Source organism: Pleurodeles waltl, chromosome 2_2 (genome assembly GCF_031143425.1).
Source record: "Pleurodeles waltl isolate 20211129_DDA chromosome 2_2, aPleWal1.hap1.20221129, whole genome shotgun sequence".
Classification (NCBI taxonomy): Eukaryota; Metazoa; Chordata; class Amphibia; order Caudata; family Salamandridae; genus Pleurodeles; species Pleurodeles waltl.
The window spans coordinates 928,446,255-928,734,612 of NC_090439.1; the positions used below are offsets into that span (position 1 = coordinate 928,446,255).

Sequence of the window (288,358 nt, forward strand, 5' to 3'; positions counted from 1 at the left end):
GGTCCTTTGTATGCAATCATAATTGATGGGTGCACTTAAGCAAAATAGACTTCCAGAAACTCATAGAACTGAGGACAGAGGTGCATGGTCTGCTCAGTTATGTAGAGGACCTTTTCCACCCCAAAAAGCAGAAAAAGTATGAATCAACTTTCTGACAACACTAAGGCGGTCATTCTGACCGCGGCGGTCGGCGGTCGCCGCCCGCCAAGCGGTTCCCGCCGAAAGACCGCGGCGGCCATTCCGGCTTTCCCGCTGGGCCGGCGGGCGACCGCCATAAGACCGCCGGCCGGCCCAGCGGGAAAGCCCCTTCAACAATGAAGCCGGCTCCGAATGGAGCCGGCGGAGTTGAAGTTGAGCGACGGGTGCAGTGGCACCCGTCGCGATTTTCACTGTCTGTAAAGCAGACAGTGAAAATCTTTGTGGGGCCCTGTTAGGGGGCCCCTGCACTGCCCATGCCAGTGGCATGGGCAGTGCAGGGGCCCCCAGGGGCCCCATGGCACTCGTTCCCGCCATCCTGGTTCTGGCGGTGGACACCGCCAGAAACAGGCTGGCGGGAAGGGGGTCGGAATCCCCATGGCGGTGCTGCAAGCAGCGCCGCCATGGCGGATTCCCTGGGCCAGCGGGAAACCGGCGGGAAACCGCCGGCTCCCCTTTTCTGACCGCGGCTTTACCGCCGCGGTCAGAATCACCCAGGAAGCACCGCCAGCCTGTTGGCAGTGCTTCCGCTGCCCTCCGCCCTGGCGGTCATGGACCGCCAGGGTCGGAATGACCCCCTAAGTCTCAGTTCAATAAACAATGCAAGTAAACAATAGTAAGCAATGCTCATGCATGCCATCATACTCTGCTTAGCTGCTGCTACCCCATAAATAGCTATCCTCAACAATTTGCTAATGTTATACATCATCCCTGTAGTCCTCAGTACCTCTCATAGCAGAGCAGTCATAAAGAAAAAGAACCTCAATAGACATCCAATGCACCTTTCTTGGGAAAATTGATGGAAGAGCTTTCTTCATTCAGAAATTTGACTTTGTAAAAGGAAACAACCTATTCTCTGACTAACAAAAGAGCTTTCACCCAGGTTGAGGCATCAAGTTTTATATATATTGAGGGGCATATTTATACTTTTTGGTGAAAAAGTCGTACCACATGACTCCTGTCTTAGAAAAGACAGGAGTCATGCCCACCACCCCAATGACCAGCACCGGAGACCAGTGTCCCCTAGTTATGGCCACTGCACCCTGTGCCATGCAGGGGGTCCCAAGTTGGGCCCCCGATGGCACTTTAATTTAAAAACAAATTACTTACCTATACTTACCCTACTTACCTGGGATGGGGTACCTCTCATTGATGCAAGGTAGTTTCACGCAAAATGGTGCAAACTCCAATTTTTGACGTTAGACGGGTCTAACATCAAAATATAAATATGGAGTTAGTTTTGCGCCAAATTTGTATAAAATAAATAGGGTTGAAAAACTGGGTATCCACTGAGTCATCTGCATCTTCTCTTATCTTCTACATCTATGCTGAAAATATACAGATCATGCTAAATTGGAACAACCAAAGAATATAGACATATCAGGACTTTATCACCACTTCAGAGGCATTGACTAAGAAAAGACAGGAGTCATGCCCACAACCCCAAAGACCAGCACAGGGAACCAGTGTCTCTTGGGCATAGCCATTGCACCCTGTGCCATGCCGGGGGCCCCAATTTGGAACCCTGATGGCAATTAAAATGTTTTTTAAATTACTTACCTATACTTACCCTACTTACCTGGGATGGGGTACCCCATCGTCCAGTGTCCCTCTGGTGTGGGTGGGGGTGTTCCTGGGGCTTGAGGAGGGGACCAATGGACCTATTCCATGGTGTTTAACCATGGAAATTGGTCCACAGGTCCCTTAACGCCTGGTCCGACCCAGGCATTAAATTATGGTGCAAAGCAAGATTTGCACCATTATTTAGCCCCTCCTTCCACCCATGCGTCATTTTAGCACGGGGATGAATATGAGGCTATAGGTTTGGCCCCATTTTTTAGATGGGAACGCCTACCTTGCATCTCGTTGATGCAAGGTAGGTTCACGCATCTAAAAAATGGTGCAAACTGCAATTTTTTGATGTTAGACAAGTCTAACATCAAAATATAAATATGGAGTTCGTTTTGCACTGAATTTGCATTAAACAAATTGACACAAATTCGGCACAATTGGGGTATAAATAGGTCCCTTAATTCTTATCTTGGATGACCTAAAATGGCTGGATAGAAATTAAGAAGCAGAAATACTACTGCTGGATCTGTCCACCACATTTGACACACCACAAAACTCCACTAAGTATTGACTAATGGATGCCAAATAATAGCCTTAAACTTCAATCATACAAATGTGAGGTTGTAAAATGTTGATAATTGGAGGTCCTTCCAACCGACAACAATATGATCCTAGGAACCTGGACCAGAAATCTGCCACTCTACTTTGGAACTTCTCCTGTTCACCCTTCTACAAGAAGGAACCTATGATTGAAACTTCAATTTCCATACCAGCAGCCAAATGTTTGCAGTCTATCCTAGAAAAGGTCAGAAATATTGCCTACTGTGAGAGTGTGGATTATAAATTGGGGTTGATAGTAGTCCACCACAAGACCCCAACAGCTGAACATCATATAGGGCAGAACCCAACACCTGCTGTTTGTAACAGCAGCACTGGAGAAATAGGATGAAATTGAGAACTCTTGTGAATTTTTACCATCCCCCCTGAGGTTTTCTCTAGCTTGAGTCTGTATTTTACTATGTGATTTTGCCAGTTGAAGTTTTCAGTGAGGGTAACTCCCAAGTAATCAAAATAGTGGACATGACCCAAAGGGGACCCTCTAAGTATAGGATTTGTGTGAGTGGTAGAACATGGGTTAAAAACTATGGGCCAGATGTATCAAAATATTTTGCATTCGCAAACGGCGATATGGAAAGCACACATGCCCTTTTGGCATGTGTGTACTTTACATGGTAAAAAAAAAAAAAATGGGGTGCAGGAGAGGGGGCCTTAGGCCCCCAGCACCCTGGCCTTTTGCATTTCCCAAATTGCGATTTCTGGTTCAGAAATTGCAATTTAGGAAATGCAAAAAATTTGCAGCTATGGGCCAACAGGCCCATAGCTGCGAATGGGGCCAGTATCGCAATTTGCGATTCGGTAATTGCATTTGCGATTTTTAAGAAATCGCTATTACCGATTCGCAAATGTGATACATGGCCCTTTGCGATTCGGTAATAGCGATTTCTTAAAAATCGCAATTACCGAATCGCAATGGGCCAGAATCATACATCTGGCCCCTATATTTTCTCTTATTGATGTTAATTTTTAGGCCCCTGAGGTTGTGAAAGCTATTAAATATTTCAAGAATTTTTGGAGGCCTATGGGAAATTCAGATAGAAGCAACATGTCATCAGCAGACATCGTAGTAGGTACCTTAGTATCTGCTAAACAACGAGCATTAGATTCACAATGATCCACAAAGTCTGCAAAATCATCAATAAAAAGTATAAAAAGGGTGGGGGCAAGGACACAGCCCTGCCTGAACCCCCTATTTACTGGGAGCAGATTTGTAAGTTCCCCCTTATGCCCAAATCTAACTTTGGCAAAGGTATTCATGTGTAGCCTCATAATCGTTTTCAGCAAATAGGAAAGGACCCCCATGTCAGACAGGTCCTGCCAAAGTTTGGATCGAGGTACAAGGTCGAACACTGACTTTAAATTGACAAACACCACATAGGGGTGCCCCTGTCCTAAGTGGATGAACTTCCAGTACAGCAACTAGAGGTGTAATACTTGGACAAGAAAAAAAAACCTGCAAGCGGGTTAGTATTTCTGCAGTAGTCATCCATTCCTGCAATCTGGACAAAATCACCTTTGTGAAAATTTCTTGAGTGCTGTCAATTAGGCTAATAGGCCTATAGTTGGCCGAGAGGTCACAATCACCATTATAAAGATGGGAATGATCTCAGCCCCTGCCTATGATGGTGGAGTAGGGGCCCTTTCCTAATGTCACTGAACATTAAGGCAAGATAGTGACTCCACACCTTTGACTTGTCTAAGAAGAGATCCACAGGAACCTTGTCAAGCCCCTCGGTTTTATGGGGAATAGTTTTATGTACGGCTAGAACAACCTCCTCAATTCTAATATCAAATGGATCAGAATGGTCACTGAGCTGCCCCTATTAGGTCAATAGGCAGCACAATGGCTTCAGTCAACTCAGCGGTAGAATAAAGATTGAAAAAATGGTCAACCCATTCAAACATCGGAATATGATTTTCTGTAGGACAAAAGCCCTTCAGGCTGCCATTCGCAATTATAGTCCAGAAGGAGTAACGGTGTCACCTTGCCCTGCAGCTGCTAGCAATCCCTCCTGTTTCCTCCTTTCCGACTCTCTTTGCTTCCTGAATGGCAATTTTATAGGCCCTTCTAGTATCGTAAATATTGTAGTTTAAATGCATAGGATAATGTCATTCTTGCATCACTGAACTGACTTCTGTGCCATGTGGGGGGTGCCTGTCTCTTACCCGCATGACTAGATTCCACATAAAACAGCTGTCTCAGATTTTGGAAAAATTCTGAGTGTATGTTTCTACATTCAGTCAAAGCCTCCCCCTCCAAGCTGGACTGGTCCAATAGCTGCATCAGCTCCCCTAATCCATCCTCAAACAAGTTATATTTTGTCCCACTGTGTCCTTAGATTGAAAAACAAGGCTCCATTTAACTCTGCATCGGTTAGTGGACAAGACAAGCAGCTCATTACCATTTTACCTAGCAGTGGGGATAGGCATCTTGATCTCAAGGGCCAGGGCATTATGGTTGCTTTTCAGTCATGGCAAAACAACCATATTGAATAAATTGATCCACATATGGACGTTGAGCAAAAAATTACAATGAGGGTTGTACTCTGCGGCGATTAAACGTAAAATTGCCATCTTTATCAGAGGATGACTTCCTATTACAGGCTCTCAAACCAAAATTCAGTGTGAAGGCATGGAGTTGAATTTCCAAGGGGGACCATTTTGTAATACGGGGGATAGTAAGCACTGGTGTAGGCCAGTAATGGTCATCTTCCAATGTATCCATCCTAAAATGGACCTCAACGGGCTCCAACTGACAGTTAAGGTCACTCCCAACTAACTTACCCACTTCAACAGGGAATATCCCCAGATGTGCAGACAACAAACGAATTACCTCTGACTCTGGTTTTTCCCCAGATGCTCTTCAGTAAACGCTGTATATGTTACATGTAATATTGCTTTGCATAGTGAGAATGATACACAGTAGGTCTGGTGAAGCTAGTTTGAGTTCCTTAATTTGACACATTAAGGAGGTTTTAACCCAGGTTATAACAACAAACCAAGAGTCTACCTCCCCCACAGGAAGTTGCCACCAGGCAGTACGTAACAAACCCAGAGTGATAAAGGCAGGTGGAAGACTATATCCCTCATTACAACCCTACCGGTCGGTGATAAAGCGGCAGTAATACTGCCAAGAGGCCGGCGGTAACAAAAATTGAATTATGACCACGGCGGAAACAGCTTAGACAGACATCCACTTTAACAGACCAACCGCCACAGCGGTAGCAACAAGCACCACGCCGGTAACCTCCAACAGCCAGACGGAAGACAATGTACCGCCCACTGCATTATGACCAGCATATCCGCCAGCTGTTCCGGGGCAGTACCAATGACATCAAAAGCACAGAGGAAACAGAACACAGAAGTCAAAGGACTCACCTCTGGAGACACAAGGAACAACCATGATGCCATGGAGCCCGAGTTGCACATATTTCCCATGCTTGTCTACCTTTTTCTGCATTACGAACACCAACACCGGGGTAAGACGACCACTGTGAGTACTGCCGCCTAGCACACAAGGGAGGGGGGGAGTAAAAAGAGACTGACACACACATGCAACACACTACACCTCCACCCCCAACACCATACACACAACCAGATGCAGTAACAAGACATATCCACCCGTACCCCTTAGAAATAATGCAAGGACAAAATGATTGGAAGAAAGTGAGTGTAATACGATTAAAGAACATGAATAAGTGCATAAAATTACAAACGTATATACATATTTACAAATGGAGAGACACTGCCCAGTCCTCAATGTCCGTGGCCCACAGGGCCACAACACATAGGCCAAGGCCCCACCTCACTCCTGTAACATCACGGAAGGAACACTGTAGGGGCATCAGGTCGAAAATACACAGGCACCTCATGAGGACAGGGAATGGGGAGCACCTCAGCCGGAAGATGGCACAACACCACTGGTCCTGGAAGGGGCTACATACCCCGTGCGATGTCGTGGGGAGTGCACGGCCACAGTCTCTCAAGTGGGTAGTTTGCCCACTGCTTGGTCCTGGGGAGTGCATAGCCACAGTCTCTCAAGTGGGTAGTTTGCCCACTGCTTGATCCTGGGGAGTTCAAGGCCACAGTCTCTCAGTTGGGTGGTTTGCCCCCTGCTTGGTCCTGGGGAGTGCAAGGCCACAGTCTCTCAAGTGCGTGGTTGCCCACTGCTTGGTCCTGGGGAGTGCAAAGCCACAGTCTCTCTAGTGGATGGCTTCTCCACTGGTTCTGGAGGGGGCATCGTGCCCAGTGTGCTTCATCCTGGGAAGGATGGGGTGAGTGGATGGCTCCTTCCACTGGTTCTGGAGGGGGCATTGTGCCCAGTGTGTTTCATCCTGGGAAGGATGGGGTGAGTGGATGGCTCCTTCCACTGGTTCTGGAGGGGGCATTGTGCCCTGTGATGAAGATCTTGGGGAGTGCAAGTCTCTCACCTGGGTGTCAAACCCACAGTATTTGCAGGGACCAGGACTCACAACAGCCCATGGAGGCAGGACTACACACTGTCTTCAGGTGGTGGCAGCTGCTCAGTGGTGGCAGTGGCTGGGCTGGTGTCGGTGTTGGCAGTAGTGGGAGGAGGCTCCAGCCTATCCCCTGCAGCCTCGGACGGTTGCCCCCTGGGGCTGCTGCTGCTGGCAGTGGTACTGGTGGCTGTGCTGGCAGTGGTGGGGGAGGCTCCAGCCCATCCCCTGCAACGTCAGAGGGCTACCCACTGGGGCTGCTGCTGCTGGTAGTGGTGCTGGTGGCAGTGCTGGCAGTGGTGCTGGTGGTGGTGCTGGAAGTGGTGGGGGGAGGGTCCAGCCCATCCCCTGCAGCCTCAGACGGCTGCCCACTGGGGATGCTGCTGCTGGCAGTGGTGCTGGTGGCAGTGCGTGGATGGCTCCTTCCACTGGTTCTGGAGGGGGCATTGTGCCCTGTGATGCCGATCTTGGGGAGTGCAATGTCACAGTTTCTCACCTGGGTGTCAGACCCACAGTATTTGCAAGAGCCAGGACGCACAACAGCCCATGGAGGCAGGACTATACACTGTCCGCCGGTGGTGGCGGCTGCTCAGTGGTGGCAGGGCTGGTGTCGGTGCTGGCAGTAGTGGGAGGAGGCTCCAGCCCATCCCCTGCAGCCTCGGACGGCTGCCCACTGGGGCTGCTGCTGCTGACAGTGGTGCTGGTGGCAGTGCTGGCGGTGGTGGGGGAGGCTCCAGCCCATGCCCTGCAGCCTCGGACGGCTGCCCACTGGGGCTGCTGCTTCTGGCAGTGGTGCTGATGGCAGTGCTGGTGGTGGTGGTGGGAGGCTCCAGCCCATCCCCTGCAGCCTCGGACGGCTGCCCACTGGGGCTGCTGTTGCTGGCAGTGGTGCTGGTGGCGGTGCTGGCAGTGGTGCTAGTGGCAGTGCTGGCAGTGGTAGAGGGAGGCTCCAGTCCCTCCCCTGGAGCCTCAGACAGCTACCCACTGGGCCTATTGCCGCTGTTGGCAGTGGTGCTGGTGGCGGTGCTGGAAGTGGTGGGTGGAGGGTCCAGCCCATCCCCTGCAGCCTCGGACGGCTGCCCACTGGGGATGCTGCTGCTGGCAGTGGTGCTGGTGGCAGTGCGTGGATGGCTCCACCCACTGGTTCTGGAGGGGGCATTGTGCCCTGTGATGCAAATCTTGGGAAGTGCAAGGTCACAGTCTCTCACCTGGGTGTCAGACCCACAGTATTTGCAGGGGCCAGGACGCACAACAGCCCATGGAGGCAGGACTATGCACTGTCTGCCGGCGGCTGCTCAGTGGTGGCAGTGGCAGGGCTGGTGTCGGTGTTGGCAGTAGTGGGAGGAGGCTCCAGCCCATCCCCTGCAGCCTCGGACGGCTGCCCACTGGGGCTGCTGCTGCTGGCAGTGGTGCTGGTGGCGGTGCTGGCAGTGATGGGGGAGGCTCCAGCCCATCCCCTGCAGCCTCGGATGGCTGCCCACTGGGGCTGCTGCTGCTGGCAGTGGTGCTGGGGGCAATGCTGGCGGTGGTAGTGGTGGCAGTGCTGGCAGTGGTGGGGGAGGCACCAGCCAATCCCCTGCAGCCTCGGACAGCTACCCACTGGGGCTGCTGCCGCTGCTGGAAGTGGTGCTGGTGGCGGTGCTGGCAGTGGTGGGGGGAGGGTCCAGCCCATCCCCTGCAGCCTCTGACGGCTGCCCACTGGGGATGCTGCTGCTGGCAGTGGTGCTGGTGGCGGTGCTGGCAGTGGTGGGGGAGGCTCCAGCACATCCGCTGCAGCCTCGGACGGCTGCCCACTGGGGCTGCTGCTGCTGGCAGTGGTGCTGGTTGTGGTGCTGGTGGCGGTGCTGGCAGTGGAGGGGGGAAGCTCCAGCCCATCCCCTGCAGACTCGGACGGCTGCCCACAGGGGCTACTGCTGCTGGCAGTGGTGCTGGTTGCAGTGCTGACACTGGTGGGGGGAGGCTCCAGCCCATCCCATGCAGGCTCTGACAGCTGAACCACCATGGTGGTGGGGGCTCCGAATGAGTCCCAGCACCAGGCCTCCTGTCCTTCCTGCCTGCTGGTGCAGGCCCCTTGCGCTTCCTGTCAGCAGCCGGGGATTGCCCCTTGCCCTTCACACCTGCAGCTGGTGGTGCCTCCTTGCCCTTCCTAGTTGCAGTGGTGCTGGTGGCAGTGCTGGCAGTGATGGGGGAGGCTCCGCCCATCCCCTGCAGCCTCGGATGGCTGCCCACTGGGGCTGCTGCTGCTGGCAGTGGTGCTGGTGGCGGTGCTGGCAGTGGTGCTAGTGGCAGTGCTGGCAGTGGTAGAGGGAGGCTCCAGTCCCTCCCCTGGAGCCTCAGACAGCTACCCACTGGGCCTGTTGCCGCTGTTGGCAGTGGTGCTGGTGGCGGTGCTGGAAGTGGTGGGGGGAGGGTCCAGCCCATCCCCTGCAGCCTCGGACGGCTGCCCACTGGGGATGCTGCTGCTGGCAGTGGTGCTGGTGGCAGTGCGTGGATGGCTCCACCCACTGGTTCTGGAGGGGGCATTGTGCCCTGTGATGCAAATCTTGGGAAGTGCAAGGTCACAGTCTCTCACCTGGGTGTCAGACCCACAGTATTTGCAGGGGCCAGGACGCACAACAGCCCATGGAGGCAGGACTATGCACTGTCTGCCGGCGGCTGCTCAGTGGTGGCAGTGGCAGGGCTGGTGTCAGTGTTGGCAGTAGTGGGAGGAGGCTCCAGCCCATCCCCTGCAGCCTCGGACGGCTGCCCACTGGAGATGCTGCTGCTGGCAGTGGTGCTGGTGGCACTGCGTGGATGTCTTCTCCCAATGGTTTTGGAGGGGGCATTGTGCCCTGTGATGCAAATCTTGGGAAGTGCAAGGTCATAGTCTCTCACCTGGGTGTCAGACCCACAGTATTTGCAGGGGCCAGGACGCACAACAGCCCATGGAGGCAGGACTATGCACTGTCCGCCGGCAGCTGCTCAGTGGTGGCAGTGGCAGGGCTGGTGTCATTGTTGGCAGTAGTGGGAGGAGTCTCCAGCCCATCCCCTGCAGCCTCGGACGGCTGCCCACTGGGGCTGCTGCTGCTGGCAGTGGTGCTGGTGGCGGTGCTGGCAGTGATGGGGGAGGCTCCAGCCCATCCCCTGCAGCCTCGGATGGCTGCCCACTGGGGCTGCTGCTGCTGGCAGTGGTGCTGGGGGCAATGCTGGCGGTGGTAGTGGTGGCAGTGCTGGCAGTGGTGGGGGAGGCACCAGACAATCCCCTGCAGCCTCGGACAGCTACCCACTGGGGCTGCTGCCGCTGCTGGAAGTGGTGCTGGTGGCGGTGCTGGCAGTGGTGGGGGGAGGGTCCAGCCCATCCCCTGCAGCCTCTGACGGCTGCCCACTGGGGATGCTGCTGCTGGCAGTGGTGCTGGTGGCGGTGCTGGCAGTGGTGGGGGAGGCTCTAGCACATCCGCTGCAGCCTCGGACGGCTGCCCACTGGGGCTGCTGCTGCTGGCAGTGGTGCTGGTTGTGGTGCTGGTGGCGGTGCTGGCAGTGGAGGGGGGAAGCTCCAGCCCATCCCCTGCAGACTCGGACGGCTGCCCACAGGGGCTACTGCTGCTGGCAGTGGTGCTGGTTGCAGTGCTGACACTGGTGGGGGGAGGCTCCAGCCCATCCCATGCAGGCTCTGACAGCTGAACCACCATGGTGGTGGGGGCTCCGAATGAGTCCCAGCACCAGGCCTCCTGTCCTTCCTGCCTGCTGGTGCAGGCCCCTTGCGCTTCCTGTCAGCAGCCGGGGATTGCCCCTTGCCCTTCACACCTGCAGCTGGTGGTGCCTCCTTGCCCTTCCTAGTTGCAGTGGTGCTGGTGGCAGTGCTGGCAGTGATGGGGGAGGCTCCGCCCATCCCCTGCAGCCTCGGATGGCTGCCCACTGGGGCTGCTGCTGCTGGCAGTGGTGCTGGTGGCAATGCTGGCGGTGGTAGTGGTGGCAGTGCTGGCAGTGGTGGGGGAGGCACCAGCCCATCCCCTGCAGCCTCGGACAGCTACCCACTGGGGCTGCTGCCGCTGCTGGAAGTGGTGCTGGTGGCGGTGCTGGCAGTGGTGGGGGGAGGGACCAGCCCCTCCCCTGCAGCCTTGGACGGCTTCCCACTGAGGATGCTGCTGCTGGCAGTGGAGCTGGTGGCGGTGCTGGCAGTGGTGGGGGAGGCTCCAGAACATCCGCTGCAGCCTAGGACGGCTGCACACTGGGGCTGCTGCTGCTGGCAGTGGTGCTGGATGCGGTGCTGGTGGCGGTGCTGGCAGTGGAGGGGGGAAGCTCCAGCCCATCTCCTGCAGACTCGGACAGCTGCCCACAGGGGCTACTGCTGCTGGCAGTGGTGCTGGTTGCATTGCTGACAGTGGTGGGGGGAGGCTCCAGCCCATCCCATGCAGGCTCTGACAGCTGAACCACCATGGTGGTGGGGGCTACGAATGAGTCCCAGCACCAGGCCTCCTTTCCTTCCTGCCTGCTGGTGCAGGCCCCTTGCCCTTCCTGTCAGCAGCCGGGGATTGCCCCTTGCCCTTCACACCTGCAGCTGGTGGTGCCTCCTTGCCCTTCCTAGTTGCAGCTGGTGATGCCTCCTTGACCTTCCTTGATGGACCTTCTGCAGGCACCCTGTCAGTGTTGCAGCCTGGTGCCTGGGATCCTCTCCCACCTGCAGTAGCTGTCGACACTACTGTGCCCCTGGACGGGGTGGCTGAGGTGCTTTCCTGGGTTTTCTTCACCCTGGCCTGACATGAAGGACGTGAGGAAGAGGGGTAGGGAAGAGGTCAATGGTGGAGAGGAAAAGCTTCTTAGGGACATTTGGGCAGGAAGAGGATGAAGGTTTGGGAGTGGAGGAAGAGGACGTGGTTGTAGGAGGTGTCTGTTGTGTTTGGGTGCAGGTGCATGGGCTGAATGCTGTTGTGAGGTGGATGGTTGTTGGGTGTCTGAGTGCTTGCGTTTGGGTACCTTGGGAGGAGGGGCCACAGACACAGTGGGAGAGGACACAGAGGACGTGTGCATGGAAGTGGGGTGGTGACTGCCAGTGAGGGGCGTGTAGTGATAGGCGTAATGGTGGTAGTGGATGAGGATATAGTGCATGCAGATGTGTGTGTAGACGCTACTGGGAGGAAGGTGGATGAGGAGGAGGAGGGGGACACCGTGGAGGCAGTGGATGTTGGTATGTCTGCATCTGGATGGTGTTTGTGTGAGTGCCTGTGTGATGATGTGTGGTGCTTGTGTTTGCCTGAACCACTCCTGTATGTTGTCCTGGGTGCATGCTGGCCTGCCTGTGTGGTTGGGATAGGTTGGGGTTGAGAGGAATGGGATTGGGCAGAGGAGGTTGGAGGGTTGGAGGGGGGAGGCTAGAAACAGGGACAATAGCTGCATCAGGGAGGAGGCCAGAGCCTGGATTGATCTCTGTTGGGCCGCCATGTCAGAGTGAATGCCCTCCAGGAATACATTTGTTTGTTGCAAATGGCCTGCCAGCCCCTGGATGGCATTCACAATGGTTGACTGCCCAACAGAGATGGATCGCAGGAGGTCAATAGCCTCCTCACTCAGAGCAGCAGGTGCATGGGCTGGATGCTGTTGTGAGGTGGATGGCTGTTGGGTGTCTGAGTGCTTGCGTTTGGGTACCTTGGGAGGAGGGGCCACAGACACAGTGGGAGAGGACACAGAGGACGTGTGCATGGAAGTGGGGTGGTGACTGCCAGTGAGGGGCGTGTAGTGATAGGCGTAATGGTGGTAGTGGATGAGGATGTAGTGCATGCAGGTGTGAATGTAGACGCTACTGGGAGGGAGGTGGATATGGAGGAGGAGGGGGACACAGTGGAGGCAGTGGATTTTGTTATGTCTGCATCTGGATGGTGTTTGTGTGAGTGCCTGTGTGATGATGTGTGGTGCTTGTGTTTGCCTGACCCACTCCTGTATGTTGTCCTGGGTGCATGCTGGTCTGCCTGTGTGGTTGGGATAGGTTGGGGTTGAGGGGAATGGGATTGGGCAGAGGAGGTTGGAGGTTGGAGGGTTGGAGGGGGGAGGCTAGAGCCTGGATTGATCTCTGTTGGGCCGCCATGTCAGAGTGAATGCCCTCCAGGAATGCATTTGTTTGTTGCAAATGGGCTGTCAGCCCCTGGATGGCATTCACAATGGTTGACTGCCCAACAGATGGATCGCAGGAGGTCAATAGCCTCCTCACTCAGAGCAGCAGGGCTAACTGGGGCAGAGCTTGAGGTGCCTGGGGCGAAGGAGATGCCCACCCTCCTGGGTGAGCGGGCACGGGAAACACGCTGAGGGCCTGCTGGGAGGGCAGTGCTGGTACGGGGTGTGGCTGCACCTGTAGTTGGGGTGGGCACAGAGGTGTCCGCCACCACCAGGGAGCTTCCATTGGAGGAGGTATCACTGTCAGAACTGCCCCCTCTAGTCTCCGCCGTGGTTCTCCTCTCGCCCTCCGTCCCACTTGTGCCCTCACAGTCAGTGGATTCAGCCTTGTGGGCCCTGTGGGATGCAGCTCTCCCCGTCGCCGGTGCCTCTGCTCCTCCGCCAGATGATGCTAATGCACATAAGGACAGGGTGAAAAAACAAAAAGGGGGGATGAGACAAAGGATACCCTTGGTCAATGGCGGCAACAACACCACCTTTGGCGTGCACAACACACTCACACACATTGAACAGCCCTACGCACTAGGCAATGTACTACCAGTCACCATGCTAGTCACCAGCCCATGGACAGGGATACCTAACGCCAATTGCAGCATACCTGAGACCCACAGACCCCAGCCCAGGAGTGGAGGCCTACTGGCTTGTTTGGAGGAGGTTGACATCAGACCCTGTCCAACATGGGCCCTACCCTGCACTGGCGGGGGTGATAGTAATAGATACCAGAGTCCAGTCCTCCTCCTACTCCTGCCAGGCCCTCAGGATGCATGATTGCCAAGACTTGCTCCTCCCATGTTGTTAGTTGTGGGGGAGGAGGTGGGGGTCCACCGCCAGTCCTCCGGACAGCCATTTGGTGTCTTGCTGCTGTGGAATGCCCCTTCTCCCATAGGTCATTCCACCTCTTCCTGATGTCATCACTTGTTCTGGGGTGCTGTGCCACGTCGTTGACCCTGTCCACGATTCTTCGTCATAGCTCCATCTTCCTAGCAATGGCAACTGCTGCACCTGTGATCTGAATCGCTGTGGCTCTACCCGGATGAATTCCTCCACCATGACCCTTAGCCCCTCCTCAGAAAACCTGGCGTGTCGTTGCAGTGCCATGGGTGTATTGTGAGTGGTGTGGGTGAGGGTGTGTGGGGTGCTGTGTTGGGGTGTGTGATGTAGGGTGCGTGGATGATATAACGGAATGGTGGTGTGTGTCTGTGGTCTTGACTGTGGTCCTGCTATCTCTCTTGTGGCACTTGTTTGTGTGTGTGGTGTGTGTATGTGTGTCAGGTGTGTGTAGTTTGAATTGTTCAATGTGGTGTAGTTTTGTTATGTTGTGTGTATTTTGAGTGCGGCGGTATGTACCGCCAACCGTTTAGCACCACTGAATGTCCGCTGTGGTGATTTGTGGGTCATAATGCTGTGGGAGTAGTTTTGTTGGCGTAACGGTGTGGGTTTTTCTACTGCCAGTTTATCACTGACCTTCAGTCTGGCGGACTTGTGTGTGTGGCTATATAGTGACGGATTTCTATATGTGGGTCATAATATGGGTGGTGGTAATCCGCTGCTGTGGTAGTATGTTGGCGGCAGTCAGCATGGTGGTAAGCATAATGAGGGCCTATGTTTTTTAAAACAGACAAATATCAAAAGCTTCTATGAAAGCACCCCACTCTGGGTTGTATAACTTGGACGAAAGCCCTGCCACATTCCAAGAAATCAACTTAAGGGTAGAATTAATGACCACACACTTGTTGCTGGGACATGTAGCACAAAAGGGGCATCTCTCTGCCTAATCAAGTCAATCAATATATGTCAACACATCAAGGCAATTATGGTTAAGCAATCCAACAGTTAAGGCGGACGAGGACTCGAAGCAGGATCAAGGAGAGTCCCACCTGGTGCCCCATTACTAACTCTCAGAATACGGGGGCCTGGCTTGTAAACATACCCCAATGGCAGTGCCACCATATTCGTGTCATCTTTCTCCTTGCTCGTTGACCCTAAAAGAAGATGATAGGCCAAGGATGCTAGCATAAAGGTGCCAATAATACAACCCCCTTGCCTATCCACAGGCCCTGCACCAATCCAACCCATCCTTCTTGCCATCCAATATTATTAGCCAGGTGGAGCAGAAAATTCTTATAGCGAACCAGCCAGTTCAGAGTCTTATATAGATCGTCCTGGGATTCCCACTGATCCAAATGCAAAAGTGTCACTCCAGTCAAAATAATTATGTAGGGGCAGGTGGCAGGAGAAAGACTGATCACAGGTTGCACTATCAGTTGCACATCTGCTTGCACCCTGGCAGGTCCATGAACCTGAATATCGTGAGTGGAGTATGGGCCATTTTTCCCTCAGCTCGTTTGATTGATGGTGGAAATTTGGCCAGTTGGATTGAGATTTGTGATGTCAGTACCCTGACTTAGAGTGATGGGAGAGGAGCTTGCATGTACTGACAAGACAAGGATGGTGACTGGTAGGAACTTTTTGACAGGATTCTTGTCCCAGCTTCTCCCTGGGCTTTGTGTCAGAAGATGTACGAAGAGCCTGCTCATGTAATCTCTTTAAGTCCTTTCAGTCAAGGAGAATCTGCTCAATGGCAACTAACGGGCAAGAACTGGTGATAGTTTGTCTTCAAAAAGACCTTGAACTTCTCTAAACTATACTGAGAACTGGGCAGGGTGCTGGGCCCAAGATGGTCTTAGGAAATGATGAGGACAGTTGATTAGAAAGACTTGCAGGAGGAGTGCCTGTGCCAGAAGAGTCCACATATCGACTCTTGGATCCCATCGCTTCTGTGAAGCTGAGAGATAGTTCTCCTCTCTTTTAGATTGATCTCATTGCTGATGATGCACATTGTATCATCTGGTCGATTGAGGTTTATGTAACAGGAGGTGTAGAAATAGTCTGGGGCTCACCCACTTTCCTCTTCCCAATTGCATTATTACTGGGTCACACAGTCCACCTCAACCACACAATGTACAGTCCACAAGGCACACCAAAGCTGAGAACTAATGCTAGTGGCAATGGACGTTCAGAGTAATGCTCGTTGGTAATGCCCAGGGGGACAGACTTACTTGTGGGTACCCATTGCATGTAGCACTCCTTTCACTCTTGTGGAGTTGCCAGTTTCTGGAGGAGAGGGGCTGGGCTGGACTGAGCTGGGGTGCACCACCTCCCGAGTCATCTTTGGAGCCATCCCCTCAGCTTCTTATTTACCCTATGCACTCTAAAAGGATACGATAAATAAGAAGCTGAGGGGATGGCTCCAAAGATGACTCGGGAGGTGGTGCACCCCAGCTCAGTCCAGCACAGCCCCTCTCCTCCAGAAACTGGCAACTCCACAAGAGTGAAAGGAGTGCTACATGCAATGGGTACCCACAAGTAAGTCTGTCCCCCTTCTCCTGGCACCTAGCGGTGCCTAGTGCTCTGTGACGTCAAATGCATTTCAGCAAAACCCCCCTCCATCGGTGGTTATGGCACGAACACCACAACTCCACAGCACAGTACACCAGCAACAGCAGCCCCTCAATTGGCCATTTACCTCCTCCCCCTAGTCTTGCTGAGCCACCACCTCCACCCACACTGGCCAGGGGCCGATGAAATAGCAATAACAAATAGTGGCTGACCTCACTGGCCCGTGCTCAATAGTTGTAATAAGTGCACTTATTATTGTCTTGTTGTTGAGAAACTTGAGCAAAGCAGAGTCCAAAAAGCTGTAGCGACTGACAGGGGGTTACCCCAGGGGCAACAGAGGCCACAAAGTGCCACAACATAGCCAGCCTACACCAACTGCAGCAACTGGGCCACTGCCTCCACTCTGACTGCCCTGCAGTACACGTGATCCTGCCTGCCTCCATGAGTGGGCTGGGTACAGTGACAGTGATCATGAGCAGCAGCAGTACAGCATGCTGCAAATGCCATGAGGAAATGGGAAAGGAATATCAGCCCGGTCAGCCCAGATGATAAGTTACATGATAATCACTCTGCTGCTTATTTTTTTTTGCAGTTTTATATAGTACAAACTGGACCCAAAGGTATTGGAGCACTTTACATGAGCACCAGTTACGATAATCAAGGACACATTCATTTTTTGGTAGGCACAGGGAGATTACATGATTTGCCCAGAATCACAGGAAGTTGAGCCGACGCCCAGACTCAAACCTAGTTCTCCAGCTCTGACTGTTAAGCCACATCCTCTCCTCTCGATTTAATCTGCCATAAGTCATATTTGGCTTTAGTAGCCTTAACTCAGACATCGTACTGTAACGTGGCTATGAAGTGAGGTCGAACTGTAAATTCCTTGGCTGCACCTCCTCTGCTCTACAGCACACGCCAGCCGGCTAGGGCTATGGCAGTGTCAGTGGACTGAGCTTCCTAGTGTCCCTGAAGTCCCTGGTATTCCTTGCATTTAGCGCAACAAACTACAGCCACAACCGCCTACCATGGCTCCTGCTCTGCTAACGGCATGTGGGCAGGCATAAGCATTGCATCAGGGAGAGGACCCCTCATGCAGGATAAGAGCATAGGATTTGTTTGTTTAATATGCTAAATTTTACATGCTTCAATTAACCTTTTTTTTGTTTCAATGAAACTCCCTATCCTGAAATTGATACACAGCCACAACTATGTTTTCTACATCAAATGCAAAGAGTGCATATGGAAACAGGATTTCACAAAGAACAACATATGTGTTTCTGAAAACTGTCTCTATTTAAACTTGACTTAGATGTTTCACTTAACTTTTTTCTAAGGGCAACACTTCTCAGAAGGTTGTTTTTCTGTCTTAAATTGCCATTTGTTAAATGCACTTAATTAGGGGAAATGAGTGTGGTGTACTAAGAAATGCTCTGCTCACAGCCACAATTATTAATTCTGTCTGTTGGTTTGCAGTTACAGAAGTTACATCCAGCGGTCCACAGTCCCCTTTATTTGACCCCTCGGCATCTGAGGTGCCTGCTGCATGATCCCTGAACATTCAGGTGCCAGTTGCTCTTTACAATTCTCCCCACTTTGGCTGGCATACAAATCTTTTCAGATCCAACATACTATTCAACATACCATCCTCATCCAGAGGCTTCACATCTGTTACCCCTGGGTTTATCTCTGGGCAGGGTTTGACCACTGGTTGTATCTGTGGCTCTGCAGCAAGCTGGGGTCCCACTTCCTGAGTCTTGCAGGTTAATCAGCTGCTCTCTTGTCCTGTTTCAGACTGCTCCAGTGTCCTTGGCCATCCTGCTCCTCCTGTGTTATTATCAACAATGAGCGTGTTGTCACTGGTACTTCAGGGCTGTCCATGGAGTCCTCAGTCTCTTTAGTTCAGTGTGTCCTTGTGGTGGCTCATATTTTGATTCATGAGAAATTTTGTGCTATTGCCTCCTTCCGAAGGTTCCTGTCACCATTGTGCCTTGCACATCCTATACCACTGAAGGGTCTCTCTCAAAAGGTGTTTTGATTTACCTTCCATGATGTCTATTTTGGATGTGATCTGCAGCTTGTAGATGGGGGTCATCATTCTTCAAGCTTTGCTGGAATGGCTGTTGGTATTTCATCACCGTTGTTACATCTTTTCAACAACCAAGGGTACAGGTACCATGTTGGCCTAATAGGAAACTGTCTTGTGTTCGTCACCTGAACATCAGGGCAACTAGTGAACAGCAGGTGGTACTGTGGGGCATGTTTTTATATGTCCTCAGGAAATGGTGTATGCACCAATCAAGGTCTTCACTTTGATTCATGTCAAATCTGATAGCTATGTTCAGGGTTCTCAAGAAGGGTGCTACCTCTTTGTTTGCCTGTGGATGCTGCAAATACTTTTCGGTGTTGGATTCCTGGGGAATCCGGGTATTCTTTGAATTCGGTGCCCTGCAAGGGAGGTCCATCTTCCATCATCACTTCTGACAGTAGCCCAAATGTTGTGATTTCTCTGATGGGGGCTTACTCTGTGGAAAGCTGTGAATGAGACTAGTTCAAAAGAGGATATTTTGAATGACTATCCATCATGGCTAAGGTCAATCGACTGTCTGGAAAACTGGTGAAGTCCATGCAGATGTTTGTAAATGGTATGTGGTATGGTTCTTCTGTCATGAAAATGGCAGGGCACACTCCTCTCTTGTTATTTGGCATTCAGTGCACAGCTTCACCCTCTAGTCAACAGCATTGTCCATTCCCGGAAACCCTAGTTTATCCCTCAGCTCGCTTTGGTCTTTTCTGCTTCTGTTGGCCATAGTGTGTTAACTAAACAACCTGTTTCACCAGGTGCAGGGGACCAAAATTAATGAACCTCTCAGGAGAAACCACTGTTGCATCATTACCAGTTTTTCTATCAGACCCATCTTTTGGAATCGCCTCCGAATTGTTTCCAATGGTGTTGCCTCATGGCACAGATGGACTCAAGGCCATTGCCTTTGTGTAGGACTCTGTAGCTTTCAATTTAATGAAGTTTTTGACTTTCTTGTCTTCCACTCTGCCTTTGTTTTGTAAAGGTTAAAGGGTGTCTCAACAGGTAGTCTGCTGAGTTGTTGACCCTTGCAGTATATCACAGAAAAGTTGTACTAATGTAGTTGGATCATGCATTGTTTGTTGCACAGTTGGGGATTCTGGGAGGTGCCGACAAATAGTACAACCAACGACTTGTGGTCCATCACCACTCCTGCTCAAGGTGGTAGAGATAGAAATGGTGGTAGCCCCAGTTGAAAGTTTAAAGCCTCCATTTCTTTCTGGGCATACCTTATTTCAGTGTAAGTCAAAGCCCGCTTGTGTATGCAATGGGCATCCTTTCTCCACACCCTTTTTCTTGATTCAGCACTAATCATTTGAGTTCCATGTAGTTCTCTGGATTGATGTATGCCACTGAAGAGTCCCTAAACTGTGTGTCTTTGACTTCTTTGAAAGCTACTTTCACTTGGATGGTCAAGTTTTATCAGGTATTTGCCCTTTTTAGGTTTCTGAGGGGCTCTGAGGTAGTTGCCAGGTTGGACAGTGTCAATACACAGCTGGACGGCGGTAGGCTGATTTGGTTTCAAGGCAACAACCATGGGAGACACCCACAGGGAGGGTCCTGTCACCACCTCAATGACTCCTATTTGTTCTAGCTGCTAGAGTTCTAGCCTCTGGAGGTGTAATTACACTTGCCAATGTCATAGGGCTGTTATTCAAATGGTTGGGTCAATGTGAAGCTACATGGTTGTGACTTTCAATTACCCTAACATTTCGACAGCTGCAGAAAGTCTTATATTTTCCTTCTGATAGGCAGTTGTGCATGCTCCTGGTAAAAAACACCAATTCTAGATACTTGGTTTGGTAAATGGAAGTGAGTCTATCTCTGAATATCGGTGTTTCTGACAATCACCAAGATCACTGTAGCTACAGAGAAACCCCCCAGTTTCTCTATGTATAGATTTCTGTCTTTTTAGGCACCAAGGATGGCCTAAGCTTTTGGGTCGATTAATGCTTGATGTCCATAACATTTACTGATGCCTCATATGGCTTGTATTCATGGCCCTGCAATCATCACAGGCAAAGATGAGGTTCAAGATTGTGTCCTGTTCTTATTTTGTCTGGAGTACGATATCATGAATGCGCCTCCATCTTCCTCATCATATGGTCCTGTGTTTTCCTGTTGCCCCCTCTCACCATGGCCAGTTGATCCTCTCCTAGTGACAGATGCCTCAGGACTAAGGTGACGTGTGAGCATCCAGGGGGTCTTCACTCTTTTTCGCCTTTCTGGTACATTATGGCAAAGTGGTTTGCTGTGTTGCATGTGCAGCAGATTTTGCCGTGTGCAGGGCATGCCTGGGGCATAAAAGTCCAGTCCACAGTTTCAGTATTTGCTCAGTGTGGGATGTTCTGTCTTTGGTGGTTGAAGGGGTGGCATCCTTCATTGTATGGCGTTGGCCAATTTCTGTTTGATTATAAGTGTCCTGAAGGTCATTGAGTATGCCGGCCCCTTGCTAGGACCATTTCTATTTCTTCAGCTCTGCTGTTGGATAGCTTCTAGAATTTCACCACAATGGTGATGTTCTCCAGCCAGAAGCTGGTTGGAACAGGATTTGGTGCCTCAGTACTGATGATCAACATCCTTGTATTAGCTGTGCTTTCAGCTTCATAGGTTGATTTTTGTCCAAGCATGTGTTCGCTCGCTCCCTCAGTCAGGTGTAAAACCCATTGTTATCTCTTCATTCTTTTTTGTGGGCTTGGTATAACATGAATGTCTCATCGAATTGATTACGTAGAGGGTTGACCTATGCCTTCAATGCCACCACTGCAGCATTGTAGTCATTATTAATCCCAGTGTCTGGAAGGTTTTCAAAGGTTTTGTACACTTCCTCCCCTTTAAAGTGCAGCAGGAGAGACCACTTTACCATACTGTCAGTTTCCTGGGCAGCTCGAAAGTAGTTGTTGAGTGGACTCACCCAGGTCTTCCATCAGGGTGTTGCCATGGAAAGGTTGATCAGTTCACAGAAGGGGGCTGCGCTGTCATTGAGATGTGAGTACTCCGTCCTCGAGGTTGTGGCTCTTGCTTTAAGGCCATTAGGTGGTGGTGGGTTATCTGCTATTTTTTTGGTCCTGTGGCTGACCAGGCTTCCTGTACCTCACCCATTGTTTTTCCACTTCACCAATCTTGATGTTGCAGGTTCTTGTGAATATGTCCAGCTCTGTATGTGAGAGCTGGTGTGTGGCCTTCTTAGTGCTTATGCCTTGCTCCCATGTGATTGTTCCGTACACCTTCTACCAACTCCCACTTTCGCTTTTTACTTAGTCTTTTAGGGTGGTATAGTGTGATATCCTTGCTCCTTATATCACTACTTCTGTTGGAGCAGATAGTGTGAGGTCTTATATCCCCATCGCACAGTGATCTCTTTGATGCTACCGTTCTTTCTAGCTGCTCACACTGCCTGTGATGACAGTGTGTGGCTAGTAGGTGGCACTCAGAGCCTTTCAAATCGAAATGTGTCTCTGCTGGGAGGGTGTACTGTATTTCTCAGTTGCCTCTGAGCTGCACATGCCCAAGGACAGTTACCTGGTCTTCTGAAAGGCCACTGGTAATGAGCAATGGCTGGTGATGGTAGGCAGAACCAGTGCTTTAAATGGGCCGGTGGTCAACAGTACTAAGTACCAGCACTTTTAAATTTTCACCCCATGAGTACCGGAACTTCTCATGCACCGAGGAGAGTAAAGGGACTAAAGGAACATGGTGGCAGAATTAGTGTCATGACTGTATAAGTATGCCACTCTACAGCCATGCATCAATGTTGCTCAAAGCTGATCTGCTGATGAATTATCAGTAGCTCATTTACTTTATCAGGGATGCCCACGGGTTTGGAGAGCTTGCATTGCACAGTGATTAACTAAGCAGGGTCCATTGTAGGTGTGTGATGCAGGGTGGGCTGCCTGCTCCATGTGAAAGAAGACATTAAATTCAAGTTGTGTAAGGTTATTGTAAGTAATATTTCTTTTTAGCACATCTGAGTGGTGTTGTGGTACAGTAGAGTTTGGGAGGAATAAGGCAGTGTGAAAAAGCAGTTCTGTGTAGACCCAAATTTACAAGGGCAAACAATTATGCCGCATTTAGTTTCCCTCAGTGCTCATAAGAGAGGGAGAGAAAGTGAAAGGAGAGAGAAACAGTTGAGAGAAGAGAAAGTGAGCCACGCACCACTTTGTAAATATGGAGCAGCCTTTTTTGCCTTCCAGCGCCATATTAGCGCAAAAAAATGACACTAATGTGGCATTGGAATGGCGATAGGCCCTTTTACATCTGGGTCTAAAGGTTTATCTGAGCTCACCCTCTGGTAACTTGACAGAGATCCCTCAAGCTAAACTAAAGAAGCAATGTGTAAAGTATTTTTGTACACACACAGTAACATAGTGAAAACACCACAAAAAGACTCCACACCAGTTTAGAAAAATAGCCAATATTTATCTGAGTCAAACAAGGTCAAGACAACAAAATTCCAACATACACAAGTCAAGTTAAGAATTTGTAAAGCTTAGATCAAAATGCAGTGTTTAGACAATAGTAGCTCCAAACAGAATTATCTGGTCGCACTGGACCGGGGCAATTTCACAAGTGGAGTCAGACCAACATGAAGCATAGGACAGGTACAAGAGTCATGCAGACCAGCTGACAGTACCTTTTTGTGTCGATGTTCAGTGATGATGTGTTGATCCAGAGGAGGGAATGTGTCACGCTTGCAGGCGATGCATAATTTCCTGATCAGGCAATTTCGTTAATGCGTCAATATCTAGAAGTGATGAGTGATGAGTAATGTGTTGATGCTGTGTCGGCCAAGCAGGAGCTGCATGGTAAATTGGGGTCATTGCAATGTGCAGTAAGCCAGTGGTGTCTACGGCTTCGGTGTAGGCAGCGGCAAAGCAGCGTTTTTGCAGCAAGATGCATCAGTTCTAAGTGGCGTGCAGGTGTTGTTGCATCATTTCTTGTCTAGCAGCATCATACTGAACTCCTACGGCTCAGGACTGGATTTGGCACCGTTTGGCAGAGCTGGACTCATAGCAGAAGGGCCCCTCTATTCGGGTAGCATGATGTAGGTGAAGATGCAGGTGGAGCCCCTCTATTCTGGTAGCAAGATGCAGGTGAATTCTTTGATATCCCTGAGACTTCAGAAACAGGAGGCAAGCTCAGGCCCTTGGAAAAACTTTAGATTGCAGGATGTAGAAAGTTATATCCAGTCCTCTCACTCCTATGCAGGAAGTAGCAGACAGCATAACAAACAGCAAAGTGACAGTCCTTGCTGATAGCACCGTTGTCCTTCTTTCTGATAGAATGTTCTCAGTCCACAACTGTTCTGAGTGTATGGTGCCAGAGGGTCAGTACTTATTACCAAAATAGCCTTTGATGTAAGGGTAACTTCTAAAGAATTCAGTGAAGTGGACTAGGATCCCTTTCAACCCAGCCCTGGCTTCAGATGAAGAGCAGGGGCAAATCGGCCCTTTGTGCGAGAGCATGACACAACCTATTCAGATGTAAGTGTAAACTGCCTCCCCTCTCCCTGCCCAGGACAACTACCAGTGTGCAGATGAATGCAGATATATCTCCTGTTAAACCCATACCTTCCTGTTTGTGACTGTCTAGAGAAAATGCACAAATGTAGCTGTCACCTAAACCTAGACGTGTATTTGGAGACAGGCTAAGGCACAGAATGGTTAAAGTAAGACAATGGCAACGTTCTAAAAGTGGCATTTTCAGACCCGCAATTTAAAAACCACTTTTACCAAAATTTGTATTTTTAAATTGCAAGTCTAGAGACACCAATCTACATTTCTATATTTTTTCCCAATTGGAAATTACACTTAGAAGATGTTTCAAAATAACCTGAGTGTTAGCCTATGCGAGAGATAGTCCTTGTAATAGTGAAAAACAAATTTAAGAGTTTCTCACTACCTGGACATGTTAAACTTACAAGTATATGTCCAACTTTTTAAACACACTGCACCCTGCCCTTGGAGCTAACCAATGCCTCCCTTAGGGGTGACTAACATGTAATAAAAAAAGGAAGGTCTAGATCTGGTAAGTGGGTATGCTCTCTGGGTTGAAATGGCAGTTTAAACTGCGCACGAGGCTGGGTGGCACAATCAGTGGTGTGAGCCCACTAGTACCATTTGAAATACATGCCCTGGACATACAGACCACACTTTACTAGGTACTTACCAGTAAATTAAAGATGCAATTCGTGAAGAAGCCAATGTTACCACGTTTTATACACAGAGCACATGCACTTTAGCACTGGTCAGCAGTGAAAAAGTACACAGAGTCCTAAAGCTAAAGTTCAGCACATAGTCAAAACAGGAGGTCAGAAACCAAAAAGTCTGGGGGAATCATGTCAAAAGATACTAGTTCTAACACATATAACGAGTTAGCTATGATAATTATGCAGATGAAACAAAGCACGGTAATTGGCATAGCGAACATGATAAAGAAGATAAACAATTCAACCATGATGTATAAAGATCTACTAGAGGCTTCTACCCACTCCTATGTTTACTCTGAGAGCATAGCAGTTGTAACCCTCTGCCTGGCCCGAGCTAAGGGATTAGCCCCAGCCCCATACCTGGAAAGACTGTCAGGAATCAGCCTGTGGTGTAGATGGCAATCCTCTCTGGAGGCTAAAAGATCAGCACCAGCCAAGCTGCATGTCACAAAGCATGCGTCCCAGGATAGTCATGACTGGAATGATCTCTGTCCCACTTAGATCAGTACATAGTATATATATTAAACAACATTGGAAGTACAGTTCTGATGAAATGCTGTATCTGGGTGATAGAAGCTGTCTCCTCTACGGGCAAAACAAGCTAGTTTATCATGGTCCATAGCCTTCGACAGAAAAAACTAATTACATGTCATGCAAAGGCTAAACGAGCATCATGTTTCTCACTTTCTTAGAACAAAAGTAAGATGATAAAAATATTGTTAGAAATGGGGTCTTTGGTCGGCAGTCAGTCTGCACACTGTCCAAACAGGGACCATCACTCTAGTCAGGGCAAGGGAGATACACACTTCCATAACCCCTGCTCACCCCCTTTTTTAGCTTGGCACAAGCAGTCAGGCTTATCTTAAAGGCAATGTTTTAGGTAATTGTACTAACACACACAGGGGGTCATTCCGACCCCGGCGGGCGGTGGGCGCCGCCCGCCGGGCGGAAACCGCCCAAAGACCGCACCGCGGTCAAATGACCGCGGGGGTCATTTCAACTTTCCCGCTGGGCCGGCGGGCGATCTCCAAAAGATCGCCCACCGGCCCAGCGGGAAAGCCCCTGCAAAGAGGAAGCCGGCTCCGAATGGAGCCGGCGGATTTGCAGGGGTGTGACGGGTGCAGTGGCACCCGTCGCGATTTTCACTGTCTGCTAAGCAGACAGTGAAAATCTTTGTGGGTCCCTGCACTGCCCATGCCAGTGGCATGGGCAGTGCAGGGGCCCCCAGGAGCCCCACGACACCCGTTCCCGCCAGCCTACACCGCCAGGAACAGGCTGGCGGGAAGGGGGTCGGAATCCCATGGAGGATTCCCTGGGCCAGGGGAAAACCGGCGGAAAACCGCTGGTTCCCCTTTTCTGACCGCGGCTTTACCGCCGCGGTCAGAATGGCCCGGGAAGCACCGCCAGCCTGTTGGCGGTGCTTCCTCTGCCCTCCACCCTGGCGGTTTGAAACCGCCAGGGTCGGAATGAGGGCCACAGTAATACAGTGAAAACACTACGAAAGAGAAACCACACCAGTTTAGAAAACTAGCCAATATTTATCTAAATCAAACAAGACCAAAATGACAACATACACAAGTCAAGATATGAATTTTCAAACTAATAGAATCTTACTCTATAGAAAGCAATGGAAACATTGTTGTTACACAAAGTACCTGGTTTGCGTAAAAAATAAAGCCTCACTGATGAGCGTGCATTATAAAAGTCAGTGATGCATCAATTCCTTACTCGCAAGTGATACCGTGCGTCGTTTCTTCTCTGGTCGGGTAGGGAATAGGTGTCTTACTCCATAGAAAACAACAGAAACATTGATTTTACACAAAGTACCTGGTTTGTGTCAAAAATAAAGCTGCATAGGCGAGCATGCATCAGAAACATCAGCAAAGCATTGATTCCTTAATTGCAAATGAGGCCGTGAGTCATTTCTTCTCTGATCGGGTCGGCGATACCTAATTTTTCTCCCCCACAAGAGAGCGATGCGTTGATTTCCAGACAGGCACCTCAGATTCTCACATGCCTCATAGATTTTTGACGGCCAGCGATGATGCATGAGAAATCTGGCCGCACAGTGTTGGAAAACCACACTGCGTTGGGTTTGCGTCATTATCAGCAGCCGCGATACAGGTGTGTAGTGTAGCCATTTTTAATATAGCTTCATGCACGTTAGTTTAACATACTAGGCTGCTGTGCACTTTGCCCTAGATACATTTTATTCAGCCTCACACTGTTATTTTATAATAACCAGTTTTACGGTCTTGTTTTAATTTCCTTCTATCACACTTAGTTCAGCACTGTGTTCTCAAACAATGCATTCTTGATCGCCCTGTGCTTCAGTCAAGGCTACAGTCTGGTACATTGTCGGTAAACGTGGAAGAAGTTTAGTCTCCAGTATTTTCGTAGAAAATACACATCCTTACATAGGGACATTTTCTTAGAACATCTGCGTGTTAGTTATAAAAACACTTCTTAGTTCTAGTACACCTCAGAGGGAGATTCTGACCAGGAACCTACAACTAGATGCTGACTACCCCGTTGCAGATGCTGATGCAGATTACAGGCCTTTGCTCAGGTATGAGGGTTGATGTCCTCCCGGGGGAACCTGAACGGCAGGCTTAGAGCTTCACATGCTGTGCTCAGAATATAACTTAGAGAGAATATAATCTAGATGCACTGTGATAGCCTTATTCTTGTGCTTCACTCTCATCATTGCTATTTCAATCCTACTGTGTTGTGCAGTTCTGGTTATTGCAGCTCACGCTTTGTAACTAAAATGCAGTCGGTTTATTAAACCAATCTTTAAAACTTAAACTGCCTTTGTAATTTCTATGTGAGACTGTACTGTGTACGAGAGAACCGGTTGTGACCTGAGTGACAACGACTTCCATGGGAAGTGCTAAGATGTCATGCGCTCGACTGCCCAATTGTCTCTTCTCTTTGGGAGAGATGAGGCACTGCTAGTTAGCCGGAGCAAAACCCAGATTTATAGTGACAAGGGTCCTTCACTGTGGGTCAGACTTAGTCCCCCACACTGTGAACGATCTTGCTGATCAAAATCCAGTAGTCTCATTAGGATAATGAGAGCCTACGCGACAGGTGGAGCACCAATTTTAGCCGTGAAGCGGGTCGCGCAATGTTTATCAGCCGTGTTGCAGGTGGTTTGTTGAAATATTCCACGCATGATGTTCTCAGCGTAGATTTCAGTCCTTGTTCTTCCAACTTCACCCTCAAGGGTCCAGGGGCTGGATAGGGCACCACTTGGCAGGGTAGGAGTCTCAGTAGAGAGTCCAGGTGCTGGCAGAGGATGTCTTTGATGGCCCTGAGACATCAAAACAGGAGGCAAGCTCAATTCAAGCCCGTGGAGATTCTTCACAAGCAGAAATATACCACAAAGTCCAGTCTTTGTCCTCTTTCAGGCAGAAACAGCAACTGCTGCCAAACCAGCAGAGCACAGTCTCAGGCAAGGGGGCAGTACTTTTCCTCCAGCTCTTCAGCTTTTCTCCTTGGCAGAGGTTCCTCTTGATTCTAGAAGTCATCTAAACATCTGGGGTTTTGGGTCCACTACTTATACCCCTTTCTGCCTTTGAAGTAGGCAAACTTTAAAGGAAAGTCTCTGTTGTTCACTAGATCCTGTCTTACCCAGGCCTGACCCCAGACACATACCAGGGGGTTGGAGACGGCATTGTATGAGGGTAGGCACAGCCCATTCAGCTGTAAGTGACCACTCCTACCTTCACTCTAGCTCAGATGGCTCATTAGGATATGCAGGCTAAACCCCACCTCCCTTTGTGTCACTGTATAGTAGGGACTTTCAAACAGCCCAACTGTCAGTTTAACCCAGACAGGGAATGCACAAGCAGGCAGAGTCACAGAATGGTTTAAGCAAGAAAATACCCACTTTCTAAAAGTGGCATTTTCTAACAGACGATTTACAAACCAACTTTACCAAAAGATGTATTTTTAAATTGTGAGTTCAGGGACCCCAAACTCCACATCTCTATCTGCACTTTAAGGATATTTAAAGGCAGCCCCCATGTTAACCTATGAGAGAGATCGGCCTTGCAACCGCGAAAACCGAATTTGGCACTGTTAGGACATCTAGAACACATCGGTACATGTCCCACCTTTAACATACATTGCACTCTGTCCCTGGGGCTACCTAGGGCCTACCTTAGGGGTGCCTTACATGTATAAAAAGGGAAGGTTTGGGCCTGGCAAGTGGGTATACTTGCCAGGTCGAATTGGCAGTTTAAAACTGCACATACAGACACTGAAGTGGCAGGTCTGAGCCATGTTTACATTGCTACTCATGTGGGTGGCACAACCAGTGCTGCAGGCCCACTAGTAGCATTTGATTTACAGGCCCTAGGCACTTCTAGAGCACTTTACTAGGGACTTGCTAATAAATCGAATATGTCAATCATGGAAAAGCCAATTACACATATAATTTACACATAGGGAGCACTTGCACATTAGCACTGGTCAGCAGTGGTAAAGTGCCCAGAGTAACAAAAACAGCAAAAACAGAGTCCAGCACACAGCAGCAACCTGAGAAGTAGAGGCAAAAGTTAGAGGAGACCAAACCAAGGATGCCAGGTCTAACAAATATATAAAACCCATCGCTAAAGAGCAGCCTTACTAAAAAGAATAATAATGTGAATAAAACATTAACTTTAAAATTAAGCTAAAACAGGGTTGCCCAGCCTGGGTCCTAGGAGTCCTCACAACAGTAATACTGTGTGGGAAAAGATTTCACCTTATTAGTATCCATTTAAATACCCAGATACAGCAATAGAAATCTTGAAGATGACCACCCAACCTTTGCTAAGGGCTTTCCATTGCGCTTAAACATGTTGCCAAATTTTTACCAACTGTTGATGTGTTTAAACTGTAAACAAAATTATTTTGTTAAAATCTGCAGATTATGCAACAGATGATGGTTTATATGGCAAATTCAACAGTTCCATTATAATACAGTAAACATTACAGGATCACATAATTCCAGCATGGGAATACAAATAGGGTTGCAAACCAGTGCCTTGAAATACAAGCAACAGGTGTTTGACTGATGTGACAAGGCTAATTCTGTCTGACACTGAAGCTCTGGCAGATAGTTCTTTCTGGTATATGATCTGTATGAATGTCAGTCTGCAAGGGTAACAATGATTGACTGGCGGTCTGGCAGTGTATACTTTAGTTTGAATGTGCACCTTTAGGTCCATATGTACGAATACATTTTCCCATTGACACAGAGTGGGAAAAACCCTTTGCTACATCTAGCCCTTAGACCATTCAAAAGGTAATGAAGATAGAAAGAAGAAGAGAGACAAACTGGAAGTAGGGTTAGAAAGGGGAATAGGAATGAGAAGAAGAGTAGAAGAAAGAGTGAAAGTTAGGTACTACAAAACGAGAAGAAGACAGAAAGATGAGAAAGAAATTAGAAGAAAGAATAGAATGAGGGTTGAAGACAAGAGCAATATTAAGTAGAAGACAGAAGGATTCAGACAAGGAGTCACAGAGATAGTTGAAGAAAGGAGGAGGAAAGAGACTGACGAAAATGAGAGAGCAGAAGGATGAATGAGGGGAAAGGAGATGGGGAACATTGCAGTTTTTGATTGAAAGTGAGTTACAAATGCATCACTGTAAAGGGTTTCCACTTAAGTGACGAAGTAGCTTGTCTCCAAAATTCATTGAAAAACGAATTTCCCTCTTATAAAGTTAAATGCTGAAATGAATGAAAAGTGAAACAATAATTATGTATATCCATGAGAAATATTTAAGCAATGGTCTTGGGCCCTTTAAGTACAGATATCAACACACAGGAGGAACCATGAATTCAACTTTCTCATGAAGTCAGGTGGCTCGCAACAACTTAGGGTAAATAAATAAGTCATCAATGTTTATTTTCCTGGTCGCCACATGGAGTTCCACAACCTTTGTTTTTGTTCTTCAAATAGTTTAAATCAATGTACTTCATAATTTTTTACCTTTTAAACTGAATAGTCCCAAGTTAGGTGAATAAATATTATTATTGTATTCAAGGAAATCACAGAAGGTTCTTCAAAGGAGCTGACATAGCTGGATAAACAGGAAAATATAGATCATAAGTAGAGGTGGAATCTGTAATAACTACCTGGATCATGGTATGTTCTTGTCTAGGTTTCTTTCGCAGACTGCACACGCTATGCTTTATTGAGAACAAGTGAAAATTATAATGTTGTTCTTGTGCCAAAGGCGCAGAAGCAATCTGCACACATTTGAAATGTAAAAACATATATTTGACTTACACAACTATTATTAATATTATTGATATAGCTAGCAGAAATGTTTGTGTATCATCGTGCAGAATGTTAATAAATGCTTCTCTTAGCCCTGCCCCTCACTCCGCCCCAAACTCAACCCTTTGGTCACTCAATTTGGTGAGTACCTGCACTTATTTTTTCCCATTTAAAGCACTAGGTGTAGTGCTGTGTAATGACTGGCCGCTGTTTGCACCGCTCTGATTGGCAGCACAGTCCCCTGAATGGAGGCACCAGAAGGTCAGTAGGCTGTAGTAGGTATGTGAAGGACCTTGGCACAATCCTTTGCACCAATCTATTTTGGCGAAGGACGGCTACTTCTCTCAGCTGCAATAAACAACACTATCTGTTTGTTTGCGTTACTGAGTGGCCTTAAGTGGTCGACAGTTCCTTTTATTTAACTCCTCAGCTGCGTCCAGCCTCTGGGGTGCATGCTGCGTGATCCCTGCACACTTGGGAGACGGGTGGCTCCCTATCAATAGAGGGGCATATTTACAAGAAAGAGGCCCATTGGTCCCCATGCCGCACATTTCTTGCGTGTCCCTACAGCAGAGGTGTTCAAACTGTTCAATGTGAGACCTCCCCCTGTCAAAATATTTTAGGCGTACGGACCCCCTCCTGACAAAAATTTATAAAGCCTGTTACTCCTCATCAACAACCATAAACGCCCCCAATTCCCACAGCAAATCATTTTTACAGTGGGAAAATAATACTAAACAGTGTTTAGCTAACCAAGGGGGTGATTCTGATTCTGGCGGGCGGCGGAGGCCGCCCGCCAGAATTCCGCCCCCATTATACCGCTCCGCGGTCAGAAGACCGCGGAGGGTATTATGAGTTTTTCCCTGGGCTGGCGGGCGGTCTCCAAAAGACCGCCCGCCAGCCCAGGGAAAAACTCCCTTCCCACGAGGATGCCGGCTCGTAATCGAGCCGGCGGAGTGGGAAGGTGCGACGGGTGCAGTGGCACCCGTCGCGTATTTCAGTGTCTGCAAGGCAGACACTGAAATACTTTGCGGGGCCCTCTTACGCGGGCCCCTGCCGTGCCCATGCCATTGGCATGGGCACGGCAGGGGCCCCCAGGGGCCCCGCGACCCCCTCTACCGCCATCCTGTTCATGGCGGCTTTCCCGCCATGAACAGGATGGCGGTAGGGGGGGTCAGAATCCTCATGGCGGCGGAGCGCGCTCCGCCGCCATGAAGGATTCCCCCGAGCAGCGGTAAGTCGGCGGGAGCCCGCCGACTTGCCGCTTCTGACCGCGGCTGAACCGCCGCGGTCAGAATGCTCGTGGGAGCACCGCCAGCCTGTTGGCGGTGCTCCCGTGGTCGGTGGCCCTGGCGGCCACCGGCCGCCAGGGTCAGAATGACCCCCCAAATGTTAGTGGGTTACTGTGGTTCAGTGTTAGAGGCTTAACACACATCTCAAACAATAAGTCTCGAAAAATATTTACCACAAATGCACAACAGTACATTGTTTTCCCAAAGAAGACATAATTTGGCAAAACTTTGTTAGATAATAACACCTTTCTGAACTAATGCGATTTGTGTGCCTGTTTTTCTTTAGCAAAATGGTCAATCTGTGGTTGCACCTCATTAATACCAGTTTAACACCAAAATATAGCAATGAGCAAAAAAAGAGGACCAGTCCTGGTTTGCAAAGGATCTTCTACTGTGTGTCAACATGTGTTACAACTTTTTAGTAACTTTTGAACCATTTGACCTATGCACAAAAAAGTTTGTTGTTAAAATCAGCAGATTATGGTGCTGATGGTGGCTAATGAGACAAATGCGGTAAATCTGTAATTATGTGAAAATCACCACACAATCACATAATTCCAGTGGCCCTGGGTATAATGGCTGTAAGGCATGGGCTGCAACTTTAGTGCTTGGCATAAGAGGAGAACCATACTGTATTTTTATGGGATGCTGACAGCTTGGCTTTTACAACAGCATGGAACTGGAGATTGCCGAGCATCATTCATCATAATTAAAACATACCATTTACAATCATTAATGATGAACTGCAAGGTCAAAGTGGGATACTTTCTTTAATTCTAGGGGATGAAGTGGTAACTTAGGGCCAGATGTATCAAGAGTCCAGTTTGCAATTACCAAATAGCAATTTTAAGAAATCGCTGTTTCTGAGTCGCAATATGGTATGTATCAAAATTGCGAGTCGGTATTAGCAATTTCTTAAAAATTGCAAATGCAGTTTTCGAGGTTCAAATGCCAAATCGCAAAATAAATAGCAATCCAGTATCTGAAAATCGCAAATGGCGAAAATGCCAAAACGGAACAGCCTGATGACTTCACAACCAGGAAGTGAGTCAGCCCATGCTGTTTCCAGGAGCCACACCCACAGAAGCAGGCAGAGAGACACAGCCCAGCACCAGGGAGCCAGCTTTCTGAACCTGCCAGACCCAAACTGCAAGATGGCCAATGATGGGAAGGAGAAGGACAAGGGAGACAGGAAGCGCAAGCTGATATTCAGTGAGCAGGAACTGGAGGTGCTCACTGAAGAGGTTGTCATGAACCATGACAAACTGTTTGGAAAGAACTCACTACAGGTGCCAGAGAGTGAGAAAAGGAAGCTGTGGCTGGAAATCCAAACAAAGATATGCACAGTAGGTGTTGCACAGTGCTCAGTGGAGGAGATACACAAGAGATGGTACGAATTGTGTTACTGTGCCAAAGAAAGGGTAGCCAGTAGGCTGATGGAGGCAAGGAGCACCGGAGGAGGACCACCCACCCAGACACCTTCTACACCACTGGAGGACACGGTGGAGTCCACACTGCTTCCTGAAGCTGTCAATGGGGTCACTGACAATGACACCTCAGGCACACCCAGCACCAGAAAACGTAAGGCCAGTAATGATGTGTATCCCCATATGAGCATGTACAAATGCCCTTAGAAAATAGCTATTAGTGTGATGCATTGTGATAAGTAGTCCATGTCACATCTTACATACAACACAACAATGCCTTATGGGAGTGGTAGTCCACAACCATAACCTACAAATACCACATGGATAGCAAGTAAGTGTACAGCCACACAGCGGAACAACACACACTACTCACAGTGATACGATGTCAGTGTACATTTATTACTATTGTGCAACATTTTGTGATACATTCATAAATGACATGTTGCCCATTGTCGTTGCAGATGTCTCAGGCCATGCTGCAGCAGAATGTGAAAATGTGGGGGATGTCGAAACACAGGCACAGTCCGACTCAAACACCAGTGAGTCTTTCAGTATTGCACCAACTAGATGCAGGGCAAGGGTGTTACCTTTCCCAGAGTATAACCTGGACTATGATGAAATACAGGATGAAGGGCCAGATGTAGCAAAAATAAAAATTGCGACTCGCATTTTGCGAGTTGATGCGACTCGCAAAATGCGAGTCGCAAATTGGAATGTCAGAAAAAAAAGCGATCCGATTTTGCGACTCGCAGCCGGACTCGCAACGCTGTGTGCGAGTCCACAGTTTGCGAGGTCGCTGTTTGCGAGTGTGCAAAAAACGAACTCGCAATTAGCGAGTGGGTGTCGCAAATTGCGATTACCTTCAAAATTGCTTGCAGATGCAGCAGAACACTCCAGAAAGCATACCAGAACACTCTGGAAACACTTCCTGGCACATGATGATGACATCACAGCCAGGAAGTTAACAAATACACCTGGGAGGAGGGCTCAACAGTGAGCAGTGTCTCTGCCACTGACAGTAGGGTGCTGAGGAGTGGTAGGCACAGCACCATGGACGCAGCAGGGACCAGCCAGGCTGGCAGGAGGGGCAGGAGATCATAGATAACAGCCAGGACAGATTAATGTGGCACATGGCGTTAATGTGCCACATGACTGGTTGGCATTTTCCTGCCCATGGACAATTTCAACTTGTATATAGTTTCTTCATGACATTAATAAAACAGTTATTTTGTTCCACTTAACAAATGGTTAATAGGTGAGTATGGTGGGAGTTGACACGTACCGTCCAAAATATTGCGTTGCAATGTGGTCCCGTCTCAGTCTGCCTTGATTAGCTAGACTCCTATCCCCATGATGGCGATGTGGTTGTTCTTGCTCTTCATCATCAGGATCTGGGTCTGCAGGGGTGAGAGGTAGCCCACGTCGGGTGGCTATGTTGTGGAGGATGGCGCATACGACCACAATTTTGAAAGCGGTAATGGGGGTGTATTGGAGGGCGCCTCCACTGCGGTGGAGGCATCTGAATCTTGCCTTCAGCAGTCCGAAGGTGCGCTCGATCAGGTTCCTGGTCCTCTTATGCGCACTGTTGTATTGCCTCTCTGATTCAGTTCTGGGTGTTAAAAACGGAGTCATGATCCAAGGCCTGAGAGCATATGCACTGTCACCTGTTGGGCACAAAAGTACACGGTTAGAAAGTCCAGATTGTCGTGCACAGTGACCTGTGTGTATGTCTGCAAGTGTCTGTGGCTCTACCTAGGAGGTAACCGTCTCCAAATTCCCCACGTTCCAGGCGTTGATGTATCCCACTATGCCTAAAAATTTATGAGTCATGGGTACTGCCAGGAAACTTAGCTACGATGTCCGTGATGACATAATGGGCATCACAAACAACCTGTATGTTGAGTGAGTGGGTACACTTCCTGTTGCGGAAAATGTGTTCCAGATTAGCAGGGGGGCATATTTGAATGTGTGTCCCATCTACACACCCTATGACATGAGGAAAGTGGGCAATGCGGTAAAAGTCCAGCTTGGTGCTGTTAATTTCTGCCTCATTCCTTGGTAAGTATATGAAGTGAGACATGTGCGTGACTAAGGCTTCTAGGAATGCCCTGAGGAACCTTGACACTGCACTTTGGGATACCCCACCTGCCACGGCAATGACCCCCTGATAGCTCCCTGAGGCCAAGAGGTGCAGTGCGCATAGTACTTGCACATGCGTAGGGATGGCGCAGCCACGCAGAGTCTTGTGTTCTAGCTGTGGTTTCAGTAAATCTATTAATTCTAGAATGGCTGCGCTGCTAAGGCGGTATTTGTCATAGATCTCCTCTTCAGTTTCTATATATCTTCTCCTGTCTGTGGCCCCTCCTCCTCCTCTGCTGGGCTGCGTAGACTCTCCTCCTCACTGCTATCAGGTATATATCAGCCATCTTGAGTAACCCAAATGCCTTCTGGGTCCCCTTTTATACTTTGGTAATGGTTACCACCTGCTCTGAGTTAGTGGTAAATGGGACATGCAAACTGGCCTTTTTGCGACTAGTCGCAATTTGCGAGTTGCAATTGCATATGGGTTGCGACTCGCAAATTGCGACTTGCAATTTGCGGGTCGCAAAATGGGGTCGCACCGGATGCGACTCGCAAACGGGTCCCATCGCTTTTTGCGAGTCGGAAATGGGCTTTTTGCATCCCATTTCCGATTTTGCACTGTCGCAAATTGCGATTCGGCCCGTTTGCGAGTCGCAATCGTTTGCTACATCTGGCCCGAAGTCCCTACACCACCCCCAGAAGCTATATCACAGGAAGACAGCGGTCCCTGCCCCAGCATCAGTCAACTCCCCCCAGGAGGCGTCACGAAGCAGGCAGACAGTGCACAGATGAAGGAGAGGCCCCATCAATCTTTGGCAGCCTTGAAGCTTCGATGCTGAAAGTGCAGCGCCTGCAATGCAAACACATGAGGTTAATGTACAGGCAGATGGTGTCAATTGATCATAACATGGGGGCAATGCACAGGCAGTTTGAGCCTCACAATGACAATATGGGAGTACTGCACAAGCAGTTGTAGTCTCACAATGACAATATGGAAGTACTGCACAAGCAGCTGGAGTTGCAAAATGACTATATGGGAGTACTGCACAACAGTGGAGTCTCTGAATGAGGGACAGCAACAAGCAGCAGAAAACACAAAGGAGTTGGCAAACACCGTTAGGGTACTCTGCACTGAGATTAAGCAGGAGCGTGTCAGCCAACGCAGGCGCGTGTCAGCCACCGCAGGCACCATCACCAATTAATGGGAAGGTTTAATGGGTTCTGCAGATCTGTCAATTGACAGTTCAACTGCCTTGATATCACCGCGTGCTGTGGCCATACAGGTGGAGATGGCACATTGCAGTCGGGACGTTGCACAGGGATTGGTGCAAATAACCAACGTTCTGGATGCAATGCAGACAGCACGCAGTGCTACAACCAGTGAACTGGGTGTTGGGGATAGTGAGGAGCCCTCTAGTCTCAGCAGTCTTACAGCCCCTGTGATGGATCCTAGGTGTCGCAGTGCCAGACACAGTACTGCCTGTGAACCCGCTACAAGAGGTGCCAGCGAGGGCACTGAGCACTCAAGTGGAGTGCGTGGACGTGAGAAGTGATGTTGAGGGCCACAGGGGACTACCTTAACATGTAGCAATACAGTTATACTATGATGCTAATAGTGTGACACAGTTAATCGTTCATCTCTGCCTATAGTGCACAGCTATGTCCTATTGACACATATGTTACCTAAATTCAAGGTAATATGGTTGCGCATGATGGCAGCACGTCTTTGCCTGTCCTCTGCTTCACTGCTCCTGTCTGCTGGTTGAAGGGGTGGTAAGGGATCATCATCCTCATCTGAGTCCGGCTCTGTGATTTCCATTGGTATGCCCCTGGTGGTTGCTATGTTGTGCAAGATAGCACATGTGGCCACACTTTTGCATGTCATCTCTGGGTTGTACTGTAGTGCCCCTCCACTCTTATGGAGGCACCTGAAGCAGCTCTTCAGCAGCCCGAAAGTGCGCTCCACCACATTGCGGGTTGCCCTGTGTGCAGCATTGTACCTCCTCTCTGCTGGAGTTGCAGGGCTCAGGTAGGGCGTAGGCATATAGGTGCACACAGTGTAGGCACTGTCTCCTGAATGCAGATTAAAATGAGTACTTGTGATATCTGACGTCACACTTACATCAATGCAACATTGTAAACTATCAAATTACCTAGTAGATATCCTTCACCAAACTCCCCAGCTAGCAGTCTTGTGTGAATCCTGCTGTGGCGAAAGATGTACGAGTCATGTGTGCCCCCTGGGTATCTGGCCAAGAGATCAGTAATGATGTAGGAGGCATTGCATATCACCGGTATGTTCATATAATGATGATTTTTATGTGCAAGAAGGTGTTCCTTCCTGCACATAAACAACCATTCAATAATGAAGATGTGCTACTTCTATGTGTGCTGCATTTTGCAGCACACATAGAAGTAGTAAACTGCCATTGAAGATTGGTTAAGTGCAGGAAGGAGCACTTTCCTGCACATAAACATCATTTCCTTCAACACAGACACCCTTGCACTATGGTGCAAGGTTGCCTGAGTTGGTCCTTAAAGGAAAACAAGATGCATTTCAAAAATCAAAATAAAACGTTTCAGTTTCATTCTTTCAGAGTAGACAGTGGTCCGTGGGACCACTGCCTGCTCTGAAAAAATGTTGGCACCCCCTTTCACAAAGGGGAAGGTGTCCCTTGGGTACCCATTCCCATTTGCGAATGAGTTGAAATTGGTGGTAACTTTGATTGTTTTGCAACTGCATTCACGGTCTCAAAATAATCATACATGGGCCTGTGAGTCGCAATTAGGAAGGGATGCCCTTGGAACACCCCTTGCTAATTGCCAGTTACAAGCCCTATTTTGAGTCAGTAACAGGGTACCGACTCACAAAATAGAGATAGTACATACAACAATGTCATTTTGCAGCCGCAAAAGGCAATTTTCGCACTTTGCGACTGCAAAATCATGTCATTCATTTGGCTCAATAAGCCTTGAAATGTCATATGGGCGGGGCTATATCAGTCAAGTTGTGCATGTTTGTTTGTCAAACCTACTGTTACTGAAATTCTTGTTCCTAAAATACTTATTTGTTCATTAACATATCGTTTTAATAGAAAATTACATATGTCTCCAGTATAACCACCTGTTCATCCCTTTGGCTACACCTATGCACTCATCTTTTCAACCACAGTCATCTGTCCTTTTACTTGAACTTACCCACTAATGAACTTATCTATAAATCCTTCCCTCAACAATCATGTATCCACTGCTCAACAAACACTTACCCACACCTATGAATCTAACCCTCTATCCCAGCGCAGCTATTGTTCACTCCACTGAAAATCATATATATACACCCAAACACAGGCATTCATCCATTAGCCCACGACCAATCACTCATACTTCCAATGACGTGCATTAATCCAGTTATAAACCTATACCTATCCATCCACTCGTCCACTATTTGTGGTCCCCCAATGCCATCCAGTCACCTGTTGATGCTTGCATACAACCAGAGAGCCATCAATCAATCTATACCTCCACCTATCATAATGGCAACAGTAGCATGTTCCAAAAAGTATGAAAAATTGATGTGGGCTACACACTGCATTACTAGCATGTGCAAAACACTTAATTACCTGAGCTAAAGTTTTATAAAGACAACACTGCGTTATACCTGTCTGTCATAATGTTAACTAATGCTCCATAGGGAGTAGTGGTCTCAAGACGTAGTGCTGTGAGATGCATGAAGAATTCCTGGGTAGCAGTCCACAGTGTTCTGTGGAGACGATCTTCCCTGTTGAACATGTGTTGACTACGACACTCTTTTCATACCTTCACAAAACAGTTCTTGAAAAAGTTCCAATTTGAAGAAGAAGAAATATGTGCAGGTTGGATGTTAGAAACTGCGAGAAATTGGATCATTAGTTGAGGAGGGTGTGAGATCTTCTCAGGCAACAGTCACAATCCTCATCAGGGTTAATGACTAAAGTCACTAAGTTACCCTGTGCTTAATCCACTGCTAGCTTGGTACAAAAGCAGTCAAGCCTAACTTAGAGGCTCAGTGTTAGGTATTTATTAAGCACACATACAGCAATGAACTGGAAACACAAAACAAGAAAAATTCAACACCAACCTAGAAAAATAGTGTCAATTTCAAAAACATATTTGACAACAAAATGTCAGAAATCCAATCAGTGGAACCATATACATGCAATTTCAAAGATTTCAGGTAGGTATAGTGCCTAAAAGCACAGAGAGAGAGCTGTGGTTATCTAGTTGCGCCAGACCAGGACAATGTCACAAGATCAGGCCATTTGAGATGGAGCCAGGGCCAGATACATGGACCAGGTGAGGTCAGCTGAGAATTGTACCTTATGGCCTTGATGTGGGGCATTGCACAGTGCAGCAGCAGATCTATGATTTGATGCAAGATTCTGCTTTGAGATGAATCATGCAGCATCAGTCCAGACGAGCAATGCAGTCCTGCATGAGTTGCATTGCACTGTGTCAGTTATGATGGTGGCTGTGAGGGTCATGATGCAAGGTCTGTGTCAGGTCAGGTCTTCCACAGGGCCATAAGTGATCTGAAGAGTGGGTTTGAGGGTCCAGAATGTATGCCTGATGCCAACTTTGAAGTAGGAGAAGCTTCTAGGGTTGCCCCCAGCAGAGGTGTCTGGAAGTTTCTGCCTTCCTGCCCTAGTCCCAGACTGTCTGGGGGCACAATAGGCTAGTTTGAAATCCTTTATGTATGAGCTGAGCCAGTGGCTTTGAAGTGAAAGTATGGCAGTGATAGTTCTGCCCCTATAAAGTAAGAGATGATCCATCCTGCCAACACCCAGACCCTCTCTTTGTGATTTTGTTTGGGAAGAATACACAAGGGTCAACTGCCAACTACACCTAGTCATGTAACCCAGGAATAGGCTTGCAGGTACCAAATGTTTAGGACAAGAAAATGTCAAGTTTCTCAAAGTGGCACTTTAAGAATTGTTATTTAAAATCTAGCTTTCCCATTAAAGAGGATTTTAAATTTAAAATACTCAGACACTAAACTTGATTTTCTTGCTTGCTCCTAAACACAAGCTAGCACTCATTAAATGTAATGACATCCTACTGGAGAGGTAGACTTCAGAGAAGAAAAAAATGAATTTGTAATACACTTGACAATGAGCCTTGCCCTCTATTGGCTGTTTAGTACCCACCATAGAGGTGACTTATATATAGTAAAACGAGAATTTTAGACTTGGCAAGGGGGCTATATTGCCAAGTAGAATTAGCAGTTTAAAATTGTTAGCATGCTGCAATGGCAGTGCTGAGACCTGTTTTAAGGGGCTATTTAAGTGGGTGGCACATTACGTGCTTCAGGCCCACTAGTAGTGTTTAATTTTCCTGCCCTGGGGTTATGATACACCACTTTCCTGTGGAGGTATAAGTAAATTAATATGTCAATCAGAAGTAAGCCAATTTTACCATTTTTTAGTGAGTGAGCACAAGTACTTTAGCACTGATCAGCAGTGATAAAGTGCAGAGAGTCCTAAGGCCAACATAAACAGGTTCAGAAAATGTAGGAGGGGTGAAGGCAACATTTTTGGGAGAAGACCACCCTAAGGCTGACAGGCCAAACAAGAATGAATGCTCTGAGAAACAAATTGTACAGTGTGAAACAAATTAAATAAAAATATTGTGGCAAAATGCTGTCTCGATCCATTAACTGATGGACGGTTGAATTTTGGGATGTCCAGCTGGTGGGACCTATACTATATTGAACTAGTCCAAGAGTTCAAATGTGTTCTTACACTTGAAGTGACAAGGTGCGGAATCACCTTCAGCAATCACTATAGGATATTTTTCAAGTAGAAAATCATATGTTTATGTATCTGTAAACAGTCTGTTTTCTTAATTGAGGTTCTAATTTGAGTGCACTGTTTATAATCCCTGCCACCATTCCCATTACATGGATAACCCTTTTTCATGCCCCAACCATCACCCACCTGGTCCTGCATGTGCCCACATGAGCCATTTCTGGTTGCATGTATATCTGTAGGTAAGTTGTCTGTGCATGTGTTTGTGAGCATCTTATTGTCTCTGTGAAAAGGGTATCCTCTTCTGTGATTCCTGTTTGTACATCCAAATATAGCACATAACAGCATGCAACCATTACACCAAACAAACACATCTGAAACAGGCCAGGTTTATTGTCTTTGATAATCTATTGTTTAGTAGCAGTGAGAACATCAATGAGGAAAATTAAGAAACATTTTAAAACACTTTCTGACTAGAGTCTCCAGTTGAGAAGCTTTAAACACTGCTTGGCCAATGGGAGGCAAAATAGACAAAGGAAGAATGCCGGTATCAATTGGCAGACATGTTGTTTTGATGTAAGGAATCATTTGTGATTCTACTGATTATTAGTAAGTAAGATATAATAAAGCCTGTCTAACAAAATCCAGATAATTGATTACTTTATAGAATTAAAAGGCTGCAATTTCCTTAACGCTTTTGGAAAAAGTACCTACTGAAATGTAGATTTGTTTTTGCTATTTTATGTAGTACATGAGTACAAATCACTTGGTACTTCAAGAATGATTTACAAATACCAACTAAAAAAAAATGTGCAAAAACGGAGTACACAAACAACACAATTGTGAAATTAAAATCCGTAATTAATAATTTTGCATTGTAAATGAATACTAGAGTGACACACACTGAATCATTTATTGGGTGTATGGAGTGAACTGCACCAACGCCACCCACAACAACCACCTCAGCCGCATCCTCCTCAACACCCGCTACGTCCACAAGCACACCGTCCAACTCTGGGTCCTGCTCACATTTACCTCCCCAGACATCGCCTTCCTCACCGAAACCTGGATGAATCCCTCCTCGGAACCTGACATCGCCATAGCCATCCCAGAGGGCTACAAAATCACCCAAAGAGACCACACCAACAACCCAGGAAGAGGAATAGCCATAGTCCTCAGGAGCTCCATCAGGATCCGACACCCACGACGCCCTAGATGCTGCTGAACACCTGCACTTCCAGATTCATGTCAACGTCAAAACCACCCTAAGTGGAACCCTCGTCTACAGACTCGTTACAACGCCCACCCACCAGCAGCCACATCACCTTCATCCACACCACCGAACTTCACTGGACTGACCACCACTGTGTCCATTTCTTCTTCCAGAAACCCACCACCAACAGCATCAGACCCCTCACCGCAAGTGGAACAAGATCTCCAAGGACCAAGTGATCTCCACCCTCGCCCCACCACCCAACACCAGCGACCCCAAAACCTCCACCCTCAACCTCAAACAATGGCTCAACGACTGCGCCAACACCCTCGCTCCAGTCAGAAAAACCACCAACACCCACAAGAAAGCTCCCTGGTTCACCGCAGACCTTCAGGCCTCCAAGCGGGAATGCTGGAAAGCCGAGACGATCTGGTGCCAAAAACAAACAGAAAGGAACCATGCCGCCCTCAAATCCACCATCAACAAACATCACCAGCTCAGACGGACCACCAAAAGATCTTTCTTCAAAGAACGAATTGACAACAACGTACACAACAACAAGGAGCTCTTCAGCATCATCAAGGAACTCACCAACCCCAAGTCCTGCTCTTCCAACCCCCCCTCACTCGCAAGACCTCTGTGACTCGCTTGCCACCTTTTTTCACTGCAAGATCACAGACGTCCATGAAAGCTTTGCACCGCGGCACCCACACCACCACTGCCAACGCGCACCCCAATGCACTCATCCGCACCAACATCCTGAGTGCCTGGACCCACACCAACGACAAAGAAACCACCAAGACCATGAGCACCATCCACCCCTGCCCTCACCACATCTTCAATAAAGCCAGCCAAATTATCGCCCCCCCAGCTCCGAACCATTATCAACAGCTCCTTCAAGACCGCCATCTTCCTGGAGAGCTAGAAACACGCTGAAGTCAATGCCCTGCTCACAAAGCCCAAAGCCGACCCCAAAGACCTAAAAAACTACCGGCCCTTCTCCCTACTCCCCTTCCCTGCGAAGGTCATCGAGAAGATAGTCAACAGCCAACTATCTTGCTTCCTGGAGGACAACAACCTACTCAACATCTCCCAGTGTGAATTCCGCAAGAACCACAGCACTGAGAACGCCCTTATCACTGCCACCGACGACTTCAGGAGCAGGCTCGACAAAGGTTAAACCGTTGCCCTCATCCTCCTTGACCTTTCAGCAAGCCTTCGACACCGACACTTCGGACATGCCTCCACGATGCTGGAATCCACCACAGAGCCCTGAATTGGCTCACATCCTTCCTCTCTGGTAGAACCCAAAGAGTCCGCCTCCCACTGTTCCTGTCAAAAGACACAAAGACCATCTGAAGAGTCCCCCAGGGATCCTCACTCAGCCCCACCCTCTTCAATGTCTACATGGAACCGCTCGCCAACATCGTCCGATCTCATGGCCTCAACATCGTCTCCTACGCGGATGACACTCAGCTGATCCTCTCTCTCACGAAGGACCCCGCAACTGCCAAGACCAACTTCCAGACCGGACTTCACGCCATCACCAACTGGATTGAGGCAAGCCGCCTCAAACTGAACTTGGAGAAGACTGAGATCATCATCTTCAGCTCCAACAAAGCCACTCTGGGAGCCACCCCAACACCCACCTCCCATGCACGCAAACTCAGCTTCATACCGGACTCATCGCTCACTACGGCCCAGCAAGTGAACGCCATCTCATCCTCTTGTTTTAACACCCTTTGCATGCTTCGCAAGACCTTGAGATGGATCCCCATTAAAACCAGAAAAACGGTCACCCATGCCCTTGTCAGCTGCAGACTAGACTATGGTAGTGCACTCTACACGGGAACAACGGCCAAGCTCCAGAGAAAACTTCAGCGTATCCAGAACACCTCAGCACGACTCATCCTCAACCTCCCTCACCACAAACACATCTCAGCCCACCTCAGAGACCTCCACTGGCTCCCCGTCAACAAAAGGATCATCTTTAACCCCTTCGCTGCCAGGCCTTTCCCCCCTCCTGTGCCAGGCATTTTTTTGGCTATTTGGGGCAGTTCGCGCTTAGGTCCTCATAACTTTTTGTCCACATAAGCTAGAGAAGCCAAATTTGCGTCTTTTTTTTCCAACATCCTAGGGTTTCTAGAGGTACCCAGGCTTTGTGGGTTCCCCTGAAGGAGGCCAAGAAATTAGCCAAAATCCAGTTAAAAAAAATGTTTTGTTTTAAAAATGAGAAAAAGGGGCTGCAGAAGAAGGCTTGTGGTTTTTCCCCTGAAAATGGCATCAACAAAGGGTTTGTGGTGCTAAAATCACCACCTTCCCAGCTTTCAGGAACAGGCAGACTTGAATCAACAAACCCAATTTTTCAACACAATTTTGGCATTTTACTGGGACATACCCCATTTTTACGATTTTTTGTGCTTTCAGCCTCCTTCCAGTCAGTGACAGAAATGGGTGTGAAACCAATGCTGGATCCCAGAAACCTAAACATTTCTGAAACGTAGACAAAATTCTGAATTCAGCAAGGGGTAATTTGTGTAGATCCTACAAGGGTTTCCTACACAAAATAACAACTGAAAAAAAAATATTGAAATTGAAGTGAAAAAAACAGCAATTTTTCTCTACGTTTTACTCTGTTACTTTTTCCTGCAATGTCAGATTTTTTAAAGCAATATACCATTACGTCTGCTGGACTCTTCTGGTTGCGGGGATATATAGGGCTTGTAGGTTCATCAAGAACCATAGGTACCCAGAGCCAATAAATGAGCTGCACCCTGCAGTGGGTTTTCATTCTATACCGGGTATACAGCAATTTATTTGCTGAAATATAAAGAGTGAAAAATAGCTATCAAGAAAACCTTTGTATTTCCTAAATGGGCACAAGATAAGGTGTTGAGGAGCAGCGGTTATTTGCACATCTCTGAATTCCGGGGTGCCCATACTAGCATGTGAATTACAGGGCATTTCTCAAATAGACATCTTTTTTCCACACTCTCTTATATTTGGAAGGAAAAAATGTAGAGAAAGACAAGGGGCAATAACACTTGTTTTGCTACTCTATGTTCCCCCAAGTCTCCCGATAAAAATGATACCTCACTTGTGTGGGTAGGCCTAGCGCCCGCAACAGGAAATGACCCAAAACACAACGTGGACACATCCCATTTTTTGACAGAAAACAGAGGTGTTTTTTGCAAAGTGCCTACCTGTATTTTTGGCCTCTAACTCAACTGCCACCTAGGGAAACCTACCAAACCTGTGCATTTTTTAAAACTAGAGACCCAGGGGACTCCAAGATGGGGTGACTTGTGGGGCTCTGACCAGGTTCTGTTACCCAGAATCCTTTGCAAACCTCAAAATTTAGCTAAAAAAACACGTTTTCCTCACATTTTGGTGACAGAAAGTTCTGGAATCTGAGAGGAGCCACAAATTTCCTCCCACCCAGCGTTCCCGCAAGTCTCCCAATAAAAATGATACCTCACTTGTGTGGGTAGGCTTAGCGCCCGCGACAGGAAATGCCCCAAGACACAACGTGGACAGATCACATTTTTTGACAGAAAACAGAGGTGTTTTTTGCAAAGTGCCTACCTGTAGATTTTGGCCTCTAGCTCAGCCGGCACCTAGGGAAACCTACCAAACCTGTGCATTTTTTAAAACTAGAGACCTAGGGGAATACAAGATGGGGTGACTTGTGGGGCTCTGACCAGGTTCTGTTACCCAGAATCCTTTGCAAACCTCATAATTTGGCTAAAAAAACACATTTTCCTCACATTTCGGTGACAGAAAGTTCTGGAGATGGAGCCACAAATTTCCTTCCACCCAATGTTCCCCCAAGTCTCCCGATAAAAATGATACCTCACTTGTGTGGGTAGGCCTAGTGCCCACGAAAGGAAATGTCCCAAAACACAATGTGGACACATCACATTTTTTCAAGGAAAACAGAGGTGTTTTTTACAAAGTGCCTACCTGTGGATTTTGGCCTCTGGCTCAGCCGGCCCCAGGGGGGCAGAAATGGCATAAAATAAATTTGCCACCCACCCCCCGAAGCCCCTCCGAGAGCGACCCTTGCCTAAGGGGGCGCTCCCCTTGCGTGACATTGGCGCAAAACAAAATCCCCGGTGCCTAGTTGTTTCTGCCCCCCTTGGGGGCAGATTGCCCTAAAATCGGCCGATTTGCCCCCAAGGGGGGCAGAGATGGTCTAAATACAATTTGCCCCCCAGGGGAGCGATGCTTGCCTAATGGGTCGCCCCCATCTCTAAAAAAACAAACAAACAAAAAAAAAAAAACACAAAAATAATTTGCCCTGGGGCTTAGAGGTTTCTGCCCCCCCTGGGGGCAGATCGGCCTAATACCAATAGGCCGATCTGCCCCCAGGGGGGGCAGAAATGGCCTAAAATAAATTTGCCCCCAAACTCCCCCAACCCCCCCTCAGGAGCGACCCTTGCCTACGGGGTCGCTCCCCTTGCGTGACATTGGCACAAAAAAAATACCCGGTGCCTAGTGGTTTCTACCACCCTTGGGGGCAGATTGACCTAAAATCGGCCGATCTGCCCCCAAAGGTGTCAGAAATGGCCTAAATACAATTTGCCCCACCAGGGGAGCGACCCTTGCCTAAGAGGTCGCTCATCATCTGTAAAACAACAACAACAAAAAAATCCCCAGTGCCTAGTGGTTTCTGCCCCCCTTGGGGGCAGATCGGCCTAATTAAAATAGGCTGATCTGCCCCCCAGGGGGGCAGAAATGGCCTAAAATAAATTTGCCCCCCAGGGGAACGACCCTTGCCTAAGGGGTCGCTCCCCTTGTGTGAAATTCATGAAGAAAAAAAACTCCCTTTGTGTCTAGTGGTTTCTGTCCCCCTTGGGGGCAGATCGGCCTCAAAAAAATAAGAAATGGCCTAAATGTAATTTGCCCCCTAGGGGAGCGACCCTTGCCTAAGGGGTCGCTCCCCACCTCTAAAAGAAAAAACAAAACAAAAATCCCTGGTGCCTAGAGGTTTCTGCCCCCCCCCGGGGGCAGAAAAGGCCTAATAATAGGCCGATCTGCCCCAAAGGCCTTAAAAAAAAAATGCCACCCCGGGAGTGACCGTTGCCCAAGGGGTCACTCCCCTTGCGTGAAATTCTCAAACAAAAAAAAAACTTGCTGGTGTCTAGTGGTTTCTGTCCCCCTTGGGGGCAGATTGGCCTCATAACAATAGGCCAATCCTGCCCCCAAGGGGGGCAGAAATGGCCTAAATGTAATTTGCCCCCTAGGGGAGCGACCTTTGCCTAAGGGGTCACTCCCCACCTCTAAGAAAAAACAAAACAAAAACAACAAAAAAACAAAAAAAATTATCCCTGGTGCCTAGAAGTTTCTGCCCCCCCTGGGGGCAGATCGGCCTAATAATATTCCAAAAAAAATGCCCCCCCTGGGAGCGACCCTTGCCCAAGTGGTCGCTCCCTTATGCCAGTTTCCATATCAAAATAAAATCACTGGTGTCTAGTGGGCGAATAAGGCTTTTGAAACGCTGAGAGATATTTCAAAGGGAAGGAAATACATTTCCTTCCATTTGAAGCCTCTCTCGGCCTCCTCCACAGAGAAATTGCATTTCTCTTCCGAGTGCCCTGGAAGCTGAGCTTCCAGCGTGAAGGAGGAGGCCTCTGTGACAATCAGCGCGCGATGCGCGCTGACGTCACTGGGGGGGATGAAGGGGTCGAGGGTGGAAGGGGAAGGGATTCCCCTTACATCCACGACAGGGGGGAGTGGGTGGAGGGCACATGGGGGGAGCGCTAGCGCTCCCCCCGGTTCCAGGGTGCAGGACGAGGTGATCTCCTCGTCCAAGGCACCTTAGGGGTTAAACTCTTGATCCACGCTCACAAGGCTCTCCACAACGCCGGACCTGCCTACCTCAACGAGCGTCTCAACTTCTACATCCCGAAACACCAACTCCGCTCTGCCAACCTCGCCCTCGCCACCATCCCCCTTGCCCACCGTACCAAAGCCGCCTGCAGATCCTTCTCCCACCTTGCCGCCAAAACCTGGAACTCCCTCCCCGTCAACCTACGCCTGACCCAGGACCTCCTGACCTTCAGGAAGAACCTCAAGACCTGGCTCTTCGAGCAGTAGCACCCCCCCCAGCACATTGATACCCTACTGGATGAGTAGCGCGCTTAACAAATTACTGATTGATTGATTTAAACTATTAGTGTACGTATCCTGACAACGTTAGTGCTGGGTGGCTCACGGCACACGGTACACGGAGCAAGGAGCGAGGCAGCGGCCGAGGGCGAGTGATCGCAGCTTGCGGTCACCAGGACATTGGTGGGTCAAAAGACAAGGTGAGGTGTGGGGACTGCTTGGCTACACTGACCCCCGCCCCATTGCTTCAGCATTTGCCTTGCCCAGCCTGGCCCGGTTCTAGGCTTAGGCTCCAGGCTCCGGACTCGAGTGGCTCCCAGCAGTTCCTAGGGGCACAGATGGTGGTTGCTGTGTCCTCTGAGGAGCAACCCCCTTGAGATTGCAAGTGGTATGGGGGGGGTTGGGGCCTGTGGTGCTCAGGCCCCTTCTGCCACTCATCCACTAGCAGTTGTTGCTGCCATAGTCATAGCCACAGTCACAGCCACAGCCCTTTGTCATTCCGGGGCTCAGGGCCACCCGGGCCTGAATCAAAGGCCCAGGATCCAGGATTAATATTTGAGTGCCGTGCAGTTAAGTCCAGCAGTGTGTGTGCAGCGAGAGTGCAACTTAAGTGGTTTAGGCCGCAGTGACCTTCTACACGGTAGCGGCCAGCGTTAGGCCAGTGCGGTTTAGCGGTTTAAGGGAAGTCCGCCAAGCTCCATCTTAACTCACCTCTCCATCTCTTCGTGGCACACGTGCCATCACAAGACCACCACAAAGCCTTCAACCCTAGTCCAGCCTAACCTAGTCCAGCTGCGTGGTCACCCATTAACCAGCAACCAGCAACCATCAACTGCCATAGCAGGTTAAGAGCCGAGGAGTAAGGATGCCACTAACTTGGGGGAAGAGAAAGGCAGCAAAAAGGCTAAGGCAAAGCTCTTCGAGGCTTGCGGGACAATAGGATCCAACAGGCCAGCCAAATGACTCTATCACCAGTCTAATTGTGGCTGAGAAAGCTGCCAACAGCTCGTCCAAACTCAACTCAAGCAAACCGGCTGGTCAATATAAGAAATAGGGGTATAAAATTACGAACTTTTTGTTATCTAAGCCGGTGCACAAATCTACCTCAGCTTTCATCACCAGTCAGACAGACTCCCAGCACCTGAACGTCTCGGAGGTGGCCGTAGCAGCGATAGAGAGGCCCTCCCCCGACAGGGTAAGCCTCCTCTGCAGCACCCCAAGCGCCATGAGCACCCCCAACAATAGAATAAGGGCGGAAGTACACACTGGTAATAAACAGGACTCTTTCTCTTCTCTGAATCTCAGTAATTGGAACAATTGGAGCCAGAACTCCCCTTTACCATCTCCATAGGTGCCACTGCAGGAACCTCTAGTACCACAACAATTGCAATCATCATTGAATCTGCTGGGACAGGGTATCACTTATAGCACAACAATGCACAATCCACCATTAATCGATCTTTCCGACTCCTATGTCTCAGTACCCTCAACTGAGATGAGGGCCTCCTTGTCTGTCTCACATACCATGCAAGGAGGCAGGGAGAGTCTAGCTAGCCCAATGGCAACCCTGAATCAGCGTACTATCAGATGTAGTTCACTGGTGGAGACAGTGGCCCATTCCAGACCCTGGTGTTCCAGTTCTCCCAGTGTTCCAGTTAAGCAGGAGCTGACAACTGGTATTGTGCTGGGTCGGTCAATGGAGGCCAAAGCTCCAGCTGCTTCTTCGTCGGATGTTTCATCCAAAGAGGCCCAGATGGTTTTTTTGGGAGGACGGGGCCTCCTGGCAAGCCCTGCTCCCAACCATGGATACCATGTCCACGGCGATCTACTATCAAGCAGACAAACAGGAAACCCAGGTGGACCTACTTGGCGTCTTGGCAGTACACATTGTGAGCACTGACAAGAAGCTTCAAGGCTTGAATGACCTCATTAGAAGGGCTCAGACCCTTTCCTACACTCAGCAAGTGCAATGTCAATGTGCCTCCACTGGAGATAACTCCCCCAAAACTACAGAACTTCTAAATGAAATATTGACAGAAGGCGGGGCTCAAGCCCCAATAACTCAGAATGGTCTCTGTAAGAGGGCCGGGCCCATGCATAAGAATTTCCAAGAAAGGACCGCAACCGACAGTGAAATCAGAAATCAGGAACCAGCAACCGGAAATCCACTGGCCCTGTCCCCTCCCAGCAAGAGGCAATCTAGAACCCTATCAGGGCTTCTAACACTCTGCCAGCAAGTCCCACTGAGGAAGGGACTGCAGGAGAAGCCCTAACAGCAACAGTAGCAATCAAGGTCTTTCCTACTAAAAAGGGATAAGAAACAGCTAAGGAAAGCCCATAAGAAGGTCAAGGTAGCTCAACAAAACAGCATCTGGAAGTCATTTGTAAAGTTCACCGGTATGCAGGGCAATGACCCTTCGGGGAAAGATGAGGGGTCCGGTAGGTTTGCAGAAAACTCCCACCGCGGCAGGAAATCATGCAAAAGGACAATCAGGAAAACCCTATACAAACTGGCAGGGCATGCAGTAGTCCATCATGTCACCGAAACCAGCCTCTCAAGGCTTCTTGGACACCTAGGCCACTGCACAGTGACTGGGATAGAAAAGCAGCTCAGGGGGAGACCATTAATTCCAACCTTCCAGAAGTAGACTCCAGTACCAGCCAGAATATTGCGCAAGGGTGCTGTGGTGACAACACCGGGCGAGCAGCCCTCGATAACAGAATATTTAACCAATCTCCCACAGTAATTGAGCAACATCATGTCCCGCAACATGTTGTACTGGCTAATATGCAGCCGACCTCCAACAGGGTACAACATACAAAGCACAACACTAATCTGAAAACTCAGACATCAAAATGCCCGGTGGGAGGACACTTTCTTTCGCATTTCAAGGCTCTGAGCAATCATAAACTCCTTTTCATTCCCCGGTACAATTCAATACGAACCTTTGACATCTTAAACAGAGGATCGATAATCAGGCTCATTAACGAAATTCAGCCACTTTGTCACATCACCACAGCCGAGCTGCAGTCAGTGGAGTTTGTTCTGCACCCGTATAACCGGGACAAAGAGGCAACTCTTACATCCTGTGTTTCTCCAGATATTACTGGTCAAATCCTGTCTCATCAAGACACATTTTGCTCATGGGGCATTGCATTGTTAAAACAAGAACTCTGCCAATATTCTAGCCCCTTGCTCCCAGGTACCGTGAAGGAGGCATCAGTTTTGAAAGGAGCAGTTGGAGTGGAGAAGTCCCAAAGCAGACGTAAAAATGTAACCATAGTAAGAAACCTAACCTCGCTTGATCAGGGGTGTAGCCATCCAGTATTCATTGGCAGGCCCACAATCGGGAACAAGGTAGAGCGACAACCCATCAAGGCCAAACCACAGCAGTTGGTCCTGACGCTACAGTTTGGGAAACTACCACTGAGGATCACATGCACATATGCACTTGAAATTGCCACAGTCTGAAGCAGTTGGTCCCGGACAAAGCAGCACTGAAGTCTTATAGACATTTTATATAATCATGCTCCAGGAAACATAATGCATAGAGCCCATTTCAAATCTCTGGCTATGTTAGCCGGCATGTCCTAGCAGTTAAGCTCCAAAATTTCGGGCACTTAAAAGGTGGTCTCACCACACTATGGTCAACCAGAATCAGTTAAGCTATCAAACAAATCGATCTTGGATTCGACTGGCTGCTGCCACTTAAGTTAGACCCCGAAGAGCCATCTGGGACTATGAATTCACTACTACTAACCAGCATTTACATTCACCCGAACAAAGGGTTAAACAGCGAAAATTTGGAAACTCTGTTCAACATCCTTAAAATACTGATGAGGCAGTATAGGAGGCCACTCATATTGTGTCCGGTGACTTCAATGTGGACTAGAGCAAAAGCCACCCAAGACAGAGGAAAAAACACTAAAACCCATATCTAACATTTGGCTTGGAAAACTGGGACTAAGTCACCTGAAGACGCACTCAAGGGAGATTTTTCTCCTCCGGTGACCTTCTCAAACTGAGCTACGAAATCAACACTTGACTTTACGCTAATAAATGACACATCGTTGCCACTCGTTGCTACCGACAATATAATTGCACACCCAGAAAGCCACCATTTTCCTCAAGCCATACAGCTAAGACGGGCATGGAAGCGATTACCAACTACAAACATCATCATTGCCACTTCGAGGACTGACAACATAAACAAGTTAAAATGGCAAGGGCATGGCATTGAAAAAGTGATGGAAGCAGTACATTGTGGCATGGGGTCATCTGAAGAGCTTAAAAGTGAATTTGAGAATATGAGAAAGTAGCCTCTTTATAGCATGGTTACCCCCACCTTTGGCCTGTTTGTGAGTGTGTGTAAGTGTGTTTTTACTGTGTAACTGGGATCCTGCTAGCCAGTACCCCAGTGCTCATAGATAAAAACCTATGTGTCAGTGTGTTTTGCCTGTCTCACTGGGATCCTGCTAGCCAGGACCCCAATGCTCATAGTTTGTGGCCTAATGTGTGTGTTGTCAGTGGTGCTTAACTGTGTCACTGAGGCTCTGCTAACCAGAACCTCAGTGCTTAAGCTCTCTCTGCTTTTAAACTTGTCACTATATGCTCATGACTTAATTTACCAATGTCAATTGGCACACTGGACCCCCCTTATAAGTCCCTAGCATATGGTACCCAGGTACCCAGGACATTGGGGTTCCAGGAGACCCTTTATGGGCTGCAGAATTTATTTTGCCACCCATAAGGAGCTCAGACAAACCTTTCACAGGACTGCCACTGCAGCCTGCGTGAAATAGTGCACACATTATTTCACAGGCATTTTTACTGCACATAAGTAACTTATAAGTCACCTATATGTCTAACCTTCATTTAATGAAGGCTAGGTGCAAAGTTACTAAGTGTGAGTGGACCCTTGCACTAGCAAAGGTGCCTCCACATAATTCAGGGCCAATTCCAGGGACTTTGTGAGTGCAGGGATGCCATTACATGCATGCACTACACATAGGTCAATACCTATATGTAGCTTCACAATGGTAACTCCGAATATGGCAATGTAAGTTGTCTAAGATCATGGAATTGTCCCCCATTCCAAATCTGTATTGGGGAGCCAATTCCATGCATCCTGGGGCCTCCAACATGGACCCCCAGTACTGCCAAACCAGCTCTCTGAGGCTTGCACTGCAGCTGCCGCCACCTCACAGACAGGGTTATGCCCTCCTGGGGTCTGAGCAGCAGAGTCCCAGGAAGGCAGAACAAATAATTTCCTTTGGGAGCAGGGTGTTACACCCTCCCTCTTTGGAAATAGGTTTTACAGGCTGGGGAGGGGTAGCCTCGCCCAGCCTCTGGAAATGCTTTGAAGGGCACAGATGGTGCCCTCCTTGCATAAGCCAGTCTACACCGGTTCAGGGACTCCAAGTCCCTGCTCTGACATGAAACTGGACAAAGGAAAGGCGAGTGACCACTCCTGTGTCCATCACCACCCCAGGGGTGGTGCCCAGAGCTCCTCCAGTGTGTCCCAGACTTCAGCCATCTTGTTTTCCAAGGTTTGGGGACACACCCTGAGGCCTCTGAGTGGCCAGTGCCAGCAGGTGACGTCAGAGACCCTTCCTGATAAGGTAGCCAATCCCCCTCTCAGGGCTATTTAGTGTCTCTCCTGTGGGTTTCTCTTCAGATTCTACTTGCAAGTTTCCAGCAGGAATCCTCTGCAACTACTACTTCATCCTCTGACAGTGGATCGACCGCCGACCTCTTCAGGAACCGCTGTAACAGCAACAAAGTGTCCAGAAGGGCTACTTTTCCTCTGCAACTTCAGCTCCAGCCAGCAACTGCAAATGTTTCCATGGTGTGCACTCTCTGGGGACTCACTGTCTTCAACCTGTACCAGAAGGCCCGAAGAAATCTCATGTGGAGTGACGGAGTCACTTCCCTGCTCATGCAGGCACCTTCTAAGTTGACAACTGGTTCTCTTGGACTCCTCTCCTGGCGACAAGCGTGCTCCTTGGAACACAGGTGGTGGACTCCTTCGACACAGACTGTCCTAAGGTCCTGCTGTACCAAGTTTGAGGAGGTAAGCCTCCCCGAGTACGACTGTACCCCTGTGCACTGCGTCTTCTTCACCTCCTGAGGCCTCTGTGCACTATTTCCAAAATTCCTTCGTGCACAGCCTGGCCCAGGTCCCCAGCACTCTATCCTACCATGCTCAACTTGCTGAGCTGACCTCCTGTGGCGTCGGACCCTCCTTTGTAGTGCTGCACCAACTGCATTTTGCACCTCCTTTGTCCCAACGTCCTGGGACTCCCGTGGGTGCTGTCTGGCCGACTGAGTGCTCTCTGAAGTGCTGAGAGCCCCCTCTTCCTCCTCATGCAGAGTTGAGGCCCCCGGTCCCTCCTGGGTCCAGACAGCACCCCTTTGATGCAAATCGTGACTTTGCCAGAACCAATGCTTGTTGGACGAATCCAGTGCCAAAACTCGCCTGCTTCCAACATCTCTTCGTGGGACATCCATTGCATCATGCAGGAACCCGCTGACATCTTCCTTGGGTGCATTTCTGCAGTCTTCGTGTAACCAGGGACTCTTCTTTTGCACCCTCTTCTGGGTTAGCAGGGGCTCCTGTCCTTCCTGGAACTTCTTTCGCCTTCTGGACTCGGTCTCCTTCCTTTGCAGGTCTTCAGGTCCTGGAATCCACCATTTGTTTGCAGTCTTGCTTGGTTCTTGCAATAACTCTAATTGCAACTTGTAGTGTGTCCTAAGTAAACTTGCAGTACTTTACTCCTACTTTCTGGGGCTCTGGGGTGGGGTAATTTACTTACCTTTGCTGTATTCTTACTCTCCCAGTGATTCTCTACACACTACATTTGTCTAGGGGGGAATTTTTGATTCGCAATCCACTTTCTTAGTATATGGTTTGTGTTGCCCCTAGACTATTTTCTCCCATTGCAGTCTATGGCATTTCCTATTGTTTGCACTATCCTATGTCTAATTACGTACCTTATTTTGGTGTATAGTATATATTGTGTATAATACTTACCTCCAGAAGGAGTATTTCCTCTAAGATATTTTTGGCGTTGTGTCACCCAAACAAACTACCTTTATTTTTGGTAACACTGAGTATTGTCTTTACTTGAGTATAAGTACTGTGTAACTATAAGTGGTATTGCAGGAGCTTTGCATGTCTCCTAGTTCAGCCTAAGGTGCTCTGCTATAGCTACCTCCATCATCCTAAGCTGATAGAACACTACTACATTTCACTTATGAGGGATAACTGGACCTGGTATAAGGTGTAAGTACCCCAGGTACCCACTACAAACCAGGCCAGCTTTCCTACAGAGAATGAGGAAGATACTGTTTTGTGTCCAGGAGCCCGGGTGAAGTTTGGAAGCACCTATGTGACTCACTATTATATAAATTTCCTAATAAATCATCCAGTTTAAGCTCTGCAGTTGTTGTAAAGGAAAAGCTAAAAGCTATCACCAAAGAGCAGCCATTGTACAACAAAGCCCTGCGCAATTTAAAAAAACAAGTTTCACACAAATCTAAAAAAGGGGCTAAGGAAACATATAAGGATAAGACCCCAATAACTCAATGCTTCTGAAATTGAGATTAAAAAACAAGAAGGCCTGCTAGACGGAAAAAAGGCAGTACTATGAAGACCTGTGGGTCAAGCTCTTGATGTCCAACAAAACGAAAAACAATAGTAAATTCTGGCAATTGGTGAACGGGCTGGAACATGGAAACAACGGCATTCCAACACAAGCATAGACGCTGCCTCTTGGGAAGCCCATATTTTGGCTCTATACTCATCCCCAGCACAAATGGAGATAGTAGGGGACCCCTCCACCAACAATCTGGAGCAATTCAAAGCCATCCAATTTCGGCTTCAGAGTCTAGACAAAGGCAGACCCTGGGCAAGTCGACGTCATCAAGGACATTGATATCAAACAGCTAATTGGCATCATAAAGAAGCTAAAAATGCAGGAGCCGCAGGACAGAATGGTATTCCCAACGCCCTATTCAAAGGTGATGTAACATTCTGGGCCTACTATCTGGCGCTTCTTTTCAACGACCTCCATGGCTCCAAGATGCTTCCAGGCGCCTGGAAAGGCAGCATATTCCACCCTACCTACAAGACGGGCAATCCTGCCACTCCAATGAACTATAGACTAATAGCCTTGATTGATGTTGAAACTAAGCTTTATGCATCATGTTTGCTGTCACAACTATTGGGTTGAATCCAAATGAGACAACTCTTACCACGAAGCAAGACTGGCTTCAGAGCTGGCATGGCAACCTCAACCAACCTGACTGCCTTGGCCTTGTTAGGGTTTAAGTCCAAATACAAGAAAAGTTGGTTATTTGTCTGTTTCATCAACCTTAAGTCAGTGTTTGATCGGGTCCCGAGAGTTCGTCTGTGTGTGCATGTTGACCGCGATGATGGAACTATACACAGGCACCTGGGCTCAAGTCCAAATCGGAGCAGGCAGCCATGTCACCAACAGAGTTCATACTTTAAACGGTCTAAAGCAAGGATGTGTTTTAGACCCCATGCTCTTTAATTTATACCTAGCCAATCTTGCTGAGGCTCTCTCCCCGATATGAAACCATCCGCCGGTCCTTGCTCAGGATACAGTTGCATGGTTACAGTATGCAGATGACACTGTGCTTCTTAGTCAAACTCCAATCGGCCTGCAGCATAGTATTATTGCACTTACTGATTACATTACCAAACAAGGTTTAGAACTGAACCAGAATAAAACCAAAGTGGTCAGACTGGTGGATTCGAAACGTAAATCTGGCTCATGGTTCATTGATGGAACCCAGGCGGAGGTTGTTGCCACTTACAAATATCTAGGCTTCATAGTAGATAAAAATCTGTCCTTCAAACCTCAACTGGTTGCTGCTGAAGCAAAAGCACAAGCCCTGACATAGGGATTCAAGACACTAAAATGAAAACTGAGCTGTCCGTCTGCTTTCCGTTATGACAGTAGTCACTTATGGGGCCAAGACAATGCTGGACAAAGAAACAGCAGTTTTTAATCAAATTCAAACAAAGGCCTACCAAGCTGTGTTCTAGATCTCTAACTCAGTTTCACCAGCTCAGGTTTGCCTAGAATTGGGGTTAAAAAATTATGTATTCCAGAGCAAGAATGCGTATGTAAAACTCTGCTGGCGACTGCGAACTGCAGAAATAGGATCAATAAGCAATCTATGTTGGCTGGAAATCAAGGAACAACAGCGCAGCAATATCATCAGCTCATGGGGAAACCATCTAAGTAACTCAATAAAGGACCTGGGCCTGGACACTGTCTGGGGCATGAGCTTGAGCAAAGAGGAGTTTTACCGGCTGGTCAACGCTGCAACCCGGTCACTGTCACTCATCACTGATAAGAACACACTTGCCAAAAGACAACAAGCCTGGGTGGTACTACCTTCATACAAAGTTCTCATACCCCAGGAAAATGTATCAGCTTTTTTTAGGCAAATGCTAAAACGACAATTTATGATTTTGCGCTTTAGGTCGATTGCCACAAAGATATGGTTCTCTCTTGGAAACATCAATTCAGGTCAGAAGAGTGTTGTATTTGTGGGTATAAACAAGAGTCCCTTGTGCATCTTTTCTGTGTATGTCCAGCACTGTTGGAGCAAAGGAAATTACTTTTGAAACACACCTTCACAGCCCTTGGCATACACTCTTGCAGACCAGCTGTTATCAGCAGGCTAAGCGGCTGTTCGATTCCTTTTGCCTGCCGGGGGACAAATTTTATGGTGCAGGTGTGCAAATCTCTGTCAAACACGGCCGAAGCGGTGGCTAAAAGGTCTGTGCAAAGCCAGGATTGATGGGGGTGTCATTGTCCTACATCCAGTATGAGGTGTAACCAAGCACCATCAGACTTCGGGATTGACAGTCAATGTTGTATTGACATTGAAAATGAAGATCAGAACCGAGGATCCGTCCTCAACTTTCTGTTTGTTTTAAGCTTTAAGGAGGATCCCTCCTCAACTTTCTGTTTTTTTTAAGTTTTAAGAAAATCAGGTGGGGCAAACCCACCCGGCCAGTTTGTAATCACCTGTTCTAATTGTATTAATGCATGCGTGTTTGTGTGTCTTTATAGCTCACAAATGCAATATGTTGAATTGGTGTTGGTTTTAGTTAACTATGCTAATAAAATCTACTACTACCACTACAAGAGGGTCGCAAATGCAATGTTTTTACTGTGTTCTATATACAAAGGGACATATTTATGGGGATTTGGTGTAGGGCAGCGCAGCAAGTCAACTTGCTGCGCTGTCCTACGCCAAAGCGAAAGGGTAGTTATGCACCGTATTTCTGAAATATGGTGTATTCCTGACCTTTCCCCCGGCATTGGTGCCATTTCACCAGGCTAGCGCCAACTTTGGCACTCTTGCACAATGGTGAAGAGGGGGCCTGTATTGTCAGCAGGGTTATTTTTATGCAGTAAGGGACAACTTACTGAATAAAACCAATCCTAAGAGGTGTTTTTGTCTTTCTATGTGTGCTGTAAAATGCAGCACATGTAGAAAGAATTAAAAACAAGGAGAAATACAAATATTTTTCCTCGTTACACATCACCTTAGGAGGAGTAAAGTTTTCCCAAGGTTTACAGCCTCTCATAAATCTGGGAATGTGTCAAAATCCATGGACGTTGTGTGGGAAAACCAATGGCAATGCCCATGGAACGCCTACCTGGTGCAGAGTAAGGAAACACAGCAATTTGTGCTGCCTTGCCTACTCCATATCTATGAGGAAATTCAAAGTCACTTTTGTGGCTTTGAATGGCCTCATGGATATAGTTGAGAGATTTGTGCCACCGGAGCATTACAAAAAATGGCGCTCTGGAGGCGCAAGCCTCTCATAAATATGTCACAAAGTTTATTAGGTTGAGAAAGTAGGCCTAGGTCCAGCCATGGTTTCAATAACCTTTAAAATGGATGCCAGGTGCAATGCATTACAAAAGCATATTTTCGCTTTCTCTTCCTATGCACCGGGGAGCCTCAAATGTGACCTTTGTTATTCTGTCATTACAATAAATGTTCGAAATTCAGTTTGCTCTATGGTCTTACTTGCACTGTAGCATTCTAAAGTTTATGATGTTAAGTTTATGATGTTCCTGGAGAAGACGGATTTACAATTGTATGATTGAAGGCTTCTTCCTCCGGCAAAGCTGCTGTCAAGTCAATATTTTTAAATGTGTTTTTGTTTTCTCTTTTAGGGCATTATATAGGATTAGTCAAAAGATAAAGAGGAAAAGTCATAATAACATGCGATCTGTTTTCTTCATTTTCTTCTCTAATGCCTTTCTGAGCAGTCATTATGACAATTGCTCTTTACTTCTTATTTGCCTTGTGCTGAACCACATTCGGTTCTAGCTATTGACTAGATAGAGTAGGGCCTAACTTCCACTTCCGATACAATTCAACATTTAATTGCATTGTGAGTATTTGTAATTCAGTGACTTTTGCATTCTTCAATTTCAAATAAACCTTCATAGTTTGCACTTTGAACTTTTGCTCGTGGGGATTTCGTTTGGCCCTTTCTATGTGATTTCTTTGGATTTACATGAACTAGGCTATGTTTATGGCTCTCCTTTCTTTTCACGGGCAAACTTAATACATAAAAGGGCCTTTTTGATGCACAAAACACAGATACAATTCAGGATGACTTCAAATATAAAATTTAACAACGAGTTAAAATCATGGGGTACATTTTTTAGCCTGTGACATCCAAAATACAGGATAGATAATTTCTGTCCTAACCTAACTTAATAGTTGACAAAATATAGTCAAATTTGTTACTTTGCTTTTTTTCGTGTCATAGTGCAGTTTTAAAGGAATGTTTTACTTGTATAAGTTTAACATTTTTTCTGCGGGAACCTGAACACTTCTTTGCTCAGATCTGAGTTTCACACTGTCCTTCGAAACCTGATAGGGCCCAATTCTGCAGAGTATCTATAATTGAGTCGATGGCCTCAGAAGAGCTTTTCAAGCAGGCTGTTGTCAGCAAAACCTGCATGCATAATTCAGCAGCGTTGGCAGCCACTCCTCTGGGGAGATAAAACATGGAAATATAATTATTTCTCAGACAAAATATGCTCCGAGACCACAATAAGAAAGCGCACTTTGACACAACAAAGCGAAAGTCGTCTCTTATGTTGAATGCAATAGGTAAAGTCCAGGAATGAAATGATCTTTAACGTTTCCAAAAATTGAATCCATTAGATACATTGTGTTATTTAGATAAACCTACACCATTTGCATTTTATAAGCATCTCAGAAACAATTCTTTATAATTGTTTCGAGGTTTTCGCTGACCAGCAATTCTCAAACCTGCTCTAGGTCTCAACCAAACTCGGGTCTTGAAGTCACGATTTACGACCTGGCTCCCAGAGGTTCTGAAGTGCTCTACACAAAATCTAGGAAACTGATCCTAACGGAGGGCCAACTTTACTAAACTTTAGCGCAGTCATGGCAGGACATAAATGGGTCATACGTGACCACGAAGAGTCACATACAACTGCACAACTTTCAGGCAAAACAAATTGAGCTCAAGTTTGATGTGACTTTATGGCTGCAGCTCCGAACAATGAACAAAGTTTGCTTCTCTATTTCTGAGATGCGCTTAAACTCTGAAACCTCTCATGCACTAACCGAGAAATACTGATTTAAATGCAATATGAATTTTCAAAAATGCCTACATAGTACACAATGTTCTTCACCGAGATACTTGAAATATCTATGAAATAAACTGACAAGATCAGAAAAAAAGCAAACACTCAGTAGCACAGATTCACTAGGAAAGCAAGAAAGAAATTAGAAAAGGAAGAAAGAACAATTAGAAAAGAAAGAAAGAACGAAAAAGAAAGAAAAATTAGAAAAGAAAGAAATTAGAACGGAAAGGAAAGGAAAGGAAAGAAAGAAATGGGAACGAAAGAAAGAAAGGAAAAAGAACGAAAGAAAGAAAAATAAATTAGAAAAGAAATAAGGAAGGAGAGGAAAAAAGAAGTTAGTAAGGAAGAAATTAGAAAAAAATAATAATTAGTGAATAGAAAAGGGAAAAAAGGAAGAAATTAGAAAAGAAAGAAATACTAGAAAAGAAAGAAAGAAATTAGAAACGAAAGAAAGAAATAATGCAATTAGAAAAGAAAGAATAAATAAAAAAGAAAGAAAAAGAAAGAAATTAGAAAAGAAATACATTAATTAGTAAAGAAAAAGAAAGAAACGACATCAGAAAGAAATAAAGAAAGAAATTACAAACGAAAGAAAGTAATTAGAAAAGAAAAAGGGAGGAAGGAGAAAAAAGAAAGATAGAAGGAAAGAAAGAAAGAAAAAAGAAAGGAAGAAGATAAGGGAGAAAAAAGAAAGGAAGAAAGAAAAATTAGAAAAGAAATGAGGAAGAGAAGAAAGAAAAAATACAAACGAATTAAGGAAAGAAAGAGGGCAGAAAGAAAGGCAGTAAAAAAGAGGACAACTTAAGTAATTATCAAGTAAAACAAATCACTGGCACTGAAAAGAAGCAGCTTGTGCATGGATGTGCTCCTTGTGAGAGAGTAAAATGCAGTGACTCAAAGCAAATTTAACCAATGGCTTTAGTGAGCAGACCCACTTCCCCATGCTGTATGCTGTAGTAGATAGAAGCAAAATGTCAATGGCACAGCAACAGACCAATGAATGTAGAGAGGTGGTGAAAGCCCATGTATGTAAGAATATGACAACTATTTTAGTAAAATCAAAAGGTCTCGGCTAACCACAGACCTAAAAATTAAGGTCTTATGCATGCTCATTCACAAGAATGCTTTAAAAACATGGAATTCTATCCATCCCACCAGAAATTTATGAATACCAATCAGCAGCTGATTTCAAGAGGCCTTTCCACTGAAAAAAACAGGGGTGGCTCTTCTCCAATCTTGGAGGAGTGTCACCCCCCCTGGCCAAGAGCCAGGAGATAAAAAAGTAACACAATAATTGAATAGGAGACAGTGAACCTAAATGCGTGTGTGTGTTTGGCTGGCCGTCTCAGGCCGGCCAAACACACATGCGCATTTAGGTTTCTCCAGCCCGGTAGTGTTGAACAGTCAGGCTGGAGAAACTGCACAGACCCTAGGGCTGTATCTGAGCAGTAATCTGAGCCGCTCAGACCACTCCTGGTGCTTCTTTCAGGCTAGGTTTAGTATGAAAGCACTGCCACGATTGCTGGGGAGCTTGTGCTGGCCTCCCAGTGAATACACAAGGAGAGGAGCGACGAGTTAGGCAGCAGGAGTCGACGGGAAGGCAGAAAAGGCAAGTTTTTTAAAATTATTATTGTTTCCCCTGTCCCCGACATCTCCCCTGCACCTCCTTTACATTTGCTGCTGCTGAAAAAGAGGCTTTGGAAACAAAAGGAAATAAGAATATAAGCAATGCAAGTCAAGGAACATGCAAGTTCCTCAACACATAACATCTCAGACCAGAAATTAGAGGACAAGGAAAAACAAAAACACCACCTGCATGCCATGACGCCTCACAACCCATTGAACAACTGGTAACTACTAGGAACTACCATACTACTTGTTAACTACATTTAGCATTTGGCTGCACACAGACTAATCTATTTACGGTTTAGCAAGCCATATACTACTCAAAACCTGTCATTCCATACAATCCCACCAGTATTCAAGGCTGACATAGGAAAAGGTGGCAGAGAACAGACATTTATTTAATGTTTGAGAAATACCTGTAGCACAATATTTGTACACTTTTGTACGAAATCTGGTTTGAGAGGTCCTAGGACAAACAAAATGTACTGGTCCTGGGGTTGTTCACTGGTGGTGTCATGGGGCCACGAACAACAGATCCTCAAACAGGAAACAAGCATTTGCAATGTAACGGGTCTCGCATTTCCCCGTGTTAGAGATATTAGCAGTTGTAAACTCCCAACCGGACTTTTCTTGTCTCATTAAATGGAAAAAAAGAGCACAATCGCGCTGCTACAGTTTGCTCATGGTGAACCCTATCGGCAAAAGTGCAATTATCTACGTAACCAGCAAAAGTGCAATTAACTATGTAACAGGGTCGATGTCATGCAAAGCGCTCGACTTCTGCCAAGCGAGATCACGCTGCAAAAAAAGACAAAAACTAGTGTAGAATCTGGACGGAAAACAGCGAGCCTCGTATGTTTTCAGTACTTGGTCGCTGCGCTCGAGGATGGCTAACCACCGGAAAAGGCATGATGTATGCATGCCTTCCACTAATGAAAGCAAGAAGATTTTAAAAGGCAAGCCCACGAACCAATGAAAGACACTGACGTGACATGGACGGGGCTCTGAACCCTTTTCTAACTACTACAGTGTCTCGCAAGCGAGCGCAGGCTCAACCCTAAAAAAGCATCCTTTTAGCTCTTGACTCACAGGGTAATGGAACTGAGCAGTCTAATGCCCATATAAGGAAGTGCTGTGCAAACTAGAACTCAAGATCACAACAAATAGCTCTGAATAAATCAATGCCCACACAAAGCTTTTAAAAAGAACAACACTAGTTTTATTCACTCAAAATTAGATACTGCCCACAAAATTACAATTATGTACAGTATGGCAGGGCGAAAATCCAATTGGTTAACCAGTTAAATGGCCTAATAGCTGTTGGACATTGATTATAAGATACTTAGTAGAATCTTAGCCATCAGACTGACGCAACACATGAGCACTCTAATACATAGAAATCAGTCCAGGTCCATCCCAGGAAGAAATACAGCTCAAATATTAGATGTCTGATGTCGGTGCTGGAAGCCGACATTTACGTTAATAAGATAGCAGTGATATTCGCAGTAGACATTGATAAAGCATTTGACATCCTAGATTGACCATTCCTGCAGGAAGTAATGAGGCTGGGGGAAGAGTGTAGACTCTGGATGAAACTCTTGTATAAGGATGCACAAGCGTGAGTCTGCACAGGCGGGTGCATTCAAGAGGATTATGCAGCAGGGAACAAGACAGGGGTGCTCTCTTTCTCCCCTGCTCTTTGCACTCGCAAGGGAACCACGTGCTTGCCATGCCCAGAAGGGGGAATCATTTGGTGACATAGGGGTGGGTGATCAAGAGCACCATGTTGTGCTCTACGTTGATGACCTCCTCCTTTCCCTTCAGGAAAAGAGAGGAGCACTTGCGGGAGCTTGGTCCCTTCTAGAACACTTTGAAGAATTCTCAGGCCTACATGTTAATTGGGGAAAATCCAGCATCTTCCTGGCAGCATCTTTGGGGGTCCCCCACTACACCTAGGATCCCTACTCTGGGAGCCCCACTGCCTAACATATTTGGGAGGATGCATATATCTCAGCCCAGAGGATGTACTGGAGGGCAACATGGGAAAAGCTATCCAGAGGCTCAGGTCTAGTACTGAGTTTTGGAGCGCACTTCCACTTTTGGTAGCGGGTTGTGGGGCACTTAAAGATGGTAGAATTGTTGCACCTTCTCTACTTTGTTGTAGTATTACCACTATGGATCCCACGCTCTTGGTTCAGTGACCATGACACATTTATAACAAAGCTCCTTTGGGGCACAGGCCACAGGAAAGTGGCACTGGCCAAACTCCGAAGGCTGATAATGGAAGGCAGCATGTCCATACCAGATTTTGGATCATATAATGTAGCGGGACACCTACAGTGGCTGACCCAATGGATAGCAAGGAAGCTATTGCCAGATGGCGATTTACACGTCAGAACCCCAGACACCCACAGACTGTCAGCTATCCTTCACCGTCCAAGATCCCCGTCTGCAGTGGATACGCTGGAAGTCTCCTTCACGTGGCACTGCAGGGACCGCTGCCCCCGAAGGAACAAACTTAAACTGCCATGCTCCCCTGAAATCCCAATTCAGTTTCTACTAGCGCTCGCATGGGACGATAACTTGTGGGGAATTCATGATTGGATAGCCGCAGGAGCAACAACAATGGGGGCATTTTATGAAGTAGAAACCCTTCTGCCCCTTGTGAATTTTCAGGAGATTATTCATTGGCTCCGGGTCACTATATTTTGCACTGAGCAGTAACAGACAACATCAGTCGATACTGGAAAGTGAGGCTAGTAGAACCATCCCACTCTAAGGTATGTCAATACCAGGTCACCATCACTGGAAAGTTCAAGGCGGCCACCTGGTTCTATAGACAACAGAGACATGAGTTACTGACTCCGTTGATGGCCCTTAAGTCATGGTGGGAAGAGGACCTGGGTAGTCCTATTGAGGACAAGGACTGGGAGCACATCCAGGAACACATACCCAAGGTATCCCACAATGCCCGCTTTAAATTAATTAACCCTCAAAGACTCCACAGAGCATATTGCATGGCAGACAAGCTATTTTGGGCAGGAAGAGGCGAAATGTCTCTGCTGCAACGAGCTCCGAGCTGAGTTCTAACACATCTTTTGGAACTGCACCTACTTAATAGAATACTGGGAGGGAATCTCTAGAATGTTAACATTGATCATAGAGAGGGGGATCCCCTGCACCCCAGGACATTGTCTCACTCATAGGTTCCCCCACACCACCAAAACAAAAATCACGAGTCAATTCCAAGACTTAGCATTCATCTTGGTCAAGAGAGAAATAGCAGGGCTATGGAAAAACCTCTGGGGACCATCCTATGATGGCTGGAGGTGGGAGATGCTGAAATGGGCTGGCAATGAGAGTGTGATTAAATTGCAGGAAGTCAGAAGAGGGCAGGGATCAATGGATGGAACCACACCCTTGGAGGAACTGGTGACAGCACCTGATCAACAGGATACATACTCCTCAGAGGGTGACCCCCCCATCTCCCTAAATTGCTACCCTTAATCTTAATGCTGAGGCAGTTCCACACCACTGCAGTGTGGTGAGACATTTATGAGATACCTCGAAAGGCTATCGGAGGATAGAAGACACCCATCGGGGACACTCTCTCATCTATAACTTACAATAATAGGGAGACATCAGGCACAGTGGGAAGGACGAGGCTCGGGGATATCCAGTTTACACCAAGCATTAGATGTTGTTGCATGTTTATAGATAGAAGAGTGTAACATAGTATGATTGAAGATATGTTGACTTTATGTGTCTCATCCTAAATTTTCTGAAGATATGATATCCAGACAATATCACTACATTGCCATAACAATGAGGCCGATGCTATTTCTAACTCCTGATTAACTGCATACTTGTCAACACAGGCCTTGAATAAATGTCACATGCACTGTAATGCATGAGAAAATGTAATAAAATTTGTTTTTAAAAAAACTACAAGAATGCATACTAAATGAGGGTCATATTCATCAACTACATATAGCCTGGAGCTGAGTGTAAGAAACTGGGTAGTGGTTTAAGGAGGTAAGACCTACTCAAGAAACAGCAACAACCCTTGCCAGGGTGAACCACAAAAAGTCACTAAATTAACTTGTGCTTACCAGTCTGGCAGTTTGGCACAAAAGCATTCAACTTTAACTTAGAGGCAATTTATGTAGCACTTAAAAAGTAACCAAATGAAAACACAGTACAAGAAAATATCACACCACTTTAGAAAAATATAGTAAATACTGATACAATATTTGAGACCAAAACAACAAAAATTCAACCAATAGGACGGGAGATATTACATTTTAAAGATTTAGATAACAGACGCGTTAAAAGGCGCAAAGCACCAACTGAGGGTATCTGGTTGTGCTGGACTGGGACATACTGACAAGTTCAGGCCAACTGAGATGGAGTACAGATTTGTACCTTAAGTTCTTTGTGCACAGTCTGCACGGCATTGACTTGTAAAGCTTTGTGTTGTCTGGTATTGGTTCTGATTAAGCTATGTGGTGAGACTTTGTGGGGCTTTGAGTCACTCAGGATCTAGGCAGCTTGCAGATGTGCAGTGAAGTTTTGCAGGGCTTCGTGCCAGATTTGCTGGAACCTTTGGTTAGGACAGGAGGAGCTCTTTCTGATGTCAGCCTAGGGCCCAGGATCTGGGGAGTTACCACATGGGATCAGGAACTCATTCCAACAGAGACAAGTAGGGCTCATGCAGGTCCAGTTGCAGGTGCGGGTAGGTCTAGTGCAGCAGGTCAGCTAGGCAGTTCCAGGGGAGCCTCTGGAGCTTGTTGTTTCCCTTTAGCTCAGTACAGGAAGTCAGTCAACTGACTCTTGGAGACACTCTGGTAGGCAAGGTCATGTCCAGTCTTCCTTCTCTGATCGCAGGGCATGCCTCAGGTAACAGGGCAGCCCTTCTTCTGTAGTATGCAGATGTCTAGCTGTGTACTGAAGAGTGGGTCTAAGGGTCCTATTGTCATGCCCGGTGTCCACTTGGAATTGGGAGAAGCTTCTGGAGTTTTCTCCCCCCTCCACCCCCAGAACTGTCTGGAATTTTCTGCCTCTCTGCCCTGGTCCCAGTCTTTCTGGAGGCATAATAGGCTAGTGTGAAGCTCTTTGTGAGTGTGCTGAGGCAGGGCCTTTGAAGAGGAAGTGGGGTAGGTGACAGCTCTGCCCTACTATCCTGTCTTGGAAGCCCCATCCCGCCAACGCCCAGTCCCTCAGATGTATGGATGCCTGGAAGGAATACAAAAAAGCCAGCTGTCAGCTACACCTAGGCTGTAGAAACCAAATGGTTAGGCAAGAAAATGCCAACTTTTTAAAAGAGGTATTTAAAGAATTGTGACTCCAAATCTGACTTTATCAATAAGGAGGGTTTTTAATTAAAACTCTTTAGAGACTAAAATCCATATTCCGACCTATTCCCACTCAAAAAGGTATTAAATGTAATAAGGTAACCCAATGTTATCCTATGGGAGAGGTAGGCCTTGCAGTAGCAAAAAGAAATTGAGTTTTTCACTACTAAGACATGTAAAACTTAAAGTTACATGTCCAACTTTCTCAATAAACTCCATCCTGCCCTATGATCTATTTAGGGCATACCCTACTGTTGATTTATACACGTTCAAAGGGAGGTGTAGGCCTGGCAACAGGGTTTTATTATTATTATTGTTATTAATATTATTATTATTATTATGATCATTATTATATTTTTTAGAGCTCACGCCTACCCAAAAGAGTGTCCTGGTGCTAGCAGATTGCTAACCACTGATCAGAAGAAACATGTCAGAAAGCATGTGAAAACAGCCATGTTTTGAGGCTGTGTTAAAAGAACTTTCATCTTTGGTAGCCCTTAGATCCAAAGAAAGAGCTTTCCAGCTCGAGTCAGCCAAAGCCAAAAAAAGAGCATCTACCTGATTTCTTTCTTCTAGCTTTTTGTTACTACCACCAACAAAGGATCAGAGAATCACAGAGTTCTAGTCGGAAAATAGCGGGCAACTCCATTAACCAGGTAACTAGGGTCAGACTGGTAGAAAGCTCTGTGTGCCCGCACTAAATCCTTGAAGTTGATACACTCATGTAATGGCAGCCCATGCAACTCCTTTAGGTGCAGACAAATATGATTGTGTTTGCAGAGTCCTAGCAGCAATCTAGCCGCTGTGTTCTGCACCAACTGGAGTTTCTTAAGGTGGGATGCTGGGAGACCCAAGTACAATGCATTGGCATAATCCAAGCGTGAAGTAATGACAGCATGAATTACTGTCTTCTGGCAGTATGAGGGAAGCAAAAATAGAAACTTTTTTAAAGAATAGAGAAGGCCAAAGCACATTTCAACCACACTGTCTACTTGGAGGACACAAGGTAACTTATTATAAAATTTTACTCCTGAGGCAGGAGTAAGAGGAGAAAGACCAGGCTGAGGCTCTCCACACACGAAGGATGGTGCCAAAGAGTAGTATTTTGGTTTTGCTGGGGTTACATTTAAGATTGCTTTCAGACACCTACTGAAAAACTGTTGAGACACACAACAAATCTATTCTGCATATTGGGAGTGTTGTCATCCCAAGTAAGGAGGATTTGCATTTTGTTAGCATACAACAGTACTTGCACACCATACGATTCTACCAAGGCTGCCAATGGAGTGACAAAACATTGAACAGAGTAGGACTCAAAGCAGAGCCTGGGGGATCAGAAGGAAAAGGTGAAATCCAAACCGACTAGCTTCTGTCAGAAAGAATTGACTCAAACCACATCAGGTTGAAATGGCAGTTTAAAACTACAAACAGAGGCTACAATGGCAGGCCTGAGACATGTTGGAAGGAACCACTTATGCAGTGTGCACAATAAGAGCTGCATGCCCACTAGTAGCATTTAATTTAAATGTCCTGGGTACATGTAGTACCACTTGGCTAGGGACATATAAGTAAGTTAAATGTGCCAATTAGGTGTATGCCAATTTCACAATGTCTATAGGAGAGAGCACAACTTTAGCACTGGTTAGCAGTAGTTAAGTGCACAGAGCTCTAAAAGCCACCAGAAAACTGGTTCAGGAAAACAGGAGGGGAGAAGGCAAAAGGCTTGAGGGAGAGCCTGCAGAGATGTCTGAGTCCAACACTGAGTCACTATTAACAATTTGTGCACCAGCAGAACCTACCCTTTAAAGCCACAGTACCCCTATAAATGCCTAAAGCAAATCATATATGGTCTGCAATTATAAAATGACAAACAAATTGACTTTCTCAGGAGATTGTTTACAATGCACTCAAAAATAATGAAAATAATCTCTCTAAATCAATTAACATTTCTATGCTGTTTCACCAATATGAAAATATGTTGCCAGTCTTACTGGCTTTGACACACTTTCAACAATGAACATTTCATTGTAGTGAGCTTTTCAAGGAAAGACCATAACTGTCTGTTGTTTAACTACCTTTCAAGATCCAGAACTGAATAGGTTCAAAATACTCCCAGTACTCACAAAAGATTTGCAATCAAGCGTTGGCTGCCTTTGTGGCTTGACACCTCCTGTTACTATCGATGAATCGAGATTAAATTAAGCAACAGAAATATCACAAGAAGCAGAATAACTATTCTTAGAATTATGAAATCTGCAAATCAGAAACATCTTTCAGAAAACCAAGAGGCAAGAGTTCATAGGTGATGAGAGATTGAAGAGGAAACACATCTGGAAACTAAGAAACATCTAGGAGATCAAAATAGGTCCTTGGAATGAGCAAAGAACTAACTAGCAAAGTTGTGACACATTCAAACCACTTCATGACCTGCTTTTATAGTTTAAGACCTGAAGGTAACCCTAAATTTAGAAAGTTATATCACACCATCTTGCTTTGGGAAAACATTGAGGTAAATGGTTTCCACAGGTAAAGAAACAAACTCTAAAACTTTGAACTCTATGGCCATGAGGAAGGAAATCAAGATGTCTGCTACTGAATCTTTTTAGTGAGTACAGATAAGGAGGTTAATATATGAGAAAGTAAGTTTACCACAAATATGGTGAGTAGCACTAATCCTGAAGAGTGATGTGCCACAGTAGAATGTCCTTGGTTCTTGGACATCTGTTCTATAAGGATCACATATGCTTGGCCCCAGAAAAGCAGGCATGCAGAGGGAACTCATTACATAGGAGGATCTTCACGAAAATGGGTATCCAGTCTGCAAATGCTGTTCCTAGGCTGCTTTAGAGGAATGGGTTCTCTAGAAAGGGTTTGAGAAGCAGGTGTCCGAGGCTATCTTTGAGGAGAAAACACCAAGTGCATAACTGCCATGGGTGTGACTAGCAATCCTTTGCTGTGAAATCCTTACATTATACCTAAACACACCAACATCTTCCAGAGGGCACTAGTTCTCCCTACCCTATGAGTCTTAGTGTGCCTCTTTTCATTCCTAACCATGGGCATGCAAGAAAACCTGATGAGAATTTAGATGACCCCCAAGCAACAAGTCAATACTTTTTGTGATGCCCCTGCATTTATGGAGCACCATGCTGCAAATTATGCAAATTAGTATTCTTAGTGGGCTTGAAGGGTGCTCCGTCATCGAAGATGTTTCTTTTTTGGACAACTGAGTTAGCCTGGGAAGTATTTTCTTTTTACTTCTGTTAAAAACATTTGTTGTAGCTAACTTGGTGAGCCTGAAGGCAGATGCCCCTACACCCTTGAAACACCCACACACTGTATCTAGTTGTACACATGGTATTTTAAAGCTGCATGAGGTTTCCTGTTCTTTACCGACGAGGCACTTGTCAGTTTTTTGGCTGTGTATGGATGTCTTGAGTCCCCACTATGAAATTAAGAGTACACTGTTCCTATCTAGAAAGTTTATTAGGGTGAAAAATTACATATATATATATATATATATATATACAGGAGTAAGAGCCCTCATGCATCACAATGGATGACTGGCTTCATCATTGGGACAGCTCCTCGTTAGGCTGGTGCTGCAATGCCTAACGGGCTCCCCCTATGGGGGAGCTCTTACCCGGGGTGCTAAAAAATCGCACATTCAAAAATAGTTTGTTTAGATAAGGAGCCCAATTCGGAGAACCCAAAAATAAGTGGAGTGAATAGAATGAATTAAAATTGGTTCATCATCAACAATTGTCACTCATAATTTAATCAGTTTTATGTGATGAAGACCAAGATTAAAAACAAGGTAGAGAGTCAGGGTGATGAATAATGGTCACCCACTCTCAAAAAACGAGGATAAACACTATACGGTATCACTCTATGACAGGTCTACATGTTTCGCGTCGAAGTGGTCCAGCCGGATCCTATGACGCTTCTTCAGGACCAAAAGGAAATCTACTCCAAAATGTCAGAACTAATATTCAACAATGTCTAAGAATAAGGAGTGACTTACTTAGTTCTACTCGTACACAAAAGGTCGCCCATCCCCAATTTCAGGATAGTGCTTAAAAGGATCACGGTCAGGAAAAGGAAGTAATATTTTCTCATTCCTTGACAGTCGGCTGATTAACCTACCCTCGAGACCCGTGCCCTAGTCGAACAGGGCATTGCAGCACCAGCCTAACGAGGAGCTGTCCCAATGATGAAGCCAGTCATCCATTGTGATGCATGAGGGCTCTTGCTCCTGTATATATATATATATGTAATTTTTCACCCTAATAAACTTTCTAGATAGGAACAGTGTACTCTTAATTTCATAACGTTTACATTGGGAGGCTGTACACTGGATCTGTAATCTCCCGGTCCCTCTTCTATCGATCCGTTGAGTCCCCACTATCCCAGTGGATTCAGGGAGTGGGATAGCATGGTACCATGTTTCTTGCCTGGGGGTGCCCTCTGCATAGGGCCTTGTGGGACAGGACTGGCTGGTGCCTAAGGTGCCATATGGCTTCCAAATCATTCACCTTTAACTGGACATATAGTAATGCATTCATGCAAATTTAAGTACTGGGTTCCAGAGAGTGCCTAACTGCACTTGGCCTTCTTGAGGTGATTTTTAAATGTTGACTGAGATTTCTCCATACAGTGTGTACCCTATTGCCACCTGCTACCGCTCTTACAGCTCAGCAATTTTATTGGAATGGACATCTTAAGACCTATTGGCCCAAATTGCATCGTGTTTTATATTTTGGGCTCCTGATGTTGCTCTCTAGCCACCATGAGCAATTTTGTAGGGCCTCCTTATCCCTAAAAAATTAAGCCTTTCCACTTTCTCTTCCTTAGCAGCAGCTTGGCAGTAGGGGACTAAGCCTATCCTCCTGTTCAGTTCTGACCTGGAGTTTTCTAGTCAATAGCACCCTGCAAGTCTTAGGCAGATCGCTGTCCTTTTCTACACTAAGGCCCTCATTATGACATTGTCGGTAAATCCCACTTACGGCCATGCTGACTGCTGCCAACATACCGCTGCCGCGGCGGATATCCGTTCACCATATTATCACACACACAGACCAATCTGTCACTATTCAGCCATACACACAGGTCCGCCACACCAAAGGTCAGTGATAAACTGGTGGTATCAAAACCCACATTGTTACGCCAACAGAACAACGCCCACCACATTCTGACCCACGAATCACCATGGCGGATATTCAATGGCGGTAAACCATTGGCGGTACAAACTGCTGTGCTCGAAATACACCACACATACAAAACAACACTACATTGGTCAATTTAAATAACACACACCTGACACACCCCACACCAACACACCCACAACACTATAAAACAAACACCAACATTACCCACAACCCCTTACAAATACAAACCATTGACACCAGAGAGAGACAGCAAGACCACTCACACAACCAGAGCCATATATCACCATCACCTATACACCACCTATGCACCTCACAACACACACTTCAACACATCACCCTATATACCCTCACCCACAATACTCACACAACACCCATGGCACCACAATGACACCCCAGATTCTCTGAGGAGGAGCTAAGGGTCATGGTGGAGGAAATCATCCGGGTAGAGCCACAGCTATTTGGAGTACAGATGCAGCAAATTTCCATTGCTAGGAAGATGGGATATGGCGGGGGATCGTGGACAGAGTCATCGCCATAGCACAGTACCCCAGAACAAGGGATGACATCAGGAAGAGGTAGAACGACCTACAGGGGAAGGTGCGTTCCACTGCAGCAAGACACCAACTCGCTGTACAGAGGACTGCTGGTGGACCCCCTACTAACAACACGGGAGGAGCAAGACTTGGCAATCATGCATCCTGAGGGCCTGGCAGGAGTAGCAGGAGGACTGGACTCTGGTAAGTCAACTCTATACTAATATCAACCCCCTACCTGCATGCCATCACATACCCCCACCCTCACTCTCACTCCCATCACTCCACCACCTCACACACCACCCACCATCACATCTCACTCATCCCAATGCCAATCCCTGCATGCACCACCAATGCATGGACACCACTCACAGACCTGCACGGACACCTATCACTAAAGCATGCACACTACAGAGAACTAATCATCCCGCCATACACTAACATACACAAGTGAAAGATGCCAGGGCAAAAACAACCATAGAGGGCAACCCATCCAGGCACAATATGTCACACACAGAAACAATAACACTGCATTTACATCCTCACAGGTATCCCAGCCAATGTCACAGAAGAAGAGGTACCAGCAGCATCCAGTCCCCCCACAGAAGAGGCCCACAGTGATGACAGTGACTCTGCTCGCCTGGGTCTGGATGTCCAACCTGGCCCATCAGGGACCTCCGGACAGTCGGTTACCCAGCCACAGTCACACACAACCACAGAGCCTCCCCCCTCAGGAAACACCACTACAGCACCCACCCAGCGTGCCCATACCTCTGTCCCCAGTGTGACCTGCATGGACCCCAGGGCACAACACAAACCCAGGACAATCAGGGACCAGGCTCAGTTGCAGTGGGCACACGGTTCAGGGGACAGAGTCCCAGAAACTGGGAGGACTGTTGTGAACCAGAGGGGTGACAGGCCCAGGGAACCGACTCTCCACGAGGCACTCACTGAGATCCTGTGAGCCTACCAACATTTCCTAGGCCAGATCCTGGACAATGTGCAGGAGAACAGGCGGCTGCAGGAGGGACAGTACCAGGGGATCAGGGAGGACTTGAAGGCCATTAACACCACCCTGGTCACCATTGCAGGGGTGCTGGCAGACATGGCCAACATTATGAGGGAGGCAGTGTCACACCAGCAGGCCACTAGCCAGACTACTGAACAGCCCTCCACCTCCGCTGCCGCTAGTGGAAGGTGGTCCCACCACAGGATCAACAGGCCACCAGCACCCCTCCCCCTGCAGAAGGAGAACCACCCTGCAAACATTCCCTGCGATCCAGGCAGAAGCCAGAGACTATTGGCAAGACCCTGCCAGGAAATAAGACTCTCCTGATTGTCACCCTTGTGTCCAACTCTGTCACCCTGTCCACCTTGAACTGCCATTGCTCCCCTTCCTATGCTCCCTTGGACAATGCACCAGTGCTACAAATAGACTGGAACTATACCCTGGCCTTTCCTCCATCATCACCCCAGCCCATTGCCCTTCTCACTTTTCTTCATAACACTACAATAAACACACTTTGAAAAAATACAAGCATGGATTATGTAAAATGATTGAGGTATGTATTCGTTTAACAAGGTTTAAACATTGCAATTCAACTGTACAGTAATGTTAACATAGGATAGACCTGTAGTTGGTTGCAGTGACAACACCAGGAGCGATAGTGGAGCACCAACATCTGCAAAAAGAGTTGCCGAAGGGTACAGTGAGTGGCCATAGAAGTGGGAAATCAGAGCCTGCAAGTGACAATGTGAAACAAAAAACTGAAAATGAAATGTGAAGTAACACTGTTTTACCTGTGTGTCATTGAAAGTATTGTCTAATCACTGCAGACCTGTTGTCCTTATCCTCGTCCTCTGCCTCCTCATCTTCACTGTCCACAGGGTCCACTGCTGCCACATGGCCATCTCCAGCCTCCTCCTCCTGCAGAAAAGGCACATGGCGTCTCAAGGCAAGGTTATGTAAACATGCAGCATGCCACGATTATCTGGCAGATCTTCTTGGGTGAGTAGCACAGGGATCCACCAGTCAGATGGAGGCACCGGAACCTAGCTTTCAGGAGGCCAAATGTACGTTCAATGATCCTTCTTATTCGTCCATGTGCCTCATTGTAACGTTCCTCAGCCCTTGTCCTGGGATTCCTCACAGGGGTCAGTAGCCATGATAGGTTGGGGTAACCTGAGTCACCTACAAATATTGAGGGACAACTGTTAGCCACACACACTATCCCTTATGGCTCACACCATACCCATATACCAACATCCACTGGGTGGGAACCAGGGCTCACCTATTAGCCACACATGGTGCCTCTGTAATTGAGCCATCACATTTGGGATGCTGCTATTCCTCAGGATAAAGGCATCCATCACGCACTGACCAAGGATACTTAGCATTGACGTGGGAGATGTACTGGTCCGCCAAACACACCATCTGCACATTCATCGAGTGAAAACTTTTTCGATTTCTGAAGACCTGTTCATTTTGCCGTGGGGGTGGGACAAATGCAATATGTGTTCCATCAATCTCCCCAATTATGTTGGGGATATGTCCCATTGCACAGAAGTCAGCCTTCACCGTGGGCAAATCCTCCACCTGGGGGAAAACAATGTAGCTGCACATGCGTTTAATCAGGGCACCCAACACTCTTGTCAGCACCATTGAGAACATTGTCTGTGACATTCCTGCTGCCAAGCCCACTGTCACGTGGAAAGAACCAGTTGCTAATAAATGGAGCACAGATAGCACTTGCACAAGAGGGGGGATCCTAGTGGGGTGACGGATATCAGATATCAGGTCAGGGTCCAATTGGGCACACAGCTCCGTGATAGTAGCCCTGTCAAGTCTGTAGGTGAGGATAATGCGGCTGTCCTCCATTGTTGCCAAGTTCACCAGGGGTCTGTACATGGGGGGATGTCTCCATTTCCTATTAATCTGCAGTGGTTGCAATCTATGGGGCAAAAGAGTGAGGAGCGGCCATAAAATGTACATTGCAGCCACTATAGTTCAAGATATGATGTGAACTTTAAATGTATTTGTGACATATGTCCTGTATGTACAATTGTGACCTGTGACGCAGTTATGTTCCATGCACTGCTGCCCCCACCCCTGAAATGGCATCTGCCTGTCCTGTATGGAGGGACAGGTGGAAGTGAGGTAATTCCGCTGACGTGTGCCGTTGCGGGAGGCGGTCGGGATCCGCCGTGCAATGCCTCATTGGATAAAATTGGGCCCTATGAGGTACAGTTGCCAATGATGATGTACGCCAGCGGTGACGGTATGCACTGCCGTGGACATCACTGCCATTTTCTATCTGTTCACTCACTTGCTACCTGACCTTCAACAGGAGAGGACCTACACTGCATGTGCTGCTGTGACATGTGTCTGGAACCTGTGGATGGGTTCCTACCCCAGTACGGACTGCTGTATAGGCCTCCAGACCAATAGGTGAGTACACTGTGAGCACAATACATGGGGCATGAATGCATGGAGTGCTGTGTGTGAAGGCCTCGTGTAGGCGGGGGTTGGCGGATGGACCCTGGGCAGCGTGCAGCATGTATGATGGGCCATGTCTGTGTGAAAGGGGATGGGAAGGGTTATGGTGGGCCATGAGTGTAACAGGCAGGACGGTCTAACTAATACCTTTCCCTCACAAATATTTCCTCTGCAGGTCAGCGCCCATCAAAAGAAGGGTATATGGCGTGCCATCGCCAGGGACGTGTTGACCCTGGGGGTCTACGGCAGGTGGAGCACCCACTGTCAGAAATGGTGGGAAGACCTGAGACGCTGGGCACGGAAGACAGAGGAGGCCCAGCTGGGGATGGCCTTCCAACAAGGAAGTGGTGCCCGTTGAACCCTGACCCCCCTGATGGCCAGCATTCTGCCGGTGGCCTTTCCAGAGCTGGATGGGCGCTTGAGGGCATCACAGCAGCCAGAAGGGGGATAAGTACAGTGCCCATCATTACAACTTACACCTGGTGCAGTGGTATCCAAGGGGGGTGATGTGTGTCTGTGGGTGCCCCTAGACCAGGCCTGACATTGTAGAGTAGGTCCCAAGTTGGGCATGGATCTGATGGGAAATTCCTCCAACCTAGCTATTAGGCATCCACTACTGGGCAGGGCTGTGTGGGTCCCAGGTATGCTGCAGTTGGCTGTATGTGTCCCTCCCATGCCCTGGTGACTAGCATTATTACTTGTAGTGCATTGTATAGTGCATAGGGCTGTTCCCTGTGTGTGAGGGTGGTATGTTTGCCAAAGGTGGTATTGGTGTAGCCATTGACCAATTGTATCCTTTGTCTCTTCCCCCCCTTTTTGTTTTGTCACCCTGTCCTTATGTGCATTAGTATCATCTGATGGAAGAGCAGAGGCACTGGCGATGGAGGGAGCTGCATCCCACAGGACCCAGGAGACAGAGTCTACCGACGCTGAGGGCACCAGTGGGAAGGAGGGTGAGGGGAGCACCATGGCAGAGACTGGAGGGGACACGGATACCTCCTCCGATGGAAGCTCCCTAGTGGTGGGGGACACCACTGTGACCACACCAGCTACAGGTACAGCCACCAACCCTGTACCAGCACCGCCCTCCCAGCAGCCCCTCAGTGAGTTGCCTGTGCCCGCTCAACCAGGAGGGTGGGCATCTCCTTCGCCCCAGGCACCTCAGGCTCTGCCCCAGTGAACCCTGCCGCCCTGAGTGAGGAGGCTATTGACCTCCTGAGATCCATCTCTGGTGGGCAGACAACCATTTTGAATGCCATCCAGGGGCTGGCAGCCCAAATGCAGCAGACCAATGCATTTCTGGAGGACCTTCACACTGGCTTGGCGGCCCAACAGAGATCAATTCAGGCTCTGGCCTCCTTTCTGATGGCAGCCATTGTCCCTGTTTCCACCCTCCAACTTCCTCCGCCCAATCCCAGTCTCATTCCCCTCAACCCTACCCTATCCCAAGCACACAGACAGACGAACATGCACACAGGACAACACACAAGAGTGGACATGGCAAACACAAGCACAACACATCATCCCACATGCACTCACACAAACACCATCCAGATGAAGACAAACCAACATCCACTGCCTCCACTGTGGCCCCCTCCTCCTCGTCCTCCACTTCCCTCCCAATTGCGTCTACACTCACACCTGCATGCACTACATCCTCATCCAGTACCTCCAGCACCAGCACACCTATCGGAACACACACCTCACTGGCAGTCACCACCCCTACATCCATGCACACGTCCCCTGTGTCCTCTCCCACTGTGTCTGTCCCCCTCGAAGGTACACAAACGCAAGCACTCAGACACCAAACAGCCATCCACCTCACAACAGCATCCCATGTACATGCACCCAAATAGAGCAGACAGAGAGCTTCTACAGCCACTCCCTCTTCCTCCACTCCCAAACCTTCTCTCTCTTCCCGCCTCATTGTCCCTAAGCAGATTTTCCTCTCCACCATTGACCTCTTCCCTACCCCTCCCCCCCCATCCTTAACATCGGGCCAGGGTGTGTAAAACCCAGGCAAGCACCAAAGCCAGCCAGTCCACGGGCCTAGTAGTTTCCACAGCAACTTGCGGTGGTAAAGGATCCAGGCCACCAGCCTGACACAGGGAAAGGGTGCCTGCCCCAAGTGGTGCCAGGAAGGGCAAGGTGCTACCCCCAGCTGCTACCAGGAAGGTCAAGGAGCAATTCCCAGTTGCTGTCAGGAAGGGCAAGGGGCCTGCACAAGCAGGCAGAAAGGACAAGGGGCCTGGTGCTGGGACTCAGTTGGTGACCAACAATGGTGGTGCAGCCGCCTGAGGCTGCAGGGGATGGGCAGGAGCCTCCCCCCACCACCACCAGCTCCACCATCAGCAGTGGCCAGCCATCCGAGGATACAGGGGAGGGGCAGGAGCCTCCCCCCACTACCAGCAGCAGCAGCATCAGCACCACCACCAGCAGCAATGGGCAGCCGTCCATGGCTGCAGGGGAAGGGCAGGAGCCTCCCCCCAGCAGCAGCACCACCAGTGAGCAGCCGTCACTGCCGGCGGCCAGTCTGTAGTCCTACCTCAATGGGCTATTGTGCAGCCTGCCCCCTGCAAATCCTGTGGGTATGACTCCCACCTGAGAGACTGTGACCTTGCAATCCCCAAGATGTGCATCACGGGGCTCGATGCCCCCTCTAGAACCAGTAGGTATGGCACCCACCCACCCCTTCCTCTCCAGGATGAAGATCACAGGGCACAATGCCCCCCTCAGAACCAGTGGGTATGGCACCTACTCACCCCATCCTCTCCAGGATGAAGATCACAGGGCTCGATGCCCCCTCCAGAACCAGTGGGTATGGTACCCACCCACCCCATCCTCTCCAGGATGAAGATCACAGGGCATGATGCCCCCTCCAGAACCAGTGGGCAAGTCACTGTGCCCTTGTACTCCCCAGGACCAAGCACAGTGCATGTTGCCCCCTCCAGAGCCAGTGGGCAAGTCACCGACTTCAGAGACTGTGGCCTTACACTCTCCAGGACCAAGCACAGGGCATGTTGCCCCCTCCAGAGCAGATGGGCAAGTCACCCACTTGAGAGTCTGTGGCCTTGCACTCCCCAAGATAATTCAGTGGCCTAATCATCAACTTGAGAGACTGTGGCATTGCACCCCCCGGGGCCAAGCACAGGGCATGTTGCCCCCGCCAGAGCCAGTGGGCAAATCACACACTTGAGAGACTGTGGCCTTACACTCCCCGGGACCAAGCACAGGGCATGTTGCCCCCTCCAGGACCAGTGGTGTTGTTTCATCTGCTGGCTGAGGTGCCCCCCATTCCCTGTCTCCTTGAGGTACCTGCCTATTTTTGAACTGATGCCCCTGCAGTGTTCTCTCCGTGTTGTTGCTGGAGTCAAGTGGGGCCTTGCACTTTGTAATGTGGCCCTGTGGCCCACACAGACTGAGGACTGGCCAGTGTCCCTTGTTTGTATTTATATATATACTTTTAGATTAGAATTTCGTATTTCTACTGTTTAATATTATTACACTCACTTTAATCTATTCCTGTGGTCCTTGCATTATTCCTGAGGATTATTGGATAAATATGTTATGTTACTGCATCTGCTTGTGTGTATGGTGTTGAGGATGGGGGGGGGTTGCGTGTTGTGTGTGTGTGTCACTCTCTTCCCCCCCCCCTCCCCTGTGTGCTAGGTGGCTGTACTCACTGTGTTCATCTTCACCATTGTTGGTGTTTGTGGTGGAGCAGGACGTAGAAAAGCATTGGGAAGATCTGCAGTTTGGGCTCCATGGCAGCGTGGTTCTTCCTTGAGTCTCCAATGGTGAGTCGTTTCCCTTCTGTGCAGTGTTTCCACAAAGCTTTTGATGTCATTGTTACCAGCCTGGAAAAGGTGGCAGATTGGGCAGTCACAGTACAGTGGGTGGAACATTGACTTCTGCCTGGCTGTTGGCGGCTACTGCCGTGGCCCCCGTCGATTCCGCCCTGGCGGTCGGTCTGGTAAAGTGACTGACTGTCTGAGCTCTTTCCACCGTGGTCATAATTTGGCGGTATTTACCACCAGCCTGCTGGTGGTATTACCACCGTTTTATCATCGACTGCCAGGGTTGTAGTGAGGGCCTAAATATCCAGGCCTTCAGTCAATTTCAGAGTCCCTGTGTGTCCAGCAGGAGACATAATACCCATTTCAGAGGCACACACTAACAAGAATAGTACACAGACATCTAAAGGGGGTCTTGCTTTAGGGTCCCCAGCCAAACCACTCAGGAAGGCAAGGAGATAGTGCCAATAGCTCTAGAGATATCGTCTGCTGCAAATATAGCATTTTGTAATCCTTAATGGATGATTTTAGGAAATAGTTTTCTTTTGAAGAGGTATTTTCTCATATAGCCTTTCTTCAGGAACGTTCTGGATGCTTGTAGGAATGTGGAGTTTTATGCAGCGAGGCTGGTAAGGTCTCAGTATGCAATACTCTCACAAGATTCCAAAGTAGGTCCTTTGGATTCACACTAATAAATTCCAAGCTCAGTCTTGGTAGTGTTGCACGGAGCAGTCAGGCATTACTAGAGGAACATATGTTAAACATTTCAGAGCACCAACATGGACAATACGTATTTCACACAACTCCAAAGAAATCCAACACCATTTCATAAAAATATAGCAGACGTTTATATAAATGTAGACACCAAAACAAAGTCTGTCAGTTACATATAACCAGAACTGTGAATTATCAAAGGAAAAGTACACAGCTGTCAAACTTTAACATTGCGGTCAATGGAAAAAACAGTTAGAGACAATTGGTCACTTGCTGGTCAAGCCCATTGGAAACAATGGGTGGGGTAAGGTGATGTTGGTCTCAGGACCAGGATTCAGCAGTCACTACAATTTTACCTGGCTGGTAGGGCCCTGATGCAGAGTTGTCCTAGCTGTCCTTCGTGCTGAAGACGGGAGCTGTCAAACTGGAAAACAACACATCTGACATTCTATCACTTGCAGGCCGAGATCATGGGAACCCACTAGAGGTTAAGCTGGTGTAGGTCGCTGGACCAAGGTGTACCAAGCAGTACAACTTTACATGGCTCATACAGCCAAGTTCTTGAGAATACGTTTTTAAGATGACTCCTTTCTCCCCTCAGAGGTCACCCTCTATAATCATTCATGAGGAGCTAGGTATTGATTATCTATAAGATATTTTGTTACTATGGCCCCTTCTCATTTGGATTTCAGTGTGGTTACATCCTGCCAAACATTTTGATAATTTAGTCACTCATTATGACCCTGGCGGTGGGTGATAAAGTGGGGGTAATAACGCCAAAAGGCTGGTGGTAAGTACTGCCAAATTATGACCCTGGCAGTGATATATCCGGTAGACAGCCAATGTACCACACCAACCGCCAGGGTGGAACCAACAGCCGCCAATAGCAAGACGGAAGTCAAAGTTCCACCCACCATATTAAGACCCTGCAAACCACCACCTTTTCTGGGGCGGTACCAACAAAAGCCTGGTGGAAACAGAGCACAGAAGTGAAAGGACTCACCACTGGATACACAGGGAAGATCCACACCGCAAGGAAACCCGAACTGCAAGTTTTCCCGATGATCTTCTACGTTATGCTCCACCTGGAACATCAACGAAGACGACGACGGTGAGTACAGCCGCCTAGCACACAAGGGAGGATGGGAGGAGTGACACACACATGTACCACACACAACCGACACACATGATACACACAACCAGCTGTACTACAAAAACAATTTGACCCCAAAAATCGGCAGATTAATGCAAGGATAACATGAATTGACAAAAGTGATTGTAATCATTTCAACATCAAAATTAATAATCCGATTTGGCCATGAAACAGATATATACACTTGTATAAAAAAAGGACACTGCCCAGTCCAAAGTTCCAAGTGCCCACATGGCCACAGGGCAAAATTGAATGCCCAACTTGAATCCTGAGCACATCCGGATATAACACTGCATGGGCATCAGTTTGCAAATAGGCAGGCACCTCAGGGGGAGGAGAGAGGGGCACCTCAGCCGGTTGCGGGAACAAGCCCACTGGTTCTGGAGGGGGCAAAATGGCCATTGCTTAGTCCTGGACAATGCAAGGCCACAGTCTCTCAAGTGGGTGTCTTGCTCACTGGTTCTGGAAGGGGCAACATGCCCATCACTCTTTGTCCTGGGGAGTGCAAGGCCACAGTCTCTCAAATGGGTGTCTTGCCCACTTGTTCTGGAGGGGGCAACATGCCCATCGCTTTTTGTCCTGGGGAGTGCAAGACCACAGTCTCTCAAGTGGGTGTCTTGCCTACTGGTTCTGGAGGGGGCAACATGCCCATTGCTCTTTGTCCCGGGGAGGGCAAGGCCACTGTCTCTCAAGTGGGTGAATACCCCACTGGTTCTGGAGGGGGCAGCCCGCACAGTAGCCCCTGGAGGGTGGACTACATGGCATCCTCTGGCCGTGATGGCTGCATGCTGGTGGTGGTTGGGGGACGCTCCTGGGCAGCCCCTGCACTCACTGATGGCTGCATGCTGGTGGTGTTTGGGGGAGGCTCCTGGGCAGCCCCTGCACTCAGTGATGGCTGTGTGCTGGTGGTGGTTGGGGGAGGCTCCTGGTCGGCCCCTGCACATATACATATAAGTTGTATCAAGCTTAGATATGACCTTGCTATTAAACGCAGGTAATGTGTAAAGTAAAAGAAGGCTAAGTTCGGTATTTAGCTCTCCTAATGAGGATTTAATTGCTGAACAGTTTGGAAAATCGTGTTATAGATTTAGTGATCGTAGTTGATTTAAGCTTTCTTGTCGATAGATTATTAATGCAAGATAGCCTATCCCCAATCATAACTCCAAGATACACGTATTGATTTACTATTTTATTCTTGGCATCTCCTAAAACCCAGGATACAATCATTATTTTTTTCCAAATATCATGATTTTGTTTTTTGATGAATTGGGAATTAGCTTATTCTCCAAGTTAAAGTAATTTAAACAATTCAATAGATACTGTTGCCCTTTTGGACTTTGTGACAGTATCACTGGATCATCAGCGTGAGCCAAATGTGTCACCCCCTCAAATCTGGTTGTACTCCATTTTCTGATTTGAGAAACTCTGACAAATTGGCAATAAATAGGGTGAATAATAAAGGAATCAGGATGCAGCCTTGTTTAAGGCTGTTCTCAATGTAAAATGTAAATGCCAAATGTTGTCAGTAGACAGCCTTACATCAAACCAGGTATCTATGTACAATTCAACAAGAAAGTGTAATAATGAAGGGTCAATTCCACAGCTCCTAAGCTTTGACCATAGTCTTTGGTGATTCACCTTGTCAAAAGCAGTGGAGTTGTCCACATAGCAGGTTTACAGTGCTGTTTTTTTTTTTAATTATTTTTTCACAAGAAGAGTCAGTACCATAATATTATTAACAGTGGAGCAGCCTGGTTAGATTCCCGTTAGTGTTAATGGTATTAACTGTTGTTGAATTGCTCAATGTGCCAAACTATTTAATATGTGCTTGGTGAACAGTTTCCCCTCAAAAACCAAGACAGCTATTAGGCGATAATTTGTTGGATCTTGTTTGGAACCCTTTCTGTATATAGAATGAGTGACTGTGCCATTCCATGAAGAAGGAATTACCCCAGTCAAGGTTATATTAAGAAATAGTTGCCTCAGTAGTGAGCTCCGGAATGGCACATAACGTTTAACCAAGTCTATAGGGATGCTATTTGGTCTCACAGTTTTTGAGGAGTGCGAGCTTCTGATTAGTTTTGCCATGTCATCGTTGGTAATAGTTGGATGTGATGCAGAGTCTGGTAGATGTTCAAATGAGGGGTGGGGGTGGGGGTGACCATGCCAGCGTCCAAGATGGCCACCTGGCAGCGAAGGCCCCTAATCTACAGGTTTTCCATTTCCCATGCTATCTGACCCTAACCTTACGGTGGGATCGGCTACTTTGAGGTAGCAGCAACTCTTGATAGCCTCAATACTGCAGACAGCCTCATTGACTGCCTGAGTGGGAGATTCTACTCCTGGTCCGCTTTCACCTCGGAGGCCCCATGGTGATAGGGACCATGAGTTAGCCTGAGGTGAGGGCTGTTGGGCCTCGCCGGCACTGGGCAACTCTTCCAGATTTCTCACTGACTGAGATGGGATAGCCATATATGCCCAGTGCCTATCCCATGGTTGCAGCAAGCTCCGCCTTCATTATCGCCGCTGCTGTGGGCCTGGAATTACAGTGTTGCATAGGTTCTCATTATCCTAATGAGACTACTGGATTTGGATGGCAGAATCACTCGTACTGCACGGACTGAGTCTGATCCTGCACCATGTGACACCTGTCGGCCTAATCCGGGTTTATTCCGGCTAACTAGCAGTGCCTCATCTCCACCCAAGAGCAGGGATGACTGGGGCAACCGTGCGCATGACACACATTAACCCTCAGGGAAATTGTGGTCACTCAGATCTCATCAGTTTCTCTCAGTTACACTAGTCTCACGTATGCAAGGACAGTCAGTGGCAGAGTAAAATTTAATAAGGTTGTTTATTGAAGTAACTGCATCTTAGATAATAAAGCATGTATTGCAATAACTAGGACGATGAAGCATAATAAGATTAAAATTGTGACACGGAGAGCAAAACACAAGAATAATGCTACCATACTGTCACCAAGGTTTGTAGGGAAAGTTCCTACCTAAGCTAGGTTAGGGTACAGCATGGTAAACTCTAATTCTGCCCTTCAGGTTGCCCCTGGGAAGACATCATCCTGCATACCTGAACAAGAGGCCTGTAGTCTACATAAGCAGCTGCAGCGACGCAATCAGCATACAGTCATGGTCATCTGGCTGGAATCTCCCTCTAACGTACATGGGTAAAAGTAGTGTTGTTATAATAAAACATCTGATGATCCCCACATAAGAGTGTGTATGTTTCTGTGAACATTGGAGAAAAAGCGTACCACTTTTGCCGGCAACCTATCTTACTGCAGCCTTGCGAAAAGCACAGAGTGAAAGAAATATCTTGTTTAAGAATGCAGTGCTGACTTAGGTGAAGAACAGCAGATACAGAAAATAAAGCAAGACCTCAATTGTGGCTAATGATAAAATAATATAATGAAGCTAAATATTTATAAATATAAAATGCACAGTGGCAGGCCTAGTTTGCTAAAATAACCTGTATAAAACAATAGCTAAAAATGGCACACAACAACAGGAGCCATGTGGTGCTGTTTCGGCCCCTCCGCACCAGATTCAGAAGCCTATCACACCAGCATCAGGGTCACCTTGCCTGCACCGCTGCACTCGCCACACAGGGGAACACCCCCTAATCCCTGTGGAGGTCTCTGGGACATTGAGGAACTCCTGAGAAGGACCTACATCGTGATGGGTAATATCTATAGAGATCGGTGCCCTCTGTGCATATATCCTGTGGGACTCTACCTGGCAGGATCAGTGTGCATGTGGACCAGGAATTAATTCTGGAGACCAGGCGCACCAGGTGTGGGTAGCAATGTACTACTGCTCATGCTACTGGTGTGTGGCCCTTTATTGTGGGGGACCACTGCTCCCCAAAATGTCTTGTGAAGTGAATGGATCACTGTTGCGGGACCCTGCTAGTGACTTGTTGAGGTTGAGTAGGAGCATTTCTCTTGTGTGACCCTCGGCTGCATGCTCATTGTGTGCTGTGCCTGTTCATAGGTTGGAACCTGTGGAGGTGTAAGTACAACATGAGGAGTGCTTTACGTGGCCTATTATTGCACGATGTAACTATGTCTAGTGTATTCATCCAGATTGTCCTGTACTGCTAAGGCCATAGCATACTGGTCAGAGTACCTCAAACCAGAGGGGTGTGGAAACTAAGGGCCTCATTCCGACCCTGGCGGGCGGCAGTAGCCGCCGGCCAGGCGGGGCCCGCCAGAATACCGCTGCGCGGTCAAAAGACCGCCGCGGGTATTCTGGGTTTCCCGCTGGGCTGGCGGGCGACCGCCAGAAGGCCGCCCGCCAGCCCAGCGGGAAACACCCTTCCATGAGGATGCCGGCTCCGAATGGAGCTGGCGGAGTGGAAGGGGTGCGACTGGTGCAGTTGCACCTGTCGCGATTTTCAGTGTCTGCATGGCAGACACTGAAAATCTTTGTGGGGCCCTGTTACGGGGGCCCCTGCAGTGCCCATGCCATTGGCATGGGCACTGCAGGGGCCCCCAGGGGCCCCACGACACCCCATACCGCCATTCTCTTCCTGGCGGCCAAAACCGCCGGGAACAGGATGGCGGTATGGGGCTCGGAATCCCCATGGCGGCGCAGCAAGCTGTGCCGCCATGGAGGATTCCCCAGGGCAGCGGAGAACCGGCGGTACACCGCCAGTTTTCCGTTTCTGACCGCGGCTGTACTGCCGCGGTCAGAATGCCCAAGGGAGCACCGCCAGCCTGTTGGCGGTGCTCCAGCGGTCGTTGGCCCTGGCGGATTCTACCGCCAGTGTCAGAATGACCCCCTAAGTCCCGAGTGGAACCAGAGGGTCTGGTGCGGTTCAAGTCATTACGCACCCAACTAGTGCCTCCTGTCCAGAGGGATAAGATGCTAGGAGTTGGATGAAGAAACCTGGTGCTGTCTAGGAACTGCCAGCCATTGGGGGAATGGCACTGAGCACTTTCTACATGGGATCAAACTTTTCTGGGGCCATTGAAAGTTCATGGGCACCAGACAGAGGGGGTGATTCTAACTTCGGCGGGCGGCGGAGGCCGCCCGCCAAAGTTCCCCCACCAAAATACCGCTCCGCGGTCGAAAGACCGCTGAGGGTATTTTGGGATTTGCCCTGGGCTGGCGGGCGGCCGCTAAAAGGCCGCCCGCCAGCCCAGGGCAAATCAACCTTCCTACTAAGATGCCGGCTCAGAATTGAGCCGGCGGAGTGGGAAGGTGCGACGGGTGCAGTTGCACCCGTCGCGTATTTCAGTGTCTGCTAGGCAGACACTGAAATACTTTGTGGGGCCCTCTTACGGGGGCCCCTGCCGTGCCCATGCCATTGGCATGGGCACGGCAGGGGCCCCCAGGGGCCCCGCGGCACCCCCTACCGCCATCCAGTTCCTGGCGGGCGAACCGCCAGGAACAGGATGGCGGTAGGGGGTGTCAGAATCCCCCATGGCGGCGCAGCAAGCTGCGCCGCCATGGGGGATTCTGAGGGCAGCGGTAAACCGGCGGGAGACCGCCGGTTTACCCTTTCTGACCGCGGCCAAACCGCCGCGGTCAGAATGCCCTGCGGGGCACCGCCGGTCTGTCGGCGGTGCTCCCGCCGACCCTGGCCCCGGCGGTCTGAGACCGCCGGGGTTAGAATGAGGGCCAGAGTGTCTCCAATCTGGAGACACTGATCTGGTAACTTGTTGTGTGCAACCTGAAGTGTCACAGGCAGATCGAGTCAACACGCTCTTGCGGCACCTCTCCATTCAGGTGGTGCTGAATTAGGTTACTAATTGGTAACATTGGATTGCTTGGTGGGACTGGGCACCTTCGAGCCTAGCAGTTGGCCCCAGTGACCATCCCCTTTTGTTTTGCAGACCTGTGAGCCAAACTCCTACTGGGAGCCTGAACGTCTCCTTCTTAATTGTTTACTGGCTGTTGTCTTTCTTGTCCCCCACCTTGACTCTGACACCAGGGTAGTTGTGACTTAGCTGTGAGATGCTGGATGCCCAGGGTAAAGTTACTATAATCTTTGCAGTTGCAGTGAGATGAGTTTAACTGGAGGTTAGTTGGCAGGTGTAGGGTGGGTTGGGACCTAGAGGGTGTACAAGCATATGGGCATTCACTTGCCAGCTATCAGATATCACATTAGGCTGCGAGAGTGCGCACAGGAGTGTATGTGTGCATACCTGTGACAACTGGTACCCGGGCCCTGTGCCTAGGCATGGGGTGGATATGAGGCTGAGGGTCTAGGGACGAGTGTGGCCTACTGTGATACACATCGTTCTGTGACTGTCAGCCCCGAAGCACATCCTAGCTTCCACGGGTTACACTGATTGTAGGTATGATGAGGGTGGGCCTACTGATGACAGCGGGTGGGCACCTTTTGGGGGTGCAGGGAGGGAATGAATACTTTGGTCAAATGTAAATACAGTGATCCATGTTTAACTCAATGGGGCCTATAATTGTGTATTGAGGGGGTCATTGAGATTCACACCCAAGTTTACATTGAATATTATTGTGTGTTGTGTGCTCACTGACATTTACGCTGTGATCACATTGTAATCAAACTGCGTTCATCATATGTGTGTTGAATAAAATATTTCTATACATACAATTCGAGTGAAGTCTCTTTTTGGGGTATGTTAAGCAGGGGTGTTGTATGAACATGCTATGCTGTTGCATTACACATTGCCTCCGAGATAAGCCTGACCGTTCCAAGCCAAGCTACCCAAGGGTCAATGCAGGTTATCTAGCAAGTGTATGTGACCACACCAGACAGAAATGGCATGTTCTGTCTGGCTGTGCTTACGTTTTAGCCAACTAGATCGAGCCACCCCCAACAAAGGAAGTCTGCATTTTTGTGGAAATACGCTAAGGCTCAAAGCTATGGGAGGGAGAAAACCCAGGTTGTACACTACTGTTTCTTTTGCATCCCAACAAACTAAGAGGATACATCCCTTCCTTGGGCGAGCTGTGGGCGAGTGGATCTCTGATAATGCGGGTACTACGCATGAACTTCTGCTCCACTATGAATATCTATATTCTTCCGGCACATCCAAGAACTCTGCAGCGACTGCATACTACATTGTTTAGGTTGCAATGGTGTGGCTCCCAGACAGAAACAGACATTTTTTAAGCAAATCTTTCTCTTGTGAAGAAACAATACTGACAAAAGATGCTTTTGATGGCTCCAAGGCCCCTATCCTCGATGGGCTTTCAGGTGCATTGTATAAAGCACATTCAAATTTACTTGCAACACATTTGATCTAACTATTCATTAAGGCTCTAAAGAAGGGTGTCATTTCCCCCACATTAAGGGAAGTTGTAATTACACTGTTGCTAAATCAGGGTAAGGAAACCTATTTATGCACCTCCTATCGCTCGCTCTCACTACTTAACTATAATAATAAAATTGTGGATACAGTGATTGAAACTAGAGTGTCCCTTCTAATGGAGCAGATCATTTCGCCAATACGGGATTCGTCCCCTATAGATCCACTTCTCTAAATCTGCCTGCCATTTTTGCGGTCCTAAACAGAATCTCTCCTGATGTTCCAGCTGCACTAGTCTTCTTAGACGTAGAAAAGGCATTTGTTTCTTTAGAGTGGTCGTTCCTATGAGTGACCCTAGTCAAATTAAGTCATCCCCTTTTAGCACCCTTATCATGCTTCTTTATTCAAACCTGATGGCTTGTCTCCGGGTCAATGACTCACTTACCGGCCCTTTTCCAGTGACTAGGGGGGTCTACCAAGAATGCACCCTTTCAGTAATTCTTTTCATCATAGAAAATGACACTCGTTTGCCATTTACAGGAAAGAAATATCCACTGGGGCCTCCAGTTTCTTCCCTGCCCACTGCTCTTGTCCTTATATGCAGACGCCATATTGCTTTTTGTTTGTTGCTCCATTGTCAATCTCCCCCTGCTTAATCGCAGAGGTCATCTGCTTTGGTGTCCTCTCTAGTCTTAACATAAACTAGGCTAAATCACAACTTTTCTGTCTTGCTGATTTAATGAAACCAGTACCGCTTGAAAACCCCCTGACCTGGTGCACGGACTCCACCAGGGACCTAGGTGTCATTCTTCATAAAGAAAAAGAGCAGATAATGCGACTGAATTATGGTCCTGCCATCAAGCGATTAATCATGCAGATTGATCATTGGATAAAACTCCCTCTCTCTCTGGTGGGACGAGACAAAATCATTAAAATGTTTGTACTCTCTTGTTTCCTATACTTATTCCTCAAGATCCCAATCCCATCAACTAACCAATTTTCCCAGTCCTGTGCAGCCTCTTCTTGTGTCTCATATGGGCAGGCCACAGATGCCAAATCAGATTGGACACCGTGGTGCTCCCTTATGAGTGTGGGGGATTCAGTATCCCGGATCTTCAACTTGACTATCTTGCTGAACAATGCCAGTTTGCCTACCAGTGATACCACTCAGATGCCCGCATTTCCTATACGAGGCCTGAGAGGGACCAGGCTTGGCAGATCCCACTCCCATCCTTACGACCCGAGGGCATCCCCATGGATCCATCCACCATGCAAACACTCTCCTCCACCAGCTGTACATGAAGGGCGCATTGAAGCCATCTGGGGGTGGACCCCTCTCTTCTCCTGTCATTCCTCTAGCTGACAGTCCCTGCCCCCACCTCACTCAGGAAAAATTAGTCCAGCGCACTTTATCACACCACAATTTGCATACTTTTGGTGACCTGTTCACAGGTGGCCATGTGATTACACATGCTGACGATGCCTAGTTCCATGATGCCACGTTCATGGACCACTTTGTGCTCCAGCGCCTACATAACGTGATGCGCTCCCTCATGCCTTCCTATCCCCTCGCCCAGGTGAATTCTACCCCTTTACATTCATTATCGCTGACCGTGATAGGGGGCGATTGGTCTCCCAATTGTATCATCCTGGTGAGGCACTGAAACCAGAACCGAACTGGCTGACCCTGGGCACCTCGGAGCATGATTTGGGACATACTCTTCCTGACACAGTCTGGTATTATTACTACACACAAACCTCCTCATCTCCATTAACCATAAACACAAGATCATACATTAAAAATTCTTATACCAGACCTATGTCACTCCACCGAGCATAGCGCGCTTTGACGCTACCCCCTTCTCCCAATGCCACAAATGCGGTGCCGTTGAAGCAGATTTTGCATATCTGACCTTGACATGTACTGCAGTGAGTCATTACAGGGCAAAAAAATCTGTCGATTTTCTGCACTGATAGGCACTGTCCTTCCCCATCCCCACTTCTAGCCTTTCTGGGATAAGGTAATGATATTCCAAAAAATGTTTTCAGCTTCACTGCTATTGCGCAATTGGTTGCAAACCGTAAGACTGAATTACACTGGGGCAGCTGATTCCATATGGTTGAAGAGCATTACCTATTGAGATAAAATCAGTGAAGATTGTGCCACGTTACAACTACTCACCTTGAGACCTAAGGAAAAAGGTCAACCACTACGAGAATACCTGCCAACCATAAACGCTGACGTCTCAGACTGATTTGCTACCATCTCCCCTTCTTGCTTTCTGTTTCTACCGTACTACTGCAAGACCTTGTTGCGTGGCATTCTTGCCTCTGTACCAATCTCCCTATTCACCCGTAAGTACTGTCGACAGTCTGTATTAGACTCCTTTGTAAACCAACTTAACTACCTGAATGTTATTGTTTCAGAAACTTTGCTAGATCCGTATGCTCATATCTGTAGACGTTGTGTTGGAATATGTGGTTTCAATAAGGAAAATGGTATATAAAGTCTTTTAAAAATGAGGTACTGACAGCAGATTTGTAGAGGGCTTTTATGTGGAATTCCCATTTATCATTCAATGTATACAAGTCATTAGGCTGTAGCTACGTCCCGGAACCATCTTCAACCAGGGTCCAGAATGCCCTCTCAATGCGAGCTGAGATGGTGTGTATCAATTTCACCCAAGCTTTTTCTTGCTTGTCATACTTTATTTCTGCTATTCTTTTCTTGAGCGCGATCTTCAAATTAGTGATTGTTGTATCACATTCCTTCGAAGGGGCTTGTTTTAGTGTGTATCAAAGCCTGTTACGATGAATCTTTTTTTGAATTACCTATTTCCTGGCTAGTAGATGTGTAATAAGTGGTATTTCGTAAGTTTGTAGCTCTGTCATCAAATGGATGCTATCTAAGGTGTGTTGACAAATTCAAATCCAGCCCTCACTAAGCATAGAATGGGACTGTTCACGTTCACAGTACGAGCTTGATAGACATAAATCATTACTTCATTTTGAAGCTTTATTCTTGACACTGGTGTTCCATTTGAGCTTCTTTGAATTTACAACTGTCATACAGTTGCTATTTGAGGTTTTGCTCGATTCTAGTTGGTCTAGTTTAATGTTAAAGACTATCTTCTGTTGGTCATGGTCACATTTGGACCTCTCTGTTATTGCAAAGCTCTTACAATTTTGGAAGTTGAAATAGTGAATAAAAGTATAATTAATTATGATGTGTGCAGTCGGGCCTCAAAATGTTCGTTTAGAAGGCTGGCCATCTACTAGTCTACCACTAAGTGCCCTGTAGTCTTATTCAAACAGAAGATTAAAGGTGTATCTATTCAGTGTCTTCAGATGTTATAATCTGTATCTAAACTATAACACCTCCCTTTCAACCAGGTTATGTTGGGAAGGGGGGTGTTATAGCTTAGATCTGGATCTTCAGAGCTTGGGGGCATAAGTTACTAGTGGCAAAATATATTGGTTGAAATCCCCAGTTATGATGATAAATAACCAGCCACACTTCCCAATAGAAAGGACGAGCTTAGCTGGAACAGCATAATATTTATGTCTATTTTTTTAGGAGTTCTGGGGGAAGTAATCAAGAACTTTGTAAAATGTTGGTGATTTAATTGGACTGTGTTAGAAATGGGGTTTTTGGTTGGCAGTCAGGTTACCCTCTGTCCAAGCAAAAGCCCTCACTCTAGTCAGGGTAAGTCACACACTATCCAAGATTATCCTGTGCCCACCCTCTGGTAGCTTGACACTGAGCAGTCAGGCTTAACTTAGAAGGCAAAGTGTAAATTATTTGTGCAATAAACCATACAATACCACAATATTACACGACAAAAATACACCACAAAGTGTTTAGAAAAATATATAATATGTATCTGAATAAATGCAGGTCAAAACGATTAAAGATGAAATAAGCAAATGTAGGGGTATCACTGAAAGTGATATCAAGAGTCTTCAGAGTTAAAAGATTACTGTAAAAGCAATAAAAAGTGTCTTAAGATCTCCTAGAAACAACAAGTGTCTCTTGCAGGGCAAAGTACCTGGTTGCGTTGAAAAATCCTCGCAAGGGACTGCAGAGGAGGAGATGCATAGAAAGCGGTAAGTGTGCGTCGGTTTCGTCCCTTTGCACACGGACTTGCGTTGTTATTTTCCACACGGGGAAGACGTTGCCTCAACTTCCAGCGTGCGGGATTGGATCCTCTTCGGGTTGCGGGGTTTTCAGACGCCCCAGGGATGATGCGTGGAATCCTGAGCATGCGGAGCGAAGTCACAGCGGCGGCATCAATTCCGGTAGCAATGCATGGAATTTTCTTCTGCACAGCAGGCACTGCGTCGATACTTCTCTGGAAGTCAGGCGGCGTCGTTCTGGATAGGCTTGCGTCTATCCAGTAGGGCTGTGTGTTGATGTTCAGGTTGCGTCATTCTTAGCAGGCGGTGCATCTAATTTGCGCTGCACAGGGATTTCAGCTGCAGGAGAGAAGTATTTTTGGTCTTGAGACCTCAGGGAACAGGAGGCAAGCTCTATCCAAGCCGTTGGCAAGCACTTCTGCAGCAAAGCAAGAGAGCAGCAAGACAGCAGGGCAACAGCAAGGCAGCCGTCCTCTTCAGAAAGCAGTCAGGTGAGTCCTTTAGGCAGCCAGGCAGTTCTTCTTCTCAGGGTGCATGTTCTGGTTCAGGTTTCTTCTCCAGGAAGTGTATGAGTTGGTAGGGCAGAGGCCCTGTTTTTATACCCAAATGTGCCTTTGAAGTGGGGAGACTTCAAAGAGTGGCTTAGAAGTGCACCAGGTTCCCTTTCAGTTCACTCCTGTCTGCCAGGGTCCCAGTAGGGGGTGTGGCAGTCCTTTGTGTGAGAGCAGGCCCTCCACCCTCCCAGCCCAGGAAGACCAATTCAAAATGCAGGTGTATGCAAGTGAGGCTGAGTATCCTGTGTTTGGTGTGTGTCTGACTGAATGCACAAGGAGCTGTCAACTAAACCCAGCCAGACGTGGATTGTAAGGCACAGAAAGATTTAAGTGCAGAGAAATGCTCACTTTCTAAAAGTATCATTTCTAAAATAGTAATATTAAATCCAACTTCACCAGTCAGCAGGATTTTGTATTACCATTCTGGCCACACTAAATATGACCTTCCTACTCCTTTCAGATCAGCAGCTACCACTCAAACAATGTATGAGGGAAGCCCCAATGTTAGCTTATGAAGGAAGCAGGCCTCACAGTAGTGTAAAAATGAATTTAGGAGTTTTACACTACCAGGGCATGTAAACTACACAGGTACATGTCCTGCCTTTTACCTACACAGCACCCTGCTCTAGGGGTTACCTAGGGAACACATTAGGGGTGACGTATATGTAGAGAAAGGGGAGTTTTAGGCTTGGCAAGTACTTTTAAATGCCAAGTCGAATTGCCAGTGAAACTGCACACACAGGCCTTGCAATGGCAGACCTGAGACAAGGATAAGGGGCTACTTAAATGGGTGGTACAATCAGTGCTGCAGGCCCACTAGTAGCTTTTAATCTACAGGCCCTGGGCACCTATAGTGCACTCTACTAGGGACTTATAAGTAAATTAAAGAGCCCAGTTGGGTGTGATCCAATGTTACCATGTTTAAAGGGAGAGCATGTGCACTTTGGCACTTGTTAGCTGTGGTAAAGAGCACAGAGTCTACAAACCAGCATAAACAGCATCTAAAAAGTGGAGGGAGGCAGGCAAAAAGTTAGGGGTGACCACCCTAAGGCTGTCAGGTCTAACAGCATCCTTGACGTGGTTTCCTGTGTCCTTTTGCCTCTGCCTCTTATACTTTTGACTGTGTGCAGGATTTTGTTTTTGCTGGTTTTGGTACTCTGAGCGCTTCTGCTAATTAATACTCTGAGGTAAGCCTGACTGCTTGTGCCAAGCTACCAAGGAGGTGAGCAGGGAATATCTTAAGAGTGTGACTCCCTTACCCTGACTTGAGTGAGGTTCCATACTTGGAAAAGGTGTAAACTGACTGCCACCTAGAGATCCCATTTCTAACAAAGGTTAACAATGTTTCCCCTGCTAAATTTATTTGCTTGTCAAACCCTGCAATGTTCAATGAGATCATAAATAATTCACATTTCAAGCTTCTAGAATCACTAGATATATTGGCTAGTTGTTAAGTTAGAGGTTGATGTGTAAGTGCTCTGGCCAGGAAATTACTTGCTCTTTAGATGAAGATCCATTTGACTGTAACCTTTACATTTACAAACACTGCGTTTGAGGCAGGCCCTTTGCGATAGCGAAGTTAAAGGCATGGGATACTGTTGTTTATGCCTGAACATGTGGGGTATTTTGGTTTTTCTACTTGTGAAACCATTGTTCCCCAATCTGCTATGACATCTGTATGTGCTCATATTTTTTTAACCGTAGTTTGTGTTGAGCAGATTGTCCCGATGTTTTCACAATCTATAATGGATTTGGGATTTTGAAGGAACACACACATTTAAAAGGGAATTCAAATGAAGGTCATTTTTGACAAAATAGTTTAATAGTTTAAATATATTTTGATGATTTAGTATAGCGTGATAACCTTCTGATTCATACAAGGGTGTGAAATTCCAATCCTTTTAACGGCTCCAACTGAGCTACATTTGCAGCAACAAGGACATCCTATAGAGGAACTCGTTAACTGCCATTTCTACTACCACAGCATCACCAACTTCTTATATTACCTCAACGGTAATTACCCAGCTGGCTTATAGCAAGGTTGTGAAATCAGGATTGCCCTCAGAAAGGGCCAAAGCTTAGAAGGAAGATGCAATCTCGACTCCTAAACAAACAAATGATTCAGAGATACTTAGCACATAATGGATGATGTTGCGATGATAGCTGAATCACTAGCAGTCTCACCCCGATACACCAGCCCCTACAACATCAAACCTTGTCCATGGTAAAGCAAAACTAATTGATACTTGCTGCATGAATATTGATTCCAGAGGAAGCACCCCTTATCCGCAAAAATAACATAGAGATTAGTCTCATGGGCCTCTGGAAAAAACTCATATCTGAAAGAGAATCAGATAAAGTTACCAGTACAGACGTGCATTATGCTACCCAGGAGATGTATAAAATAGATTCACGTCTACATTCATATTTTTTAGACTGACCGTCTGGTAGTAGAATATCAAGCCGAGCCATATCTGCCGTGACAGATGCTACCAAGTTAACAGCTGATGTAGTGATATTGGTCCCAGCTGTGTTACATGACATCATTTTAAAACTTGATTTATTGAGTATTGGAACATTTTCTACAAATACTTGAGAGTTTAGGCCTGGGTTAGCCTGATTGATTGGTGAATTGTTAAGTCTTTTTAAGTTTTTCAGGTGTCTATTGCTTAAGTATAGAGCAAATCCTTCTGAGGTTTCTTATCTGGTTGATGATTCTGGGGATGAGTGTGATTTATAAAGCTGGGGATCTTGTCTAACTTGTATAGTTGATTAATTGCTTGCTCAATCCCCAGTTGTAGTGGTTTTGGGAATTGTGTGGCATGCTTCACTAAAATGCCTGTTTCCTAGTTTATGGTGGGTACAGGTTGTGGCAAATGAGTCATAATGAAGTCTGCTACAAGGTGCTTAACCCTTGTTGGAAGTAGTTGTAGTGATTCGACAGTGTCATCCAATCATTGCAAATTGTTTGATGCAGTTACTAATTTATTCAGGCTTTGTTCGATTGAAGATATCATTTTGGAGTTGTCTTTCATCACATCAGTGTCAACTCCCCATTACTCTGTTTTACTAGTGTAACCTGTTCTAACAATAGCAAGTATTGATTAGATAGTATATCAGACATTTGTGTCAGAATGTTACTAATTGCCCCATTGGACCCAGCACTGGCTATGTCGTGGGCATTTCCTCCTTTTTCGCTTGTTTAAAGTTATTGCTTCATCTATCAGTGGTCTGGCTTTCGTAATTTGTCTCAGCTCTTGTTGGTGCATGAGTGAAGTGGGTGGAGTAATCCTAATTCCTTAGTATTTCCAACTCCTGTATTTGATCCAGTGGTACTAAATTATTGAGTGAGTTAACCATTACTTTATCATGATTATGCTCATATTCCTGGTCTGACATCTCTACAGCAATTGAATTGCCATGCCCATATATGGAATCAGTTTCCAGATTTTCCTTATTAGCTGAAAACTCTGCGATAAAGTGTTCTCCTACAGGAGTGCTCATAAGAGGAGGAAATAGTAAGAATCCTCATGAAATCACCACAGTTGCTGAAATATCCCTATGTGCTACTGCTACCAATGGTGGCAATCCCAGACCAGACTTAAAGCACAATGAGGTACTTGATGTATTGTATGTTTTCCTTAAGCATTCATGGACCAATTGTTGTCTGGTATTGGCTTTTGTAAGCTTTGAAATAGTAGATGAATCCTCTTCATCCCTCTCCACTGTAATAGTATTATGGGCTGCATGCATGGCAGTTTGGGCTCGGCTATATTATTTGGATGGAACATGGGTTTCACCACAGAACCCTTGGCCCTACTTGAGGTTACAAAACTAAGATTGCCTGTATAGTCAACATCCGATTTGCTTCAGTGATTTTTCATTCCCACGGCTATCACATGCTTATTTGAGGAGGGTACCCTTGTGGTAACCACTATGTACAATCTCTCCCCCACTCAGTGATTAATCAGTTGCTGTAACTCTCATCACTGCACAGAGAGAAACTGGCTGTAGATTATGGCTTTCAGTCAGCATGAACGTGCAGGAAGTTACAAGGTTCCACTTATTAAGCTGGATGAGGTAGCATCAAGCTTAGTTGGGGTTGAATATAGACTTAAGAATAAGCCTCCCAGGCCTGCTAAGTCTCTCCTCCTCCATACCTTCTGTCCAGACCAATACTTACGGTCCTTATGGTGTGGCATTAGAGACATGGCCGGAAAGCTGCTTGCTGGTGGTGCTGATGAAGACAAATGAAAATAATAGAAGGTGGTGATGGCCAGGTGGTGAGCAAGCCACACCAGCACCTGGGCTGGCTACCTCCACCCACTGCAACCCTCTACCCTGCGGTGCTACACCTACTGTGCAGAAGCCTTGCCTTCTCATGATTCCCTTCTCTGCTGCACATGCCAGATCTGCTCCTGCTGACACCTGCTCCTGCTCTGCTGTCATTCCCATTTGGCCATTTGCCAGACTGGGGCTCCTCCTTCATACCCGCAGAGCAGGTGAACAGGTAGGGTGAGGAGATAAGCAGGCCAGCTAGTAGTTCCTACAGGGCTGAGGGTCTGGTGCCTAGTGGCAAAGAAGGGCAAGGCAGCCGTGCTGTGGGAGCTGGGCTCTCACTGGGTTCTCGTGGGGAAGGATCTACAGTCGGCCCATGGAGCGTGTCTCTCTCCTGAAGTTGTGCTCACGCTCCCCCACTCTGGCAGGTGCAAACTCTATGCAAAGATTTCAGCAGGGGGACAAAGCTTCCAGCCACCAGCAAGCCCCCAGCAAGAGGTGACCCGCGATCCATGGCCCCACAGAATGGGCCCAAGCCCCCGGCCAATAGCAGTGGTGGTCAGCAGACAACAGCGACGTGCCTCACAGCTGAACTGGACAGCACAGGACTGGAGGAGAAGGTAAACGGAAGCAGAAAGCAAGTCACAGACTTGTATCTGTGAACCACATGTCTGGCTGGCAGTTGTTAAGCCAAGACACAAACTCAGAGAGTAGTTCATCTGAGTTGGTCCTGGTCATGAAGATATCCCAAATGTTCCTTTTAAAAAATGTATGAGTTCTTTGGAAGGTTTGTTCCTGGAAAATACATAATTTGATTCAAAGTCATCCACAAACTAATTATCAACGTGGGAAGCAAACCTTGCTTCCATAGATGTCGCTTTGCTTTCTAAGGAATAGTTGCAATCAAAACAAAAATATTTTTTTGCAAAGCAAATGTCTAGAAGTGACATTATAAATGCTGTGTCCCATGTGTAGACCCCAAAGTAATTTTTAATTTTAGGTTTTCATATGTGCCCAGCTTTCTGAAAAGAGTTCTCTGAAGGTTAATGCTGCTGTCACAATCTTGAGAAAATCGTAGTCCTACCTTGACTGAGGGGAGAAACACGTGCTGGCTGAGTTAGAACTTTACACCAAGAATCGGTATAAAAGTCGCACTACTGAATGAAATAAGAAGAATAAAAAAAAAACAAATGCCACAAATGTTTTTCGTAATGTCAGTTATATGAAAAACGGAAATTGAGTGTATTACTATATAATTTCTGTTGAAGACAGTTTTGAGTAATATGTATATACACCCTCCACTCTGCCTATATTTAGCCTAAACAGTATGGGAATACATGGTGTTTTCTGGTAAATTAGTGTCTATGGTGTAAATGTTAAATTCTAACTGCAACAAGTGTTGAAGTAGTCCGGTAGGGGCCTTTATACATCATATACATACTTATACATGCTGTGGGGGCCTGAACTGGCGCTAGTCTATTAATGAGGATCTTTCCAATTACGTTCGAAGCTTGGACTTTAGGTGTGTCGATATAAAAAGCACTCAATATCCAAGGAGACCAAACTGCTCACAATTCACATCATACAGTAAATGCTCAGTCATGCTGATCAAATGGGAGCTGTTTTCACGTTTCTGTTTGAGACCTTACAGAAAAAGTTCAATGTACCGATCCAAAGGTTCAAGAACAGAACTCCAACCTAACAGTATCGGTATTCTGGGCACATTGTAATCATTTTTATGTATCGTTTGGGTGATCTAAACGACTTGAGTCCTTGGGGTCTTTTTGTTAAGTACAATAATAGAATTGTAGGTTGAAAAATCCTCTCTGAAGGTGGTAGTAATAGTAAGATCTATGATTTTTTTTTATATTTTAGGAACAGGGTTTCATGACAATGTGTGGTAATGTTGGTTGTATAGTTCATTTTTGTAACCAAATGTGCCCTGTGTGAGTAGGAGTAATAAATAAACACAAATGGATGTCATGAAATCATGTTTTAAGAGTCTCCAATTGAAGAAAACAATGGCTCTAAGGCATGTAACAGTTAGGAAGGTAAACCCCATCACTGACATTTAAATGGTTATATTTTTTTTAAGAGAAACAATGTGTTTAATGCTTGAAAGAAATGATGATTATGCTATATTGCTAATCCATAGCCATGCTACCTAGTATAATGAGGGTTTGATCAAATTTATTATACGTTACGATACGAATAAAAACTATAAGATGCCAAATCAGGCACCTCTGCTTTTCTGGCACTTGTGGGAAAATCAGGGGTGTCTGAAGCCAAGGCACTGCTTGATTGTGGGGAGTGAAGGACATTTAACATAATTCAGCAGATATAGTGTTTGCGGCACATCTTCACAAGTCTCATCGATTTGCAACCTACTTTGGAGCGCGGTATACAGGCTTTCAGTGCAGTATCTTGCTTTCATGTGAGAGATGTCCCGCACCATCAAATGATGCCCTATCAACAAATGCATTAGCGTTAGTTTGATATATTTTAACCACAGATGCAGTGCGTACAAGCTGGCACCAATGATAAATCCTATGATGAGAGAATTAACAATTAGACAGCACCTGTAATATGCAATTCATTATTGAAGATGGCACATATGCATATTTTAGCACCTGGTCTCGGTGCTCTGAATAAATATGGTTCAAACGTATCATTGCAAAAAAATATTGCTATCGTTTCAGTCGGTCGCATACATCTTACATAATTCTTTAGAGGAAGGAAAAGCTCTCAGAGCCAGCAATAAAAACATAATCTGCCCACTCCTAACCTTATAAGCTTGAATAAAGGCTTTGCTTGATGAAACTTGACATATTTATTCTAGGTTTGTTTCCCGTGTTAGAATTTTTTTTTCTATTACACTTTTCTGATGACTGGCCGTTCAACATGTTTGTGGTGTTCAGCATGAAGGATCCAATATATTTTGTGCCTATGCTTAGACAGTCATTCTGTTATAAAAACAAGTATGCCCAAGCCACCTGCTAGTCCAATATATCCTATGTATGGCAGAGTGGAATTGTGAGGTCTGTGGATAATCAAAGTGTGGAAACTTTAGTAGTGCTTGGGTTTACCTAGAGCTGATTGTAGTTCCGCAAGTCAGGGTCAGAAAAATCAAGCCATTCTTCACATTTAATTTCTGCTTTAAAATTTCCTGGACATCAGCTTTCTGGAAATATTTTGAAGCTAAGTTTATACTGATAAGCAAAGTTTTACTACACTTAATTCCACATACATGCACGCACATGCACACACACACACATATATGTAGACATATATCTTCAAGGTACATAATGCTGGAGTTAAGAATAGGAAATGTATATTTCCCTATTCGCACTTATCTTCTCAATATTTTGGTCCTCAATACCTTTGCAATTATATTTTTGTCATACAATATCCATGGCATTATTTATATATGTCCGCAAATGAGCATGAATTTTCCTCCAGTTCTAAATATTTTATAGAAATACAATAATTTGTCTTCAAACTTCAGCCTGCCATTTTTGAAACAGCAAATTTTCTTCCCCAATCAACATGTTTTTACTTTTGTTAATTAAATTCAATTCTCTCTAAAGAATATTTCTTACCACGCCAAATTAGTAAATCTTTATGTTTGTTATTATCATAGATGTTAGACTTTTCATCCTTGGTGTGGTCTCCCTTAACTTTTTGCCTCTGTTCCCCAGGTTGTTGATGAGTGCTGGACTCTGATTTTGCTGTTTTTGTTACTCTGGGCACTTTACTACTGCTAACCAGTGCTAAATTGCAAGTGCTCCTTTACAAAATGTGTATGTAATTGGCTTATCCATGATTGGCATATTTGATTTATTAGTAAGTCCCTAGTACAGTGCACAAGAGGTGCCCAGCTCACAATTTAAAAATACATCTTTTAGTAAAGTTGAATTTAAGACTGTGTGTTTGAAAATGCCACTTTTAGAAAGTGAGCATTTTCTTGTTTATACCATTTCTGTGACTCTGCCTGGTTGTGGATTCCCTGTCTGGGTCAGTTTGACAGTTAGGCTGGTTGCACCTCACACTAGACAGTGACACAAAGGGAGCCTGCATATCCCCATGAGCCATCTGTGCTAGGAGGGAGGGGAGGAGTGGTCACTCACACCTGAAAGGGCTGTGCCTGTCCTCCCACAATGCAGTCTCCAACCCCATGGTGAGTGTCTGGGGCCTGGCCTGGGGAAGGCAGGATTTCACTTTCAAAAGAGACTTTACTTTGAAGTAGGCCTACTTCAAAGGAGAAATTGGGTAGAAGAAGGGCACCCAAAACCACAGACTTTAGACCACTTCTGGAAACCAAGAGGATCCTCTGTCTGGAGAAGAGCTGAAGAGCTGAGGAAGAAGAGCTGCCCTGTCTGTGACTGTGCTTTGTGGAGCTATCCTGCAGTTGCTGCTTCTGCCAGAGTAAGAGGGCAAATACTGGACTGTGTGTGCCTTCCATCTTGTAAAGATCTCCAAGGGCTTGATTTAGAGCTTTCCTGATATTGTTTGAAGTCTCAGGGACAGCAAAGACTTCTCTCTGCCAGCATCTGGAGTCTCTTGAGAGACTCCTACTCTGCCCTGTGGTGCCCATCCAGTTCCTGGGACCCTGAAAGGAGAAGCTGGCAACCTAAGAGGAGTAAATCCACGCACAGAGCACCATGTGGGGAAAAAATCAACGTGACTCCGATCTGCGGCTGAAAAAGGGACGCGCCGCCAGCTCTGCGGCTGAAAATCGACGCTCGCCAGAAACGCGACCGAAGAATCAATGCACCGAGCTGGAGAGACGACCCGTAGCATCGCTGACGGAGGCTGGGAGATCACAACCCGCGCTGCGTGGTTTTCAGATCATCGTGCGGGTGGATTTCCAATGCAAGCACCATTGGGCGTGTAAATACAACGCAAGGCCTGCCCGGACCCGAGAGTGCTGATCGGATCGACGCATCGCTCTCCTACGGAGAGAAGAAACGACGCGCCCGACCCGATGAGAGGAGAAACGATGCAAGGTCTCGCTCATGAGTGAAATTGACGCATCGCAAGCCCTTTTTGACGCACACTCACCTGTGCGGGGTTATTTTTGACACACCCAAGGTTCATTTTCACGCTAATAGTGTTAGTGTGTGTTTTAAACTACATAAAGACTCTTTTTGCTTTTTAATTGATGACTTGTGTATTGTGTTTTTTTGTCATTTTGGTTTGTTTTGTTTAGATCAATATTTCTTATTTTTCTAAACCTGTGTTGTGTCATTTTGTAGTGTTTTCATTAAGTTACTGTGTGTGTTGGTACAAATACTTTACACCTAGCACTCTGACGTTAAGCCTACTGCTCTGCCCAGCTACCAAAGGGGTAAGCAGGGGTTAGCTGAGGGAGATTCTCTTTTACCCTGACTAGAGTGAGGGTCCTTACTTGGACAGGGGGTAGCCTGACTGCCAACCAAAGACCCCATTTCTAACAATAGAGTACTCAAATAATCCACTGCCCCAGAGCTCACATTTCAGTTTATCACAATTACAGTCACGTCAATGATGCAAGTCACCACATTTTAGGCATGCTCACAGTTTGCAAGGATGAGTAGAATTCAGGAGTGCCTAATTTGCCAAGGATGCCACAATCTATGCCTGGAAAGATCACTGAAAGTTCATGGATGTTAAAAATATACTGCAGTAGACATCTTAATACCTAAAATGCTCATAATAGGTGAATTAGTGCAACTTTATGCAACAGCCACTATAATGCCTAGAAAACAAACCCATAATATACCAGAGTGTACTATCTTATACCAGTGCCCCCATACATCATACAACCTATCTATATACTAGTAATAACTATCTTTGGTCATGGCCCCATAATGACTAGAATCATCACAATATGTCAACTGCTTCAGACCAGGGGCACCACAATGCCCTAAAGTTCATCAGACTGCTAAAGGCTGGCATATTGTTTGAAATACCCTATTCAATTTATACATGCATCTAAGTCACCACAATTTCTAAACATCTCTTATTTGAATACTTTTAACCCAAACTTGTATCTCACCTGAATCTCTGCCTCCCCCTCTTACACGTTTTCTTATCTCCACAAACTACAGATTCTGCCCATCTACTCAGCTTCATTCTCTGCGTGCTTCTGATTGTATGATTGTCATAGTCTTTCTTATTTTTCTTTTCTCTCTATAGCCATTCTTACGAGTCTTCTTCTCAATTGTTCTTTTCTCACCCGACTTTACCACTCCTATCATCATCAATCATCCTCTCTCTCCCCATTTTTAGGGTCAAGCGTGCGCAAGCGCTCTGGACCATGCTGTATTCTTTATGGGGGCTTCAAACCAAGCCCATGTCATGCCCGTCACTTTCATTGGTTTGTGGGCTTGCCTTTAAAAATTGATTGATTGTATTTGTGAAAGGCATGCATATGTCATGCCTTTTCCAGCGTTTAGCCCTCCTCGAGCGCACTGGTAAACTTCTGAAAACAATAGGGGCTTTGTGTTTTCTGCTGGTTTCTGGACTACTTTATCTTTTCATTTCCTACGCAGCGCAATCTCGCTGGGCAGAAGTCGAGCACTTTGCACGTCATGGTGACCATCGGCTCACATATATGAAACTGTTTTACTTTTCATTATTAGTTTATGTGGCAAGAAAAGTCTGGTTAGGAGTTTACAACAGTAATAGTGCTAACGTGAGCAAATGCAAGACCGTTGCATTGGAAATGCTTGTTTACCTTATTTTTACTTTGATTTAGTTTCCTTTTCCTTTCACTTTTTATTTTCATATTTCTCCTTGTTCTCTCTTTTGCCTGCTTGCCTCTCCTTTTTTCTCTTCCCCTTGTGCTTATCTTCCATTCTTCTTCCTTTCTCAGTTGTTTCCTTTTTTCCATCTCCACTTTTCACTTCCCCTTTTTTGCTTGCTTCATCTGCATCTTTCTTACCACCTTTAATTTTTCCTTCATCTTTCTTTCATTTCCTACGACCTCTTCTCCCTTTCCTAGCATTGATTTCCTACTTTGTTGGTAGCTCTTTTTTGTCCCCTTTCTGTTTCACTTTTCTCCACCGCAGCAAGTCTTTCTGTGTCCCTCTTTACATCTTGCTTGTTTTTGTGCTTTCATCTCTCTCATCCATTGTTCCATCAGCGCATATTTTGTTTCATACTGGTTTACCTGCTTTATCCATTCTCTCACTTTTTTTCTACTCCCTTTTATTTAGTATTTTTCATTTTCCACTCTATGTTCCTTTCCATCACTGTTTATATATTCATATTTCTTTCCTTCTATTTGTGTAACCTTTCATTCCGAGTCATTTATACTTTTCATTTCTCTTTTTGTCTTTTGTTCCAGCACGTCCTTATTTCTTTCATTTTTCTCTGTTCCTCCTTTTTCACCATGAATCCTGACAATTCTTTCATCTGTTCTTCTATTTACCCTTCTTTCAAGTCCCTCATCCTTTATATGACCCTCTTTTTCCTCTTATGCATTTTCCTATTCTTTATTTCTATCTGTCTCTCGCACTTGTTGGTTGCATTTGTATCTTTCACTTAATTTTCTTTCTAATTTTCAGTTTTTCCTCCAGTGACAGGGCATTTGACTCTTTTCTCTCCTTCCTCAGCTACCGCCCTTCAGATCTTTAATGCTTTTCTCTGGTAGTGTATTCATACTCTTCGACTATGAAGACATGAGTCTGATCAAAGGTTTAATGTGACATAAAACTGCAACAGACACCCTTTGGTAATGCCCATTACAGCTGCTGGATTTGGGGTTTCACAGCAGCCTTGACCTGTCGGTTCTGATGCTGTGTGTTGGGTGGATGAATGTACTGCTTCTGCTTGGCCCTACTTTTTTCACCCATGATCAAAGCTAGTACTGGTCTCACTATTTGAGTACGGGCCAAGATGACTGAAGCAAGTGTGATCCAGAGGTACCTCTCTTGGGGAGTTGATTTTTCTCATTAAGATAGGAGAACTAATGTAGTGTACCATCATTCGAGTCCAGCAGGATCAGGACCCATAAGCAGGGGGGTCCTCTTGTGTGATAAGAAGGGTGCCATCCATGTTTCTTACATCAGTTTTTGCAGCATGGTCTGAACCCAAATTGCTAATTTAATGGGATGGGAGATCCACCAGCCATGAAAATGTACAAGGCCAAGTTTGAGTGAGCTGGATTATCAAAGATCAATGGGCCAAAATGAACATTCTGATAGCAAAAGAAGCTGTAGTTCTGGCCATGAGGACTAAGATACTTTAACCAGAAATAGTGCGACAGTTGATTAAGTCTTTCGTAGCTTGGGCGGTACAGGTGGGGTCATCCGTACCATGAGTTTGACCTTAAAGCTGGAAAGGATGCCACATATTGTGGCACATATGGCCCATTTCCATATTAAAATCCTTGGAAAGATGCTAGTTTGGAGAACAGATCATGGGACGCCATAGAAAATACACCCCGATCACAAATCTACCGGTACAGGAAAGCAAGCATGGAATGGTAACAAAAATGTGTTCCGTATCACAGATACAGAAGGTCTCTTTCTCCCTCTATAATCCGTTTGACATATTAGACTGCCTAATATTCAGTGAATGCACAGAAGGTACGTCCAACAACACGTCAGAGACATCAGGGCTGAGCGCGACTGTGCTCCTAAAAAACAGCATTTCCAATTCCATAGTGGTGTCCATTTATTTTACCGACTTTCGGAATGAAACAAAAAACAGGTACACGTCGCTGAAAATAACTGTGTCAAACAATGGAACATGTTTCTATTCCTATTACAAGTGCCACAAGAGGCGAGGTGGTGCAATGGGGGAATGTGAGCGCGTCCATTTCCCGGTGTCTCCCGCCCGGTCCGGGCAGCGCTCAAACAGTCCCCATAGTGGCCAGTACTCTCAACTGGTCCCCGACACGTTCACCCTTGTGCCCCGTTCTGCCACGTATTCTGCGGCAGTTGAGTTCCACCTGTACTGTATTATACACTCTGTGCATGGCCGAACGTTTTGATAATCAAAGATCACCGTTTTCAGCCCGAGCTCCACCCCTTTAACAAACACCCTCCCCCCAACAACCCCAGGGCACCCCACTAATAAACACACTTCGTTTACCCCAGATCCAACCTTGTATCACAAACAACGCAGATCAAACTTAGTTATTTGATTTCCTCACGTTACATTCTCGGCTTGTATATGACAGGCACGCTGCATATCAACAAGGGGAAACATTCTGGTGTAGAAACGTGGTGGGCGAGGGTGCCCAGGTAACTTCACCGTGAAAGCAAGCCTCTGCCATCCACCGGCAGGGCTGTGGGCTGAGCCTGTGCGAACAGAGAGGCTCCCTCAGCGCCGGCGCGGCAGTGCGAGTGCGCACAGGGTGAGATGTGGCAGCTCCCGTCTCACTCACGTGCAGGTGCAGCTCGCGGAAACAGCGTCCTCTCTTGTGGTCCCACTCGGACGCGGACAGGCTAAACTAGAGTCTAGGTCACTGCTGTGGGAAGACAGATCAAGTGCTACGCTCCGCCTTCCATCTTTGCATCGGATGTACAACTTGTAAAACCCACCAGACCGGGCAAGAAGTTGGAGGTACCTTACTTTGTATTTACTGCCGCAGTGACGTTGATTTTTGGGGATGACAGACCCCCTGGGAGGGTGAGCACACTCCTTTCAAGAGGAGAGGAAGCATGCGGGATGAGTTCCCCGGAGCGCTTCAGGGAGGCAGGGGTGGATGAAGCGGACACCTGTTCTCTCTCCTCCTCGGACTCTAGCGTCTTCTGCAGCGGGCCTCCGCGACCACGCCAGGACATCCCGCCTGACTCCTTGCTTATCAACGTTGGTGGTCGACGCTTCGTGCTGTCCCAGCAGACCCTGTCCTGCCATCCGGAAACGCGGCTAGGACGGCTGCTGGCTGCGGCTACCGGCCGAGGGCTGGAGGCGGCCGAACTCTGCGACGACGCCAGCCCCGGGGAGGGCGAGTTCTTTTTCGACCGAAGCGCTCAGATGTTCGAGTACGTCCTGCACTACTACCGCACGGGCCGGCTGCACCTGATGGAGCAGCTTTGTGCTGTCTCCTTCCTGCAGGAGATCGAGTACTGGGGTCTGGGCGAGCTGTGCCTGGACCGCTGCTGCCGGGACAAGTACTTTCGACGCAAGGAGCAGAGCGAGGCGCTAGATATCGGCAAGGACGTGCAGGAGGACGAAGTCGAGGAGGAGGACTTTGCCGGGGCGCCCTGTGCCGACGCCCGCCAGCGGCTGTGGGACCTCATGGAGAAGCCAGCCTCCTCGGCGGCCGCCCGCACCTTCGGCACTCTCTCCATGGGCTTCGTGCTGATCTCCATCGCTAACATGGCCCTCATCTCTCTGGAGCTTGGCTCGGTGGACGCACCGCTCTCTGCCCTGCTGGAGTACCTGTGCATGACCTGGTTCACGGCCGAGTACCTGCTGCGCTTCTTTTGCGTGCGCGACAAGGGCCGCTTCCTGCGCAGCGTGGCCAACCTCATCGACGTGATCTCCATCCTTCCCTTCTACATCACGCTGCTGGTGGAGCTGGCCTACGGCGAGAGCACCGAGCTGGAGAACGTGGGCAAGATCGTGCAGATCCTGCGGCTCATGCGGGCGCTGCGGATGCTCAAGCTGGGCCGGCATTCCACAGGTACCTGGATCTTGTGCGCCTTCTCTTCAGAGGGTAAATGTGTCCACTGGCTGACCCAAAATGTCCATTTGTGTCACCTCTAAAATGTTTGTGGAGGTGGTTGTCTTAAGCATTATAATCTCACTTGTAAGTAACTTGTGTCCCGCACTTAAACTATACCGACAGCCTTCCTATTAAATGATAGCCCAATGTCTCCAGGATTTTTTTAACATAGAGTCGCAATGGGATTTACCTGTCCCTGTGCACCCTTGTTGCTCATTCTAAGTGAGGTCCGTGGAAGAAAAAGGTAATTAGTTATCCCACGATCGAACAATGTCTTGAAGTACTGGAGACGGCTTCACCTGACAGTCTAACCACTAGGCCAAACGTATTTGATCCCAAGATTAAGGGAATTTAAATGCCCAGTGCAAAAAAATATAGCACCGTGTATTCCTCATTGAATATATACAATGGCAATCTTCTGCATTAGCAGTATTTCTTCATGGCAAGAGGGCATTAGCCTCTCGCCTGAGTTTCTCTTCCCCAGTCCCTACCAGGGAGTGAGGCCCTCACTTGCTTACGTATCTTTCAAGCTGCCCCCCCTTGACCAATATGCACCCCATTTCTCCTAGACGTCCTTTTTGTCTTCTATCCCAAACTTGAAACAATGCCCCAAGAATGAAGACAGTCAGATAAATTCCTACTCAGCTGCATCAAATACATTTATTATGTGTGATTAGTAGCGCCACTTCCAAGGTGTCATGCTTCAGCTGACACGGGGCAGGGGAATTCATGTATTTTCTTTTAACCTCTTGACTGATAATGCTTTCCCTCCTCGTTGCTAAGCCCATTTTTGGATGCTAAGGGCAGCTCATACTGAAACCTTCCTAATGTTTTTCCCACAAAAGGTAGACATGCTACATTTGTGTCCCTTTTCCCAATATCCTGGGAAATCTAAAGGTACCCCAGGTTTGTGTATTCCTTTGGAGGGAGGTGAGAAAATAGCCAAAATATTGCTACATTTTGGGTTTTGTGGAAACAATGGGGAAAAACTGCTGTGCCAGAAATTCTATGTTTTGTTTCTCAAAATGGTATCAACAAAAAGTTTGCTTTGCTAGAATCGCCATCTTCCCAGCTTTTGAAGACCAAAGTTTAATCAAAACACATTTTTACCACCACTTTTGCATTTTTCTAAGAGGTATTCCCTCTCGCCTAATTTCTGTGGTTTCAGTTTGTGGCAGAAAGAGATGAGAAACAAGTTGGTGATCCAGGAAAGCTAAACATGTCTAAAAAGAAGACATTCCGAATTTAGCAAGTATTCATTTGTGTAGATTTCTCAAGGTTTTCCCAAAGAAACTAACTGTTGAAATAAAAAAATAATGAAAATGAGTGGGGAAAAAAACAGCCTTTTGTGACATTTTCATCTGTATGTTCTTGTGACGATGGCCAATGAAAAGCAATGTAGTAGGGTCTGATAGACCCTTCTGGCCAAGGGGATGTATAGTTTCTCCAAGAACAATTAATAACCAAAACCAACAACTGAGCAGCACTTTACAACGATTTTCATTGTGTACAGACTATACAGCAATTCATATGGTAAAATAAAAAGAAGAACAACTGGGTATGAAGAAAAAACTCCTGAAGTGTACTCAAAATACGGAGTTTACGAACAGTGGTTATTTGTACTCCTCTGAATTAGTGGTTACCTATACAGTCATGTGATTCAGAAGGCATTTTGCAAAATGTATTCTCTCTCGCACACAAGCTTTCATTTGGAAGCCTCAAATGCAGAGAAGTCCAACAAAAACGATACCTCACTTGTGTGGCTGGGTCTAGCGCTTGTGACACAAAACACTCCAAAGCGTGATCTGGAGACATCTTACATCACATAGCAAAAGCAATTCTTTTTTACAGCTTGTGTAGCTGTGGAATTTGTGCCCTTGTTCAGCTTCCAACCACAGAAACCTATTGTACTCAAACATTTCTGAAAACTAAAAACCGTAGTGAAGTCCACTTTGGTGTAACTTATGAGAATCAAACCATGACATGAAGAGATCAAAACAGGGACAACAGGAGTCCTTTGCGAGGACTTCCATTGTCCCTAGTTGGATCCTTTTCCTCTTGTGGACACTAGGATTGGCCATACAAGTGGTGTAGTGTTGTCATCGGGATAAATGGAGGGGGGCTCTGGTTGGTAGGAATTTTGTGGATCCCTGTGGATTCTGGAGGTTTATGTCAGAGAAATTCAAGGGGAAAAGATCACAAGAGGGAATCCCTCTTGTCCCAGCACCATATTTCTTGCCCATAGCCCTTGGATGTAACATCTACTTCCATAGCGCCTGGTTGTGAACACTGTGGGTGTGAAGGTCACGTCCGTAGTACCCAGGGGGTTAAGTTTATCAGCTCCGTTGTTTTTTAAATGCTACTGGTTTGTTCTGTAGTAACGTCTGCAGCTGGCTACTTTGGTTTATAGTAGAGCGAAGGTTCAGACTGTCTAGGTGAGCTTGTTTTGTCAGTGCTATTAGGACACGCAGGGTTGACATTCTCTCTATTGGCATGGAAAGAGGGGATCAACAACAAATAAAGGAGCTTAAGAGGGAAAAAAGTGAAATGGGGCATCACTAAATCTTTGTGTGTGGACTTCATCACAAATAGTAGCAGGATAATAGTGCAGAAGTCCAGCTTCAGTAATTACACTACATGAACCTACCACAGGCACATTCAGGCTTAGTAGGAGCTCTTCTTTGAATAGAAAAGTGTTGATGATGACCAACTGAGCCAGCTGGTAGCACTACCCAACAAACTCTCAGTGGTTCCTCTTTTGAGGTACTTTATATTTTGTAAAAATCTTTTTTTCCCCTGGTGTTTAACAGCACACTTAGTTTTACACTATACACACACATCCCCCAGTTATATCGCCCCTAAGTAGGGTGGAATGGTCCCTTGCAGTTTGAAGGTATCAGAGTAGCCCTAGAAAAGTAATTCATTTTTCATGGGGTGGTGCAAAATGGGATGGTGTGGGTTTTGAGGGAAAAGGAAACCAGGAAGTATATCCATGTAAAAGTCAGGTCTGCTTCTTCTTTCTTTGTTTCCTATGGACAAAATGGCGACTGCCAAGAAAAACGAGAGGCGTAAGAATCTAAAAGAGCTGCTTCAGCACAGAGAAAAATATAGGACTATGTTGGCCCGTGGGTAGATACAAGTAGTTATCAATGAAGCTGTGTATCAAGCTTTAGCTAAACAAGCAGATAATGAGCAAAATTTAGATATGGTCAAAGAGCATATTTGTTGACACATTGTGAGTTCATATAAGCGAGAACATGACTTTTCCAACTTCTAATCTCAAAGATTCTCAAGAAAATTTGTTTCCAGCTTCAGGACACAGGAGAAGACTCTTTCTGCAGGTAGAAATGAAAATATTTTGCACCAAGAGTTTCGAGATATTGAGACAAAATCATTCTGAAGATTCCTAGCGAAGAAATAAAGACTGTATGCATATGAGGATGAACTTTTAGCTGTGACAAAAGTTGATTCATTGTTGGCTAGTGGTTCTTTTCAATCATCATCACTATTTAAAGATAATTCTTCATCTGATATGACTGACAAAAAGATTGGTGTGGCCTTAAAAAGGCATATCCAACAATACATTTTGGAAAAAGGCAGGAACTTAGGCCACGTATACAGTGAAATCACTGTTGAAAGATTTTCCAAAATTATTTGAGATTGTGAAGACCTGCCAGATGTGACCTTTTGTCGGGCCAGATTAAAAGCCGAGCTTTATTTGGCCATTGGCCATAAAACATAATATATCCACCAAGATAAACAATGTAAATCACTTCATAAAACACAATACAATCTTGACACAGTGTATCAAAAACATAAATACAATAACATATCATCATAATTCATAATCCTAAAGAACCAACTAAGAAGCCATAGGTTGGAAATCAAAAGAATTCCTTGCACCCCCATTAAATGCAGATCATTAAATTTAATGAGGGAGCAGACCACGCTCCTATACTTTGAGGCATACTAAATATCACTTATTTGAGCCATACTAATTTAATACCAATTAAAACACAGCTTAATGCGGTAAAGCTAACCAATGATTGGTTAAAAACCTCCTACCATCCCTCTGGCCCCTTATAGTTTATTCATCAGCACATTTAGGGTCCCCCATACTGCATTTAAAATTCGTCCTAGAGTACACACAACATTAGGAAATCTCATATTTACCAGCAGGGTGAGGCCTTGATCCTGGTTAGTAATATTATATGCAACAACAACTGGCTTTAAAAACTCTTTCCATTTACATAGGAAACACAAATAATCCAATAAAATATGTTGCCCGCTACATTTTACTTTCAAGCCACATGTATACAGGCCCTGGGTATCTCTTATTGTTGCTCTTGTTTTCATGTTGACATAAAACAGGTTTAATCTGACCCTGAACTTTAGCACAGCATTCCTAAGCTTTGGACTTGGGAGGGCATCAATACAGGGAAACATATCCTCAATCCATCCAACCTTCCACCAAGAACTGGGTGGATATTTTGCCCTCCAAGTATCATAGGTCCCCCTCTCTAGCTCTTTTATTTACAATGGCACACAACTCCTGTTTAGGGATCTGTTGCTGTGACTTCCACTGGTTGGTCACTAGGGATAATATGCTGCTGATCTTTTCTAGCTTGGGAAGCCCAATTCAAATCACTTGTCCTATTTCCCTTTCACAGAAATTAGCTATTTTGTGATTAACTCCTCCATTCAATCTGTGCCAAAAATGTGATGTTGCTCGCATTACCCGATAACTCCATGCTGTGATGAAACATTCAGCCCATATGACCTGGATCATACCTGAGGGTGGAAGAGCAAGTAACCGTTTCACACATTTGCACTGTTGCATATTCCAGTTCAACTTCTTGGCTCGGGGTAAGTCTTACACCCCATATTGGAATTGTGGCTGTACCATTACATTAAAAGTTGACAGTATGGGGCAGAGGGACAACTCTCCATACTTTGAGTAAAATGTTTTAAACCCCATACCGACAATAATGTAGAAGATGTTAAAAACTCAATATGTCCTCTCCAGCTAAATCTCAAATCAAACCATATGCCCAAATGTTTATATTTATCAACCTTCTCAACTTTCTCCCTGCCCAAGTACCAATTTAATACCCTTTATCCTTTCCCCAACACCATTATTTTTGTTTCATCCAAATTAATCATAAATGTTTGCCGTAAAAAATATCCAGTTTCCGTTGCAATCCAAGCTCCGTTATATCAACCATTACTAGATCGTCAGCATACAATAAAGAAGAAATATGGGTCCTATACATTTTTGGGCATATACTGTTGGCTCCATTTAGTGTTTTTGGCAGGTCAGACAGGAAAAAAGAAAATAGTAAGGAGCTAAAACACAGCTCTGCCACAGGCCATTCTTTATTTGAATTCTCTTTTATAAGGTCCCACGGGTATCTAAGATTTCTCAAGGCCAATTTTGTCTTTGTTGTTCTTGAAGAAGAGAGAGTAGTGGCAAGTTAATTCAGAGCCACTTCAGTATCACCCACAATAAGTTCCAATCAACCAGATCAAAAGCAGCCCATAATTCAACAAAGCGACAAAATAACCAGACTCACTGATCAGTTGCCTTCTTTGCCATTGCCCATAGGCTAGCTAGCACAGTGATCTGTTGTGTAATGGTTTTCCTTGAACCAATCTTGCTCTACCAGGATTAGGCTATTCAATTCCACCCAAGACTTCACTAAGCCTAAAAACACTTTGGCAAAGTCTTTTCTCTCCCACGTCCTGCAGACGTATTAGGTGATAATTCTTAGGCTGTCTAGCATCATCCGTCTTATAAAATGATCTAATTATTTCTTCTTTCCAACTCTCAGGATAACACCCAGAGCAAGAATTTTTTGGAAGGTGATGTAGAACAGACTTGCCCACCAATCCACATTATTTTATATTTTGACTACTTCTCGGTTATCTGGGCTGGCTGCCTTGGTTAATTTAAGAGTCACAATAATATCTTTTTCTTCTGGAGAGAGAAATATGACCTAATTTCAACACTTTTTTCAACTATATTATCCACATTTTCCAGAGCATCCTTTCTCTCACACAGAAATCATCCAAGTGTTTGATGCAATCATCTTCCCCTAGTAGGCTTGTCATATCCCTGCGCACATTCCCCTCCCATCACCAACTGCCAGAACTTCCTAATAATATTTGTTTCTATCATGCAAAGCATAATTTGCCAATTTCTGATTATACACTCCAGTTTTTTTCCCCTCTGGTTTAGCCGATTGAAGGTTCTCTTTAGTCCCCTTATCATGCTTTTTTCTAAATACACTTTCCAATTTCCATACCTTAGATTTCAGGCTCATACACTCATGAATAAACCACCCATTTTTATTATCCCGTCTAACTTGGTCCTGTTCCTTATTCATAGATGCTAATTTAAGTTTTACTCTCAATTTACCCTTTGCTCGATCACCCTGGTATATTTTATAAGCACGTTGTTCTTATCTTCACCCAATCTAAGTATCATCAGTTCGATAAAAAGTTTTAAGCTGTCTTCTGTGATATGGGTGGTTATGCGACGGGGGAACTCTACATGCAGAACAACAACTCTGTCTCTTTGGTCTTTATTCACAGCTCTGAGTCTTAACTGTAGGGGCCAATGATCACTGCCCTCCAATTGCAGAACTTTAAACCCTTCTACTTTCACAAAATGCCAGCCATTTACAAAGGCGTAATCAATTGGGCAAACCTCATTAATATTCAAAATGTCTGGCTTGCTGGTTGTCTGTACCCATCCTACCGTTAAAGCAGAACAGACATATAGACCCTAAGATTTGTACTAAAGTCATATCAAGTACCGTAAAAACATATCTGGGAAAGATAACCCGCGGCACTTGCGCGGCAGGGAACAAATGTTCATTTTATCACTAACAGTTAGGTCAAGCTTATGATTGAAGTCTCCTAATATCATTGCTAACTGAGCTGTTTTAGATGTGCAGATTGTCTCCAGCTCGTCTTCTAACAGTCCTAATTGAGCATCGTAATTTCCAATCTTCCCTGGTTAAATGTATATGTTAATTACGATAATCTGTCTCTTTCTTCCAGTGCCACTATAAAGGTCTATCAAGCTGGCCAGAGTCATCGACTCTTTGTTTTTAACAAGCTGATTTTATTAGCTATTCTAGTCAAAACTAAAACGATAAACAGCCTGAAGGCTGACCTGGGCCAAGACACATACCATCTTTAGAAGGCCTTGAAAGTCCATCTACTGGTTTCCTGAAAACACACTATATTGTATTTGTGCTTGGGATAAATGCCTTCTATATCCTCCTAAATTCCAAGATAGAACCAAAGGTCTATGCAAATACTCTAAACCCTTATCCAGATTGCTCATCTCCCCTACAGACATCACAGTTTAGAAGGGTGTTTGAGAGAGGCTCAAATCGATTCCTCAGCATGGCGCCTTTGGCATCAGTTACTATAGTTACACTTAAATCACCCTCACTTCTATCAACACATGATCTTCTGTATTGAGCTCTTACTGAACTATGTTGCACTTCATCTGGATACAGTCCTGCATGACAGGTCAGGGTGCCATAACCTCTCCCTTCCTCTTCCAACTCGCTCATCTGTACCAATCTTATGCACTCCTTCCCTAATCCATCCTCATGCCTCACCACCATCTGTTTTACTCATTCCTAGAAGAAGAGGGCTTTTGTCTTTCCTTTCCTTCTAAGTTTGTTGTAAATCTTATTTGCTTTATGTCACCTGATCCAGTCTCACATAAACTAGGACATTTAGACAACACTTGTAGTAGGTGTGAACGATTCCAGGGCTTAAGCTTCCTCTGACGCTTTCTACTTGTTTCACTTCCCCAAAGTTCCAAATATACCCATAACCTTTCCCTTCCATTACATCCGTCTTCATCCATTTTGTTTTCTTGATCACTAACCAATGCTAAGTATCCACCTTTCTCTGATTGTCCTAGGCTTACCTACTACTTTTTAGTAGAGCCAGTCAGTGCCCACTTCAGTCTTCTCTCTTTCCTTTGATACTTACTATATCCTTACATCCCTCCTTAGCAACCACTTGGGTGTGGCGATTCTCCATCGATAGCTGAGTGTCCCCTTTTCCTAACACTCTAAGTCCCCTTGGGTTTCACACCCCCTCTTAGAATTAACCATTGCATACTTCTCTTTGGGGGCTACTCTTGGGGTCTTATGCTGCTCTAGCCACCCTCCCTTATTTTTCCAAACCTTTTCTTTTTGGGCTTCCTCTGTATTTTCCATAGGGTACTGGGATAGGATACCCCTCTTTATTTACCAGCATAGTTGCTTTGAAATATATACTGTCGGCAAGTTTGATGTTTTTGTATGGGCTATCTCATTAGTTTCTGCAGGCACGTACACCTCCCTTTCCATTTTCTCTGGCAGTGGTTGCACAAGGCTGGGCATACAACTGTTAATTTGTTTTAACTCCTGCATAATCCCCTGTAATTGATTTGTATAGGCCTTTCCCAGTCCATTATACTCAGTTAATGCTTCTGAAATTGCCTAGAGAGTATTCTACATTAAAAACATGACTTCTAGTAAAGATGAAGCAGGGGATGCTGATTTATGTATACTCAAGGTGCACTGAATTTATGGCAGTGGCAGCATCTTCCAGAACCATTATTTCAGGAAGTATGCAGATCTGAGCAATGTCCTCAAAACTAGACACAACTCAAATCATTTTTGCATCTTCCATTTGTGGGTCTGCTTTTCTTTAGGTCTCATTTTGTCACTATAGTAAATAGGTCAATGAAGATTGGACATACTTCATTCTAGCAAGTAAATATCAAAGCTCATTCCCATTTTGATTTGATTATTTTTCGAATTAGGAAATGCACATTCTCAAGCTGTACCAACTGGAAAGACCCTTTCTAGGGAGGGTCTGTGGCTGAGAAGCTTTTTTTCTGAGAAATCCTGACCTCAAATGTCTGTTTCATCTTCCTCCTAAACAGGAAATGTAAAATTATGACCATATGGTAGAAGCTTCAGCCCTTTCAGTGGGTGGTAGGGTTTCTAAATTCATTGAGATTTGGAATAAGTCAGATTTGGACAGATGGGTGTCAAATGTCCTGGAATCAGGATATGCATTTGAATGGAAGAACACATCACCCCAAAAGGTGATCAAGAACACTCTTTGTTCTTATGACCCATTCAGAAAAAAGCAATGGAAGAAGCAATTCAAACACTGTTGAGGAAAAAAGCAATAATGATAGTCCCGGAGGCTGAGCAGAATCATTGTTTCTATAATATTTTCTTTTTAGTGGCAAAAGAAAATTGATATTTTAGGCCTGTTTTGAATTTAAGACAGTTAACAAGTTCATATTTCACAAACCACTCAGAATGACAACATTGCAGTCAAATATGCCATTGATAAACCAACCAGGCTTTCTAATGACATTGGATATGACAGGTGCATACGTTTGTATACTGATAAATCACGAGCATAAAAAATGGCTGTCATTCATGGTGGCACGTTCAGCACTATCAATTGCAGGTACTTACTTTTGGTTTAACACCGCTCCCCATAGTATTTACATAAGTTCTAGCTGCAGTGGTGACTGGGTTGCATGCAAATGGGATGGATGTATATAATCAACATGGAGAAGTCATATGCAGCACACTAAAGAATCATGGGTTTTAAAATCAACAAGGATCATTTCTTCATGGATTTTGTTAGAAATGGGATCTATATTTGGCAGTGTTTATACCCTGTCCAAGTAGGGATCGCCACTCTAGTCAGGGTAAGGGAGCCACACATCTAAGAAAATCCCTGCTCACCCCCTTGGTAGCTTGGCACAAGCTGTCAGGCTCATCTCAGAGTCAATGTGTAAAGTATTTGTACATGCACACACACAGTAATACAGTGAAAACCCTACAAAATGACTCCACACCAGTTTAATAAAATAGCCAATTTTTACCTGAATAAAACAAGACCAAAAGAAGAAAAAATCTAACATACACAAGATAACATGCCACTTTTAAAAGATTAAATGCAATTGTACTTCCTTGAAATCAATGAAGCACTTGACTGGGGCAAAGTACCTGAGATGTATAAAAAAAAGGCAATGCAGGCCGCAGGGGAGGTGATGTGTTGAAAGAGCCTGAGGCCAGAGTTGCATTGGTTCATTACTGCCGCACGGGAAGTGATTTGTAATTTCCGTACTGTTAGGCAGGGGAGGTGATACATCAGTTCCTTACTGTCATAGGGGAGGTGATACGTCATTTGCAGTATGAAGTTTATGTTCCTTACTACGGTGCGTTATTGTTGAAGAAAATGGCACCCAGGGACAATGTGTCAGTATTGCGTCAGAAGTCAAGTTGCAATGTGTCGATTTGACAGAGATGAAGCAGGTGCTGTGTCAGGGTCATGATGTGGTGTCATGGACTACAGTAATGCAGTGCTTGGATCTCAAGCAGCTGTGGTTCTTCTGACGCACTGTGAGAGAATGCTGGGGCCTGAATGGAAAACTGTAGTCATTGCATCAAGTGGTGACCAAACTCTGGTGCAGGCAGAAACAATGCATCAAATCCTTGCAGTGATGCATCTGTTCAGAATGATGCAGTGAACCAATGAGTGGATTTTCTTCTTGTAACACCAAAAACTCCTTCAAGGGCACAGACTGGATTTGGCACCACATTGCAGGACATTGCTCTCAGCAGAGGAGCCCAGGTGCTGGCAGATGAAGTCGCAGTTCCATTTGTGTGACTGTCTAGAGTGAACTCAAGAACAGCCCATCTGTCATCCTGACCCAGGCGTGTATTCCACAGACAGTCAGAGGCACAAAGTTTTTAAGCAAGAAAATGCCTACTTTCTAAAAGTGGCATTTTTAAACCTAAAGTTTAAAACCCAACTTAACAAAAAAGTAGAATTTTTAAATTGTGATGTCAGAAACCTCAAACTCCACATCTCTATCTGCTCCCAATGGAAGATTACACTTAAAAGATATTTCAAGGCAATCCCCATGTTACCGTATGGGAGAGAGAGGTCTTGTGATAGTGAAAATTGAATTTACCAGTATTTTACTATCAAGACATGTAAAACACACCAGTGCATGTCCTACCAAACTGCACCCTGCCTATGTGACTGTCTTGGGCCTACCTTAGAGGTGACGTATGTGTATTGAAAGGGAAGGTTTGGGCCTGGCAAGTGGGTGCGCTTGCGAGGTCAAAATGGCAGGCTAATGCTGCCCACACAGACACTGCAGTGGCAGGTCTGAGACATGTTTACAGGGCTAATCATGTGTGCAGCACAACCAGCGCTGCAGGCCTCCTAGTAGCATTTGATTTACATGCCCTGGGCATACATGGTGCGCTATACTAGTGACTTACTAGTAAATCAGATATGCCAATCATGGATAAAACAATCACCAATACAATTTAGACAGAGAGCACTTGCACTTTCGCACAGGTCAGCAGTGGTAAAGTGCCCAGCGTCCTAAAGCCAGCAAAAACAAAATTTAGCACTGGATCAAAAACAGGAGGTCAAAAGCAAAACATTTGTCGATAAACTTGCAAAAACTGACATTTCCAATGAAAAAAACCCTACGCAGCCTAAAGCCAGGGTAGGCCAATCAGTAACCTGCTGGACTTCCCTGCCTAATGTGATAGAACCTAGACAATGACCAACTTCTGCAGGGGCTCTTGCTAGTTCTACACCTCTCTGAATCCAGGTGGATGCCTCTGGATACATTCTCAGGGCCCACTGAACTAACCCAGGGGAACCCTTCTCCTCATCTGTGGATTCCATCTGTGCAGCACTTAACCTTACCTTGCTCACAGATGCCCCTTAGTAGGCAGACGGTACTACCATGGCTAACAGTGTGATGTGGCCCATTCCACACCCTGGGTCTGACTTTGGTCCCCAAATCAATGGAAAACTCTGACCACAAGGTCAAAAACCAACAGAGACCACTGACAGCTGTCAATGTCAAGAGTCAGGCCCCAGGCCATTTCAGGGTCTCTAGCTTCTGTGGTTTTGACAAGTGGGAGGCAGTAGCCACCGGTGGCTTGCACCTTTTTCCACTTCCCTGCCCACCATTTCAGGGGTGGTATCCTGAAACTGGTCATTCAACCTAGGGTCTGTGCCCTTATGCTGAGAAGAAGACAGGGGAGGGCTTTCCCTTTTTCTGTCCCTCTAGCTAGAGTCCTGTACCTTCCTCTTTGGAGTGGTATCCACAGAAAACTGAACTGTTAGAGCACATTGGTGGCTGCCTCTCCCACTTCCCCTAACACTGAGAGCAACTCATTCACTGGAATGCAGTCTATGGGCTCCCGGAGACTAACTATGACCCTTCTCTGTGTCATTTCCCCTCCCCACTCTAGGGACACTAGAGCCATAGGGTGGAAAAAGTCCTGCCCATGGGCTGGAGTAACTCTACACACCTGGCTGGTGTACTGCTCTGGGGAAACTAGCCCTTCCTCAACCATGGTCCAGCTAGCCCTGGTGTCCCTCAAAGCAGTGACTGGGACCCCCTCCACTTTCACCTGGTGGAAGTGATGACTCCCACCCTCCGGCATCACCAACTCACCCTCTGAGTTCACCTCCCAACTAAGGGAAATTACAGCATGGTCTATGACCTGCCCCTGGAGATTACCCCCCCTTAAGTCCACATTGGCCACCCTTGTAGAGGGGCCACAAGTGGTTTTTTTTTTAGGACATACAGAGTCCGATTTCTTGTTTCTTAGCTGGGAACACTCAGTTGGCAGGGTTGAAAACGGGGCACCCTGTGCCATCATCCACCAGAACCTCTCTCCTTCCTGTGAGAAGGGACATGAGAATCTTTTCCTCCCCCCTCATCCTGGGACCTGTCTCTGTCTCCCTTGACCTCCCCTTCCTTCTTTTGTTGGGGGCCCCTGCCCACCCTTGGATGAGTCTCCCACATGCAAATTATTTGAGACCCTGGTGCTAAGCCAGCCGTCCACCTCCTTGGCAAGCTTCCTGGTGTCAGTAAGCTTGCTGTCAATCAAATGCTGGCACAGCTCCAAAAAACAGTGACTGGACAAGTGCTCCCATGCAATTAAATTGTACATCCCCTGATAGTCTGTTACCTCGTTGTCCTTCACCTAACCATCCAGTGCTGTGCAGAAAGAAACCACATCGTCCACCCAAGTCTAAAAACCGAGTTCAGCACTCTCCCTAAACCTTACCTGGTATCTTTCTGGGGTGATACCATACTTCCTGGTCATGGCTTCTTTCATGGCAGGGTATCTCATCTGATCCTCAGGTCCTAATGCCAACAAGGTGTCCCTCCCCTCCTCTGAGAAATACTTCCACAGGCCTATACCCCAGTCTCTCTCAGGGACCCTATTCATCTTCAGTGCCACCTCCTAACTCCTGAACCCCTTCTCTATGTCACACCCAAAACAAAATGATTCACTACATCCTTGGGCATATGTGCCTTACCCTCAGACCTCACTGGAGAACTGATGCCACCATCTATGCTGGACCTGCTCTTTAGATACAGCTACTTCAAGATCAGCTCTCGAGCTAAAAGCATGTTCTTCTCCTCCATGGTGATTTTCTCTTTCTCTGCCTCTCTTTTGAACCTGGCTAGTTCCAACGGGTTCTCCCTCTCATGCTTCAGCTAGAGCTTCTCCAGCTTCATTCAGAGCATCCTATCCTCCCGCCTTTCCACCAGATCCTCTGCGGTTAGACCTCTTGAGGAGACACTGCTGCTTGCCCTGGAAGATGCCTTCCTCCCAGGCAGATCCTGATTGTCCCCAGAATCATCATGCAGGTTCTGCTCCTCTCCCTCCATAATACCCTTCTACTCCAGTGTGCTCATCAGCCTCCTTTACTGCCAACCAGGCCCTCAGTGCCTTTTGCAGCTCCTCCTTTTTAGTGAGGCCTTCAATAGGACACTTGAGCTGCTTGCAGAACTTTTTGAGCGGAGGCACCAAATAGGTTTCCAACCTCTCCTGCTCAAACACCAACTCTGCAGCTCCAACTGATGGCTCACAATATGGAGACATGATTGTGAATCAAACTCAAAAGTTGCAAAAAGTCAAACCAGTATGTTGGGGTGTAATGGTCTGCATTATGGAAGTAGTGTACACAAATCACTGTATGTAAAGTCCAAATACAAGTCCTATCCTCACCACTGATCACCAGTGTTAAAATTGGGGTCTCTAGTTGGCAGTGGTTTGCACACTGGCCAAGTAGGGGCCCTCACTCCAGTCAGTCCAAGGAAGCCACACAGCTAACATAACCCCTGTTCACCTCCTTGGTAGCTTGGTACAAGCAGTCAAGCTTATCTCAGAAGCAATGTGTAAAGTACGTGTACACACAGATTCGTGCAGTAACACAGTAAACAGACTACAAAAGTAGTCAACAAAAAGTTTAGAAAAATAGCCAATATTCGAATAAAAAGACCAAAATGACAAAAATCCAACATACACAAGCCAAGATATCACTTTAAAAAGATTAAATGAAATTGTAGTACCTTGAAATCAATGAAGCACTTGAGTGAGGCAAAGAACCTAAGATGCGTAACAAAAACAAAGACGATGCAGGCTGCAGGGGTGGTGATGCATTGAAAGAGACAGATATGTGTCAATTCTTTACTGTTGCAGGGAAGGTGATGCATTGGAACCTTACTGCTAGGCAGGGGAGGTGATGCTGTGGATCCTTATTGCCACAGGAGAGGTGATTGATCATTCGCAGCACAAAGCATTGGTTCCTTACTGAGGTGTGGGGGTGATGAAGAAAATGGCACCCAGGGACGATGCATCTGTAATGCGTCAGAAGTCAAGTCACGATTCGATTTCAAAGAGATGAAGCAAGCAGTGTGTCCGAGTCAAGGCTGTGCATCACGGAATCCAGTGATGCGCTGCTTGAAACTCATGCAGCTGTGTTTCTTCTGATGCGCTGCAATGGAAAGGTGGAGCCTGCATGTAAAACCAAAAGGGCCATTTCCAACAGTGATGCAAACACCAGCACTAAAATGTATTACTCTAACCCCTCATGCATTGTACTTGGAAAGATTAGTTGTGGCCATTTCTTGTGTTGTATTTATCAGTGGAAGAGTGTTGGCATTTATCAAATTCTATAGGCAACTAATAAAGCAAAACCCCAGATACCATAGTCTTTTGTGAGCCCACTTCATTACTTTAATTATGTTCAAAAGAAAAATGATTTATTTTTTTATTTTTTTGGGATTCGTTGTTTAGGATTCACAAACCGTCCTGATGTGCACTTCCTTTTCTGACCTCAGAGAAGAATTATAGATCCAGTGTGATTTTTGAGAATACTTTTTTAAATCATAAATGGAGACTTCAAAATTGTTGTGTGAGGTGTTTTAGTAAAACTACATAAAACCTATATTTCAATAAGCAATTCTAGCTTAGAAGGTTTTTTAAAGTCTATATTTCAGGACTTGTGGTCATGTGACGGATCGATCCAAGAATCCCATGTGACAGGGTAACAAATGGATTTCATTGGTTAAAACACTTGTGCAACAAAGTGATCAGGTGTTTTTTTTGTTTAAGAAAATTTGTTGCACAAGCTCTGTGCATTTTGTTTTGGGACCTTTATGTATAGCTCCTTTGAAAAAAACACAAAAAATAAACAAAAGTTCCACAAAAAATCAAGGCCAGTAACAAGAAAATCTTTTCTTGTTAGGATCACCTCTTCTGGTTTAAAGAAAGAAAAACTATTCGTTATATGTTGGTTTATGAATGTCTGGATACCTGTTGTTCTATATCTACATACATGTCTGTTTGACTGGGTGTTGTAGTGTTTCTATGTATGTGTTAGTGGTCAGTGAGTGTATAGGTGTCAGAGTAGGTTTGTCAATTACTCTATGGGCATGTGAGTGTCTCTGTGGATGTGTGGCTGGGTGTGTGAATAGTGTATTAGTGTGTGAGTGGGTGCATGACTGGCTGTATCAGTGTGTGAGTGGGTGTGCATGGCTGTATCAATGTGTGACTGGGTGTATAAGTGGCTGTATCAGTGTACGGCTGGGTGTGTAAGTGGCTGTATCAGTGTGTGAGTGGGTATGTGAGTGGGTAAATCAATGTGTGAGTGTGTGAGTAGCAGTATGTGGGTGTGAGTGACTATCAGTGTGTGTGGCTGTATCAGTGTGTCAGTGTATGTGTGTGTGTGTGGCTGTATTGGTGTGTGAGTGGGTGTGTTAGTGGCTGTATTGTATGCGGCTGTGTGTGAGTGGCTGTATCAGTGTGTAAGTGGCTACAGCAGTGTGTGAGTGAATGTGAGTGGCTATATTGGTGTATGAGTGGGTGTGTGAGTTGCTATGTCAGTGTATGATTCGGTGGGTGTGTGGCTGTATCAGTGTGTGTAGGTGACTGTATTGGTGTGTGGGAGTGACTGTATCAGTGTCTGCGTGGGTTAGTGAGTGGCTGCATTGGTCAGTGAGTAGAAGTGTGAGTGTATGTACCAGTGTGTGACTGGGTTTTTGAATGGCTGTATCGGTGTGTGAGTGGCTGTATTGGTGTGCGAGTGGCTGTATTAGTGTGTGAGTGGTTGTGTGAGTTGCTGTATCAGTATGTGAGTGGGTGTATGAGTAGCTTTATCAGTGTTTGAGTGGCTGTATCAGTGTGTGAGTGGGTGTGTGAGTTGCTGTATGAGTGTGTGAACACACGTGTGCGTGGCTGTATCAGTGTACGAGTAGGTATCTGAGTAGCTGTATCAGTGTATGAAAGGGTATGTGAGTGGGTGTGTGTGTGGCTGTATTGCTATGTGAGTGAGCGTGTGAGTGGCTGTATTGGTGTGTGATTGGGTGTGTGAGTGGAAGTACCAGTGTGTGGCTGGGTGTCAGGGGCTGTATCATTGTTTGAGTAGGAGTGTGGGTGGCTGTATTGGTGTGTGCGTGAGTATGTGCATTTCTGTAATGGTGTGTGAGTGCCTGTATTGGCTTGTGGCCGGGTGTGTGAATGGCTGTATCCATGTTTGAGTGGCTGTATCAGTGCATAAGTGGGTGAGTGAGTTGCTCTATCAGTGTGTGAGCGGGTCTGTGAGTGGCTGGATTGGTGTGTGAGTGACTAGGTGTCGGTTTGTGAGGTGCTGTATCATTGTGGGAGTGGGAGTGGGTGTGTGAGATGGTGTATAAATGTGTGAGTAGAGTGTGGGTGGCTATTTCAGTGTGCAAAGAACTGTGTCAGTATGTGATTGGGTGTGTGAGTGTCTGTATGGGAGTATAAGTGGGTTTCTGACTTTGTAAGTTGGGTGTATGTAGACTGGAACACCCTGACAATTTAATCCTATCTAATAACATTACAAATTGATTTTGTGAACTACATAACTCCATGGTGCTGTTGATCTGTTTAAAATATATATATATATGTATTAATAATTAGTATCAGAATTCATAAAATTATAAATTAGACATAGAATTGTCAGTAATGCATAACATCGTAATAGGAACAAATCACTACCCATTTCTCATGCTGTAATGCTATTCCATAATAAAGATAAACATTTAATTTTCCATTTTTAGCTGTTCTCAGCATTTTTACTTATCCATAAATGATGTACTGTATAAAGAATCATCCTTGAACAGTGGGGAAAACAACCATATAGATTATTTTTTAAAAAAAAACAGAACTGCACTATGTCACTGTAAATAGGCAACAATGTGCACTGCACTCACTACACTTTTTAAACAATATGTTATCTACACTTGCTCTACTAATATAAAGAAACATATGCTGAAAGTGAGACCTTCGTCATTAGAAGTAGTACGTGAGATATAAGGCATACCAGCATATGCAAAGCCTTATAGAGACATTGCCCCTCGTTAGCATTATGATGTCATAAATTATTGATAATGCATCTACAACAACTAAACTATTGCACTTTTACAACTGTAATCCTCCTTACAACATTGGTTTGCAGAAATAACAGATAAGAATTCGGTAACTTATAAAGAAATCTTTGTTTGAATTTTAGGTTTCTGTCATTACATTATGCCCATCCACTCTTACTTTTTAAATAGTGTAGTGACCATATGTAATTTTAACCCCTTCATGAAATATGATAGCAATAGTGCTATATGTTTTTTCCAGAAATAGATAGTTGTCCATCTTTGAGGTTTGCAATCTTAGTTTCTCATTTATTGCCATCTGCTCTGCATCGTTGTAGCATTAAATGAACATACTCGCCACATCTTCCTACACATAATGGTGACACAAGATCTTTTCAGAAGGTTCGGACAAATATTGTTGTGTGTGGCTTGTTTCAGCAAACTGTCAAAAGTCACACATTTGCAATCTGGTAACATTAAATATATGAAACACTCCAAATATATTTTTGTATTTGATGTGTATGAGCAGTCTTCACACTCATGGCCCCATGAGTCCAAATACCTTTTCAATAGCTATTTCCTCTTCTTCTAAAAAGGCAAATGTCACCATTAAAAACTCATGTGCATCCTCTTGAGTGTTTTGAGTAAATTGTATAGATCCACTATACAGTATATGTTTACGAGGTCTCAAATGTGTGACATACAATGTGTTTTATTTCTATCACTTAGCAGACGTGTCATCAAAACACACAGTGCAGAACACAATGCCTTCTGATATTTTTGTTCAATTGCATGTACAACATGAAATGCAAACAGTATGTTTAGCACAACATTAGCACAGCATTTGACACACAGGGGTTTAACAACTGGTAACCAACAACATCTCCCTCAGTTTCAATATTGTTTTCTTAACAACTCCTTTCTCTCTTTCAAGTCATTTTTTGCAACAACATTACTACACTGCTTTGAAAGTTTCTTCTTCAGACAGATGGAGCTTTTTTCATAAACTGGATCCTTAATGAGGAGCATAAAGACTTCTTAATTTGTTGTTTTTTAAGTTTAAAGAATTTTATTAAAAACACAAATAACATCTTTAAAATAATGAGAATAGTGATATTATACATTTGGATAAAGAATAGGATAAAACAATTAGATTATTACAAGTAATGTGTTTAAGAGTGTATTTTACATGTCAAAATTTAATAAGAAAATATGGGAAAGGAGATAAGAAACAAGAGAAAAATAGAAGTCTCAATAAGCACTCCTTATAATATAAAAATATATTAGCCCTATAAATTGAAAAGCAAATTGATAAATTAATCCAATTGTACAATTAGCATTAGGTAAATAAAGCTAAAGATATTGGAGTGACACAATTATTGCCTAATCTATGATTATAACAAACACCATAACACCAGGCTTGGAAAAAGATGTCAAGGGCATTTTTCAAATTTTTCGTTATTTATTAGAAAGTTGCAGTAATTAATAAATCCACAATTTGCACATTCATTTCACAAGTTGCTCACATATCAGAAAAGCTTCATAAAAATATATGTGTGAAAGAAAAGAGTACAGAGGTATAAAAAATATGATTAATTTGAGCCCACACTCAAAGCCAAAATTGATATTTATGTGGACATAAAGACTGTCTAAATGAGTTAGTTAAAGCTAAATTACAATTCAGTAAACTTTCTACAGATAATGCTACCGCATATCTTCTTAGATCAAGTGCCAAATATTGTGGAAGATGAAACAAAGTGGGCAAACTCCTAGCAAATTATCTGAAAATTAAAAAAGGGGACTAAAATTCAAATTATCCTATGTAATGATCAAACCCCAGCAACTAACGATAAAGATGCCCTGCATGAATTCTCTGATTACTATAAAAAGCTTTATGCACTGGAAAATTCTCCATCTAACATAGCTATTGTTAAATGTTAAAAATCTATTCAACAAGAATTTGACTCAAGCTTAGTTTTTCCTTCTCTAGAAGATGATCTTTCTTTCCAAGATATTCAGAAAGCAATTAACTCTATTAAAATGAATAAAGTCCCCGGTCCAGATGGTTTCCCTGTTGAATTTTATTTATACTTCTCAAAATTATTAGTTCCCAAATTACACAAACGTTTCACCTTTTTTTTCAACAACCATCACAGCTTCTGCCACTTTTCAATATGCTTTGAATTGCCTTATCCCAAAAGAACGTAAGGGTATCAAATTATGCAAAAAGTATTGGCCAATATCCCTAGTTAACTCTGATTACAAAAATCTTTGCTAAAATTCTTGCAATTAGACTAGAATCCTTCCTCCCTTAATAGGTGAACAACAGTCAGGTTTTATTAAAGGCAGATATCTTTCAGATAATACTACCTCATTCTTTAATATTTTGAGTAGATCGAAAAAATATTCAAAATCATTAGCTGGTATATCTTTGGATGCCAAAAAAGCATTTGATCAGATTCATTGGTATTACCTCTTTGCTACCCTTTCTTGGATCAGATTTGGCCATTTTTAAAAAAATTAGTATCTATTCTATATTGCTCTCTTAAAGCACCAGTTCTTGTTAATGCTATAACTTCTACATCTTCACCTCGTCACAGAGGAGTTAGACAAGAATGCCTCTTATCCCATCTTCTCTTTATTTTGATACTTGAACCTTTCTTATCTTGTATTCATCAATATACTAATGTACAAGGACTTAAATATAGAGACATACATATCAACTGTTGTATTATTTTACACAACTTGGATCTGCATTTGCTGTGCTAAATGCTAATTTACTTTGCTGTATGCAACTAGATACAAAGCAGACAATGTACTATCCCGAGACAAGGCTATGTATGACATAACTTCCTTAAACATTGTTATACAAAAATTAATAAATGCATATGCACTTAAGCCTTGTGATTTATGAATAGTAACATCATATGCTAGAGAAACTAGAAATTGTTTATGTTGAACATTTAAATCTTTCACTAACAAAAAACTTGTCAACAGACCTTCTAATCTGCTTTGTGCTGTCAACCGATCAAATTTAATTAAAAAAAACTAATAAAATCAACAAGTCTACCCATGGCCCCATTGACTAAACCTGCAATATTGTTGATGTAAAATCACTTTTTCTTTTAATTTCAAACACTGAAGCATTTCTCCAACCCTGTAGTTTGTGTAGCAGAGTTTTCCAATGAATCTAGTTTTACTTGTGACTTTTCCTTTAGCATTACAGTCACATCCTGGGTTCCATTTTGTCTATTGACTTCTGATGCAAAATGTTGTCTTTCTCCAATTCCAGCTATTCTTTGTTGAAAGAGGTACACTCCTCCCATGTAGTCATTGGACACACAATAGGCTTACCTTCTGGTATGAATGTGAACATTAGCTCTGCTGTTGTCTTCTTTGTTGGAAACAGTTTTTTAGGAATACAACATTCCAGCACACACACTATGTCCAATGCTTGTTGTATATTCATAGTTAATTCTTTAAATTCAAGATCTAACCAAATATTGACATTTCTAATGGTTCCGAAAGAATTCCTAGTTTCATCATGGAGCAGTGTTTTGACAACAGGATTCCCGTTCACAGGTGTAATTAATTCTCCAAAAAACAAAAGTTTTCCTCCAAATAGAACATCATATTCTGTTCTCAGAATCTATTGCATTCTCAAACGTACAAAGGCAAGCACTACATTTGAGGCCATGCTCTCCTCATTGATGATTAAGATTTTTAACTTTTTTAACACTCTTGACACTTCATGACAAGCTTCAGTGCATAACCTTTGGTATTCCAGTTTGTTGTCATGTTCCACAGGCAGCATCAACATACAATGTAAAGTAATACCTTTGATATTATGTGCAGCTAATCCAGTAGGTGCAGTAATTACACATGACAAAATTATAGTCTGTAGTTTTCTGTAGGAAAACTGTGAGAAATTGGATTAAGAAGCATTTGCCAGTAACAGCTTGACTGCTCAAATTAAACCGCATAAACCTAACTGTTGAGCATGCACGCTATTTGTTGTCATGAGGGATTCCATGCTCAACTGTGGCGTTCACCTCCATACATATTTCCATCTGCTCAGCATTTGGTTGTGCAAGTAAATCTGACAAATCAGTTGTTTCCTGTCTTGCTTCTTCCATTGTAGTCTCCACCTCCTACATTTCAATAGGAGCTTCATTTTCAATTATTGGGTGTCCACGTGGATCTTGACTTTGAGGACCTGAACTTTGGCTGCTTTCTGAACTCTCCTTAGCAACCTCAGCACAAATTGTGTCTTCCTGTTCAATTCATTTAACATTTTCAAGTTGTTAGGAAATACTACACACTCAATTCTATCCTTTGCAGCATTAAAAGAGTCTTTATAGCAGTCAAACTCTCCTAGTATTCTGATTCAGAATGCCAAGGGTTAAACAGCTGCAAAAGTGGCAATTAGAAAAACTCTCTTTTTCAGCAGTCTGGATACTCAGTTTTCCACAGTTAATTAAACTACCTTTGCTGTGTCGTACCAATCAACCATCGCAATCAACTATTGTAAATTTATCATCATCTACATTTTCTGTGACATTGTTTCTGTTTGTGTGGTTTCGGAGTATTTCATAAAGACAAACACTTTCAAAATGTGCACTCTTTTTTGGATAATAAGCACGGAAGCTGTTGGAATCTTTCCTGTATGAATGATTCACTGCAGTGAACCGTGGTGATTTCAGGGCTGCTCCCTTTCAGCTTTACTGTGAAGTTTCCCAGGGGTCATCTTTGAGCCCGACCCTATTTAATATTTGTGTGGCTCCCCTACCACAACTAGTATGATCCTTTGGATTCAAGGTGTTGTCCTACACGGATGACACCCAGATCATAATTTCCAACATGGATCATTAGGATGAGGTTGCGGGCAGGTTTCAGGCCTATATGTTGGAAGTCAATGAATGGATGAAGAGGAATTGACTGAAAATGAATGGGGAAAAACAGAGATTGTTGTGTTTGGAAGGAATAGTTCCAGCTGGACTGAATGATGGTGGCCAGAGAATTGTGGGGCACTATCGGTGCCATTAGTAGTGGCCAAAAACCTGGGTGTGATGTTCAATAATACCTTAAGATTTGACACCAAGGTGAATAGAACGGGTAATTCAAGTTTTTGGATGATTTGAATGCTAAAGCAGATCTTGCCTTTGTTGCCTAAAGAGCTCCAGATGTCTGTGGTCATGGCTCTTATTTCATTTCTTCTGGACTACTGTAATGCCTTATTTTTAAAACTCAATTAGCTCTCTTTAGCCAAACTGCAAATCATCCAGAACGCAGTGGCTCGCTTAGTTCTAGGGCTACCCAAACATTCCTGTTAGACCTGGCATCCTTAGCATTGTCTCCCCTAACTTTTTTTGGGCTCTGCTTCCCAGGTTGTTGCTGTGAGCTGGACTCTGTTTTTACTGTTTTTGTTACTCTGGGTACTTTACCACTACTGATCAGTGCTAAAGTGTAAGTGCTCCCTATGTGAAATTGTATCTGTATTTTGCTTTTCCATGATTGGCATATTCGATTTACTAGTAAGTCCCTGCTAAAGTGCACTAGAGGTGCCCAGGGCCTGTAAATCAAATGCTACTAGTGGGCCTGCAGCACTGGCTGTGCCACCCACAAGAGTAGCCCCGTAAACATGGCTCAGACCTGCCACTACAGTGTCTCTCTGTGCAGTTTTTAAATTGTCAATTCGACCTGGCAAGTGTACCCACTTGCCAGGCCCAAACCTTCCCTTTTTATACATGTAAGACATGGTAGGCCCTAGGTATCCCCATGGGCAGGGTACAGTGTGTGTTAAAGGTAGGACAAGTAGTGATGTGTTTTTACATGTCTTTACAGTGAAATGCTACCAAATTTGTTTTTCACTGTTGCAAAGCCTATCTCTCTCATAGGTTAACATGGGGGCTGCCTTTAAATATTCTTGAAGTGTAGTTTCCCTTTGATGATAGAAATATGGAGTTTGGGGTCTCTGAATTCACAATTTAAAAATATATCTTTTAGTGAAGTTGGATTTTAGATTGTTAGTTTAAAAATGCCACTTTTAGAAAGTAGGCATTTTCTTGCTTTAACCATTCTGTGACTCTGCCTGTTTGTGGATTCCCTGTCCGGGTCAGACTGACAATTGGGCTGTTTGTGAATCTCCCTTAGACAGTAACTCAAAGGGAACTGGGGTGTAGCCTGCATATCCTGATGAGCTGCCTGGGCTAGAGTGAAGGGAGGAGTGGTCTGTGCCTGCCCTCACACAATGCAGTCTCCAACCCCCTATATGTATCTGGGGCCTGACCTGGGCAAGGCAGGATCCTGTAAACAACAGAGACGTTTCTTTGAAGTTGGGCAACTTCAAAGGCAGAAAGGTGTATAAGTAGTGAACTCAAAACCTCAGACTTTAGATTTCCTCCAGATTTGCTTGTGGAACCAAGAGGACCCTCTGCCAAGGAGAAGAGCTGAAGAGTTAAGGAGAAGTGCTGCCCCTGCCTGTGACTGTGCTTTGTTGGGCTTTCTTGCAGTTGCTGCTTCTGCCTGTGAAAGGGGACAACAACTTTGTAGTATATTCATGTTTGAGAAGAATTTCCAAGGGCCTGGACTGAGCTTGCCCCCTGATCTAAATTCTCAGGGCCATCAAAGACTTCCTCTTCCAGAACCTGGAATCTCTGCTGAGACTCCTACCCTTCCAAGTGGTACCTAATTCAGTCCCTGGGCCCTTGAAAGGGGAAGCTGGTAGAAAAACCAAGAAAAACCAAGTGAACCAACTTCAGACTTCTCCTGACTGACACCATTGCCAAATACCATGATACTGCCTGCAACTGAATCCGTGGTCCTCGCTGGAGCGCGACAACCCTGCACGCCCGATGTCAATGCAGTATAGCGGAAGTCCTTGATTCCGTGGAAGTCGCCACACCACGTTGTGACCGCCGGATATCAACTCCGCGGAAAGTACGCAGATCCAACGCTGTGCACTGATGCTACCTCACCTCTACCGCTCCACGGCAAGGACCCAACACCTCTTTGTGATGCCTGTGCTCCTTCACTCCACAGTACTGGAACCGTGTGGCAGCTTGTTTTCTCATTTTTACAGGGTACTGTACCTGGGGGTCCGTGTGACTCCGTGACCAGTGCCATTGGCATCGTTTGTAGGGAACGACTCCGTTACAATGCTGTGATATCACCTTATTGAAGCATTTGTGTTTCTAAGTGCTATTTTTGTGTTTAATCTTTGAAAAATTGTAATTTTCTTTGTGTATGTTGGATTTTTGTCATTTTGGACATATTTTGTTCTCACAGGGGGCAACCTGTTTGACAACCAAAGACCCCATTTCTAACAATTCCCCTAGCTCTAAAGGGCTGCAACATCTTTACTGGCTCCCCATTAAGAAACGGGCATCCTTTTACCAGGGGTAATAAAAGCCAGGTGGAGGAACGGGCTTTCTTGGTAGCAGCCGGAAGCCTGTGGAATTTCCTTCCAGAGTGCATCTTTAGTAGTGAGGAGTATTTAGTGTTTCAGAAACATCTTAAAACATGGTTGTTTACTTGCTAAGAGTGGTTAAAGGTTTTGCTTGGGGTAAGGATGGACCAGCTGGCTTTTGCTTTTTGCCTGATATCCCCCTCTCTTCTTCTTATCGCTTTGATACCTTTTGATCGTACGCTCTTTAGAAAAGCTAAAAATACAATACAAATGATTGTCCTCCAGTGTGTCACCGACCTCTGCCATCTTGAATCAAGAGGCGTGAAGGCTCAATGTCTGTACTCTCTGGGTCAAATTCGGTGAGATACTTAGTTCCAAATGAATGCTAGGCCTAAATCCACCCAAACAATTCCTCTCGACTTAGAATATAAACTGGCTGAACCCAACCGATCACAGCATTGATAGCAATTTCCCTGTCTGAAAATATCTTCAAACTTTCATCCCTATCTTCTCAGATTTTATTACGTATGAAGTTACAGTTGTGTTATGTATGAAGTTACATAACGAGCAACAGCTATAGAGTTATCTGCCAAAAAAAGAATATCCATATTGGCATGCAACATTCTCAAAATGGCAGGATTGTACTCATTAACATATTTCAAAGACTCTGTTCTTAAGTTGTAAGTGTTTTTGCTGATTTACGAGTATGGCTCACTGCAGACAAAATCTGTTCATTCTTTCTTTTAAAATAACAGGTCTTGGAAATCCAAAACAGCATTTTGTGTGAAAATTATTTTGTCCCTGTATTTACACCTCAATTACTTACCAGAGCTACGTGGTTGAAACTGCAGGACTTGCAGGTTTAGGCCTTTTTCTTCATTGTCTTTTGGGATGCTACATGTAACATACTGTTCTGTGAAAGAAAGTACAGACACATCTGTGTTTGTTCCAAATGTTGGTGCATATTTTATCCACAACAGCATAGGAATATGAGGAGCACCTCTTGCTTGGTACTATTTATGCCAAAAGATATCAGTGCTGAAGGTAATTTTTTTTTGTTGCAGAAGAAGGACAACAAGGCTTGAAATCTTTGGTTAAAATACTTCCAAACGTTTGCAGGACACAAAGAGCTAAAGTCTTGAATTCAATGCATTTAATGTTAGAGTTTGTTTCTCTCAAAAACTCACGTACGTTATCCCAAGCATACTCTGCACAACTCACGGTCACAAACCAAATTAGTGTACCTAAATTTTGCAACATTCACGTCAGTTCACCATGACAATGTTACCAATACCCATTGGCCCCACATTAGCAGGCTAAAAAATATATCAAATTGTACTCCAACTTCTCCTCTTTTTCATGAACTTTTTCAGATTAACTCCTCTTTTAAGAATATGATTAACAGCATATGACAGTTTAGATAAATCACTTTCAAATAAGAAATGAGATATACATTGAATACTCTGTTGAAATTTAGGTTCATCTGAATATAATCTTGTTGAGCTGTACTCAGCTGCAGGTATTTGCACAAGTTGGCCATCATACCATCGGCCTACACAATTTGGGAATAGTTGGAGAAAACATCAAGCTTCTAAACTTTTCTCCATACATTCATGAGAGCTCCCTTAGCTTGTTTCATGTGATATTGATCAATGACATTCCCATAACCTTTGTTTAATGCAGTAGTTGGATATTGTAATGCTCATATATTTCGTCACATCACCATCTATCCACTTTTTCAAACTGTCCATTGAAGGCAAGAGTTATTTTTCCGTGCAACTTCCATGTGCAACAGCATCTACCTCTTTGTACTACACATTATGTTTGAGATAGGATGTAGCTTTCTTCACCTTATTCATGTCCACTAGATCCAGAAAGATTATTATTTCTTTTTTTGTGGGCACACCATTCACTAGAATAATATTGGTTGTTCCAAATCTCTCTCTCTCTATGCCCACAGTTTCAAGATTGTGTTTTAAATCTAAAGATAAGTAACTTTCTGTAGCTCAGTGGTGGCAGTTTCCCACTCTCTGGTTCCATAGGTACTATTACTTGGAAATGTGTATAGATTGTATCAATATTGTTTAACAAACATTCGGATGTCATAGTTCCTCTGTAATTTGACACCACTTTAACTTATTATGTATTTCTCTGGCAGGCATTTTGTTGTCCTCTAATTTATCATAGCAGTACTTGCATATGATCTGGCATGTTGACAAATCCAAATGTTCTTCCACAAATAAATACTCTGCAAATTCTAGTCACTTTTCTCTGTTTTCTTGTACAGTTTTTAACAACACATCAGTATTTTGAATTTGGACATTGTAGTGAGTGCGCTGACAAGAAATATAAATATTGGGCCTGATTGAGAGTTCGGCAGACGGTTTTGCTCTTCTGCCGAACTTCAGACGAGGAGGTTGCTCCCGTAGTGGCTACCTCCTTGCTGGGCCCATTATGAGTTTCCCGCTAGGTCAGCGGACAGAAACATAAGTTTCCGCCCACCGGTCTAGCGGTAAATACCCTACAGCAATCGTAATCGAGCCGGAGGCAATGCTGTAGGATGCAGGGAGCATTAGCACGCTCGCAATATTCACTGTCTGAAAAGCACACAGTGAACATTGAGACGGTGCTGGCCCAGGGGGGCCCTGCACTGCCTATGCCAAGAAAATGTGCAGTGTAGGGGCCCCCTTTGGGACCCCTGCACCTGTTCTTCGCCAGTCTTTTGATGGTGGTGTTACCACCATGAAATCGCTGGCGGAGAACAAAGTCGTTGTCCCCACTGCAGTGCTGTTTGACTGCTGTGGTCATAATGTGGCAAGAGATGGCCAGACTCATAATGGCCACCATATTTTAGTTTCTCTGTAGAAACTACATTAAACTTTGCTATTTTTCACACAAAGTTATCAGTACTAATATCTGTGCTCTGTTCCTCTACACCTGAACATATAAACTCCAGATTTTGCCCAAACTCCACTTCAAGACCAAAGAAACATAACTGACCATCTTCACAAATATTTTCAACCTTTGATACTGTTTCATACAAAAATGGGTTATTCATTTCTCCTAAACACAATTCAGGACTTTTTTTTTTTACAAAGTAGAGTCTTCTAACTAAAGTTTGCATTTTTGAATGATGAAAGAGAAAGCATTAAAAAATTATGAAGGGTGCTCGTTAACACTTTCCTGGATAGACACAACAGTGTGTTTCCTCACTTTGCATGGAGCTAATCCTTGCAACATTGCAATTTTCCACTTCACACTTTTACATGGAAATACATGTAGAAAAGTTTCTAATACATCAATTAATTCTTGGTGAACACTACAAATACTACTGAAGTCCTATTGATATATGAGCCATATCTATGCCTTCCTTGTGCCTCTTCAGCTATATCTTCTGCTACTTTTCTAGGAACCATCTCCTCTTTTGCAACAGAAACACCATCTTTTACCTCAGCATTGGCATAGTTTTTTCAACTGCCTGCACTAATGTGATCTCTTGTAAGTAGCTTTCTTCATTTAAGAAAGCCTCAGTACTAGACGTAAGCTTCCATTCTCATTTGAACATTTTGCCAATATATTGCTTTGATTAATAGGCCTTTTATGTCTTTTTGTCTTCTCTTGTTTGTGTTTCAATGCCACCCTTCATCTCTTACTCTCCCTCATGTGTACCTAATTCTGTATTACTTCAAAGCATTTCCATTCATATTTCATTTAAATTGTTTCTGTCTCCTTATCGAACTAGCTATTTAAAGTCAACGTTACTTATTCCTTCTCCTTTCTAAATTGATTTCAAAGTTCAGTTTTTATTTGCAGGTTTTTTCCATATTTTGCATCTTTCCACATACTATTTTGAGAAAATCCTTAGTTCTCTTACCAGCAGCTCTTTTTTTCCTGCACATTCTCGACATCATGTCCCTTTTCACACTGACTTTTAAGGAGATAGTACTCTTTCTTTAGTTTTTTTCTCTTTTCTGTCTTTTTTGGCATTGTAAATCCTCATCTTTAAACACAGTAGTAGATGTCTGAAAAACATATAAAGAATACATTTACCTTTACTTTACATAGTATTACAATACAGAGTTGTAAGCAAGTAAGTAGCTTCATAAGTGGTTATGTCAGTGTGTAACAGGTTGTGTAAGTCTGTCAGGTGTATCAGTACTTGAGTACATATGTGAGTGAGTGTATCAGTTCCTCTGTGGTTGTGTCACTAAAAGTCTAATTAACTATGACGGTGTGTGACTGGCTGTCTTAGTTACTCTATGGGCCTCTAAATGTGTATATAAGTGGCTGGATGGATTGACTACTGGCTGTGTTAGTGTGCGTTGGGGTATGTAATTGTGTGTGCAAGTGGCTGTGTTAGTGGTGGGTATAGATGTGCAATGTGGGTATGTAAATGGATGTGTAAGTGCCTCTGTTGCTGTCTCACTGGGTGTGTGAGTCACTCTATGGTTTTTGAAAATAGGTATGAGAGTGGCTGTGTGGGTGAATGACTAAAAGTATGGGTGTGTAAGTGTGTCTGTAACTGTTTGAATGCTGGGTACATGAATGGCTGTATAGGTGTCTGAGAGGATGTGACAGTGCCTGCATGGATTTGTAAATGACTATTTAAGTGGATGTATCGGCGAGTAAATGGGTGTGTGAACAGTTTTTTTGGTGTCTTTCTGAGTCTCTCAGTTAGTGTCTAGCTATGTAAGTGGTGGGTACATACATGGTTTTCTGGGACTGTAACTAGGTGTATGAATGCTTGCCTGACTGTGTGAGTGGTACAAATAATATACTATTAAATTATATACTGTAATAAATCACCCACATCTACTTTCAGACACACACATTCATAGTAACTTAATAAAATACCTATTTTTCATTTATCATCCTCCTTTGCTGCTTACAACGTTTTTACTTAATAATTTTCTTAATATCCTCATATACACTTCTTTTTATTTTCCCTTTCACTGTTGTGTAGAACTTACAAATGTTTTCAACTTAGATAAACGTTTTATTTACATATACTTTTTAAACGTACACCCTAATTCACATACCTGTGAAATGTATTTGCTGTTCTGCAGTTTTTATCTCAGTATCTCATAGAATCTCTTGTCAGTGAAAGTTTCAAGTCAGAAATATGGCAATAGCCTTCCACTCTCAGTGCAGCAATACCAATAATGGCTACTCTTCCTACTGTGATTTCACTGATAGTCCTATACTAGCAAATCATAATCCTCCTTTAATCTTTTCTAACTGGTCAGTATTTTTATCCCTTACTAGAACTCCTGTAAAGATGCCAAATTTGGGATTTTTTGGGTAGATTCACAGAGCTGCCATGGTGTTCAGCATGGCCCGTCTTAATTCATGGTGGATCCACACAGAATCCCCTTAGAATCATTTAACAATCTACTGTTAATGCTTTGCATTTAGGTTTTACTTTGTAAAAAGTATTCAATTAGAAGCCAAACAGTCTCTAATGAGTAATGTTTGTACAGCACTCTGGCTTTGAGTTTCACAGTGAAGTTTTTTTGTTCCTTTCCACTCACACTTTTTGAGCTCATGTTTGCAACACTATCCAGCTACCACTAGGTCAAAAGTTGACATTACTTTCTCAGAGCAGCATACTAGCTTCAAATTAAACTGTATCAAGTGTTGGTGACTGGCTGCAATTTCAAGCATATCCCTAACAACATAATGTTTTTTTTTTTTTCAAACCCAGTCACAGGTGTAGTTACTTTTTCTTCAAATCACGACCTAATTTTAGTTATATGCACATCTCTACCATCCATTCTAAAAAGGTTCCTAAATTGTAACCACCTTTCATCTTCAAACCTCCCTCATTTAGCTGTAGTTTTCTCCTCTGTGCTACTCCTGTTTGCATTCAAAATGGTCAGAGTATGGCTTGTGGGTCATAGGTGTGTACTTGGGGGTCAGAGAGAGAGAGTGCTAGAAAGAATGGCATTGACAGGGGCTTGTGTTTACCTAATGTGAACATTACCTGGGTTGGGAAGAGAGAGTTAAAGTGGCATCACCTGCTGCTTCTGGTTGAAAGCATTGCAGATTACCAACATCCAGACCTTATGATTGTGCACTTTGTTGTCAATGAGCACCTAGGCACAATTATGGGGGCAGTACTGGAATTCATAATGAAGGATATCTTTAGTAAATTAGTTATACTTTTCACACTGACTACCTTGGTGGTCTCCAACATTTACCAAAGGCAGAAGTGGCAGTAGTCAACCATAATTTGTCCAAGACTGACAAATCCAGGAACCATGTCAATAAAGTTCTTTCTGCATTCCTCAGAGACCACAACATGGGCTCTATATACCACAGCAATTTACGCTTTGCTATTGATGGAATTGATAGAAACTATGAAGTTCATTATACAAAGCAAGACAACAGGGTGTTCCTCAACAAGTTGAAGCATGGCATCATGTTCTATGTGTAATAATCATTTATACATTATAAACACAAAGGTTCCTCTAGGAACCAACCCTATTCCCAAACACTAGTTTTTTTCTTTTTAAACTCTGTTTTTATTGTCTCATTTAGATGCATGAATCCATTGCAGAACCCAAACCAAAGGCATATATTCAACACAAAATAGCAACATGTATTGTCTCCATGACGGATCCCAGAATCCGATCCCAACCACAAGCATTCTTGCAAAACAACAACACATTTAACACAGTAGGCATAACTGGCTACATGGGTATATGAGAGAGGACGGGAGTGGTTGTACTGGTGTGTAAATGGGTTTGTGAATGTCTGTATGAGTCTCTCATTGGGTCCGTATGTGATTTTGTGAATCTCTCAGTGGGTGTCTGACTGCTTATATGGGTCTGTAACTCAGTGTATCAGTCACTGTGCCTGTGTGAGTGTCAGTGCAGGAGATTGTATTGGCTCTGTTGTTGTGACAGTGGGTGTGTTTGTCTGTATGGGTGTTTTAGTGTGTGTCAGTGACTATGTAGGTCTATGAGTGGGTTTGTGAGTGTTTGAGTGAGTATGAGTTAGTGTATGGGTCTCCGACTGAATGTGTAAATATTTGTGTGAGTCTTTCACTTGGGGTGTTGGTGGCTGTATAGGTGTATGGGTGAGTATTTCACTGTGTAACTGAGTATGTAAGTGGCTGTGTCTGTGGCTGTATGGGTGTATTGCTGGCTGTATGGGTCTATCAGTGGGTGTATGAGTAGCTATATGGGGCTGTCAGTGGGTGTATGAGTGGCTGTATAGATGTGTGAGTGGTTGTGTAAGTATCTCAATGGGTGTATCAGCGGGTGTGTGAGTGGCTGTATGGCTGACTGGTGGTATGGGTCCATAAGTAACTGTCTGAGTGGTTTCGATTGGGTGTGTGAAAGGCTGTATGGGTCTGTGAGTGGCTGTATGGGTGTGTGAGTGGGTGCATTAGTGGCTGTATATGTCTTTGAGTGTGTGTGAGAGTAGCTGTATGGGGTGTGTGAGTGTGTGTGTGATGGGCTGTATGGGTCGGTGAGTGGGTTTGTGAGTGGCTGTATGGGTCTGTGAGTGGGTGTGCGAATGGCTGAATGGCTGTGTGAGTGGGTGTATGAGTGGCTAGATAGGTCTATGAGTAAGTATATGAGTGGATGTGAGGGTCTGTGAGTAGGTGGCTGTTTGGTCTGTGAGTGGCTGTGTGAGGGGCTGGGTGGGTGTGTGAGTGGATGAGCAAGTGACTGTATGGACCTGTGAGTGTATGTTTCTGTGGCAGTATAGGTCTGTGAGTGAATAAGTGAGTGGTTTTAAGTGTGTGTGAATGGGTCTGTGAGTGGTGTATGGGTCTGTAGGTGAGTGTATGAGTGGTTGTGAGATTGTGTGAGTCACTGAATAGGTCTGTCAATGGGTGTGTGAGTGGCTGTTTGGGTGTTTGAGTGGGTATATGAGTGGCAGAGTGGGGTATAAGTGAGTGTGCTAGTGGTTTTGAGGGTATGTAGATAGATGTGTGAGGGGCAGTATCGGTCTGTAAGTGAGTGTGTGCCAGTGGTTGTGTGAATGGCTGTAACGGTCTGTGCATGGGTGTGTGAGTGGCTGTATGTGACTGTGAATGGGTGTGTGAGTGGCTGTATGGGCCTGTGTGTAGATATCTGAGTGACTGTGTGAGTCTGTGAGTGGGTGTGTGAGTGGGAAGTGTGAATGGCTGCATGGGTCTGTGAGTGGGTGTGTGAGTGGATATGAATGTCTGTATGGGTGTGTGCAGCTTGCTTTCTCTTGGCAGGATCTTTGACAGCTCCCACAAAGTGAGAGCAAACTGCAAGTCTGCTCCCAGTGGACGGGAACAGGAAAATTGCTCCCACTGTATGGGAGCTGGCTTTTTATCTGTAAAATAAGAGGATTGCTCTTGCACCCAGGGAGAAGAAGTGTTAGCTGCTCCCAGCGTGCTTGAGCAATGCACTCTTCCGCTGGAGGCCTACAGACAGGCGCTGTGGCCAACTGTCCCACATGCACACAAACACAAGATACACACGGCCTTTGACTGTGCGCAGCATGTGTTGAGTGTATTTGTTTCCATTATTCCCTTGATCCACAGATCCTTCGCAATGTTACACAGCATGGGGGCTGTGCTGAGCCCTACGGCAGATCCGTGGATCGGATGAAAAGAATTTGGGCAATTTTAGCTAACAAGGGGTCCTTAAGGAGTCGTAGGACTCTTACAATGGGGGTAAGACAGCTAGTTTTAGATGGTAGCACCACCGTGTGACTGAGTTGATCCCACACCATCTGGTAGCTGTCGGCCTAAGCCTTTCAGATAGCTAGGAGCACCTCACCCAACACTAGAAAGTAAATGTGATATTACACCTTTCTCTCATTTGCACCAGGTCTCATACATGCATACAGAGAAATGCAGGACAACAGGACAGGTTCAATATGTTTTACTGAAGTAACTGCATTAAAAAAAGCATGAGCTACAATTATTAGGAAAATAAAAGACAGTACAGTTATTATTGTGACCATGTGCGTGAAACAGCTAAAAGTCCCAGCATACTGGTACATTAGTGAATCTAAAATCCATACCTACACTTATAGCATCTACATGAAAGCATAGTAGTGATAGCCCTTCTCTGTCTGTTCTAATCCCTGGAAGGAAACTCCAGCCCCATACCTGATTAATAAAGCATTGGTTGTTGCCTCTGGGATGCTGGCAGTCCTCCCAAGTGGCTGGAGCAACATGGCCAAGTTCAGCAGAGCTGATTTTGCCAGTGTGGTGTTTTTATAATAAAACGTGTTGTGTTCTGAGAACTGGGCTGACGTGATAATGCGTCTTTCTGTGTAAGATTTACTTTGTACTCTTGGACAGGCAATACTTGATAAGGTATCAGCATTAAGGGGAGGCACAATAAATGTCGGGCAAGGCATCTGATAATGCCTGTGTGGAAAGGCAGCTGATAGAAATAAAACATCCTCCCTAAAATGAAGCCATGCTAAAATAATAAAAATAATAAATTAAATGCACTTGGTAAAAGGGCACAGGCCGCAGACCCAAAGCCTAATAAAGTATTCCCAAGCAAAACACTAAAATTAACCCATGACACCCTCCCCATTGTCGGTACAAGAGTGCTTGGTCCAACCCAAAAATCCTATGCTAAAATAAATACTATTTAAAATCAAGCTAAAACATACATAAAACGAGATCAAATGTCCATGTTGACGAGCAAGACAAGATGATGACAGCCCAAATTAAACAATCAATTTAGAATGTCAACAAAAAGTAAACTCTAATAAAGGACAAATGTCAAAGTCAACAGTAGTCGTGATCCTGCAGAAACTCACCAATGTCTTCAATTGTGATAGAATCCAAGAAAGATCTCACTCCTGCAGGTGATAAGGTAACAAGCTCATCAGTAAGAAAAGAGAGCAGCACACTTGATTTGGTGCTACATCCATAGATCCATCCGAGGAGGCAACATTCCATGCGGTGTGAAAGCACCATTAGCCACTACATCTATCATTTATAAATGGTGGCTCATAGGAAGCATCCTGCAGCAACCACAATCTCAATGGGCATGTCTGACAATGAACCTCATCGGTAACACAATCAGACTTGCAGCCAAAGAAGGTATGTGCTGCAAAGCAAGACACACTTCTGGCACATGTTCAAATGGGCACCACAAGCATTGGAAGACACGCTGCATGCAACTGAGAACTAGTCTGAATGACAGTCACCATATCTACTCCAGTTCTTCCAGGAGTGATGCTCCAAAATTCTGTATCCTTTGTTCACGATACACTTGGGCTGGTGGAAGCTCCATCATTACTCTTTATTGTGATGGGGCAGCCACTGAGAATGAAAAAACAACCACATCAGAATATCGCCAATTAAAGCCAACGTTATTGGGAATCCCCCCAAAACAATCAAAAGTAGTGAATGAATGGCTGAAGGTAAACTCCAAAGATGGTTTGGAAGGTGCTAACTAAGTACTAACCAACAGCCTTAAGGAGATGCACAATCCCAGCAGTGTTGGACACATTAAAGATATGACAAATCAATTCACCAAAATGCTTTGGAAAGCTGGTATTTAATATGGACTGTTTGTCTGCGGACAACCTTGTTAGTAGGTCATAGGTGTTGCAGGCCGATGTAAGCACCATGTGCTTTTAAAACAAAAGAGCCTTCAGTCTGTTCAGTCTGTCAACATTTACATTAGAAGTAGCAATATGAGGCCATATGTCTGCTACTTTTATCTCTCGCATACGGGGAAGCACATTTCTGCAACTGGTCAAAATATGAGAGACCGAAACCATGTAAGCAATGCTGGCCCTCATACCACAGCAGCCTTCTTCACTCAGCATCACATAACTCCCATTCAAGAGCACCTCGAACACTGAGCGAATCAAATAGACGGGAATACCCTTCAAGTAACAACCTAAGTTCACTACCAAAGCATTATAAGCTCTGTGTAAGGACAGCTGTTTATAAATCATCGAATGGCTCACAGAAGTCTTCCATTTGCTGCTGCTAAAAAAGCCTACCATCACACCATTGAGACATTTGAAATCAAAGGGGTAGACCCCCCATGAATGTTACTGTCTCCTAGCTGCCGGAATCTGCCTACTGGAAAGTGTTTTAAGCACAAAGTAAATTGGAATGTTGAAATGGGTAGATTGATTACTCCATGTATTAACCACACTGCTGATGGAATTTCCGTCACAGTAAAAAGTTTTGATGCTAAGCATGATGTAAGTTGCTTCTTTCTTAACCATCTTCTGTGCCTTGCATGTCAAATTAAGTGCATCAAATAACTTCTCAGAGTTATAATGCTGCCAAGGCACGCAGTCATTTTTAAGAACTTTTAACGTACACCTCAGCTGGATAGTGGACCTAATTTGACTCTGTCCGTGATGTAAAAGTGACATGCCATTTTGAATGATGTCAGTTGCAGATGGCACAATGTTGTTTAGTATGTACATGTGCTTGGACAATGTGTTCATACAAGTAACAACAATGGCTAGAGCTTTCTGCAAATTTTACTGATCTATTTGTATTAACCGAGCTGCAGCTTCCTTTTGAGAAAGCTTCCAAAAATTAATTATAACTTACATATAAGAAATGTTTTCTGCATGGGTTCCTGGGACTTAACAGGAAATCTTGCAAGCCTATGTTCTCTGACAGGAGACTAAGCTGTTCTTTAATGGCTGTTAATGTGAAATATTTTAACCTTGGATGACATAGTTTTCCCATGCTATATGTGGTGACAATACCAGAGTGTTGTGTGGTGATGTAGGTCTGCTTGCTCTAAAACCTCATGTGGAGTTGAATATACATGCATGGGAGCCATTTGTGTCCATTGTCCACAATAACTACCAGTTGGGACCTGAAAGTGTTGTATTAAAGGTGCCGTTATGAACCCATCCATTGAGCTGTTCTTCAGTGAAATTTTCAAAACTTTTGCCAATTATCAAATTTAGCTGGTGAGGGAATACTGGGTGCATACAATTCCTTAATTTATGCCAAGCCTAAGGAACTTGTTTGTTGTACAGTTTCATTGCGCTATATGATTTGTAATGGAAGAAGGCATATTCTAAATAAAGCTTCTCTACCCTGTGTTTACCAACCTCTAGTTCTCCCCACACTCTTTAAGTCAATTGACTTCTACCAATATTTATAGCTTCTATAGCCAACTGGGAAACAAAAGAATCAGAATAAATCAATTTCCATGTGAATTAACAAAATTCTCTATGATTTTGAAGGTGGCAATATAAAATAATAAGACTCAGCATTTTTAACATCATGCCCAGTTAAATACAAAAACCTTTCTACGTATGTTTCTGAACTCCTTACTTGTGGAGTTAGACAATGTTCCCATTGTGTGTAAGTATTAACTATTCTCAGGGTAATAGCTATGTGCAGAAAATGGTGTCCATAATGGTGATAACAAAATATTTTCCCTATAATTCGTAGTTGTCGTAACATAGAATTAGCTGTTTTACATCCCAGTCATCAGTAACAACCCCTGGTGTTATAATATCATTTATAGATACTTTGAATACATGTTCAATTTGAATAATTTCTGTAGGGCCAAAGATATTGAATAGGACTTTATCCTAAACAATCCCATCAATAATTGAAACAGCTGAAATGTTTACTAGGGGCTAGTGTATACGGACCTTATGTGAGGATAGGTACGGTTTTAAAAACTCAACCACCAGTTCAACCGCAGAGTGCTTAGGAAGATAATAACCATATAACAGCAAGAAGAAGACAATCACAAAACCAATCCAAAGCAGAAAGGCAAGCAAAGTCAGAAGTATCCACATATAGTACTATGGATGAATCAAATAGTTATGTTCAAGCCACATGTAGAGCTTACGTCCTGTTGATACAGGTGCTGCAGATGAAGCCGAAAAGTTTAAAGATGAATCACCAATGCCGGCAAACCAGAAGCAGTTTGTGCAAAAATTGGAGCCAGTGTATATGAAAGAGAACTGGCAGATGTATCCCTTTGTGGTTTATAGTAAACAATTCCATGTGTTTGTGTTGAATTTCAAAAGTATAATTATGACTTTTGGAGATTTCTTGATGATGTGGTGAAAGGAATTAATTAAAGATAATTTTTCCGCCCTCCCCAAGCTCGGGGACATTTTCTCATCATTGTTGAATGCTTGTTGAGGTACAACCTGAATGGCAGTGAGAGGTGTACAGGAACTGACGAGGAGACCTCATGGTTTACTGTGCAGGACAGGCCGCATGGTGTAATTTAACATTTTCAATTGAAGTCAAGCGGTTTTCTTTAGAACCAGGCAGAAGTGGTAAAATGACAGGTCTGGTACCGTGTAGTCCCAGGATGGGAACCAGTGCTCTATAAAATGAGATAAATTTCTTCTTCACAGCACTTTGTTTTCATGCACTAGATCCCCAACTTTAGAAGTCCAGACAGTGGATGTTGTTGGCAGATCTCTCGTTCCCTAGGTGGCAGCATGTGCAGATGTTTTTACAGTAATTAGTAATTCCTGCAGGACAGTGGCACCTTCTTTTGTGTCACAGTGTTTCTGCTGCCACCGCACCAGAGCCATCAAGATCTGGGACATAAATTGGTATCCTGTATGGCATACATCCTCCCAAAGGCCTTCTGGGCAGGTTGTTTAGTGCTCTCTGGATTCCATACAGGTGGAGCAGCCAGCTATGTCCTATATATAATACTCTAGCTGTTAAAGATTGCTTTAAGTCTCAGTTCTTCCACTCCACAACCAAATTTCCCTCAGGATTGCAGGGAGACGAGAAATGCAGTTGAACACCAATCATTTCCCTGGTATCCCTGAATGGCCTGAAGGCAAAATCAGGGCCTTGGTCTGACTAGAATGCTGCAGCAGCATATGTCCCGATGAAGACTTGCAAATCTTTAATAACAATTCCAGCAACAGCCTATCATTGTGGCCATCACATAGAAATTTGGAGCATGAGTCTACAGCGACTAAAATGTATTTGTATGCACCATCAGGTTGTAAGAACCAACAGTGGTCCATGGTACACACCTTAAAGTGGTTTGTTTGAAACTAAGAGTGGTGTCTGCAGTGGACATTTTATGGTGGACCCCTTGATTTGTTGGTAGATGTCACAGAAAGGACATACTGTTTGACCTGTTTGTGAAGTCCTAGCCACCATAGCATTTTTGCAAGAGTGTGATGGTAACCACCACACCAGCATGGGCAGAGACAATCCATCATATACACTGCTTTGATGAGATCTAATCTCTGGTCTTGGTCGAGGATCACACAATCACATACCCCTGGTATTTTTGCAAATGCAATGATTTGGACACTTAAGTAGTAGGAATATTTGGCAGGCTGTGCCTTGGGTAAGGGCTTCTGTCAGCTAAAGTCTTCACAGCAAACAGTCTTGTATAAGAATGAGTAATCACAGCAACAGATGCCATAGCCACTGCAGATTTGGCTGCTTCATCAGTAAAAGTATTTCCTACAACGTGTATTCCAACACATTGATGGCCTAATGTATGACCTACATGAGCCTTTGGTAGCTTGCCTTTAGAATCTGCTACCCTCCACCACAAGAATTTGTGTTTGATTGTGTATCCTTTTGAACCTCTGAACCTGTTTAGGTGCCAGTAGTATAATTAATAATTGAAGGACAGGACACAGTAATACGAATCACAAACAATCAAAGTAAAATGTTGAGGATCTGTGTGTTCCAGTCTACAATTAGATCCTTAAGCTCTGTAAATTGTTCTGTACAGTTCCCTAGTGTCTACGTGTACGTATGTTGAGGAAGGAATTTACCATCCCTCATTACCCCGCTAACAGCTACACAAGTGGCGGAGTATTGATGTTTGGAACTTACAGCTGGTTGGGCTGAACCATAAGTATAAATGATGACTCAATATTGCTCAAGAGGCAAGATGACCACGTTTGTTCTGATGTCACATGTGTAAGTGTTTGGCTTCAAGCATGTCTTTTTGTAGTGCTCTGAGTATGCATGTATGTTCAGGTGTACAATGAATGCTTGAGAAATCTGGACAAATTAAGACATAGAAAGGTTTGATGCATTGTCCATACTCTGGAATATAGGTTCTGACAAAGTTAAAAAAAACACAGTAATAACTGTAACTTTATGATGGTTTTGGAGGTTGTAACGGCTCATATTTTTCTAGAAAGAAGGGTGCCAGCCTCTTTCCCTCATCTGATAATTTGCATCCCAAGAAAAGGACACTAAGAAATGCATTTTTTGTTTTCTTGAAATTAAATTTGTAGCCATGTGCAGCAAATCCCATAAAAATGTGATCAATCCAATATTGATGTTACACAGGTGCAGAAGAATCCTGTTCAGTTCATATACCCTTGAGAGAGACTAACACATTTTCTTTGAAACCTAAGCACAGTGAAGGCACTTACATCCCTTCTTTAAGGCAATGGTTTTTGGCATAAAAAACCTTTGGACATATCTAAAGTTGTTTTTCTTTTTTGCACACTATGTTGTTAACCACTTCACTGCCAGGCCTTTTCCTCCTCCTCTGCCAAGCATTTCTTTTGGCTATTTGGGGTAGTTCGTGCTTAGGCCCTGATAACATTTTGCACACATAAGCTATCCACGCAAAATTTGTGTCCTTTTTTTCCAACATCCTAGGGATTCTTAAGGTTCCCAGAGTTTGTGGGTTCCCCTGGAGGAGACCAAGCAATAGCCAAAATACAGCAAATTCTTTGTTTTTTCCAGAACAATGGAAAAAATGCTGCAGAAGAAAGCATGTGTTTTTTCCCTGAAAACGGCATCAACAAAGGGTTTATGGTGCTAAAATCATCATCTTTCCAGCTTTCAGGAACAAGTAAACTTGAATCAGAAAACCACATTTTTCAACACAATTTTAGCATTTTACTGGGACATACCTCATATTTAGTATTTTTTGTGCTTTCATGCTCCTTCCAGTTTGTGACAGTTAAAGGTGTCAAACCAATGGTAAATCCCAGCTAAACATTTCTGAAAAGTAGACAACGTTCTGAATTCAGCAAGGGGTCAATTGTGTAAATCCTCCAGAAAGTAACAGCTGAAGTAAAACATATTGAAATTGAGTTAAAAACCAGGTATTTCTGTGCACGTTTTCTTCTGTAACTTTTTCCAACTATGGCAGATTCTTAAAAGCAATACCATTATGTCTACTGGACTCTTTTAGTTCCGGGGATATATAGGGCTTGTAGGTTCATCAAGAACCTTAGGTACCCAGAGCCAATAAATGAGGTGCACCTTGCAATGTGTTTTTGATGTTTTTTTTGGTGAACTATAAAGAGTGAAAAATGGGTATCAAGGAAACCTTTGTATTTCCAAAATGGGCACAAGGTAAGGTGTTGAGAAGCAGTGGTTATTTGCACATCTGTGACCTTCGGGGTCCCCATACTAGCATGTGAATTACAGGGCATTTCTTAAATAGACTTCCTTTTTACATACTGTCTTACTTTTGAAAGGAAAAAATGTGTAGAAAGACAAGGGGCAATAACATGTGATCTTCTGTTGTGTGTTCCCCCATGTTTCCTGATTAAAATGGTACCTGACCTGTGTGGATAGGCCTAGTGCCTGCTACAGGAAATGCAACATAGACACATCACATTTTTACATTGAAATCTGAAGAGTTTTTTGGAAAGTGCCTAGCTGTGGATTTTGGCCTCTAGCTCAGCCGGCTCCTAGGGAAACCTAGCAAACCTGTGCATTTTTTTAAACTAGACAAGGGAAATTCAAAATGGAGTGACTTGTGGGGCTCTCACCAGGTTCTGGTGCCCAGAATCCTTTGTAAACCTCAAAATGTGTCTACAAAAACAGTTTTCTCTCACATTTCTGTGCTGCAAAGTTCTGGAATCTGAGCCACAAACTTCCCTCTACCCAGCATTCCTCCACATCTCCCGATACAAATGGTACCTCACTTGTGCGCATAGGCCTAGTGTCCGCAACAGGGAAGGGTCCAAAACACAACATGGACACATCAAAATCATCTATTAAAAAACTACTTGTTCTTGCACCTGTGTTTTTGGTCCTGGGCTCAGCAGCCATTTAGGGAAACCTACCAAACCCAGGCATTTCTGATAACTAGACACCGAAGGGAGTCCAGGGAAGTGTGACTTGCATTGATCTCCCAGTCTTTTCTTACCCAGAATCCTCAGTAAACCTCAATTTAGATACAAAAATAATTTTTTTTCACATTTCTGTGTGGAATCACCACACTGATACAAGTTTTCTACCACCCAACGTTACCCTAGGTCTCCCAATAAAAGTGATACATCACTTGTGTAGGTGGGCCTAGTGCCTGTGACATGGAAAGGCCAAACACATGTCAAAATCGAGAGGGAATTGAGAGGGATCCAAAGCGGGTCCAAAAGGGCAGTTTGGAAAAAAAACATTTTTAGGTTGACGAGTGGGGCAGAAGTTTTATCGGTATAGATGCGACAATGCTGGATGGTGGGAAGGTTGTGTCCACCTGCGGACTCCGGAAGGTTCCATCACAAAAATGTAGGGAAAATGTTTGATTTCAAGCAAAGTTGGAGGTTTGCAGGGCATTGTGAATAAGAATATTGTGTGGGGTGCATGTGAAGCACACCACCCTGGACTCACCCAGATGTTTAGTTTTCAGACGTGTCTAGGTCTGGTAGATTTTTCTAAGTGGCAGCATCCCAAAGTCCAAAAAGTGCAGTTTCTCACCATTCCAAGTGGGACATATTGAGAGTTAGCTAAGCTCTCTTGGCCCAAATGTGAAATCAAAACTCTAAATAATCAAAGGGCCTCCTGCTTGCCATTGGGATATGATCCTTTAGTTTGTAGGGGGAGCTGAAAGACTGTTACCCCCTTTAATTGGGGTGTGGGGCATAACTATGCCCATACTGGTTGGCAAACCCCATTCCTCTACTTTTTTCTCCCCTGGCCTCTAATAGGCTTTCTGCACCCCCCGGGAGTGGATTGGGGTTAATTATCCCATCTGTCCACCTCATGGGATGAGCAGAACAACCTTGTCCTCATTTATTTAGGGTGATGTACGGCCATACCACCACCATCTTTAAAAAAAAAAAAATCTTCGCTGGTGTCTTGTGGGCAGATTGGCCTTGCAAAAATAGGCCAATCTGCCCCCGGGGGCCAGAAATGGTCATCAGTAATGTGCCTCCATGGGGAGCGACCCTTGCCCAAGGGGCCGCCACACCAAACAAAACACACACTGATCCGTGGTGCCTAAGTGGTTTCTGCCCTCTTTGGGGCAGATGGGCCTAATAAAAATAGGCCGATCTGCCCCCAAGGGGGGCAGAAATGGGCAACAGTTATTTGTCCCAATTGGTACCGACCCTTGCCCAAGGTGCTGCCTCCCCCAAACAAAACACACACACACACACACAACCCCTAGTGCCTAAGTGGTTTCTGCCCCCCTTGGGGCAGAGGGGCCTAATAGAAACAGGCTGATCTGCCCCATGGGGGCAGAAATGGCCTAAAATATTATGCCCCCATAGGGATTGGCCCTTGCCCAAGGGGCCGCTCCACTTATGTAAAATAAAAATAAAATCCCTGGTGTCTAGTGGTTTCTGCCCCCTTTGGGGGCAGATTATCTCAATAAAAATATTTTTTGAACCGCCATGAAATCCACGGCGGTAAGCACTATCAGTGTCAGGGAATTCCTTCCCTGGCACTGATAGGGGTATCCCCCACCTCCCACCCCAACCCAGACTCCCTCCCCTACACCCCCACCTACCCCTGCCACCCCCCAAAGGTGGCAGGGCCCCCCTCCCCACCCCGAACCCCAACTACACATACCCACACGACACGCACGCAGGCACCACCTGTACCCTTACACGCACACACACCGACATACATGCCAACATCCACACACAGAGCCAGACACGCACACCCACATTCAGACATACACGCACACATCCATACAGACATACCCACAGACATACACACACTCATTCCCATACACACAACACCCCCGCAAGCATACACGCACCCACACACCCCCTTCACATACACAGACGCACACCCCCATGCACCCACACAACACCCCCCCACCCCCCTCCCCTAACGGACGATCGACTTACCTGTTCCGTTGATCCTTCAGGAGGGGATGGGAGCCATGGGGGCAGCTCCGCCGACCCCACACCGCCAACAGAACACCGCCACGGCGAATCACAGGAAGTGATTCGCTGGGCGGTGTTCTGTTGGTGTGGCGGTGGAGGTGGAGCAACCTTCACTCCCCCGCCTCCCACCAGTATGGCTGTTGGCGGCTCACCGTCGGTAAAAGGACGGAGAGCTGCCAACAGTCATAATAGGCCTAGCGGAAATGCGCCACCACTGGCGGTCTTCCACACGGCGGTACCTCAGCGGTCTTCAAAAAAGACCGCTGAGGTTGTAATGACCCCCTAAGTGTTATCTTCCCCAAAATGTAACTTTAATAGTGCACTCTGTCTCCTTCAATTTGAATTTTTAGTTTGTTAACCCTGCCAGGTAGGGAGGCTCACCTGTCCACAGTTTCGGCTTCAAGAAAGTCATTGGTTGCTGTCACATCCAGAAGCTCTTGAAGATTTTGGCAAAGTATTGTGATCTCTACTGTGTTGTCTAGCAGAGTCACTGCCCACATCCTGTTCTTCAGTAAAGTTCCCAATATGTGTGTCATTTTTCACCACAGTAGCCACACCATTTTCTTTTTGAATTGCGTTTTTTGTTGTGGAAGTTTCTCTTCCTTTTTGATTGAAACTTCAGATGAGCATTGTGAGTCTTTTCTTGATTTCACTTACTCATGTTAGTGTTCTGACCACCATCCTCTCTCACTGTGTTTTTTGGGTGAGTCCTGGAAGGAACGGTATATTGGTATCTATGAGGAGTTTTTAACGCTTCCCTAGTCTTAAGGTTATATCTTTTCTCAGAGGTCTCCGAACACAGAGATTCTCCTCTTTGTTTCTGATTATCTTTGTTAGGCATTTGTTTATCCCAGCGTTTTTTAGAACCCTCTTGTGCTTGTTTATTAGAATCCTTATTGGATTTAATTTGTAATTGTGGCTTACCTGGTCTGGCTCCCAGACTATTCTGACCTATACTACTATAGGTTTTAGCGATAATCTCAGGCAGCTTGAGTTTCTTGTTACTGTTGAGCATCATCCCAGAGCCACTGGCGTACTGCCAATGATACTGTTTCCCATTTTAAATTACGAAATAAAAGTGGCCATTAATTGCATCCCCAGGGCTGGGGCTGCCCCATATTTATCTTGAACACTTCTGGACGTTTCACTAGTGTTGGTGCACCATGTGCAGTGGTATAGATTCCAGCAAAAACTGCACCCCAAGTGGCACAGTTGTCCACTGAGGGAACCCTCCCAAATAACAAGCACAGTGTGAGAATTCTATGTTTATCTTGGGGTCCAGAATGGGGAAACGCTACTTCCAGTGTGCTTATTTTTCGCGTTGTTTGGTGGGTACCTTACCCATTATGGATCAGCCCTTGATGGAGCAGTGTTTAAGGTCCCCATTATGAATTGTACTAAGCATCTATATATTACTACAAAATGATTATGTAAGCAGCCTACATCTGCTACCGTATAGGTGGCCAATTCTGGCCATGTAGGACCTTCAGTATATAAAAGACCTAATCTAACATTTTGTGAAACAAGTGGTATTTCTCAATATACATATGGTCTGTATGGTGGAGGTGTATTTGCTACTGTGTAATTGTGGAATGTATGTGAGTACCAATCTCAATTTCGGACCCCCACCCACCCCAGCCAGCCACGCAAGAAACCTCGGCTTCATCCTGGACTCAGCCCTCACCATGTCCAAACAGGTCAGCGCCGTCTCCTCTTCCTGCTTCAACACCCATTCGAATGCTCCGCAGAATTTTCAAGTGGATCCCAACAGGAACCAGAAAGACGGTGACCCAAGCCCTCGTCAGTAGCAGACTTGACTACGGCAACGCACTCTACACAGGCATCCCAACAAAAGACATCAAACGACTCCAGCGTATCCAAAATGCATCCGCCCGCCTGATCCTTGACATACCCCGCCGATGTCACATCTCCCCTCACCTGAAGGACCTCCACTGGCTCCCCGTGGACAAGAGGATCACCTTTAAACTCCTCACCCACGCTCACAAGGCTCTACACAACACCGGACCTACCTACCTCAACTCCAGACTCAACTTTTACGCCCCCACTCGTCAACTCCGCTCTGCCAATCTCGCCCTCGCCATCGTCCCCAGCGCAAGACCGCCGGCGGCAGATCCTTCTCCTTCCTCGCCGCCAAAACCTGGAACTCTCTCCCCACCTCACTGCGCCAGACCCAGGACCTCCTCGCCTTCAGGAGACTCCTCAAGACCTGGCTCTTCGACCGCTAACAGCTCACCCGCCCCCCCCCCCCCCCCCACCAGTGCCTCGAAACCCTGACGGGTACATAGTGCGCTTTACAAATGTTATGATTGATTGATTGATTGAATCTACTGCTGGAAAAGTGACTCAGGAATACAACATTTCAGTTCTGTGCACATCGGGTGCCTTGACTACAATCATTACTTCACCACCCTCATCAGTCAGCCCATGATTGAATAGATGTTGTGTAAGAGGTTGTCTCTTGTTTGCTGTAATTGCTACCCATTGAGAGTATACCAATTTGGTCAATTCGGAGATAGAAAACACCAGTTTGGCAAAATAATTTTTAAGGTTTAAGCTTGAACAACCTCCAGCTTATGATAGGTGATATCTATTTAGCTGTGGAAGCTATTGCCCTAATACTACAAACTCTCAGTAGACGTGATTAGGGTGCCTTTAGCATGTAAAGAGGCAAAGATACTCTGGAGGCCCTTAAAGTTAGTGCCTAACCAACGTTGGTGGTGCCATGTTATACAACTCCTACTATGGGAGTAAGACTGTTGTGTTTGGGCGGCAGCACTACAACGTGTGGGTGACTGATTCGGTCTAACACCATCTGTAAGCTATTAGCCTAACGCTTTCAGCTAGCTAGCAGCACCTCACTCAAACCTAGAAATAAAAAGTGGTTTGTGGGAGCCTGACGCATGACACTCTGACTACTCAGGGAAGTCATGTTAGAACAGATCTTACCCCTTTCTCTCATTTGCACACGATCTCATACATGCAAAGAAAGACAGAGACATGCTGGAAAGGTTTCAGTAAGTTTTAGTGAAGCAACTACATTCTATGTTAAAAAAAGCATGAGCTGTAATTATTAGGTAAAGTGAAATACAGTACAGTTATTACTGTAAGCGTGAAACAGATGACAAATTCCATCATCCTGGTACACTAGTGAATCTCAAATCCCTACCTATACTTCTAGCATCTACATGAGACCATAGCAGTGATAGCCTTTCTCTGCCTGGACTAGTTCCTGGAAGAAAACCCCAGCCTCATACCTGAATAATAAAGCAGGAGTTTTTGCCTGTGGTCAGCTGGCAGTCCTCCCAAGTGACTGGATTGATGAGGCCAAGTTCAGCAGAGCTGCTGTGACATGGTGCAGCATAAGATAGATGACTGGAATGTCCTCTCTAACCTTATTTTGCCAATGTGGTGTTTTTATAATAACACGTGATGTGTTCTGAGAACTAACCCGATATGATAATGCATCTTTCAGTGTAAGGTTGACTTCATATTCTTGAACAGGTAATACTTTGTAAACTATCATGTACATCCTTGAACAGAAACACAAGATAAAATGTGGTGCAAAGTAACTAATAACAATGCCTGAGTTGAAAGGCAGCTGCTAAAAATAATAAAATATCCCCGCTAAAATGAAACAATGCTATAATAATAAGGAATAAATTAAATGAACTAGGTAAAAGGGCACAGGCCTGAAGCTAAAATAAGTGTGCCCAAGCAAAAATCTAAAATGAACCCACAACAAAGGGACCCCTCCATCTGTCCTATGGGTTCAGGATACGTGCATCCTGACCCCTTATATGTTTTTGCACTATATTTTTATCTCCCCCGGACCAATGTGAGAAACAAAATGGAGACTGCAACTTTCCTTTCAGGTTGCATACAGATAATCAGGGCCTTGCTTTTCCCCCAGATCCACGAATCATCCACAGGTGGAATGGCTTCCTGCTAAATTTGGTGTAAATCCATTCAGTGGTTCATCCGCTTTCAGCCCCACTTAATGAATCACCCTGAAATTTTAAACATAGCAGCTGAACTGACTGTCATATTAGTTTTTAAAATTTTGTGAAGATTTTTTAAATGGTGCCAAAGTTATTGGCAAAACAAAAAATACTCCATCTATGGAAAAAGTTGGTCCTAACTATAACTACCCAATGGCTATCGGAAGGAAGACTGTTTTGGTTGAAACTTTATCAACTGATGAGTGGACTGCAGGACTCTTTGTGCCTTTATGGCTTGTTTACAAAGATTTTGGATAGTACACAGGACTTGCAGCCATTACCCTTCACCAGGCCTGACTGGTGAACACAAGCGGATTTATGCAAGAACTTTATATGTATATATATATATATATATATATATGTGTGTGTGTGTGTGTGTGTATATATATGTACATACATATATATATATGTATATATATATATATATATATATATATATATATATATATATATATATATATATACATACATACATACATATATATATATATCCAGGCATCAATGGCATTCCTGGCCACATCCACAAGAACAGGGTCGGTGCGAGTTGCGGACACTGAATTCCACCATAAATGTACAAAGAAGGTGCCGTGCCATGAATTACAGACACCAAAGAACTCGGACTCCACTGCTTATTATTTGCAGAAATATTTATTCAATGGTGATGCGTTTCGATCTCGAAGAGATTTTCTTCTCAGCCAGTATAAAAACCACGTCCACCACCAATTTTAAAAACAAAATGAATTCCAAAATAAAGAAAATGGTAAAAAGACTGTGATTTTGACATTACCTCTTGGAAGAAAGAAATCGTTACAGAGAAACATAAATTATACATCTACATTTCCTCACATACATTCCACATGAAACTCAGCATCCTGATTACCAATTAATAAAAAGGAACAAGAGCATTAACAAAATACTTATATATACGATTCGACCTAATTCTCAAAATACATGATATGCAATGACAGAATCAAGGCTGAGTGGCCATTTTTATAAGACTATGCTATAAATCCATCTCGTACCAGGCGAAGAAATCGTTTCAGAAAAACATAAATTATAGATCTTAATTTCTTTACATACATTCCATATGAAACTCAGAGTCCCATTTACCGATTAATAAAAGGAATAAGACCTTAACAAAACACTTAAACGATTAAGCATAATTCTCAAAATACATGATATGCAATGACAGAGTGGCCATTTTTTATAAGACAATGCTATAAATCCATCTCATAACAAGAAGGATCTGTCAAAAATATTGACCCAAAACCCAATTTGAAAATGCAGTGCAACACCTAATATAAATACAAAAGGGAACATAATACGCAAAAAATATTTTTTAAAGAACAAAATCTAAATATTCTGAATAAAAGATTCTTGACATTTCTTACATTTTCCTAGCATCAAATACTGACTGTTGCTTCCTAGGATATGACGTCAGCCTACATGTACAAACAATTCCACATAGAGTTTGAGACCTAATGGGGCTTTGTAATTGAGGCTCACAATATACTCCGACTCCATAATCAGAAGTTTTCTTTCTCTATCGCCTCCTCTCGCTAATGGCTCCACCCTGTCAATACCAAAGTAGAAGAGCATGTCAGGGTTCTGAAAGTGTACTTGTTTCTAATGTCTAGCTAACAGATTACTGTGATCAATATTACTGATTGCCCTTAAATGTTCCCGAAATTCGTTTCTTCACTGGAGAGATGGTACTTCCTACATAAAGAAGTCCGCATGGGCACATTATGACATAAACACAGAAATGACTGCTACATGTCATAAATTTGTTGATCTTCCGCCATTGTCCATTAGGGAGCAAAAAGGTTTTGATGTTTTTTCTACTCTTACATGCTTTGCACTTATCACATTTATGGAAACCCCTCTGTTCCGAAAGCCAACCCTAATGTGTAGAATCTATTTTGATATTACTGTGTATCAACAAATCCCTCACTGACCTCGATTTTCGGTAAGTGATCAAGGGATACGGTGAGACGTTATGTTCAATTACTGAATCACATTTAATCAAATGCCAATGCTTAGAAATCATTCACTTGATTTTATCTGACTCAGCATTGCAGGTAGTAATAAGACCCACCTTCCCTTGATTGCTCACAGCCTTAGGTTTCTTGGCAAAAAGATCCTTTCTTGAAACAGTATTCACTTTCTCCTTGGCTGTCATAAGTACCTTACTTAAAATGGTGCCAGAGTAGAGACAACCTGACCCCTTAGGTCTGGTGTTGGGGTCCTAGAGGGTCATCGCCAGGGCAAAAAAACATGTAATTTTTTTTTGTTACTGCAAAGTCATGGCAAAAAAATTAAAAAGAAACAAGTATGTTTTTTTAAAGCCCCTGGGTGGACCAGGTTCTAGGGGCATGTGCTATGCAAGGATGGGGCACATGGGGTCACCCAACTGGGCTTTGTACTGTCCCGTGGACTGCCACTCCCTGGTGCATTCCTATAATTGTATGCGGGGGGTCTGCGGCCCCACCACTGCTCCTGGGCCTGTCACCTCCCTTGGGCAAACATGTAATTGTATACAGGGGGCCATGCGCCCCCCCCCCACAGCCCCCCAGGGATGACCACCTCCCTGGAGAAAACATAAAAAAAAGAAAAGGGAGTCTGTTTCGGACCACTGTTGCCCTGGGGACCACCACCTCCTGAGGGCTATTTACATTGGAGCAGGCCGCAGGGCTCCCATCGAGGAGCCAGTGATGGCCTTGGAGACTACCATCGCCCAGGCCCGGCTCCTGCTGTCTCAGGGTGCCCACCTCTTGGACATAGCTGTTTGCTGTGGCTTGGCAGCAGCTTTGACAACTGCCGCCAAGTCACAGCAAACACTCTGCACGCAACAAGGGAGAGCTTTCAAGCAGCTCTCCCTCACATAGAGCAGATGTTTCCTGTTTCCCTGCCAATGGAGGTAGCTGCTTTGGTATGGGGAGGGGGCTGTGCAGGGTTGAGTTGTTATATTGGTTAGCCACAGGGGCTGGCCCATGGCAGGCCCTGCGGAAAGTCCCTGCTGTGTGTGGCCGAAGGCTGTGTGCAGCACAGGGTTGGGTTGTAGGGGTTGGCCTCAGTTGCCTGGCTGCAGCTAACACCTGCTACACACAGCCAAAGGCCATGCACAGGATTCTGGTGTTCTAGGGGTTGGCTGCAGGGCCTCGGAGTGGTCAAACCCTACTACGCATGGCCAAAGGCCGTGCACAGCACGGGATTGGGTTGGTATAGGGGTTACCTTAGCAGGCGAGTTGTAGTTACTTGAAATTACTCTAATTATTACGTAAATATATATGTTTCCATGCATTTTTCATAGCTTTCTGTACTCCAAATTTGGCAGGAAGGTAGATCTTGGTATGCAGATTGTGCTTTTTGTGAGTTGTGTGTAAATCTGTTTAGTAGTTTCAAAGAATTAACATACAAAAATATTTGTATGTCTAGACAGTTCGGACCGCGAGAGCCTAGCGAGTGTGGCGATTCAAAAATAGAGCGTTCTGATGGGCACAGAGAGCTTGTTTTTGCCATGGGCAATCTCGCTACTGTGGGAGTCAAGCTCCTTCAGGAGCAAGTGCTATGAAAGACTGCCAACAACATGAGAAAAAAATGTTGCTAGCAGCTATCACAGGACTCGGTAACTAGTCCGTTGTCCTGAAGTTGAAAATTATTATATAATGGGATAGGTTAGGGAGACCCAGAGGGACTCCTCCTAGAGCTAAAATGCAAAAAAAGTCAAGAAAATTAGCTGCAATCGCACAGGAGTTCCACGGGATCACAGCAAAAGAACATGGCAGCTGTCATTTTGTAATATAAATATCTAGGGAGGATGGTGTCACCAGGACCCCCTTCCCTATACATTTTAGTGCCACAGGGACCCCATCTCTGGGGATGGGTATGTTTGATGGGAAGGGGCACATGACTCCCCTCCTCAAGCCTATGGTGGCCTCCAGGACCTCATCCCCTGGCTGATTTTTTTTTTGTTTTGTTTTAAAGGGAGAGGGGCAGCACAAACTCCATCCCATTTTAGGCGTGGGATACCCATGACCCAGGGCTGAAACGTAAGAAAAGGAAAAAAGGCCATGTAGCCCTTCCTCCCTCCCCAAGCCTGTAAAAGGCCCTAGAGTTCCCATTCCCTAGCACAGGCTGAGTGACTGCATCTTTGGGTGCGCACCCTTTGGACACAGTAGTTTACCTGCTCACACTACTGTGGACAGGGAAACATGCGTTTCTCTAGTCTGGTGGCAACATTTTAAAATCTCCTTCCAAACACTGAAACTGGTTTAGAGTTTGTCAAAAGGGTTACTCCATCACAAATATGACAGCTATCCCGAATGCTGTATTATGGTTTCTCATAGGATAGAATGGGATCAAAACACTGTGGATGGGATATCCATCGCATTGGTGATGGCGTAACCCCATCCACCAAGCTCTAAATGAGGCCCTAAGTCTGCTCCCTGCCGGTGGAAGATTTAAAAATGCTCCAGTTGCCTGGGAGGAGGCATGTGTTCCGTTTCCCTGCTCCCACTGACAGGAAATGTAAAAGTGTCTTTTTGGATCTTGTTGTGCATGGAAAGTTTCGGGACAATGCGTCAGACGGGGGCTGAGAAAAATGGGGTGTCAATAAAAGTGTGTTTCCTATATTAAGTCCTATAGAGATTTTAGAAACAACTACAGCCCTACCCGCTGTACGCATTTACACCAATTTTGGCAGAAAGGTAGCTCTTGGTCCAGAAAGTACCCTTTTTATTATTTGGCATAAATCTGCTCAGTAGTTTTTCTGAAATTAAAGGAAATAGAAATTTGTATATCTGTGTGGAGCCTAAGCACAGATCTCATGCAGAGATCTCATTGGTTGTCAGCACTTCAACCAGAAAGTGAAGGAAGCCATCTTGGGACCAGTATACGTGTTAGCATGCCATTGGAATGCATTGTAGAGAGTGGCAGGTTTTAGTTACAGTTACAACATAAATTATCTTGTGATGGTACCTGTGGCCACTGACCTGACCCATGGGGAACCCTTCTCATCACCTGAGGACCCCATCTGTGAAGCTCCTAAATTTAGGCCCGTATTTATACTTTTTTTAGCGCCACATTTGCGCCGCTTTTTGACGCAAAACGGCGCAAACCTACAAAATACAATGGCATTTTGCAAGTTTGCGCAGTTTTTGCGTAAAAAAACGACACAAATGCGGCGCAAAAAAAGTATAAATACGGGACTTAATTTGCTCACAGATGCATACAGTACCACCATGGCCAACAAAGTGATGTGCCCGATTCCACCCCTTGGGTCTGACTTCTGCCCCCAACCCAGGGAAGACTCTCTCCACAAGGTCAGTAACCACAGGATACCATTGACAGCTGTCAGTGTCAGGAGCCAGGCCCCAGATCATTCACTGCTAAGTGAAGACCCTGAAGGGGGCCTTTGGATGAGCTTTTCCTCTAGCTGGGGGGCTGGTGGGGAGCTCCCAAGGGGCTCCTGAGGTACCTCAGAATGGGGAACAGTAGTCCCACGGGTCTTGCACCGCTTCTTCATCCTCACCGATTCAGGGGTGGGTCCCTGATACTGGTCTGTACCCTGAGGCTGAACAGGGGACAAGGATGAGTCCTCCCTCACCTTGCCTCCACATCTGGGCTCATGTACCCTCCTCTGGGGACTGGCACTGCCAGACAGTTGAACTGTCAGGGCACCCTTAGGGGTCAACCCTCTCAGTTCTCCTGACACTAGGGGTAACTCATTCCCCAGAATGCAGTCAATGGGCAGCTGGGGACTAAATATGACCCACCTCTGGGTCACCTCCCCACCCCACTCTAGGGACATCAGGGCCATGGGGCGGAAGAAATCTTCCCCAGTGGCTGGGGTCACTCAACACACCTGGCCAGTGTACTGCTCTGGTGGCACTAGTCTCTCCACAATCAAGATAAGACTAGCCCCTGTGTCCCTCAGAGCAGTGACTGGAACCCCATTCACTCCCACCTGGTGGAAGTGACAACTCCCACCCTCAGGGATCACCAGCTTACCCTCTGAGTCCACCTCCCAATTAAAAGAGATGAAGGCATGGTCTACGACTTGCTCCTAAGGCCACATTGGCCACCCCTGTAGAGATCCCACCAGTGGGTGATTTCTTTGGACAGACAGAGTCCCCTTTCTTGTTCCCTAGCTGGGAACTCTCAAAGCAGCAGGGTTGGGAATGGGATGCTTTGGGCCACCGCCCACCAGAACCACCCCCGGTTTCTCCGATGGGACATGGGAACCCTTCCCTCCCCCCTTACCCTGAGACTTGTCATCTCTAACCTCCCCCTCACTCTTGGTGAACCGGAACCAACCTTCTTGGGGTCACTCCCAGGTACCTTTTTGGACACTCTGGTACTAGTCCAGAGGTCCGCCTCCTCAGCAAGCTTTCTAGGATCAGTCAGCTTACTGTCAGCCAGGTGCTGGCGCAACTCTGTAGAACAAAAACTGAGCATATGCTCTCTCAGAATTAGATTAAATAACCCTGGGTAATCATCTACTTTGCAGCCCAGCACCCATCCATTCATTGCCTTACCAGAGAAATCAAACAGTCTACCCACGTTTGTGTGGAGAGTTTGGTGCTTTCCCAGAACCTCTGACGGTATTTCTCAGGAGTCAGCCCAAACTTGGGAAGTAACGCTGCTTTCATGGGTGCATATATGTTTTGATCCCTGGGATCCAGTGTAAGAAGTGTGTCACTCCCCACAGCTGGTACATACCACCACAAGACCGCCCCGCATTGCTCTTTAAGGACCTCATGAGTCCTTAGTGCAACTTTGTAAGCAGCCAGCCACTTATCAATATCATCTCCCACCACATAACTGGGCACAGCATTTTTAGGTATATGAACCTTTCTTTTTCCAGCAGGTTCTGCATGTATGCTGCCACCATTACTGCTGGACGCAGACTGCTTTGCCTTAAGATCCAGCACCTTGAGACTCAGTTCATGAGCCAAAAAGTTTCTTTTCAGCCAAGGTTCTCTCAGCTCTCCTCTACTCTCCTCTGCCACTCTTTGAGCTTTCTTTTCCTCTATGTTTAACTTTGCTATTTGCAGGTGAAATTATCTCTCCTCCCTCCTTTCTACTGCGGTCAGGCCACGGTCAGAGATACTGCTCCCTGGTTTACCAGGAGGCACAATTCCAGGGGGAACACCCCTACTACTGGCAACAAATCCTCTGAGGGACCATCCTCTGGACCTTCCTTTTCAACATTCTCATCAGAATGGGCTTCTGGACAGGCCCTCAGCGCCTTTTGGAATTCCTCCTTTCTGGAGGCCTTTTGGGTAGGTACACTGATATCCCTAAAGAACCCCTTCAGCTGTTTGACAGTATATGTCTCCAGCATGGCTAGGTCAAAATCTTCATCTCTAGCACAGGCACAGACATGTTGAATTAGGATTTTAGTTAAACAATGGCATGTAGAAAAACTAATTTGCAGAAAAAAGACAACACAAAAATCAAGTTGACCTTCAACTGTGGGTAGGTAGTGAACACCTAGCTATTGTATATCACTGTACAGATACAAGTCCTATCCTCACCGCTGATCACCAATATTAGAAATGGGGTCTTTGGTTGGCAGTCAGGTTACCCCCTGTCCAAGCAAGGACCCTCACTCTAGTCAGGGTAAGTCACACACAATCCAAATTATCCTGTGCCCACCCTCTGGTAGCTTGGCACTGAGGAGTCAGGCCTAACGTAGAAGGCAATGTGTAAAGTCGGTGTGCAATAAATCATGCAATAACACAGTAGAACACCACAAAAATACACCACAGATTGTTTATAAAAATATATAATATTTATCTGGTAAAATGCAGGGCAAAATGATTAAGATGCAATAAGTATATGTTAAGTTATCAGTGTAAAAATTATATAAAGTCTCTTTAGTTTCTTAAAAGCAATAAATGTCTCTTTCAAGCACAAAGTACCTGGTTTGCGATAAAAATCTCCGCAAAGTACCGCAGAGGAGGAGATGCGTGGAAAACAGGGAGGAGTGTGTTGATTTCTCGGGCTGCACGCGGTGATGCGTCATTTAGTTCTCACACAGGGAAGGCATTGTGTCGATTTCTGGGCTCGGTCTTGGATTCTCTTCGCGTTGTGGGGTTTTCGGACGCCCGGGGACAATGCGTGGAGCTCTGGTGCTGACAGGAAAAAGTCACAGGGGCTGCGTCGATCCGGTGGATGTTGCATGGAAATTTCTACTGCATGGCAGTTGCTGCGTCGATTCCTCTCTGGAAGTGGGGCTGCAGTGTTCCGGCTTGGCTGTGCGTCGATCCAGTGGGCTGTGCATCAAATTTCCAGTTGCTACGCTGGCGCTGCATCGATCTTCTCATTGCGAAGTCGGGCTGTGTCGTTCTGGTTTGGCGTGCAATGAAACAGTGTGTGTTGTTTCTGGCAGTCTGTGCGTCAATTTTCACCGCACAAGGAGTCCTTCTTGCAGAGATGAAGTCTTTTTAGTCCTGAAAACTTCAGGGAACAGGAGGCAAGCTCTAACCAAGCCCTTGAAGAGCACTTCTCAACACAGCCAGAAAGAAGCAAGGCAGCAGCACAACAGCAAGGCAGCATTCCTTCACAGAAAGCCGTCAGGTGAGTCTTTTGGACAGCCAGGCTGTTCTTCATGGCAGTTTGTAGGTTCTGGTTCAGGTTCTCTTCTCAAGGAAGTGTCTTGATAAAATAGAGTATCTACCTCAGAAGTGTCTAAGTTGGTAGGGTCAGAGACCCTGCTTAAGTATCCAAATGTGCCTTTGAATTCGGGGAGACTTCAAAGAGTGGCTTAGAAGAGCACAAGGTCCCCCTTCAGTTCAATCCTGCTGCCAGGGTCCGAGTAGGGGGTGTGGCAGTCCTTTGTGTGAGGGCAGGCTACTGTCCTTTGACATGTAAGTGTCAAGCCCTCCACCCTCCCAGCCCAGTAAGACCCATTCAAAACACAGATGTATGCAAGTGAGGCTGAGTATCCTGTGTTTGTGGTGTGTCTGAGTGAATGCACAAGGGAGCTGTCAACTAAACCTACCCCAACGTGGATTGGAAGGCACAGAAGGATTTAAGTGTAGAGAAATGTTCACTTTCTAAGAGTAACATTTCTAAAATAGTAGTATAAAAAATCCAACTTCACCATTAAGCAGCATTTTGTATCACTATTCTGGCCATACTAAATATGACCTGGATACTCCTTTCAGATCAGGATCTACCACTCAAACAGTATATGAGGGTAGCCCTAATGCTGTCCTATGAAATGAGCAGGACTCCCAGCAGTGTAAAAACACATTTAGGAGTTTTACACTACCAGGACATATTGAATACACATGTTCATGTCCTGCCTTTTACCTACATAGCACCCTGCCCTATGGGTTACCTAGGGCCTACCTTAGGGGTGTTTTATAGGTAGACAAAGGGGAGTTTAAGGCTTGGCAAGTACTTTTAAATGCCTAGTCGAAGTGGTAGTACAACTACACACACAGGCACTGCAGAGGCATGCCTGAGACATGGTTAGAGAGCTACGTTTGTGGGTGGCACAACCAGTGCTGCAGCCCACTAGTAGCATTTAATTTACAGGCCCTAGGCACATGTAGTGCACTTGACTAGGGACTGACAGGTAAATTAAATAAGCCAATTGGGTATGAGCCAATGTCACCATGTTTTAAGGAGAGAGCATATGCACTTTAGCACTGATTAGCAGTGGTAAATTACAGAGTCCTAAAGCCAGCAAAAATGGATCAGAAAAAGAGAAGGAGGAAGGCAAAATGTTTGGGGGTGACCCTGCAGAAAGGCCATTTCCAACAGTACAATACTAATTTTAGGAATTATTGTGTGTTCTGAGGTGAGTTTACCCTGCTGGGATTTTATAAATATTTTTTTGCCAGACAACTGCTTTTTCATGATTTTCCCTTAGAGGTTATGGAAGGTGGTCCAGAAGCAAAAATGAGAGCATATTTTCTGTAAATTCACACTCTCTTTCTCAGCCAAATGAGAATGAAGTCTGACAATCTCAGGACTTGTACATGTGCTTTCAAGCAGAGCAGCATGTCAGTTGATTCCCCTTTGTTCTACTGCAGTCTCTCAGAGTGTTTTAAAGAACTAGTGTGCTGACAGTCTTATTTATGACAAAAGTGTGGCACACCTGAAGCCATCTTGATTTGATGAAACTGGTAAAACTTAAAACATTTAGGGCCAGATGTATGAAAAGTTTTTGCACTCGCAAACAGTGCAAATCGCAAAAATCAGCAGTTTGCAAGTGCAAAAACGTGGTCTGCGATGCATGAAAGGCATTCGCAGACCAAAAATAAGAAATCGCAAAAATTTCAATTTTTTTGCGCTGCGACCGGGCTTTGCGAGTCGCATTTTGCGATTCAGATTTCCAGTAGAAAATTGCGAGGAGCAAAATGCGAATTGCAAAATCCGAATCGCAAAGAGATGCATCAAAAAATCGCAAATAACGATTTTTCGCAGAATGGGATTTTGCACATGCAAAATACCACTAAGTGAAAGCAGGTGGTAACCAGGTGCAACCTATATAAAGATGCCCAGAATGCCTCAGACTCTCTACCACAATGGCTGCACTCTACGTCATGGCGAGGAGGATGAGGATCCTGGCAGGTTTGAGGAGAGGGAGGAGGAGACAGGCGCGCATTTTCAGAGTGCGCTTTACACTTTTTGACCTGACAGAGGAAGAAATATATGAGAGGTATAGGTTGAACTCAGCCATTATACTTGATCTGATAGCTAAGCTGCAACCCATACTGCAGCGCAGAACACTAAGGACACATAGTATCCCCACCCATGTGCCGGTATTATGCTCCTTACACCTACTCGCCTCAGGGAGCTATCAAGGGGTTATAGCAGCGGCTGGGGGGGTCTCACAGAGCACCCTCTCCAGATTCTTCAATGCATTTATCAACGCCATGCTAAGCAAACTCCAACAGTACATCAGATTCCCCCACACCCCACAGGAAATACAGCAGACAAAAATTTACTTTTATCAGATAGCACAGTTCCCCCACGTCCTAGGTGCCATAGATGGCACACAAGTGGCAATATGTCCACCTTCTGTCACAGAGTATGTGTACCGAAACCGTAAACACCAACATTCCATGAATATACAGGTGATATGCAATGCCTCCTACATCACAAATGATCGTGTGGCCAGGTACCCAGGGAGCACACATGATTCATACATCTTTCGTCACAGCGGCATTCACACAAGACTGCTAGCTGGGGAGTTTGGTGAAGGATATCTACTAGGTAATGTCACACTTTACAATGGCGCATAGGAAACAAACCCTTGTCAGATGGCTGAGGTACTCAACAAACCTTCTGTCCCTTTCAGGAGACAGTGCCTATGCAGTGCGCGCCTACATGATGACGCCCTACCTCAATCCCACCACACCGGCAGAACGGAGATACAATGCAGCACACAGGGCAACCCGCAACGTGGTGGAGCGCTCATTTGGCCTCCTGAAGAGTCGCCTCCGTTGCCTCCACAAGAGTGGAGGGGCACTACAGTACAGTCCAGAAACCACATGTAGAATAGTGGCCACTTGTGCAATCTTGCACAATATAGCTACAACCAGGGGCATACCTATAGAAATCAGTGACACTGAATCAGATGAGGATGACGATCCCATACCACCTCTACAGCCAGCAGACAGGACCTGTGCAGCAGAGGGAAGGCAAAGGCGTACTGACATCACACACAACCATTTCAGACGTGAGTATGTACAATCAAACTCCACTGACTACTGTAGCTATAGTGAGAAAAATATGTATTCCTTTACGGCACGTTATGAATTGTGATGGAAAAAGTAAAAAGGGGATTGATAAAAATGAAATTCAACAAATGAACTGAGTCCCACACTATTACTTCATAGTGGGGACACCAGAGTCAATGTGGCAAGAGTCACTTCCTCCTCCCTCGCACACCTCTGGGGTGCCCAGTTGAATCACTGGCACCCTGAATGTCAGCCTCTGTGGCAATGCTGCGCCTGGCACTGCGCCGTCTGTGGTCTGGAGCAGGTACGTGCACACTACTGAGGCTCGAGGTGTCCTCTGTGTCCCCCAAGGCAACCTCACTGGGAGTGGCTGACCTCTGTCCCATTACTTGTTCTATCACAGTGGTGATCTGGACAAGGGCGTGGACCACATCCCTGCTGGTGTGTGCAGCCTCTACCTGGGCCGCCACAGCACGACGGGTGATGAGGGCGGTGGAGTTGGCCATACGATTGGAGGACCTGCAGTAGTTTGCAAACATGGTGCGAAAACGGTGCTCATGTCTGCGTCTACTCAGTCTTTCATGTCTCAGCTCCTCACACAGGTCACGCACTGCAGTGGTCAGCTCCCTAGTGTCCTGGGAGGCCTGCACCTGTCCCTCACGCAGCTGGTTGATGTTTTCATTCAGGGTGTCAAGTCTCCGATGCAGGCCAACCGTATTCCTGTTGTGGACTCTAAGGTTCCTGTCCAGACTCTATATTCTTCTATTTTGCAGGCGCTGTTGCTGCAACATAGCAGCCTCAAGTCCACCAAACAGGGATGTACCCTCAGCTGCCTCCTGCAGTTGCTGTTGGGACACTGGGGCACTTTGACGATGCGCTGAATGACCCCTGTCCTCTGGTACCTGGCTGCGCATCCCAGATGCAGATGGTGTGCCTGGACTCTCCTGCTGCACATCAGAGTCACCACTGAAGTCTGGAAGTGGCAATGGCCTGGCCCTGCGGTGCACAGTTGGGAGATTGATGGACCCACTGGTGTTGGTGTCAGAGGGCAGCTGTGTGTCCGTCTCCCCTACACCCGTAATTGCTGTGGCTGCTGTGCCAGGCCCACCTGCAACAACAATATGCAGCATGTCAGTTCTGTATGTTACATTATCTGTCCAGACATGGCAATAAAGCTATAGGTACTGCTCTACATGGTGTAGTGTGTGTTGTGTTACCTTGGGTGTCACTATGCTTGCTTCTGTGCTAGTTTGTGGACCACGACTCCCATAATGCATTGTTGTGCCGCTACTAAGATGTGGAGTTGACTACTTCAACTACTTCACACACTACTTCACATTACATGCTAATTCCTAAGGGGCTTTTATGCATGCACATACTGGGTTCACACGACAGCATTTGCACTTACCTTGGCTGGTACTTGGTTGAGCGGAGGTGTCTATGTCTGTGACCCCTGTCACTGCTTCCGGTATGAGAGTTGATTCCACCAGGTCCTCCAGTGGTGTGGCAGGTGGCTCGGTTGTTGGTCCACCTCCTGTGCTCCTGGCCTCTGCAAGTCGCCTCGCCACCCTCTCCTTTGCCCAGGACCGCATGTCATACCAGCGCTTCTTGATTTCTTCAATGGAGCGCTGTGCCACTCCAAATGCGCACATTTTGCTTTGGATCTCCAGCCAGAGTCTCCTCTTCTCACTCTCTGGCACCTGGAGGGATGATTTGCCAAACAGGCGGTCATGACTCCTCACCACCTCCTCTGTTAAGACCTCCAGCTCCTGCTCACTGAACTTCAGGTTGCGCTTCCTCTCCTGCTTCTCAGATCCTGGACCTTGGGGCTCCATCGTGGCTCAGGTGATGCTGCTCCTTCACAGTGCTGCTCACAGTGGCTGGGCTGCTCTCACTCTGGATGCTGGTTTGGGTGTGGCACTTGTACCTGCCTGGGATGACTCATTTCCTGCTGATGAGTCATCAGGCTCCTCTAGGTGTGCATTCTCGAACTTTCTCGCATTTTGCGATTTTTTAACGAATCGCAAAAAAATCGCAAATTGCGAGAATGCAAATTGTGATTCGGTAAATGGGCCTCGAAAACCAAAAATAGAGATTTTTAAGAAATCGCTAATTCCGAATCGCAATTTTGTTACATGGCCAATTGCGACTCGGAAATAGCGATTTCTTAAAAATCGCATTTTGCGATTCGCAGACCCCAGTCTTCCTACATCTGGCCCTTAATTTAGAAAAGAACAAAATGAGGGGTTTAATTTGTTCATAGTAAATATGTTTAGTGTTGTAGAAAGCAAAATGAGGACTGTTTTAAGTGAATTCTCAAAAATCTTCCTCTTCTATTTCATTAGAACATTCTGACATGTAGACTAAAACACGCACTTTCAACACCAGCAGCAGACTCATAGTTAACTACTCCCTGGTGATCTGCAGTTTACTACATACTTTTTTAGTATTCTAATGAGCAACTAGATTGCTAACATTCTGAATTTATGTCAAAAGTGTGGCAGATCTGAATGCCATCTTGATGGAATCAAAGTGGAAAACTGAAAGCATTTTCTACTGAGGATAGGACAGCAAATGAAGAAATTAGGGAGCTTCATAACGAATAAGTCTCCCAAGATGGCCAGCAGTGAAAACCAAGCCCAAATGTAGCACAAACATCACCCAAATGTAGCTCAAGTATATCCCAATGACAAAAATGTACAAAACACATAGGGGCATATTTAAGAAAAGTGGAGCCGCACCCAGTGTGGCGCCACTTTCCTTGAGTCCCTTAGTGCCCCCTACCACCACCATGTGTGCACAGTATTTAAAATACAGCGCACTATGGTGCAGGGTAGGGGGCATTAGCATCAGAATTTTGACGCTATTGATGTACTGTTCAGGATTAGCACCAAAAATTTGGAGCTAACCCTGAACAGTACATAGGGATCCATTATGAATAATGATGTGCCCGAGTTTAACACTTGCTTTGAGCAGGCATTGCAAATGATGGAAAAATTGATACAAAGAAATCTCTTAGATTTTGCTGCCTCCCAGCGGGGGAACACCCCCTTGCATACATAATACCTGGCACAGGCATAATGTGGTGCAAGCATTTACAAAGTGGCAGAAAGCATGCATTGCTCCACTTTGTAAATATGTTGTGGCGTTTTTGGCCATCTATCGCCACATTAGTGTAAAAAACGACACTACTGTGTTGCTAGATGGCGCAAGGCCCTCTTAAATCTGGGCCTTAGTGTTTTTGCTTTTTTGCAGCTGAGACTTGACCCAAAGGCACTGAAGTGCTTTATGTGTGCATTAATTACATTACACAAGGACACATTCCCTTTGGGTATGAGGAAATTAAGTGATTTGCCCAGGATTTTGAGCTGTCGCCAAAACTTGAACTTGGCTCCCCAGTTCACAGTCTGCAGCTCTAGCCATAACGCCACATTCATTTCAGTTTTTTAGAGCCCTAACCATAAGTTGTTGGAAATAGGGGCCCTCTCATTTTTATAATTTCTAAAGGAAATGCTTTAGGTATTACAGTTTTGATTACATCAAGATGATGGCAGGCATGACACACTTTTGTAGTAAATATAGGATGTTAGCAATCTAGTTGTTCATTAGAATACTGTGGGGAGGCAAAGATCGGGGGCACAAACTCAGATAATTGTAGGCAAGTGCAAAGTGAAGGCACATTGAAAGCAAGTGCAAAGACAACAAGTTGACCATGCTGGACATGCAGGAGGGGGAGTGGCAGCACAGAGGACCACGGAGGGTAGAGGAAAGGGAAGCAGGGCAACAAATCAACCATGCAGGATAGGCAAGAGAGGCTGTGGCAAAATGATAGACTATTGAGGGCATAGGAAAGAGGCAGTGGCAGCACAACCATACATGCCAACAGATCTGATTCAGGCAGGAGACTCCTGTTGCTTTTGATTCCAAAAGGAGTCCATTTCTTCTGTCACCTACCTAACATCTCCTCTTTTCCAATGTAAGTCAATGGGAAACATCATTTCCCCACATTTATTTTGAAAATTTCCCTCTTACCATGTTCTAAATGTTGGGAAATACGGTACATTGGATTACAGATGGCAGGAAGAATGGGGTAGGGACATGGTCTTGTATGAGAGGGATGGATGAAGATGGACCGGGGCACCAAACTGACCTTATAGGGTAGGTGTCAGGGGTTGCAGCAGCTCAGTACACCACACAGGGCAAGCTGGACAGCAGTGCAGCACAACAGACCATGGAAAGCGATAGGGAGGGGACAGGGACATTAACATGGACATCAGAGAGCAGAGGGGAAGAGGCAAGGGCAGTAAGCTGACCGTACCCTACAGACAGGAGAGACCGTTGCAGCATAACAGACCATGAAAGGCAAAAGGGAGAGGGCAAGGGCACAACAATAGACCAGACAAGGCAGAGGGGAAGAATAGGGGCCAGCACATCGAAAATGGAAGGAAGGGGACAAGGGATGCGGGCAAGAGCAGCAAGCTGACCATGGAGGATAGGTGGGATGGGCAGTGGAAGCAAAACACACCTTGAAGGGCAACATTTGGACTATAATGTACATGTAGACAACCGAAGGGAGGTGGGAGGGGGTCAGAGGCAGCAAGATGACCACAGAAGGCAGGTGGGAGGGACTGTGGCAGTAGAGAAGACAATTCATGGCATGAAGGAGGGATAGTTTCAGGGTCACAACCATGATGGTCAAGAGTGAGCAGGCAGGAGCGTGCACAAAGGACCATGGAGGACAGAAGGGGGTAAGGGGCTGGACACATATAATAGAAGGCAGGGGAAAGGGATTCACAACAGGCCACACAGGGCAATCAGGAGGAGCAGTTGAAGCACAACATAGCATGGAGGGCAGACAGGAGTGGCAGCAAAATAGACCATGGGGGAATGAAGGGAGGGTATATGGTCATGGAACACCGACAGGCAGGGACAGGCGGCAGCCATCTGACCATGCTACGCAGGTGGGAGAGGCAGCCCAACAGAACACTCTGAGGAGATAGGAGGTGCAGTGGCATGCACACAAACATTGAAGGGCTAGGGCAGGAGGAGGGTAGTTGCAGCAAATTAAGCACAGAGGCTAAGCAGGAGGGCAAATTTGGGGCTTAGAATTGGGCAACGACGGGCAGGAGGAGTGGGCAGGGACATTGAGTTAAATGGAGGGCAGTGGCAGCACATCAGACCATGCAGGGCAGTAGAACACGTGGGCCGGTGCATGGACTCTGACAACAGAGAGTTTGGAGGAGATGGATGGGCCAGCAAGCTAACTATTTAGGGCTGACTGGAAGGGCAGAGGCCGAAGAACAGCCACACAGGTCTATAATGAGGGAGCAGGGTCATGAACATAGAAAATAGATGACAAGGACAAGCAGGGGCTGGAGAGGCAAGCTTTGTTGGGGGCAGCACAATGCCAAGCCAGGCCCTGGGTCCAACACCCACCACCATGCGTTGCAATTGGCATATTACTTAACTTTTTAAAAAACATAGAAATTGAAAAAACATAGGTTACTGGGACGTTATAGTTGGGCAATAAAATAAAAAAAACTTAGAAATTCACTAAAAAAACAAAGGCTACAGAGACATTATAGTTAGGTTTGGATTTTACACAAACAAAACAATAGAAGTTCAGCCATTAGAATTAAAACTTATGCCCTAAGGTAACTGTAACTCCTGCCTTTTCTTTGCACTGCTAATCAACCCAGATATTACATAACTTATGACATCTTCTATGTCATCATTGATAATATCACTGTAACATTTGCAGTAACATTATTGATGAGAAAACTGTGCATTGTGGAGACTTCCACCCTCAGGGTCAGCTCCTGTTATCTCTTGCAGTGCCCATCCTCAGGAGATTGCTGTTTGCTTTTGCTTGGTGTGAACTGTGACAGCTCCTGCCAAGCGAGCGCAAACACTAATTCCACTCATAGCAAGGTGGATCATAAAAATTGATCCCCCTTGCCGGGAGCTGAGTTACCTGCCCAATATCATGCGGGAAGGGAAACAGGTGAAAGATTGCTCCCGCACACAGGGAACTCCATGTTTAGTAGCTCCCTGCATGAGCAATGCTGCAGGGAGCTTCATATTTAGCAGCTCCCTGCAGGAGCAGTGCCGGCCCCCACAGTAGGCAGAGAGCCAGCTGGGACTGTGGTGGCCTTCAGGCTCACCTGCAGTCCCCATCTTTGCAAACTGTGCCCAGGGTAGGTTCAGGGCATCCAGGTAGATGTGGCTGGGCACTGGGGGGTGGGGTCCCCTGGACCAAAATATGCCCAGGGATTGGATCCCCTCTACCAATTGTATTTTTAGCAGGGCCCGGAGAGGTGGTGGTCTCTGTGGTCCAGAAATTCTGCATGCCCCCCTGCTTATTAATAAATTTAGCCCCAGGGAGGTGGTGGTCCCTGGGCATGGTAAAACCCCAGAAGGGGGGGGCCACTAAGGTCCCCCTCCATTGATAATGGTGGTCCCTGGGGCTCAAAGGAGCCCAATGGAGTGTGTTTTGTGCTGACCTCCTCCAGTTTTTTAACAAAACTTAGGGGAGGTGATGGTCCCCAGGTCTCCAAAGAGCCATAGGAGCCCCCTCCTTTTTTAAATATGCTGCATGCCTCCACAATCTCCCCCATCCTTGGGCCACGCTTGTTTTATTAAACATTTTCACCCGATTTTCCGATCCGCTTCGATTTTCGGTGAAAATATAAAGAAAATGCTTTTCGTGCCCTGGCACCTAGGCTAGAGGGCAGGATATTCCTACCCTGCTCCCTTTTCTTTCCCCAGGCTGTGTATGGTGTGCGGTTGGGTGCTCAATGGGTTTTTGGCTGCACGGTCTGGCCACAAGCTAGGCCCTTCAGTGAACCCTCGCTACACACAACCGAAGGCCAGGCATGGCATTGGCTTGGGTGCTTTTAGGGGGTAGGCCCCAGGGCCTGTGGACAACCCCCACAGCGCCTGGCCAAAGGCTGTGCGTGGCACACGGTTGGGTGCATATAGGGGGTAGGTCGCAGGCCCTGCCGCCAACCCCACTGCGCACAGTGGAAGGTCATGCGTGGTGTGGGGTTTGGTGCTTATAGGGGATTTGACTAATGTAAAGTCATTGAAAATACTTAATGTAAAAGAAAATAGCAATTCACTGACAAAACCAAAGGTTATAGGCACGTTATAGTTAGGAAATATAATTTAAAAAAACCTAGAAATTCACTTAAAAAAGCAAAGATTACAGAGGCGTTGTAGTTTGTACTTTTGCTTGCAGAAAACCATTTAAATTTAGTAGTTGTAGTTATGGTTATCTCAAGTAACTATAACTCATGCCCTAAGATTACTATAATTCACTCCCTCGCAATGCACTGGTAATTACCCCACATATTACATCACTCATGACACCTTTGATAACATCATTAATAACATCAGTGTAACATTTACAATAACATTATTGAGGCTCAGAGTGGCCCATCCAGCCAACACCTATATTCCCTTTGTTTCACTGTCTGGGACCAATACCCAAAGACTAACTTCCAGCTACATCTAGTCATGTGACCCAGGGTCATGCTGCAGGCAAGGAAATGCCAGCTTTCTAAAAGTGTTATTTTCAGAATTGTGATTAAAGAGGACTTTTAATGAGAATTCATTAGGCACCAAACTCGACCTGTCTACCAGCTCCGAATTGAAAGTTATCACTTATTAACTGCAATAAAGTAACCCAATCTTTTCCTCTGAAGAAGTTGGCCTTGCAGCAGTAAAAAGAAAATTCATGAGTTTGTCAAGGCCAGGACATGTTAAACTAAAAGGTACATGCCCAACTTCTTAAATACACAGCACCCTGCACTCTGGGCAGTCCAGATCCTACCCTGGGGATGACTTAAATGTAGTAGTTTAGGCAAGACAAAAGGTTTATTTTTCCAGGTTGAAGTGGCAGTTTAAAACTACACACAAAGGCTGCCATGGCAGGCCTCAGACATGTTAAAAGTGCTACATAAGTGGGTGATACAATCAGTGCTGCATTCCCGCTATTAGCATTTAATTTACAGCCCCAGGGCACCTGTAGTATCACTTTACTAAGTACATACAAGTAAGTTAAATGTGCCAATTGGGTGTGAGCCAATTCTACCAGGTTTAAAAGAGAGAACTAACCACTTTAGCATTGGTCAGCAATGGTAAAGTGCAAGAGTCCTAAAGCAAGCAAAATCAATGTCAGCTAAACAGGAGGTTGAAAGACAAAAAGTTGGGGGTAAACAATGCCAAGGGTGTCTGGTCCAACAGCTAGACATCAGAAATAAAAGGCAGCAGCTCGTATGGCTGGGCCCAGTAGCTCCTGCTTGCCAATGGTCCTTCCCATGGCCCTTTCCAAATGGGATTCTGACACTACCTTTATCTCTATCCATCCCTGAATTCTAAAACATCTAACCATCTTTAACTATACCCATCCATGACCCCTTAATACTCAATTCCACAGCCCCTAAATCCTCCCTTTTGTTAAGTTACATAACAATCATTTAATTTAAAAAATATACCTGTGTTTAAAAAGGCCAACATTTTAAAGCATTTTAAAATAGCCCTCACATGTACTTGTATTGTAAAAACTTGCGTTGTAATGTCCATCATAGTACATGCTATGTTGTAACCATTACATACCAGAAAGAGGTATGAAAATCATATTTGAATCAAAAAGCTATGAATGTTATCAAAATCAGGGAACATTTTGAATTTAGAAAGGGCTTATGTTTGCAGAATTTTCAAGGTTTTCCTAAAGAAAGTAATTGCTGTGCTCACCAAATGCATTTTATAATTTTACAATTTATTTGTACAGTGCTCGTATGCAAGTGCTTCTTGCCACTTTACAAAGACATATTCATAGCACCTAACAGTGATCAGGGAAAAAAAGGCAGCAGATGAAAAAGTCAGATTTTCTACTGGGATCTGAAACAGAGTAGATTTGTTTTGTAGTACAAATTACAAAGATGAAATGTAAACAGATTGGCCACTGCTGTAGCAAAAGCATTATCTTGGCAAGTCACTGATAAAGCCCTAGTTTGGTGGCAAGCAAGAATTGGTTTGCAAATCTGGTGAACCATGATGGTTGATTAAAGGAACATTTATTGGCCAGATTGGAGGGTGATCTGAGGAGTAGGACTTTATGGACAATTGTTAAAGCTTTGTAGGAGGCTTGCCTGGTTTGCAGTGGGTACCTATTGTACTTACACCTTATAACAGGTCCAGTTATCCCTTATTAGTGCAATGTAGGCAGTGTCAATAAGCCAGGCTCTCTAGAGGTAGCAGTGGATGAGCAGCCATGGCTTATCTAGGAGACATGCAGAGCTCATGCAATACCACTGTAGTCATAGTACTCACACACATGAAAGAAAATACTCAGTGTTACAAAAATAAAGGAACTTTATTTTGGTGACACAAATACCAAAAATACATAGAAACTATACTCCCTTAGGAGTTAAGTAAAACACAAATTTCTATACATAAGTATGCAGAAATAGGCATAAAACAGTGCAATTAATGAAAATCACAATAGTTGGAAATGGGCCTAGGGGGTTCAAACCATATACTAAGAAAGTGGAATGTGAATATCGGTTTCCCCCCTAGGCAAGTGTAGTGTGTAAAGGGGAGCTGGTAGTACTAGAAAACCCCAAAGGTAAGTACTAGATCCAACCCAGTGACCAGGAAAGCAGGAGTAACTCTTAGTAACTTTCCCAGAACACACACAGAAACGAAAAGAAGAAATATGCAAGAACCAGAAGAGACTGCATGACACCAACAGTGGATTCCTGGACCTGAGGACCTGTGGAAGAAGGGGGCCAAGTCCAAGAAGCACAGAAGAGTCCAGGAAGAATAGGAGCCCCTGCTAACCCGTATGAAGGTGCAAAAGGAGAACTACCGGTGAAGAAGAACAATCAGCGCTGCACCCAAGAAGCTGGAGTCTGGTTCTTGGTTGGTGCAAATTATGTCCCACGCCCGATGGAAGATTGCAGTCTGGTTTGCTTCGCTGAAGTCTGCCAACAAGCCTTGGCACATGCAAAGCTAGTAGTTAGCAGAAAATTGTGCTTTCCGGGACCAGGAAGGACCAGGTGGGCTCTATCCAGGAGGGGCAGTGATAGGGGTCTTTCAGCAACTCAGAGGGCCCACAGAAGACCAGGCAGCACACACAGGAGTCCCACAGCACAGGGACAATGAAGGTGCAAAAGAGGCCCATGCAGCACTACGACAAAGGCTCGAACGTTGCCGGAGAACTACTCAAGAAGCTGTGCGTTGCAGTATAGTGTGCTGGGGTCTGGAGCTGCAAACTGCATGAAGAACTTTGTGGAAGGATGCCAACAAGCTTTGGCAACTGCAAAACACACAGTGTACAGGGATACTGTCTAGCTTGGTTAAGCAAGCTCTTACGTCCACCAAAGTTGGACAGTTGGATGTGTGGACCATCTGGACCACTTCAGTCTACCACCCATGATGCAGTATCCACGCAGCTCAGCAGGAGAGGGGATCCACACAGCCAGTCATCATTACAGTAGGTGCCTGCAGAAGCAGGGGAGTGACTCCTTTACCTCAAGGGAGATTCCTTCGTTCTTCTGATGCAGGCTGAAGACAGGCTGTCTTCAGAGGATGCACGACCGGGAAACAGTTGAAGTTGCTGGCAGGAGCTGAGGATACAATGTTACAGAAGTCATCTTGCTTCTTTGTTGCAGTTTGTAGAGTTCCTAGAGGGTCCAGATGCAGTTTCTTCAGTGAGAAGTTGAAGTGGAAGATGCAGAGGATTCCTGCTGAAGTCTTGCTATCCGAATCTGAGGAACTCCCAAAGAGAGACCCTAAACAGCTCTGAAAGGGGGATTGGTCAGCTAACTAGGTAAGCACCTATCAGGGGAGGTCTTTGACATCACCTGCTGGAACTGGCCACTCAGATGCTCCCAGAGTTCCCTGCCAACCTTGAATCCAAGATGGCAAACCCCAGGGACCCTCTGGATGATCTCTGGACACCACCTCTGATTCATGCCAGAGGAGGGTCCGGGGAGGCTTTCCCTCCCAAACCTATAACAACTTTTTTCCAAAGGGAGAGGGTGTAACACCCCTCTCCCAAAGTAAATCCTTTGTTCTGCCTTCCTGGGCACGAGCTTTTCAAGCAACAGGAGGGCAGAAACCTGTCTGTGAGGTGGCAACAGCTGGGGCTGCCTGGAAAACCTCAGAGGGCTGTAATGGCAGTACTGGGGGTCCTCTAACGAGCTCACAGAGTGCATTGGATCATACAACCAATGCTTGAAAAAGCATGGGGGTATGATTCCTACATGTTTGATACCAAACATGCCTATGTTCGGAGTTACCATTATGTAGCTGGACATAGGAAGTGACCTATGTCCAGTACACGCATAAAATGGTATCCCCTCACTCACCAAGTCTGGGAAAATGGTCCTGGAGGTTGTGGATGCACCTCTGCTAGTGCAGGGGTGCCCTCACACACAGCTACTTTGCACCCTGCCCTCAGGGTTGGAGGGCCTGCTGTAGGGGTGAGTTATAAGTTACTTGGTGCAGTGTAAATGGTAGTGAAAGGGTGCTTGCACCCTTTCACGCAGACTGCAATGGCAGTCCTGCAGATGCATTTGCATGGGCTCCCTATGGGTGGCAAAATATATGCTGCAGCCCGTAGGGATCCCCTGGAACCCCAATGCCCTGGGTACCTGGATAACATACACTAGAGACTTATAAGGAGGCACCAGTATGCCAATTGTGGGTGAAATACTGTGTTAAGAGTATCCTACAACCAATTTCAGAAGGAGAGAGCATAACTACTGGGGTCCTGATTAGCAGGATTCCAGTAGACACAGTCAGGCACACTGACATCAGTCAGAAAAAGGGGGTAACCATGCCACAAAAGCAGGTACTTTCCTCCAAGCCTTAAGTGCTATCTAAGATGGAATCGAAAGCCAGTCTAGAGATTTCAGCACTGATAACATGCAATGTTTTGACAGCTTTTATAAGCACTCCATCCACCGCATTCTGAGCAAGTTTCAGCCAAAGTAAAATTTTATATGGAGATTCAAGGCAGATTGAAATAGCATAGCCAAGACAAAATTGTACAACAGGGTTCATTACTGGTGTATGCAAAGAGGAACCAATACAGGAGTGAATCTTTTTAGAAGGCTAAGGCAGGTGAAACAATTCTGGCCTACATTTATCGATTGGGCTTCCTACCAAAGTTTACCATCCAAAAAACCCTCATTCTGCACCACTGTAAAAGGATTGCAGGGCTGCCCACTGTATGTGGCCATGAGTTCATGTGCCATTCTGATATTGATAAAGCAAAGGAAATTAGGATCTTAGATTTGGTCAGGTTCATCTTTAGTAAATTGTTGGCAATTTCTCCCTGATTAGGAGATTCATACATGCTACGTGTCTTAAAGAAAAGTTGGTTGTCACCAGTATACTTGTAAAAGCATACCAGTGCTTGGGGGATGATTGGGCAAGGGGCCCAAGGTCTATGTTAAAAAAGAAAGGATAAACAAATTGACACCTGCAGTCACTTACATTTGATCATGTATACCTCTGAAAAGTAAGGGGGAAATCTGACTACTTGTGGTCTTCATGAAGTTTGTGATTTTATCTATTTTAGTACCTTACTGCTTAAACTTGTGGCTTCTATGGTGTTAAGCACAATGTTGTGGTCAATCATATTGGATTTGTCAGACAAGTCTAAAATGAATGGCATGCCATTTTGTCCTTTATCAATGAGATGGTGAAGATCATTGAGGGCCATTAGCGCCACTAGATCTGTTAGATTAAAGGAAATGCAGCCCACTTGTTGCCCATCCATCAAGCTAGATTTCCAAAGTTCTGAACTGACACGTGGACACTTTTTACAGATGTTTGCCCATGTATGCTGAAAATTAGATGGGCCTACGTTTGTTCTTATCATTTCCTCCTGCTCTTTTGATAGAAGTCTCAAAATGGTTGCCTTCCAGAGCCCTGGAGCAATGCCATGCTGTGAGGAGCTAATACAATCATGAAAATTACACTTGGGGCTAAAAGGAGATAATGTGCTGGAAAAAGCTAATTTGAGCAATCGGAAGGGCAGCTACCAGTACTGGTCTGCAAGAATTCCTCTCGTGTAATTTATGTGAAGGCTTCTTTACAGCTCCTTGTTTGCAAAATAGATTGAAATGACAAAGGAGACATAAGAATTGGATCATTAATTAGCAATATTATTTCAAAGGTCTTGAGATGGTGGTATTTCCATCATAATGGCTTAGGGGTGTAGAAGAGACAATGCAAAAGGGTTCTTTAGAAAAGTTGATCGGATTATTTCAAAGAAGATTTTCTCAGCTTTCGTTTTTGTTTTATACGAGGGCATTATGGAGTGGTGCTGCTTCCCTATTTTCTTTTGACTGTCGGAATTTCTAGTTCAAAGTTAATTGCTTTCCTGATAACCAAGAATTATTTCTACTTTGCAGATGTCTGTTCCTGACTGGCAACCTTTCATCCAGACTACCAAGTGTGTAAAAAGTGAAATGTGAAACTCTGTGTTATGGTTGCACTCTATGTGTGGGGTGCTTTATTAGGTCCATAAAACTATTACTTCAGTAGCAGCTTGGTCTTGGATGAAAATATTCCAGCTGTGCCAGCCGGTCGATGTTTAGGGTTTAGCAATACCCCTGGGTTTACTAATTTCTTGTGAACTGTGATTCCAAAGTGGTCAGACTATGTTAGAGGTGTGGTTTCTGCACTTTGTTAGATCGACTGAGTCAAAAATGTCATCTAATGTCTGGTCTGCAATGTCAGGGGGCTGCTTGTTTAGTTATATGAGATTTAGGGTGGCCATGAGTTTACTGAAATATATGGGATTGTTTAAGGTGGACTCGAACTATAGCATTAAATCCCCAAGAAGCACCAGATTTTCTCTATAAATTGTTAGGACTGACACAAAAGGGGATTTGAGCGTGGACGCCTTGCAAATGCGAATGAAACTCAAGGGAGGTAATTTCAATGAAATGCTAATAAAACAGGTTGGTAGTTCAGAATTCAGTTTCTGAGAAAGTGTTTGATCTTCAATGAATCATGCACAATAATCACACAACCTCTGATTCTGTTTGATTTGACCTTCATAAGGATATTAAAATTAGCAGGAACTGGCGTATACGTAGTGAGCCAGGTTTCTGTTTAGAAGAAATTAATATCGAGAATAGAGAAAGTAAATTCAGATCTATTAGGTCAGTGATTTGCCTTTGCTCCGTCGGCATTTCAGCGGCATACCCATTGTGTGCATGGATGGATGAGTGTTTAAATAGTCTAGAGCAGGGATGCAGATCATGAATTGTGGACAACTAGACTGCTGACCGGCCTAAGATGGCAGTCAACAATGGCACACCAGGGCACTCACAAAACAGCTTGTATGAGAAAAGGCAATGCAACTTAATATTAGGACACAATTTAATGCAACTATCTTAGCTAACCCATAACTAACCAAAGGGAAAATGGTACACAGTCCAGTGGGTAGTACTACTTACTGAAAACAAAGGGCTGTCACATTGAAGAAAGAGTGCAAAAATACTGTTTTACCGACAGTAGAAATGTAAGAAAATGTAAGGAAGTCAATTGACAAATAGATGTACCTAACCTAAAGGTTTTAAAGGGGAAAAAACACACACTGGTCAGCAAATAGTAAATGTAAATAAGAAAAATTTAAATTTACAAAGAGATTCACATCTGTAACTTTTTTGTGTTGTAAGTTTAGCTACAAAAGTATAATAGTATGGTGTCCTCTTATTCTTATGGTCAAAGATATACACAGCTTTTGTGTTTTTGTTTTAAAAACTAGCCATTCATAGTCAACTACTGAGTCATGGCTAGAAATTATTTTTTTATATGTACTGGCAATACATCACTTCATAGGAAAACTTACATTTAATCGATATTGGATATAGAGGAATGCTATACATTTGTGAAATATGTCCACAAGTCCAAATGTAGGAATAGATATTCTTTGTTCAACTCCAAATTTTGAACACTTGTAATGCATGCAATTGTGAGGGAGGTTTTGCAAAATGTGTTGATGTGAACAATGTAAAGCACCGTTGTCTCACCATCTTGCATTTCCACTCTTCCATCGGTAAAAACAGACTGGAACATATATTGGTAGAACTTTCTGACACTTCAGGAAAAATGGAGACATCCGTGATAGTGGATGGCTGCACAAAATGAGGTTGATATTGGTCAACACCCGGAAACCTTACTGTACCTGTATTGGTAGATCTTTAGACACTTCAAGCAGGGTCTAAAACATGACGATGCCAAGGGAAATGGAAACATTTATGATGGTGGATCGCTGCACAAAATGGGCTTGATATTGGCCAGCACCCGCAAACCCTAATATTCGTAGGCATTTTTGGAAAATAGAAAACAATTGAAATCCAGGGTGGTGTGACTTGCTTAAATTTCAACACGATTTCTTACCATATTAAGAACAACAATTAAACTCCAAACTATAACTAAAAACAAAGCATTTGGTCACATTTCAAGGAAAGCTATTGCCTACAGCAAATTCCTACCAGTGTTTGCCTATTTCTAAAGGAACATTTTTGCTTCACAAATGCACAGTGCAGAGATGCGTCTTCTGTCCTTCTTCCTAGTCACTACATTTCAACAGATGCATAGATCATGCGAACACTGTGACCTTAGAAATAGAAATGCAGAGCTATTTGTTTAGTCTAAGCAATAAATAATGTTTTGAAGAACATTAACTTGAGTTTATACATGATTTAAACACATAGATATGATAAATAGCTGAAGAACACAATTGAAAATAGAACAACGAGCACAAATCAACAGCCTGCGTGACTTGCAGTGTGATTGAGCTGAAGAGCTGCCTTAGCGGTAGCTGAATGTTTTGTCACCATCAAAAAGGCAAAGTATGTCTGACTTTCTACAATGTGACAACATGTTCTTCTCGAGGCTACAACACGTCTCATTGGCTCACTTGAAATAAGGGTGCTGGCTAAGACCAACAAAACTATTTGTCTTAACAAAAAGCATATACCCCCTGACAGTAAACATGCCTTGTAGAATTAATGCAGGGAGAAAACACATCCTGATACAGCAGGGTATGGGTGTCATGGCCAGATTACTTACTGACAACTTGCATTACCCTGAATCTCTTTTTGGTTTTATTATTTATGTCTTGAGGTTATCCCTTGCACAAAAGCACAATTATTTATTACTGGATAGCAAACCTATGGTCCCCCCTTTTATCCAGCCATTTGTCCATTTTTCCTTGAAGGGCCATTTACCCAGGGGCGGCTGGTGTTCAAGGGCTAAGGGGCTGCACCCCTAGCCTTTTCTAGCCTCTCTAGTGAAGCATATGTTTAATTACATGATGAAAGTAAAATATTTTCTGCACAACATTTTCCAAGTGAAAGTTGTGCACTTTGAAAAGCCCCAATGCGCCTGCATCAGTATGTGGCTGAAAGCTGCACAGTAGGGCTGACAGGGCTTGCCCACGCCAAGCCCTTATGTTTTCTCAGAACGCAGTGATGTCCCTGGCATATCTCCTCCTCCACCAGAAGCTCTGATAGTAAACAGCCTGGAGCGTTTTTTGTTCAGCCCGGGTTTCTGAAAACGTCATGTCACTCCGCTATTATTATCCACCTTTTCCTATTTACTCAAATCGTGCGGTGTGATCAGAAGGGTCTACGTACCAGAGGTCACATTTTATTAAAAGAATGTGGCATTGCGCAAAGAAAATCCCCTTTTCCTGCATTACAAGCAGTCTGTGGCAGAGAAATGGAATAAATACAATAAATAACTCCATCCAGGGCTCTCTGGGAGACAGGAGTGTGACCTGAAGACCTCAAGTCATAAATATGTGAAAGACAACCCTGCACACAAGTAAGTTGGAGCTCTATCTTTTTTACAGACAATAAGAAGAAAATCTGTTCTCTCAGCTCTCCTCTCCCTTCACTGCCTCTGTAGGTGATTTCGTCTTTCAAAGGCAGTAATGGTTCCAGTAATTTATCATGGCTAGTTATGCTCTGACGCGATATGTCATATTAAACATGTAATCTGCAGCTCAAATAAACATGTAACTTTTATCACTGAAACTGCTGGATACTGGATGGGTGAGGCAATGTGTGTTTGTTTGAATAAGTGTTTGCAGGGCTGGACTGAGTGGCTGAGAAAATGCGGGTGTCTGTGTATAAGAGTTGTGTGAATGGCAGTGGATGACAATGTGGATGAGTAAATGGGTAGGTGACCAAAGGCAGTGGGTGAGTAGGTGAATGGAAATACGTGGGTAGTGAGGCTCACTCACAAGGTGCAATTCCGTCTTGTATTTGTGCCCCACCACTGCTTTCAGTCACCAGCCACCACTGCATTTACCTTTATACTGCAGAGAACATGGAGGTCATTTACTCCACACTATCTCCTGGTGAAACCCTTGGAGTGTGCACCTCTGGGCATCTGCATCGTGCCCTCAGCCCATCTAACAGTGAATTCACTTTTGATTTATCCTAAGGGTATTTTGGCATTTTTTCTAAATTAATGATACCATTGAAAGGGATCCTCGAAACCACTATAGCCATTCAGGAGTAGTGGTACTTGGGGGCACAGCTCAGCCCTCAAATTCTGATGGGGATGGTACAGGTATTGTGTGCTAGAAAATACTTTACCTTTCCCACTAGAGGCTCTACCAAATTGATTTCTTCTAGGATACAGCTGCAGGAAAGTGATCCCTAAGCTGCAACTCTGCCACACAGCATTGTGAATCATTTTAGTAACAGTGAAAACTTGTGTTTCACCTGATTTGGGCTATATTAAGACTATTTATTCAACTAATAAAGGATATTATATTCATCTTCAGTAGATACTTAAAGGGGAGAGACTCAGAGGCCCACCATATCTAAGAGATGTTTCAGGGCACGACATCAAATCACCATGTCTTTAACCATAGGCTTACACGTGCAGGTGGTACAAGGAAATACACTCTTCTTACAGGACAGACATTTTAACTTCCATATCTTTACTCCATGTAATCCCCGTACTATTCACCAGCAAGGCAACCACTATGCGTTAATTTATTTATAAGCAACATGTTCCAAGAGTGCATCCAGCTTGGGACATCATAATGGAGGGGTAAAAGTGAAGAGCAATGGGGAATCCATTTGTTATTGCTTTGCCAGTTAGTGAAGTCAAAGAATGGTTGGAGAGGCGGATGTTGGTGCCCTGGTGCCTGTGGTTCGAAAGTATCCCCCCCCCCTTTCTTTACTGGCCTTTCTTTCAGGCCAGAGTGCCTACTTCATTTGCTCAGTCTCAGAATCCTATACTCTGAAACCACTCCTGACACGGTATTACAGTGTCATATCTATGCTAAACAGGTTTGACACACAGCTGACATCATCCATCAGAATCAACCCTCACCTCATTTTCCTTCACAAAGAACTGCCTGTTATTTCAAAGGATTATCTAAATTTTGCTCTGCATAATTTATCTCACAGGCCTAACCTCCACAAGACCTCTCACTCATAATTGTCAGCATTTGTCAAGACAGAAGAATATTTTTCTATTAAATTCAAGTTTGATCATGGAAAGACCTTAGGTTACTAGACATGAATTACACCAATATTTCATTTAAGTCTGGTAGGAGAGCGGTTTATTATATGGTGTGGGGGTGTGGTTGGATGGCCTCACTGTGAATTAAAGTCACAGTTCCTTATCTGGCCCAGTCAGGTTCATTCGTAAAACCCCAGCTCAGTCCTGGGTAGCTGTGGCTAAGAGCAATCGGGCTTTTTCAAAGAAACAAGTGTAAACCTTTTAGAAGTACAAAAATAAATGAATAAGAAAAATATGGCACCAATATATATACACAAATATGTTGTATTTTTATTTTTAAAAAGAAACCTCAAAGTCGACAAGAGGGTTCTAGAGACATGAACCTGTAAAGAAACAGTAAATCAGAGTTTGTTAGCATAATAAATCATTGTAATCTACCATAATTTGCGTTTATGGTTAGCCACAACAATTAACTTGAAAAACAGCTGCAAAGGCACTATTGTGTAACCACCTCCAGCAGAGAGCAAATCATGGGGATCAATTAGGTCCAGTAAAACAGTTACCTCCCAGTCAACGTGTTCTCTAGTCTAGTTCCAGGCTCTATGAATGAACCACCATAAACATCAATTAAATGGTCCTGATGCAAGGGATGCAGAATGCTGAGGATGCTGTGCTGGTGTCTGGGGGTCTTCATGGGGCCACTTCTTGGTCCATAAACACAGTGAGGCAATTTTGGCCACAGGGATCGATGTCCCTCAAAGTCTGGATGGAGTCCAGCCAAAAAGAGTTGCCACTAGTCTGTACTTACAACAAAACCAGCAGTTCACTTTAAGTGACAGTAACCGATTTACTGGGTGACCAAACTGCATTCTGATGACTCTACCAGATCCATCAGAATCAGGTGCAACTTTTGAAGGTTGGGACTCAGTCTCTCAGATTGCATTTCAGCAGTCAGTGGAGATGAAGCATTCTTGGCTACCAACTTGTCAGACTTTGTCTGTCAGCTGACTCATGGAGTCATCTTTTCTGTCTGGGGTTCAGGCATGGAATTTCCTTGAATGAGACACCACATGCACCGCCCTTTCTTTGCTGGCTCAATGTGCATCAGGTGCAGTCCAGTCTTCGGTGCAACCTCTCTTTGTTGGGTCCAGGGAACTGCCTAGCAGTCCTTCTTTGGTTATCTCTCTAGTACAGATGTGATCTGAGGTCTGGGTGCCAGGGTTGTCACTTTTATGCCCAATTCTTACCCTTGAGAGATGCTTGCTGATGGGCTTCCAGGATCCCTCCCGCCTAGTGATGACTTCTTGTAAAGTGTAGTGTGTAGCTAACCCAGGATGCACCATTCTGCAGAACCCATTCCTTTTGGAGCTCCCTAGCCCATCGCAGAAGTGTGGCTTCCTGATCAGCAAAAGCCTTTTCCTCTCTGAGAGGCCAGCCAGTCTGTTAAAATAAAAAAGCAGTTCCTCTCACCTGTGGCTACCATTTGTTCTTCAAAAATGGATTCCCTTTTGAAGTTCAGCTTTTGGCCTCACACCCTGTTTGGCCTTCCGCCCAGGAGAGGTTATAACTGTGATTCAGATCTTATTTGTTCCTTGCTGCGAGTCTTTCCCACATCTCCGCAGGAAAGCAGAAGGCTGCCTCTAGGACAACAGCTCATGTGGAACCATAATTAGTCACTCAAAAACTTTGAGCAATTCCACTTGAGCAACAAGTTGGGTTTACTGCAATTCTTCTTTTGACACTTTGAAGTATCATATGTAGAAGACTAATTCAGAAGTTAGCACTACTAAGTGTCAGAGTGTAACCCTGCAGCCGCCAATGGGCTACTAGCCTTTCTACAGTAAAAATGACAATGTAGAGTTTTTGCTGTCAGGACATGTAAAACACATGCTCCACTTTTTTTAATATACAGCACCCTGCTATAGGTTTCATCAGGCTTTAAATGGCAATGATGATTTAGAGTTTTTAAATTGCTATGCCCACCAACAATGGTGACTTGGAGTCATGCTCTGCTTTGTCACACTTGATAGAGCAGGGATCCTTGAATCTCAATCTCTTAGTAAAATCCTCTAACATTATCCCCCACTGTTCATATAGACTTGTGATTATCGACTTGAATTGTAAGAAAATAACTAACATCAGCAATATAGTTCATGTACAGTGAAACTCATGTGTGTCCACAGAAATGACGGGGAGGATGGTGTCCAAATCTTAAGGGTTTTATTAGCAAAAATGTTCAGGTTAAAGATTAAATCAGTCAGCAAAACTGAAGGAAATATATAGTAAGAGCATACGTATTAAAATGATCACTCAATCTAAAGTTGTATATTTTTGAGGAAAAAATGCAAAATAGGGTTTCATGTAACAAACAAAATATCAACCAAGAAGGTTCCATAAAGGAACATCCCTATTATAAATAAAGCATTGAAAGTGGCAAGGGGAAATTCTATCAGGAAGGTGTCAGCATCAGATGAACCAAACTTACGGTTCAATGGTAAAAGGTATGAGTGCTCAAGCATGAAGCTCAACACCCTGAGCAGGGGAAATCAGCAGAATTGGGAAAGGAGTTGTCTCTCAGGGAAGTGAGTACAGAATCTGCTGAACTATTCTAAAAAATACATAGTTAAAACATGAAATATACTTCTAGAAGACTCTGAATATCACATCCCACCAAATGAGAACAACCATTCTCTCGAAGCAGGTACACTCCCTAGTTTTGCAGTTCCAAACAAAGAAGCAAGCATCTGGGTGACCTTGGACATAACATTGGTCCGGTCTGCCTAGCACTAGAGCATCCCTCCCACTATCACCATCTCAGTCTGCATGTGTGAAGCCAATTTCTCATTAAATTCCAGCTACTGTAAAGCTAATCCAGTAAACAATAAACCTATTCTAGCTAACACCAGTCACACAATAAGACATCTGCAGAGGAACGAAACGCAAGACACTGGCAAAGCATTTTAATAAAATGAAATTCATGTTACTTAGGCATGGTTACATGTTAGGCTAAATTTGCATCAAAGTGGCTTCCAAACAAGAGGGAATGTAAACACCATAACATGTATAGGTAATCACTAATCAGTATGAATTAGCAAATGAAAATGATATGGTCATAAATTCACAAACTTTCTGTTGATTCTCATCACAATTTATTTTATGTATGTTCTCCTGGATTTCAATTCTATATCCTGAGCAGCAGGTAGATTATGATGCAAACATATGTTTCACTCATTGTGGCTCACAGACCTCGGTCTCTTTAAAGGCTAGTAGGCTAGTATTACCGGGGTGGTCATGACAGTAGAGTAATTGTGCTATGGATCTGTTGAATGTTCGGTGGGTCGTCAGAAATACAATTCATGCACTGGACTTCTTAAGAGATTAATTTTTGGTTGTCATATAACTGTTTGACCGAACCTATTTTAAAAGTACGCAGATGAAACACCCAAGCTTTATGGAAAATAGCCTGTCAGTGGTTTAGTAAGTGAAATATTTTCACTGCACGCTTCAACAAATCCAGGGATTGTGTCTGTAAGCCATACTAGCATCTCAATCACGTTTGTACTGTGCTCTCAATGTCTGATTTGATGAATGTGTACTCTTGCATTGCCCAACCTGGGAAAACTTGTATTTCATGCACCAGAGCACTGTGTTCCAAATCTCAACTGCTCGTTATCCAACATTGGTTTAATGCTTTAGAATGATGTGTTCCTTAGCCCAATGTGTCCCTACCCATGGCTATGGTTATCTCCAATAACAAGTGCAAGTGTTGTGCTCACAAAGAATTTGATGCATATTTTGTTCTAATGCTTCAAAAAGTTATAACGTGGCTGCTGCACATAATGTAACATAACGAATACATAAACAAATAAACATGAAAGGGCCCCATATATCCCAAGCCTTTGGACTTATTGTACTCAGAGAGGCAATTAGGCAGCTCGCCTAGGTGCCTGTAGGCACCCTAAAACAGGAGTATTCTGCCCCCACTGAAAGCTCCAGCAGAGAGCGTCAATGGGTCTACCCGTTTAGACTACACGGAGTAGGGAGTCACTGATAACGTATCTCCCCAGTTTGCGGGCACAAAAGAGGTGTCCTGAGAATCATCAGATATGCTCTCTTTGGGATCCTAAAGATTAAGGGCCTCCAGTCTTGCCAAGAAGCAAATACCCTGAGGAACGTCTATGGATTAGGAAACATTGGCAGGATCTAGGATAGCAAAGCCACTGACCTGGTCCTGGACTTTCCACACTACAGGAATCCACTGTCAGCCTCTTCATTAATTGTCACCCACTACACTTTTCTTAAGAGCCCAACTAATGAAAATCCCTTCATGTGAGTTTCTGTAAAGGGCCGATATAAAGGGACGATGCACTCGAGTTGTATTAATTTCGTTCTTCTCTTGAAATGCCTTTATTTACAATTCTATTGGAAGTTTGTCAACAGAACAGATTAATATCTGCCCTCTGAATGCTCTCTGTATGATGCTACCTACCGGAGCCCTTCTAGATCACTGCCTCCTCTGTGGGTTGGCGGGAGTGTTGCTTCTAAGGTACTAATGACTGGCTCCACAGTGAGTGCACTCAGTATATTCTGCCTTCTTATGTGTCCTGTTACTGTGTCCTCTTTGTCACTGCAAGGGAAGTAAAGCTTTCTTCCTAACGCATACACATAACACAACCTTTTAAAAATTCCTTTTACAATGAACCACTAATAATAACTGGCTCAGAAATTCAGCTCTCCAAGAAATGCATTTCACTGCGTGTTAAAGCTGTTCATTTTCTGTTTCTTGGGTTGCATTTGCTTTTCCAGTTGACGATACTAACCTTGCTTCAGCCAGGCCGAAAATAAATAAAATCAGTAATATTCGTTGGGTTGAGACGGCCATCTGCTTGTATCAAACACTTGTATTATGAACTTGTTCATGGAGGTGAAATTTATTTAAACCAGGATTAATTCTGCTCTTGCTCTGCTTCACCCTCTGCACTGTTTTATCCAACCAGTATAATTTCGCGAAGATTGACATTGGAAACTTGTTTATGTGTGAGTGAAGTTGGATTATATGTCATTTTGATTAAAAATATTGCTCAGCTGTGTGCTTTACAAAGGGACAATGAAATTCAAAAAGTAGTTTCATTAGATTCTGGGTAGCAGTCCTGCTTATCTCGCCCCTTGATTGCGGTATCCTTGCTTGCTAATGAAAACAACACAAAGAAAGACTCACGTTTCTGTGATGAATAACATGACTAATTAATGTTGTATGTCTGACAGGGCCTTATGGACTTTATGAACTTCAGTTCTTCTATCTCATTCATCACTGACGAAATCATTTAGTATGTTTATTTATTTTCTGAAAACGATTTTTAATTATTTCCCTTACATTAAAAGAATTATTGTTGACATGTACAAACTCCAGCTGTAAGGGTAATTATGAATTAATGGTATTGGAGAGGGCAAGCTGAAACTGGGTTGATTAATTATTTGCGGACAATTCCACGCTCTAACTTCAATTTATTAGACAATGTTTTAAATCGGTTTCTCACTTGGTAAAAACAACGTGGTTTGAAAATTGGAACATAAAATATTACGAGAATTGCACTTTGTGGAACTGAGTGACAAACATAATTATGATACCTTGATCAGTTATATTGTTTGCTGCTGAAATTGTAGAAAAGATCTTCAAATGCGAACATGTTTAAACATGAACACTGCTGTGGCTGATAGAATGGGTCAATGCTTTGTATTTTTCATGTATTCAAATTCCAAGTAATTTCTTGATCGTATAATATTTGTATTCCCAATCCAGACAAATTATTCAAACATAATCAAGGATGAAAGTTCAGTTGTTATAATTTCCTTGACTTCCGCCTGTGAGTCATACCCAACGATCCACAAAGGTCCAGTTTTACCACTATTTTGCGTTGGGATTGTGTCACGTTTGTGGTACTGCTCCAACACAAAATCATTTTTGGCGTATACTAAAACATACAAAGCCTTTTGCATGGTTCCATGGTTTATTAAATACAAAGGCCCGTATTCATACTTTTTTTGCGCCGCATTTGCGTCATTTTTAGACGCAAAAGTGGCGCAAACTTACAAAATACAATTGTATTTTGTAAGTTTGCGCCACTTTTGCGTTAAAAAGCGACGCAAATGCGGCGCTAAAAAAAAGTATAAATATGGGCCAAAGTACTTTGCTTTGGGTAGCGTTACATGGAAGGAGCATAGATATTCCTGTGTATGCACCCATGTATTTTGATGCAAACCCAGATTTACAAAGATTTGTCAATCTAGGTTTGCACTAAAATGGTGTGCCTGGCACAGAGGTGTAACAAGGAGAAATATCTTTAATCTTCCTTGTTTCTTCCTCTTTCCATCTGTGCTGCATTCTACTTCTTCTTCTTCTTCTTCTTCTTATTATTATTATTATTATTATTATTATTATTATTATTATTAATCAAAAACTCATTAAATTAAATACATAACCAATATATCATTTTTAATATTAAACTACTTTAAATAAATTGCATTGAAGTTAATATTTATTTAACAAATAATAGTATTACTTATTTTTTATCTATATTCCTGTCAACCATATTTCGGACACAATATTTTTGTATTTTACTTTACAAATATAGGATCACAATATGTTTGCTAATAATATTTTTGACACAATATGTTTGCCTCTTGATAATATTGTTCACAATATTATGTCAGCGATCCCACCCAAGCCTCCCTGATAGTGGATCAGGGGATTTCTGGCAACTGCCTGAAGCTCAAGGCCTCATAAACAGAAAATCTCTCTTGTAGAAAAGGGGTTCTCACACCACACCGCCACTTCCATCCCCACACACAACATTATATTCTGGAGACTCCAGGACATCTATAACTGGACTACAAGACAGATTCTTCCCCTCAACACCAGTGATGTTATCTCCCCCATCCAACATGCTCTTCACATGCTTCAAGATGTAAGATGTGTCCAATTCAAGGTGCTCTGTAGCACCCACAATACATGAATTGTCCTGGACCAACCTTCCCACACGACTAAACTCATACCAAATGCCAAAATGGATGTTAAAATCTATTATAGCCCTAACAACTATCCTTAGGTTCTGAAAGTCTTGCACTGGTGCACTCTCCTAGGAACAAAAGCCTATAGTTTTTTCCCAAAAATAATTAAAAACCACCACTGTCATCGCAAAAGCAGTAATGACCAAGCACCTATGTCTGTCACCTAGGCAGAACCACCCCTCATCTTAGACTCCCCCTATAAACTGATAGCAAGGGATGCAATTATAGAAAAGAAGCAATTGTAATATTTATATGCCAGTGCAGCTCTATTTCCCTTAAACCCTGCTGCATCACTTACACATGTAACCTCTGAGACCCAATTAGAGCACACCTACTGCTCTGCAGCCTGGCTTCCAATTATCTCTGCACAGGACATGCACTCTTTCCGTTATGCATAACAAACTGGGTAACCTCACTACCCTATGATGTCAGACTTTGGTGCAGAAAACACCAGCCCTGTGACGCACCATGCAAATGTTACAGTACAATACAATGCTACAATCTAAACTAGGGTGACCACCTTGAGCCATGTCATTAAAGACACTTTTTCAAGCCTTGGGCAGGGTTGTAACACAGGGTCCTTGGCATAGAGTTCCCTAAACCCTCTGGGGGCACCCATCCCTTCAACAAGGCCTCAATCAATCCAGTATCAATGAATATCAGGATATGGGAGACTCAGGGGCCTCTCCCAACATTTTGTAGTTATGTCACTGGTCTTGGACCTTTTACCTACAAGCAATTGCTGTGTGATGTATTTGTCTGATTTTGTCAATGGTCGTAAACCAAGACTACGAAACTGAAAACGCTTTAGATTGTTAAACAAAAGCTCATGACTGGAACAGTGTCCTTCATGACATGGAGTGATATCATCAGCTGAATGTGAACCCCTAATTCCCTCATCTTAACTTGCTTTTATGACTTTTGAAATCCAGCCATGTGACAGACGTTCTGTTTTTGCAAAGGCCATCTGAGGCTGGAAAATTCCAGAGGGCACTATTTTGTTAATTAAGTTTAAGTTTGCAAATTGCAAATGCGTCCATTACTTACCATTAATGGCATTACTCCTAGTCCTACTCCCTCACCTTCCTTCTTTACCAATTAGGTCCCTTGCCTCCAATAGACCCCTCCTTCCTCTAAATAAAAACTCCCTCTCACCCTCCTCATTCTGTACATAAACAAGCCAACCCAAACACTCAGTTGGCTCATACCGGGAGGGTGGAAGGGAACGAGCAGGAAGGCGAGGGAGTATGCCTAGGAGTAGTGCCATTTAACTGTAAGTAATGGACGCATTACCTCCCATCCCTCCCTCCCCTTACTTTGTAACTAATGAGACGTAGCAAGCGAAAACAAAACAAACAACTGAGTCGGAGAAGAATAAAAGGAAAGAAAGAGAGACCCAAACAGTGTACCCAACAGAAAACCAGACGGTCCCATTCAGTAACCTGAAAAGGGAAAAACCCAAAAATAGATGGGGAAGCCCCAGGCGTAGCCCAACAAACACCATCTGCAGAAGCCCACGGCAAAGCAGTCACCATAGATGTGAGAAAACAGGGCTGATTGCAGAGGCCCCCTAACTTTTTGCCCCCATTTTCCACTTTTGGCTGGTGTTTTCCTGACTCTGATGGTGCCCTAGGTACTGCTAACCAGTCCCAGGGCCTGTGCTCTGTGTAAAATCAATATGCAAATTAGGCTAATTATAATTGGCTAAGTCAACCTACCTATAAGTCCCTAGTATATGGTAGGGCATGTAGGTTTAGGGACCACAGCATAGGTAGTGCACCCATAGGGCCACTGCTGAGGTGCCCAGTGTAATTTTAAAGGCAGGCCTGCCTTGCTGGTTTTAAATTAAAGTTATATGCAAATTCGACTTCGGAATTAAAAGTAGTTACAAAGTCTTAAACTACCTTATTTTTACATATAAGTCACCCCTAAGGTGTGCCCTATGTGCCCCTAGGGCTGGGTGCCATGTAACTATAAGCAGGGACCTTATAAAAGTAGTTTTATAAGCCCTGGTGAGGTAAAAACAGCCAAATTTGTTTTTCCCTCATTGTAGTGAATGGCCTTCCTAGGCTAGAATGGGGAAACTTTATTTTAATTTTAAAAGTCCCCTTAAGTGACAGATAAAGAGTTTGGTATCAAATTAATTGTTATAATAAATCCAACAACTTCCAGTTGTGGGATTTGATATAACTTGTTCAGGTAAAGTGTTTTAAACTTTACCTGAGAAGTTGCCAATTTCAGCCCTGCATTGTTTTTGCTGCTGTGCCCTGATTGGCCAGCCTCTGGCAGCCTGGCCAGGCTGCCTTGATGAGGTGTGAAATGGCCTGGCTTCACACAAAGGGATGTGCCTGTGGGAGGGAATCTCCCCTCAGCAGATAGTGAGGCAGGAATGGGGAGGGCTGCCAAACTGGTCTTCAAAGGCAGAGAAGGACATTTGGAGCAACCCAGCAACACCCCCACATCCTGCAACCCGAGACAACTAGGTGCCCCCTTGATTAGATTAGGAGAGGGCAGGAGAGGGGTGTGTTTGATTTTTAGCCACACCAGTGGGTGGGCTCAGCCAGATGTAACATCCAAAAAGCATTTTCAGCCATGATGGATTTTTGAAGAATGTTGCCTCCTGGGATTGATTTTTGCCACACTTCCCAGGAAGTGGTCATCACAGGGGGAACAACCCTGCACCTGATTGGAGAATCAGGACACCCCTGTTTTTCACCCAGGAGCAAGGCTAAAACTGGCAGACCTGCACCCACACCTCAGTTCCCTACCACATCCCTACCAGGAAGAACTACAGAAAGTAGAAGGACTGCCCTGCCGGACCCATAGCCTGCACCTGGAACTTGCACTCAGAAGGACTGCCCCAGCTGCACACTTGTGCTTCACCACAAGAAGGACTTTGCCTGGCTTCAACTGGTTCAAGGAGGGACTCCCTGTTTGCTACAGGTGACAAATTGCTAACCAGAGTCCCCTGCACCAACTCCTGAAGAAAACAACCAGCTGACCACTGCCCAGTGGCCAAAAAGGAGTTTGCACCAGGTGCATTCTGGGAGTTGTAGTCCACACCCCCAAGGATCATCTCAGAGCTTCTGGACCCTTGGAGTGAGCTGTGGACCCCAAAAGAACCTTAAAAGAACATCTGAGAGAAGACCCAGAAGTTTGGAGAAGTTTAGAGAACTTTTGAAAAAAAAGCTCCATAGAGGGACCGACTCGCCGCGGCAACTCTAGCTGGCTTGCCTCAACCGCGATCCGGCCTGATTTGCTGGTTTGTCCCATTGAAGAAAATCTCCAAAAAAGAGACTAAGTCCGAACGTACAGAGTTGACCGGGACTTCCCAGCCAGCGTATCCGAGGAGGGCTCCAGGGACGTCGGATCAAGATCCAGGTTTGCCCCGGTCGAAGGATTTTCACCTCACAAAAATGACTAAGTCCGAAGGTAAAAATCTCCACTGAGGGCTCCCGCAACGCGTATCCGGAGAAGAGTTCCAGGAGGTCGGATTGGACTGGCAGGTTCGTCCCGCTGAAGAAAATCTTCAAAAAAGAGACTAAGTTCGAAGGTAAACTTTTGACCGAAGGCCTCCCGCGAGCTGTAGCCAAGCAGGGCTCCATCGCGGTCGGCCTTAAACTTTTACTTTGCTCCGGTCGAGGTGCAACCAGATGACCAGATTGGCGCTTTTTGTTTCTAGGCTCTAGAAAACAATAATTCTTTAAAAATTCATATCTCCGGTTCCCCTTATCCGATTTTTTTCGTTTTTGTGTAATTTTAAAGATAAAAATACAATCTATTTTCATAAATTGGTTTCGGGTTTTTAAACTGTTTCCTGTGTTTTATTTAATTACTGTTTTGTGATATTTGAAAGGGTTGAGCTGGGTTTAATTTACTGAGACCTAACTGGACCTAAGTGGAGGTTAGTGGCCTATTGCTAAGTGTAAGTACCAATCTGCCCTTACCAATAACCCATTTTCCAACAATAGAGGCCAGACAAAACCAAGGACGATGAGCCAACGGCAACAAAGCAACCGGAACAAAAGGTCACCAACATGAACCGCAAAGTCCTACCAGAGAAAGGGTGCACCAAACCAGGAACACAGACAAGCACCCAAATCACCCAGAGGAAGAGCCGGAAGAAGAGGGGATACTGGAGAAGAGAAGAGCCTACACCAGACCAGCCCCTCCAACATTCCAGAATTGAAAGAGCCAAAACAGATGTCAAAAAAAGGCAAACCAAACCCCAAGGAAAGGGACAAGGTCAGCAGCCGGCACCAAAGAAGGAGAGAAACAGACCCTGGAACAAACATAAGCCAGGAGCCCAACATAATAAAAACAAGCAGGACCAACACCGAACACCCTGCCACCGACCAACAGAACAGGCTTAGGAGCAGGGAGAAATATACCAGCACCACCGTACCCCACAGGCCAGGCCATAAAATAACCAGAGCCAGGAGAGCCCGCAGAAAGGCAACAGCGAAAGATAGGGGCACAGAGGCCAAAGACCCCCAAACATAAACAACACCCAGACAGAAATGTATGCTGTACGGGCCAAATGCACAACATCTCAGACAAGGCGCAAAAGAGCACAGAACTCAACAGGGTCCAACCCGGGCCAGCAAAAATGAGCCAGACACCAACAGACACAGAAACATGAGGGAAGAAGCCCCAGCCTCGAGACCAGAAACAGGCAATACACAAAATGCCCCAAACGCCCACAAACCCCCAAATGTCAACTGAAAGGCCAGCCAGACCCCCACTGCCGTGAGAATTGGAGGCAGGAGAATGCCAATCAAAGGGAGAACAGGACTGAAGCCCACAGCAGAGCCACGAGGGTACAAGATCAAGACCCAATGACCATACCCACAGGCAAAGGGCAAGGCAAGCAAACACGCAGGAAAGGCCTAAAAAAACAGTGCTGGGAAATGCCCACCAAACGCGCCCAACCCACAACAAGAGAAACAGCAAGGCAGCAACTCACAGTACCGCCGAACATCAAGCCAAACATGCACTCCCAGGCCTCAGCCAGAACCCCAGGGAAGAAGGAAGCTAGCCAATGAAACAGCAGCAATAATCCTGCACACAGGACCGGAGCAGTCAACAGAGCAGAGCATGCAGCAGCGAACCCAAAAGCCCCAGCCAGCGAAAAAGGAGACCAGGACCAGGACCAAGCAGAGCATCAAAGCCACTGAGAAAGACCAGTGGACAAAACCAGCATCCCAGCAGTAGCAGTCCTGTAACAAGAGGCGAACTGCACAAAAGTGGGAGCAGAGAGAGCACTGCATACCAGAGCAAAGGCAGCCAAGCTGAGCAAGGGAGGCAAAAAAAGATGCAGGAGGAGCAACCCCCCAAAGAAGGGCACAACCACTGCAGAAAGCGATGACAGGGAAGCAGAGCAACAACCTCCCCCACCAACAGGACCAGGACCCAACAGGAACCAGGAGGTCATGGAAACCCAGCAAGCAGAGAAAGGTGGGAAAACAGAGCCCCCACAAAGTCAGCCACCTGAAAGGACGGAACACCCACAAGAAGACCCGCACAGGCTTCAGAAGAGGCTACCACACCAAATGAGAAACAAAGGGCAGCACCCAAGCAGTAGAGGGTGCCCCAAAACAGTGGCCGAAGAAGCAGGAACTATCACACCAACCCTTGCAGGAATTCTGCAACAGGACCAGCAGGCTGCGCCCAATGGCACCAGCCACCACAACCAGGACCCGCAACACCACACCCATAGAAGAGGTGCACCCAACCAAACCACAGAGAGGGACGAGCTGTGGACATGGGGGAAAGGAACATCCAATGAGGCAGAAGCTGGCGACAGTATGATCCACAGAAAAGCAGGAAAAAGATAACTGACACACCGCAAAGAAGGGGAAGGACCATAAAGACCCCAGAAAGAAAACCCACAACACGCAGAGTGAGGGGCGACAGGAACACACATGCTGCAGCACCATTGTCGGGGACCAGAAGCCACAGATGGCTCACAGAGCCCCAGACGGCCCCCAGAGCCCCATCTGAATGCTATAAAACAAACCCAGCTACTGGGAAGGCAACTGCCAACCACCAAGTCAGAGCAAGGAGGCAGGCAGCCCAGGAGGTGCAAGGCCGAAGCTGCGGGAAGGACTGCAGAGAAACAAAAGAAAGGAATCAAAACTCAGTCCTCCCACGAAAGAAAGAAAAAAACTGCCAAGGTTCCTAAAGACAGCACAGGAGCTAAAGGACATCCGACAATCTTGAACCAGAAACTACAACGGGCAGTGAAAGCTACGGAGACCCAAATCATGGGTAGCACCACCAAGAGTCACACAAAAACACAGAAAAACAGCATACCAGGGTTAAACACAGCAAAGGAAGCTCTGAGTAGTGTTGGCATGAAAGTTCACCAGGAGGAGCTGATGAACAACGTGAGGAAGAGGATAATTGAGAAATAATGAGAATATCACCGTCAGCTGCACAAGACTTCACCAGGGAGCAGGCAACACCCAGACAGAAAAAAGACACACAGAAGCATACTGACAGCATAGCACTCAAAAACATGGCAGCCAACCATGAGGCAAAAAAGGGACCAACACAGGACAAAGAGTGGGACCAGCAGGCAACTGAGTAACAGCACAAACCAGGAGGCACACGGCTGGCAAGCCAACAAGAAAGCCCCCCAGGCCACGCCTGGAAGGGACCATCGTCCATGTCAACATATGTGTACCTCATGGAAGTCTGTAATTATTCTATGTAATCCATATGGTCACATTGACATTTGTTAATGAATTTGATCAAGTTTTATATATAGCCCTTGAATTCTGAAGAAGTTCTAAGAAAGAGAAAGTGTCAGAAGAAGCTTGGACAGGTAAGAGGCAGGAAAGTGTAGCAGCCACACTCAGAAGAGAACCCCAACACCCAGCAGGAGAATCAGGGACATGACCCAGAAGACCTCTCCCAAGTAGAGGCGCACACCCTCCTACTGAGAGACCAGCAGCTGAGACAACAAGCCGGGGAGAAGAACAACCCATCAAGGTGCTGAAGTAAAGCTCTGCAAACAGGGAGCAAACCCGTCCTTACCACTTCAGGAACACCACACAAAGCCACCGTAGAAGCGCCTAGTCTGGCACTGGCATGAATTCGGAAGCACAACCGCAGCAAGACCACCCGACGTCATCACAGCGGCTGCAAGCAACGTTCCAGAGAGTGCCGCGCTCCCCCACGAGAACGCCGCCAGGCTGGGAGACCACTGCAGGGAGCCCCACACCCCAATGAGATCCAGCACCGAAAATCCCCAGACACTGTAGTGGAGGAGGAAAGAGGTAAGTCCACAGGCGAGACAAAAAGAACAGGACGAGGAGGGGATCGGAGGGAGTTGTTATTTAGAGGAGGGAGGGGGTCTATTGGAGGCAAGGGGCCTTGTTGGTTAAGAAGGAAGGTGAGGGAGGGATGGGAGGCAATGCTATTTTCCACAAGCAAAGTGCATCTTTATTTACAAATGTTTTCTGAATCTGTCATTAAGAAGAACATGTTGAACAAGTATTGGCAATATCAATAGGTATTGATTTAACTAAAATTGTGTCTTCAGCCAATGATGACCTTATGCAGTTAATAAGTCATCACACTTGCACTCTATTACATATTCTTTCATTCATTCTTACACCTACTGGCTCTTTCTTTTATTGACTTACCCATCCACAATAAAAGACACACAAATTCCCAAGACCGTATGGAAGATAAATTAAAATAACAAAATAATGAAAAAGAAAGCATATTGCTGCCAAAAGATGGTATGCATATGCTTGCAGTGTAAAAATGAATTTAAACATAGTTGCGACTAGCCATCTTGCAATGGTAATGTACCCAGTGTATTATTGTTTTAATGTTTAGACGTAGCTACCACATTTAGGAGCCACATGTTTGCCAACTTAGGGCATTAAAATGAAAGATGCACCATGTACAAAGCCATTTTCCAGGTAGCCTCTCAGTAAACCTTGCATCGAACAGCCATCTACGAATCCCAAATTGTATAGTGTATGACTGTTGTATTAAGCCAAGGTGGTTAACATAGTACGTCACACATGATGGCCATCGCAGAGCAGTAAAACTATGATACACTATACACAATACAGTTCCAAAGTGCCTATCCAGTTTAAAAATAGTGGCCACAACTGATTCAGGACCCTACAGATGAAATGAGGGGCAAGCATGCAGATTGTTATTGCAGTGTGGTGAAAAGAGAAGAAAAGCCCAAAAGAGAGAAGAAAATAAATAAAAGGAGACCCATAAAAGGAAAAAAAAGAAAACTAAAGGACTGGCCACCAGCCCAGAAAATGAAGCAGAGCCATTTTCAGGCAGATGTGCATGTGACAAGGTCAAATGCCATTACTCATAGAGCAATAGAGACTATGGCATCTACGTGCCAGATTCAGTTGGTCATTCCGACCTTGGCGGTTTTAGGCCCCCAGAGCTGCAGTGGCAGTCTTCATTGCCAACGGGCCGGGGGTGAAAACCACCAGATTATGAGTGTGGTGGTTTGGCCTGTCAAACTGCCACTTACCCGTTCTTACTGCCAGGGCGTTTGGAACCGGCGGGCCGGAAATGAGCATCTCTGAAGCGGCAGTCCACCCTATACCTCTGGCAGTATCACAAGTCCCCTTTTCGCCAGGGATTTCATGGGGGAACAACGGCCACAAAATCCCTGGTGGAAAGGCTACCAGTGACAGGAATTTGCATTCCTGACGCTGGTAGATGACTCCCCCATCTACCCAAGATCCCCTCACTTCCCTTCCCTCACAACATACCCACCCCCTACTTCCTCGAACCCCCAGTAACCCTCACACTACCAGTAGTGACCCCCATCCCACCTGATCCCTGTAATTACCCCAACTGACGATCCCCATACCTACCTCCCACCCCCTGCATACACACACGCACCCTCACACAGCCACAGACATGCACACCCTGACATACACTCACTCGCACTCACAACACCCTTACACTCATGCAACACCCCCAATCCATATACATATACACATAGACGCACACACACACACAAAGACTCCCTTCCTACCCCCCATTCATTACACGCATACACACACTCACACACGTCCATTCACACCACCCCACCCCCCCCCCCCACTTACCTCATCTAACGAGGTGCTCCTCCCTGAGGGGACGGGACTCGGTGCTCCCACCGCTGGCACTGCCCCACCATCAGGACTCCACCAAGCACTGGCGGTCTTCTGGCACCCGCGGCTTCGCCACTCTAAGGAAAAGACTACCAAAGTCGGAATGACCACCTCAGTGTGCTGTCATGGGAGGGTAACACTTGAACAGACAGAAGCGAGCTGGCCCAAAGACACTCTATTGTATGCAAGTTGATTTTTTTTCAAGGGCCGGGAGGCACCACTTAACTTAAGACGGTCTAACAAGGATTATCACCATACTCCATTCTACCCCAAAGGGTTTATCTGAGGGAGTAGCCAACACCAAAACTCTAGTTTACTAGGCTAATCTTTCAGATTCCGTGTAACACAATATTCAGCTGCAGCTTTTAGCACAGTGTAATGCCAATCTACCCTTAAAGGCCTATTGATGTTAACAAACGCTTTCCAAAATAAATTGGTGAGGCTTACTGACTTTGTTGTAAAGTTTCACAATAAATCTATCAGGCTTATGGCATTTGATATAAATTGTCCCAGAGCTCCATTTAGGCCTACAGCCTTTATCATTGGCTTGACTAAATTACCAGATCAAGACTATTACATTTTGTCTGAAGTTTCACACAAGTCAAATATCAGGCATAAAATCAGAAATTACATATATCTACACAAATTACAACTGGCAAAACAATGTTTAACACCATTTTAAATGAGGATTAACAAGGATTGTGAAAGTGCAAATCCTCCAACCACAGGGTTTGTCAGAGGGTGTAACCAAAAGGGAAAACCAACACAAAACCCTTACATAATATAGAAATCTGTAAGAGTCTTTGTAACAAACTGCCTGTCTCTAGGCTTTAATACAATGTAATGATAATGCACACTTAAAGGCCTAGAGGCTTTGACATATGATTTCTAAAAATAAATAAGTCAGGCCTACTGCCTTTGTTGTAACCTCTTATTAAAAATCAGATCAGGTTTATAGCCTTGCTCAATGGTGTGTCACCCTAACGCAGCCCTGCTCTGTTAAGCATACCCTCTCTCCACTTTGCAGTTGGCAAAACAATTTTTGACCCTTCCTAGAATGGCATAATAAGGATTCTCAAAGTGCAAATCTTCTACACCTGAAGTTTATCCTTGGGGTTACACAGCAAAACCTTACAAACATATAACCCCTGAGACTTCCTAGCAAATAGTACGAACAATCCACCCTTAAAGTTATATTACCTTTTCCCTATTTTTTCACAGTATTATAAAATGCCTGGCCTAATGTCTTTATTGTACCTTTTCCAAATTAACTACTCAGGATTATATACTTTTGATGAATGGCTTGTTACTATAACCAACTCTGTCCTGTTGTGTTAAGCATAAGCTTTCCGGCAAGGCAAAGTCATAATTTCAAGCATTGGTTTTCATTGGAAGCACACTACGTCTATCCTATCAAAATCTATATATGGGACAATCAACATCAGGGAAGAATCACAGAACCTCTCCGTAGTATTCCTGAAAGCTTTTCTTTTCTCTTGATCACATAAGATCTGGTAACAACTGCGCTGTCAAGCTATACCTAAAAATTGATCTAGTAAAAAATGCCTTTCGGGAGTTGTCTAAATTTGAGACTGTTCAGTGACTGGATAAATCTCGTAATTTTGGCAGGACTGCATAGGACATTCAGGATATTTTCACAAAGTAGAATTTAACAACAGCATTAGATCTTATTGAAGTGGTTGCTTACCATTTCATGATTTAAATGATCAGCAGCAAGGTTGGAGGCTCACCTTTTTGGAAGAGCTAAATGTAGAAAATCAATTGGGTATGGTCAGATTGATAAAATTGTTTTATCTTAAAAACATTACCAACACAATAGGTGACGTATAATCATTTCTTCAGGGCTTTTTATTGAGGGTATAACCAAGTCTTCCTGAGAGACTGGAACCAGTACAGCTTCCATGGTGCCTCTGTCTACTGTGTAGATTTTATTTTATCATGAAGTGACTTGTAGATTGTACATTTATCTACACATCATAAACTAAAGAAGTGACTCATGTCACATCATCAAACACACTTGAAACATGCATCAGTTGCAGTTTAAAGATAATTAATAAAACAGTACTATGTATGCAATTACGTGGTTGTATCTGTTATTTGCTATTTTCTCAAAGCATGACAATCCACCAACACTGTTAAAAACCTTTCAATTTTGCTTGCATCTAACCCATGAATTATTAATTTGTCTTGTCATGTTTATGCCAAGGATGCTTACACTTATTATAAATATTTCTATAATATTGTAAGGCTGTTTTAGTGTTATTTTATCACCAAAATATATGGGACTGTGTTCATCATCAAGGCTTGTTCACAGGACCATCTTCCAAAAGCTAGAGAGGTGATAGTTAAAAGCTTTCCGTTTGAGTGATTGTGTTGAATGTATGATGGAACAACGAGGTCATAAGCAACGCATGCATTTACAATGCATGCTGAAGAACGACAAAGCCTGAACCACAAAGATACAAACAACGAAGCCTAAACAACAAAAAAACTCACCTAACAAAGAACACACCTACACAACAAAAACAATTACCACACATACCTAAACCACTACAACAGTGACCATAAATGACATTAAAAATTGAATAAATTTAAAATACCATAAATATGTCATAAAAACACATTTCAAAATATAAAAAACAGCTTTGTGAGATATGGATACAATAAATAAGATAAGTTAAAAAGAATTAAATAGTGAAATCAAACACTTAATGAAGAGAATTTAGTTACAGCATCATAACATAGTCCTACTACTATTTCTGCGATACCCAAGAAGTGTTTCTTCACTTTATTTACCGACCTTCAGCAACCGAAGCATATAAAAAAAACGCTTTCAGGGAGAAAAATTACTATTCGAACGACTTCAAATCATGTAAAATAAATATAAGTTTAGTCAGCAACACGATCACCAAGAAAAAACATACCCAAAACATATTTTGATAAAAAATATGGTATTCCCCTAGAAAACATATGTATAAACAGGCGTCTACCATTTTGTGTTCAGTATCACATGGAACACCTTAGTGACAAGACGTGTGTTGATAAACGGAAACAGAGAGAAATGTAACCCTTGTACAACAGCTTCATCTACAGACTAAAAAAGGTAAAAGAAAACAATAATTAAACACAACGACAATGTAATGAACAAACAAGTAATGTACATTCTTTTAATTTTTCTATTTTTACAGACTTCATTAGAATATTGATGTGTGTTGATACTGAAAAATCAACATCTGAACATTAAAAGGTAAATTACATTTTTAAAAATGACCTTGTGTAGAACGTTTTAAAACGTGTTAAAAAAGAAACGGGGGCAATATTACTATTCTAACTCCGCTTGGTACTTACCTCAAGGCAGGTGCGGGACAGTGACCAGGGAACAAAATTACAATTCTAACTCTGCTGGTACTTACCTCGGGGCAGGAGCTGGACAGTGACCAGGGGGCAAATTTACTATTCTAACTCCACTGGTTATTTATCTCGGGGCAGGTGCCTTAGAGTGACGAGGAGGCAAAATTACTACTCTCACTCCACTGGGTACTTACCTCAGGGCAGGTGTTGGACAGTGATCAAGGAGAAAAAATACTATTCGAACTCCGTTGGTTTATTATCTCAAGGACAGTGCTGGACAGTAACCAGGGGCAATATTACTATTCTAACTTATTTAGGTATGTCCCTCAGGGCAGTTGCTGGACAGAACCAGGGCTCAATATTATTATTCTAACTCTGCTGAGTACTTACCTCAAGGCAGGTGCTGGGCAGTTACCAGAGAACAAAATTACTATCGTAACTCCACTGGGTACTTACCTCAGGGCAGGTGCTGGACAGTGACCAGGGAACATAATTACTATTCTAACTCCACTGGGTACTTCTCTCAGGGCAGGTGCTGGACAGTCACAAGCGGGCCAAATTACAATTCTAACTCCGCTGGCTACTTACCTCAGGGATGGTGCTGGGCAGTAACCAAGGGGGCAAAATTACTATTTTAACTCCACTGGGTACTTACCTCAGGGTTGGTGCTGGACAGTAATCAAGGGGCAAAATTGCTATTCTAACTCTGCTGGGTACTTACCTCAAGGCAGGTGTTGGACAGTGACCAGAGAACAAAATTACTATTCTAACTCCTCTGGGTTCTTACCTCAGGGCAGATGCTGGACAGTGACCAGGGGGCAAAATTACTATTCTAACTCCACTGGTTACTTACCTCAGGGCAGGTGCCGGAGTGTGACCAGGGGGCAAAATTACTATTCTCACTCCGGTGGGTACTTACCTCAGGGCAGGTGCCGGACAGTGACCAGGGGCAAAATTACTATTCTAACTGTGCTGGGTATTTACCTCAGGGATGGTGCTGGACAGTAATTGGGGGGGGGAATTACTATTCTTAATCTGCTGGGTACCTACCTCAAGGCAGGTGCTGGGCAGTGACTAGGGGTCAAAATTACTATACTAACATGGCTAGTTACTTATCTTAGGGCAGGTGCTGAACAGTGACGCGGGAATTATTAAAAAATTAAAGACTAAATGATTTACTGTGTACTGTTATTTTAACAGGATTCCTAATATAATGATTACTACTGGAGGACATCAACTGTTAAAAGAAGAAAATCCTGCAAAAATCAATAAAAGGCCTCCAAAAATAAAAGTAAGTATAATCTCAAAAACAATACATAACAGAAAAATAAAAAATCACAGTGTACTGTAACATTTTGTTTTTGCAAAGCAGAAACGTGAGAAACAAAAAAGGACCTAACCAAAGATAATATCAGGAATAGCCTGGGACAGAAAATCCAAACCATTTTCAATAGGACACGAAAAGTCATCATTAGCCACAGGTAATGGCAAAAATTTAAATTAATTAATAGAAAAAGAAGGATAAAGAGAGGAGTAAATAAATTACAAGGGTTACCTACAAAACGTTAATCTATTAATATATCTTTTTTTTAGCACAGTGTAGAAAACAACTATTAATTGTCTTTTCTATTTCAGGTGAAACAAAGCAACCGATGAAGTGAGAATAAAGAAAAATGAGACATATATTTACTGATTTTTTTTGTATTCCTTACAGATTTTGAAAAAATGGCATCACAGCACCTCACGTACAGGTCACCAACTTTTAGAGCATCATGGGTATCGCTACTGTAGAGATAGAGTTATTGAACACAGGAGCCATTGGAGGTGTGTGCAATACTTCTTCACATTGCAGAGGCAGACCTGCTACTCTGAAAGATACCATTGTTTGGACAACAGAACATAACCACTCTTCTCTGTAATGGTAATAGAAATATTCTCACACAGGTTGCAGGTAGCATGCCCTCTATACCAAATTTAAGACAGAGTAATCCCCAACATGTAACACCACAATGCTATGAAGATATTAATATCCCCCCAGAACTAAAGCTAAACTTCTCAAATTAATGTTTCCCCCTGCATGACAACGAAAACCCTCATAGGAGAATTTTAATATTTAACACAATCCGTAATTTACTTATCCTAGAAAATAGAGAAATGTGGATGATGGATCTAACATTTAAATCTACACCCCATCCATTCACCCAAATGTACACTATTAATGCAAAAAAAATACAACATAACAGTCCCCCTAGTGTATGCATTGCTGCCTGACAAACATTCCTCTACTTACACTGAATTTATATCAGTAATCAAAAGCAAAAGACATAGAAACGTAATTACAGATTTTGAACTATCAATGATTAACACAATAATTTAATTCTATCCAGAAACACAAATACAAGGATGCTTCTTTCATTTTTCTCAGGCATATTGGTGTAGAATTCAAAAGTCATTCTTGTGTGAGGACTATTTTTCAAGCTGCATACTACAATTTGAATTAAGAAAACTAACTGTGTTACACTTTGTACCACCTGACAGAGTAGATGAATACTACACATGCATCACAGTTTCTGGCTATTTTACAACAAATTAGGACAAATTGGCGCATGTACTAAATTACTTTGAGGAACCTGGATTAGCCACCTGAGAAGATCACATTGCAGGAGAAAACCAAGGTGTCCAATTGAGTGGTGGAACTGCTACATAACCTGCTTAGAGAGTGGTGCAAAGACTAACAATGCCATTGAGGGATGGCACAACTCCTTCAAAAAAGCAATAGCAAAACCTTACCCAAACCTGTATCATATCATGGAAATTTTGAAGAAGGATCAAAGTTTCCAAGAAATAAGACTTGCTCAGTCTCTGTCAGGTAGCGTGAATCTACGCACCACACAGAAAAGTAGAGAAATGTCTGAGAGGCTATTAGGTAGACTAGAACAAGAATGTTCTTTAATGGTGGCTTCAGACTAGCATGACAGTATAGAATATATACTAAGGGGGTCATTTTGACCTTGGCGGTCTTTTGCCAAGACCGCCGAGGTACCGCCGTGCTGAAGACCGCCAGTGGTGGCGGTTTTCCACTTGGCGTATTATGACTGTTGGCAGCTCTCCGTCCTTTTACGGATGGAGAGCCGCCAACAGCCATACTGGCGGTCGACGGGGAAGTGGAGGTTGCTCCACCGCCACGTCAACAGAACACCACCCACCGAATCACGTCCTGTGATTCGGCGTGGCGGTGTTCTGTTGATGGTGTGGTGTCGGCGGAGCAGCCCCCATGGATCCCGTCCCCTCCCAGAGGATCGACGGACGAGGTAAGTCGATCGTCCGTTAGGGGACGGGGGTTGGTGGGTGTTGTGTGTTGTGTGCGTGCATGGGGTGTGCGTCTGTGTATGTAGTGGGTGTGTGTGAGTGCGTGTATGCTTGCAGGGGTGTTGTGAGTATGGGAATAAGTGTGTGTATGTCTGTAAGTATGTCTATATGGTTGTGTGCGTGTATGTTTGAATGTGGTTGTGCATGTCTGACTGTGTGTGTGGATGTTGGCATGTATGTTGGTGTGTGTGCGTGTATGTGTGTTGGTGGTGCCTGCGTGTGTGTTGTGTGTGAATGAGTGATGTGATGTTGGGGGTTGGGGTGGGGAGGGGGGTCCTGCCACCTTTGGGGGGTGGCAGGGGTTGTGGGGGGTGTAGGGGAGGGAGTCAGGTGGGGGAGACCCCTATCAGTGCCAGGGAAGGACTGGCACTGATAGTGCTTACCGCCATGGATTTCATGGCAGTTCCAAACCGCATGAAATCCATGGCGGTCAGCCGGGTCCAAATACCGCCACCGGTATAGTGACGACCGCCGGGCTGGAGACCCAGGTCTCCAGCCCGGCGGTCGTCTCCGCCCTGGTGGGCGGAACAGAGAAGCGGCGGATGACCATGGCGGCAACCGCCATGGTCATAATTGCAAAAAAATTACCGCCAGTCTGTTGGCGGTCTTACTGACGCTTCTCCGCCGTCTGCCAGGGTCGTAATGACCCCCTAAATGTCTAACTGATACTAACCTATATCTACATTACTTGCCAGTTTTAACTATAACAAGAATTAAAGTGGATTTTTGATTTTTTTTAAACTAAATTATAAACATAATTAGAGTTCCTACATTTAGCTATTTTCATGTCTTTACCCGATGATGACAGTATCAGTCCTTCTCATGCTGCAGACTTCCTGTTCCAAAGAGAGGCAGAATAGCTGTTTCCCACTGGAAAAATGTAATATTCATCCAGAAAATAATTAAAATTCCACATACTAAAAGGATGAAAAAAAAAGCTTGTATGGGAAAAAGCACTTTATGAACATAAAATAAAAAACATTTTTCCATACGCCCAATATTTTGTGAGAAAGATGAACGAATTTTCCTAAATATTTTTTTTTAAAAATGTGATTAACGGCATGGCTAAAACCGCAACATAGTCATAAAACTGAAAAAATACATGAAAATGAGACAATACACAATCTCATTAGCAAACACGTAGCTTTTAAAAAAATGCTAACAAAGAAAAAAAACATGCATAGCATTCAGTAAACCATTAAGTGGAAAAGACACGTTTTAAATGAAAACAGCACGTTTTTCTTGTAAAACAGCAATTTTATTTCTTCAATGTCGCTGCCACTGCTAAGAACTTTTTTAAAAACAGGTGCCATTTAGAATCCCTAAACTAACCAGTGTGGGAATAAAAAATAAAGGTTAAAAATATACATGCCTTCTAAATCCTATTCCCTGCTTATAACTACCTCCCTTCTCTCTCTCTACAATAATGATACCCTTGTAAATACCAAAATTAACATTTTAATTAAGGCTTACCCGTCCAAGATCTGTCCTTGCATCCCAGCTTGACCGCAAAGCTTCACCATCCAAAGAAAGAGACGCCAAACCACGTTGACGGAGGGAAACTGAAAATAGAAAAAGGATTATTTTCCTCATTTAAAACAATTGGAAACAATTGGAATCAGTGAAAAATACCACCCAAATGTTTAATTAAATGTAATTAAATGGGTAAAAAATTGTAAATATTAGTAAAAAATATTTTATGAATAAATATTTTTTTTAATGATTTAATAATAATAAACATTTTTGAAAAATCTGAAAAATGTGTTTTTATTTTTTCAAAATATGTTTGCAAAGAAACAAAATGTTATTATTGCTTCAAATTTTTTTGAGAAATATATGTATAATAACAAAAAAAAGCAAAGTCCAACTTCTTTGATTTTTTTCTCAATTTTAAATATAAATGTTTACTTATAAATAGTACTTTGTTAATGTGATTACTTTATTACTAATATCATTCAGAATTCCATTATGCACAATAGTAATTCTTTTGCAAATCATTTTTACAAAGTTTTAAAAATTATTTAATAACAATAACCATTTTTGATTAATTTTAAATAAGAATTTTCAATTTTTTAAAATTAAAATTCAATGAAATAAAATGATATTATTGCTAAATTAAAGTTACATGTATTTTTTTTAAAGTTTTTAAATAACGAAAATATTACTTGCTTTAATTTTTTTAAACAAAAATGTAAACAATAAAATAAATAAATGTTTTTTTTTACAAATAATACTCTTTTTATGTGTTAAACCTACTTATATTACAATTCACAACTCATACCAAGTATGTTATTAAGTATTACACAAATCCAATTTAATTTGCTTCTGTCGAAATTCTACAAATAATTTTAAAAGAAAAATAAAATAAATACAAATTCAATAAAAACTCATGCCCATGTATTAAAATTAATACTTGAGTATTAATACAGTCTCCACCCATTACCCCTGTATCCCATGCATCCCACCTCTAGATGAAACCGCATTGTTTTGTAAACTTCTTAGTTTTATACCACAAAAAAAGTGTTTCACTAAATATATTTCACAATTCTTAGCCAACATGTTCCTGATCACATTGCTGAATACTTTATTTGATTTTATAAATATTTCATCAATAATTGTATAAGCATAATAAAATCAATTCAAATGTTATCAAAAATAATACTCAAGTATTAAAATTTAATATTTAATATGCCCCTGTGTCCCTTGCATACCGTCTATAAATGAAAGTGGTGCAATTTTTTTGTGAGCTTTTTTGTTGTACACTCTACCAAAAACTATTTAACTATTGCAAATAATGCCCCCAAAACATTCCACAACATTATTTAACATTATAACATTCAATTAAAATAATAAAGTCATTTATTAAAAAAATAATAATAATAATAATTATTACTTGAGTATTAATACACTTCTCCACCCATAACCCCTTTATCCCTTCCATCCCATCCCTTATTGAAATTATAACAGTAATAAAAGTTCCAAAAATTAAAATTTGCTAAATAACTATTAATTCAAATCTACAAAAAATACTCCTGTTGTATTATAATAAACACCTAATATATATATATATATATATATATATATATATATATATATATATATATATATATATATATATAGTAATCCAAATGCTCATTCTGGGCTCGGAACGGCCCGCGAGGGGTGCCAAGAAACCGGCAAGAGCAGACCGGTAATAAATCAATCCAAAAAGAAAACTGTAAAAATCGCACATATTTGGACTTCAGGAAATAAAGGAAAAGGCTTTAATCGCAACACATTTCATCTGTCTCCACAGCCTTGATCATGTGAGTATCACCACCAATCAACAACAAGTAAATACCTCATAATCAGTTGCATAAAAACAGGACTAAAGGAGGAAAATAGAAATAGAAAACGAGACATACATACAATAATTCATAGTAAAGTCTCTTACTGATCTTATACCAAACGACCATTCTTCAAAAATTCATAGATATAGGATCGTAAAGATTATTTATCAAGAAATATCTCTAAAATATTATGTCCACTTAATTTTCAAAAATATTTATAAATTAATTTTAAATTTTCTTCAATACATTTCCCTCAGCTCTGGAAGAGGGAAATAAAATAACCTTAGTATACAAGGCTTCCATATAAATCTCAGTAAATTATTGTTTTCTTAAAGCCAATAAATACCTATAAGGATAAAAAACGATATTACCCCCCCTTCCAGATTCTCAAATCTATACATGAATTATCTAAAATAAATTCATACCTCCTCTACGATAATTATATATAGGCCCGTTTTAAAATACAGCAGCACATTTAAGATGTTATATAATTATTTAACCGACATTCAACAAAGCAGAAAAAATCAAATGTGTAGAAAATCAAATGTGCTAAAAATCCTTATCTGCATATCGACCACCCAATGCACCAAGAGTTATAAATCAACGGAAGGAAGAGAAGGTAACTGAAATCCATCTATCCTCCATCTGACCCCCATCTTCCTGTAAAGATATAAAATAGACTAATTACATTCCTAAACAAATAAATCAATCTTTAGAACCTCAACACAAAATAATATAGCCACAAAGACAATTATTAACTTTATATTTTTTTAAAAGATAAAAGATATATGTGTATATGAAATATACACATATATATTTTTTGAATCATCAACCAAACTTCTAATCCCCATATAGGTGAGTAATTAATTCCTCACCAGAATTCAATCCATTGGACATCTTAGTTTCCAGATCCCGACTATATCTAGATTCCTTTTTCCATAAAGTTTGTTCTCTATTACTACATCTATGGTAAGATGGTACATGTTCAGTACCAAAATACGACAACAGGGAACAGTCAGAGCTGTGTTTTTCTTTGTAATGTCTAGCTACAGGATAATGTACATCTTTTGATGTAATAGCTCACATATGTTCCAGGATATGCTTTTTTACACTGTGTTTAGTACTACCTACGTACCACCTGTGACAAGGACACTCTAACATGTAGATGGTAAATTGGGTACTACAAGTCAAAAATTAATCTGCCGCATGCTTCCTGGTTTACATGTATGATATTCTTTACGCATAATGCTATTACGACAAGCCTTACAATGTCCACGGGGAACAAATCCCTGTAGATTATGTTCTCTAATTTGAGGAATGGTAGTGATATCATTAGATCTCAAAATATCACGAAAACTCCGTCCTCTTCTGTATGTAATCTGTGTATTTTTCTGAATTAAATTACCAATGATGGGATCACTCCTCAAAATATTCATTTTTTTTACACAATTTTCTTAATATGCGCAGTGTCTTCATTATAGGTCATAATCAATCTGATATTATCTGTATCACCTTCCTTTATTTTAGTTGTATTATCAAATAAAGTCTGTATTCTTTTCACTCCTTTGATTTTTTCAGTTGCCTTTTTAATCACCCAATTGGGATATCCCCGTTGCTTCAACCTCAAAATCATATATTTTTTCTCTCTCTCAAAACCCCCTTCAGTATTACAGATTCTCTTGGCCCTCAACAATTCTCCATACGGGACACTCCACTTCAGATTGTCTGGATGCCCACTAGAAGCATGCAACAAACTTTTACCTGCTGTGATCTTACGGAAGAGTTCTGTATTAATTCTCTTATCTTTGATCTTAACTTTGGTATCTGAAAAATCAATCGACGATTTGCTCATATTGTGTGTCAGTACAATATTCAAATCATTCTTATTGAGTTTATCAATGAACCTTTTTGCTTCATCTTCAGTTCCTTTCAAAATAATTAACAGATCATCGATATCGAACTAGCTTATAAGAATAAAAAACATTAAAAGCAAGAGTACTTTTCACAAACAGCTTGTGCTGGAAGATTCTGGGATTAGTCTGTAAAGGGTGTGTGTGTTACCCTGTCTGGTTTAATAATATATGTGGAAACCTCTCTGTAATGCCAACGCTTAAGGCACATATGCAAAATAAAATCTGATTCTGATGTAATTGGCTTATTCATGATTGGCATAGTTGATTTACTATTAAGACTATAGTAAAGTGAACTAGAGGTGCCAGGGCACGTAAATCAAATGCTACTAGTGGGCCTGCAGCACTGGTTGTGCCACCCACATAAGTAGCTCTGTAATCATGTCTCACATTGCAGTGTCTGTGTATCCAGTTTTAACTGTAAATTTGACTTGGCAAGTGTACCCACTTGCCAGGCCTAAACCTTCCCTTTTCTTTCATGTCAGACACCCCTGAGGTTGGCCCTAGGTAACCACAAGGGCAGGGTGCAGTGTATGGTTAAGGTAGGACATATAGTAATGTGTTTTGTAAGTCCTGACAGTGAAATATTGCTAAATTTGTTTTTCACTGTTGCAAGGCCTGTCCCTCTCATAGGTTAACATGGGGGCTACCTTTAAATCTGATTAAAGTGTAGATTCCCTTTAGGAGTGTATGGACATGTGGAGTTTGGGGGTCTCTGAGCTCACAATTTAAAAATTCATCTTTTAGTAAAGTTGATTTTAAGATGGTGTGTTTGAAAATGCCACTTTTAGAAAGTGAGCATTTTCTTGCTTATACCATTTCTGTGACTCTGCCTGTTTGTGGATTCCCTGTGTGGGTCAGTTTGACAGTTGGGCTGGTTGCACCTCACACTAGACAGTGACAAAAAGGGAGCTGGGGTGTAGCCTGCATATCCTGATGAGCCATCTGTGCTAGGAGGGCGGGGAGGAGTGGTCACTCACACCTGAAAGGGCTGTGCCTGCCCTCACACAATGCAGTCTCCAACCCTCTGGTGAATATCTGGGGCCTGGCCTGGGAAAGGCAGGATTTCACATTCAAAAGAGACTTTACTTTGAAGTAGGCCTACTTCAAAGGAGAAATTGGGTATAAGAAGGGAACCCAATACCACAGACTTTGGAAACACTTCTGGAAACAAAAGGAACCTCTGCCTGGAGAAGAGCTGAAGAGCTGAGGAAGAAGAGCTGCCCTGCCTGTGACTGTGCTTTGTGGAGCTATCCTGCAGTTGCTGCTTCTGCCAGAGTAAGAGGGCAAAGACTGGACATTGTGTGCCTTCCATCTTGAGAAGAACTCTCCAAGGACTTGATTTAGAGCTTGCCTCCTGTTGTTTGAAGTCTCAGGGACAGCAAAGTCTTCTCTCTGCCAGCACCTTGAGTCTCTGGAGAGACTCCTACTCTGCCCTGTGGTGCCCATCCAGTTCCTGGGACCCTGAAAGGAGAAGCTGGCAGCCTAAGAGGAGAGAATCCACGCACAGAGCGCTGTGCGGGGAAAAGATCGGTGCAACTCCTATCTGTGGCTGAAGAAACGGCGCGCTGCCGGCTCCGCGGCTGAAAATCAACGCTAGACGGAAACGGGACCAAAGAATCGATGCACGGAGCAAGAGAAACAAACGCAGCATCACTGATGGAGGCTGGGAGATCGCAACCCGCATTGCATGGTTTTTGGATCATCGTGCAGCCTGCCCAGACCCGAGAGTGCTGACCGGATCAATGCATCGCTCTCCTGCGGAAAGAAGGAACGACGCGCCTAACCCGACTAAAGGAGAAATGACGCAAGGTCACGCTGGTGAGTAGAATCAACGCATCGCAAGCCCTTTTTTGACGCACACTCGCCTGTGAGGGGTTATTTTGTACACACCCAATGTACATTTTCACGCTAACAGTGCTAGTGTGTGTTTGAAACTACTTAAAAGACTCTTTTTGATTTTTAATTGATACCCTGACTTGGGTATTGTGGATTTTTGTTGTTTTGGTCTTGTTTTGTTTAGATAAATATTCTCCATTTTTCTAAGCCTGTGTTGTGTCATTTTGTAGTGTTTTCATTATGTACTATGTGTGTTGGTAGAAATACTTTACACCTAGCCCTCTGAAGTTAAGTCTACTGCTCTGCCAAGCTACCAAGGGGGTAAACAGGGGGTTAGCTGAGGGTTATTCTCTTTTACCCTGACTAGAGTGAGGGTCCTTGCTTGAACTGGGGGTAAACTGACTGTCAACCAAAGACCCGATTTCTAACAGGTATGTTTACTTTGCAAAACACATATAGGTTCATAGCGTTCTCATTTATGATGCTTATTAGAGTAAAAGCACCAGTTTTGTGTTGGAATACTACATCTTGAAAAGTCTCAAGAGCCCAATAGTCCTTACAGAATAGTTTCAGTGTTTTTATGATGGAATTTGTATTATTCTGAATGTTAATAGTAACTTTTTATTATACATTTCAGTTATGGAAATTGTGATTACTCTTGGTGTGTTAATAGTGAAAGCTATTAGGTGATCTTTTCTAAATGCATTTTGTCTTCATTTTAAGAGGAGTAAGTTTCTTAATACACTTTTTTTAAACATGATATAATCATGCAGAGTCTAGGATACTCATTGCCAGATATGGTTCCTTCGAACCGAAATGCACATACTGCTAAGGGTATTATTTCATTACTTCATTACTTGTAAAAAAGCATTTCATCATCCATCTTTAGAAAATGTATGTGAAACCCTTGCAGTAAAATATGCCATTTTGCCTTGTTCTTTCAAAATTTAATTTGAAGGACAAAATGAGGTAGTTATCCTTGTCCCAGTGTCTTGCACAGGAAACAGACTTACTGTTGGCTTATTCTATACAACCCTTTAATTTTAGAAGAAAATTTAAGAATTCATTTATCTGCAAATTCTAGCAAAGACCATCACAATTTTTGTGACTTTGGGCCCCATTTAGATATGAGTTGGCATCCTGTTTCTCTGTCAGAGAGACAGAGTAATTTACTCCATCACTCTGACGGAGGTGCCTCCTTCCTAATTTAGAAATTACCACAAAGCTATCAGTCATTTCTAAACTCTTAACAGAACCAATAGTTGTTATGTTCAATGCTTTTTCAAGTTGGGTGCAGGGCTCCATCAACACGATGGAGCCCTCCACCAAACTGTTTTCTTTTTTTTATTTTCAATTTGAAAATGAAAATGCTCCCCTTGTAAAGAGAGCATTTAGCAGTGTGACCTGCCTCTTAGCGCTAAGGTGAAAACTAACCTCTAATTCTGCCTACATTAGATGGACAGAACTACAGTTCTTCCTCTGATGGCCCTCCACGGGGCAGTCAGAAGAGTTTAATCAAAGCAGAGATGGAGTAGTTCCACTGTGACTAAACCAAGGTATACATGGAATCTAAATTCACCAGGCAGGCCACATTCATGTTGGTAGGGATATTCTGTGGCCATCCTTACAACCAAGAATTAAATCAGGACCTTAGAGTTTTGAGTAAGAAATAGAAGCAGAGCAATATTAAAGTGAACCTTTTGACTAATTAGAAAGTAGACACTATTCAAGTACCTCCCAATGAGTCAATCTCAATGTATCACACTTTTGTCAAACATCCTCTGCAACAGTGCTCACAGCAGGGATCTCCCTGGTTATTAAAAGAAGTTATCAAGAGTAAACTGTGAGCCAAACAGTGGATGTGTCATGCAGAGTGCCGTCCTTTTGGGTGCAGACCAGGGATCCAGCAGGGTTGTCCTTCTTCTCCTTGTAGTTTCAGGTATTGATCTGAGTGCTGGGCAACTCTGCCATATTTGTTCAGTGCTCCTGGACTGGCAAGCAGGGGGGCACCACCCTTTGAGGGTGACCACTTCCTGCGAATTGTGGCAAAAATTAACCCCAGAAAGCACTAATCTTTCAAAATCCAAAATGGAGAATCTTTGTCCTGTAAGTTAAGATGGCTAAGCCATCTCACTGGTATAGCTAACTTTCCTTAACACTCCTCTTCAGCCCTTCTGCTAATTTATTCATGGGGCTCCCATCTGTTTGAGGTGGCAGGAAGTGGGGGTGGACCTGTGTCCTGTCCTAAGTGTAATTCACCCTTTGAAGACCAGTTTGGCTACCCAGCCCACTTCCTTCCTTTTGCTCTGCAGCTTGCAGATCACAACCCACCAGATGTCCCATTGTCTCAATGCAGACCGCTTCACACCTCATTAAGGCAACATGGCTCAGCTTGTCAGAGGCTGGCCAATCAGAGAAGAACTGCTTGAAGGCTGGATTTTGGCTCATCAGAAAAGCAAGTTCTATAACTTCCTTTCTGTGATTGTTATAATACATCCTACAGTGGCAAGTTGTTAGATTTATTCTATCATTTTAAGTTCAAGAATAAAATGTGTAACTTTTTTTCCAAGCAATAGTTTTCCTATGTTAGCCTGCACTACAATGTGGAAACACAAAACTGGCATTTTTTCCATCACAAGGGCGTATAAAATATTTATAATGTCCCTGCTGATAGTTCCAAGGCACCCTATCTAGGGACACCTAGGGGAGCCATTAGGGGTGACTTATATGTACTTTTAATTCTCAAGTCGATTTTGTATGTAATTTTTTTTAAAGGCAGCCTGCAAATCAGGGATGTCTTCAAAATGACCACAGTCACCCCAGCAGTGCACATTTAAGTGCATTAAATCCACTGGGCCTCTAATCCTACACGCCCTATTATATACTAGAGACTTACAGGTCGGTTGTTATAGCCAATTATAATTATGCCTATTTTAGTATCCCTTTTAAACAGAGCACTGGTCCTGAGTTTGATTAACAAATCCTACTGTGCAGTCAGAGTTAGTAACCACCAGTATCAGTCACAAATGGGGATGATCAGAGCAAAAGGATGACTTTCTCACAGATGGCAAACTGCATTATCTTATCTGGGCTCAATCTATACAATTCCCGAAGAGAGAAATGTTTAAAGATTCGTATTGGTGAGAACCATCCTAGTGGTCTCAATTGTGAAATTTGCCTGGACCCCCTTCATTTTTTTTATCTTTTCGTTGCTCCAAAAAAAAAAAACTCCTGGAGAAAAATAAACATTACACCACAAAGAAAAAACAAAAAAAAACAAGTAATCAGAGGCGTTAATATTATGATAATTAAATGCAGTGTTCCTCCAGGAAGGTATTTTCTAACAAATTGACTGTTTCATCAGGAAACCTGTACGTGAGCATTTTCCCTGGGGTGACATCTGCAGGCGGATTTAGGTTAAGGCCCGCAATTGTACTGAGATCGTAAGCAAATAAAAAAATTTAAACAGGGGAATATGATACATGACACCAAAAGATTGTTTGTGCTCTGCAAAAGCATAACATAAAATCAAATGCATAATCGAAATTCCCATTACTCTGGGACTGCTACTTAACAAAACTAAGATAATTTAGAGGCATTTAATAACGGTAGAACTGTTTAGTATCTGAATTTCGTGAGACTGAAAGCGATGGAAAAAGTGCAATGACATTATCTCATAAGGACCTTACCCCGTGGTTTAACTTGGCGCTCAGATTGAACACCCTGGAATGTTAAGTGATAAATGCATGACCTGTGAGGATAAGCACATCTGGCGGGATTTTTATAATATAACGTTATTACTTCATCTGTGTAGTCAAGTGATACCAAAGTTGAATTGTTTACATCATGCACTGAATTGCTCACAAAGTATGAAGCTGCAAATCGAATTCTTTTGCAAGTATATATTTCCTCTCTGGCTGGGCAACTGAATAATAGCAAATGCTTTCCAGCATCTTCTTTGTTTAGTTTCACCTATCTGAAGCTGTCAAAATGCCACCATCTGTCACTGAGAACATTATTTTTAATATGTCAATATCTGCACCGCTTGGAGTCAGTGAATACAAAGTTGATTTTTTTCACTGTAGAGGGTGTCAGATTCGTCTTCCAGAACGTTTCCTGTGGCTTCAAGCTAATCTTCTGGAAAACGGTGCTTTGAATGAGAATTGAGATTACAAGCTTACTTTAGGGCAGCGTTCCAAGTGGGAGAATTTTGTAATGATGTTGTGCTGAGACTGACAGCTGTCATTGATGTAAAATGTAATGGTTGTAATGTCTAAAACCACAATTGTTCTGTTACAGGAGGATGAAGGTATTTTCAAGACAGAGCAGTATTTGTTCCTAATAAAAAATAAAACTTTGGCACAATGTAAAATGCAATTATATACCATGGCAATACAATTAAAAAGCGAGAACAAGTTGTTTTAAACTCAGACCAAATTTCGTGAATTAACAAAAGCTTCCCTTCCTCCTTTGTCTTAGTAATGTGGATGTCAGGGCTCGGCCATCCTGTTTTATTCTGTCCCATATTTGTCTATTTTACCTCACTTTTAACAGTAAAATTGCCGGTGATAGACTGTTTCCACTGCAGGCAGTATTTGCAACTCAGGGCCATGCAGGTGCGTTTCATATACTGTGAGCGTGCTACAGCCAGATACCATGTGCAAAACTGACAATCACACACCCCTGACGCCTGGGACATCACAAGTCTGCCAACGCCCTCTCTTTTCATCTTAAACGGTCTAGCCCAGTTGATGCTGTGCAGCATCACCAATAAAGTTAGGACTGGACTCCATTGGCTTGAGGACAGCCGTGTCCGGGGTTATTCCTCAATCAGGGAAGCTGCCTAGATATGTCTCACTGAAGGCCAAATACCCACCCTGTGAAGAAAGAGGGTATGCCAGGCCACCTACAGCAGAAAGCTGGAACTGAGTGAAATCCAGTCCTCCACTGGTAGTGGTTACTTCTAGATTCGTATGTGAACAAGCACAGTAGCTTGCTTCCTGTACTTTTCTAAATCTCGCAATACCTTCCATCCAATGAGTGATGTTCTGCGTTGATTGTCGATCAAGGTACCATTTTAGGCTCCAACACCTCACATATTCCACAGTGTACAGGACTTTTCCAAGCAATGTACAGACAAAATGCAATTTCTCACACCATGATTGCACAATGTACCTCCTAGCCAAACAAGCCTTAAATGCACCGATTAAGGTGTTGAGATGCCAGGCCAGTGTGGCCATGCATTTTCCTTGGGAGAGTTTCCATTCTTATCCACTAATTTAAAGATGGCACGCAGACGTAAGCCAGGTTAAAATGTACTAATTATTTATGGAGACAAGGCTTATGTCACACCCAGAGGGGGACCACTTCTAAAGTTCAACTGACAGCAAGTGTAAAGACCCTAAGGCAAACAAGATTGTTGCAAATTGTAACTAAGTCTGAGTGGTTTCCATCACAGGGTTGGAGGCCTGCTAGGGTCAGCAGACCACCATGTCTGTGATAGTCCTTAAAAAGAACAAACAATTTTTCAAGTGCAGCCTTTTTCCTTAAAGGATATAGTGCTATGTTTAAAAAAATACCATTTGCTGAAGCCTGTCTGAGAGTTGGCAGTATTCCTCTGGGCCACTGCCTACTCAACAACAAACCGTTTTATCCCATTTGTACATGGGTTGCCACCCCAACTCTGTAACTTTTCAGTGTTTTGTGACTGGATTAGAGTCATAAAACATGGATACGTCACATCAGTGGTGTTAAATAAGTCCCCACAGTCCCAAAGGTCCTGGGGGGGTCGAGCTCCAGTGGTCCCCTTTAGCACAGTACAATAAATGACTGGGTCTCGGACCAGTTAGGTTTATAGTTACACTTGCGTGCCCATGTGCCAGCATTGTGCGCCACCGGCTGCATGTTCACAACATGATTATCATTGCTCATGGTGAATCCTGCTTGCGTTACTGTTTTGTCTTCAGGGTGGGGTACAGGGTGTTACTGTATTGTGTCATGCACAGTGTAAACTGCACATGCACAGTGGGACCATAATTTACCAGTGGTCTGTGCCTGACACCGAAGCTGCAGGTCACAGGTGAGACAATTAAAACTAGTAGTCCCAAAGTTGCTATAAATATCACATCTTGTTCTCTGTGTTAGGGGCTGCTGTATTCAGGAACCCTTGGGTTGCGAGACTCGAGCCATTCCACGTGCCAGTGTCCAGGCCCAGCTTCCTATTCACAATGGCTAGTGTACATTCTAAGCCCCTACTTTACAGACAATGGCTTACAAATGGAGACAACAGTTCATTGAGGCCAAGCTTGTACTGCACCAGACGCTGGATTTACCTCAGATCACTGCAGATTATCATGATGACTGAGAGAATCCTTTTCTCCGTTTTTATGTTGCGTGAACCTGCCCAAATGGCATTACAGTGCTTTACATGTGGGCCAGCCCCTATTATTAGCCACTGACCTGAGACAATACCGAGACTTTGTTTTAGTGTCTGCTCCCGACCTCCTTCTGCATGGCTTCGTTAAAATAGGTTTCTGTTGTCAAGGGCAATACTCTCTCACCTCAACCACCCACTCCTTGACACTGGTCTGGCTGCTTTTTTGGGGCTGCAGTATGGGGTGAGAGCTCCAGGGCGTTCCCTCCAAACTGCCACTGTGCACAGGTGGTGGGCCTGACCTGAGAGCTCCTGACTCGGTCCAGAGCATGGGGGGGGGGGGCCCTCTATGTATTTTTCAGGGGAGCCCCCTCAAGTTTCATTACGCCACTACATCACATACCAATTCCATATTTAAAAGGGACACCCTCAGCATGCTCGTTCCACATACCAATCTAGTATGGTGTTACAAATCCTTTTTAGGACTCGGTTAAAGTTTTCCAACTCCTAAAACAGAACTGGTACAGTGAAAAAAAATTTTTTTACAGTCCCAAAATCTCAATGGGAATTTTTGCGACAGTAAAAATGCATTGTACATCTAGGCTGTTGTGTCTATGTCAGCAGTACTTTTAGATTACATGTCAGCACAGGCTAATTGGCGAGCACCTATTAGTGTGGACTAGGTTTTCAAATATTGGCACACCAGGGCTAGAATCAGCAGCTGGTCCCCCATTACTGAATTATTCTGCTAAAGGTTCACAAGGTGAACCCAGGCATGTACTTCCTTGGCTCAAATCAGCCACTGGGAGGCAAGCCAAAGGCTCTCATTCCATGTAGAGGAGAAGGGGCTTTGAAAGATCTCTTGTGAGACTTGTACTTGACCCTTTGTCAAGGTGTCAGTTCCATAATCGACATAAGAAAAAGTGCGCATGCTGCTCACATTTAGTGATGTTGGTCATTTGGCCCTTTATGAAGAGATAATAATGCAGTAACTTTAGAGTGAGCTGGATTTCAAAGCCTGCTTAGTTCTTTCTACGCAACTGATGATTAGATATTTAGTGTATTTAATGCTGGTACCAAACATTAATGGTTTTATAAAATGTGTCCTTGAGATGAAAGCACTGCCATCTTGGGCATAGCCCGCATAGCCAGAAGGCACTTCAGGGCCCTACCCAGTTCAAGAACGCACCAGGGGCCAGATGTATGTCCATTTCATTTTTTTCATTTTGTGAGTCTTTAATTGCGATTTTTTGTAAGTTGCAATTAGGGACTCGCAAAATTAAATGTGCAAATGTGTCTCAGACACATTTAGAGATTCCCAATGGGGTTGTAAAGACCTACCTCATCAGTATTCATGAGGTAGGTAGCAATTTGCGACCCCATTGGGAATGGCCACACTCACAGGGATGGTGGCCTGCTGGGGACAGGAGACCACCATGCCTGTGACTGTTTTTAAATAAAGCAGTTTTTGTGTTAAATGCAGCCTGTTTTCCTTAAAGAAAAACAGGATGCATTTCAAACAAAAAAATGAAAAGTTTTCTTTTCATTTTTTCAGCGTAGGCAATGGTCTGTAGATATTTACACTTCCATTCACAAACACGAAGGGGTGCGATTTGTGAATGGGTACCACCAACTTGAAGTTGGTGGTAATGGAGAATGTTTTGAGACTGCATATATAGTCGCAAAACATTCCTACATGCCAGTGCGATTTGGTATTAGGAAGGGACTCCCCTTCCTAATACCGAATTGCAAAAGCAACATGCAGTTACTGAGTCGCATTTTGTTTTGGTACATAGAAAAAAGCATTTTTCCAGTCGCTCTTTGTACATCTGGTCCCAGATGTCTTTCTCTTTTTTCTGCAAAAGTCAACAGGTTCCAAGCTAGAATCTTATTGGTTGTATCCAGAGACATGATGTATCCTTTGGAAAGCCCACGTATGACAAAAGGCTTTGAAATGTCTATGAGGAGGCCAGCTGTGCTGCAATTTGCTGTTATGAATTAGCTGGCTCAGAGAGGTTTTAAGACATCGACAAAGTTGGCAATTGCGCAGGACTCCAACCTTCCAGGGATGCCATGGGAAAGTGAACGTTCCCTCCGTGTGACCTCTGTCTGTTTTATTTCGCCATCTAAACCTTTTTTCACTCGCTACCTACCTCTTTCTGATGCTGTCACCATAGCCAGTGTCCTGGGCAAGGCATAATTCAACTACTTTTGTGACACTGTAAAAGCTTAACATGTACATTATTCTTGTTTGGCAGCATGCAGGCTTAAATTAGCAGGAAATGGGTAATCAAATTAAAATTTACTACATACAGGGGTCCCAAAACATGTCTTTCCCAGACCTCCCAAAATTCTTAAGATTACATTGAGCTGGCCTTGACTGATGTGGGGAAATTGTACAGCTGTAACAGGATGCAGTGTGCTTGTACTAGTAAGTTTTTATTATGCAAAAAATGTTTTCACCTCATTTTAATGACATGACATTATCATACTGTAAGTGGTACATACTACCTTAGCCTGCTTGCCAACATTGCTTCCTATGGCCAAACCTTTTCAAGTTTTAACTTCTAACTTGTGTGACTACGATGACAACATTGGAAATTACTTCTCATAAACTTTGGTCTCATGATGATATCACTGCAATACTCTCTGAACAGTCCAACCAAACCACCAGCCACCTCCTTCACTTTTTGTAACCTTTAGACCTCAACCCAAAAAAGCACATCTTCGCTGGTCGTAAATCTTTTTTAAAAACAAATGACTTTCTGTTGTCCTGTTGGATGATTTAATTAATGTCAGAGATGCTGGAGAGGGTTGGAGTGTGTGTGTGTGTTGGGGGAGGGTTAGCCATTACAGTGGGATTAAAATCATAAGAAGGACTTTAGGGAGACATGCGAAATCTGCTGCAGTTACTTTAAAATACATTTGCTATATGTTGTGATATAGCTTTATGGCACCTGATGGAAAATTTACTATTTTACCCCATCTGTAGGTATTTCCCCGCTCCCTTAGGACAGTCGTACTTGCTCTCGGATCTTGCTTGCACTTCTGAATTCAGAGTTGATCTCAATCTTAATCCCCACCATTTACAAAACTGGCCAGCTTCCAATGAAGGTAAAACTAGTTGTTTCTACCCAGCAAGTTTTTGATTTTTACTCTTTAAAAATTTTGCAGTGATCTTCATTTTCCATTAACGTCACTCTTAGAATTTTTTTTTTTTTATGCAGAGCAAGATAATCTTCACTGCACACCGAGGCGATTTCCTCACAAATCACACCCACTCAAACTTGAAAACATATGCAGAAATTGTGGCTGAAAAATATCCTTTTCACAGCTTTCCTCTGCTCAATGATCACATGTTACTGCATGGGAGTTTTCACATTACTGCATGGGAGAGGGAAATTGGGGTCTGATTCCTAAAGGAGTGAGTATGTGTACTTTTGAGTTTTATCAGAGTTGCATGGCTGCACATTTAGTAGTTTTGAAGGTCAGAGCATTTGGCAGGTCATTCTTGGAAAAGTCCAAGAGTCGTTGGTTTTTAAGCATAGTCCTGCAAAACTTGTGAATTCCTGTTGGACCTGGCCCTTTTTACAGTGTCATCCCCAAACCTTTTGCCTTCTTCCTCCTATTTTTTCTGACCTCTTTTTGTTGGCTTTAGGACTCTGAGCACTTTTTCACTGCTGATAAGTGCTAAAGTGCATGTACCCTCCCTTCTAAATTTTATATCATTGGTGTTAGAAATGGGGTCTTTGGTTGGCAGTCAGGTTACCCCCTGTCCAAGCAAGGACCTAACTCTAGTCAGGGTAAGTCACACACAATCCAAATTATCCTGTGCCCACCCTCTGATAGCTTGGCACTGAGCAGTCAGGCTTAACTTAGAAGGCAATGTGTAAAGTATTTGTGCAATACATCATACAATAACAAGCAATAAATGTCTCTTTCAAGCAAAAATTACCTGGTTTGTGTACAAAATCTACGCAAAGAACCGCAGAGGAGGAGATGCGTGGAAACAAAGGTGGTGTGCGTCGATTTTTTGGGCGCAAACAGTGATGTGTCATTTTGTTTTCATGCAGGGACGGCTGTGCGTCGATTTCCGGCACTCGGTCATGGATTCTCTTCGGGTTGCGGGGTTTTCGGACGCCCCGGGGACAATGCATGGATTTCCTGCACTGACAGGATGAAAGCACAAGGGCTGCGTCGATCCAGTGGGCATTGTGTGGAAATTTCTACCGCACAGCAGGTGCTGCATCCGTTCCTCTCTGGAAGTCGGACTGCGTCATTCCAGCTCGGCTGTGCGTCGATCCAGTGGGTCATGCATCAAATTTCTGGTCGCTACGCTGGCGCTGCTTCAGTCTTCTCGATGCGAAGTCGGGCTGCATCGTTCCAGTTCGGCATGTGATGAATTTTTCACCCCGTTACAGGCTGTGCATCGTTTCTGGCAGGCTGTGCGTCGATTCTTGTAGGGAATCCTTCTTGTAGGGATGAAGACATTTTGGTCCTGAGACTTCAGGGAACAGGCAGCAAGCTCTATCCAAGCCCTTGGAGAGCACTTCTCACCACAGCCAGAGAGCAGCAAGGCAGCAGGGCAACAGCAAGGCAGCAGTCCTTCACAGAAAGCAGTCAGGTGAGTCCTTTGGGCAGCCAGGCAGTTCTTCGTGGCAGGATGCAAGTTCTGGTTCAGGTTCTCTTCTCCAGGAAGTGTCTGAGTTGGTAGGAGCAGAGGCCCTATTTAAATACCCAAATGTGCCTTTGAAGTGGGGGAGACTTCAAAGAGTGGCTTAGGAGTGCACCAGGTCCCCTTTCAGTTCAGTCCTGTCTGCCAAGATCCCAGTAGGGGTGTGGCAGTCCTTTGTGTGAGGGCAGGCTACTGCCCTTTGACATGCAAGTGTCAGGCCCTCCAACCTCCCAGCCCAGGAAGACTCATTCAAAATACAGACGTATGCAAGTGAGGCTGAGTATCCTGTGTTTGGGGTGTGTCTGAGTGAATTCACAAGGGAGCTGTCAACTAAACCCAGCCAGGCGTGGGTTGTAAGGCACAGAAGGATTAAAGTGCAGAGAAGTGTTCACTTTCTAAAAGTGCCATTTCTAAAATAGTAATATTAAATCCAACTTCACCAGTCAGCAGGATTTTGTATCACCATTCTGGCCATAGTAAATATGACCTTCTTACTCTTTTCAGATCAGCAGCTACCACTCAAACAATATATGAGTGTAACCCAATGTCAGCCTATGAAGGGAGCAGGCCTCACAGCAGTGTAAAAACAAATTTAGGAGTTTTACACTACCAGGACATGTAAACTACACAGGTACATGTCCTGTCTTTTACCTACACAGCACCCTGCCCTTATGCGTTACCTAGGGCATACCTTAGGAGAGACTCAGATGTAGAAAAGGGGGAGTTTTAGGCTTGGCAAGTACTTTTAAATGCCAAGTCGAATTTGGCAGTGAAACAGGACACACAGGGCTTGCAATGGCAGGCCTGAGACACGGTTAAGGAGCTACTTAAGTGGGTGGCTCAAACAGTGCTGCAGGCCCACTAGTATTATTTAATTTACAGGCCCTGGGCATGTAGTGCATTTTACTAGGGACTTATAAGTAAATTAAATAATCCAATTGGGTATGATCCAATGTTACTGTGTTTAAAGGAAGAGAGCATATGCACTTTAGCACTGGTTAGCCGTGGTAAAGTGCGCAGAGTCTTAAAACCAGCAAAAACGGTATCTAAAAAGTGGAGGGAGGCAGTCAAAAATTAGGGGTGTCCACCCTAAGGCTGTCAGGTCTAACAATTGGCTACCCCTAATTGACACATTGAATTTACCTGTAAGTCTCTTGTCCAGTGGTATCTCTATACCCAGGGCTTGTGAATTAAATGCTACTAGTGGGCCTGCAGTGCAGCTTGCACCCCCCACAGATGTAGCCTATCATACCTGTCTGAGGCCTGCTACCGCAGGACCTTAGTGCACAGTTTACTGCCACAGGGACCTGGCAACTGAATTTACTTGCAGGACCTGGAACTCCCCTTTTCCTATTTATTAGTCACCCCTGAGGTAGGCCCTAGCTAGCCCTCTGGGTAGGGTGCTGTGTGGGTAAAAAGCAGGACACGTGCCTCGTTGTGTGGCCTGTGCTGTTAGTGACAAACAGTCTGTATGGTTTCTCACTACTGTGAGTGATGCCTCTCTCATAGGATAACATTGGAAATGTCCTAACATCTGTCTTAGTGGTATTGTCTAATCTATGAGGGGTGGCATATGCTTGTTTGATATGGTTGTAATGGTAGTGAGAAATGCTGCTTACTGGTGTAGGTGGATTATTTTTTACCATTATAGAAATGCCACTTTTAGAAAGTTTGCATTTCTCTGTGCTTATTGGTCTGGTGTTTTGCAGCTTGACTCCAATCCACGTCTGGGGCTGAGTGACAGCTAGGCTTTGTGCATACCTTTCAGACAGCCTGTACTCAGGGAGGGTGTAGGTGTCACAAGAGTGCATCTGCATATAGAATAGTCTTCTTGGGCTGGGAGAAGGAGAAGCAGAGCAAACCTGCATTTGTAAAGGCTGGGCCCTGGCCTCACACAAAGGGCTTGTTTACCCCCCCACTGATGTCTGTAGCCAGTGCTGGAGGACAAAGGGGACGCTCCTGCAACCGGTTAGTACTAGTTGGAACCCCTCTCCCCCATTTGTGGAGGCTGTGTAAAATAAGTTTAAGTACAGTTTTTTTTTACCACATCTTTAGACACTAATGGACTGAACTGGATACTGGATGCTGCAGGAAGAACTCACCAGGAACTGCCTTGGGACCACCCTGCTGTTGTGCTTATCTGTGACCTGCTAAGTCACTGAGAAGGACTGCCACTGCTTGCTTTGACCCCTTGTGCTGGCCTGCTTGCTATGGCCCTGCAGCCCTGTGCCCCCGTATTTGTCTCCAGGGGCTAGTTGGTGACCCCTCCCACATCACCCTGACCTTGGGGCTGGATTCCCTCTGCTGGACACGAGTGACATGCCACTTGTCCTAGCTGAGCATGTGGGGAGGACTGCCAATTGTCTGCACATAGAGCCTGGTGAGTGCTACATTTTTCCTTCTCCCTGCAGGACCACCGAGAGAGCTGAGTTGTTCCCCCCAGTGTGGTGGGGGCTGGGAAGGAGGAGGTGCAGTTGGTACCCTGGAGTTTTTAGAACTCCACGCTCCTCCTGGAGTGTGGAGTTGACCAAACAAACTTTGCAAGCCCCGCCAGTGGAGCAGAGCTCACCCAGTGCACGCTGCAGCCCAGTATGAGCGCAAGCACAGACAGTCTGCAGGGAGTGAAGCATCAGCTGGAGGGAGACTCATCGGACAATGAGGAGAGGAGGGCCCCCGAGAAGACCCATGTAAGTCCTCATCTCTTTCTTTGTTTTGTCGTTGTTTGTGCACACTGTTGCACAAACAATGACTGAAACAGCCCTGGCCTGAATACAGGCCAGGGCTATAGGCAGCCAAAGCTACTGTTTCAGGCCTCTTCTGCACCAGCCTGCCCCTTGTGCAGTGCACATGGGGCAGGCTGGTGCACAACAGGCCTGGCAGCTTTCACTGCCTACGGCCCTGGTCTGAATTCAGGCCAGGGCCGTAGGCAGCGAAAGAAAGATGTTGTTTCAGGCCTCTTGTGCACCGGCTTCCCCGTGTGTGCTACACATAGGACAGGCCAGTGCACAAGAGGCCTGAAAGGGCAGCTTTCACTGCCTGCGCCCTTCTGGATGCACCCATCTCAGAAGCCCAAGCATTGTCCATGCTTAGCGCTTCTGAGATGGGCACATTCAGGAGGACTCCAGGGGGCATGGAACTCTGGCTTCATGGAGTTCCAGAGTTTTTTTTTTTTACTCTACAGAATTTCACAAAGCTGGCCTCTATTCACTCTGCCCAGGACTAGTCCGAGGGGCACAACCCAGCACCTCCGATTGCCAAATGACTGCTGTAGCCTGATATGACTGAAGAGTGAGACCTCAAGCCAGGAGGCTCACCTCACTAGGCTACATTGCTGGGGAGGACAGCCTCCAGAGAAGTGGGAGGCTGTTCATCAAGACCTAGGTGAGGAAGCATGGTAAAGGCTCACCACTGTAACTGAGGCAGTGTGAGGGTGCTCTGCCTCACCCAGGCGCATATCGGGTATGGGGCGATCACTTCATGGCTTCAGGGGGTGAGGGACCCTGTCCCTGCCGAGTCCTGTCCGACCACATTACTTTTAGTAGGAGCGCGTGAGCTCCTTTGTGAATAAAGTACTCGTCAGAGTACTGATTACCTTCTATTAGGAGCCCAGGAGACTCTGGTGGTCATTCTGACCCTGGCGGTCTTTGACCGCCAGGGCGGAGGACCGCGGGAGCACCGCCGACAGGCCGGCGGTGCTCCAATGGGGATTCCGACCGCGGCGGTAAAGCCGCGGTCGGACCGGCACCACTGGCGGGGTCCCGCCAGTGTACCGCGGCCCCATTGAATCCTCCGCGGCGGCGCAGCTTGCTGCACCGCCGCGGGGATTCCGACCCCCCCTACCGCCATCCAGATCCCGGCGGTCGGACCGCCGAGATCCGGATGGCGGTAGGGGGGGTCGCGGGGCCCCTGGGGGCCCCTGCAGTGCCCATGCCACTGGCATGGGCATTGCAGGGGCCCCCGTAAGAGGGCCCCTACATGTATTTCACTGTCTGCTGCGCAGACAGTGAAATACGCGACGGGTGCAACTGCACCCGTCGCACAGCTTCCACTCCGCCGGCTCGATTCCGAGCCGGCTTCATCGTGGAAGCCTCTTTCCCGCTGGGCTGGCTGGCGGTCTGAAGGCGACCGCCCGCCAGCCCAGCGGGAAAGTCAGAATTACCGCCGCGGTCTTTCGACCGCGGAACGGTAACCTGACGGCGGGACTTTGGCGGGCGGCCTCCGCCGCCCGCCAAGGTCAGAATGAGGGCCTCTGTGCCTTGCGTGGTGGATCTAGGCCTACTGTATATTGTGTATTAGGAGTGCAGGTGCACTGCAGCCTGCAGGTGAAAGGTGCTGGTAGTGATGCTTCTCGAGGCTGTCTTCTCACTACGTGATTTCTGCCTTCCTTGGTGCTGCATTGTTGTTCTGTTATGACCTGTTGCATGTGATATGTGTTTCCTTTTTTTCCCTCAGTAAGATAATGCCCCTGATTCATGGTGGTATGTTAGGAGTTTTACACTACCAGGACATGTTAGGAGGTGTGCACTACTGGGGATACTGAGCAATGTATAGAGGGTAATGTTTTCTATGATTTACGCCATTTGGGGAGGTTTCTTCTCTGTGAAATCATGATGATGTCTAGTATGTTTATTCTGACATGTGGCTTTTTGGAGGTAATGACAACCTGACTACTGTGTTGCAGAATACCAGTTACCTATGTGTTTATCCTACTACTGCTGACAGCTTGTCTAGCAGGGGATTACTGATACATGTCTCTTTTGGTCTAATGATGTTTTATGCAATACAGTTTATTTTTAACTGGGTGTTGTGTTTCCTTTGTTGTGTATTTATTGTGTCACATGTGTTGTGTGTTGTGCATTAGCTTTACACATTGCCTCTGGGATAAGCCTGACTGATTGTGCCAAGCTACCAAGGGGGAGAGCAAGGGTTATCTTGGGTGGGTAACTCCCTCGCCCTGACTAGATTGGTGGTGCCTGTCTGGCTAAGGTGCCTACCCTAGCCAACCAGGAACTCCATTTCTAACAATTCCATTTATGCACGAGTTAATATTTAAATGTATGTTTATTCCAATGAAAATATTCAGCTTGCATTCCTTTTCTTTTGGGAAAACATGTTTCTCAGTGGAGAATCGTATGGCGTTATACCTCACCTATTTGGGAGATATTACCTTCCCTTTCCCAACTCCCCTTTATAGGATAAAAAGGGTTCAGAAAAGAGCTTGTGAGTACCCACAAATGTATAGGCTTGTTGGGGTGCATAAAGTTACAGGAAATTCCAGGCTTGGAGTGCTCCGCTGATAGATATAGTCACACGAAAATATGTGTGTGATTATATCCATTTACAAGTAGAAAACTGACTTTTTGAATTCAAAAGTGATTTTCCAGTCCTATTAAAAATACTATTTGAATCTGAATACCAAATTTGTACATCTTTACCTGTATGTAGCATAAGAATCAAGCTTAGCAACCATCACGAAGTTGCAGCAGTTTCCAAAGATCTTTGTTAAACTTGATAAAGGCACAACTTTGCAACTTCGCACTAAACTGCCTCTTGGCATTCTTACAATGTTCATGCATGTACTGGCAATTTTTTTCATATCAAAATGAAAGCAGTTTCAGACGTAATTTTTAATATTCTGTTTATTTTAATTGATGGCTATTTGTTCTTGGAAACAAGTGTTTTATGCAGGTGTTTTCATATGTTGTATTTGTAAATGTTCAGAGAATGAAAATACTTTGAATGTTGACTATTAAGGCAATTATCTTCGTTTCAGGCTTGAAGTCCTTGGGGATGACGATTGCACAGTGCTATGAAGAGGTGGGCTTGCTTCTCCTCTTTCTGTCCGTGGGGGTCTCAATATTTTCCGCGGTGGAGTATGCTGTTGAACACCAAGTTCCGGATACCACCTTTACCAGTGTGCCGAGCGCATGGTGGTGGGCAACCACATCAATGACCACGGTGGGATATGGAGATGTGCGACCGGACACTACCATTGGAAAACTAGTGGCCTTTTTGTGCATATTATCAGGAATTTTGGCACTAGCATTGCCTATTGCCATCATAAACGATCGTTTTGCCGCCTGCTATTTTACTCTTAAAATAAAGGAAGCAGCCCTGCGGCAGCGGGAGGCTTTGAAAAAGCTAACGAAAAATGCAACACGTGATTCTGTTGTCAATATAAATTTGAGAGACGTATATGCTAAAAGTGTCATGGAAATTTTACGACTCAGAAGTAGAGAAAGAGCAAGCACTAGAAGCAGCGCTGGGGATGACCTCTGGTGACATATTTTAGGTACTTTTCACTATAGAGTTGCGGAAGGAAAAACAGAAAGCGCCATCTTTGGTAATTCTTCCTAAGGCCTACCCAGTGTCAAACAGGCTTCTATGCTATCAATTGCTTTTATTGGGCACAGGGAAGATTGTATTTAGCAAAGCATAGACCCCCATAGCAAAGCCCCAATGGACCTCTGCTAACAACTCTTCCTCAGGCTTAAAAGAGGTAGAACTCAGTCAATGAAAATTGAAATGTTGGAATGCACTTTTTCATAGTTTCTTATTGGTTTCTTATTGGGTGATCTTCTTTGAAATGTGAATGGCCATTATGAAGTGCTGATACAGATTGCCCACTTTGTTGTCTTCTAACAAAGACAAATTCTCTGGGTTTGTTAGGATGCCGTTTCCCGATGTCTTTCAATCTTTCCGATGCCTTTGCTTAGTGTTCCGGAGAGGGAATAAGATAATTGTTCTAAAAGTATTCAAAGGTTGTGTTTAAATATTGGCTTTCGAGAACTGGAAAGTCCAGTGATGCAAAATGGCACACTACTTTCAGAGCACAGAAGTCATGCAACCAGCAAAACCGAGGAGCTAAAGGGAACTTACCTTAATTTAAAAACGGTTGTGACCGATACATACTCATTATTAGTAACAATAACCCTGGGAAATCAAGGTTTTAATAAAATACATTGTAAAATTGGTCAGTACGTTTTGATTGTTTTTTAACGTGTGTTGTTGCCAGTATTAATAAGTATATAAAACATATTTGATGTTACTTGAAAATTGTTTGACCTCAATGTGTTACCCTTATCTTATTCTGTGTACGATGTGTAGTGTCCTATTTTGTCATTGCTCTTATATGTAAGAAAGCCACTGGCCAGGGAGAAATGGAGAAGATAACGGATGACATTTGTGTTAAGGTTCTATGACACAAACTCAGCTATACGCAAACACCGATGGGTTTAAGACTTTATGATTATGTATCCATCCAGTATCTTGGTCGATCTGCAGACCTAACCGTGAGATAGTGACTTAGGAATATTGAATGGATAAAGATAAGTAAAACAGGACCAACCCGAATAAAAACAATTAATTAAGTAAAAAAAATTTTAGTAAATTGTATGGCAAATGATTATTTTAAGCAGGACTAGGATGCAGAGCGAAGCATCCAAGGGTTGTGCAAGAGAAGACATGACAGCAGTGTTGTGAAAATTGTGTCTAATGTTCAAGAGGGAGAGAGTGACAGGCAGCGTTTTTATCACCAGGCTTCCCTTAATCACATTGACTTGACCGGTGACCATGGTGATGATGTCATGAGCTGATGACTAGGCTGTGGATAGGAATAGTTCCTTCCCTAAGCTTAAACAGAACGTGGATTTCAAAAATTCTAATAGTATGTCTCCATTATATACTTCAGAAAGTCTGTGGATAAACGTTCTCTTCAACAACTTAGCTGCAGTGTACAACAAAGTCATACAGCAGATAGACGCATACACTACCACAGTTCAAAACAGGAGACAAGAGTCATTCACGTTTTTTTTTTTTTTTTGAAGCAGATGAACTCGGGTGGTGGATGGTACAAAAGGTATCCAATAATGACTTTCTCTTCATTGATGGGCTCCACATGTTTATGCTATAAGAGTTTTTCGAAGAAATTTTGAACATATGTGTTAGAGAGAACAATCATTGGTAGTGGTCAGGCACCCTCTTTATATTTCTGTCACAGCGTTTTGAGAACCCAAGGCTGAATCAACCATACTGGGTATCGTTGTACCAGGCCTTGGGCATTTTCCGGAAAGGCTGGAAGGGTAGGTCCAGTGTTGCTGCAGAGGCTAGTTTTGTAGCAGTGTAGCAGTTTTAAAAGTACCCGCAGCAGAATTCCTTGTAAATCTAGCAGTTTTCACGCAACAATAAAAGTGTAACTATGGGATTTAATGTACCTGCTGGAGAGATCAGAGTTTTGTCCAGCGGCAGTTTTGACTCATCTAAAACTATGCCTGTTGCAAGAACATGTACCATGCAGATCACAGAACAGTTTTTATGTGCATAGCTCAGTGGGTTTTTGCATAGAGATCCTTTTGTTAATGTGCAGTTCATAAGTTATAATCGTAATCTAGCACAGTGAGCTACGAACTGCCATTGACGAGATGTATGCAAACTGCATGGTACTGGTTAGAAAGTTATGTTTTTTTCACATTTTTGTTATCCTAATATTTCTCAAAAGGGTTTGTTTGGGTAGAAATACACTCTTATTAGTAAAGCCAACCATAACTACTGTGTGACATTCTGGATTTTGAGTTTGTGCTTTTCCAGACCAAGCACTCTTAAAAATACTTAATAATATGGCTGACGTGAATGCTACACCTTATAGTTTCCTTTGTATTATGTAACATTTGCTATACACCTATTTATACACATATGATTCATTGTCTCTGTATGGGACACATCAGGTCAAGTGCCAGTTCCCCTGCGACAGGTCTCCTGATCAATTGCTGCTGTTCGCTCAATTGCACTCCCACTACTGCCTTCTGTGCAAATTCTTTCAAATCCTTGCCTTTCTTTTTTGCCTCTTTCTCCGAGCTTTCTTGCCTTTCATTTCTGCTGTTCTGCTTTCTACTTTCTACCATTTCTGCCTTTCATCTCGGCCTCTTTCTCTGAGCTTTGCCTTTAATTTTTGTGGCTTTCTGCTTTTCCTTTCTGCCGTGTCTACGTTCTGCCATTTCTCCCTTTCATTTCTGTCACTTTCTCTGAGCTTAGTCTCTTATTTCCGCTGCTTTCTGGATTCCATTTCTGCAATTTCTGCCTTTCATCTCTGCCTCTGAGCTTTGCCTTTCATTTCTGATGCTTTCTCTAAGTTTTTGCCTTTCATTTCTGCTATTTTCTTTTGCTGCATGCTTCATGCCCACTTCCCGCCATTTTGCCCTACTCCTGTCACCCAGTGCCCCTCCCTTGCCCCAGGACCTACTTACTGGAGGCTGCAGTGCAATCCCATTGAGCAGGTCCTGTGCCAGTTCCCCTGCGACATGTCTCCTGACCAAAAACTGCAGTTCGCTCACCTGCAATCCCACTTCTGTCCTCTGTGCAACCTCTTTTAGATCCTAGCCATACTTTCCTGCCTCTTTCTCCAAGCTTTTATGCCTTTCATTTGTGCCGCTTTCGGCCTTTCATTTCTGCTGTTTCTGCATTTTACTTTCTACTATTTCTACCTTTCATGTTTGCCTCTTTCTCTGAGCTTTGCCTGTCATTTCTGCTGCTTTCTGTATTTAATTTCTGCCTCTTTCTCTGAGCTTTTGCCTTTAATTTCTGCTTTTTTCTTTGCCACATGCTTCATGCCTGCTTCCAGGCAACTTCCCACTGTTTTTTCCCTTGTCCCACCTCTTCCCACCCACACCCGACCTTCCACAAGCCCACTTAATGGAGGCTGCAGCATGGCTGCAACAGTGGTGACCCAAAAAAGCTTAAAAGCAAGCCTGTCTGTGCATGTCCATGCCTGGACCACACCTAGTGCCAGGAACCCTGGCCCTCCCCCCACCCGCTGCTACACTGTGGAGGAGATCCTGGGCCTGGACCCCAGACAATGGGAACGAAAGTGCTTCATCTCCTCCCCTCGAGCAACTGGAGGACCATTCACCTGCCAACACTGCAGCTTCTCCTGCATCAAAGAGCTACCAGCCCACACAGGATCCTGCACTACACCCACCTGGAAGACCACAAACAACCCAAACAACTTGAAACTGTTTCAGTGCATCGTGCTCAATGCCCGATACCTCTGAAAATATGCCACAGAAGTCTGGGACACAATCACCTCAGTCTCTCCTGATGAAGCCTTCAGCACCGAAACTAGGCTCAACCCCTCCTAGAACCCTGACATAGCCACAGCAAAACCTGACAGCTACAAGATGATTCACCAAGACTGCCCCAACAAACACGGCAGAGGCATCGCTATCATCTTCAAGGATACCATCAGATGCATTGTCACCGACAATGACCCCACATTTCTTATGGAACACCTCAACTTCCAGATACAAACTGACAGCAAGACAACAGGAAGAGACACCCTCATATACAGAACCCTTGAACCTCGACTGACCTTCTGTGATGCCATCTCCAACATTATCGTCCCCCTTGCAATCAACTCCAATCATTATGTCATACTTGGGGACATCAATTTCCACATCAATGACCCTAACAGCACCAGCTTTGCCACTCTCCTGGAGAACATGAGCAACATTGGCCTAGCCCAACTAGTCACTGAACCCATGCACAAAGCCAGACACACACTCAACTCCATCTTCACCTCCAGCAACAGAGTCAAATTCAGCAACGTCACAGAATTCACATGGTCTGACCTCACCATTCTTCTCTTCAACATCGCCGGCACCCAGCATACCATCACCAAGCTCCATGGTTCCAACCACCACAGCTGGGGCAAGGTAACAGAGACACAGTGGACTCAGACCTTCTGTACCTCCCAAACCAAGACCTCATCAGACCGAGAACAGGCCATCAAGAAATTTTCAACCTGGATAACTGAATTTGTCAACAGAGTCACCCCACTGATGCCAGCCAGAACCAACAAAACTGCATGACAAGCCAGTTGGCACACCCCAGCGCAAAAAAAAAAAACACCAAGTGCAGCTGCTACCAACTCGGGAAACAACAGCAATCCAGCAGGAACCCTACTGACAAGGCCACCTACAAATCAGCCCTTAGCAACTACCACCGGCAAATCAAGGAGGCCAAGAGGGCAGCCATAACTGTTCCCATTGACACAGCAGCCAACCACATGAAAGAACTATTCAAAGTAGTCAAAGAATACCCGTCAGCCACAGAGGACACAAACCACCCTTCCTAAGAACTCTGTGACACCCTCTCAGACTACTTTCAGAGAAATATTGTCACCATCTACAATAACTATGACACCTAACACACAGTCTGCAACCTCAGTAGTCACAACCAACCAACACAAAAAATTGGGAGATCACCACATGGACACGGTTCACTGCACAATCCACATCGACCATCATGTCAACCATCCACTCCGGAGCACCCATCCACCCATGCCCCATCTTCAACCTCAGATACAATCACATCAGCACAGAACTAACCAGCATCCTCAACACCTCCGTTCTCATAGCAGTGTTCCTGGACAAATCGAAACACGCAGAAATCAGATGACCTCCTAAAGAAGCCATTCACCGACCCCAGTGAACTCAAAAGCTATCAACCAATTTCTCTGCTCCCTTACCCCAACAAAGTACCCAAGAGGCCATCAATCAACAACTTACCCAATACTTAGAACAACCAGCTTCACACCTCCCAATCAGGATTCAGTGCCAACCACAGCACAGATACCGCACTCATCGCACCCACATATGATGTCAGAACACTCCTCTATCACAGGGAGACCGCTGCCCTCATAATTCTCATCCTCTCAGTTGCTTTTGACCCCATTTCCCACCACACCCTCATCAACAGGCTCCACAACATTAGCATACAAGAGATTGCCCTCAGATGGATCGCCTCCATCCTGACAGGTATACTCAGAGCATCCTGCTGCCTCCCTTTACCTCCGAACCCAAGAATATCATATGCAGCATACCCAAAGGATCCTCCTTCAGTCCCACACTGTTAAACACCTGCATGACCACCCACTTGCTGCCATTGTCAGATCCTATGGTCTCAACATCATATCCCACGCAAGTGATACAATTCTTATCCTCTTGCTCACCTAAGACCCCTCCGCCCCTAGAACTGGCTTCTGCAACACCATGCCCAATGTAGCAGACTGGATTAACGTAAACTGCCTCAAACTCAAATCAGAAAAAGTGGAAGTACTGATCTTTGGCAGAAACACGTCAATCCAGAACCACAGCTGGAGGCCAGCCGAACCAAACCCACTCTCACACCTACAGACCATGCTTGCAACCTCAGTATTATCCTGAATGACAATTAAGTGACAGATCAATGGAGTTGCCTCCTCCTACTTCCACACCCTCTGCATGCTCCATAGAATCTTCAGATGGATCCCAGTCATGACCAGGTAAACTGTCACCCAGGCCCTCGTGACCAGCCGCCTCGATTATGGCAACACACTCTACATTGGCATCTTCATCCAGCTCCTGAAAATACTCCAGACCACACAGAACGTGGCAGCCAGACTTGTCCTGGACATCCCCAAATGGGTCCCGCCCCTTAGAAAACTCCACTGGCTCTCCATTCAGAAGAGATGCCAGTTTAAGTTCCTTATGCATGCTACAAGGCCTTATGTGATCAAGGACCATCCTAGGTCAACCACCGGCTGACCTTCCACCAACCCACCACATGCCTGCCTCGCACACACACCCAGAATCTGTTGCAGCTGGAGCGTGGCCATTCCTTCTCCTGTATTGTCTCACCAGGACCTGGAATGACCTGCCCCTGCACATTGGAACAGCATCCTCCCTTGAAGAAAGAAGCTCAAGATCTGGGTCTTGATATACACCACACATCCCAGTACAGAGATACCCTCCAGGGTGACAGTGTTGCAGCCTACAAATACTGATTTATTGATTTATTCAATGTGTGATGTAAAGTGGTCGGGCTCCCTACACTGGTATGATAGGTGCTATGAAATAATGGGAGAGATGCAAAACACTGTTGAAGGATGAAAGTGAGAAAACCGTTGAAGAGCCCCAACAAAGATTATAGTATCTTGGCATACTGTAAGTTCATCATTTACAATGCTTTAAAAGCTAATACACTTGAACACTCTATTTTTGTCATATTTCCCCAAATGTTCTTGAGGGGAAAACCACCTCCAAATCCCCCTTGTCGTGGTCAGGATCGCTCGCTGTGTTCACTTACTAAGCACCATAAGGGGGCTGAACTGACAAACCTTGCCAGGACTGCTTTAGGTTACCAGTCCAGCCCTGTGAGAATCATGGTATCCAACATCTTGGTGAACCACAGTATGTGTCCTACAAAAACCTTAATGACAAGTGCTGTCCAAATTTCACCTCCTTAGGGACAGATTTTTCATTATTTGATGTAGAGCAATGTAGCAAGAAAACTTGCTGTGCTGCTCAGTGTCAAATAGAGAGGGCTGGAATGCGTCACATCTATCAAGGTATTGTGCATTCCTGCTCTTTCTGTGCACTGATGTGCTGTGTGCTGCCTATTGCCAACACAGCCACCCTTGCACCATGGTGCAAAGGTACATGAGTTACTGGTAGGATTGTTTTTGTGCAGGAAGGGGCACATTCTTTCACAAAAAAAAACCTTAGAGGTGTTTTTCTCTAAGTGTGCTGAAGAATGCAGCGCAATTAGAAGGAAACAACAAGGAGAAATAAAGTTGTTTCTCCTTGTAGTGCCTCTATCAGTAAGACATATGATTTTGATGCATTCCTAGTTTTACCAGACTTGGTAAATCTGAAAATGTAGCAGAAAGCATGGGTGAATGCACTTGAACACCAACGTGCTACCCGTGTAACACCTTCTCAGAGCAGAGTAATGCAAGGCAGAAACTTGCACTGCCTTGTGTTACACTGGATTTGCTTGCGTGGCTTGGTAAATGTAACTTAAGAATTGCATTGTCCTTGCATCACCTTCCATGATGGATGGGCAATGCAACTCTTTGATAAATAGAGCTCTTAGGGCCAGATGTAGGAAAATCCAATTTTGCGACTTGCAAATTGCGAGTCTGACTGACTCGCAATTTGCAAGTCGCAAAATAGGATGCAGAATGGTGTTTCAGACACCTTCTGCGACTCGCTATGGGGTCGCAAAGACCCACCTCATCAATATTCATGAGGTGGGTCGCATTTTGCGATCCCATAGCGAGTCCCTGCACTCAAAGGGATGGTGGCCTGCTGTAGTCAGCAGACCTCCATGTCTGTGACTGCTTTATAAATAAAGCAGGTTTTTTTTCTTCATTTTGCAGCCCGTTTTCCTTAAAGGAAAACGAGTTGCAAAATGAAAAATAAACCGAAACCATTTGGTTTAGTTTTTTTTCAGAGTAGGCATGCTCTGAAAAAATATTTTTGCCGACATTCACATAGGGGAAGGGGTCCCATGGGGACCCCTTCCCTTTTGCGAATGAGTTACCAACAGTGTGACACTGGTGGTAACTGCGAGTTGCTTTGCGACTGCATTCGCGGTCACAAAGCAACTCTGAATTGCGATGCAAGTCGCAGATTGGAAGGGAACACCCCTTCCTATTTGCGAGTCGCATTCACAAATTGGGGAATGAGCATCACGTTCGGCCGTTTACATGCCGCAAACTGTGATTTTTGCAGTTTGTGACATGCAAACGGCTTACTACATCTGGCCCTTAGTCACCAAAATACTTGGACACCGCAGTCACTGTTTCTCAACGCGGTGAGAATCTGAACCAAAATGGCGATTAGCAGAGATGAGGCTGAATACAAAGCTAAAGTGAAAATGTACAACTTGATATTTATATAAACATTCTAAAATGAATTTTGAAGTACTATTGCAAAATTTATACCAGGTAGCTGTTTCTTGGCTACCACATAAATGCATACATAACTCTGATAGCTTGTCCAATGTAACACACCCTGGCTTTACATAGGTGTAGGAAACGGTTAACATACAAAACCTAGACAGCAGTTTAGCTGAGCCCAGTCTAGGCAAAGGCCAAGAATATGAATTGAAGAAATTAAAAAAATGAAAAAAAGCTGTGTACAGTCTACTTGGTGTGGGCCTCGCTAAAATAAAGCAATATCTCTATGCTTTATGTGCCCTTTTCAATTTCTTTCAATTTCTTGTAAGATTATGGTACACGATCTATCTAACTCAGACCTAATGTATTGCAAATGTACCAGCCGTTGTTAAGTGTGGGAGAAATATGCCTAGCTCCCCTGGAACACATTACTATCTTGAAACAAAATCTACACAAAATAACAATCATCCAAGTCCACATTTCCATTGTTTACCCTGTGTCTACAGCTCTAAAGATGCATGGGCAGTCTCATACAAAGCAAGTGGCATTTCTGAAGTGAGCAGTCAAGATGCATAGGGAAATCCGAACCAAGCCCCTGCACGAAACTTGCTTTGTACCATCGCATTACATGTGTGCTCGGATATGAAGTAGAGTCATAGTCACATTTTAAAATGAAAAAATATTTATTTCAGATATTATCTATTTATTTTGTCACATTTTGTTTCCCAGTCAATGTATACATATGCTTCTGAGATGCTTTTTCTCAAAATGATCCAATAAGTTAGTGTTACTGTTTACTTTTGATGGACAGCAATTTAACATGGTTATTCCATTAATAGCCTCTTTTTGTCTCCATGCCCAAGAGAAGCTCACATGCACTGGCCTGACAAGGTTTTGCTCCCACCTGTAGCATTTTATTTGTGTAGGGTATCTGAGAGGAATGGAGCTTTCTCCTCCTGTTATTTGATGCTCTATATCATTCCCTTTCCCGGGGAAACCACCATAAGGAGATTTCTCTCAGAACAGTGGCAATCTATTTACCCTGTAAAAGGTTTCTCAAATGATTTGCTGAATACCTAGGTTCTTTTTGAGTATCAATGTGGCAGAACAGCAAATAAGAAGCTTGGAATGACTTTGACATATGCCCAGGAAGAAACATCCGCCACAAGAAGTTTGACATTGGGTTTGGCGGGCTGCAGAATAGAACCTAATAACCCAGTGAGGCCACAACCACGTGGTTGCTCAGGCGAGCTGATCCAGGTTTTCTGGATTATCAATGCTCTGGGACTCAGAACTGGAGCTCATGGTAGGTGGAGGAGCTGTGGCCATGCCTATCCCTGGCTGGTGGCCATGATGGTGGTGCATGCAGTGCAGGGGAGAAGACACAAATAGGAAGGGCTACCAGAGGGAAAGATCTCTGAGTGGTGGCTGTGTGGTGCCTTCCTTCAGGCTACGTAAGCAACAAGAGTGTCCATTTGGGTTCCAGGAAGAGACCAGCAAAGTACCAGCTGACACTATTGAGGTCAGGGCCCGAGCAGAAAAATATAGCCTTGCTGTGTAAATAACTGTCTACAGAGTACCTCTCCAACCATGGACAAGTACACAATAAGCTAAGGGGAGCCAATAGTGACCAACAGAAGGACCACCCTAGAGACAGTGAATCAACTGGTGACATGTCGCACACTGGGCTCCAGAGACACCAGGAGTTAGAAAGTGAGGAGGGGCATTTGAAGCGCCCTGCACTGTTGCCCAGCTCTTCGTACAAGCATTGGCATGTCCACATCCTGAAGAAAACATGGAGAGGAGTTATTGAAAAGACATTGCTGTGCTGGGGGTGTTGCGCTCCCCTCCTCTCATACCTGGCCCATGTCAGTCCTTGGAAAGATGGCATAGCAACAGTGCACACTCTATACCGTAACAGGTAATTTCTGACAGGTGTGGAGGCTCCTGCTGTAGCCCCATGCTTGATCTTAGACACTTAACATCACCTAGATTACACAGACTTGATGCTGGTGGAATGACAACCAATTGACAAAAAACACCTACTACAAGATATATGGATCCCTCCAATTCAGAGAAAACTAGACTGGAGGCCAGAGGGGGTTGACGGCTTCCTTTTGTGCCATACCCTTAGCACCAGGGATTCTGAAAGAGGAACCCAGAATTCAAGCACTGAAAAGAGGAGATCGGAGACTGCCACATCTGGAGGAGAAACTGACCAAGGATGTGCACCACCACTTTTGCCATAGTGATGGAGGACATATATTAACCTATGTTGGAGACCTAGATGTTGAGCCCAGCAGAAATAAGGAGTAAGCACACACATCCTATCAGCCACAAGACTTGTACCCACATAAATCAAACCACTGCTTCGAAGCGCCATGCAGATCTTGGGAAACACCCTAAGCCTATCCATGTAATCAACAGTTAAACAACACCTAATCCAATCTCCATTGTGAAGAAAGAAAAATAACAAATAATATAGATATGATGGCCAAAGACAAATGCAACAATACAACATAGTCCAACATGATGAAATATATTATGGTTTCCCATAGTAAACAATTATTTGTTTATTTTTAGGATATTTACTGGTAATGCACTGTAACTCCAAAATAGTTTCCTGGAGCTTGCATCTGTTACATCCGATGTATTTCCAGGATAAGATCTAAGGATTAAGGTTCATTGAAGAGCCAAATGTTAACGTCTTTCCTTAAGGTCAGTGTAGGATAATGACACTTTTTGCATGACCACTCTCATTTGTTTTCGAATGATGGTGCTGGTATTGTGACTCTGTGCCCAGGGACACTACCAACTGATTCCCAGGTCATGTTCTCTGACCCCTAAAACACATTGAAAGTGGCTACACTCCTAAACGGCATATTTAAATTACCTGTGAGTCCCTAGTTTCTGGTACACGGTGTACCAAGGGCTTGCAAGTTAAATGTCACTAGGGAACTGCAGCACACTTTAGGGTTGTTTAGTGTGCAGAAACCTGAGTTTCCACCCTCTGGGCTACTAGGAAAAGCCTATAGCATTGTCTCTGGCTCGGAGCCAGCGGCAATGCTGTAGAGCGCAGGCTGCACCAGCACCCTCAAAATGTTCACTGTCTGCAAAGAAGTCAGTGAACATTGCAAAGGTGCTGGCCAGGGGGGTCCAGCGCTGCCCTGGCAGATCAGGACTGCCGCCACCTGCAGAGTTGGCGGTTCCCTGGCAGCCTGACCGCCAGGGTTGTAATGTGGCAGTCGGACTACTGCACTGGCATTGGTCTGACCGCCATCCACTAGTCTGGCGGTTTAGTGACCTCCAGATTCGTAATGAGGCCCTTTGTGCCACTAATGAAGTTAAAGTGCAAACCATGACTGCAGACCTACTACCAGTAACATGGCTGAGCATGTTGAAATGCAAATTCAGCCTGTAAAAATAACCCCTTTTGACAAGCCTAAACCTCCTTTTGAGTACTAATAAGTCACCTTTATGCAGTTCTTAAATGACGATAAGGCAGGGTGCAGAGCATTCAAAAGTAGGACATGTAAAAGTTCAATGTCAAACGTCCTTACAGTGAGAAGGCTCTCAAAGCTATTTTCACTGCATCAGGGTTAGCTGGTCAATAGGTAAGCATTGGAATACGTTATCTCAGGCTTTGCCTTATTACATTTAATAAAGTTATCTTAGCCTAGGAAGGGGCCTCGTGAAGCCAATTCCCAATAACTTCCAAATGTCACTCAGGAGCTGAATAGCTCCTTGACGAGGTGTGAACTTGCTCCCAGAGCTGAAACAAAGGCTTTGGGTATGGGGACATGTTCTGTTCCTCTGGACAGGGTGGCATCTGGACAGGGTCCAGAAACCTAATTTACTTCAAAGTTGCCTACTCTGTCATGGACAGATGTAGCTAACACCTGGACCTACCCTGTCATTTGTCCCTCTAGTCAGTTAGGCCCCAAGTCTAGTGGGAAAGGAGCTGCCCCCAGAACAGGTTTTGAGTGAACACAAAGGAGAGGTTTCCCGTTCTCCTGGCCATACCTCTAGAATGGGCACAGAGTGCAGAAAGCTTCATCTTGGCTTTAGACAGAAGGGGACACTGTGCAATTGTTTGTAGTAAGGAACTGCTGCAAAAGAGGTTAGAGTTACCATTGGGATCTTTTTGCTTATAGGTTAGAGTAGAGCCAGGAGTCACCCTCCACACACAGGCTAGTGTCAGTCATAATTATGGTACCCCACCACCCTCTTCTGAACATTACTAGACCTGTGGAAGACTGAAGAAGGACTGCACCTGCTGTTGAGTCCTGTGAGGAGTACCCTAAGGGCTGGACCTGGTCCCACTTATACCCTGGATAAAGAAGTGGACTCCAAGGATCAATTGACTTACCTCCTATTAAGCTACAGGGACACAAAAGTTGCAAGAAGCCCACTTTCCCATAAGAAACCATCTGACCGATTTCAGCTGGACCAGCCATGGGACCTGCTGGTGGTTTCCGTTGAAATATGGCCTAAACTAATCCTAACCCACAAATCCTGTTCATGAGGTCCTAGAACCATTGGCTGGTGTCAAAGTGTACTCCTTCTTCCTAAACCTAAAATCACAGACTTAGAAACAATTTCCAAAATTCCTACCTAGAGAACCAGGGCCAACATGACAGCCAGTTCACTGAGGCTCTAATCCTGGTGGGCCTGCCTTCGCTGCAGCTTCCACAAGTTTTTTTCTGCATCAGCAAATCTGATTCAGTGGGCACAGCGTCGACTGGCTTCCAATGATCTAGAAACTTCTTTGGCTATAGCTTGCAGCCTTGCTCAGCTCAGAAGAGTTAGAAAGCTTCATCAGACCCAATGCCAAGCATCATCTGATTGACTTCTGCAGCTTCCTGGGCATGAGCTCTGGACTTCCCCCAGGAGCATTTCCTGCCTTCATTGATAGTTCACTGAGAGCTTTTCCTTCATCAATCCATTGTTGACAAGTACGTCTTCAGATCCAACCTGCAGCCTTGACCTGCAGAGGACTGTCCCATCTTGGAAATTTTCCAAGTGTGAAGGTAACTTTCTGACTGGAACCAATCCAGTTTGTGTACCTTATCCACGCTCTATCGCAGTCAACCTTAAACTTTTCCCTTGTCGCAGACTACTGCAACACGTTGCCCATGGTTGGAATTTTGTGCTTTCTGGCACTATTTTTATTTTAAACTTTAAAAGTTCATATCTCCTGTTCCTTTTTGCGTTTTGGTTGTTTTGGAGTCATTTTGTTCATTAAATAATCTCTTTTGTTCAAAATTGGAGTGGGAGTTTTATTGTTTCGTGTTTTAACTTTTTAACTTTTTACTTCTAAATGCTTTAAATATTTTCTTAAGTTAAGCTTGTCTTCTCTGTTCCATAGCTACTAAGGGTAGAACTCAGGTTTAAATCAGTGAAACCTTTACTGGAGTTAACAAGAATTGTGCCTATATTTTGTTGGACTACTATCCACTTTCTCACAGACAAAAAGTATTGGTTGTGATGAATGGTGGTAACAATTTTATTTCAGAGAAGGACACCTTGTACCCTAAAAGCATGACTATGCCTACAATCAATCCTTCAAATCAACACCACAACAGCAGAGGAAAATAACAGACGCTCTTTGGGAGAGGCTAGTCACTAAGTTTTCAAAGAATATAGAACATCCCTAGAAAGGAGTATTGGAGAAATTCAAACAGATGTTTCAATCTTAAGGTAAGATTTTCAAAAGAACGCAGAAATAGTCACTGAAGCATAGGGATGCATATCAGCGATAGAAGATCAGACCTGGCTAGGCGACTAGAGAAAACAATGCAGAGAAGGAAACTCTCAGGAACAGACCCTGAGTAGTAGGTTTCCCTGAGGGTCTGGAGGAAGCACGAGCTGCACACTTAATCATTGGTTACTCCAGGACATAGTTACCATTCAGTGATTTTTCACCTTCCTTTGTTAGTAAAAGAGCCACTGTACTTTAATGCTGTTGACCCTGCACAGAGCTCCAGTGTACCCTGGTAATATGCAATATGTTAATGTTACAGATAGAGACGCTATCATGAGGGCTTTTCACAGAGTCAGTACGATAATACTCAAATCCCACAAAATAACATGGACATTACCTAAGTGGTACAGCAGCACCAACAGATATTTCTTGATGTCAAGCGAAAACGCTAGAGCATGCAGCTGGAAAAGCTTTGTGTTCTCGGCCAAGCTGAGGGTTTATTTTGGGGGTGAAGCATATTGTTTGACAACATCAGGGGCAGCTTGGGGTTGGGTAGAACAGAGAAAGGTGACAGAGTCACCAGATCCTTGGGGTCTGCGCACGTTCCCAACACTTCCACCACTGAACAGCCCCAAGACTCTGATAGATAAACCACAGAGGCTAAGAGAGTTCAAGAGGGGAAGAGGGGATTGGGAAGGGAAACAGCTGGGAAGGAGACCTGTAGTAAGAAAAAGGTTAGAACACACATTATGAAAATTATATCTCCTGAAATCAATACTAGACTAAGGGGGTCATTACAACATTGGCGGTAAAAGCCGCTTACTGCCGTGCAGAAGACCGCCAATACAGCGCGGCGGCGGTGGGAGACCGCCACAGCTATTATGACACACATCACGGAATCCACCGAAATTCAGACACCCACACAAGTCCGCCACACCAAAGGTCAGCGATAAATATGCGGAAACAAATCCTCCACCTCCACGCCAACAGAAACACGCCCATGCTATTACGACCCACGAATCCACGCGGCGGTCTTTCAACTGCGGTATTCCATTGGCGGTACACACCGCCGCACTCAAAATACACACACCTCTCCAAAACACCGCCACATAGGACAATTCAAAATACACACACCTGATACACATACAAACACCACTCCCACACATCCAATACAATATAAAACACACACTCACATCACCCACAAACCCCTACGACCACAAATTATAGACGAAGGCCAGAGAGAGACAGCACAGAATAGATAACACCATCACACAGAGGCACACTACACCATCACCCACACAACATCCACGCACAAAACACCACATACCTCTACACCCACCACACTCATCAACACATACACCACCCCACACACACCATCCCATGTCACGCCAAAGACACCCCCACTTCTCCGAGGAGGAGCTCAGGGTCATGGTGGAGGAAATCATCAGGGTAGAGCCACAGCTATTTGGCGCACAGGTACAGTACACATCCATAGCCAGGAAGATGGAGCTATGGCAAAGAATAGTCGACCGGGTCAACGCTGTGAGACAGCACCCAAGAAATAGGGAGGACATCAGGAAGAGGTGGAACGACCTACGGGAGAAGGTGCGTTCAACGGTATCCAGGCACCACATCGCGGTACAGCGGACTGGCGGCGGACCCCCACCTCCTCCCCCACAACTAACAACATGGGAGGAGCAAGTCTTGTCCATCTTGCATCCGGAGGAGTGGTCGGAGGAACGGACACTGGTAAGTCTAATCTTCACTATCATATCCCCCACCCTACCTGCATGGTACCACACACCCCCACCCTCACACCCTCCCCTATCACCCTAACTCCTCACTAATCTACCCATAACACCAACCACCCATCCCAACCCCAAGACCTGCATGACACAACTAAGCATGGACACCCATCACTAAAGCATGCCCACTGCACAGACCCACAACACCCCCCAACCATCACCACAGAAGCCCCCACACAGGAATGCCTGCACTGGGGTTCACGCACACCCATCCATTGCACACCATGAAACACACACATGCAATAATCATGTTCTCATACCCCTGCAGGAACCCGAAGGACCGTCACCACACCAGAGGGTCCAGACAACACCACTACACCCCCAGAAGAGGCCCACAGTGACGACAGCAGCTCTGCCCTACTGGATCTTGATGACCAGCCCGGACCATCGTGGGCCTCAGGACAGTCGGTTCCCCTTGCCCAGCCACAGCCCAACACCGAACTGCCACCCTCTGGGAACACCAGCACAGCACCCACCCAGCGGACCCATACCTCCCTACCCAGGACAGGTCAATCAGCGGTGTGTCTACCACTACAGGGCACCCAGGCTAACCCACCACCCCAACAACAACAGGGACCTGCAGGAGCAGTATTTGGGGTTCAGGGAGGATCTCAGGACCATCGGCTCTGCCCTGGGCGCCATCGTAGGGGTGCTGACGGACATTCAAAAGACCTTGAGGGACACCGTGGCACTCCAAGGGGCCCCTGACACTAGCCAGGACGACGAACTGCCCACCACCTCCGCCGGCGCTAGGGGACAGGACGCCCGCCACAGGACAACCACACCAGCACCCCACCCCCAGCAGACAGACAACCACCACGCAAGCGGGCCCTGAGATCCAGGAACAGGACAGAGCAAGATGGCAAGACCCCCGCCAGGAAATAAGACTACCTTGATTGTCCCCCACAGTCCCACTTTGTTACCTGTCCAGATTGGAACTGCCCCAGCTCCACTTCCATTGGCCAGATGTGCAATGTACCTGTGAGACTAATTGACTGGACTCTGCTATGGACATTATTCCACCATGACCTCTCCCCATTTCAGAACCCCCCTACATTTTTATGCACTTCAATAAACACCCTTGAAACCTCAATAATATTGGAGTCAGTCAATGATTGTGAACTTTGTATTGTCAATTACAGTGTTAAAAAAGGTTAGCCATTGGAAGGTCAACATACCAATGTCACACATCACAAGCCTTTCAAGGGTGCAAGCTGTTGACACGTAGGTCAACACATTAGTGAAACTGAAATGGAAGGGGACAACTCAGTTAACAAATAGGGAGAGAAATGTAGGTACAGGATAGAGGTAGACGTGTGAAATGTAATATAATGTGAAACATGAAATTGTACTCACCTGTGTCTCATTGAAAATATTGCTCTATGACTGACTCCCTGTTGTCGTTTTCATCTTCATCAGCTTCCTCCTCATCACTGTCCACAGGCTCCCCAGGCTCCCCCGCTGCAACAACACCGTCATCTGGATCATCCTCCTGCAGAAAAGGCACCTGGCGTCTCAATGCCAAGTTATGGAGCATGGAGCAGGCGATGATGATGTCGCACACCTTCTTCGGTGAGTAGAATAGGGACCCACCTGTCATATGGAGGCACCTGAACCTGGCCTTCAGGAGGCCGAATGTCCGCTCGATTACCTCCTAGTCCGCCCATGGGCCTCATTGTAGCGTTGCTCTGCCCTGGTGCTGGGATTCCTCACTGGGGTCAGTAGCCAGGACAGGTTGGGGTAACCAGAGTCCCCCAATAGCCATACACGGTGCCTCTGGAGTTGACCCATCATATCAGGGATGCTGATATTCCGCAGGATGTAGGCGTCATGCACTGAGCCAGGGAACATTGCATTTACCTGCGAGATGTACTGGTCTGCCAAACAGACCATCTGGACATTCATCGAATCATAACTCTTCCGGTTCCTGTACACCTGTTCATTCCTGCGGGGGGGGGACCAGAGCTACATGGGTCCCATCAATGGCACCTATGACGTTGGGGATATGTCCGAGGGCATAGAAGTCACCTTTCACTGTAGGCAAATCCCCCACGTCAGGGAAAATGATGTTTCTCCTTACGTGTTTCAGCAGGGCAGCCAACACTCTGGACAAGACGTTGGAAAACATAGGCTGGGACATCCCTGATGCCATGGCCACTGTTGTCTGAAAAGACCCACTTGCTAAGAAATGGAGCACTGACAGCACCTGCACGTCAGGGGGTATTCCAGTCGGATGGCGGATTGGTGACATCAGGTCAGGCTCCAACTGGGTACATAGTTCCCGGATTATGGCACGGTCAAACCAGTAGGTCACAATGACATGTCGCTCTTCCATTGTCAACAGGTCCACCAGCGGTCGGTACACCGGCGGATTCCGCCATCTTCCAATATGTCCCAACTGACGGTGCCTAAGAAGGACAACAGCGAAAAAACTGTCAGCATTCCTCCAGGTATGTACCCACAATCATACACAAGACTACACCAGACAATTAACCCATCCGGGAAAGGTTTTGAGTGTAGGCCTGGGTATGTGTGACGCAGTAGTAAATGAAGCCATGTGGGCCCCTGAAATGGCGGCTGCCTGACCTCTAAAATGGGACAATGGAATTGTGGGGTAACTGCGCTGGCGTTGCACACCGTCGCGGTAGGCGGTCGTAGTGCGCGGCACAATGCTGCATTGGTTAACATTGGACCCTATGGGTCCCAGGAGCCAATGAACAGGTGCGCTGGCGGTGATGATGCGCACCGCCGCGGACGTCACCGCCGCGGACGTCACCACCATTTTCTATCTCTTCAATCACTAGATACCTGACCTTCGACAGGAGAGGACCTACACTGCTAGTGCTGCTGTGACCTCGGTCTGGAAGCGACGATGGCTGCTGCGTCTGGGGAAAGGGCCCCTGCCTTCACTGCACAGGAGTTGGAGAAACTTGTGGATGGGGTCCTCCCCCAGTATACGCTACTCTACGGTCCTCCAGGCCAACAGGTTAGTACACAGGGAGCACGTTGGATGGGCTAGGCCTGGGTGGAGAGGGCTGGGTGGATGAGGGAAGGGGGCAGAGTACATAGAACAGTCATGCATGGGGATGAATGGGCCACAGGGATAGAGTTGGGAGGGGGCCAATTACAACAACGGTGCAGTAGGTAATGACTGTTCCTCTTTCCTTGTGCATGTCATGTAGGTCAGCGGCCACCAGAAAAGGGACATTTGGCGTGCCATCGCCAAGGAGGTCCGGCCCCTGGGGGCCCACCATAGACGGGGCACCCACTGCCGGAAGAGATGGGAGGACATTCGCCGCTGCAGCAAGAAGACGGCGGAGGCTCAGCTGGGGATGGCCTCCCAACGTGGGAGGAGTGCCCGTCGCACCATGACCCCCCTGATGTTCCGGATCCTGGCGGTGGCCTACCCGGAGTTGGATGGGCGCTTAAGGACATCACAGCAGACACAAGGGGGTGAGTTCAACCTCATGCAATGGACTTTGCATGCTGTGGAGCTGTCTGGGTGGGGGTGGTGGGCTGTGGGTGTCCCTAGGCCAGGGCGAGTTAGGTAGGCAAGGCCCCTCCGTTATGTAGGCCATGTGGCACTCTACCCCAGCTAAAAAAAAAGCCAAATTGATGTATAGTTGCCCCTTTGCCATCCATGTGTGCAGATGTCTACCATTGCCATGTAGGCCATTTCACAGGAATTGCATATGCAGAGGGCAGGAGCACGGCGTAATGCAGGGGGCTGCTGAGTTTGTCTTGTCCGCCAACGGTAGCGGTATGCCATGCACTAAAACTCTCTTTCTTCTATCTCCACCCTTTTTCTGCTCTCCCTGTCCTTCTGTACATCAGCATCATCAGGCGGAGGTACAGTGGCACCGGAGCACGAGGGAGCTGCATCCCACATGGCCATGGAGGGCCACACCACAGACTCTGATTTCACCATTGGAACGGAGGGCGAGGGGAGCTTCACATCGGCCACAGGATCACCAAACAGCGACACAGACTTGTCCGCCGATGGGAGCTCCCCTGTGGTGGCGGCACCATCTGTGCGCCCCACTTTTACAGGTACAGCCGCCACCTCCCCTACCAGCACCGCCCTCCTAGCAGCCCCTCAGCGTTTACCCCGTGCCCGCTCACCCAGGAGGGTGGGCATCACGTTCGCCCCAGGCACCTCAGGCCCTGCCCCTGTCACCCCTGCTGCCCTCAGTGAGGAGGCCATTGACCTCCTCAGGTCACTCACTGTTGGGCAGTCTACCATTGTGAATGCCATCCAGGGTGTAGAACGAGAGTTAAAACACAGTAATGCATTCCTGGAAGGCATTCATTCTGCGCAGGCTGTCCTTCAGCGAACCCTGCAATCTCTGGCCTCAGCACTGATGGCAGCCATTGTCCCTGTGTCCAGCCTCCCCCCTCCAACTTCCTCCACCCAGACCCAATCCCCTGTACCCCAGCCCATCCCAAGCACACCTACAGACCAGCATGCACACAAGTCAACATCCAAAAGTAGCTCAAGCAAACATAGGCACCACACTCACCACAAGCACTCACACAAGCATCAGACCCATACAGACACAGCAACATCCACTGTCTCCACTGTGTCCCTCTTCTCCCTCCTCCCTCCCAGTCTCGTCTACACACACACCTGCATGCACCACATCTACAGGCACTAGGACTCGCACCAGGACACCCAGCACCACAAGCCGCTCACCTGCACTCACCACCTCCACTGCCATATACATGTCCCCTGTGTCCTCTACCAGTGTGTCTGTGACGCCCCCTCCCAAAGTACACAAACGCCGGCAATCACTCACCCAACATTCATCCACCTCACGACAGCCTCCAGTACCTGCACCTGCACCCAAAACACCTAAAGTGACACCTCCTACAACCACCTCCTCTTCCTCCACTCCCAGAGCCCCTCCAACTACCCATCCCAGTGTACGTCAGAAACTGTCCCTATGTCAAATTGACCTTTTTGCCCTCACCCCCACCCCCCCTCCAATTCATCAGTCCCGTCGTAGCGCCTCAGCCAAAATGCCTCCGGTACCAGTGGTGCGTGTTCCAGGTTTTTGGAGTGCCCCGTCCACCAGGGCAGGCAGTAGGACCCGGAGCCAAGGCACTGTCAGCCCACCCCCTGTGAAGGCTCCGAAATTGGAGATTGGACGACGGGACCGTGTCAAGACTCCTGGTGGTACAAACAGTGAAATGGGATCCAAGGCGATTGGTGAGTCATCTGTAACTCAAAAGAAGGTGGGGAAGGTACCGAGGAAGTCTCCCCAACCTGTTGTGAGTGTCACGGCGGAGAAGTGCGCCATCATTTCCGGTGGTCCAGGCACAACCGCCAGCACCCTCGTTACTGGTCAGGAGACCACCGCCAGAGTCATAGCCCAGGAGGGCTCAATTATCGTTACTGGTCAGGAGATCACCGCCAGAGTCATAGCCCAGGAGGGCTCAAGTATCGTCACTGGTCCAGAGACCACCGCCAGAGTCATAGCCCAGGAGGGCTCAAGTATCGTTACTGGTCAGGAGACCACCGCCAGAGTCATAGTCCAGGAGGGCTCAAGTATCGTTACTGGTCAGGAGACCACTGCCAGAGTCATAGCCCAGGAGGACTCAAGTATCCTCACTGGTCCAGAGACCACCGCCAGAGTCATAGCCCAGGAGGGCTCAAGTATCCTCACTGGTCCAGAGACCACCGCCAGAGTCATAGCCCAGGAGGGCTCAAGTATCGTTACTGGTCCAGAGACCACCGCCAGAGTCATAGCCCAGGAGGGCTCAAGTATCGTCACTGGTCCAGAGACCACCGCCAGAGTCATAGCCCAGGAGGGCTCAAGTATCGTTACTGGTCAGGAGACCACCGCCAGAGTCATAGCCCAGGAGGGCTCAAGTATCGTCACTGGTCCAGAGACCACCGCCAGAGTCATAGCCCAGGAGGGCTCAAGTATCGTTACTGGTCAGGAGACCACTGCCAGAGTCATAGCCCTGGAGGGCTCAAGTATCGTTACTGGTCAGGAGACCACCGCCAGAGTCATAGCCCAGGAGGGCTCAAGTATCGTCACTGGTCCAGAGACCACCGCCAGAGTCATAGCCCAGGAGGGCTCAAGTATCGTTACTGGTCAGGAGACCACCGCCAGAGTCATAGCCCATGAGGGCTCAAGTATCGTTACTGGTCAGGAGACCACCGCAACCGCCGGAGTCACAGCCCAGGAGGGTCCAGAATCTCACAGCCCCGCTGGGCAATGATGGAACGTCATGCCACACACCAATGTCCAGTGTGGAGATCGTCATGCCACACACCAATGTCAGTATCTGAACCGCCATCTTAGGCTACCGCTGAACAGTCCATAGGCAGCCATGGGAAAGCACCGCTGAACAAGGCCAAGACCGCCATTGTGAAGACCGCTGAACAGGGCAAAGACCGCCATGGCAAAGCACCGCTGAACAGTCCATAGGCAGCCATGGCAAAGCACTGCTGAACAAGGCCAAGACCGCCATGGTGAAGACCGCTGAACAGGGCAAAGACCGCCATGACAAAGCACCGCTGAACAGTCCATAGGCAGCCATGGCAATGCACCGCTGAACAAGGCCAAGACCGCCATGGTGAAGACCGCTGAACAGGGCAAAGACCGCCATGGCAAAGCACCGCTGAACAGTCCATAGGCAGCCATGGCAAAGCACTGCTGAACAAGGCCAAGACCGCCATGGTGAAGACCGCTGAACAGGGCAAAGACCGCCATGGCAAAGCACCGCTGAACAGTCCATAGGCAGCCATGGCAATGCACCGCTGAACAAGGCCAACACCGCCATGGTGAAGACCGCTGTACAGGGCAAAGACCGTGTGGGCATGAATAGTCCGGCACATCAGGCATCGTTCTCCCATGTGCAGCTGGGACAGTGACAGGACAGGTACTTTCACGGGGAGACTCATCCAGTCTGGGCACCAGTCCCCCTCCAGAACCAGTGGAGACCTGCATCTACCTGAGAGACTGTGGCTCTGCACTCCCCAGGATATGGCAGTGGGCAATCCACCCACTGTAGAGACTTGAGAGACTGTGGCTTTGCACTCCCCAGGATATGGCAGTGGGCAATCCACCCACTGTAGAGACTTGAGAGACTGTGGCTTTGCACTCCCCAGGATGGCACAGTGGGCAACCCACCCACTGTAGAGACTTGAGAGACTGTGGCTTTGCACTCCCCAGGATGGCACAGTGGGCAAACCACCCACTGTAGTGACTTGAGAGACTGTGGCTTTGCACTCCCCAGGATACATCAATGGGCATGGAGCCCCGTCGTGGATCTGGCTTCGCATTCATGTGGCTGAGGTGCCCCCCCTTCCCTTCCCCCTGAGGTGCCTGTAGTGTTTCTATCTGATGCCCCTGCAGTGTTCTCTCGGATTTTGGTCAGGTATCTATTGTGGGCGTTGCCCGTGCATTTTTGGACTGTTGGTGCACGGACATTGTTGTGTACATATCTGCACTACTTCTTGTTTTGTACATTTATTTTTGACAGATTTCGTGATATATATCCGTATATTTTTTAATGAGTAGTATATTGGCAAAATACAAAGTTTGCCCGCTATTCGCTTTGTCATTGCATTCTTCCGGGGGGGTTGTGGGTTGTTACTGTGATTTTTGTGACTGCATTGGTGTGTATGTTGTAATATGCGAGGGTGGGGGTGGGGGTCTTTGGTGGGTGTCCCCTTAACTTTTGCCTCCCTCCTCCCCCGTGTCGTAGGTGCAGTTCTCACCGGTATGTTCTGCGCCTACGTCGCTGTTGGTCGTAGATGAGCAGGAATGCAAGGGCAGGTAAGATTTGTAGTTCCGGGTCCATGGAGTCCTCGTTCCTCGTGGGATGTGTTGAGGTGAGCGTTTTCCCATAGCAAAAGCTGTTTCCGCCGTGTTTTTATCCACGGTGAATCCGCCCTGGAAAAGGTGGCGAATTGGTGTGTTGTGATAGTGTGGGCGGTACATTGTCTTCCGCCTGTCTGTTGGCGGTGACCGCCGCGCTGTTTGTCTGTACCGCCGTGGCGGGCGATGTGTTAAAGTGGCTGTCATTATTGGCGGTTTCCGCCAGGGTTGTAATTCAATTTTTTTTGTCCGCCGGCCTGTTTGCGGTATTACCGCAGCTTTAACACCATCCGCCAGGGTTGTAATGACCACCTATGATTCTAAGTATAGTCATTCTGAAAACATGAACAATCTAAGAATTAAGTTTAAAATGACTAAGTTCCAAGGTGGCCGAATACCTGTAAGGGAATCAAGATGGATTAAATGAAAATTTTCTTATTCAAGTACTTTCCTTTACATGAGAATCAGAAAAACAGTCTGACTAAATTTTAAACCAGTCATATAAATCCTTTTTTGAGAATGAATACTAGGACCATACAATATTGCATCTAGAAACTCTGATCTTCTGTGTACTCTTAAAATGTTTCAACACAAATTGCGCATATTGTAGATTTATATATAAATATATATAGTAAACACCATAAAAGGATTGTGCACCATGAATAACACAATATGGATTCAGGAAAAAACAAATCACATAATTTGTCAACTCGAATATTACATGATAATTATCTTAGCCAAGAAATGGTAGTAAGCAATTAATATCAAAGTCAAATCATCATTAAACGAATTGCGCGTCTTGCCGATTCATAAACCACGATGTAAATGCCAAGAAATAACAGCTTACAATGAATAACAAGATCAAAGTACAATGAAATGAATCGCGCGTCTTTTGCCGATTCTTAAGCCATCATTTAAATGTCAAGAAATGGTAGCGCGCAATGAACAACAAAGTTAAAACACCATAAAATGAATCGCGCGTCTTGCCGATTCTTAAACCACCAAGTAAATGTCAAGAAATGGTACCGCGCAATGAATAACAAAGTTAAAACACCATAAAACGAATTGCGCGTCTTGCCGATTCTTAAGCCACCATGCAACTGTCAAGAAATGATAGCGTGCAATGAATAACAAGATTAAATTATCATAAAACGAATCTCGCGTCTTTCCGATTCACAAGTCACCCTGCAAATGTCACAAACACTCAAGCGCATATTTCACACGCGCAAAGTACTCTGTCAAATCATAAAAGAATTAGGCCCAAGAACATGAGAGTTCCGGATAACGGATTTCGGGAGGCTAGCCCAACCACCGTCTTACCGCACAGAAAAAGGATCTCCAAATGAAGAATGAAAGTCGGATGTCTGGAAGATCAAATAGGCCACCGGGACAGGAGCTCAGGAAGTAGCTGCTGCTCTGCACCGGGACCTCTGAACAGTGATCACTTGGAGCTGGGCTGGCTCCTTTTTATAGAGTCTTGGCCAAGCCCACAACCACACCCAGGCATGTTGCAGGGAAAGTCTCTAGAAGGCCCTGGAAAGGGACCACACCCTAACATACTCTGAAAGCCTGTAGCAATGCATTGCAAATGAAAAGCATTTGTAAGCACATTAAAAATAAGTCTTTAGGATTGAACTCTGCAATGCAAAAGGTTAAACAACAACATATCAGCACAATGCATAAATTACGTTGTTTTGAGAGTACTGGGTTTTTGCATTCTAGTCGCCAATAGAGCGCGGACTGCCCTGGTGTTGACAGTACTCCCCTCTCCCAGACGCGCTCTAGGGCCTGGTTTGCCTGGATTAAGACGATGAAAGCGTCTCACAAGTACTGGAGCATGAACATCAGATGCGGAAACCCATGAGTTACTTTTAGGACCATAACCTTTCCATGAGATTAAGTACCATAGATTACGCCCTCGTAGTTTAGAATCCAACACTTTCTTAACTTCATATTCTTCTTCTCCCTGTACTAGAACAGGAGCTGGATGAGGGTGGACCTTTTGGACTGCCCTTTTTAATAGGGAAGTGTGGAACACTGGATGAATCCGTAAGGATCTGGGCAATTGTAGTTTATAGGTTACCGGATTGATTTGCTGAAGGACTGTGTAAGGACCTATAAATTTGGGATTAAACAGGTGCCTTTTCTTGAAGTCTATATGTTTTGTGGAAAGCCACACTTTGTCACCTGGTTGATATTGCGGTCCCTCACAATGTTTCTTGTCATAATGCCTTTTGTATTTTTGTTTGGCTTTTTCTAAATGCTGGTGAATCAGTTTCTGGGTTTGATGCAAATGCTGAATGGTTTCTGACACAGCTGGAGTAAGAGAACTTTCTTGAGGAATTGTGATGGGCAGGGTGTCAGGATGATAGCCAAATAAACCAAAAAAGGGTGTAACGCCAATAGAAGTGTGGAATGAGTTATTGTAAGCTAACTCAGCTAACCAGAGCATAGATGTCCAAGAATGAAGTGCCTTTTCAGCGTAGGCACGTAGGTATTGTTTCAAAGTCTGATTTAGTTTCTCCGTTTGACCATCTGTTTGAGGATGGTGACTAGTAGATAGCGTAGATGTCACTTGGAGTGTTTTACACCATGTCTTCCAGAAATTGGAGGCAAATTGCGACCCCCGATCGGAGAGGATAACTTTTGTCAGTCCATGATAACGAATCACTCTGTTCAGTAAAATAGTTGCCAGCTCACTAGAAGTGGGCAATTTTTTACAGGCAATGAAATGTCCATATTTCGTGAGACTATCTACTACCACCAGAATTACTGAATGCTGTTGAACCACTGGCAGACCGGTAATAAAGTCTAAAGAAATGTGCTCCCATGGACGTCTTGGGGTTGGAAGTGGAGGTAACAACCCTTTTGGTTTTAAATGACTTGTTTTAATGCGAGCACAAACTTCGCAGTTGTTTACCATTGCTTTTACATCTTTTGTTAGGGTAGCCCACCAAAAATAGCATTGGATCAGTTCAAGAGTTTTAGGAGTACCTGGGTGACCTGCCGTCGGTATAACATGCAACCAATGAAACACAATCTTGCAAAGTTTGGTAGTGGGTACGAACAAACGAGCGTCATGAAAGGGTAAACCTTGCTTGATTGACCTTTTGGGATCTGCTTGGGCCAATGTTTGCCATTTTTCAACAGTGAAAGAGTTGTGAATTTCTTCAAAGAAATCTTCAGTTTTTATGATACATAGAACCTTGTCAGGAGCAATGACAGCTCTGGAGGCTTGAAATGCAGGCAACGTGGTAGACTCTTGACGGGACAAGGCGTCAGCTTTGCGATTATCTTTACCAGGCCGGAAGGTTACTACAAAATCAAATTCAGCAAAAAACGGCATCCAGCGTACTTGCCGAGGGGTCAAAAGTCTGGCGGAACTCATGAATTGAAGATTACAATGATCAGTATATACTGTGAAAGTGTATTTGGCACCCAACAAATGATGTCTCCATTCTTTAAAGGTGTCACAAATCACCAGAAGCTCTTTTTCAGCAATGACATAGTTCTGTTCGGCTTTGTTCAACTTCAAGACATATAAGTTACAGGATGGAGTTGACCAGTGTCTTTATTTCGTTGTGATAAGATGGCTCCTATTGCTACATCTGAAGCATCAGCTTCCACTATGAAAGGTCGATTTGCATCAGGATGAGTCAAGACTGGGGCAGTGGAGAAAGCTTTCTTCAAAGTCGAGAAGGCTTGATCAGCTTCTGGGGACCATACAAACTTTTCTTTCTTTCATAGTACCTTAGTGATTGGAGCCACTGTCTGGGAGAAATGATTTATGAATCTCTGGTAAAAATTTGCAAACCCCAGGAAACATTGTACATCACGAACAGTCTTTGGGGTGGGCCAATCAGATACGGCTTTTACTTTCTTTTCTGCCATCACCATACCTTGAGGGGTAAGAATAACCCCTAAAAACTCAACTGTGGTAACATGAAACTCACACTTGGTTAGTTTGCAATATAAATGGTGCTTTCGAAGGGCTGCAAGAATTTACTTGACAAGTTGGACATGTTCGTTTTCATTGTCAGAGTAGATCAAAATGTCATCGAAGTAGACTAGGGCAAATATGTCGAGGTACTCTCTAAGAACATCATTCAAGAAAAATTCAAATGCTGCTGCAGCATTACATAGACCAAAAGGCATGACGGTGTATTCAAGAAGGCCATATTTTGTCTTGAACGATGTTTTCCATTCGTCACCCTCTCTCATTCTGACCAAATGATAAGCACCTCGAAGGTCAAGCTTTGTGTAGATTTTTGCTCAATAGGACCGGAATTAGGGGTAAAGGATATTTATTCTTGATGGTGACGTTGTTCAAACCCCTATAGTCGATGCAAGTTCAAAGTTCTCCATTAGCTTTTGGAACAAAAAACAAAGGCGAAGCTGCAGGAGACTTAGAGGGGCGAATGAAGCCATTCTCCAAAAATTGATCCAGATATTTTCCTAAATGTTGATTTTCATGTTCTGACAGGGCATATACATGACAGTTGGGAATTATCGCACCTGGGGCTAGATCAATTTGATAGTCGTAAGATCTATGAGGAGGTAGAGTCTCTGCTCCTTTCTCATCAAATACATCATTGTAAGATGAATACTGTTTGGGCAGCTGAATTTCTTTCTCCGCGGCAGTAGCAATGTAAGAGTTACAAACTTTTGGTACTTGAATCTTTTGAAGACATTGTTTGTTACATAGCACAGATGAGAACATGATTTTTCATTCTGCCCAATTGATCTCTGGATAGTGATAAGTTAACCATGGCAAGCCGAGGATAATCCCATATTGGGGAGCATGGATCATGTCAAGAATGATTTTCTCTTTAGGTTTCTTTCTTTGATTCTTACTTTCACAAATCATCGACAAGGGGATAGTCTGAAGAGTTACTGGATCTGGATCTCCAGTCAAGAGTTTTCCATCGACTGCCTGGATGATTTCTGGGGTCTTCTCTTCAATACATGGGATCCCCCATGCACGAACCAATTGGACATCAACAAAGTTCCCAGTAGCCCCAGAATCGATTAGAGCTTTTTTTAAATAGATCTTTTTCTTGACCTGAACTCTTATTTCCAGTTTAAGATATCTAGATTGTGAAGGGTCCACGGTGACTCCCAAGAGCAACCCTTCTCTGCATCTTGGGTGTTTTAGTTTTCCAACTCGACTGGTGCATTGGCTGCTACCTTCTGAACTGGACCTTGCTTGTTCTTTGGTTTGATTGGACAATCTTTGGCAAAATGACCCTTGCGCCCACAATAAAGACATTGTCCATTTTTTCTGCGTAAATCCTTTCCATCTTTGGTCAAAGGTCTTCTGATGGTTCCAATTTCCATTGGTTCCGGCGTTCTCTCTTTCGGAGTTCTTGAGTCTCTTGAGTTATCATGAACACGCCATGAATATTTTTCAATCTTGTTGCACGTTCCTTTACGTTCTGCTAAACGATGATCAAGCCTCAAGACAATGTTTATTAATTCTTGACAGTTTGTAGGTTTTGGGTCGATTTGCGCTAAGATATCTTTTAGTTCCTCTTTGAGTCCCTTGCAAAATAAGACCGCTTGTTTTTCTTCAGGCCAGGATGTTTTGGCAACCAGCTGGTTAAAGTTGGCTAAATACGACACTAGGTCTTGATTCCCTTGGCGTAAATCTAATAATTCACGATCTGCTGACTGTGTTACAGTTCTACGATCAAAAACTCTCTCAAATTCACGAACAAAATTTCTCCAGTTGTACAACAAGGGACTATTTTTACGCACAAGAGGAATTGCACAAGTAGCTGCATCCCCAGCCAAATATGATAACAAGAAAGCTACTTTGGACTGAGCATCGGGGAAAGTATGTGATCTGCAAGTGAAGTGTAGTCCCACTTGAACCAGTAAAGATTGTGCTTTCAAAGGGTCACCTGAGAAACGTTCTGGGGGAGCTAAAGGAATTGCGGAAGGAACATTTAGGGAAATGTTTGTCGGATTACTTCCAGAAGCCTGAGAAGAAGTACCTGGCCAGGACACACCTGTGGGACTTTGTTCCTTCTTCTCTACCTTATCTTGCCACTGACTCACTCTCTCAGCTAATCTAGTTGTCAATTCTTTGGATGATACCACCTCTGCCTGTGATAGCCTTGACTAACTCGTCCAGCGTGGCCATGCTGAGAACATACACAAACCAGGAGGATAATTATTTGTGGGCTCACTATTCTGTCAGAGTCACCAGATCCTCGGGGTCTGCGCACGTTCCCAACACGTCCACCACTGAACAGCTCCAAGACTCTGATAGATAAATCACAGAGGCTAAGAGAGTTCAAGAGGGGAAGAGGGGATTAGGAAGGGAAACAGCTGGGAAGGAGACCTGTAGTAAGAAAAAGGTTAGAACACACAATATGAAAATTATATCTCCTGAAATCAGTACTAGACTATGATTCTAAGCATAGTCATTCTGAAAACATGAACAATCTAAGAATTATGTTTCAAGATGGCCGAATACCTGTAAGGGAATCAAGATGGATTAAATGAAAACTTTCTTATTCAAGTACTTTCCTTTACATGAGAATCAGAAAAACATTCTGACTACATTTTAAACCAGTCATTTAAATCCTTTTTTGAGAATGCATACTAGGACCATACAATATTGCATCTAGAAACTCTTATCTTCTGTATACTCTTAAAATGTTTCACCACAAATTGCGCATATTGTAGATTTATATATATATATATATATATATATATATATATATATATATATATATATATATATATGTATATATATATATATATATAGTAAACACCATAAAAGGATTGTGCACCATGAATAACACAATATGGATTCAGGAAAAAACAAATCACATAACTTGTCAACTCGAATATTACATGATAAAAATCTAAGAATAGTGGCATACAATAAACAACATGAATTAAACTCGAGGAGAGAATCGTGCATCTTGCCGATTCGAGTCTCACCATGTAAAAGGCCAAGAAATGGTAGTACGCAATGAATATCAAAGCCAAATCATCAATAAACGAATCTCGCGTCTTGCTGATTCGTGAAACACGATGTAAATGCCAAGAAAAAACAGCTCACTATGAATAACAAGATCAAAGTACAATGAAACAAATCGCGCTATTTTTGCTGATTCTTAAGCCACCATGTAAATGTCAAGAAATGGTAGCGCGCAATGTACAACAAAGTTAAAAAACCATAAAACGAATCGCGCGTCTTGCTGATTCTTAAGCCACCATGTAAATGTCAAGAATTGGTACAGCGCAATGAATAACAAAGTTAAAACACCATAAAACGAATTGCACGTCTTGCTGATTCTTAAGCCACCATGCAACTGCCAAGAACTCTGTCAAATCATAAAAGAATTAGGCCAAAGAACATGAGAGTTCTCTATAACGGCATCGGGAGGCCAGCCCAACCACCGTCTTACCGCCCAGAACAAGGATCTCCAAATGAAGAATGAAAGTCAGATGTCTGGAAGATCAAATAGGCCACCAGGACAGGAGCTCAGGAAGTAGCTGCTGCTCTGCACCGGGACCTCTGAATAGTGGGCACTTGGAGCTGGGCTGGCTCCTTTTTATAGAGTCTTGGCCCATCCCACAACCACACCCAGGCATGTTGCAGGGAATGTCTCTAGAAGGCCCTGGAAAGGGACCACACCCTAACACACTCTGAAAGCCTGCAGCAATACATTGCAAATGAACAGCATTTGTAAGCACATTAAAAATAAGTCTTCAGGATTGAACTCTGCAATGCAAAAGGTTAAACAACAACATATCAGCACAATGAATAAATTACGTTGTTTTGAGAGTGCTGGGTTTTTGCATTCTAGTCGTCAATAGAGCGCGCACTGCCCTGGTGTTGACAAAAGGCCTCTCCAGAGTCTACCAGAGCCATCAATACCCTATATACTGATTAAAATCCTCAAAGAAAGAAAACATGATGGCTGCAGAAATTGTACAGCAGAAGTGCCTCACAGGTCAGTTTTACCAATGGCAGCAATTACTCTACGGTACAAGGAAACCTAGAGGAGTCCGAAAGGAGAACCAAATCAGATTGAGCCCTGCCATGAGAACATCCCCTAGACCTGGAAATGGATATGAATTATCATACATGGTGGCTAATGGGACATTGCCTAGGGGGCCCTGATGGTATAGACCAGCAATGGCCACTCCTATCCATATATAGTAGGATTCTGGGCCAAATCACACCCCAGGAACCAGATTCCATGTAAAACTGATCCATTTATTGGAAGATTTATGTATGGTTATACCTAATGTCTGATGATTACAATGTACAGGATGTTAGGTAGGCGATGGGACATGGCTGAGATACAGTTCATGACCTCTACTTATAAGTATTTGATGTAAGTATGCAAGGGTGCCTGCAATAGTGCTAGGCAGCAGTTAGTGTACCAGCACAGGCAGAGAGCAGGAATACACCGTACAATGTTAACTATGGTGAATTCCTGCCCTCTCCCTTTCATGCAGCATTATTGATAAATGTAAGCATATATGTATAGAATATGTGACAATGACAATATGCTCAATATAACGTGAGTATACATTATGTTTGATGCAAACCCAATAAAAAGTTTGTGTTGGACTTGGGCCGTTCTGCAGGGTCACCCCCAGACTTTTTGCCTTTGTCCTCCTATTTTTGCTGCCTTCATTTTTGTTGGCTTTAGGACTCTGGCACTTCACCACTGTTAATCAGTACTAAAGTGCTTATGCTCTTCCCTTAAAACTTGTAAGATTGGCTTAAACACAATGGTATATTTAATTTACTGGTAACCCCTTGTAAAGTGGCGCTACCTGTTCCAGAGCTTGTAAATTAAATACTAATAGTGAGCATGCTGCACTGGTTGAGCCATCCACTTATGTAGCCCTTTAAATGTGTCTCAGGCCTGCCATTACGTTTGCAGTTTTAAACTGCCATGTTTACCTGGCAAAATAAACTTTTGCAAGGGCCAAACCTCCTTTTTTAATATACCTTTAAGTCACCCCTTGGTTAGGCCCAGGGCAGCCCAGAGGGCAAGGTGCAGGGTATTTAAAAGGTTGGACATGTAACTTTAAGTTTTACATATCTTAATTTCGTTTTTCACTACTGCAATGTCTTTTTCACCCATAGGATAACATTGAAGTTCCTTTACTATAATTTATAAGTGTAATTTCCAAATGGAAAGAGATAACCAGACAATTCTGGTGTCTCTGGAACCACAGTTTAAAATCCTAATTTATGGTGACCTCAGATTTTAAATTGAAATTCTAAGAATGACACATTTAGAAATCTGGCATGTTCCTGCCACAGCCATTTGGTGCCTGCAGCCTGTTTCTGGGTCACATGATTAGGTGTAGCTGAAAGTTGGGCTTTCTGTATTCCTCCTTGACAGCCACATGCAACAGGGAGCTTAGGTGTGACTGTATGGGCCATCACTTGCATGGACTGTGTCCTGTCTCCACACAAAGGGCTGAATAACCACTTAGTGAGTCTGGAGCCAGGGCCAGGAAGGTAGGTCATCTGCATTTCAAAGGCGTGCCTTTAGAAGCTTCTCCCCACTTCAAAGGCACAACTGTGTATAAATACTGTACATCAGCCACCACCACTTCAGTACACTTCTGGAGCTGTGGATACTCTGCCAGGAAGAAGGACTACTGTGCTGATACAAGGACTGCCACTCTACTGGACTGTTGCTCTAAAGAACAGCTGCCATGCTGTCTGTTGCCCTCTTGAGTGGGGAAGATGACCTGGACCTACAAATTTATTGTGAACCCAGGAGCCCACAGTGACTTCAAGAGCTATTCTGCTGGCCTCCTGATCTAAGCCTCAGGGACATAAGTCTCCTAGCTTAGCTCCTGAACCCATGTGCAGCGTATTCCTGACCACCAAGAGCTGTCCCTCAGATCGTGGACCCTTGGGGTAGATCAGCACTTTTTGAATCACATTTTTGGGCTCTTTGCCGTTGTAAAAGGACACCTTTTACACCTGATCGCCTCAAAATCAGAGCCAGCCACCACAAGCCAGTCTCTCTGCACAGCAAGCATCGATCATCAAAAAGAGGACCCCCAATTCATTGCACCAGCCTGCCCATCCCTGATGCCTGGCCTGCTCTTTGCAGCACACCGATCACAACCCGTGACACTCTCCTTCCTCCGTGTGACCCTCCCCAATGCAAACAGGACTCTTGGCATGAAATGTGAGAAGGTAAAATTTCAGCTGGATTAATCTGGGACTGTATTCAACCCGTGCTCCATTGCAGTCTGCCTGAACTACCTGCTCCAGTGCAACGAGATAGTCACTGTTGGTGCTTTCTGCTTTTAGGAGTTATTTTACCCTTCTTTTAAAAAAAAATCATAGCTCCGGTTCTACTGGTTGGATTTTTGTCATGTTGGTCTTCTTTTATTTATTAAATTGTGCTCTCTTTTCCTAACCCATTGTGGGTTCCTTTTTGTGTTTTCAATGTTTTGCTGTTTGTAGTGTTGTACAAATACTTTACATATTGCTTCTACTTTACACCTGACTGCTCTGTGCCAAGATAACAGGGGGATGAGCACAGGTTAATTTGGGGTGCGCTTGTGCCTTACCTTGACAAGGATTGTGGTTGCTGCTTGACCAAGGCTCACATCCCAGTTAATCCATAATTGAATTTCATACAGTTTGTATAAAAATAGAAAATTTAGAACATGGAATTTATGTCAGAGGAAGTTTTTGTTATCGGTATTTTGACATACAATGCCTGAGATAAGTGATGCTGTCAGCACACCATCTGTTTGCCTCAAGTTAGCGGTAACATCTAATAATTTTTGCATAGGGGTGTTTACTTGGTGATCTGCATAGGTTTTATCGGAAAATGTATATTTGTGCTTTTTTTAAATTTAATTTCAATATTAATCGGAGACGAAGGAGACACGTGGCCACAAGCCATGCAGAAATTTAGAACATCTTTTATCTGAAGGAAAAACATGCCAATTATGTTTTAGATTAATATAATTACAGAAGCAGGTTCCAAGGTGCACACACATCACACACTCTTTCGGACTGTATTTAGACAGAAGGAAATGCATGGGGTGGAACTGTAGTAGGATTCATGATAGTGATTAGTGATAGAGAGTACATACGTCACAAAGGCATAGTTTACGCAGCAGTGACTGCAACACTAGCTAGGATGATAGGAGTTTCTGCCTAACAAAGTAGGGACATCCTGAGATCTAAAAATTGCTATAAAGGTGTGACGATGGACAGGCAAGAATAATAGAGCTAAGTCTTGTGGAGTGTCTTAAAGGACCTTGTCAAAGTGGAAGAATGGGCTAATCCACCAGGGGTAGTGAAAAAGGGTGAAGGAGATATTATAACGTGGGGCCTCTGTCAATGGATAATTGGTGAGTGTCAGCTCTTCACCTACTGCCCCTCACAGCCTCTTGTGACAGCTGGACTGAGTTCCCAGTGCCGAAAAGCTCCTTTTACCTTTTGTTTTATTATCAACATGGCAAGCTTTCTAAAGTTTGTCTGGTTTAGGAAAAGCTATCGAAAGATACCATTAGCCCAACTTCCAACTTTCACACACCTAAAATGTGCCATTAATACTGCTTTTAACTTGAGCAAAGGCAATCCCAATACAATCTAAAGACAATACTTAAGAGCTACACTGACACAAATAACAATGATTCACTTTAGTAATTCTCTATTTTTATTAGCAATAAAGTGCAGTCATACACTGTATAAAGTGGTTTGAAATTCCTCAAGGTTTTTGACTACATGCAGTACACATACATTATTCAGCATTCAGACACACAGGCCCAGATTTATACTTTTTGGCGCAAAACTGCGCTGATGCAGTTTTGCATCAAAAAGCTTAGCGCTGACTAACACCATTATTTAACACCACCCGAGCTCCATATTAATACTTTGATGCTGGGAGGTGCTAAAAATAGATTAGAGTAAATTTTTTGGAAGTTAACCATTGCACCTTGTCATAAAGCAAAATGACGTTAACGCCAAAGAAAATAATCTAACCCATTTTACGACACGTACACATGTCGTAAAACGTAAATGCACCATTTTTACCTGCATTAGCGTCAAATAAAGACGCTTATGGAGAAGACCGTGCAAAAGAGAGGCAAAATGGAGTCAGAAATCCAGGAGAGACCCCAGGGTGACCCCAATCTACCAGGAACCAACCAGGAGGACACAGACAAGACCCAAGGGAGGGAGAAGAAAAAGAGAAAGTGTTGTTTCAGTGTGGTGGAGCATGAAATACTGGTGAGAGAGGTGACGGAGCATCAACATCAACTCTTCATCACCTCAAAATTGCCAATTGGCAGGAGAGAGGCAATTTGGCAGCAGATAGTAGACAAGATTAACAGTGTGGCAAAGGGGAGGAGAACCATAACAGAGTGGAAGAAACACTGGCATGATTGTGAGCGAAGGACAAAGGAAAAAATGGCAATGAACAGGAAGGCAGTACTCCAAACTGGAGGTGGGAGTCCAGCACCACAAGAGGACTTGGATGAGATGGAGGAAATGGTTGCAGTGGTCACCCAGGAGGAATTTGTCACTGGAATTGCAGGACAGGACAGGGCAGACTACTAGGATCACCACAAAAGCAGGGTAAGTTGCATGGGGGAAATTAATGCTAAAATGTCATGTACAAGAAGGGGGAGACATATAGGACTCACACAATGCATGTCAAAGGAGCGCAGTGGGACACATTGCACAGGAAGTAAGTAGCACCATGCTGACGTAAGCTACATATGCACCTACGCCTTGGTAGTGCCATGTACCATAACACATACACAACCTGGACACATGTTGATCATCAGACCTAAATACATACATGTACATATGCAGCACATGGGATGGATGGCCTGTATAATGACTGTGCCTCTGGTTGTGTCATCACAGCATCCCTTGCATATAGTCATATCAACTCTCCCAACACCACCAAGACTTCAGAGACTAGGTAGTCAGTCAATACCATTCCTGGGGTTACGTCATTGTGGTGTCCCTTGCAGTAAGACCTTGCAACTGTCTTCCCTCATTGCCCAAACACATGTGTGCTGCATCTTACAGCACACAAGTCATTGCAACTGTCCCAACAGTACCCAGACATGTGCCGGTAGTTCGACCACCCTGCAGACTGACAACACATCCACATAAGGCAGCCACAACTCCATCATGCAATGGGGATGCCTCCTGGGTGCAGGGAACAATAATCTGAGCAGATGCTGGGGGAATAGCAGGTTGGTCCTGTATCATTGGAAACATGCCACTACCCAGATCAACTAAACTGGTGTAGTGTTGGAACACACATCTTGATGCTGAACATAAATGTGCCACTACAGAAAACATGTACCACAGATAGCAAACTGTAGGTCACAACAGTCACAGGCTGAGCACACAACTACTCTGACACAACTATGTGAGACACGTAGGAATAGGGGAATGAACACACACATACAACACATGGTGTATGACTGTGAACATAATGGTGTATAATTCCACATTGACGGGTGGGGGATGGTGCATGGGCAAATCTCGTGTTGGTACGACTGCCAGTGCAGTGTACCCTTTGCGGTTGCATTATGAGTCACATGTTTGGATGGCGGGTGGAAATCCATCTGCTCATGGTAGCTCTGTGGGGCACTTAGCACCACATTGTTGATGGATCAAATAGAGTAAATGACAGTTTTGGGGTGCATTGGGTGTGACTGGAAATCAGGCAGTGGAAAGGGTAAAGGGGCAGGGCGCAGGACCCCCTGCACTGCCCATGCCAGGTGCATGGGCTCTGCAGGGGCACCCAGGGACATACCACACCACCACCAACCTTTGCACAGCAGTTTCACCGGCAAGCAAAGGCTAGTGGAAATGCGGGAACAGACCTGGACTGTACAGTTGAACGTAATACTGGTCTGGTATCACAGACAGGTGGCATTGCCAGTGTGTAAGCTGCAGGAAACCTGCCAGTGCCAGGCCATTGGCCCATGGGGCATTCCCAATTGGCAACAGTTGCCACTGCCACCTGTGCTGTTGGAGGTGGTCATACAAACAATGGCAGTCAGGTGGTCATAGGACTGCCACACTAGAAATGAGGGACCAATATGACTACCTGCAGAATCACCATCAAACTAGCTTGAGGACCTGACCCAAGTTCATCTCCAGTTAACTGGCTATGTCCATAAACTCATTTACCATCAGACACTGTCACATACATAATGATGTACACAGCAGAAATAATATACCTATGCTGGCCATCCCTGGGTAACTTTCCTGTGCCCCTGTCAAATTATCTGTGATGCCACCATGCTGCATCTCATGTATCATAGTGCAAGGATGGCTGCATTTAGGGGGAGATCATGGGTGTGTAGGAAGGTGCACCGTCCTGCACAGATAGAAGATGAAATTGAACTCTGCTAAGTCCATATGTGCTATGCAATGTAGCACACATACACAAACATCAACACGAGGAGCTATCAATGGTAACAAGAGCATAGCGTCCTGGCAATGCCATCCCTGGTGTGGTGCAAGGTTTCAGCACTGCATGGGTATATGTGAAACATGTAAGACTGGGACAGGGGGAAATTGCCATGTGCGATACTGTGGCTTGAGCACTGCAACACCCATTGCAAGGCCTCACCATGGGAATGGATACATAGGGAGGGTTGACAACGACAAGATGGTGTAAAGCCACAAAAAGGATATACATCACACCTAGTAGATATGACGCAGCCAGTTGTGCCACCTGTTTCCCTTCATGTGACACTCAGGTGGGGCAAAGGGATGATAGAAGGCAACCATGATGTACAGGAACAATGTTTGGGAAGTAAGATGACAATGACTGTAGGAGGCTGGCCTGGCTTATAGTGGGTACCTTGTGGTACTTACACCTTGTGCCAGGTCCAGGGATCCCTTATTAGTAGATTAGAGCTTAGGCCGATAGAGGTAGCTATAGCAGAGCAGCTTAGGCTGAACTAGGAGACATGCAAAGCTCCTACTATACCACTTATATCACTTAGCACTATATCATGAGAAAACGCAATACTCAGAGTTACTAAAAATAAAGGTACTTTGGTGGTCATTACAACCCTGGTGGTCGGTGTTAAAGCGGCGGTAAGACCACCAATAGGCCGGCGGTAAACATTTTGGAATTACGACCGTGGCGGGGAGTGCAAAGCCACAGTCTCTAAAGTCTCTACAGTGGGTGGTTTGCCCACTGCTGCATCCTGGGGAGTGCAAAGCCACGGTCTCTCAAGTCTCTACAGTGGGTGGTTTGCCCACTGCTGCATCCTGGGGAGTGCAAAGCCACAGTCTCTCAAGTCTCTACAGTGGGTGGGTTGCCCACTGCTACATCCTGGGGAGTGCAAAGCCACAGTCTCTCAAGTCTCTACAGTGGGTGGTTTGCCCACTGTTCAATCCTGGGGAGTGCAAAGCCACAGTCTCTCAAGTCTCTACAGTGGGTGGGTTGCCCACTGTTCAATCCTGGGGAGTGCAAAGCCACAGTCTCTCAAGTGGAAAACAGTCTCCACTGGTTCTGGAGGGGGACTGGTGCCCAGAGTGCTTCATCCTGTTAAGGACAGAGGTAGTGGATGCATGTCTCCACTGGTTCTGGAGAGGGACTGGTGCCCAGAGTGCTTCATCCTGTGAAGGACAGAGGTAGTGGATGCATGTCTCCACTGGTTCTGGAGGGGGACTTGTGCCCAGAGTGCTTCATCCTGTGAAGGACAGAGGTAGTGGATGCATGTCTCCACTGGTTCTGGAGGGAGACTGGTGCCCAGAGTGCTTCATCCTGTTAAGGACAGAGGTAGTGGATGCATGTCTCCACTGGTTCTGGAGGGGGACTGGTGCCCAGAGTGCTTCATCCTGTTAAGAACAGAGGTGGTGGATGCATGTCTCCACTGGTTCTGGAGGGGGACTAGTGCCCAGAGTGCATCACTCACCCCGTGACGGTCCCAGTTGCGTCAGTGCCCCAGCCGCTTATGGGCTAACGGTGCTTGAGTTGGCGGTGCCCTGTTTAGTGGTGCTTGCCCTGTTCAGCGGTGCTTGAGTTGGCGGTGCCCTGTTCAGCGGTGGTTGAGTTGGCGGTGCCCTGTTCAGCGGTGCTTGCCCTGTTCAGCGTTGCTTGAGTTGGCGGTGCCCTGTTCAGCGGGGCTTGAGTTGGCGGTGCCCTGTTCAGCAGGGCTTGAGTTGGCGGTGCCCTGTTCAGCAGGGCTTAAGTTGGCGGTGCCCTGTTCAGCGGGGCTGGAGTTGGCGGTGCACTGTTCAGCGGTGCTTGAGTTGACTGTGCCCTGTTCAGCGGTGCTTGAGTTGGCGGTGCCCTGTTCAGCGGTGCTTGAGTTGGCGGTGCCCTGTTCAGCGGTGCTTGCCCTGTTCAGCTGTGCTTGAGTTGCCGGTGCGCTGTTCAGCGGTGCTTGAGTTGGCAGTGCCCTGTTAAGCGGTGCTTGCCCTGTTCAGCGGTGCTTGAGTTGGCGGTCCTTCATGGCCCAGCGGGTCTTGTGCTGGCGGTCCTTCATGGCCCAGCGGGTCTTGTGCTGGCGGTCCTTCATGGCCCAGCTGGGCTGTGGCTGGCGGGGCCCTCCTGGGCAGCTGGGCTGTGGCTGGGGTGCCCTCCTGGGCAGCTGGGCTGTGGCTGGCGGGGATCTCCTGGGCAGCTGGGCTGTGGCTGGCGGGGCCATCCTGGGCAGCTGGGCTGTGGCTGGCGGTGGCCTCCTGGGCAGCTGGGCTGGGGGTGGCGGTGGCCTCCTGGACAGCGGGGATGGGGCTGGCGCGGCCCTCCTGGGCAGCGGGGATGATGGCGGTCTTCTCCGCCGTGCTGCTCTTCCCAGACTTGCCGGGTTTCTTGTGGCCCTTCCCCACCTTGGGAGGTGTCACAGCTGAGTCCACACTCCCACCGGGACCCCTGGGAGCGGCTTGGGTGGCTGGAGTCTTCCCCCTCTCCCGCCGGGCACTGGGCAACTTCTGGTGCTTCACAGGGGGGGGACTGACTGTGCTGGGGCTCCATGACACACTGGCTGTCCTGGTGGCTGGTGCACTCCACATACCTGTGACTAAAGGCACCACTGGTCTGGAGATGTTGTGGCTGAGGTGCTAGTACGGGACCTATGAGATGGACGGGGTGGGGGAGGTGTGGGAAAAAGGTCAAGGCTGGACAGGAAAATTCTTTTTGACACACTGGGACGGGTAGCTGGAGGGGGTTTGGGAGTGGAGGAAGAGGTGGTGGTAGTAGGAGGTGTATTTTTGGTGACTTTGGGTGCAGGTGCATGCACTGGAGGCTGTTGTGAGGTGGATGGCTGTTGGGTGGGTGGGTGCCTGCGTTTGTGTATCTTCGGAGGGGGTGTAACAGACACACTGGGAGAGGACACAGGGGACATGTGAATGGTAGTGGGGGTGGTGACTGCACGTAAGCGGGGTGTGCGGGTGGGTGTGCTGGTGAGGGACGTAGTGGTTGTAGAGGTAGTGCATGCAGGTGTGTGTGTAGACGAGACTGGGAGGGAGGAGGGAGAGGACGAGGAGGGGGACACAGTGGAGGCAGTGGATGTTGGTGTGTCTGCATGTGTGTGATGCTTGCGTGTGTGCCTGTGTGATGTGTGGTGCTTATGTTTGCCTGAGCTTCCCTTGTGTGGTGAGGTGTGTGCAGGCTGGTCTGATGGTGTGCTTGGGATAGGCTGACGTACAGGGGATTGGGTCTGGGTGGAGGAAGTTGGAGGGGGGAGGCTAGACACAGGGACAATGGCTGCCATCAGTGCTGAGGCCAGAGTTTGAAAGGCTCGGTGAAGGGCCGCCTGACCAGAATGAATGCCCTCCATGAATGCATTGGTTTGTTGCAACTGCCTTTCTACATCCTGGATGGCATTCAAAATGGTAGACTGCCCAACAGTGAGTGACCTATGGAGGTCATTGGCCTCATCACTGAAGGCAGCAGGGGTGACTGGGGCAGGGCCTGAGGTGCCTGGGGCGAAGGTGATGCCCACCCTCCTAGGTGAGCTGGCACGGGCGAAGTCTGAGGGGCTGCTGGGAGGGCGGTGCTGGTAGGGGGGGTGGCAGCTGTACCTGTAGATGCGGGGGCACAGATGTTGCTGATACCACAAGGGAGCTCCCATCAGAGGACGAGTCCGTGTCGCTGGTGTCAGCTCCTGTCCCCGCCGTGGAGCTCCCCTCGCCCTCCGTCCCACTGGTGAATTCTGAGTCCGTAGTGTGGCCCTCCATGACTATGTGAGATGCAGCTCCCTCGTGCTCCGGTGCCACTGCTCCTCCGCCTGATGATGCTAATGCACACAATAACAGGGAGACCAGAAAAAGGGGGGGGGGAACAGAAGAAAGACATGTTGAGTGCATGGATTACCGCTACCGTTGGCGGACAAGACAGACACAGAAGCCCCCTGAACTATGCCGCGCTCTTGGGCTCTACAGTGCAATTCCTGGGAAATGGCCTACAAGGCTATGGACGACATCTGCACACATAGATGACACAGGGGCATGAATAGCTGTACTTGGCACTCTACAGAGGTGGGGTGGGGGGCCACAGGGCCATGCCTTACGGAGGGGCCTAGCCTAAAGAACTTGCCCTGGCCTATGGAAACCCACCGCCCTCCTCCCCCACCCAGACAACTCCAATGCGCGCAAAGTCAGCAGAATGATAATGTACTCACCCCTTTGTGTCTGCTGTGATGCCCTCAAGTGCCCATCCAACTCCGGGTAGGCCACCGGCAGGATCCTGAACATCAGGGGGGTCATGGTTCGACGGGCACCCCTCCCACGTTGGGAGGCCATCCCCAGCTGAGCCTCCGCCGTCTTCTTGCGCGAGCGGCGAATGTCCTCCCATCTTTTCCGGCAGTAGCTGCTCTGTCTGTGATAGACCCCCATGGTCCGGACGTCCTTGGCGATGGCACGCCAAATATCTTTCTTCTGGTGGGCGCTAACCTACATGAAAAGTACAGGGAAAGAAGAGAACTCATTACCAACTGCACCGTCAAAGTGAGTGGCCCCCATCCCTACCCGTGCCATGTGGCACATGCACGCACCATCTTTCATGCACGCAGAACTCTGCCCCCTTCCTTCTTACATCCAGCCCTCTCCACACAGGCATAGCCCATACAACATGCTCCCTGTGTACTTACCTATTTGTCTGGAGGACCGTAGAGTAGGGTGTACTGGGGGAGGACCCCATCGACGAGCTTCTCCAACTCCTCCGATGTGAAGGCAGGGGCCCTTTCCCCAGATGCACGAGCCATTGTCTCTTCCAGACCGAGGTCACAGTAGCACTTGCAGTGTAGGTCCTCTCCTGTCGAAGATCAGTTATTGAGTGATTGAACAGATAGAAAATGGCGGTCACGTCCACGGCGGCCACGTCCGCGGCGGTGCGTACCATCACCGCCGGCGTACATAGTCATTGGCTTCTGGGACCCATAGGGTCCAATGTTAACCAATGCAGCATTGCACTGCGGTCTCCGACCGCCTACCGCGACGGTGTACAACGCCAGCGCAGTTACCTCACATCTCATTGTCCCACTTCAGAGGTCAGGCATTTCAGGGGCCCACATGGCCTAATTTTCAACTGCGTCACACATACCTAGGCCTACTCTCAACACACATACAGGCCATATTTTGTGTAAGATTGGTGTTCTGTGTAAACTGTGGGTACGTACATCTGAGTTGTTTGACTCTGTGGTCGCTGTTGTCCTTCATAGGCACCGTCTGCTGGGACATGTGAGGAGATGGTGGAATCCTCCGGTGTACCGACCGCTGGTGGACCTGTCGACAACGGAGAAGCGACATTTGATAATCACCTACAGGTTTGACCGTGCCACAATCCAGGAACTGTGTACCCAGTTGGAGCCAGACCTGATGTCAGCAATCCGCCATCCAACAGGAATCCCCCCTCAAGTGCAGGTGCTATCAGTGCTCCATTTCCTTGCAAGTGGGTCTTTTCAAACAACTGTGGCCATGGCATCAGGGATGTCCCAGCCTATGTTTTCAAACGTATTGTCCAGAGTGTTGTCTGCCCTGCTGAAACACATGCGGAGCTACATTGTTTTCCCTCAGATGGAGGATTTGCCTACAGTGAAAGGTGACTTCTATGCCCTTGGACATATCCCCAACATCATAGGTGCCATTGATGGGACCCATGTGGCTTTGGTCCCCCCCCCACAGGAGTGAACAGGTGTACAGAAACCGGAAGAGTTATCATTCCATGAATGTACAGATGGTATGTTTGGCCGACCAGTACATCTCCCATGTGAATGCCATGTTCACTGGCTCAGTGCATCACGCCTACATCCTGCAGAAAAGCAGCATCCCTTATGTGATGGGTCAACTCCAGAGGCACCGTGTGTGGCTATTAGGTGAGCCCCTGGAAGCAAGACAGTGGGAATGTTTGTCTGGGGTTGTCCCTACAGGTTAGTGTGTGTCTAATAGTTGTCCGTCGCCATTTGCAGGTGACTCTGGGCACCCCAACCTGTCATGGCTACTGACCCCAGTGAGGAATCCCAGGACCAGGGCAGAGGAACGCTACAATGAGGCCCATGGGTGAACTAGGAGGGTGATCGAGCGGACCTTCGGCCTCCTGAAGGCCAGGTTCAGGTGCCTGCATATGACAGGTGGATCCCTATTCTACTCACCAAGGAAGGTGTGCCAGATCATTGTGGCCTGCTGTATGCTTCACAAATTGGCTTTGCGACGACAGGTGCCTTTTCTGCAGGAGGATGGTCCAGATGGCGGTGTTGTGGCAGCTGTGGAGCCTGTGGACAGTGATGAGGATGAAGCAGAGGAAGAAGACATGCTGAACAGGGACTCAGTGATCCAGCAATATTTCCAGTGAAACACAGGTGAGAATACATTCCTGCCTACTACATGTACTTTTACACTACTACCTCTATCCTGTCTGTCGTTTTCACCCAGTCTATTGTCACTGAGTTGTCACTTTCCCTTACGGTTTCACAGGTGTGGGTCCCAACCTGTGTCATCTGCTTAGATTCCTCATGGACTAGAGCTGTGTGACATAGGTATGTTGACATTACTATTTCAAGAACATTTTGTCACTGTAATTGCAAATACACTATTTCGAAATCACAGACAGACTCCAGATCTTTTTGTGCTTTAGGTGTGTTTATTTAAATGCAAAATATTGGAGGGGGAAGTTAAATGGTCAGGGGTGATGGCGGAGGAGTGTCCATGGCAGAGTCCAGTCTATTAGTCTCACAGGTGCATTGCCCATATGGGCATAGGAAGTGGAGCTGGGGCAGTTTAAATATGGACAGGGTGACAAAGTGGGACAGCGGGATGACAATCAGGCTGGTCTCATTTCTTGGCGGGGTCTTGGCATTGTGCTATGTCTTGTTCCTGGATCTCAGGGACCGTTTGCGGGGTGGTTCTCCGTCTGCAGGGGGTGGGGTGCTGGTGTGGTGGTCCTGTGGCGGGGCATCCTGTCCACTAGCGCCGGCAGAGGTGGTGGGCAGTTCATCGTCCATGCTAGTCTCAAGGGCCCCTTGGAGTGCTACAGTGTCCCTCCTGGTGTTGAGTACTTCCTTCAGCACCCCTACGATGGTGCCCAGGGTAGAGCTGATGGTTCTGAGTTCCTCCCTGAAGCCCAAATACTGTTCCTCCTGCATGCGCTGGGTCTCCTGAAACTTGGCCAGGACCGTTGCCATCGTCTCCTGGGATTGGTGGTATGCTTTCATGATGGAGGAGAGGGCCTCGTGAAGAGTGGGTTCCCTTGGCCTGTCTGCCCCCTGTCGCACTGCAGCCCTCCCAGTTCCCCTGTGTTCCTGGGCCTCCGTCCCCTGGACCGTGTGCCCAAAGCCACTGCCCCAGGTCCCTGTTGTTTTTGGGGTGGTGGGTTATCCTGGATTCCCTGTAGTGGTGGACACACAGCTGATTGACGTGTCCTGGGGACGGAGGTATGGGCTCGCTGGGTGGGGTGCTGTGCTGGTGTTTCCAGACTCCAAAAGTGGAATGCGAACCACGAATGGACCCCAGGCCTAGTGCAGTGTGTAGAGGGTCACTGGGAGTGTAAGAAAATACTAAGGTTGTCCAAGATACCCCACCCCAAGACCCTGAAAAGTAGGAGTAAAGTTACCCTACTACCCCAGAAAGACAGTAAAGTTGAGATAGGGGATTCTGCAAGGACAACAACTGACTGCAAAGCACTGAAGACGGATTCCTGGACTTGAGGACCTGTAAAGGGAGGGGACCAAGTCCAAGAGTCACGCAAGTGTCCAGGGGGACAGGAGCCCACTAAACCCAAGACGAATGTGCAAAAGGGCTGCCTTTGGGTGGAAGAAGCCGAAGATTCTGCAACAATGAAAGGTGCCAGGAACTTCTCCTTTGGTCAGAAGATGTGCTACAGCGTGCTGAAGGATGCAGAGTTGTTTCCACGCAGAAAAACCGCAAACAAGCCTTGCTAGCTGCAAGAGTCGCGGTTGAAGGTTTTGTGTGCTACCAGGGCCCAGGAAGTTACCAGGATGTCGCCCCTTGGAGGAGGTGACAGAGGGGGCGCTCAGCAACATGGAGAGCCCATTGAGAAGCAGGCAGCACCTACAGAAGTACCTGAACAGGCATTCAGAAGATCTGAGCACGGCGGTTGGCTCAGCACAACAAAAGGAAGTCCCACGAAGTCGGAGTTCAACTCAGCGAGTTGAGCAATACAGGACGGAGTGCTGGGGACCTGGGCTAGGCTGTGCACAAAGGAAGTCTTGCAAAAGTTCACAGAAGCCCTAACAGCTGCAGTTCATGCAGTACATAGGATTACTGTCTGGCGTGGGGAGGCAAGGACTTACCTCCACCAAATTTGGACAGAAGGGCCACTGGACTGTCGGGGACACTTGGACCCAGCTCCTGTGGTCCAGGGACCACGCTTGTCAGGATGAGAGGGGACCCAGAGGACCAGTGATGCAGAAGTTTGGTGCCTGCTTTGGCAGGGGGAAGATTCCGTCGACCCACAGGAGATTTCTTCTTGGCTTCCAGTGCAGGGTGAAGGCAGACAGCCCTCAGAGCATGCACCACTAGGAAACAGTAGGGAAAGCCGGCAGGATGAGGCGCTACAATGTTGCTGGTAGTCTTCTTGCTACTTTGTTGCAATTTTGCAGGCGTCCTGGAGCAGTCAGTGGTGGATCCTTGGCAGAAGTCAAAGAGGGAAGTGTAGAGGAACTCTGGTGAGCTCTTGCATTCGTTATCTGGTGAGATACCCACAGGAGAGACCCTAAATAGCCCTCAGAGGAGGATTGGCTACAGAGAAAGGTAAGCGCCTATCAGGATCGGTCTCTGACGTCACCTGCTGGCACTGGCCACTCAGAGGTGTCCATTGTGCCCTCACACCTCTGCATCCAAGATGTCACAGGTCTGGGACACACTGAAGGAGCTCTGGGCACCTCCCCTGGGAGGTGCTGGTCAGGGGAGTGGTCACTCCCCTTTCCTTTGTCCAGTTCCGCACCAGAGCAGGCCTGGGGGGATCCCTGAACCGGTGTAGACTGGCTTATGCAAGGAGGGCACCATCTGTGCCCTTCAAAGCATTTCCAGAGGCCAGGAGAGGCTACTCCTCTCAGGCCCTTTACACCTACTTCCAAAGGGAGAGGGTGTAACACCCTCTCTCAGAGGAAATCCTTTGTTCTGCGTTCCTGGTACTGGGCGGCCCAGGCCCCAGTGGGGCAGAAACCTGTCTGAGAGTTGGCAGCAGCGGTAGCTTCAGAGAAAATCCCGGATAGTAAGCTTGGCAGTATACAGGCTCTATGCATGGAATTGTCCCCCAAATACCAGAATAGTATTGGGGTGACAATTCCATGATCCTAGACATGTTACACGGACATGTTTGGAGTTACCATGGTGACACTACATATAGGTATTGACCTATATGTAGTGCACGCGTGTAATGGTGTCCCCGCACTCACAAAGTCCAGGGAAATTGCCCTGAACAATGTGGGGGCACCTTGGCTAGTGCCAGGGTGCCCTCACACTAAGTAACTTTGCACCTAACCTTCACTAAGTGAAGGTTAGACATATAGGTGACTTATAAGTTACTTAAGTGCAGTGTAAAATGGCTGTGAAATAACGTGGACGTTATTTCACTCAGGCTGCAGTGGCAGTCCTGTGTAAGAATTGTCTGAGCTCCCCATGGGTGGCATAAGAAATGCTACAGCCCATAGGGATCTCCTGGAACCCCAATACCCTGGGTACCTAGGTACCATATACTAGGGAATTATAAGGGTGTTCCAGTGTGCCAATCAGAATTGGTAAAAATAGTCACTAGCCTGCAGTGACAATTTTAAAAGCAGAGAGAGCATAAACACTGAGGTTCTGGTTAGCGGAGCCTCAGTGATACAGTTAGGCACCACACAGGGAACACATATAGGGCACACTTTATGAGCACTGGGGTCCAGGCTAGCAGGATCCCAGTGACACAGGCAAAAGCAAACATATATACAGTAAAAATGGGGGTAACATGCCAGGCAAGATGGTTCTTTCCTACAATGAGCCTCCAATAGCAAGTCAGTGATGTGACATATCAACTACCACAACACATAAAGACTGATTTTACACAATCTCATTGCAGAGAATGATGGCCGTCCTGCGGATCTGCCTAGCCTGGAGTACCTCGATGATCTGAATGACCAGCTGACAACCATCAACCAAGAGACCCTCCAAGAAGTCCTCGTATCCCTCCAGACACCACGCCCAGTCACAAGGAGGAGTAATAATGTAGGAGCTATCCCATATGCCCCACCCAACACACCAATAGCATGACCTGCCAGCACCAACACAGCTGAGGACTCTGTGGACCCAGGGACCAGCTTTGAGAGGCCAGTGGTAGGAGTCCAGTGGGAGCTGGCTAAGGAGGTGCTGTTGGGGATGCAAACTATGGCAGCCAGCCTAGAGGGGAATGCACACGTGCCTCGTTACAGCCAATGAACAGACTGCAGCCAAACGAGGCACACACTTCCCAATGCATGGAGTCCAGCAGTGTCTGTAGGACATAGCTGCTGCCCTGAGGGAGAGGCCACAACAACTGCCCTCCCAACCTGGCAGCAGCGTGAAAAGCTGGACTCCATGCACCATGTAGTGGCCTCCCTCAGGACACACCTGGCTGCATACCGCAGGGATGTTGCTGCTATCCTCAAAAATCAGCAGCTCCTCCTTGCTGCAGTAATGCCATATGTAGTTTCACAGATGGCAGCTGCTGGGAATTGGGAGTCCACATCTCCAACCACTGAAGTGTGTGTGGCCCCTTCTAGTTCCCCACCACCACCATCAAGGGCAGAAGAGACACCACACACATCTGAGGATGAAGATGTGGAACAGATCATCTTCACCCATAAGAGTTCCCGGTAGCACCAGCCCATGCCACATGGCCAGTCTTTTCCTTTGTCCTGTGCTTGAGATCATGCCAGTGTTAGCAGAGTTGGATATGTGCAGAGACGGATATATGCACTCTTCACCGACACACTGTGAACCTTTCTGCTATTGACTGTAATTTGTCTCTCACTTTCCAATTGCCAATTCATGTTCCTCTGCATTGAACAACACTTCACTCAAGCATGTTCCATGACATGTCCCTCAACCCTGGACTTGTGTTGTGTCACAATTGTATGGATTTCACAAATGGGGTTATTGACCTGGCAATGTATATTTTGCACTACAACACTTGTAAATAAATACCTCCTAAACAAACAGCTTGTCTATGTGTAGTGTGACACATCTACTACGCTTAGGAATTTTGTGTGTGACCATGTCATGGTCATGGTCACAGAGTATCATGTCAGTACAAGGGTGCAGGAATATGGGGGCAATGCTGGTTTCACCCCCTACAAGCAATTAACTGAGTATGTCAAAAATGTAGAACACATGTATGCTTCACCCACTACATATGGCAGGAATGGCTGTGAAAAAGTTCTCAGGTAATATCATCAGCTGGAAGAACCAGGAGAACACATTGGTGTAAAACAGAGGTACTTAATCTCATCTGTAATTGCCACTGGTCAGTTTGCCAGGATAGATTTTAAATGTAGGCTGTTGTCAGATGTGCCATAGTGCCACACATTCTTATAGAGGACTATAGCACTGACAGCTAAATTATCACACCTACCTGCCCAATATAATGTAAATATAGTCACCTTGAGTGGTGGGTACACTGGATGGCAGATGCATAGCCAAGTAGATGTGTAGTTGCTGCCAATGTGACAGCTCAGTTGTAAACAGAAGATGAACATGTCAAGAGAGGGATTTGGAGGCAGGACAGAATCTCTAGGCCAACACACAATTTTCACTGTGCATTCAGGGGAAGACCCTGAGACACAAGCCTATGACACAAAACGTAAAGGAGTACCCACAAATGTTTATTTACGACACTGAACTAAAACAATTCAAGACAACCTATCCTAACTTAAACTAACCTATTCTATCTATACTTAACCAACAACTAAACCTAACTATCCTATGCTAAACTTACCTATTACATTTAACAACACACTCTAAACATTGGTCCCCACAACCCCCTTATGTTACGAGACACATGCAGGACAACATATGCTAAACTACACATATACTAACTATATCTAAACAAATATATTTTTTTGTATTTGTTTTGTATTATTTTTGTACTTTATTAAACACATATATACCCCAACACGACCCCCCACCTACCCACCCACAAATTAGCATGTAAAAAGTAGAAAACTCACCCCTAAACCCACTTATCCTAACTAAACTACATAGCTACTCTAACATAATACTAACCCCCTAAAACCCACTATAGAACGTGAATACTTATGAGGAGGGAGGGGATAGAACTGGGAGGTGAGAGTTCCAAAGACAATCACAGCGTTGCCTTCTTGAGTTTTTTTTTTAGGTATTTAAGTCTCTTTGTATTGGTTGCCACCTCCTTCTCCAGACTGTCCAACCTTTGCAATACTAATGTGACGTCCCTTTGCAGATCCTGCAAAATTTTTGGGTCCATGGCAGAAGGTGGTATGGGCTGATGCACCAAGGTCACAACTGTTGCAGTTTTGTCTGTTGTTGTGGTGGCAGCTGTGCCCCCCTGCACTGCTGTGGAGCTGGCTTTTCTCTTTGTGGCTACTGCCAGTGTGGGGCCCCTTCTGTGAATGTCCACCATTCCCCTGTTGATCTCTCAGCACAATAGCGGCTAGCCATTCTCCGGAACCCAGATTCCACTGCCAGGATATGTCGGCAGCGGACTACCCTCTTTTGTGATGCACGCATTTACTCATATTGGCAGCTGTTAAATTGAGACAGTCAACCATCAGTGTCATCATTGTGTGGAGTATGTACAGATTATTGGCTTACACTCTACATCTAATTACACTTGCACTCCAACTCACATTCACGAAAAGACAACGGCCCTGATAAATACAACAACATCGCTGCCTTGGTATCATTTCTTTGACACCAAAGTGACGCACAACAAGATTATGAACCAAACCAAATGAGGTGTGCATTGCTTTTGTGCAATATGTAATGATGCAAAGGCAGCATAAACTTCACACAGATCAGGGCCAAACTTCCTCATCATCTGTGTCAATTTTCAACCATACATCACCAGTAACTTGAACATGTTATTGGGAGGATGGAATGCTATTGGTAACCATAAGGGGTCAGTGCTGATAGTTACACATGCAAGCCTGATCAATATGACTGTTGCCTACACTGTGAGCATCACATCTACCTACAAGTTTGGTATTCCTCTTCCCCTGTGCCATGGCTACACAATCCATCATCTCAACTGTCCTGGTCATCCACCAAGGCATGCCCACACATACATGGAGTCAGGGAGTGGGCCATATGTTGGGAGGGCTGCCAACTAGGAAGCTGGTATCCATAGGTCTATCACATCTAGATTAATGAATACAGGTGTAGAAACCCATCAATACCTGATCTGCCAAAACTGTTACTTACACACCCATTTCCATGCCAGCACACGTTTGGCCTTGACCTGCATGCACGCCAATTAGATTCCACAAAAGTGTTACGTACATGGAGCACAAAATACGGAGTGCCTTGCTGGGGGACAATTGCCAACCAAGTCCTCCATATTCATGACAATACAGGGATGCACCAAATTGTGTCCAAAATGGTGCATCCCTGCGTTGTGAGAATAATGGCATGCCCCACTGCCATTATTCTAACAGCGTTGCACTTCTTAGTCACATATGGCCCTACATGTGGCTTGTTATCACCTTGTTTACATGATGCTGCCCATTGAGCACCACAAGCCTCACAAGACATGACCCTCTGGTGGTGCATGGGGAAACCTTTAATGGGACACACTGTCATCATCCAGCCTACTTTGATATCTGATCATTTGACAGCTAATCTTATCTAGCATTGTGTGCAACACACATGACTCACTCATACCAAACCCTGGATTACTTCACTGGACACACATTATCACACTTACTGGATACATCTGGGTCCTCAAGTCACACCAATTCACCTATTGGGTAGGGGGCAGGTCCACCTGTAAGATATGAATGGAAAA

The 288,358-nt window shown here is 45.3% G+C and overlaps 1 protein-coding gene across 1 annotated transcript; it reads left to right on the forward strand.

Annotated features, from left to right (window-relative positions):
* The first annotated feature begins 108,963 nt into the window (after positions 1-108,963).
* On the forward strand, positions 108,964-236,808 carry KCNV1 (potassium voltage-gated channel modifier subfamily V member 1). Its single transcript, XM_069220639.1, has 2 exons — positions 108,964-110,229; positions 235,606-236,808. Exons 1-2 carry the CDS (start codon positions 109,269-109,271, stop codon positions 236,112-236,114), a joined length of 1,470 nt encoding a protein of 489 aa, XP_069076740.1. The 5' UTR covers positions 108,964-109,268; the 3' UTR covers positions 236,115-236,808.
* The last annotated feature ends 51,550 nt before the right edge of the window (positions 236,809-288,358 follow it).

Bases quoted from the DNA above. Each gene is read 5' to 3' on its own strand.
- KCNV1 (XM_069220639.1), top strand. From the start codon at position 109,269: ATGAGTTCCCCGGAGCGCTTCAGGGAGGCAGGGGTGGATGAAGCGGAC. The intron at 110,230-235,605 runs GTACCTGGATCT...TCTTCGTTTCAG, and splicing joins GCTGGGCCGGCATTCCACAG to GCTTGAAGTCCTTGGGGATG.